This window comes from Martes martes (assembly GCF_963455335.1).
Source record: "Martes martes genome assembly, chromosome: 2".
NCBI lineage: Eukaryota > Metazoa > Chordata > Mammalia > Carnivora > Mustelidae > Martes > Martes martes.
In genome coordinates, this window is record NC_137889.1 from 33,987,902 (window position 1) to 34,276,259 (window position 288,358).

The 288,358-nt window shown below is 41.6% G+C and overlaps 7 protein-coding genes and 1 long non-coding RNA gene across 16 annotated transcripts; 4 read left to right on the top strand and 4 right to left on the bottom strand.

Moving 5' to 3' along the window:
* Window positions 1-6,718: 6,718 nt before the first annotated feature.
* Window positions 6,719-18,045, bottom strand: LSM1 (LSM1 homolog, mRNA degradation associated). Its single transcript, XM_080797074.1, has 4 exons — window positions 17,793-18,045; window positions 12,639-12,707; window positions 11,190-11,305; window positions 6,719-7,243 (listed from the first exon to the last, which is right to left on the bottom strand). The coding sequence occupies exons 1-4, from the start codon at window positions 17,836-17,838 to the stop codon at window positions 7,073-7,075; spliced, it is 402 nt and encodes a 133-aa protein (XP_080653200.1). The 5' UTR covers window positions 17,839-18,045; the 3' UTR covers window positions 6,719-7,072.
* A 78-nt stretch (window positions 18,046-18,123) lies between these two features.
* Window positions 18,124-44,928, top strand: BAG4 (BAG cochaperone 4). Its single transcript, XM_080797186.1, has 5 exons — window positions 18,124-18,670; window positions 35,974-36,081; window positions 41,195-41,449; window positions 42,007-42,261; window positions 42,998-44,928. The coding sequence occupies exons 1-5, from the start codon at window positions 18,401-18,403 to the stop codon at window positions 43,481-43,483; spliced, it is 1,374 nt and encodes a 457-aa protein (XP_080653312.1). The 5' UTR covers window positions 18,124-18,400; the 3' UTR covers window positions 43,484-44,928.
* Window positions 44,929-57,336: 12,408 nt separating this feature from the next.
* Window positions 57,337-80,601, top strand: DDHD2 (DDHD domain containing 2; the record flags this gene model as incomplete). 3 transcript variants are annotated; one of them, XM_080831282.1, is made up of 18 exons in its annotated part: window positions 57,337-57,491; window positions 58,940-59,167; window positions 59,898-60,088; window positions 60,682-60,771; window positions 61,317-61,437; window positions 63,051-63,140; window positions 64,291-64,426; window positions 67,004-67,212; window positions 67,486-67,553; window positions 68,598-68,720; window positions 69,919-70,014; window positions 71,044-71,172; window positions 71,284-71,439; window positions 71,713-71,815; window positions 71,954-72,124; window positions 72,793-72,955; window positions 77,844-77,951; window positions 78,404-80,601. In XM_080831282.1, 16 exons carry the CDS (start codon window positions 58,948-58,950, stop codon window positions 77,923-77,925), a joined length of 2,148 nt encoding a protein of 715 aa, XP_080687408.1. In that variant the 3' UTR covers window positions 77,926-77,951; window positions 78,404-80,601. The 3 variants fall into 3 exon arrangements, with proteins under 3 accessions (XP_080687408.1, XP_080687406.1, XP_080687407.1); XM_080831280.1 differs by lacking the exon at window positions 57,337-57,491 and having other exon boundaries at window positions 58,852-59,167; XM_080831281.1 differs by lacking the exon at window positions 57,337-57,491 and having other exon boundaries at window positions 58,852-59,167; window positions 78,365-78,498.
* A 330-nt stretch (window positions 80,602-80,931) lies between these two features.
* Window positions 80,932-87,604, bottom strand: PLPP5 (phospholipid phosphatase 5). Of its 4 annotated transcripts, none has more exons than XM_080831301.1 (7): window positions 87,496-87,604; window positions 86,825-86,893; window positions 86,196-86,286; window positions 85,339-85,402; window positions 84,719-84,843; window positions 83,691-83,861; window positions 80,932-82,027 (listed from the first exon to the last, which is right to left on the bottom strand). In XM_080831301.1, the coding sequence occupies exons 1-7, from the start codon at window positions 87,577-87,579 to the stop codon at window positions 81,867-81,869; spliced, it is 765 nt and encodes a 254-aa protein (XP_080687427.1). In that variant the 5' UTR covers window positions 87,580-87,604; the 3' UTR covers window positions 80,932-81,866. The 4 variants fall into 4 exon arrangements, with proteins under 4 accessions (XP_080687427.1, XP_080687428.1, XP_080687429.1 ...); XM_080831302.1 differs by having other exon boundaries at window positions 86,785-86,893; window positions 87,496-87,514; XM_080831303.1 differs by lacking the exon at window positions 87,496-87,604 and adding an exon at window positions 87,141-87,488 and having other exon boundaries at window positions 86,785-86,893.
* Window positions 87,605-89,296: 1,692 nt separating this feature from the next.
* Window positions 89,297-93,537, top strand: LOC308359995. Its single transcript, XR_013968488.1, has 4 exons — window positions 89,297-89,900; window positions 90,829-91,004; window positions 91,912-92,004; window positions 92,855-93,537. It is a non-coding gene; the product is annotated as an uncharacterized lncRNA (long non-coding RNA).
* Window positions 91,545-210,676, bottom strand: NSD3 (nuclear receptor binding SET domain protein 3). Of its 2 annotated transcripts, XM_080831345.1 has the most exons (25): window positions 210,171-210,667; window positions 194,058-194,185; window positions 162,594-163,312; window positions 154,768-154,839; window positions 153,987-154,149; window positions 145,394-145,548; window positions 143,155-143,670; window positions 140,166-140,292; window positions 136,609-136,709; window positions 134,444-134,489; window positions 131,405-131,535; window positions 130,899-131,027; window positions 129,864-129,990; window positions 120,794-120,991; window positions 120,166-120,339; window positions 115,777-115,923; window positions 112,240-112,396; window positions 106,820-107,022; window positions 106,003-106,115; window positions 105,159-105,428; window positions 97,657-97,773; window positions 96,050-96,191; window positions 94,914-95,020; window positions 94,237-94,441; window positions 91,545-93,809 (listed from the first exon to the last, which is right to left on the bottom strand). In XM_080831345.1, the coding sequence occupies exons 3-25, from the start codon at window positions 163,266-163,268 to the stop codon at window positions 93,568-93,570; spliced, it is 4,317 nt and encodes a 1,438-aa protein (XP_080687471.1). In that variant the 5' UTR covers window positions 163,269-163,312; window positions 194,058-194,185; window positions 210,171-210,667; the 3' UTR covers window positions 91,545-93,567. The 2 variants fall into 2 exon arrangements, with proteins under 2 accessions (XP_080687471.1, XP_080687472.1); XM_080831346.1 differs by lacking the exons at window positions 91,545-93,809; window positions 94,237-94,441; window positions 94,914-95,020; ... (11 more) ...; window positions 131,405-131,535; window positions 194,058-194,185 and adding an exon at window positions 131,608-133,552 and having other exon boundaries at window positions 210,171-210,676.
* Window positions 210,677-215,983: 5,307 nt separating this feature from the next.
* LETM2 (leucine zipper and EF-hand containing transmembrane protein 2) lies at window positions 215,984-234,785 on the top strand. Its single transcript, XM_080830500.1, has 11 exons — window positions 215,984-216,011; window positions 216,810-216,890; window positions 218,188-218,638; window positions 219,277-219,420; window positions 223,817-223,954; window positions 224,640-224,840; window positions 225,916-226,035; window positions 229,998-230,111; window positions 232,047-232,139; window positions 232,633-232,734; window positions 233,481-234,785. The coding sequence occupies exons 2-11, from the start codon at window positions 216,844-216,846 to the stop codon at window positions 233,541-233,543; spliced, it is 1,473 nt and encodes a 490-aa protein (XP_080686626.1). The 5' UTR covers window positions 215,984-216,011; window positions 216,810-216,843; the 3' UTR covers window positions 233,544-234,785.
* A 2,822-nt stretch (window positions 234,786-237,607) lies between these two features.
* FGFR1 (fibroblast growth factor receptor 1) lies at window positions 237,608-284,698 on the bottom strand. 3 transcript variants are annotated; one of them, XM_080796228.1, is made up of 18 exons: window positions 284,569-284,698; window positions 276,528-276,706; window positions 253,001-253,267; window positions 251,529-251,612; window positions 251,079-251,251; window positions 248,791-248,914; window positions 247,639-247,829; window positions 245,572-245,716; window positions 243,458-243,654; window positions 242,261-242,406; window positions 241,940-242,061; window positions 241,372-241,482; window positions 240,667-240,857; window positions 239,794-239,916; window positions 239,464-239,534; window positions 239,000-239,137; window positions 238,765-238,870; window positions 237,608-238,656 (listed from the first exon to the last, which is right to left on the bottom strand). In XM_080796228.1, exons 2-18 carry the CDS (start codon window positions 276,616-276,618, stop codon window positions 238,480-238,482), a joined length of 2,457 nt encoding a protein of 818 aa, XP_080652354.1. In that variant the 5' UTR covers window positions 276,619-276,706; window positions 284,569-284,698; the 3' UTR covers window positions 237,608-238,479. The 3 variants fall into 3 exon arrangements, with proteins under 3 accessions (XP_080652354.1, XP_080652353.1, XP_080652355.1); XM_080796227.1 differs by having other exon boundaries at window positions 251,523-251,612; XM_080796229.1 differs by lacking the exon at window positions 253,001-253,267.
* Between the last annotated feature and the right edge of the window lie 3,660 nt (window positions 284,699-288,358).

Below are 288,358 nucleotides of genomic sequence, written 5' to 3' on the forward strand. Positions count from 1 at the left end.
GATTACCTCGCTTTAGAGTACATTTTATGTTGTCAGTATCTTAATTCCATAACCTGAGTTATGGTCACCATTATCTCACAAGGCATCCTTATTTGTACAGTTCCTCGAGGGTATGGAGTCACTCCCAAGAGTCTGGCGCACACTGGGGATTCAGCAGATGATAGTAGCTGACACTGAGCATGCCGCCTGGGCCAGGCACTATCTGTTGTAAGCTCTTCACACGTATTAACTCACTTTATCCTTACAACCATCACCCAAGGAGCTGGGACTATTCTTAGGCCAATTTTACAGATGAGGAAATTGAGGCATTGAGGTAAGCAGCTTGACCAACCTCAGACAGCTATGAAGAAGCCAGGCAATCGGGTCTGTGCTCTTGGTTACACAGCTAAATCTTTAAAAATCTCATGTTTCTGGGGGCACCTGGGTGGCTCATTTGGTCGAGCGTCTGACTCTTGGTTTTGGCTCAGGTCATCATCTCAGGTCACAATCTCAAGGTTGTGAGATCGAGCCCCAATCGGGCTCCATGCTCAGTGGGGAGTCTGCTTGAGAGTCTCTCTCCCTCTGCCCCTTCTGCTCATGTGCCCTCTCTCTCTCAAATGGATGAGCAAATCTTTTTGAAGAAGCATTTATTATTATTATTTATTTGTTTTGCTTTCACACATACCTTTTTTTTTTTTTTTTTTAATTCAATGAGCCAGGGCGCCTGGGTGGCTCAGTGGGTTAAGCCTCTGCCTTCAGCTTGGGTTGTGGACTCAGGGTCCTGGGATCCAGCCCTGCATCGGGCTCTCTGCTCAGTGGAGAGCCTGCTTCCTCCTCTCTCTCTCTGTCTGCCTCTCTGCCTACTTGTGATCTCTCTGTCAAATAAGTAAAATCTTTAGAAAAAAAATTTAAAAATTTTAAAAAATTGGGGCACCTGGGTGGCTCAGTGGGTTAAGCCTCTGCCTTCGGCTCAGGTCATGATCCCAGGGTCCTGGGATCGAGCCCCGCATCTGGCTCTCTGCTCAGCGGGAAGCCTGCTTCCCTTCCTGCCTCTCTGCCTACTTGTGATCTCTGTCTGTCAAATAAATAAATAAAATCTTAAAAAAAAATACAGACTGCTATACAATTTCTTTAAAAAATTTTTAAAAAATAAAAATTCAATTAGCCAAATTATAGTACATCATTAGTTTCGATGTAATGTTCAATAATTCATTAATTGTGTATAACTGGATAAATAAATCTTAAAAAAAAAAAAACCAACCCTCATGTTTCTGGAAACCAGGACCAAGAGTTGCCTCTCATAGCCTGTCAATCCTGACATATAGTTAGTCATCAACAAACTTAGGGCGATGAATGACTTTCTCAGATTATATTTTGTTTCTTGTTTTCTTGTTCCCCGTTCACTCTCCATCTCCGCAGATGAGCTGGGCTTTAGGTCTCCTTGCCCCGAGATTTGGGCAGGGTACACAAAGTTTCCTGCCTTTTGGAATAGCCTAAACCAGAAGAACAAATGGAACCTGGGTGGGCTGATCTTCACCTTCCAGAATTTTTTTTGACCTATACAATATTTTAAGAAAATTTTGTATTAGTTGCCAACATACACTATAGCAACAGGAAACAGGTCAGTGGTTGCCAAGGGCCAGGAAGGAGGGAGAAGTTAAATTCAAAGAGGCAGGGGTGGTGGGCACATAACTATAGGCAGTTGTGAACTCATAGAGCTGTGCATTGAAAGAGGAGGTTTTACTGTGTATAAATTGTACGTCAATAAAATCTGGTCTTACAGATAAATTCCCAGGCCATCTGGATACCTGACCTTGAGATACACTGAGTCCTTGCTCTTCCTTTTTGTCCTTGCTATGGGCTAGCTGGCTGCCCAGAGCAGCAGCATCTGAGGCCATTCTCAGCCAAGTGGTAGCAACCACTGAGTGGCTAGAGTTAGGAAAAACACCTTTAAAAAAAAAAAGATTTTAGGGGTGCCTGGGTGGCTCAGTGGGTTAAGCCTCTGCCTTTGGCATAGGTCATGATCTCAGGGTCTTGGGATCGAGCCCCGCATCAGGCTCTCTGCTCAGCAGGAAGCCTGCTTCCTCCCTCTCTGCCTGCCTCCCTGCCTGCTTCTGATCTCTGTCAAAATAATAAATAAAATCTTAAAAAAAAAGATTTTATTTGTTGATTTGAGAGACAGATTAAGAGAGAGAGCAAGCACGAGAAGGGGGAGGGTCAGAGGGAAAAGCAGACTCCCTGCTGAGCAGAGACCCCCCCCCCCAACCCAATGTGGGACTCGATCCTGGGACCATTACGTGAGCCAAAGGCAGACACTTAATGCGGACTGAGCCACTCATGAGCCCCGAAAAACATCTCCTTTTTAAAAAAGGAGAATGGGTACAGTATAGGCTGAGTAGGGGAAAAGAGGCAGAGCAGTGAAATGAGATAGGAGGAAAGAAAAGAACTTGATTTCATCCTCTGCTTCGAGGGAGCCCAGGCAGAACCCCAGGCAGAGACCGGTAGGGGAGTCCTGCCGAGGTGCACCCAGCCAGATGAACAACAGATACACTCCATTTCCTGGAGCCGGTTTTCTAATTCTTTCAGGCTAGAAGATGTTGGGAAGGGGATAGTAAAAGTTACTTTCAATCTTGGTTCACTTAACTGGATACACGAGCACTTAGTTCTTAGAAGCCAGCTCTTGCTCTCCTTATGGGGTGGTGGTGGTGCTGGAGGGCGATCTGTAAGATGGGGGGCACTGCAGTTGGGAGAAAACAGGCTAAAGGCTATGTTCTTTCCTTCCAGCACCCCTGACAAGTCCTCCCCCACCCTCAACCCCATGTTTCCCTGGGATACTCTTCCAGACGTTTTTATACCAAGTATCTTCACTCTTCACACCTGGGCATCTGTCTGCAGCAAAGGACATCTCCACATTCAACCCAATGATCTCTACTAATTAATCCTGTTGGTTGCTCGGTGGGTCCATGTTATCTTCATGTTCAGTCTCACCAGCAAAAACTTGACCTCTCTTGGATTTAAGGTACAGTCGGTCCTTGAACAGCATGTGTTTGAACTGCGCAAGTACACTTGCAGGTGCTTATTTTGATAAATACAGTATTGTACTATAAATGTATTTTCTCTTATGACTTTTTTAAAGATGATTTCAGAGAAGGGCAGAAAGGAGGGGCAGAAGGAGAGGGAGAGAGAATCCTTAAGCTGATTCCTTGCTGAGCACAGAGAGCCCCACGGCGCAGGGTTCAATCCCAGTGCAGGGCTGGATCGCAGGACCCTGAGATCATGACCAGAGCAGAAACCAAGAGCCGGCTGCCTAACTGACTGAGCCACACAGGCGCCCCCATGTTAATCAGTTGTTTATGTTATTGGCAAGACTTTCAGTCAACAGTAGGCTCTTAGTTAAGATTTTGGGGAGTCAGGAGTTACATAGGAATTTCTGACTGTGTAGGGGGGCTGGCATCCTTAACCCCTGCGTTGTTCAAGGGTCACCTTTAGGAACCAATTGCCTTGTTAGAGCGTGTGTGCACATGATTTTTTTTTTTTTTTAAGATTTATTTATTTATTTGACAGACAGAGATCACATAGGCAGAGAGGCAGGCAGAGAGAGAGAGGAGGAAGCACGCTCCCTGCTGAGCAGAGAGCCCGATGCGGGGCTCAGATCCCAGGACTCTGGGATCATGACCCGAGCCAAAGTCAGAGGCTTTAACCCACTGAGCCACCCAGGCGCCCCTGTACGTGAGCTTTTATCACGGATGACATTCCTGCTCAGCTCACGTTACCTCCAAGGCAACAGCTCAGACTTCTCTCTGTTGCTCCTCTTCCCTTGATTACGAGCAGGCTTGGCCTTCGCTTAAAGCTGGAGGACTGTTTAGGTATGGGGGCTCCGGCCTGCAGCATCCGTGGCCAGGATGTCCTCTGTGTACCTCACTGGGAATCCTGGCTCCTAATGGGAAAGGAAGTTGGATGGAGCTGCTCTCATAGCAGGCCTTTTGAAAGGTGAAAGATGCTCCACAGATAGGGAGATATTCCTAACTTGTTTTGGGGGAGAATGGAGGTGTGGAACTGTTCGTTAACTGCCTCTCCTCTAGTTTCTTCTCCCCGCTGCAATTCCTGGGATTGGCTCTTGAGCTGGGCAGTGTCGTCATGAAGCTCATGCGTGGCTGAGACTAGAGGTGGCCCGGTGCATCTACTATCTGTACTGTCTCTGCCTGAGCCTGCCAGCCCCTCCGCACGTGAGCAAAACGAGACCACGTTCCAGCCATCTTCACCTCTGTGTAATACGTCTGGGATTCACGTGGACATGGCTTCCCTGAAAAGCCCTGCACAATGGACATTGTGAGACTATCTGGCCCTACTGAGTATCCAGGGCCTGTTAGAAGCTTATCACAGCTGGGGAAGGCTGTGATTTATTTAAAAAAACTTTATTTATTTGAGAGTGAGTGAGAGAGGAGTGGGGGAAGGGAGAAGCAGACTCCCCACTGAGCAGGGAGCCTGATGTGGAATCACGACCTGAGCCAAAGGCAGATGCTCAACTGAGCCCCCCAGGTGCTGCAAAGCTGTGGTTTAAATTAGCTAAGAGCATGTAATATAAGGTCAAGAGCCAAGGAAAAGGAAAAAGAACAGCTAGAAGAGAAAAAGATATCCTTTTGTACTCAATTTTCTTAGAATAAAGATGGACAAGAAAGGGGCTTTGGTAGATCATCCTTATTTGTCTCTCTAGAAAGCAGTCTTATGGGAACCACTATTGGAAAAAACTATTGAAGATAATAGAAAAGTGTGAACCGAGGAGTCTAAAATCTAATAATGGAAGAGAGTGCCAGCAATGGCCCAGGAGAAAAAGCACCAGATATCAGTATCGGTAAAAAGGTGGGCCGGGCAGAGCTGAGGGCAAGCCATTGTGCCAAGCAGCCTGGAGATGGAGGAAGGAAGCAAGCAGTCCAGTTTCACCTTTTGGATCTAATTCTTAGCTGCTGCCTGGGTGACAAAGGTGAGAAAGCAAGGATCAAAACTTACTAAGGCTGGGATTTTTTTTTTTTAAGATCATATATGTCTTTTTTTTTTACTGTGTTATGTTAGTCACCATACATCATTAGTTTTTGATGTAGTGTTCCATGATGCATTGTTTGCGTGTAACACCCCATGCTCCACGCAATCCGTGCCCTCCTTAATACCCATCACTAGGCTCACCCACCCCCCCACCCCTCTCCCCTCTAAAACCCTGTTTGTTTCCTGGAGTTCATAGTCTCTCATGGTTTGTCTCCCACTCCGATTTTCTCTGCTTCATTTTTCCCTTCCTTCTCCTAATGTCCTCCACGCTATTCCTTATGTTCCACAAACAAGTGAAACCATGTAATAACTGACCTTCTCTGTTTGACTTATTTCACTCAGCATAATCTCCTCCAGTCCCATCTATGTTGATGGAAAAGTTGGGTATTCATCCTTTCCGATGGCTGGGTACTATTCCATTGCATATAGGGACCACATCTTCTTTATCTATTCGTCTGTTGAAGGGCATCTCAGCTCTTTACACACTTTGGTTATTGTGGCCATTGGTACTATGAACACTGGGTTACAGATGGCCCTTCTTTTCACTACATCTGTACCTTTGGGGTAAATACCCAGTAGTGCAATTGCTGGGTCATAGGGTAGCTCTATTTTTAATTTTTTTAGGAAACTCCACACTGTTTTCCAAAGTGGCTGCACCAACTTGCATTCCCACCAACAGTGTAAGAGGGTTCCCTTTCTCCACAACTTCTCCAACATTCATTGTTTCTTGCCTTGTCGATTTTGGCCATCCCAATGATGTAAGGTTTCTCAATGTGATTTTGATTTGAATCTCCCTGATGGCTAATGATGATGAACATCTTTCCATGTTTCTGTTAGCCATTTGTATGTCTTTTTTGGAGAAGTGTCTGCTCATGTCTTCTGTCCATTTTTTGACTTATGTTTTTTGGGTGTTGAGTTTGAGTTCTTTATAGATCTTGGATATCAGCCCTTTGTCCATAGTGTCGTTTGTGAATACTTCTCCCATTCTGTGGGTTGCCTCTTTGTTTTGTTGACTGTTTCCTTTGCTGTGCAGCTCTTTATCTTGATGAAGTCCCAAAAGTTCATTTTTGCTTTTGTTTCCCTTGTAAGGCTGGGAAATTCTATTGTGAAAATTAGGTCCCTTTTCCTCACAAATCATAACTCTTGCTAATGCATTTGGAATTGTTTGAAGGAGGTTGGAAAAAACAAGATCCTATAGTGAACCAAATTCCTTGGAGGTGTCAGATGTTCTGAAAGAGTGGTGCTCAAGAAAACGAATGTAATTCTGATGACCTGCAGTATCTTCTTGTGATTAAAGTGACACATGCTTTTCAAAGGTGGGTGATAGGTCTTGTCCATCTGTGTGTTAACTTAAGTGCTGGATCTCATGCGGAGTTTGGAGTACCTGCTGGCGAAGCAGGACCAGCCAATATAGCTGTGATGTGGTTTCTCAAAATGGAGGGTTCTGGTACCACTGGTAACTGCAAAACTTGACTGAAAGCTCCTTCTTCAAGCCTGAAAATGTGTTTTTCTTACCAGACCAAAACATGAAAAGGGGAGAGGGGGAGGGCCTGCAAGATATTTAGGATGAAAATATTCCTTCATAAGTAACTAGCAACTTGGAATTGTCACAGAAGGGAGAAATCCCAGTGTGTGGACAGCTTATACCTTTGGGAGCAGAAACTTAATTTTGTCTATTCACTGGAGGCAACTCAAACTTAGGAAATAACACAAGTTTTGAGACTTTTATTTTATTTACAAGTAAATGAAGAATGTCTTCTGTGAATGCTAATTTGGGGACATGAAGAGCAATATAAAGAAGTAGTTGCCTGCTCCACAGTGGTGTGTGAAAGGAGTCCTTGCCACTGATTTTTTTTTTAAACAATGATTTTTGTCATTAAAAAGGAAAAAAAAAAAAGTCACGTGTTTTCTTCATGTTGCACATGTGAAAGAATTCAAAATAAAAAGGACTTTTCAAAACTCTAGTCTCTAGTCAAATGTGAGGTGACCAGATGTCACTTTCATTGGGTGACAGCCCCTGCTCCCCAAGAGCAATAGCCTCTGAGCAAGTGACTTAATACTCATCAAGAGTATCTGCCCGAGGAATGGAGAGACCCCGATCCTTCAGAGCTTGAACTTTCAGCTTCTCGGCTTCCAGCTTGGTCTGCTGTTCTACCCTTTGTTCCTCTAGGATTTCTTCAATAGACACTTGCTGGAGGGGTGTGTCACTCTCCTTTTCCAAGTCCTACAAAAGAAGCAGGGTTGAAAACCCTCAACTGACGACCAAGAATAGAAAACATTACAGACCTTTATGCAAATGGATTCCTGGGTCGAGCTTGGGTTATTTTTCATAATTGTGACAGGGCTAAAATAGCCTTCTCCTGGGGACAGAGCAGCTGCCAGGAGTGGCTGGCAACACCACCCAGAACATATACTTATGTGAATGTGGTAACAGGGAGCAGTATCAGTGTGTCTCATAAACTTTAAGTTACCTGAAGTCCTACATTACTCAAGGATTGTTTTTCTTAAACAATAATTTTATTTTTATATATATATATATGCATATATATATATATATATATACATATGAACAGCTCTTTCCCCAACCCCAAAGGATCCAAGAGAGAAGTTACTGAGACCAAGATGGCTTTATATAAGTTTTATATTTTTATGTTATCAAAATCAGCTTAATTTCTGGCAGTTGTGGCTGACTAAGGAGGTAGAGAACACTGATTCAAAGCATCCCCCACCCAAAGACAAAAAACTGCCCTTCTGTTCCATTAACTAGGAGTCTTTAAATTATAATGCAAGATTCTTTGCTCCTCTAATGGTAACAAATTTACTAGAGAAAACCTCAGTAGACCAATTAGGTTACTAAACCAGTTTGGCTCCAATATATGTCTCTACTGTTTTAATTTAAAATATTTTGGTTTAAAAAAAATTTTTTTCTCTTACTTTAAAAATACATGCTCACTGTATGAAATTTAGAAAATGGACAAACAGAAAAAAATTTGTTTTAATTACCCATAATCCAGTATGGAACAATATTTTGGTGAATAGCCTTCTAATTTTTCCATGTATATATTGACTTAAAAAAATCCTACAATGCAAATATTAACTGTAATTTTTTCACTTACTCTGGCATGATATGCTTTTTTTAATGTAGGCTCCACACCCATTGTAGAGCCCAATGTGGGGTTCAAACTCACAACGCTGAAATCAACACCTGAGCTGAGATCAAGAGTTGGATGCTCAACCGACTAAGCCACCCAGGTGCCCCTATTCTTAATATTTTTAGATCTGAACACCTTACAAATATCTGGTAACTAATCTTATAATGCAAACTTTGCTATAAAAGTATCTCACTATCCAGATTCAACTTATTCTCCTTAAAATGAACATACAGGTACTATTCTTGTTTCTGTAAAATGGAAAGATTATATATACAGGATATTCTTATTTATCTTCCTCTATGATTTTCAATTATAAAATTCTGAGAAGGCATCAACATATACACAAACCTTCCAGATGATGCAGCCTACCACTGGGTACTAACATGCCATGTGCTGCCAAGGCCTCAGAACCACAGGCAGGGACATCAGGGGGAAGATTTTCACCAGAGAGGTTGGAATGAAAGCCGCACAAATTACATAAGCAATTCCTGCCTTGGCTGAAATGTTAGCTGCACTAGGCGAAATCTATCTAATCAAAAATAATCCACCCTCACAATCCATGGGTAGCAGCTGAAGAGAAGATAATGTTCTTAGCGTGGTGTACTGCCTCTTGGAGTTTTCAATATGTTACTCATCAAGCTAGTCATGTGGTTCTGATGATGCCAATTCCCAAAAATCAGTCTTATTACTTAAGGCTGTGTGCATCACCATCCTTGAGGCAGAATCCAGGGACTTCCTAAACAACAGATGTCTACAGCCCTTAATTGGTTTCTGGGTATGAGTTTCTCTAGGGCTGATACTTAATTTCATCACACTGACCATTATTCATACAGCTATATAAGCACTCCCGAACCACAAGGCTTTAGTGGTACCACTGTAAAAATTCTGCAGTATCCAAACCATTAACAGACACGAGTATTTTCTCCACAAACTTTTTCTTTCTCAAGACCAAGTGCAAGTTCCCTCCTTTTCCTCATCTACATGTGTACCATGTAGATGAGGGCCCATGTGTGCCGATGCAATGGCACACACAGTGTCCACGACTATAAAAGTGAAGCAGAGTATGTGTAAATATTTTAATTTAAATCTTTTCTCCTGAGAGCAAAGTCATGTTTCCTCTTTAAAAATTAAATTGAGAAAAGCATAAACAAAGGAAAAAATAATCACTCCTATTCCTACTATCCAGAGATGGGTCAGCCCCTCCATATACTGGCAGGGCACTTTACAGTCATTTGCTCACGCCGCTCCCCACACCTCATGGTACCACAGTGCTGTGTTTCAGCCTCTGTGTATTACAATGAGATAACTTCTACCGCTGAAACATGCAAAAAACGATCTACTGAACCAAAAATATCCATCGCAAAAACACTTTAAAAATTAGAAAAAAATATCTCCTCCATTTCATAGCAGCACGTAGCAATGCTGTTACTGACAGTATTGATTTGTCATTGCTAGTGTTTCAGCTAGAGGTCTCCAGGCCAACCGGACCCTAGTAGATTATCTCCTTACTTTCTCAAACGACTTAATGTTAAAAGTCACTACAGACCAAACCACTCCACTCCGAAGACTTCTGTAAACCTGATTTAACATGCAGTTAGATATTGAGAAACTATACTGGAAGCTTTACAAACAAGACAGAAAAGGATAAAAGCAAACACCAAAATTTTTTAGTTTGATACTCCAGGCAAACCCAATAATCAGAAGTAAAGCCAAAGGTTTTAATAAGGTATTTTTCTTTTTAAGTAAAATTTTATGTAAAACATGAAATCAAGTTTTATCTTCTTTTAAAAATGTCTGATAGGGGCACCTGGGTGGCTCAGTCGGTAAACGTCTGCCTTTGGCTCGGGTCATGATCCCAGGGTCCTGGGATTGAACCCCACATGGAGCCCTGCATCCGGGTTCCAGCTTAGAGGGGGGCCTGCTTCTTCCTTGGCCCCCTGCTGGTGCGTTCTCTCTCTCTCAGGTGAATAAATAAAATTTTTAAAAAAGTCTGATAATCATTATATTGTACACCTGAAACTAACATAACACTGTATGCTGGGGCGCCTGGCTGATTCAGTTGGAGGAGCATGTGATTCTTGATCTCGGGGTTGAGTCTGAGCCCCATGTTGGGTGTAAAAATTACTTAAAAATAAAATCTTAAACAACAACAAAAAAACTATTGTATATTAACTAACTGGAACTAAAATAAAAACATAAAAAGCGCCCCCCCCCAAAAAGTCAGAGCACTTCTATTAGCTATATAGTTTTCTAACAGTTTGTGTGTGTGTGTGTGTGCGTGTATGCCTAAATAAATGTATGTGTGTATATACATGGTTATGTATGTATGTACATACACACACACACACCCCCCTAAACACTTTAGAAGACTTAACTTTTCACCTGCCAACTGGTCTCCCTGGCATACTGAGGTATCCTCTTTGGTTGTGAGCTAAGGATCCAAGTGAGGCTGAGCTCCGTTCTCAGGAGTTAACAGAAAGGCTTCTCCTACAGCCCCCTTCTTTCCTTCCCCTTTCCCCTTTAAAAAACAGGACATCACGATGTATATCCAATGTGTCTTTCCTCCAAGCATTGCTCATTAGCTCTATGTCATGAAAACCTACTTATAACCAATTGTTTAAATGACTGCAAAATATTCCAGTGTGTATAAATCATACTTTATTGAATTATTCATCTCTTGTTTGGTATTAAGTTTTTCAACTTTCTACTATTAAAGATAGAAGAAATAATATACTGATGAACATGTTTGAACAGTATGCTACTTCTATCAGGTAAAATCAATGATACTTTGCTGCTAATGGGATCAAAATGTTTAAAATGCCAAGAGGCACTGAAACAAAGTTAATTATTCTCTGTAGTTTTCCTTTTACACCTGTAGCTTTCCTAAACTGATGTGGTGGTTTCTGTGAGAAGTTGGGTGCCATGTGGAAAATATATTTTTTCCTTCTTGAAAAGACAAAAAGAAACCTGACTAGTATGATTATCAAGACCCACAGCAGCTTAATGGTTTTCACTTACTATTTCTCCTAGTAGGACAACATTTTCTCCTCTGACCACAAAAATCCCTCGAGGAATATCACCGTATTTTTTGCCCACATGAATACGCTCCACAGTCTGATGTAGCACTAAATTAGCTATAAGTGCACAGGGAAGAAACAAAGATATTTAGTTCAAATTATTGGGTAAAGGTCCATAAGTCAAATAATTAATTATTTTGAGTAGAAAAGATTTCGCTGAACATGATTTCCAAACTTTCTAATTCTGGGAAAAGCTAAAATTTTAAAGTCTTCCCCTGTTTTATTAAGACACACCACTCGTGAGACTTCTAAACAACTGTAAAAAGAGAATATTGGGGATTATGTTGCACTAATGCATGAATGATGGTGGGAATCAGTTACAAAAATTAAATTCCTTTACATCAGTGAGATTGTGAATATTGACATGACTAGAAGAAAATATAAAAGGGCAGGGCACTTGGAAGACTCTAGAACCTAAATAACTGCAGAGATGGAAACTTTTTTTTTTTTAAACAAAAAGCAGTTTTTCTATATTGCGTGGGTATGTGTATATGATGATTTACCAAAGATTTAACTTTGTTTCAGTACTTAGGATTCATATAATCCAGTGCAGGTATCCAGTGATTACAATACACAACAACCTCTTTTTTTACTTTGTCAGATAACAATACCTGGTAATATGACAATAAAGTCGGGATTTGCTACTTTTCCCCCAAAGGACAAACTTGACTTAAGATTCAGAACCCCAGTCTTTTAAGAATAATTATTTTTCTTTTATAAATTGGTACTATTTGTCTTGTTTGAAGAAAACCAAGTATCTATGCTATCTTCTGTAATTCCTCTAGGTATTTCAATTATGTTGAAATCCACTAGCAGATGTCCAACAAATGTTGATATGAACTGAGAAGTTCCTTGAAACAGAAGCAAATATAGATCTCTATACAGAAAAATGCAAGATGCAAAACAAAGACTGAGATTCTCTGAGTCTGATGTATCCCTAAAGTATAAAATCTTGAGCTTAAAGTTGGGACCCCAAAAATGCTTCAGGAAATGCCTTCTACCCAACTTTCATTGGACAGGGAGGGATTACCTTCAGTGCAGGAACTGCTTTGAAGAGTAGTCGCACCCAAGCCAATGTATAAATGAGCAGCTTTTTCAGTGGACTGAGTTTATGTCTATCATTTGGCTCCCTCTACTGGGGAAAATAAAAAAAAGTCCAAAACACTAATCATATGTTCTAGTGAAAACCAGTTTTAGAAATACAAGCTTGTAAATATTAGCTTTTGAATCACCTAATCATAAAACAGAAAACAATGATGTAATGACTCCAAACAGTATTCCATTATGCCAGACACTTGAAAAATTTGCAGATAAATAAATTTCAACATGACATAACACAAACATACAACAGCAGCTCTTCACTACAGAGAAGTCTGTAACTAGTACATACCAAATTGATCAATGCTTCTTAAAAAACCTATGAGCGTCCTTCCATCTCGAAGCAGGACCAAATGCTTTTCTGGGGAGAGGAAAAAAAATATTTAAAAAGTGAGAACTGTTAGCTTCAGTGAGTTTACAGGATTAACAATAAAACAAAGTTAATAGCAGGTTAAGCTCTACCACTTCTTCCAAAGTATTTAAGGCACAGTTTACTGGGAAATTAGAGGGAGGACCAAGGCATCCTGTGGTTTAGATGATAAGATTCCTGTGGTGTCAGAGTGGGCAAAGGACTGGGTGAGCAGCCTGGAAGCCTGACTCCCAGCTCTAGATGTTGATGTTGGCAGTTAAACCCTCCCAGTGTCATGTCAGTTTCTATATATACAAATTGAGAAATTTTGTCTAGATGACCTACATGATCTTAATATTAGAATTATTTTCCTCTCAACGTATAGAAGAGCTTCTATTTTACACTTTGGGAGCAGGGAAGGTTTTAAATAAAAACAATGCCTCCAACAGGTAAATGAGGATGCTGATAGTAGGCTAGAGCAAAAATTCAATTCATATTTACTGAGAGCAATGTGCTGGTCTGGGGCTTAGATATACAGTAGAGAAGAAGGCTCAGAAAGTCATCAACCATAACAACTTACATTTCTGGTGGAGAAAGGCAAACAAGTAAACACATACACACAAACACACACACACAACAATGACCTACTGTGATTAGTACAATGGAATAATAAACAAGATAGTAGGATAACATGATGAAGAGAGAGGGAAGATAGCTACAGAAGAGAGGGTGGCTAGGGGAAAACTCTCCGAAGAGGTGTCTTTGAGCTGACACTGAAGAATGACAATAAGCCAATTGCTAGAATAGCTAGCAAAATTCATTCATTAATTTCTTTAATGCTATGCATAAAGTACTTTCTAGAAACATAACAGAGAAATAAGACAGTGATTCTTCCCTGAAGGAATTTATAATCTTCTTTGCACTGTAATTAAATACCACAAGAAAGCAAATCTTAATTATATGTAAGGGAAATTATCTAGCTGGTGGAGGTACCTGAGCTGAGCCTTAAAAGATAATTTTTGATCTCTGGGATGAATGATGGGGAAAGGGAAAGGGGAATCTGTAATTTAGGAAGCAGAGGGAAAAAAGGCAGGTATGTATCCATGTGTTTGGCTAAAAGGTGGGGGTGTAAAGGGAAGTCACAGGATATGAAGTCCCCAAAGTACCAGAAGCAGGTTCAATTTGTATTATACTTCACAAGAAAACACTGAAGACTGAATTGGCAGAAAAGGGAGAGCAGAATGTGAGACATGAAGAGGAAACCTACACTAAGGCCAATGAGAAAGGAGAGTTGAGAGAACTAAGACTGTGTAGTTCTACTGTTTTTTAAAAAATATATTTATCTTAGAGAGAGAGAAAGAGAGAGGACATGCACACTCACAGGGGGAGGGGCAGAGGGAGAGGGAGAGAGAGAATCCTCAAGCAGACCACACCGAATGCAGACAATGGGATTTCATCCTAGGACCCTGAGATCATGACCTGAGCTGAAACCAAGAGTTGGACTTTAAACGACTAAGTCACCCAGATGACCTAAGACTGTGTAGTTCTAAGTGACGGGAATCTGCAAAGGTGGCGTGTGACTATGTGTGGGGGGGTGCCAAAGAAATGAGCAAAGGACATGCAGGAATTTTTTTAAAGATTTATTTATTTATTGGAGAGAGAGCAAGACCTTGTGCCAGTGTGCAAATGTGGGGGCGTGTACTGTAGAGGGAGAGAGAAATTCTAAGCAGACTCTGCGTTGAACCCAATGTGGCTCTATCTCGTGACCCTGAGATCATGATCTGAGCTGAAACCAAGAGTCAGATGCTTAACTGACTGCACGACCTAGCCGCCCCCACATGTAGGAATTCTGAGTCATCATGTCAGGGTGGATGATGTACCAGAAGTTGGCAATAAAAGAAGCTTAAGGTGGAAGATTATTAGCTATTTGTGATTCTGAAGTGCTGATCAGGTCACTGCCAACAAGCAGTTGGAAATGTAAGACTGGAATGTCAAAGAGGTCAGAATGAGAGCAATTTTGGATAAGACCACAAAGAGGTGATATAATTATTAAAGTCCATGAAGCTCTCCTAGAGATTTAAAGAAGGAAGCATGGAGGACCTGGGTGGCTCAGTTGGTTGAGTGGCTGGCTCTTGATTTTACCTCACATCATGATCTCGGAGTACTGGGATTGAGCTTCGTGCTCAGACGGGAGTCTGCTTGGAATTCTCTCCCTCCCTCTGCCCCCACCTCCCTGCACCCACCCCAGACATGCTCTCTTAAATAAATATATCTTAAAAAAAGAGGCAGACCAAAGTTAGGACCCAAGGGGCCACCTATTTTAGGGAACAGTGAGTTGGACAGGTGAGAAAATCAGCAAGTCCAGTGCTGCAGAAATCAAGAAAGCAGAATTACGAATCCAGTGTTAATAGTATTGCAATATTGCAAAGGACAGGGAAGAACCCAGAAGAATGCATCAAACTGCTGCGTTTTAAGAATGCAGCTTCAGCAGTGTGATGACAACAAAACTCAGACTGCGGGAGTAACAGAGGAGGTCTACTGTAGATGGTTAGGAAGTACAGTCAAAATGGAGAGGATTCAAAAGGTTTGGTGGTAAAGACATGAAAACGGGATAGGAGTTTGATGAGGAGACATAACTGAAAAAAGTACGAGATGGGTGGACAAGAATGAAGGGAAGGATCCAGGGAGAGAGAGACGATATGAGAGAAAAAGGGCATTAATGGAAGAAATAGTGGGAAGAAAGAGTAATAAAGGACATAGACTGAAAGGGAGGAATACTTCCTACTCAGATGAGAGGATGGGTGAATATGCAGAAAGATTGAGAAGAGGAAATAGTTTGTGTGGCTGGGGGGACAGCGAAGGGTGCATAAGAAATGGTTTCAAACTTTTCAGTAAAGGAGGCTTGGAGTCTACAAAGAAGTGGTGAGAGGGTTTGACAATAAAAATTATTTTTAGTAGTGTGGCAGAATGTATTAGGGGCCTCACATAGTTCAGATACATAAAATGAGAGGTGGGGGCAAAACGGCATCCACAGATGACTAAAAGTGAAGATTTCATAACATATTATTACAGATGGGGCGCCTGGGTGGCTCAGTGGGTTAAAGCCTCTGCCTTCGGCTCAGGTCATGATCTCAGGGTTCTGGGATCGAGCCCTGCATTGGGCTCTCTGCTCAGCAGGGAGCCTGCCTCTCTGCCTACTTGTGATCTCTGTCCGTCAAATAAATAAATAAATAAAATCTTAAAAAAAAAAAACACCATATTACAGATGGGCTTATGCAATTGTTATTCATATACAAATATAGTCCAATTCACACTACATTTTCTTTCAATAGCAAAATCATTAATTTGGATTTAAAGAATGATTTCAGACAATGAGAAAAAGAGAATATGATCACAGACTCACTTTTTATTATTACTATTATTTTTAAAGATTTTATGTATTTGACACAGAGACAGACCGTACAAGCAGGGGGAGCAGCAGGGAGAGGGGAAAGCAGACTTCCTACATAGCAGGGTGCCAGATATGGGACTTGATCCCAAGACCCTGAGATCATAACCGGAGCCAAAGGCAGCTGCATAACCAACTGGGCCACCCAGGTGCCCACTTTTTATTATTATTATTTTTTAATTTTTTATTTATTTTCAGCGTAACAGTATTCATTGTTTTTTCACCACACCCAGTGCTCCATGCAATCTGTGCCCTCCCTGATACCCACCACCTGGTTCCCCACTTTTTATTATTTTTTTAGAGGATTTTATTTTATTTTATTTTATTTTTAAAGATTTATTTATTTGACAGACAGAGATCACAAGTAGTCAGAGAGGCAGGCAGAGAGAGAGGAGGAAGTAGGCTCCCTGCTGAGCAGAGAGCCCGATGCGGGGCTCGATCCCAGGACCCCGAGACCATGACCTGAGCCAAAAGCAGAGGCTTTAACCCGCTGAGCCACTCAGGTGCCCCAAATTTTATTTATTTGACAGAGAGAAATCAGAGCTAGGCAGAGAGGCAGACAGAGAGAGGGGGAAGCAGGCTCCTGCTGAGCAGAGAGCCCGATGCGGGGCTTGATCCCAGGACCCTGAGATCATGACCTGAGCCGAAGGCAGAGGCTTAAACCACTGAGCCACCCAGGCGCCCCTAGAGGATTTTATTTTTAAGTAATCCCTACACCCAAGGGCTGAACTCACAATCCAGAGATCAAGAGTCCTGCATGCTGTACTGTGTGATCCAGCCAGGCACTCCTCCGGACTCACTTTTTAAATTTGTATACATAGTAACTGTGATTGTTGTAACTTGTTTGGAACTGTGTAAACCATTCTGCAGCAATTAGAAGTTAATGAGACAGACCACAGGACTAAAACGATTAGAAAATGTTGCTTGAGGAATAATTTACAGATGAGAGTCTAGAAAAAGGAAAGACAGGAGTCTTTTGTATAGGACTGAACGCTTCTTCAGGACAATGACCAGGAAAAAGGGAGGTCTTCTTAGTACAAGTAAAAGAAAACTGTCGAACAAAAAAATAGGTTTGAAGTGATTCAGCCTTTCCAGAAAAGTCAGTATCTTTGTCTGGCAGTGATCTCTATCATCATAACCTAAAAGTGCTAAAGACTGCATTGCAAATGGCTACATGGCATAAAACATGTTTACTGCCAATTAAGTCCAACAGCTGTTATCTGAAAATTTTCGTTCCTTAATGAACCACTTCTTTAAGTACTCTCATTCATCCACGAGTAACAACCAGGTACGTCGATATATTGCAGGCGAGAGATAGTGGACGTGAGGAGCGGCAACTCTCAAGTTTGAGTGTTAGCAGCCGCGTCCCTCCAAAGCAGGAATGAATTCTACAGCTTGTGGTTTATCGGCCCGGGGACTGGTGGAGGCTGCGAGACACAGGGTAGAGGTAGTCGGCTAGAAGGTAGGCAAACGGAGTGTCTTGTGGCTCTTCACTCACGTGGAGGATGTCAAAGCCGAACACCCTGAAGTGTGCTAAAAACAGCCCCCCGCCCGCCCCAGACTCATTCTACAAGCTTCCCATGAACAGGTACCCGCCCAGGAGGAAGGATCTCACCCCACACTTCAGCCAGAGGAGATGAGCTACTCACTGTCGATGTCCTCTATGAGGCTGGCGGTGCCAGGCATATAGTTCATTTTGAGCTGAGATAAGGCTGCAGTGTACAGCGGCGGTGGGCCAGCGCGTCCAACGCCTCCTTTCTCAGACCACAGTCGCCGCCTGGGCGGGACCGGGACAAGAACCCGGACCGGGAGCAGAACCCGGACCGGGAGCAGCACGTCTGCCCCGGCTTTCAGCAGCCGGGGCCTGCCGGAAGCGCCTCCATATTATTCCCACCCACTTCCGGTATCACGTGCCCATCCTCAGGAAGAGGCGGGGCCGTCGTGCGGTCCCGGGACACCCATTCCCCATCCCTGATAAAAGGGGAAGAGGAATCTAGATTGACTAGATGGTAAGGAAAATGCATTCTCTCTTTTAAGAAACACGGTGCTGCCGCGTGTCTTCTTGCTTCCCAGACCTCGGAGTCACAGAACTCCGTCCTTCAACTCTCAGACGCGGCAGCCGAAGGGGCGGAACCGGGTTTGGGATTGGCTGTTGTCGGCCGACCCCTTTCCCTGCTGTCCAGTTCCTTTCCTCGGCTGGCGGCTGCGCTGTGGGCTGGCCGTGGGGGGCGGGAAGCGCTACGGGGCAGTAGAGCCCATGTCGGCCTTGAGGCGCTCGGGCTACGGCCCCAGTGACGGTCCTTCGTATGGCCGCTTCTACGGGCCGGGAGGTGGAGATGTGCCCATGCACCCACCTCCGCCCTTGTATCCTCCTCGCCCTGAACCTCCCCAGCCTCCCATTTCCTGGCGGGTGCGCGGGGGCGGCCCTGCTGAGACCACCTGGCCGGGAGAAGGCGCAGGAGGGGATGGCTACTATGCCTCTGCGGGCGCCTGGTCAGAAACGGGTCGAGCTGGAGGAAACCACCAGGTAAGCTTTGCGCCATCTATCCCGGGGGGGTCCGATAAGGGGAGTCTTTGGAGGGTTAGGGCCATTGGGATTGATAAACCTCCAGAGTTGTAATGGATCGGATTTCATATTTGTTTTCCTTATGCGGGGTAGGAGAGACGGACTGGATTTGTGGCTGGAGGGGATATGCTTGTGTTCTCTTCGCGTCTCCTTTCTGCTTCGACCCTAATAAATGGGTCTATTACCATTAAAAAGGGAAGAAAGATCCTGCGCTGACTTGCTAAGCTAAGTAGCAAGCTGCGGAATCTCTCGCCTTGGATTGAGGTTGGGCTGGAGTGACCCGGCCAAGCTTTTTGAGCTCGAACAATTTATCCTGCGTGGCTCATATGGCCGGCTCTCCCCGAGAAGGGAGGTGGCTGCAGCCCCCGCTGTCACTCAGCAACCCCTCCCTACGGGAAGGAACCGAGAAGGAAGAGGAGGGATCGGGCATTTAGCCCTTTGCCCTTAATGCTCTGCCCAGGATTGAATCACCAATGCTCACCTTTACTTGGATTGTTAAATTACGTTGCGGCTGCAACGTAACTGTCATTACAGCCTCCCTATTTTATGATTTAATAGTTGGCTCTGAGAGGTTAACTCACTTGGTCAGCAGAGGTATCTCTGGCTTTTTGAAGGTCCACCTTTATTGCCACTTCGTTTTTTAGGAAAGACGTACATTAGTGTCTGTTTTTGCTAACTGAAAGAAATCTGAAGAGGAGTTTTTCTTTTAGTAAAAAGGTGAAAAGCGAAAATAGCTTCAGCGTTTGCTTTGCAGGAAGCAGTTGTAGAGGCGGTGCGCAACTGGGCAGTGAGAGTGGCGCCGCCACGCTCCTTCCCTGGGTACTACACTCAGCATCTCAGCATCGCAGTGCTTTGAACTGTGTCTGTGAGCCTCGGCGCTTTATCTCTATTTATTTTGTGCATCCGTTGGCAAGATATGTCCTAAGGTAGCAGAAAAGTCCAAGGAAGATTATTTTGGAGGCCTGGGAATGCTAAAACATTTTTCATGAAAATTAATGGTAATTGCTTTTTTCCTTTTATGCCATTTTGGCTTACAAAAGATTTCATAGGGGAATGTTTTGCTTTCAGATAGCAGGGGAAACCTGTACACTTGGACGTATAACATTTTATTCCTTGTCTTCCTGCCAGAACTGTACTTCTCTTTTGTTAGTTTAATATTCTGAGTAGTGAATTATTATACAGTCGAGGTGGGGGGGCACACCTCTCTTTCCATTCAGCAATTTTAATATCCTCATGGGTTGAAAATGTAGTAGGAAGATACCCATATACATTGCTGGTGGGGATGTAAAATGGTTCAGTGCTTTGCCAGTTCCTTAGAACGTTACACACACACAAACACACACAAATATAACCCTTCTTCATAATTAATCTCTAACTACATGCTCTGTGTTGAGTTACTATATTACTCAGCAGGTTTGCTTTTAGATATGTACCCAAGAGAACCAAAACATGTCTACATAAAAACTTGCATGTTTTTATGAACAACAAGCATGTTCATGGCAACATTGTTCAGAGTAGCCAAAAAGTGGAAATAACCCAAATGGCCATCAATTGATGAATAGATAAAATATGGTACATTGATGCAATGAAATTATTTAGCTGTAGGAAGGAAATGAAGTATTGAAACATTCTACAAAATGGATGAACCTTGAAAACATCATGCTACATGAACAAAGATAGAAAGATCCCATACTGTATGAGTCCATTTATGTGAAATGTCCAGAATAGTGGTTGCCAGGGGCTGGGGTACTGGGGACTTTGAGATGATGGCAAAGTATATGGGGTTTGTTTTGGGGGTGATGAGAATATTCTGGAATTAGATAGTGATGATGGTTGCACAACTTTGAATATACTAAAATCCATTGAATTGTACACTTTAAAGGGGTGGTTTTGGGGCACCTAACCAGTCAGTTAGGTGTCTTACTCTTGATTTCAGCTCAGGTTCTGATCTCAGGATCCTGAGATAGAGCCCCACATCAGACTCTGCTCTCAGTGTGGAGTCTGCATGTCCCTCTCCCTCTGCTCCTCCCCCTGCTTGCACTCTCGTCTCTCTCTTTCAAATGAATAAATAAAAATAAAATCTAAAAAAAAAGGGGGTGGGTTTTATGCTATGATAGTCATATCTTTTAAACAATTATATGAGAAACAGCATGTATTGAGAGATTAATTGTGAAGAAGGGTTATATTTGTGTGTGTAAATCTGGAATAACGAGGCTGTGGAACTTTTTATTCCATGGTAGATGAGAGTAACAATAATGCTTGGCCTATAAGTAGGCAAACTATACCAAAGAGCAATGGGAGGGAAAGAGGAAAGGAATGATAAACTGATGACTTCTACTTGGACTTGCAGTGTTCTTAAAACAAGAGTGTGTTTTCTGGGCAAGATTAGAGAAGTTAAGATTTTAGACTCGTGTAGGGTGTTGTAAGATATGGTTAGAGTATAGGTGTGCACATTGCGTGGGTGAGTGGTGGTGCTGGAGTAGGAGTGATTGGAGATAAAGCTGGAATGTGTTACCAGCATTTGTAAACCATTTCAAGATTTTATCTTTCAGGTTAGTGTTTCTGAAACTTGAAAAGTATAGGATGGCAATTTCTTATGCAGCAATAGAAATTTAATACAAAAGGTACGCATGTCGCAAATGTGTTTTCCAAATTCATTGTCTTCTAGCTTCACACGGTTTTGCCGTACAATATTTGACATTTTTATATAATCAAATGTGTCAAACTAAAAAAAGAAAAAAAAAAGCATAGGAGATTTTTAGAACCTTACTACTCAAAAAGTGTGGTCCTTGGACCAGAAACTTCAGTGTGCCCTGGAAGTTGTTTGAAATGCAGAATCTCTGCAGAATGCTTCAGTTTAGTAAGATCCCAGGTGATTCATAAGCATGTTCATGTTTGAGAAGCACTGCTCTATAGAATTGAATAGACTATGTTGAAATTGCTCTGAACCACTATGAAGACTTAACTCTATGTTAACATATTTAAACATGGCAGGGGAAGAAAATGGAAATCTAACTCTCCCTGTTTTCTTTCTTTTCTTACCCTGTTAGCTGTACTTAACAGCACCGGAGTTTGGTCCCTGAATTAGCAGCATCTGTATCACTTAGGAGCTTGTTGGAAATCATGTATATTAGGCCCTGCCCCTGCCCTCCAAAATCAGAATGTATATTTTAACAAGATTTAACAGTGTGTATTTAACAAGATCCCTGAGTGATCTACATGTTACCACAAAGGTGCAAATAATAGCCGGCAGGAATCATTGGGGGCCATCTTGGATGATTATAGTGGGAAGGACTGGGGAAAAAGAGAGCTCAGTTATGCTCTCAGAATAGTTCAGAAGAGAGGTAAAGGCAAGCATTTGAACAATGTCTGAATATATACAGGTTTTTTTCAACATTTTACTATAAAAAATTTTCAAGCATATAGAACAGTTGAAAGAACTACACAGTGAACACCTGTATAGCTACCACCTAAAATGTGTAATTAGCATTTATTATATTTGCTTCATCACATCTGTCTTACTTTTTTTTTAATCTATCTTTTTTAAGTTAATTTTTTTTTTTACTTTAATCTGTATACCCAACGTGGGGCTGAAACTCACAGCTCCAAGATCAAGAAGTGACATGCTCTTCCAACTGAACCAGCCATAAGCCCCTATCTATCTTACTTTCTGAATGCATTTCAAAACAAGCTGCTTAGGGGCGCCTGGGTGGCTCAGTGGGTTAAAGCCTCTGCCTTCGGCTCGGGTCATGATCCCAGGGTACTGGGATCAAGCCCCTCATCGGGCTCTCTGCTGAGCAGAGAACCTGCTTTCCCCTCTCTCTCTGCCTGCCTCTCTGCCTACTTGTGATCTCTGTCTGTCAAATAAATAAATAAAATCTTTAAAAAAAATAGTATTGGTTTTCAAAACAAGCTGCTTAGATTTGAAAGACATTTTTAAAGGTATATATCAGTTGGAAGTGAGGGAAGCCAGAGAAACATAAGGTGATTCTGAGGTTTTCGTATTTCCTAGGAATAAATGTTTCATAATAATAAAAAGGAAGAGGAACAGGTTTTTATGGGAAGATATAGTTTAGTTTTGTACCAGAAGAACTAGTGATTGGTTAATAGAGCAACTTAAAAAGATAGAAATACTTGGTAAGGGTTTATATACTGCCTTTATTTCATTTCTGTTAGAAGCCAGTTACTCACCGTGGTCACTATGTGCCAAGCTCTGGATGGAATGTATGTGATTGATTAGAGAGAAGTTTGTGATTTTTCTTTTTGTTTTTGTTTTTTGATATCAAATTTTAGTCAGTGGTATCTGGGAGTTGTCGTCTATAGAAACAAAACAAGAGATGTGGGGTCAGGTGAGTGATGGGGGATGGAGATAGTGATTTGAGAGTCATCAAATATAAGTGTATGTGAATTACCAAACTGGGTAATGTTCCCACAGGAGATCTTTGAGAGTCTATCAGAGGTGACAAAGAAAGAGGATTCAGAAGGAGACAATAAGAGAGAATACTTGGAAAGATAGTAGGGAAATCAGGAAAGTCATGCAATACAAGCCAACCAAGGACACAGTTATTTTGAATGTAAGTGATACGAGAACTGAAAAGATGCTGTTGGATTTGGCAGTTGAAAGGGTCTTGTTGATTTTAGTTTTGAGAGTTTAAAATAGTGGGAGGTTTGGGTGCCAAGACAACCAGTATAAACCATACTTCCAGAAGTTAGTAAATGAGAAATTGGTTACTTGACTGTGAACCAGGATTGGGGGAAGAATTTTTAGGATTAGATGATTTAAATATGTTTGTAAGCAGAAGAGAGTAAGAAGAAAGATGAGAACAAAATGATGGAATGTCGCTTGTGGAGAGAGGGACGAAGTGAGGAAGAGCTGGCAAACCTTTTTCCAAGTTAGAGCAGGGGGAATCATTTTGGAGGTGGAGGGGAGGGACATTGAAGGAGTTTATAACTCTTGGTGTCCTTGGCAAAGTAGGAGGCTAGGTCATCTGAGAGGAGAGGAAGTGGAATAGCGTAAACTGGGAACTTGATGTGATAAATGTTTGAAACTGGTGCTGGGGGAAGTGGGAAATTGTAGAGAAGCACGGGAAAGACCCAAATGAGACTGAAAATAAAAACTTGGGCTGGGGGCACTTGGGTGACTGAGTGGGTTAAGCCTCTGCCTTCAGCTCAGGTCATTATCTCAGGGTCCTGGGATCGATCCCTCGGGTTCTCTGCTCAGCGGGGAACCTGCCTCCCGCTTTCTCTCTCTGCCTGCCTCTCTGCCTACTTGTGATTTCTCTCTCTGTCAAATAAATAAGATCTTTAAAAAAAACAAAACAAAAAACTTGGGCTGATGGTCAACCTAGGACATAAAGTGCTTTTGTAGTGATTTGGGCATGTATAGCTAACAATAGTTTTTAATGTATTTTTCCAATCATTTTTGTCTAATTCTTACGAACGAGGTAAACAAATTTGTAAATGGAATTTAGTAGCAGCACTAGTCAGATTCCTCTGCTGTTAGATTTATTTGGGTTAGGGTTATTCTTTGGAGGTATGTTCGTGAGTTACTTTGTAAATTTAATCATGTATGTACTTCTACAAAACTAGTTCTGAGGTATATATGAGAGAAATTGACTCCAGCCTTCATTTGAGATTTAGGTATTTCTTCTCAAAAAGGAAGTAAATGAATTCGTTATCTTCTTGCATATTTTGATCAAATTTCCAGTGCATCAAGAACTTAAATTCACATTAATTACTGCTTCTTGTGAAAACCTTTTCTCATCTTTGTCTGCTTTACATCACCTTTTAGCACCTTTGTCTAGTTTCAGACAACAAATGAAAAGTTTAGAAGGAGTTCAGCTCGTGATAACATTGGCAACTTGGTTTATAAAACAGAGTCAACTTCAGTTAGCTTCCTGTGAAACCAAATGCTGTTTCGTAGAATTGTGTCATTCACGTTAGGAGAGCCTTGAGCTGCAGACTTTCGTTGTTACTGGTGATATTTTTAGATTTGTTCCATTTTGTCCAAAGGAGAGGAAAAAAAGAAGCGAAGACAATCTTTTTTTTTTTTTTAAAGATTTTATTTATTTATTTGAGAGAGAGAGTGAGAGTGTGAGAGGGGAGAAGGTCGGATGGAGAAGCAGACTCCCCACGGAGCTGGGAGCCCGATGCGGGACTCGATCCTGGGACTCCAGGATCATGACCTGAGCCAAAGGCAGCCACTTAACCAACCAAGCCACCCAGGTGCCCCGACAATCTTTTTATTAAGACTTAATAAAATTAATAATTACTGCCATTTCATTGAAGACATTCTCCCACCCAAGTACTAAGCAGTCCCAGCCCTGCTTACCTTCTGAGATCAGACGAGATCTGGCATGTTCGGGGTGGTATGGCTGTAGACAACAATCTGTTTTTCATTTTTAAAAATAATGATATATTTACATTCTGTAAATTGTATCTTTTTTTTTTAAAGATTTTATTTATTTATTTGACAGAGAGAGAGAGAGATGACAAGTAGGAAGAGAGGCGGGCAGAGAGAGAGGAGGAAGCAGGCTCCCCGCTGAGCAGAGAGCCTGATGCGGGGCTTGATCCCAGGACCCTGGGACCACGACCTGAGCTGAAGGCAGAGGCTTTAACCCGCTGAGCCACCCAGGCGCCCCGTGTAAATTGTATCTTTTTAAAGGTATAGTTCTCTGAGTTTTGACAAATGCACATAGTCATTAACCACTACTATAATCAAGGTATAGATAATGACCCATCTTTTAAAAAAAAGATTCCTAGGATAAAATGGAAGATATCATTTTCATTCATTTCTAAACCCTGTTAAAATTATAGAAAAGTAACTGTCATTTGTTGTTTAAAGTATCATCTCATTTGCATAATGTGTATATATGTATGTATACACATATAAACTGTATTCTGTATTTTGGTTTTGTTTTGTTTTGTTTTTTGTTTTTTTTTAAAGATTTTATTTATTTATTTGACAGATATCCCAAGTAGGCAGAGAGGAAGGCAGAGAGAGAGGAGGAAGCAGGCTCCCCGCTGAGCAGAGAGCCTGATGCGGGGCTCGATCCCAGGACCCTGAGATCATGACCTGAGCCGAAGGCAGAGGCTTTAACCCACTGAGCCACCCAGGCGCCCCTGTATTCTGTATTTTGAATGAGTTTCAATCAGTAACAGTTATTTTTCTTGCTTAAATGATTTCATATAATGTGAATGGGCGTTCCTTCTTCTTGGCTTCTGAGTCCTTTTGACATAACCCATTGATTTTTGAAAGCTTCCTTGATTTCTGGTATAAGATGTGCCAGGCTTATTTTGTATATATTCTATCCCAGACATATAATCACCCATTCCTTTAAGAAAACCTTTTTTTTTTAAATGGAAGATTATATTTAGAAGCATATGTCAGGATCCAGACAGGAAAACAGAGCCTATTCTAGTTCTTTTAAAAGAGAGATTTGGGGGTACCTGGGAGGCTCAGTCAGTTAAGCATCTGACTCTTGATTTCAGCTCAGGTCATGATCTCAGGGTCCTGGGATTGAACTGCACATCAAGCTCTGTGCTCAACGGGGAGCCTGCTTCTCCCCCACTCCCCGCCAAAATAAATAAATAAATCCTTTAAAAAATAAATAAAAGAGAGAATTTGTTTTAGGAAATTAGTGAAATGAACACTGAAGATCTCAAAAGGCAAAAAGAGAAAGTGGAAGTAACACAGAAGATGATAACTAGGAAACATCTATAGTTCCTAGGGCTGGAAATTAAAGAGAAGAGGTTGGGCTTTAAAACCTGCAAACTTGGGAGAATGGCTTGGTGGAGCTTGAACCGAGGAGAAAGTGCTTCCTAGCTGGCACTGGTCTCTCTGAGGGAATTCCAGAAAACCAGAAGTATCTGGTGATTGCCACTAACTGCCACCCCCAGGTTAAAGGGTGTTGTTAGGCTGACAATGACAGAAACAGCAAATAAGCGAACTGGAAGGAGTCTGGAAGTCCCCTCTCTTCTCCTCTATCCTAGTGCCTCCTATTGGCAGAACTGAAGAGTAAGCAAGCCTCAAAGGAGAAATGTTTGGACTGCCAATCCTGCATGCCAGAGCCAGTTATGAAACGCTGTGTTTAGAGTTGAGAGACAATAGCTTCATAAGTCATAGAGAAGTTAAATTTGAGTGCTAGATATACTGATTGCACTTGTGTTACCACTGCTTCTAGACCTCTCAATGGACAGTTAATGAAATAGGTTTTTTTAATTAAAAACATTTTCTTAAGCTTTCATTTTTAAGTAATTTCTACACTCAGTTTGGGGCTTGAGCTTACAACCCCAAGATCAAGAGTTGCATGCTCTGCTGACTGAGCCAGCCAGGTGCCCTGAAATAGGTTTTTGTTTGTTTGTTTGTTTGTTTTTCAGATAGAAAAATAAATGAGTTCATATTTATATTAATTCAAATTTAACATTACAGATTATTTTTACTTCTTTGATTGTATTCATTACTTTTCTCTTGTATGGAATATCTTGGTTCCTAACAGTGTTAGGATGATTACAAATACTTACACAATCCTACAATAATATATATAACAAGGCCAAAATAATGCCAGGTTCTAGTTCTGGCATGACAGCATGAGGAGCTCTGTGGACCCAGTCCCCAGTGAAACTGGTGAAATTATTTTTAAAAAACAACCAGTTAAAGTCTCTGTAATTGGTTTTAGGGTATATAGCAAATTAATAAACATTTATTCTATAAAGTTACTCAAACTCAGTGAGAACAGTGAAAGTCTGTGCCAAGACCTGCTCCATTTCTCCCCTCTCTCAGAGCAGTGAGACAAACTCCATTCCAGACTGGTGCACCCAAGAAAACAGGGCTCCCTCTTCTCCCAGCTCCCAGTCAGAGGGTTATCATCCTGGGAGGGGCAGCACATCAACATTTCTCATCTTGCCCCCAGCTATTGTTGTTGAGATCAAATTCCGGGCAAGAGTGGTTAAGTAATGCTGGTTCCCTCCTCTCCCCAGTACCTACTTGGGAATGGAGGCTTTACTTTGGGCAGGGCACTGTGGAGAATACTAGAGTTCTGATCACCCTTACTCTGGCTTATAAGGCAAGCTGAGAAGCCCTGAGGCTACTGCCCTTTCCTCCACAGGTGCTCAGCTCTTAGAGCAGGCTGTATCTTAGAGAAGCATACTATTGTCCCCAACCCAGCTGCAGAGGGTGGCTCAGACATTTTATCTGGAGGCAGAAGCAGGTGGTAAAACATGTAGCTCCTGATCTTTTCCCAAAGGAGCTGACTTTATTTGCAACAGAGTGTGGTGTGGAGAAGTTGAAGCCTAAGGATGTTCTCAAACTGTGGTGATTGTTGTGAAGGGCAACTGGGAGGAGATTAGTAGATTCATTAGACATCTGGTCTAAACTATAGACCACCTAGTTTGCTAGAGAGAACCAGGGAAAGAGATAGCTGGGAGAAACCCTTTGGGGCTAGAACAATTCTTAAACACTGCCTTTGAGACCTGTCTCTTCCCAAATTTTGGTTGGATCAGTTTGTGGAACAATTTTTATCCCAGGGTGTGGAGCTTTATCAGCTAGGTGTGGTGAAGGAAAGAAATACACACACATGTATACACTCATTAAAGAAATTAAAATGTTACAGTAGAAAATGTCCACTTAAGGCAAAAGAAAGTGGTAAAAGAAGAAAAGAGGAACAAAAACAGTAAGAGGTAAAGAAAATAAAAAAGATCCAACTATATGCTGTTGTGGGATAATAGAACAAATATACGTATTGGTCTCTGTCCTGGGCTCCTGGCACAGAGCTCCTGAAACCCTTGTAAATTCTAAATGAAAAGAGCACTAGGAGTATTTTTTGTTCTAATATTTGGTCTGTGACCCCAGTTCCTGACACGGGGCTCCTAAACCCATTGGAATTTCCTGGGTGATACAACTATTTTTTGTTCTAATGAGGTATCTCTGGGTGTTCTCTTGGATGGCTCCTGGATGGGGCTGGTCACCAGAAAGGCCAGCCCATGATTAGATGTTTGGAGTTTTCAGTCTTGGTCCTCATTTTCCAGAGAAGGATTTTCCATAAAAATCCAAACACAGAGGGGTTCAGAGAGCTTCCAGTTTGGTGAACATATCCACGTTCTGGAAGGGTGGTGCACCTTGACTCAATGGGGACAGAAGCTTCTGCACTTGGGGTTCTCCCAGACCTTGCCTGCCCTATGTATCTCTTTCATCTGGCTGTTCATCTGTATCTTTTATCATATCCTTTTAATAAACTGGTAATTGTAAATATTTCCCTGAGCTGCGTTAGATGTACTAGCAAATAATCAAGGGGAAAGAGGTCATGGGACCCTCCGCTTTGTAGCCTAGTGAGACGTAAATTGTGGGTAACCTGGAGACCACGGGAACTGTTGCTTGCAGTTGGCGTCTGAAGTGGTGGGAGGCACTCTCATGAGACTGAGCCACTAACCTGTGGGATCTGATGCTATTTACAGGTACATAGTTTAATTGTAGGACAGCCAGCTGGTGTTGCAGAATTGCTTGGCGTGGGGAAAAAAATCTCACATCTGGTATCAGAAGTGTTGTGAATGCGGTAATAGCAGGGGAGTAAAGGAAAAACATAGGAGCAGTAGGTTTTTCTTTCTCAGCTGTCTGTGGGAGATACACTTCAGATTTAAAGATACAAATGGCTTAAAAGTAAAAAGAGGGAAGAGAAATATGCAAACAGTAACTAGAAAAAAACTGTAGTGGCTATACAGTATCCAACAAGTAAACTTTAAAACAAAAGGTGTTAACTTGGGATAAAGTGGGACATGATAAAAAGGGTAATCTATTAGGAAGATATAGTAACTATAAAAATGTCTACCTAATAACAAAATACCAAAATAAATTAAGGAAAAACTTACAGAAATAAAAGGAGAAAATAGACAATTCAGTAATAATAAAGACTTCAATACTTCATTTTCAATAGTGGGTAGAACAACTAGGTATAAGATCAACAAGGAAAGAGAATATATGAATAACCCTGTGTTAGACCTAACAGACATCTACGGAACACTCCACCCAACAATAGACTCTACGTTCTTCTCAAGTACACATGGAACAGTCTCAAGATAAACCATATGCTAGATATAAAACAAATATTAATATACAAAGACAGAAATAATACAAAGTATGTTCTCCAACCATAGTGTAAAGACATTGGATTTTAATAGCAGGAAAGACCTTGGGAAACTCACGTCTATGTGGAATTAAATAAAACACTCTTTAATATTTTATAAAGATTTTATTTTTAAGTAATCTCTATATGCAACTTGGGGCTCAGACTTACAACCCCAAGATCAAGAGTTGCACGCTCTGCCAGCTGAGCCAGTCAGGTGTCCCTTTAATAAAACACTCCTAAATAACCAGCAGGTTAAAGAAGAAATCAAGGGGTGCCTGGGTGGCTCAGTGGGTTAAAGCCTCTGCTTTTGGCTCCGGTTATGATCCCAGCATCCTGGGATCAAGTCCCGCATCAGGCTCTCTGCTCAGCAGGGAGCCTGCTTCCTCCTCTTTGCCTGTCTCTCTGCCTCCTTGTGATCTCTGCCTGTCAAATAAATAAATAAAATCTTTTTTTAAAAAAGAAGAAATCAAAAGGGAAACTAAAAAATACTTTGAGATAAAGGAAAATGAAGATACAGTATGCCAAAACTCTTAAGATATAGCTAGTACTGCTTGGAAGGAAACTTATGCTATAAATGCCTGTATTAAGAAAGAATAATGATTTCACGGCCCCTGAGTAGCTCAATTGGTTGAGTGCCTGTTAGTTTTGACTCATGATCTCAGGATGGTGAGATTGAGCCCCACTCATGTGGGCTCAGTGTGGAGTCTGCTAGTCCTTCTCCCTCTGCTCCCCCCACCCCAATAAAGAAATAAAATCTTAAAAAAAAAAAAAAGAAAGAATAATGATTTCAGATCCATAGCCTAAGCTTCCATCTTGACACCGAAAAAAGAAGAGCAAAGGAAACCTCAAGCAAGCAGAAGGGAGGAAATAGTAAAAATAAGAGTGGTGGAGCACCTGGCTGGCATCTCGAAGGGTAGAAATTAATGTAGGAGAGAACAGAAAAACAGTAGAGGAAATCAATGCAAGGAAAGGCTGGTTCTTTGAAAAGATCAACACAATTGAAGACTCTTTAGCTATATGGACCCTGAAGAAAAGAGGGAGCGATTACTAGAATCAGAAATGAAAGAGGGAACATTACTATGGATCTTACAGAAATAAAGATCATAATGGAATACTGTGGATAATTATATGCTAATAAATCAAATAACTTAGGAGAAGTTGGACAGATTTCTAGAAAGATACAAAATACCAAAACTAACTCAAGAAAGAAATAAGAGATCTGAATAGACCTATAACAAATAAAGAAATTGAATTGGTAATAAACAAAACAACAAAAACTACCCATAAAGAAAGTCTGAGCCCAGGTGGGCTACCAAACATTTAAAGAACTGATACACCAATTCTTCGCAAATCATCCTCCTCCTCCTCCTCCTTCTTCTTCTTCTTCTTCTTCTTCTTCTTCTTCTTCTTCTTCTTCTTCTTCTTCTTTTTTAAAGGCTTTATTTATTCATTTGACAGAGCACAAAGAAGGGGAGCAGCGGAGGGAGAAGGGGAGGCAGGCGCTCTGCTCAGAGCCCAATGCAGGGCTTGATCCCAGGACTCTGGGATCATTACCTGAGCTGAAGTCAGATACCCAACTGTCTGAGCTACCCAGGCATCCCTTTTTTTTTTTTTTTTTTTTAAGATTTTTATTTATTTATTTGTCAGAGGCCAGAAGCAGAGAGAGCTGCAGGCAGAACAGGCAGAGCAGGCAGAGGGAGAAGCAGGCTCCCTGCTGATCAAGGAGCCCAATGTGGGACTCAATCCCAGGACCTTAGGATCATGACCTGGGCTGAAGGCAGATGCTTAACCAACTGAGCCAGCCACCCAGGCGTTCCCCACCCCCACCTTTTTTTTTTTTTTAATAAGATTTTATTTTTATTTGTTTGAGAGAGAGAGAGAGATAGAAAGTGAGAGACCATGAGCAGGGAGGAGAGGGAGAAGCAGACTCCCTGCTGAGCAGGAAACTGATGCCAGACTTGATCCCAGAACTCTGGGATCATGACCTGAGCTATAGGCAGATGCATAACTGACTGAGCCACCCAGGTGCCCCTAGGGTAGCCCCCCCCTTTTTTTTTAAGATTTTATTTATTTATTTGAGAGAGAGCACAGAGGGAGTGTGAGAGGGAGAAGCAGATTCCATGCTGAGCGGAGAGACTGATGTGGGGCTTGATCTCAGGGCTTTGACACCAATACCTGGGCTGAAGGCAGACACTTAACCTACTGAGCCATCCAGGTGCCCCACAACTACTTCCAAGAAATAGAGAACAGTTCTAAACGCATTCTGTGAAGCCATTTATTACCCTGATACCAAAACCAGACAAAGACCTCACAAAAAAAGAAAATGGGCCAATATCTCTCATGAATATGGATGCAGATGTCCTCAAAACAAAAACAAAAATAAAAACAAAAAAAAAAGTAAACTAAATCCAGCAACATATAAAAAGAATTGTATACCACGACCAAGTGGGATTGATCCCAAGAATGCAAAGTCGGTTTAACATCTAAAAATCAATGTAATATACCATATCAGTCAAAAAATAAAACCTCTACGATTATTTCAGTAGATGTAGAAAAAGCATTTGACAAAATCCAACACTCTTTCTTGATAAAATCACTCTAGGAATGCAAGGAAATTTCTCCAATCTGATAAAGGGCATCTATGAAACACGCACAGCCAGCCACATATTTATGTGATGTAACACCGGATGCTTTTCCCTAAGATCAGGAAAAAGACCAGGATATCTTCCCTTGCCACTACTAGTCAACATTGTCTGCAAGTTCTTGCTAGGGCAATTGGGCAAGAAAAAGACATATGTAACCTATGTCTATATGGAATAGAATTGAGAGTTCAGAAATAAATTCATGTGTCTGTGGTCAAGTGATTTTTGGCAAAGATGCCAAGACCATATAATAAAGGGACAGAATAGTCTACAGTACAAAATACAATACCATGACAACAAGATAGCCTTATACAATCGATAAAGTTGGGCTCTCACACCATATGTAAGAGCTCAAAACGGCTCATAGACATAAATTGAACAGCTAAAACTATGAAACTCTTAGAAGAAATAAGGAGTATATTTTCATTACTTTGGATTTGGAGGTGGTTATGTTACCTTTTTAGGGATTTAAAAATATGTCATTATTTTCTCTAATTATGCGAAATATTTACAAGGCATATTTAAGGGAAGTCTACCTTGAATCCCTGTCCCACAGTGTTGTTTTTAACTTTTTTTTTTAAGATTTTATTTATTTATTTGAGAGAGCACAAGCAGGGGAAGCTGCAGGCAAAGGGAGAGGTAGAAGCAGGCTTCCTGCTGAGCAAGGAGCATGATGTGGGGCTCCATCCCAGGACCATAGGATCATGACATGAGCCAAAGGCAGACGCTTAACCAACTGAGCCACCCAGGCACCCCATTTTTTAACTTAAAAAAAAAACTTTTTATATTATAAACTTTTAATTATATGTAAAAGTAGAGAGTCTAGTATAATAAAACTCCCAGATAGTTATCGCTCATCTTCAGCAATTACAGATAGGTTATTGTTAATCTTATTGATTTATATGGTAGTATTTAAATATTTATTTAGGAGAGTCTTAAGGGCAGGTTTGTGTTGTAATGGGGATTATCTACTTGTCTAGGAGAAGTAGAGAAAAGACTGCAAGTACAGGAATGAAATTCTTTAGAAGGTAAGAGGTCATGTTGTCCACAGCTATTTGGAGGGATTGGTCATTATTTAATAGGGCCAAAGGCACTTCATGCTTTCTGGGGAGACAATGGCAGATAGGGTGCATTTTATTTAGTAAGTTGGAAGATGGAGTTTCTGTCTGATTGCTTCCCCCCCCCCCAAGTGAAATATGTGATAAAGTTGTCAGTTGAAAAATGAGGGGTAGACTAAAAGAATATTGGAGATTTGGGGGTAGGGGGAAGAGTGAAATGGTTGTTCTGGAGAGTGAGATGAACATCCATCCTAAGGAAGTGTTATAGTTGCTAGGCAGTTCTGTGTCCACTTGAGATTTGTGGTCTCTAATTGAGAAAGAAACCAGAGGGCTCTAGTGTTTCTCTCCACCAGTATTTAGAGGAAGTGCAGATGTGAAGTCAGTGGGCAGTTGGGTTTAAATTGGGTTGGGTTTTTGCAGGGTGAGTGAATCGGAGGGAAGCAGTGGCAAGGGATTATGTGTTGGGAAGCTGAGTTAAGGAAGGAAGTGAGGACATGGGTGGGGTGAGGGATAGTAGGGTGAAGAAGTAGTGAAAATGTGGAGTACCAAGGAGAGTCAGTCAGTAGCAGAGAACAGAAACCAGGATAGTAGGAGAGAGCAAAAACTAGGGTAGTTCTAGGAGATTTAGGTTTGTTCACCACTGCTGGGGTGAGTCAGCTCTTGTCTTTTCATTTCTACTACTCAAGATTCAGATTCTTGGTAGAGAGAAATCAGTTAGTCAAATGTTTACCCTTTAACCAGGGAAAGGAAGGAAGGTCATTAACTGGGGGCATCTACCTGCTTGAGAAATTTAGTAAAGATCTGAAGTTCGCCTGTAATTTTTAAAAATCTTACTATTCTTTAGTTTCTATATTATGTAAAGGAGATGTTACTTGCCCAGCTTGTATAATATTATATGGAATAATTACGTGCTTGGAAAACAAAGCAGTATGAAACTGATAAGTAGTCCAATTAAGCTAAGATGGTGATAATTAAACTCTCAGTGATTACAACTGCCAATGAATTTCTTTATGAAACAGTTTGAAGGTTTTGTTTAAGCTTAAAACTAAAACTAAAAGTTCAAAGCAAAATAACTTATAGGATAACAGATATATACATTAAACTAGACTCTAAAATATTTTGAGTAGGGGCACCTGGGTGGCTCAGTCATTACGCATCTGCCTTCTGCTCAGGTCATGATTCCAGGGTCCTGGGATCAAGTCCCGCATCCAGCTCCCTGCTCAGCAGGAAGCCTGCTTCTCCCTCTTCCACTCTCCCTGCTTGTATTCCCTCTCTCACTGTCTCTCTCTCTGTCAAATAAATTAAAAATCTTAAAAAAAAAAAAAGTTTTGACTTGATCTAGTCTCTTGGAGTTTATTGGCTTACTGCAAATCATTGCATTAACTCTTGAGTCGGAGTGCAAAGCTGTAGAGATTAGCGTTATAGCTAGATTTTCTTCTTGGAGTGGTAATTGTTCTTTATCAATTCCTGATACTTGGGTTAGTTATAGGCTGCCAGCAGAAACATAGCCATAAACAGAAAGTAAAGGAATATGAAAAAACCTGTGTGACATGGGGCGCCTGAATGGCTTAGTCGGTTGAGCAGCTGACGCCTTCGGCTCAGGTCATGATCCCAGGGTCCTGAGATCGAGCCCAGTGTTGGGCTCCCTGCTCAGTGAGGAGCCTGCTTCTCCCTCTCCCTCTGTCTCCTGGCTCATGCTCTCACTCTCTATCTCAAGTAAATAAATAAAATCTTTTTTAAAAAAGCCCCAAAACTAGTGTGACAGGCAAAAGCGTATTGAAGATTTATGTGTTTGAAGTAAAGTTTAGTAGTAATATTTTCAAGCTCCAAAGTTGTTGAGATGGGCAAATATTGCTCTTAACAGTGGCAAAGAATTATAATCTTGTTGCACGAATTAAATTGGTAGTGATGGGGTTGGTGATTGGAGAGAGATAAAGAAATTCAGGTATCTGGTTTTCCTAATTATGTTGGCATAGTAGAATTTTATATATCATTTGGTATCATAATGCATAAGAACAGGCTTTTTTTAAAAAGATTTTATTTATTTATTTGACAGAGAGTGAGAGAGATCACAAGTAGGCAGAGAGGCAGGCGGTGGGGGTGGGGAAGCAGGCTTCCCACCAAGCAGAGAGCCCGATGCGGGGCGCAATCCCAGGACCCTGAGATCATGACCTGAGCCAAAGGCAGAGGCTTAACCCACTGAGCCACCCAGGCGCCCCAGAACAGGCTTTTAATACATAGTCAGTATGCTTTGTTCTAGGGCATGTGATTTACCATGTAGTATTTCTGTGTCAATTTGTTAATGAGAATTTAATAATGAGTGATTTTTACAGTAGGGTTCTATTGCTTTTTGTCTCTTGCTTTTTTAAAAATAATTATAATTGCCTCTATCAACTTTTCATTATGATATAAGAAATTATTAAAAGTGATTTTTTTCCCCTTAGGACCAGCCACCGTATTCTAGCTACAATTCTAACTATTGGAATTCTCCTGCACGACCTAGGGCTCCATACCCAAGTACATATCCTGTAAGACCGGAAATGCAAGGCCAGGTATGATCTAAAATTGACAGACTTCCTGAATTTTTTTTTTTTTAAGATTTAATTTATTTGTTTTAGAGAGAGAGAGCGAGCACAAGCAGGGGGAGGAGTAGAAGGGAAGGGAGAGGGAGGGAGAAGGAATCTCAAGTAGACTCAGGGTTGAGCTCAGAGCCTGACCTGGGGCTCGATCTCAGGACCCTGAGATCATGACCTGAGCTGAAACCAAGAGTTGGGCATTCAACCTACTGAGCCACCCAGGTGCCCCTGAATTTTTTCTTAATGTATTAAGAATGTATGATTTATTTTCAATAATCTGTGAAAGATTATTTCAATAATCTGTGAGAATCTCTGAGGAGATTTCATAGTAGCAGTATGTGGAGTTTTGTTATTTAATAGACTCTCTTTTAATGTTTTTGGCTCAGAAGTAAGGAAATATATAGGCAAATATATCTATAGCAAAGGTAGCTTGAGGAATAATAGATTATTTCTTAGGACCTGGAAACAATAAGCATACAATGTACTTATATTTTTAAGTTTGACTTTTTTTTTTTGAAATATAATTGACATGTAACATTATATTAGTTTCAGGTATATAATGTAATGATTTGCTATTTGTATATATTGCGAGATCATAATTAAGTCTATTTAATATCTGTCACCACATATAATTACGATTTTTTTCTTCTGATGAGAACTTTTACGATTTATCTTGTTAGGAACTTTCAAATATGCAATACAGTAATAACTATAGTCACTATGCTGTATATTACACCCTCATGACTTATTTATTTTATAGCTAGAAGTTTGTACCTTTTGACCTCCTTCACCCATTTGTACCCCTAGCCCTGCCTCTAGCAACCATTAGGCTATTCTCTGAATGTAGGATTTTTTTTTTTTAAAGATTCCACATGTAAGTGAGATTGTATGGTATTTGTCTTTCTCTGTCTGACTTATTTCCATCCATGTTGTTGCAAATTGCAAGAATTCTTTTTTTTATGGCTGAATAATGGTAAATTGTTTATGTATATACAACATTTTATTTATTCATCTATCGATAAGCACTTAGGTTGCTTCCATGTCTTGGCTATTGTAAATAATGCTGCAGTGAACATGGGGATGCAGATATACCTTTTCGAGTTAGCGTTTTTGTTTTCTTTGGACATATTTTAAGTAGTCGTATTGCTGGATCATTCTGTTTTTAATTTTTTGAGGAACCTCCAAACTGTTTTCTTTGCATAGTAGCTGTACCAATTTACATTACCACCAACAGTGCAGAAGGGATTTTCTTCATATCCTCACCAACACTTGTTATTTCTTGTCTTTTTGATACAAGCCATCTTTACAAGTATGCAGTGATATCTTGATGTGGTTTGACTTACATTTCCCTGATGATGATTGTTGTTGAGCACCTTTCATGTACCTGTTGGCCATCTATATGTCTTTGGAAAAGTGTCTATTCAGGTTGTCTGCCTGTGTTCTAATAAGATTGTTTCTTTTTTTTTTTTTTTTTTGCTATTTAGTTTTTTGAGTTCTTTATATATTTTAGATACTAGCTTGTTATCAAATAATATGATTTGAAAATATTTTCTTCCATTTAGTAGGTTGCCTTTTCTTTCTTTTTTTTTTTTTAAAAAGATTTTATTTATTTATTTGTCAGAGAGAGTGAGCACAGGCAGACAGAGAGGCAGGCAGAGGCAGAGGGAGAAGCAGGCTCCCTGCTGAGCACAGAGCCCGATGTGGGACTCAATCCCAGGACCCTGGGATCATGACCTGAGCCGAAGGCAGCTGCTTAACCAACTGAGCCACCCAGGCGTCCTAGTAGGTTGCCTTTTCATTCTGTTGGTGGTTTCCTTTGCTGTGCAGAAGTTTTTAGTTAGATGTAGTTTTCCTTGTTATTTTTATTTTTGTTTCTTCACTTTTGGTGTCAAATAAATTGTACTCTTACGACAAATACTTAATTTTAAATACTACAAGTATACTGAAACAGTACAGAAAATTTGTCTTTTTATCCACTACCTAGCTTTGTCAGTTTTTCAGTTTGCTACATTTGTTTCAGATTTTTTTTTTTTAAGATTTTATTTATTTGACAAAGAAAGACACAGTGAGAGAGGGAACACAAGCAGAGGGAGTGGGAGAGGGAGAAACAGGCTTCCCCCTGAGCTGGGAGCCTGACGAGGAGCTCAGTCCCAGGACCCTGGGATCATGACCTGAGCTAAAGGCAGGTGCTTAAGTGACTGAGCCACCAAAGGACCCCTGGTTTCAGATTTTTAAAAATAAGCAAAAAAATAGCAGTTGAAGCCACATATAACACTTCTTTTATATTAATTTTCTCCTCTGTGTTTTTATGCTGGTACTCCTTGTATATGTGCATTTACATAATATTATTTACCATTTCTTTAAACTTGGTATGAGTGGTTTCATACTAGCATTCTTCTGCAGCTTGCTTTTTTACTCAACATTGTTTTTCACTTTTTTGTTGTACACATTTGAGGCAAGAACTTCCCTGGGGTATGGAATTTTGGGGTTTTTGTACGTATGCTTATTAAATATAGCCAAATTATTTTTCCAAAATACCATTGTGGAAGTGAGGAATGTTTACAAAGTGACCCATAATCTGGCAACCTTAGTAAGGCAATAATTGACAGATTTGCATATTTCCTTCCATTTTTTCCTGTCTAGATACTGTATTTCTATATGCAAATAATTTTTATTTTTTTATTGTTTTTTAAAGTATTTTATTTTTAAGTGATCTCTCTACCCAATTTGGGGCGCCAACTCACAACCCCAAGATCAAGAGTTGCACACTCTTCTGACTGAGCCAGCCAGGCGCCCCTGAAAATAATTTTTAAGAACATGATTGTAGTATATTCAAATTTTTAAAAAAGTAAACTTTTGGGGCACCTGGGTGGCTCAGTGGGTTAAAACCTCTGCCTTCGGCTCGGGTCATGGTCTCAGGGTCCTGGGATCGAGCCCCACATCAGGCTCTCCACTCAGTGGGGAGCCTGCTTTCTCCCTCTTTCTCTGCCTGCCTCTCTGCCTGCTTGTGATCTCTGTCAAATAAATAAATAAAATCTTAAAAAAAAAAACCCAGTGTGGGGCTTGAACTCAAAACCCTACGATTAACAGTCGCATGCTCCACTGATTGAGCCAGCCAGGTGCCCCTGTAGTATATACACTTTTAAAACAGCTACATTTAAAGCAGCTTTCAAAGATCTTGAATTTTATATACAGGTCAGAATTCTCTGTAAACTGATGTTCTCTGCAGAATTAAATTTTCAGATCACCATAAAGTATACTAATGTAATTCTCCTGATAGTTTTCAGGTAGTCAAATACTATATTCAAATTCTGTTCTAATTTTCTGGTGGTATGGAGCCTGAAATAATGAAAATAAGTTTCTTGATGGGGCTGAATAATTAATTCATTAAAAAAATCATGTTCCCTTTTTTCGCATTAATTTGGTGATACATTCCTTTAAGACTGATTTTGAACTAGAGGAGTTTATTAAAGTTAGAGCAAGCTTTACTTATGTGCTTAAAGGAAACATAAAAACAGTTGATTTTTCATAATGACTCTGGGTACTTGAACTTTAGGATAAGGTTGATAGGAGATTGTGGAATACAAAATAAAGAAAAAAACCATGTTACTGTGTAACACAGACTTCCATTTTACTTGTGTCATCTGCATTCCTATGACTGAAATTGAGAAGCAGGCATTGTTATTAATGTGATATGCTTGTGGTTTGGCCATATTTCATAAAATTCATCCTTTAAATGTACAGTTCAGTTGTTTTTAGTCTGTTCACAAGGTTGTGCAGCTGTCATCACTGTCTATTCCAGAACATTTTCATCACCCCAGTTAGAAACTATATACCTATCACACCATTTTTCTCTGCCCCTAGCCCCTGGCAACCTCTTTAATATACTTGTTATCTCTACGGATTTGCCTATTCTGGACATGCCATATAGAATCATGTAATATTTGAAATCTGTGACTGGCTTCTTTTTTGAAGCGTAATGTTCATCCATATTGTGGCAGTGTATTGATACTTCATTTCTTTCTGTGGCCAGATATTATCCATTCTGTGGATCTACCACATTTATTTTATCCATTCATCAGTTGATCGAAATTTGAGGGCTTTTTTTCCCCACTTTTTGGCTGTTATGAATAATGCTGTTATAAACATTTGTGTGCTCATTTTTATGAAGACATAAGTTTTTTCAGATCTCTTCGTTATATATGTAGGAGTAGAGATGCTGGGTCATATGGTAGCTCTGCTGTGTTTAACAATTTGAGGAACTGGCAAAGTTCTAACAGAGAACTGAAGTTTTTTTTAAAGATTTTTATTTATTTGAAAGAGAGCAAGGGAGAGACAGACCACAAGCATGGGGAGGAACAGAGGGTGAGAGAGAAGCAGTCTCCCCGCCAAGCAGGGAGCCTATGTGGGGCTTGATCCCAGGACCCTGGGATCATGACCCGAGCTGAAGGCAGAGGCTTAACCAACTGAGCCACCCAGGCACCCTGAAAACTGAAGATAGCATTCTGAATTGAGAAACCATGACACAAAAAGCCACTGGTCAGAACCTTTGACACTTTTTTCATTTAATTTGAAGGGGGACTGAGTTGTAAAGTACAGCCTCTTAAGAACTGTGGTCAGGAATTTCGGTGAGACAAAAATTGGAATAGTTCTCTAAATAGAGATATGGCCTGAGGAGGCAACCTGTGGATGATCATTTAGCAATTTCAAAAATGAGTATTAGAGAAATTCAAGTTGATATCAACTGCTTATAATTTTGAACTCTTGGAGTACTTACTTGGTGAGACTTTCCATGTTTCTCATGAGAAGCATAATAGCAGGGAGAGTGGCAGGCAGAGGGAGAGGGAGAAGCAGATTCCCTGCTGAGCAAGGAGCCCGATGGGGGCTCCATCTCAGGACCCTGGGATCATGACCTGAGCCAAAGGCAGATGCTCAACTGGCTGAGCCACCCAGATGTCCCAGGAGTTCACATTTTCATTAGTTACTGATCTTTTTCCTTCCCAAGGTTTTCAAAATTGCATATTAAGTCAGGGCATTTCAGTTCTTCTATTCAGTCATCTTTTTTCCTTTCAATTTTGCTTTTTCACAGAGTTTGAATTCTTATACAAATGGAGTATATGGCTCACCATACCCCCCTGGTCCTGCACCAAATACTGCCTCATACTCTGGGGCTTATTACACACCGGGATATACTCAGACCAGTTACTCCCCGGAGGTTCCAAGCACTTACCGTTCACCTGGCAACAGCCCGGCACCAGTCTCTCGTTGGCTGTATCCTCAGCAGGACTGCCAGACTGAAGCAGCCCCTCTCAGGGGGCAGGTTCCAGGATATCCTGCTTCACAGGTGAGCAGTTTTCTGTTGGGTTTTTGTTTTTAATATTCTGTGAGTGAGGGGCGCCTCAGTCGGTTAAGTGGTGGCTCAGTCGGTTAAGTGTCCAACTCTTGGTCATAAGTTTGAGCCCTGCATTGGGCTCCACACTTGGTGTGGAGCCCACTTTGAAAAAAAAATTCTGTGAGTGATACCCATATTTATTTCTCTGTCCACTTTAAGGGGAGTTCTAATATATCTTTATTTGTGCTTCCTTATAGCATATGGGTCCACTTAGTTATAATGTCATAGGACAGACTTTATGCTGTGCTTTAGCCTTTGAATTTTAAGCTTTCTCCTTCTGAGTTTGATGGTCACTAAATCTGCCCCATGTATCTTTGGAACCAAGTTTTTTTGGAGGGGTTGGAGAAGTGACTACAACTGATTAGAGATGCTACAATTTAGCTTAGTAGCAGCTAAAGTATACTTGGTTAAGCACAGAGGAAGCATCGAAGTCTGTTTATACTAGAATATTTTCATTACTTTAAGTTTTTTTTGGCAGTGACCAGCATATTTCCTTCCTCTCAATCTAGAATCCTGGAATGACCCTGCCTCATTATCCTTATGGGGATGGTAATCGTAGTGTTCCACAGCCAGGACCAACTGTACGACCACAGGAGGACTCATGGGCTTCTCCTGGTGCTTATGGAATGGGAACCCGTTACCCCTGGCCTTCAGCTGCTCCCTCAGCACCACCTGGGAATCTCTATATGAGTGAGAGTCCTTCACCATGGCCTGGCAGCAGCTCTCCGCAGTCACCTCCTTCACCATCACCCCATCAGCCCAAGGTAGGAGACCTTCTAAACATTCTTTTGACGTTTGGGTAATTGAGAGAACACAACATGGAAATTTTCCACACTGGTGTGTGTTAAATGGGGACTAATTGCAAAAAGTTGGTGATTAATACCTATAGCTTTATGTAGCCCAGTTTCTTCTTTCCTTTTAATAAACTTTATTTTTTAGAGCAGTTTTAGGTTCACCTCTTTTTTGTAAAAGCCAGAAAAATGCTCATTTATTGTTTGTTGTTGTACTGTTAGCTGAATATTAAACAAAATAAAAAATGTATTTTATTACCTCAATCTGTAGACAGAAGACGATAACCAATGTGAAATTGTATAAAGCATAGACTTGAACATCATTTGCCTATGGCTAGGTTCCATTTTTAAAATCTGTCTTAAGGTTTTAACTCTTTAGGGGAAAAACGATCTAACAACTCCTTATTAAGTCACTGTGGATTGTGAGGTGGGAAGGATAGATTATGAGGTCTTCATAATGATGGGTGCTTCAGGGTAGATTCCGGCCATTGCACTCAGGAATTCTCTGCCTTTTACTGGACAGAGCACTCCTTTTATCTTTATAGGGTTGTTTTTTTCTCAAATGATTTAAGAGGGAGGTCCAGTTTTATTAGTGGGGAATCTTTTCATGTACCTTCATGGTCAGGTGAAAGATGTGGGCTAACAAATCTGATGTTGATGGATTCCCATTAAAACAGCTCTTTTCCCCTCTTTGCTCTCCCACTCCAAGGATTCCTCATACCCCTATAGCCAATCAGATCAAGGCATGAACCGGCACAACTTTCCTTGCAATGTCCATCAGTATGAGTCCTCGGGAACAATGAACAATGATAATTCAGATCTTTTGGATTCCCAAGTCCAGTATAGTGCTGAGCCTCAGCGGTATGGTAATGCCATCAGTGAACACCCCAGCAATCAAGATGAAAGTGATAATCTTCCTGAAGAGCGTTTATCTTCAGATGAAGGTACTCCGCCAAGTATTAAAAAAATTATACATGTGCTGGAGAAGGTCCAGTATCTTGAGCAAGAAGTAGAAGAGTTCGTAGGGAAAAAGACAGACAAAGCATACTGGCTTCTGGAAGAAATGCTAACCAAGGAACTTTTGGAACTGGATTCAGTTGAAACTGGTGGCCAGGACTCTGTCCGGCAGGCCAGGAAAGAGGCTGTTTGTAAAATCCAGGCCATACTGGAAAAACTGGAAAAAAAAGGATTATGAAGGATTTAGAACAAAGGGGAAGCCTGTTACTACTAACTTGACCAAAGAACTCTTGATTTTGGTTAAAACCCTCTTTTTGAAATGCTTGTTGGTGACAAGAAGCAATACATTCCAACTTTCCTTTGATTAAAACTTGAAAAACTGGTAAAGGACTTGAAAGAACATTTTAGTTATGAGTTGTTTTCAGTTTTCAGACCAATGAATGTAATAGGAAACTGTGGAGTTACCGTTATTGCCAAGTAGACTCACTCCTTAAGAAATTTGTGGATATCTACAAGCTGCTTCTTATCAGCAGGAGGGAAACACGCTTTATGTAACAGGCTTATCAAAAATCTACCAGATGAGACTGGATATAATCTGAGGCCAACAGGCTCTGTTTTTTTTTAACCACCTGGATTACTTGTCACATTTTTGTACATTGTGACTGCTTTCAGCATACACTTCATGTGTAAATTACAGCTTGGGACTTTAGCCTTCTTGGACTTCTGTTTTGTTTTGTTATTTGCAGTTCACAAATATAGTATTATTCTCTACTTCTTGGTACGTTTTGTAGTAATATGTTTAATTATTCAAGAGACTATATTGACAGCCAGATAGTATGGCAGTTCTGAATGAATTTTTATCTTTTCACCACTTGAACATATTGCTGTGTGTAGTGAGTTCTTGAGGTAAATTGTCTCCTTTTTTGTTTAGATCGTTAGGGTGGAGTTTTACCACTTCTACTTTTCATGTTAATAGTGGAAGGCAAATTGGGAGATGGCAAGGGCAAAGGAATGAAATGTTTATGGCCATTTTCTTTTTTGCTTTTTTATTGTTTTTGGATAAAGATCCACCTTTATTTGGAAATTTCCTTCCCCCACCCCTTAATTATCTTTTCACTGCTGCTGCTTCCATGTAGAGCATTACGATAGATACAGATGAAAAATTAAAGCCACAGAGAGAAGAAATAACTGCAAAAGTAATAAATGTGACCATTTAGAAATGTGCTTCTCTATCTAAAATAATTAGCTTCACCATCAAGACCCCTACAAGCAGACTTCAGCTCAGTTTATATTCAGAAACCATGAGGGTAATAAAGGATTCATGCTCAGGGAATGAAAATCAGCCATAGAGTGGGACATTTTCTTCTTTTAAAGGTAGATTTGATGTTTACCTTTATTTCCCTAGGATAAATTGTTTTATAAAAAAGATATTTATTACCATTAATAATGGTCATTTCAGAGCCAGATTTAAGAAATGGATATTGAAAGGGTCTTAGCTGGGCTTGCTTGGGTAGCTCTTTGCTGTGGTGTGGAAGAGATTAGGTAAATGACTTACTTTTTCTATCTAAGTGAGTTCTAGTATACAGTATCTGTTATTGGGAAAACAGCTGTTTCTTAATAAGATGTCCAAGTGATAACTGTTTTTTCTAGACTATCAGGCCTATTAGTGATAATAAATCTATCAGCCATCTCCTCCTCCTCTTTTTTTTTTTTTTTTTTTTTTGGTTCAGTAGGCTCCATGTCCAGCATGGAAGCCCAATGTGGAGCTTGAGCTTCCAACCCTGAGATCAAGACCTGAGCTGAAATCCAAGAGTCGGCCCCCCAACCAGCCAAGCCACCCAAGGCGCCCCCATCCCCTCTCCTTTTAAACAAAACCAGACAAATATATGATGAGAAGAAATGGAGTAAAAATATTGGCTGGGTCTTACGGGTGGGATGAGTGACTTTATGAGATAATATGGTGACAGTTTTATTCTAGGATTTTTATTTTTGGCCTAATACAGGAATGTTAAAAAAAGGCTTTCCATGAAAATTAGAAAATTGTACTTGAAACTAAAAATTTAGAAGGGGGAGAACCTTAAAGCCAGCTTAAAGGAAACCCGTGAGACAGTGACTCAGTGACTAATTCAGGAGAGAACACTGTTATTTAACTGAGGGTCCAAGCTACCAATTTCCACAGTCTTGATTTTTCTCACACACACATGCAAACACACACACACGCAAACACACACACTGCAAATAAATGTGTGTGTATGTTTGCTAGCAGCTTTTTTTCTTGAATTTTGAGATAATTTTAGACCTCCCGAAGAGTTATAAAATCAGTAGTTTCTGTATACTCTTCACTGAACTTCCCCTTATGTTAACATCTTCTATAACCATAGGACAATTGTCAAATTAAGAAATTAGCCTTGATACAATACCATTAACTAGAGAGTTCAAAAAGTAGAGATTTTCTTGTTTTTTTCACTGATGTCCTTTTACTGTTCCAAGATCCCACGCAGAATTCTACCTTGCATTTAGTTGTCATGTCTCCGTAGTGTCCTCCCAGTCTGTGACAATGTATCATGACACCTGATGTCATAATGTGTTTCTGGTGTTGTAAACCTTAATCGCTATCTAAGGTGGAGTCTTCTAAGATTCTCTACTGTAAAATTCCTACATTTTTCTTCTTAATGACTAAATATTCGCTGGAGATACTTTGAGACTATGCAAATGTTTCTGCTTAAACTATTGCCCACTTATGTTCATGTCCACTGCCAGATCTTGCTTGTGTCAGTTACTGCTGTGGTGTTTTAATGGTGATGTTCTGTTTCTCTCATTTCTTCTATAGTTGGAATTCTTCTGTAAGGAAGAGTTATCACATTTGGATTTATATTTTTAATAAGATATTCAGGTTAAGTACAAACTTAGAACTTAAAGATGTAAACCATGTTAAAATGATTCCATATACCAATATCAAAGAAAAGAAAGCTTTGGTAACCTGTTTCAGAAAATATAATGAGCTCAAGAAGGAAAATAGTATTTATCATTTGGGAGCTTGGTTCAATATTTGACCTAGTGTTGACTCCATACTGAATTCAAAATTTTCTTGGAGTTTCACATCTGGACTTTCTAAAAGTATCTAAATTTATATTACTTTGAGGATAGTTTTTGTCAAAGTCTTGAATAAAGTTACCCAGACCCAGCATGTTAAATACAGCTATGTCTTCTTTATAATAAACCATTATTGTTTCACATATAAATGCCAGTATAAATGTTTAGACAGATACGCCCTAATGAAGTATATGGATGGTGGGTTATGCTTGTCTCTACATTGTTGGTATGGAATTCTTCTAAATGCTTTCAAAAATAGGGTTTTGAAAACAATTCTTTAGTGGTTAATGTAATACCGTTAAAGGTAGACAGATTTAAAATAAAGTTGAAGACTGTAGATTAAATTGTCATTTACAAAAAAGATTTTGGGGAGATGGATAGTTGATGACTGGAATTTTTCTTTTTCATCCTTTTTTTTTTCTACTTAAGTTATAAGCTTAAAGACTCAAATAATTCTATGGAAGTTATAAGGGTAAAGAGTCAATTCTGTGACAAGGGCCATGCTCCTGCTCCCGGTCCCTTGTTTTCTTCTAAAAAAGCAAGCGCTTTCAGTGGAGTTTTTAACAAATTCTCTCCATATTTTTGTGTTGTCCTATTGTTTTTTTAGTTGATATATCACTTATTTCTGCTCTGATCTTTATAATTTCCTTCCTTGTGCTGCTTTTAGGTTTTGTTTGTTGTTTTTTTCCCTAGCTTCTTTAGGTGTTATCTCCATATTTAAAATTTTTATTTTTGTTTTAACCTTTTTTTTTTTTTTTTTTTTAAGTAATCTCTACACCCAGTGTGTGGCTTGAACTTACAGCCCCAAGATCGAGAGTTACACACTCCACCAACTGAGCCAGCCAGGCACCTTTCCATATTTTTTAATGACACAATTGTATTGCTGCTTTTATTTATCCGTTTTTAGGTCATTTCTACTAATTTTCTATTACAGAAGCTGAAGGTTTAGGTTTATCTCTCTGCTCTTACCGTACAAACATCTCAGTCCTCATCCTCCAAAACTCAAAATCCCCACCCCCCAAATGTAGTTATATGATGATTTTGTTTTATGTTTGTTTTATATGATGATGTTTTATGACCACGTAAATGCTAACCAGAGCTGTCATGTTGTAAACTGTGATTACTCTTCCTTTCCTGAACAACTCCTTTTTTTCCCTGCAGTTAATCATTTGTCTTATTTATTGAGTTTACTCACGAGTACTTATAGCTAATTTGACCTCAAACCCTCCAACATTTGTGTAAATCATACAAGATGTTCAGACAGACATTTTACCAATTTCACACTCCTGGAGAAGTCTACCCTGGAGCGTTCTGACCGGACAACTGGTATGTTCTGATTGCTTATTATCATTCTGGAATCTTCTACTTATCTTGGGGATTCTTTTTGCTTCTCCTTTTGGTTTCCTGTTTTCTGTACTTTATATCCTTCTCTTAATTTATTCCCTCAGTTTGGTGGAATATGTTCTCCAGTAGCTTCCTGCAAAAGGGTGCAGGAGAAATAGTTTTTTTTATATCTTACATATTTGAAAATGTGTTTTCATGATCCCTTGTATAAAACCCTTCTCTGTGGAAGCTTGTATGATATTTTTGTCCCCAGGGTTCTGAAATTTCCTAACAGTGTAGCTTTGGTGTGGGTCTGGTTTTGTGCATTTTACTGGGGACATTTCATTCTGGAAACTCGTACCCCAAGTCCTATGACATTGTCTTGATTTTGTTAATTTTCTGCCTCCATCACCCTCATCTGTTAACTCTTTTTAGAATTTCTGCTGTTTCTGTTATAGACTTCTTAGACTGGTTTCTTTTTTTTTTTTTTTTTTTTAAGGGAGAGAGGGAGAGAGCAGGGGGTGGGACAGAGGGAGCGAGAGAAGCTTAAGCAGGCTCCATGCTCAGTGCAGAACTGGGCACAGGGCTCAATCTCAACATCCTGAGATCATGACCTGAGCCGAAATCAAGAGTCAGATGCTTAATCCAGTAAGCCACCCAGGCAGCCCTAGACTGGTTCTTTGATTCACTTTTCTTTTTTACTTTTTGCCTTTCTGCTGTACTTTGTGGGAGGTTTATTCACCTTTATCTTCTAAATCTTCATTAAATTTTACATTTCTATTATATATTTTTAAATTTTAAGAATTTTTTTGTTCTCTGTTTTCCTTTTGTGGTTGTAGCATCTCCCATCTCTGAGGACTATGAATGATAATTTCTCGGTGTTTCCTTTTTATGGAATAATGGATTCCCCCTGTAATTGCTTTTCCCTTTCTTTTTTGATCTCCATCTTTATCAGGTTAGAGATATTTTCTCAGATGTCTGTTAGTTCTTGATTGTGTTTTCCAGTATTTTACTAGAGACCCAAAATTGTTTCTAGAAAATGCTTCCTCACTATTTCGTTTTTATTTTTTCATAATCTTTGTCAGAAGGGAATAGCTCTTTTAAATCTGAAATTAGGAAGGGAGGATTATCTGAATAATTTTCATTCCTGTGTGTAAACAGGAGGTTTTATACTCCGTGTAGCTTTTCTCACCAGGAATAGGGGGCACATTTGTTGTCATGAAATGTGAGGCAGAGGAGGTCCAGCTCTGAGAGGGAGGGTTTAGGGGTTTCTGGGATCAGCGCACATTTTCTGTCCGCCAACTCTTAAATATCCTTTTATTTTGCAATATATACTTTGCCTTCATTGGCTAATGTTAAGAGTAGTATTGGCTGATAGATTATAGGACTCCTAGTTACATTTGGATTTCAGATAAATAACAAATCATTTTTTAAATGATTATGTTCCAAATATTGTATGGGACATACCAATGCTAAAAATAACTGTTTTCCTGAAATTCAGATTTACTGGAGGTACTGTATTTTTTGAAGTTCTGAGATACTGGTAGATTGCCGTGTAGTTTTAAGAAAATGCACAGCTTTCACGTACTCTTCACCTGGTTTCCGGCAATGGTAATATTTTGCAAAACTTAACTGCAGTGTCACAGCCAGCATATTGATACTGTTAACAGTCAAGAAACAGAACAGTTCCACCACCACATTTATTCTTACTATTGACCTTCCACAGGCACACCTACTTCTCCTTTCCTGCCACATTAACCCTGTGGCAATCACTGATCTGTTTTCCATTTCCAAATTTTGCCATTTTGAGAATGTTATATAAGTAGAATTGTGCAGTATTGTAACCATTAGAGATTGGCCTTTTTTCCCTCAGGATACTTCTCGAGATTCATTCAAGTGGTTTCATTCAGTAGTTCTTTTTTATTGCTAAGTAGTAGTCTGTGATATGGATGTATCACAGTTTAACCTCACCTACTGAAGACATCTGAGTTGTTTCCTGTTTGGGTCTATTATGAATAAAGCTGCTGTGTACATTCATGTACAGGTTTTTGTGTGGATGTGGTTTTCATTTCTTTGGGGAAACATGCTCAGGAATGCAGCTCTGGGCCATAGTGTAGTTGCATGTTTAATTTTGTAGGAAATTACCAAACTTTTCTAGAGTGGCTGTACCATTTTACATTCGCACCAGCATGGATGAATTTCTCTGCATCCTTGCCAGTATTTGATGGTGTCACTATTTTTTATTTTAGGCATTCTGATAGATGTGTAGTGATACCTCATTGTGGTTTAATTTGCATTTCCTTAATAGTTAATTATGTTGAACATCTTTGCATGTGCTTATTTGCCACCTGTGTATTCTCTCCCATGAAATGTCTGTGTGTCTCTTTGCTCATTTTAGGGGGATTTATTTTAATAAGCTTCTTATTTTAGAATAGATTTACGGAAAACTTAGGATGCTAGCGTTCTTTGATACTCCACATTCTGTTAACACTTTAATAGTGTACATTTGACACAATTAATGGACCGATAAACATAGATTCTCATTAACTAAAATGCATACTTTTTTCAGATTTCCTTAGTTTTTACCTAACATCCTTTTCCTTTTCCAGGATCCCATTCAGAATACCACATTACATTTAGTCATCATATCTTCTTAGGAGCCTCTTGGCTGTGAGTTTCTCAGACTTTCCTTGTTTTCGATGACCATGACCATCTTGAGGAGCACTGTCAGATATTTTGTAGACTGCCCCTCAACTGGGATTTGTCTCATGTTTTTCTCATACACATTGGGGCTGTGGGTCTTTGGGAGGAAGACCGCAGAGGTTAAGTGTCCATCTCATCATATATCAAATAACTTATACTGTTGATGTTAACCTTAATCACCTGGCTGAGGTAGGGTTTGTTAGGTTTCTCCACCATAAAATTAACATTCTTTTCCCCTTTTTCATACTGTCTCTTTTGGAAGGAAGTCATTATACACAGCACCATGCTTAAGGACTAGGGAGTTACCCTCCACCTCTTCTCAATTTATCTACATAAATTATTTGGAAATTCCTTGCAAGGGGTATTTTGTCTGTTCTCCCATTTGTTTGTTTAATCAATTTATATCAGTATGGATTTATAGATATTTATTTTATACTTTGTGTTATGATCTAATACTGCCTTAATTATTTCGTTGCCTGAATTATTTGTCTTGCTTTGGCCATTTGGGAGCTCTCTCAGTTGTGTCCTTTTGACATACCTCCATCATTGTGTGTGACTTTTTTTTTTTTTTTTTAACCCCCTTCCCTTTCTGGCACTAGAAGAATCTCCAGGCTCATCTTGTATATTTCCTGTTCTAGTCTTAGAATTTCTCCAAGAAACCCTGGTTCCTGTTACTGAAAAATGGTATTAAAACCAAACTTGGGCTCCATCATCTTCACTGCTGAGTTTTCAGAATTCTTTTTTTTGCTAGAGACAAGTCCCTTGTCGGATGTGTGGTTTGCAAATATCTTATCCTGGTCTGCAACTTGGCTGTTCATCCTCTTAACGAGAGTCTTTCCCAGAGCAAAACTTTAATTTTGAAGCAATCCTGTTTATCATTTTTTTCCTTTTAAGGAGTAAACTTTTGGTGTCAAGTCTCTAAGAACTTCTGGTTTATTTAACCGTAGTTCCTGAAGATGTTCTGTTTTTTTCTAAAAGTGGTAAATTTTACATTTGCATTTGCTACATTTACATTGGCTCTAAAGGGAAGGAAAAAGTCTTCCTCAACTCTCAAGGTCTTCCAGCTGGACTAAGAATTAAATTTACATGGGACAGATTAATAGGAGAAAAACACCAAAGTATTATTACGTGTGCATGGAGGCCCCATGATGAAATTGAGACCTCAAGAAGTGACCAAGGCAGGCAGTATTTATACTTTTTAGACAGACACAAATTTGTGAAGAACTGACAGGACAAAGAAAACTTAGCTTTAGGAGGTTCAGTTAGTGAGGAATTCTGAACAGAATTTGGGCTGTGGTAGTCAATTAGTAAAAAGTAACATGGGTTGTTTACATAGCTTTCTTGGCTATAAATTTCCCATCTTCGGGTGATAAGGATGTCTCTTGTACCTCCTGGTGCAGGGAGGGTCCCTTTCACATGGAAGACTTATTTCCTGCTTTCAGGGGGCAGAGGAAGGTCTGAATGTCCTTGCACAGCCTGTCTCTTAAGTAACTTTTATTTTAAAGATTTTATTTGAGAGCACAAGCAGGCAGAGGGGCAGAGAGAGAGGCAGAAAGGGAGTCCGATGCAGGGCTTGATCCCATGGGATGAAGACCTGAGCGGAAGGCAGACACTTAAACAACTGAGCCACCCAGGCGCCCCTTAAGTAACTTTTATTTTTAAATAATCAGTATGCCAACATGGCCTATGGTAGGGCTGCCTGCTTTTGGCCTCTGCAGCTCAGTCTGACAATCCTAGCCAACAGGAAGCTTTTTGGCTTGATGGAAACCTCCAAGAGCTAGAGGAGAGCCAGCCTGGCATACAGCTTAAAGTGAAGGTCTCAGGTTATCAGCCTCCAAAACAGCCCTCCTTGCAAGAAGACAGAAAAATCATAAGGGATGCATAAATCACTTTCCTCAAAGTAAAAACATTCTAAGATTATTAAAACTGAGGGCAGGAACTATTCAGTTGTGGCTATAAAGTAATACAATGCATTTTCATGAATGATATGTGGACTTAACAAAAATCACCAACTTTGGGTTGGAGGAGAACATCACACTATTAATCACTAAGGGTTCTTCTACTTCTAACATTCTTATTTTATAAACAAAGTGGTATAGCCAAAATTATAGCTCGGGTCTTCTGTTTCTTGATTTAAACACCTTGCCTCATAGCAGCAGCCTGTATATTCTAGATTAAAATGTAGATTCATGACCCCTCTGATTGATCTTCTAGTCAATCAGAATCTCTGGCTGTTGGATCTAAAAGTCTACATTTTAAAGAATCTACTTAGCGGGGCACCTGGGTGGCTCAGTTGGTTAAGCATCTGCCTTCGGCTTGGGTCATGGTCCTGGGATGGAGTGCCTCATTGGGCTCCTTGCTCTGCTGGGGAGCCTGCTTCTCCCTCTGCCTGCTGCTCCCCCTGCTTGCACGCTCGCTCTCTGATAAATAAATAAATAAAATAAAAATAAAGAATCTACTTAGCATATTCTTCCATTCATTGAAGTTTGAGAATCACTGTCACAGCCTGAAGTCCTGTTGTTCTTTTGTAGTCAGAGTATCCAAGACAACTGTGGCGTGTTCTCGAACTCAGGATGCCTAGCTGTCCACCAGGGATTGAGGACTTCTGCCTCCAAAAACTACCTTACCCTTATACCTAATGCCTTGATAGGCACTCAACACATACAGTTTGAATCCTGAAATATGGTTTATTTTGGAAAGAAATGGGAATTCAAAATCGAGGCCTCACAATTTCTCCTACTTTGGATATGAAATCCAGTTTTATGACCTCATCAGACTCCTGCTTTTGTTCTTTAGACAACTTACTGGCAATTAGCATTATCTTTTGTATTAGAGCATGGAGTCAGCAAACTGCCTAGCATGAGAGACCAAATGTAACCCATTGCCTGGTTCTGTAAACAAAGACACAGCCACACTCATCGCTTTACCTATTGTCTCTGGCTGCTTTGTGCTACAGTGGGAGACCTGTTCAGTTGTGACAGAAACCTTATGCCCCACAGAGTCGAAACAGTTATCCGGCCCTTTACAGAAAAAAGTTCGCTGCCCCCTCCACTAGAGGGAAAAAGGAAAAAAGGAATTTGTTTCAGATTTTGCCTTTTTAAGTTTTTTTTTTCTCCCCTGGTGAAAGATCTGATGTACAACTGCCAACAACAGCCAGTGAAAATTAACTGGGATTTTTTTTGAGCACTTTACCATAAAATATTCTCTTTTTCTGAACCTACCTACCTACCTACTGAGCCTTCTTGGGAACCTACAGTTTATACTGCTTAAGGGAGTGTTTCTCAAAGATCTCAAGTAGATCCCATACTCTCTGCCTCTAAATCATCTGGAGTGCTTATTTAAAATGCAGATTCCTGAATCCCACCAAAGACTTAGTATGTGAGAATTTCTGGGGGGTATACCTGGACATTTGATAACTCCTTTTGTAGCTATCGATGTATCTGGCTCCTGTCTCTGTTATGACACTCAAGATATATTTGTTTACCTGCTTGTCTCAGGACTGTGAACTCCTTCAGGGTAGGTATTGTGTTATTCATTACTTTTATATTCAGGGCTGTAGGCTGGGCACATTTAATTGCTATAGTTCTCAAAAGGTAGTCCACGCATGCTGGGACTCCTTTCAGGGATCATGAGATCAAAACTATTAAATTAAGACATGATTTGCTTTTTTTGCTGTGTTTCTGACATTTGCACTGTTGATGCAAAAGCAATGGTGGGTAAAACTGCTGGCAGCTTAGCAAGAATTAAGGCAGTGGAAATAAATTGTACTGTCAGTCATTGTATTGTGCACTGCCATGCGTTCATAATAAAAATAGTGCCCATTTCACTTAAGAATACTGTTCATGAAGTAAAAATTACTAATTTTATTAAATATTAACCCTTGGGGCACCTGGTGGCTCAGTTGGTTAAGCGTCTGCTTTTGGCTCTGGTCATGATCCCAGGGTCCTGGGATCAAGCCCCACATCAGGCTCCCTGCGGGAAGTTTGTTTCTCCCTCTCCCTTCCCCGGTTCATGCTCTCTCGCTTGTTCTCTCTCTCTAATAAATAAATAAAATCTTTAAAAATAAATTAACCCTCGCATTCACACCTTTTTCATATTCTGTGTGACAAAATAGTATGCATAAAACAGTTCTGCATACTGAAGTATGCTGGTGTGTTGAGGAAAAAGCACTTAACAGGTGATTTGAATTGGTAACTGAACTAGCTACTCTGTTTTTCATGGATCTTCATTCTTAAAAGTGCAAAAGAGGAGGGGCACCTGGGTGGCTCAGTGGGTTGAGCCTCTGCCTTCGGCTCGGGTCATGATCTCAGAGTCCTGGGATCGAGCCCCGCATCGGGCTCTCTGCTCGGCGGGGAGCCTGCTTCCTCCTCTCTACCTGCCTCTCTGCCTACTTGTGATCTCTCTCTCTAATAAAAAAAAAAAAAATCTTTAAAAAAAGAATAAAAATAAATAAACTTTATAAAAAAAAAGTGCAAAAGAGGAGGCGTCTGCATGGCTTAGTTGGTTAAGCATCTGCCTTCAGCTCAGGTTGTGATCCTGGGATCCTGGGATCAAGCCCGCATCAGGCTTCCTGCTCAGTGAGGAACCTGTTTCTCCCTCTCCCTCTGCTTGCTCTTCTACTACTTGTGCTCTTTCTCTGTCAAATAAATAAATAAAATCTTTAAAAAAAAAAAAAAAGGTACAACGGAGAATTAGGGCTAGTCAGATTTAGCTATTTGACAGAGCATCTCTTGAAAATAAAGTGAGCTTGTTACTTCAAGGAAAACAACTGATAGTATTTGTTGCCAGTGATAAAATACGACCTTTCAAGACAAAGCAGACTTTAGAGAACTTTCATTTGCTTAGAGCTTGACAGCTTCCCAATACTTAAAGGCTCTTCTAATGAGACTGGTGATAATTAAAAAAAAAAAAAATATATATATATATATAATATAATGAAATGAGTTAACATTTGGGAGACGAAATAGAATAGTGAACTGATATTTTCCAAATAACCAATGCTTGATGTCTGAAATGTATAGGTAAAAGATCCATTCAAAGTGCAAGAAAGACCAATGGACTTTAATGTTTCAGAGTACAAAATATTCACTGATAGGTTTTCAGATTCCATATTGCAACTAACCTTTAAGAAGCCATCATTTGTTGAACTTTAGTGTAGCATTAAAAAGAACAGCCATAATTGTCTGAAGAGGCTATTAAAATACTTCTTCCTTCTCCAACTACATAGTTGAAGGAGGCTGGGTTTTCTTCATATACTTCAACCAAAACTAAAGTTGTAATTTGAATGCAGAAGAAAATATGAGAACCTAATAATTTTCTATTAAACCAGACATTAAAGAAATTTATAAAAATGTAAAGCAATGTCCTTCTTTCCCCTGATTTTTTTTTTCATTTTGGAAAGTTACTTTTCCATTAAAAAATTCATTTACAAGAAATGGGTTTTTAATGTTATTTTAAATGAATTAGTAAACATTTAAATTTGTTTTAATTTCTAGTAAACAGTGATAGATACAACCTAAATAACAATACACTTTAGGGTCCTCAACAAAGGAAAAACCACTGATATCAAGGGTACAGAGATTTGGAGACAGAGGACCTAAATTCAAGGTCTGATTTTGTCACTTAAACGAGTTTAGGTAATTACTTAGGTCCAGCCTCTGAAGACAGACACTATGTTTGCTATTTTGGCTCCATCACGTACGGATAGTATGACTTTGGATAAGTCATTTTACCTCTGTAAATAGGGAGAACTATAGTCTGTACTTAAAGTTGCGGTGAGGACTAAATGGGATTATACTTGTAAAATGCTTACAAGCCTACCTAGAAATAGTAAGAGCTCAGTAAATGCTAGCTCTTACTATTAGCCTATGATATTAGCTAGTCATCTGACAAGATCCTAGAGAATGGGACAACTCTGGCATTCCTTTCCCTCTCCCTGGAGAGAAGTTTTTTAGGTGTTTTGAGAACGTTTAAATAAACTTGTGGATATCTGTGTGTGGCTGTTAACCTGTAAGAGAATTCATGTGTTATAAAAATTCGTTTTTCTTGGTTTCCGAAGAATTAACAAAACTGAAAAACATCCCTGAATCCTTGCCCTATAAACTAGTTAGAAAATAGACAAGCGTCTTATTGAATACTCGAAGGAACTGAGGTCTTCCAGAAAATTAAATACGCAGGACAGCAGGGCAGGGCCATTAACTTCACGACTGTGGGAAATTCATTTAACCTTTTCAGCTCAATTATGTCATCGTGTTTGGACAAAAATATCTCGTTCCCAGCCTCTCTTGCAGCTTTTAAATCTGGTGAAGCTCACCTCTACATTTTTTTAGACGTATGTTTTGGCAGCCTCGAAATCCTAAGAAACGTAAGCGGGAGGGGGCAAAGCCCCACAGATAAAGTTGTGTGTTTTTTTTTTTTCTTCAAATGCCAACGGTATCCATTCTCTACACCCAGAAATGGAAGCTGCTGCTTGCGCCCTATTGTCCAATTGCTCGCCAGGGGCGTGGCATCTGCATCTCTTTCGGGTTCTCGGCATCTTTCCTGGCCCTTTAGTACAGTTAGCCAGAGTAGTACCAGGGTCAGCGCGTCTCTTCCCATCTAGTCTTCTAGTCTACCAAGTGAAGGTGCTGGGCTGGTTAATTCTGAAGAAGCTTTCTTTCACTGAAACTCAAAATGCTCCCATACACCTAATAACGTCTTATCCCCCATCCCCACCTTTCAAAGACCTCCGACCTCAGACCGAGATTCCGCGCGCCGTCCGGGCACGCCCCACGCAGCGCCCGCACGCCCAGCGCTTCGGCTCCCTGCCCGCAGGAAGGAGCCACATCTCGCGCGATTCCTTCTACCTCTCGCGACACTTCCGGCCAGTCTCCTGCGGCCCTCCTTGCCCCACCCATCGTTTCCATGCCGAGGTCCTCACCACCTCACCTTTGCTCTCGGTAGCCGGACCCGCTGCTCGCCCGCTGGGAGCGCAGTGGAGCCCAGTGTTGGGCACGAGCCTGGCGGGGCCGCAGGCTCCGCCCTGCTGCGCTCCGCTCCGCCTGGGCTCGGGGGAAAGGCCGCCGCGGGGACATGTCGTGCCCCCCTCAGCGAGGGCAGGAGTGTGTGAAAGGCAGCGGGGCTGTCAGGTGAGCCTGCGACGGCGTGTTGGGGTGGGCGGCTGGGCGGAGGGAGGCCACTGGGCTGCGGGTTGGAGGCATTGCGGGATGGGGATGCCGGTGGTGGAGGAGGACGCGATGCCTGAGGCAGAGAAGGGAGGTGCTGTGAAGACCACCACGGTGGTGGGGAGCGGGGAAGTGACCTCGGTCCGGCTGAAGGGGCCAGGCTTGCCTTAGTACGGACTGCGCTTGTTCGGTTGGTGGCTCCGCTCCTCTCTGCAGGGCTGGAAGCGGGAGGAGGCAAGTCCCCGAGCTCTGAGGTCCCAGATCTGGGCTGCAGGAGGCCCAGGGTTGTGGGGGAGAGGGACGCCCCAAGGTGGCGGGGGTAAATTGGCGTCAGGAAGAAAGATAAAGCGGCCGAAAGCCTGGAGAGCGTTCGCCCAGAGGAGGCCAGGTGTTTGCCATCCTGCTGCTCTCGGTGCTGAGATACCAATAATGCTCACTCCCCTCAAATTGAGTACACTTGGGTGTGTGAAGTGTTCCTTGCCTGGTGGTCTGAGTGTTGAAGGGGTAGGACCACATAGGTCAGAGTCGTGTTTGAGAGAAGGAGGCATTTGAGGTCACTTGTTACTTTTCTCCTGAGACTTGGACGGTGGGAGTGGGTGCGCGCGTGCGCACAGTGGCTCAAACTAGGGTTCGTGTTTTCAGAATTTGTGCCCTAGTCACTAATTAAGTACACTTCAAGGATCAATAGACTGTGACAGGGTCTTAAGTGAATAGTTTTACTTTCAATATTTTAAGATTCCGATAAGCATGTAAGTGTGTAATGATAGGGGCCTGGAGCCTAAAATCTAGGTGTTATTAAGACAGTTGGAGTAAATTTTTTGCCTTTAGCAATAGATTTAAATTGAAATTGGGGTAAGATGTTTTGTTGCAATCAAGTTTTTGACCAGGTGTTTCTTCTGATTCTGGGTTTGTCTTTTTTTTTTTTTAAGTCATTTTAGTTTTATTATTTTAAATATTGTATGTATTTGAAAGACAGAGAGTGAGAGCAGGAGCCGGGGTAGGAGCAGAGGGAGAAGGGAACTCCCCGCTTAGCAGGGAGCCCAATGTCATGCAGGGCTCGAGAACCAAGGGCCTTGAGATCATGACCTGAGCCAAACGCAGGTGCTTCACCGGCAGAACCATCCAGGGGCCCCTCTGGTTTGTCTATATTAAAGCCACGCAGTTTTCTGAGAGAATTGGGAAATCAGTGTAAGGTGTTTGGTCTGACTATAAAAAGCATTTTGTTTAAACCTCCCCCTCAAATTCAGCTGTTAATTATCATGTTATTTCTATATTCAGTTGTGTGGCTCCTTGAGATTTTCTTTTCCAGAAATGACACCTTAAAATGACCAGTTGTGTGTGTGAGAGAAATTTCACTTTTAATAGAAGAAAAATCATTTTTCCCAATAGTTTTCCTGTATCTTGTCTTTTAGAGAGCGAAATGTCATCAGTGGAATCACACCAGGAACAATTGTCCCAGTCAGATCCATCCCCATCACCAAACTCATGTAGTTCCTTTGAGCTACTAGACATGGACACTGGCAGTTTGTATGAGCCAGTTTCTCCTCATTGGTTTTATTGTAAAATAATAGATTCTAAGGAGACATGGATTCCTTTCAACTCTGAGGATTCACAGCAGCTGGAAGAGGCATATGGATCTGGTAAGATGGAAATGACTTCTAATAGATTAAGACTATTTCTCTCAGTCTAATATAATAGTTCTTATATTGAGTGCTATTAAAAATATTAGATTTTTTTCTAGTTTTCTCTGTAGCATTTTTTTGGGCGGTTCTCTCTTCTGTAGCATATTTATATAGAAATAGAAGTTTTGCATTACTAACCAGTCACATTATAATATTTAAGAATTTGGTTTATACTTGAAACAGTACTTAATATAATTTCTGCATAGTTATCTAATAATATTTCTTATCTTCTAGCATGTTTCAGTTTTTGTTTTGAGGAATGGGGGTATGTCACATTGCAAAAGAATGAATTCTAACTTGTTACTTGTTTTTTCTTCTTTTATGAAACAAGAATGATGCTGGTAACTTTTATCATCATGATGGTCATGGTTGTTAATTTACTTTTTGGCCCCTTAAGCAAAAAATTCAGGAAGCCTTATATACTTGTTTAATGGGACACTACTGTCTCAGAAAAAGAACAAAATAGTATTTGGGTATTATTTTTTTCATGTATCATTAAAACCAAGAATGGTTTTGATGGTTTGTGAATTAGTTAAAAAATATCAATTCCATTTTGTTTAATGTTTAGGCAAGTAGAATATGTTCATTCTTAGGTCTCATTACATTATTTAGAGTATAACTCAGAATTGTATTTTCGGAGGTTTATTTTGATATATGTACTTCTTTCCCCCTTTGCAATCCTTGTTAGGAAAAGATTGTAATGGGAGAGTTGTCCCCACTGATGGGGGCAGATATGATGTGCATTTGGGGGAGAGGATGCGGTATGCTGTATACTGGGATGAGCTAGCATCAGAAGTGAGACGATGTACCTGGTTTTACAAAGGAGACAAAGACAATAAGTATGTTCCCTACTCAGAGAGCTTCAGCCAAGTATTAGAGGTATTTCTTTGACCCCTTTTCACTGATTTTCATTTTTTTCTTCTTCTATTTAATAATCTTTTCTTGTCACTTGTTTTTGTGAAATTTCTAGGAAGAGTTTGGTTGCATCTGGATCACATTTATAGCATTTCTTTTGCGAGTTAGTTTTAAGATAAAGTAGTTTTATTTTCAGATTTTAAAATACTATGTAGAGTGTTAACACCTTTAAGTTAAAATTTTTTCCCTAATGGTGATTATTGTTAATAATATTTAAATTATGACCACAGGATTGGTCTTTTAGCCTTTTATTTTTCTGGCTCTGGAAACAGTCTGAAATTTGCTTTCTTTAAATTGGAGTAGACATTAATATTATTGAAAGAAGTATATCAGAATATGAATAGTGGTTTTATCTAGTCTAGATGATAAAAATAAGAGGGAATTTTGTTGTTCTATACTATTATCTGTTGTAATTTTAAAAGAATTTTCAAATATTTGATACATTGGAGTTGGATATTCTTACCTAATTGTTTATCTAGCAGTATTCTTGTAAAAAAAAGTTCAGTTTTAATAGAAAAGCTATTAGAGAAATCTAATGAAATGTGTTTTCTGTTAAGGAAACATACATGCTTGCTGTAACTCTGGATGAGTGGAAAAAGAAACTGGAGTCTCCTAACAGAGAAATTATTATATTACACAATCCAAAGGTAAAGCAAATTAAGCCTTTCTTTCATGTGGGATTAAAGGTTAATTGCATTACTAAGGAGAACTTAATTGGTTTCTTTTTCATAGGGATTCTATTTAGGATACCCTTTGAAAATTTTTACATTGCATTCACAATTAACGAAACTTGTAGCCAGTGCAACCATTTTTTACCTTCTTCACCTTATACAAAACAATTTTCTTAGGGAAAATTACAACACTATAAATTAAGAATATCACTGACACATTATGTGGGCATATTTTACATGTGCAGGGTATTATTGAAAGATCTGTTAGCCTGATTTTTTTTTTCTTTTTTGGCTTTATTGAGGTATAATTGACAAAATCATAAGGTATTTAATATGTACAACATTGGCCTACTGTATTTTCAGGGTTCTCATTTCAGGCCATCAGAGTTGGGTATCAACACTCTAGTTGAGATTTAACTATGTATGCTGTTTTGAAAAACCTGTTCCTATCCCTGAGAATGTGTAAATAGAGATGTCTATAATGCTGAATATATTTATTGCTTTGATCTTTTCTGTTTAAGCTTATGGTCCATTACCAGCCAGTTGCAGGGTCCGATGAATGGGGTTCAACACCCACTGAACAGGGTCGACCAAGGACAGTGAAGAGAGGGGTTGAGAACATTTCTGTTGACATTCATTGTGGTAATGTTAATTGTTTATTTTTTCTTCTGATGTACTTGTTTATGACTTAAATGTGAACTTTTTCTATGGTTTTGGATTTCCTCAAGGCTTAAAAATGATTTAGTCATATGGGCTTATTATGAGTTAAGATTAGCATTACTTCATCTACTAAGAATCTTTCTTAAATTTTATTTATTTATTTTAGAGAGAGAGCACATACAAGTAGGTGGGGCAGAGGGAGAAAGAGAGAGAATCTCAAGGAGATTCTGCGTTGAGTGTGGAGCTGGAGGTGGGGCTCCATCTCATGACCCTGAGATCACAACCTGAGCCGAAATTTGGTCACTGAGAATCTTAATAGATGTAAAAATCTATTTTAAAGTTGCTAAGTATATATATTGTGGGATGGGTAAAATTTGGCAGTACTAATCAAGAAGTCACTTGGTACAAATAAACTAATTTAGTCCTAATTTTAAGAAGTGTGATTCTGCCTATTTGATTAACATTAATCAATTATTAATTCTGGTAAAATTAATTAATCGAAAATTAATTCTGGTAACTCCTGTTCTTGAAGATTGTGAACTAAGGAAAATTTTTTCAGTGAACTTTAGTGGTTATCCATTGCTATCTAGCTGGGACCATTTATGGTTGGTTTTATAATATATTTAACTGGATTACAAAATTCCTTTTTATCTCTGAGATGGCTTGTCTTAGTCTTACTATAATTTAAAAAGATGAGTTTAGGGGCACCTGGCTGGCTCAGTCAGGGGACTGTATGAATCTTGATCTCAGGGTTGTAAGTTCAAGCCCCATATTGGGTATAGAGATTACTTAAATAAAAACTTTAAAAAAAATAAAACAACGAGTTTAAAATTTTAGGGTTTATATATACACCAGACATTATTGGTATAATTGATAAAAATGGGCTATTAGATGAAACTATCCTACCAGTGTTATGTTGCCTGAATTTGATTACTGTGGTTATTTAAGAAAATATTCTTAGGAAATACGTATTAAAGTATTTAAAGGGTTAAGTATTTAAAGAGGTATGATGTATGCAGTCTGATAATAGATGCAACCTGCTTCCAGATGGTTCAGAAAAATGAATGTGTGTGTAAACACACATAGAAAATAATAAGGGAAATGTAAATGTTGAAGTGTCGAATCTATAAAAAGTGTATGAGAGTGTCGATACAATTCTTTCATATTTTCTGTAAGGTTGCAAGTTATTTCAAAATGAAAAGTTTAAAGTCTGAAAAATTTTTTTACAGATTTATGTCAAGATAAATTAGAAACATGGTAAAATCATTATTTTACTAAGTAAAATATAGGACTGTTTGTATCCTTTAAATGATCTGCTTGGGTTGCCTGAGTGGTTCAGTCGGTTAAGGGACTGACTAGATTTTGGCTCAGGTAATGATCTCAGGGTTGCAGGATTGAGCCTCTGCTGAGCTTGTCTGTCTCCCTCTGTTCCTCTCCCCACTTCTCAAATAAATAAATAAATAAATTCTTTTAAAAAAATGATTTTGTATTTTAATTTGCCCATTTTTATAACTTATTCTTTGTGAATGTTTAACTATAAACAGAGTTTAAGACTATTTATATGAAATGTTTTTTCTTTTTAATATCATTTACAGGAGAACCTTTACAAATAGATCACTTGGTTTTTGTAGTCCATGGGATTGGACCAGCTTGTGATCTCCGCTTTCGAAGCATTGTTCAGTGTGGTAGGTTTGCAAAGCATGTAAGATTAAATCATTTAAGGGGGAATATTAGTCAGTGCTCCTGTGAGCTGAGATAAAGTGTTGTTTTTAGTCTTTTATCTGCATAATAAGATTTGGAGAGCTAAAGACAGGTGGCAAGGTAGTAAAGCTTCTTAACTTAGACCTAAAGTACTAGTGAATTCCTTAGGCTAATAGTTTATACTCTTAACTAATAATTCTTGAATGAACAAGCCCTTAATCCTTACAAAATTGTTTTATGAATGTGATGGTCCTCTTTCTAACCACTCCAAATTTAAAGGGAACCAAAAAGATGATACAGTTTTTTAAAAATTTTTTTTTAAAATTTATTTATTTGACAGAGAGAGAGTGAGCAGGAGAGGGAAAACATGTGAGGATGGAAGAGGGAGAAGCAGGCTTCCCGCTGAGTAGGGAGCCCTGATGTGGGGCTCGATCCCAGGACCCTGGGATCTTGACCTGAGCCAAAGGCAGACACTTAATAACTGAGCTGCCTAGGTACCTCGATGATATAGTTTAAATGAATAACAGAAACTTAAGTCATTTTTGTAATTCATAGTATGATAAAGCTCTTGATATTCTACTTGGAATATTTAGGTCATTAGTATAAGTTGATGTTAAAAGGTAGTGACTTCTAAAACTTAATAGTACATATTCAGAGACTCCCAACTTGGGAATCTTCTACTGGTTAATGCTTCTAAGCAGAAACCTTCTGGAAGGTTAAGACTGTTGTAGTATGAATTTCAAATAGCAGTTTTTTTGTTTTTTTTTTTTAAATCTAAAATACTGGTTAGAGGTTGTTTATAAGAACCAGAAAGTTAGTCAGGAATCTAACTGTAAGGCCAATTGACACAGTCATGTGATTTGTTTGTTTTTTAAAAAATTGAAATAGTTCCCATGACACAGAAGTTTTGAAGTTAACTTTTCTTTAGATAAAGTGTTTTGTATATAAAATAATGTTCTGTGTTAAAGGAATAGCTTTTGTGCACTGATATTTCCTGAGTACCACTTTGCTGTTTTTCGCTCAAGTAAATATGTGTTCTAAGCAAACGGAGAGAGTATAATTATGTGATCTATTGCATCCTTATTCTATGAATTCATTGCTTCCCTGGTATGCATAAGTTAATGTCTTTTCCAGTTAACGATTTTCGCAGTGTTTCCTTGAACCTGCTGCAGACACATTTTAAGAAAGCCCAAGAAAATCAGCAGATTGGAAGGGTAGAATTTCTTCCAGTCAACTGGCATAGTCCTTTGCATTCTACTGGTGTGGATGTGTGAGTAATACCTTATGTCTTTGAGTTGTTAACTAAGACTGTAATGCATTTTCTGATCATTGATATGGTTGGGATATTTCTGCTATAGCTAATTATATAAAAATTTGTTCAATGAGAAGTTTTTCGTACTTCTATGTCTTTTCTTAGAGATACATTATTAAATGCTGACCTGGTTAGGAGTAAAGAACTGTGTGTATTTTACAGTATGTCTTACTAGCTCATTAGTATTTTCTATTATAGCTATTATCATTTCTTTAGCATTAAAACCAAACATTGCTTTATTCCTATAGTGTATAAGCATTTCCATCTTTAGATGTCAAAGCCAGCCTACCTCAAGATGTACAAAGTATTTTGTTGTTCCTTTTGTGATCATATTTCGATAATATTTGTCCATGTTGGGGGAAAAAAAGGAAATTCCCGAACATTAAATTATTAGCATTTATAACTTGAGTTATAATTCATACAACTTTTAAGTGATGGTTTTCTTAAGTCACAAACCCAGTTTTTTTTTGTAGATTTTGTGGTAATGTCAGAGAAGTTTGCCTTATATTAAGGATATTTTGGAGAGCTGTAGGCTCTCCAGAAAGAAGTGTGTTCATAATATAGTTCTAGGATAGAATGGCAGATGCTTTTCTGGAAGATAAAGGAAATAGTCAGTATTATTTCCATGTTGGTCTTGGAAATGGCTTTTCTGATTCTGTGTCTCTCAGTTCTTAATACCGTATGATTTGAGCATATTCCATATGCCAGATGTTGTAGTATGGTGTTGCTTTTACTAGGTATAGAGTTCACATTCTTCAGGTTTGAGCTGATGCTAAGAGGTTCCTAAGGGCAAATTGCTCCCTAAACTACAGAAGCTGTTGAATCTTTGAGGACTCTTTCTGGGTATTTTGAGAAAGCTTTAACTGGAAGTTGATTTGGATAAGTCAGCATGGTTTTTCTCTTTGAGATATTCTGTTTGCCTTTGGCATCTGGTAGTCTCACTTTCTTTCAGCTTTCAGAAATTCTGCATTAAGAAAGGGAGCTGATCCATTTATCATTTGACTTGTGATAAAAAAACCTTAATGCTGAGAATTCTAGAAAAATCATCTTGTATTTTCTGTCTTTAAAAATTCTTTATTACAGAGAATTTTGTATACAAAAATAGCTTATATAATGAATCTTCATATGCAGGTTATGATTACCCAGGGCAAACAAGCCTCAACACATGGCCAGTTCTGCTCTATCCATTATTTTTCAACCTCTGTCTACTGCCCATTCCTCCACCATATTATTTTTGAACCAAATCTTATTATATCATTTCATCTGTAAATGTTTGTATATCAAAAAGGACTTTTATTTATTTTTTAGTTTTTTATTAACGTATAATGTATTATTTTTATTTAGGGGTACAGGTCTGTGAATCATCAGTCTTACACAACTCACAGCACTCACCATAGCACATACCCTCTGCAGTGACCATCACCCAGCCACTCTATCCCTCCTACCTCCTTCCCCCCCAGCAACCCTCAATTTGTTTCCTGAGATTAAGAGTCTCTTATGGTTTGTCTCCCTGCCCAGTCCCATCTTGTTTCATTTTTCCCTCCCTTCCCCCCATGACCCCGCCCTGCCTCTCAAATTAATTATATCAGAGAGATCATATGATAATTGTTTTCCTCTGATTGACTTATTTCACTTAGCATAATACCCTCTAGTTCCATCCACATCATTGCAAATGGCAAGATTTGGGGGGTTTTTGATGGCTGCATAGTATTCCATTGTATATCTATACCACATCTTTATCCATTCATCTCTTGATGGTGGAAAGGACTTTTAAAAATATATTAACCATAACACCATTATCACACCTAAAAAATTATTTTTTTAAAAGATTTATTTATTTATTTGAGAGAGAGAGCATGCATGAGCAGGGGGAGGGACAGAAGGTGGGGGAGACAAGCAGACTGCCTGCTGAGCACCCAGGTGCCCCTAAAAAAGTTCTTAATATCAGCAAATATACAGTGTTCAAGTTTCCAATTGTCTAGTAAATGTAATTTTATACACACACACACTATTTATTTTGGTTAAAGATTTTATTTATTTATTTGACACAGAGAGAGATCAAACACAAGCAGGGAGACAGGGAGGTAGAGGAAGCAGCAGACTCCCTACTAAGCAAGGAGCCCGACTTGGGACTTGATCCTAGGGCCCTGGGATCATGACCTGAGCCGAAGGCAGAAGTTGAACCGACTGAGCCACCTGGGAGCCCCTTCTTGATTTGTCTTTTAAGTCTCTTTTAATCTCTTGATTACCTTTCCATCTCTTATCTCCTTGTAATTTATGTATTAAAGAATTTGTCTTGTAGAGATTCTTGTAGAGATTCTTACTGACTTTTGCTGATCACATCGTTTTGACTTAATTAAACATGTCTCTGAGTCCTTTGTGTTTCCTATTAATAGATACTATCTCTTGTATCTTTAAATATCTAAGTCTAAGCTTGAAGGCTAAGCTGGATAATAACTTAGAGGAGGTTATAGAATGTATTAGGTTTTCTGCTTAAAATATACATGTGTATGTATATGTATTTTTTTTTCCCAGAGATCTGCAGCGAATAACTCTGCCCAGCATTAACCGCCTAAGGCACTTCACCAATGACACAATTCTGGATGTCTTCTTCTATAATAGCCCCACCTACTGTCAGACTATCGTGGACACAGTTGCTTCTGAAATGAACCGAATATATACACTTTTTCTTCAGAGGAACCCTGATTTCAAAGGGGGTGTATCCATTGCTGGTCATAGTTTAGGTAACAAACGAATTCTCTTTGATCAGAGAGGACTGTCACATATTAAGGACACCTGTTTTTGAAGTACAATGTCTTACCTGTATCACATTTAGAGGTCTGGAACTGGTCTGTGATGAAGAATTTGGAAGGGGCTGGAGGGGGGTGGTGGTGGATTGGAAAGAAAAACTTTCTGCTTCATAGATTTTGCTACATGAGAAATTGGCTTAATACTTCTTGTATAAAAGCTGTGTAGTGCCAATACTTAGAAATTGTCCCTTCTTTCTTCTGTTTTAGGTTCACTTATACTGTTTGATATACTAACAAATCAGAAAGATTCTTTGAGGGATATGGACAATGAAAAGGTAATTTAGATATACAGATATACTTCTCTTGTACTATTTCTTAGGACAGATTTTTAGATTTTAGACTTACTTTTTTGTATTTTTGCTTAGTTTAGTCCCATACCGTAACACATTAATTTTACATTTATTTTAATTTTAATATACTTATCTCTTGGTATCTTCTTTGATGACAGAAGCAAGATAGTCATAAGCTTCCACAAATATTTGCCACATTCTAAAATAACTATAGGTATCTTATTTTCCATTATAAATATGTACTTCTCTTCTGTTATTAGAATTATAGAATCATTGAGCTGAAATGGAGTTTACATATGAGGAAATGAAGAATGAATTGGACACAAAGTGATATAATTTGTAGAAATTCCCTTTGAAAGCGGTGGGGGGACTTGGTGTTTAAACATCTTTTGTGGGCGCCTGGGTGGCTCAGTTGGTTAAATGTCTGCCTTTGGCTCAGGTCATGATCCCAGGGTCTTGGGATCAAGCCCTGAGTCTGGTTCTCTGCTCAGCGGGGAGTCTGCTTCTGTCTCCCTCCTCCACTCCCCCTGCTTGTGCTCTTTTGCTCTCTCACATAAATAAATAAATAAAATCTTTAAAACAAAACATCTGTAAAACAAAGTCCTGTGACACATTATAGTTTTGAATTAGTATTTAGCATGTACTATCTTGTATGTTTTCTCTTTTTATTTAAGTGTCTTATTTCTATTGTTGGACTGTGAGTTCTTCAGGACAGGGGCTTTATTTTAGATTGTTTTATGTCTTAAATACTCTTTTGGTAATAAGAACTCAGTGTTTTGTTAATGAAGATGAAGAACACTTTGATAATCATTCACGCATTCATTTATTTAAAAACATTGTTTCAACTAAAGTTGTAAACTTAGAGATGAACTACTTAATTTATATTTTGTACAAATTACAATTTATCTAAAGTTATGCATATCTTTATATAGAACTCTTATATAGTACATTATTTTTATTGCTAGTAGTACTAATAAAGGACCGTCTAAATGAATTTAGAGAATATGAGCTTTACAATTTAATTTTTAGGATGCACCAAATACTGTCATGGACGAAGGAGACACACTGACGCTAGAGGAAGATTTGAAGAAACTTCAACTCTCTGAATTCTTTAATCTCTTTGAGAAGGAGAAAGTAGATAAGGAAGCGCTGGTAAAATAATCTTTTAAAACTTCATGCTATACCATTTTTAATATTTCTAGGTTTATCTTCATCTTATTGCTGACTAAGAGCCTTCCCTTCAGAAGCAATTTAGTCATAAAAACTCTGTTATCATTAGTAATGTCCTTTAGCATTATTTATGTGTTTTTTATCTTATAAAGTGATCTTTGCTTTGTTGGAGACCGAAGTTCAGAGGAGCCATATTGACAAACATACAGTGATAGAGCAAAGACTAAAAAACAACATAGCTCAGAAAACAGAGTAAGAATAAATGACCACTTATCATTCCAGCTTATTTTCTCTTATACTTCAAGAGCCCTACTGTTGATATTTGCTTATTTGTTTTTGGTTTTCTGCCCTTTTTTTAATTTTTTTTGCTTTTTTTTCAGGCTTGCGATACATTCATTCATTTAATAGGTATTTAGTGAATGCTTAATATGAGCAGGCATTCTCTACCATGTACTAGACTAGAGCTAGAGTGGTCAGTAAGGTATTATGTAAACCATAAACATGTTATATAAACATAAACATTGTGTTTATGGCTTAGTGGGGAAGACACATATCAAATAAACATAATTAATTACAACTGTGGTAAGTTCTAAGTTGGAAAAGTACACAGTAGTATTGAGAATGTATAATAAGACTAGTAGTCTAGGAGGGTGAAGGAAGACTTAACCTAATCAGATGAGTAGCACCTAAACTGAGATCTTGATTGTTAGTTTGTTTCATGCTCAGTGTTTGCTGTATGTTCTTAACTGCTTATGTCCATGAGTAGGGATAGAATCTTTCTCAGGACTGTGACATCTAAGCATGGAAATCAAGGAATGTTCTTTTGTCATGTAGGTGGATACCCACTTCTGTAGGGTTTCTTAAATATGTGTGTGTGTGTGTGTACATATATATATATATATATATATATATATATATATATATAAAATAATACAATGTCATCTGTATTACTGTAGTATTGATACTACAGTACTGATACCTTTTATTCTTCTTTAGGCTTTTATGAATAAAGTACTTTTTTCCCCTCAAAATTATTAATGATGTTGTACCAATAGGGACCCCTATTAATATAAATATAACAAAGAATAGTAGTGCTTAGGTCTCATTCCTCTCAGAGAACAGGACATTTAATTCTTTTTATTTTGCCTAGAAATAAGGATATTTGATTTTCTGTGCCTAGGCTTTATGTACTGACAAAGATCTTCAAGAAATGGGAATTCCCTTAGGACCAAGAAAGAAGATATTAAACTACTTTAGGACCAGGAAAAATTTAATGGTATGTGTTTAATATAGCTTGTAGGGTTAAATGGTTTTTGACATCCTTATATCCTTGTGCTTTGTGATGTGGCTAGGCAGCTAAGCAACTTTGTTAACTGATCTTTGGCTCTCTTTAGAAATTAAACACATTTTCTTAATTGATATCCTTAGAAAATGTTACTAGCTTCAGAAGTCTTATCTCCCCTGGAGTCTTTCCACCATTCCATTTTTTTCCTTTTTTAAAAAATTTCATAATCACTTTATTGAAATATAATTCATATCACATACCATAACAGTGACCCTTTTAAAATATACAATTCAGTCATTTTTAGTGTATTTGCAGAGGTGTGTCACGATTACCACTATCTAATTTGAGAACTTTTACATCACCCTAAAAAGAAACCCCATGCTCATTAGCAGTCACTCCCTATTCCCCACTCCTGTGAACCACTGGTCTACTCTCTGTCACTGTGGATTTTGTTGTTCTGGACATTTCATCTAAATGGAATTATACAGTGTGTGGCTTTTTATGACTGGCTTCTTTTGCTTTAGAATAATGAATTTGAGGTTTATCCATGTTGTAATAGTACTTTTACATTTAGTTTTTTCGCCCACTAAATTCCTTTCCATATCTTAGCAGTTATTTTTCAACTTTGTAGCAGATTGCTTAGTTCTTATTTAAGGCCCAGTTCTTGGCCCAGTATCTGTATCATTTTGTATACCCATAGAGACATTCTACTTAAAAGGGAATTGTGCTTCATTGAAACCCTTAGCGGCCCTCAGTATTCCTCTTCATCATGCTCTGCTGTTGTTTCTCTCATAAAGTTTCAGCTGCCGCCCACATAGCTGTGTACAGCTTTCATTGATTTAGAGCATGTAGGGATGTCAGTTCATCACTTAGGACAACTTTTGTTTTTATCAGCTTTATTTTGTTTTCTGAGACTCTTCCTAGAATTATTCAAAACTTTCCTAAGTATCCTTTCAAACTGTGTATTTCTTCGGATATTTTTACAACATAACAGCTCCACATAATTATTTTATTCTTTAGGGTATTAATAGACCAACCCTGCAGCCAGCTTCAGGGGTGACCATATCCAACATCCTCAAAGAACCAGGCTTCTGCAGTAAAACCAATGCTACTGGAAATGGTGACTATCTGGATGTTGGCATTGGGCAGGTAACAATACTAACTAATTATCTTTAGTCATTTCATTGCATGCCATTGGTATGGTAGGAACAGAGGTCACTTTTGTTATCAATGAGAGATACTTTTTTATCTTTTTTCCAGGTGTCTGTAAAATACCCCCGGCTCATCTACAAACCAGAGATATTCTTTGCCTTTGGATCTCCCATTGGAATGTTCCTTACTGTCCGAGGACTAAAAAGAATCGATCCCAACTATAAATTTCCAACATGCAAAGGTTTTTTCAATATCTATCACCCTGTAAGCATTGGACAGCTCTTGTCTTTTCACCTGAGTATTAGAGCTTATTGATAAAGAACATACACTTTGCCGTTGTGTTGATTTGCTTTTTTCTATACTATTTTATGGTAATGAGACAATTTACAATAGTATGAATCTGAAAGTGATGGGGCAAAACAACTGAGGTTTTTGTTTGTTTTTTTATGAGCTTATAATTATTCTTGCCTGATACACAGTTCCTAAGGCGGTCTTTCTTCAGCAGAGGTATCTGTAGCTATTATTTTTCCTATGTAGTTTGATCCTGTGGCCTATAGGATTGAACCGATGGTGGTTCCAGGAGTGGAATTTGAGCCAATGCTAATCCCACATCATAAGGGCAGGAAGCGAATGCACTTAGGTAAGTCTGAGTACAGAACTTTTAATTCTAGATGTCTGGTTAGTGCAGACTGACTGGACCTCATTCACTTTGTTTAACTGTGTTGGACCCTAAACTCTTTGTAAACCATGTAATGTTCTTTATTCAAATATGTTTCAGAATTGAGAGAGGGCTTGACCAGAATGAGTATGGACCTTAAGAACAACTTGCTAGGTTCACTGCGGATGGCCTGGAAGTCTTTCACCAGAGCTCCATACCCTGCCTTACAAGCTTCAGAAACTACAGAAGAAACTGAAGCAGAATCTGAATCAAGTTCAGAGAAGCTGAGTGGTCAGTGATACTGTACACTTTGATTCCCTTCATTAGGTCCGATAAGAGTCCATAGTGTGTATTTCTTACTCATGGTATAGAACCAATACTATGAGCCCTAGTAAGCCTTCCCCTCTGCTAGTCTTTTCTATTATCTAATAGCCACAAATTATGGAAAAACATTATTTGTGAGGACAAATGTCAAGAGAAGCTGAATATCTGGTACAGAGGCTTTAAAAGACATCCCTTACTTGGGAACTCTGGAAGTGAGGTTAGGAGCCTCCTCTGTGAAGCACCTTGCTTTTATAGGGCAATGTCATGTATTCATTGGTCAGTTTTATTTTCCTGGCTGGGCACTAGCTAGTATGCTCTCCTCTTAATTTCACAGTTAATGTTGCATCTTTTTGCTTTAATTTTCAAATACTAAAGATTTCTATCACTACTTCTATTTAGTTTATAAACCAGAGGCAAATGAACTAGCTGACAGAGGTACGGGAAAGAAATGGGATTGAACAAATCAGTATGACTTGAGGAGAAGCTTTAAGGGGCTTGAGAGGAGGAAGGTGCAGAAAGCTTTCTGAGCAGAGAATACCTCATCCTACTGTAAACTTGGTAGTCTGAAGGGAAGTAAGGACAATCTTGGATGGCTGGAAGCTTTTAGATTGTTATTATGGGTCTTCTATGTCCAGATGTTAACACAGAAGAGACCCCTGTGACAGTTAAAGAAGAAGTCCCACCCATCAATGTGGGAATGCTGAATGGAGGCCAGCGCATTGACTATGTGCTACAAGAGAAGCCCATTGAAAGTTTTAATGAATATTTATTTGCTTTACAAAGCCATCTATGCTATTGGTAAGTGATGTTTGTTTTTGTTTCTGGGTATTGTTTCTTTTCTTTCTTTTTTTTGGGGGGGGGGTCTGATTGTTTCAAAGCTATTTGATAGATGTAGGAAAGGGAGGGTAGGCTAGTGTACATTTGGGATTAGAGTGATTTCTCATTTAGACAGTTATAAAATAACACAATTATATCATTTAAATAAATCTGATTTAAACACATTGGTTTTTTACTTTGCAGTTGGGTAGTGTGGGCTGATGATGCCAGCAACCATGAGTTCAGCTAGCTTAGTTTTAAAAGTGGTGTCCTTTGGTCGTTGGTGGGGGATAGGAGGAGTACATATTATTGAACTGGAACAAATACATTACTGTTGCTAAAAGTATTGTAAACTCATTTGAAAGTATTTACAGTAGCTAGATCAGAATTTATTATTTTTGTTTTAATGTTTACACTTTTAATATTTAAATGTTTTTTCCAGATTTATTGAGATATAATTTACACATTGTATAAGATGTTCAACATGATTTGATACATGTATATATTGTGAAATGATTAACACCTCCATCACTTCACATAATTACTCTGTGTACACATACACTGTGTGTGATGAGAACATTTAAGAATTACTCTTAGCAACTTCCAAGTATATGATACTGTACTATTAACTCTAGTACCATGTTGTACATTAAATCCCCACAACTTATTCAACAGAATTAATCATTATTAAATATAATTATCTGATGGGTTGTAGAATGGATTACTAATGCTTATTGAAATTCATACATTATAACAGAAAAGAACTTAATCACCAAATAAATTGAAACTAAAGAAAAATATAGCTAGGAAAATAAGATGAATGGGTAATAAGTCTTCAAAAATCTTTTAAGATTTTATTTATTTATTTGTTAGAGAACAAGGAGGGGGAGCAGGAGGCAGAGGGAGAAGACGACTCGTTGCTGAGCAAGGAGCCCGATGTGGGACTTGATCCCAGGACCCTGGGATCATGATCTGAGCCGAAGGCAGATGCTTAACTGACTGAGCCCCTTAAATTATGATTCTTTATTATTTTTTAAAAGTTTTTATTATATTTTACTTTTTAAAGGTTTTTTTAATTCATTCATTTGAGAAAGAGACCATGAGAGTGTGAGCAGGGGAGAGGGGAGGACAGAGAGAGAGAGAGGGAGAGGGAGAAGCAGACTCCTTGCTGAGCAGGAAGCCCTACATAGGGCTGGATCCCAGGACAATTACAGGACTGGGGCTCAATCCTAGGACCCTGAGCTCATGACCTGAGCCAAAGGCAGATGCCGAACCAACTGAACCACCCAGGTGCCCTGTTTTTTTAAGTTTTTATTTAAATTCCAGTTAGTTAATATACAGTGTAATATTAGTTTCATATGTGCAATATAGTGCTTCAGTACTTCCACACACCTGGTGCTCATTACAGGTGCACTCCTTAATCCCCATCACCTATTTAACTCTTCCCCTCATGTACCATCCCTCTGGTAACCATCAGTTTGTTCTCTATAGTTAAGAATCTGTTTCTTGGTTTGTCTCTTTTTTTTTTCTTTGCTTATTTGTTTGATTTCTTAAATTCCACATATGAGTGAAATCATACAGTATTTATCTTTCTCTGACTTATTTCACTTATTTCTCTGACTTATTTCACTCTAGCTCCATCCTTGTCATTGCAAATGGCAAGACTTCATTCTTATTTGTGGCTGACTGGTATTACACTGTGTATATATACCACCTCTTCTCTGTCTTCTCTGTCTTCATCTATTGATGGACACTTGGGCTGTTTCCATAATATGGCTGTTGTTGATAATGCTGCTATAAACATTGGGGCCCACGGTGGCACAGTTAGTTGAGTGCCCAGTTCTTGGTTTTGGCTCCGGTTGTGATCTTGGGGTGGTGGGATTAAGCCCCATGTTGGGTTCTGTGCACAGTGCGAAGTCTTATTGAGACTCACCCTCCCTCTCCCTTAGCCCCTCCTCGCTATACTTCCTTGCTCTCTCAAATAAATTTTTTTTAAGATTTTATTTATTTATTTGACAGAGAGATCACAAGTAGGCAGAGAGGCAGGCAGAGAGAGAGAGAGAGAGAGAAGGAAACAGGCTCCCTGCCGAGCAGAAAGCCCAATGTGGGCTCGATCCCAGCACTCTGCGATCATGACCTGAGCCGAAGGCAAAGGCTTAAACCCACTGAGCCACCCAGGCGACCCTCAAATAAATCAATCTTAAAAAATATTGGGGGGCACCTTGGTGGCTTTGTTGGTTAAGCCTCTGCCTCTGGCTCAGGTCATGATCTCTGGGTCCTGGGATTGAGCCCAGCGTTGGGCTCCTTGCTCAGCAGGGAGTCTGCTTCCCCCTTTCCCTCTGCCTGCCGCTCCCCCTGGTTTTGGTCTCTGTCAAATAAGTAAATAAAATCTAAAAAAAAAAAAAAAAATCGGGATACATGTATCCCTTTGAACTAGTGGGTTTCTGAGATTTTGGTTGCGATTGCAAATAATTTGTCTATAGATGAATTTGGGGAGAATTGACATCTGAATAATGCTGAGTCTTCTGATCCACAAACACAGTATCTCTCTGTATTTTGGTCTTTAATTTCCCTTAGCAATGTTTTGTAGTTTTCAGTATATGTATTTTGCATGCTATAGGTTTTTTTTGAATTCTGCTTATTTATTCATGAGAGATCACATGAGCATGTGAGCAGGGGGAAGGAGAAGGAGGAGAGGGGAAGCAGGCTCCCCGCCAAGCAGGGAGCCCAGTGTGGGGCTCAATCTGAGGACCCTGGATCATGACCTAAACTGAAGGCAGATGGCCAACCTACTAAGCCATCTAGGCACCCCATGCTCTAGTTTTTAATAAAGCTGCATGCCTTGTATGCTCCTTTCTCTCTTCAGATCAGATCAGTCTTTTGCCTTTTACTTAAAAAAAAATTGCATTCCTCCAGTTATGAATAAGATTGAGCATCTTGACATATATTTCAGGACCATTTTTGTTTCCTTTTCTGGGATTTTTCTATATTCTTTATTCTCTTTTATATTGAAATGTTTTTTTATTGTTGATCAGTCTGTGATGAGTTGCAAATGCCTTTTCCCCAGTTTGTCTTTGACATTGAAAAGATTGATTTTTATGTGGTCATATTTGTTGATTTTTCCTTTCTGGCTTCTAGAATGTGTCATACTTAGATCTTCCTTATCCTCTGAAGAATGCCTTACCACAGTTTATTCTGATATTTTATGGTTTCATTTTTACATGTGAATGTTTGATTCACTTTGGATTTATTCCAGTAACAGGTATAGATTGGTTCAGGTCATTTTCCAGATGCCTCTCCATTTGTCACAACACTGTTAGTAGATTTGAGAGTCTAACTTTATTAAATTCCTATATAGATTTAGGACTATTTTTAAACTTCTTTTCTCTTGATCCATTTATTTATGCACCAGGATCACACCATTTTAATACCTAGTTTAGCTAATGCCCCTTGACTGGCATAGGAATTTCTTAACCTGAAGTCTGTGTATGGGGTTTCTGGGGGATAGAAAAAGCATATGAATCCAATGAAACTTTATTTATATTTTGTGTGTGTATATATATATATATCCAAAAATATATATATATATGCATATATATATATGTATATATGTATATATATATAAAAAAATCTTCTCTGGGGAGAAATCTACTTCTCAAGTAGATACATGATTCAAAAAATGTTAAACCACAGATCTAGAGAAATGTTTGCTATATATCCTTATAAACCACAGATCTAGAGAAATGTTTGCTATATATCCTTAAGGCAGTCCTTCATGATGTTAATCAAATTTCTTTATGAACTAGATGTAAGTAATTGCTTGGACACACACAGAGTGATATCTGGAAGATGCATGAGGAATTGGTAACTTGATTGTCAGAAGATGGGAACTAGTGGTTAACAAACAGGGGGAAGTGAAACTTCATTGTAACACTCTTTTAGATCTTGAATTATGAACTATACAATTGTACTTTTTTTTTAAAGATTTTATTTATTTATGTGACAGAGATCACAAGTAGGCAGAGAGGCAGGCAGAGACGGGGGTGAAGCAGGCTCCCCGTTGAGCAGAGAACCTGATGCAGGGCTCGATCCCAGGACCCTGAGATCATGACCTGAGCTGAAGGCAGAGGCTTAACCCACCGAGCCACCCAGGCGCCTCTATAGTATATTTTAAAAAGGTAAATAACATTTAAAAAAATTGAGGTGACCAACTGGATGGCTCTTCCATATTATTCCAAGAAGAAGCTCTGTGGAAAGGGAACAGTTCTTGGTTGGTTATTTACTACTAGCTTTTTTGTATTACCAGACATAATGCTAGACTTTTTTTAAAAAATTGTGGTCGACATACAATTTTATATTAGTTTCAGGTGAATTACTGCACAGTGAATTGGACAGTTCAGTGCTCACCATAAGTGTAGCCACCATACATTATTACAGTATTATCGACTATATTCCCTGTGGTATACTTTTCATCTCCATGACTTATTCATTTTATAACTTGAAATTCATACCTCTTAATCCCCTTCATCTATTTCACCCATCCTCCCACCCCTCTCCCTTCTGGCAACCACATTGTTCTTTGTATATATATAAGTCTGGTTTTTGTTCATTTGTTTTGTTTTTTAGGTTCCACATATAAGTGAAATCATATGGCTTTTGTCTCTTACTTAGCATCCTCTAGGTCGATCCATATTATGGCAAATGGCAAGATTTCATTATTCTTTATGGCTAAGTAATACTCCACTATAAAATGAACTTTTGAGAAGAATGAACTTGTAAGGTGGTTGTGTAGATTACATGAGATAATATATGTAAAGCATCTAGTATAAACGTTAGTTTCTTCTTACAACTTAAGTTTTTCTCTTTACAGGGAGTCTGAAGATACGGTATTGCTGGTCCTCAAAGAAATCTACCAAACCCAGGGCATCTTCCTTGATCAGCCTTTACAGTAAAAAGGAACCATATATGGCTGCTTAATGTAAGTTTTTAAATGTCATGTATGCAGCATAGTTCCTACATATTGACATGTTATGAGGAACAGTGTAATCTTGAGCTCTTTATAAACGTACTTTTCTGTTGCCTGTCACCAAGATCTAGGTTATTGTTCATGTGTAGAGGGACTCTGGTTCAAATTGCTGAGAAGTAAGTGCAATACCCCATTTAGACAAAGAGTGTGTGTGTGTTTGCTGGTGACTTAGTCCAGTAACACCTGTCACTTTTTTAGGATCTAAACTCAGAATCTAAATAGTTCTGATCATTTAAGTTACCATGGCAACAGTTACAATTTTAATGACGAAGAGCCCTTCCTGAGTTTAAGTTCCTCTGCTTCTTAGATGTGTAACTGGAAAGTTCATGCATTAGACTCCTGAATTCTGCCTGGTCGCCTTCCAGTTGTGACTGCATCGTGACCTCTGTTCCACTCTTCCCTAGACGGACACTGAAGGATCCTCCCCCAGAAAATCCGCCTGCTTGTTGCTGCAGTTTCCCTCTCCTCAGCGGTGTCATTTCCTGCATGTTGCCTGTCACTTACCACTGGGGTCTTTGGAAGATAATCTTGTTATCTTGGAAGTGAGAGAAAAAGGGAAGACCCTGTTACTTTTTACCACTGGCTTCATAGAAGCACTTGCCACTCTTCATAGTGGGGTTTGTTTGCATCTTTAATTCTGGATGATAGGTGCCATCCTCTATTGCTTATTATTTGAGATAGTATAAAGTCTGTTTTGAGTTTGATTTATTTTGGCTTGGTAGAAATTTTTCTAGGAAATTATTGCTTATCTTTAGAAAACGTTCCAGTTTGTAAGCAGGCTCTGGAGATTCAGAAGGCATTTTGGGGTGCGCTCATCTCTCATTGCTGTTCTCTGCATTTGGAGGCTAAGTGGGTGTGAAGTTGGGCAGCTTCCTTCGAGCAGCTTTTGTTTCCTGCAAGTCCTGTGAGAAGGACTGAAGTGTAGCTCACACACAGTATTGTTTACTCTCTGCAGCGGGCAGGTGACTGCAAGGATTCACTGATGCTATTCATTGTTTTCCCAGCTGTTTGAGCTGCTCTCAGAGTCTTCAGTGGATAGTTTAGTTCACATTAGGTGCATCTTTATAAAGCAAAGATGTTATATATTCTAGACCTGTCCTTTTATGTCATGCTTCAAATGGGGAGACTCTAGATGAAATCTTAGTTATTTGATAGTAACTTCTGTTCTTAAGTTGAGGGCAAAGTTGTAAGGGCTGACAAAACCTGAAATCCCATAGCCTTGACAGCTGACTAAAATCAGTAGTACATTTAAGGTGAAATAGAATTTGTGCAAGTCAACCACGATACTCACTTGAGTGAAGGCAGTATTGTGTGTCCTCTTTGAAAACATTTTGTAAACACCATTGCCTGCTTAGGTACCCATAATCCAGAGAGCTTATTTAACAGCCTCACGGCACAGGTGGTGTTGCCTGGGCAGGTAGCTTCAGCTGGGAGAAGTATTTCTTATTCTGAAAGAAAAACCTGTGCCAAGGAACAGCCAGTGCAGAGTCCGTGCCAGAACATGCAAAGTGAGTTGTACATACCTTGAAGACGACGGGTGCATACAGACTGATATTTCCCAGGGCATCTGCGCACCACTGTGCGGTATTTTCTTTCTCATCGGTCAGAGTTTGTCATTGACTTTGCAGTTCTCCTTGTGATAGTCCTTTACCCTCTTCTCCAACTTCTATAGGCCTCTCTGTTTATAAAGTGGAATAGGCAGGCAAGCTGTATTTTGTTTTTTATAAAAAAGGGTTTTTTTGTAAATGTATCATGGTTATCCAGTGCATTGGCATTTAACATTTACTTAAGCCATCCGTGTGACAGCAGTGATCTCTATCCCTTTCCAGAGAAAAGGAAAGGGAAGGTTAATCACTGTCACCTTAGAGATGGCAGAGGTAAGACTGGGGTACAGGATCCATTCCTGGCCTTTACTTGTCCATGGGCTTATAGACTAATGCTGAGCCACTAAGAAGTGTCAGATATATGGAATACTTTTATTTTCTTTACTATATAAGCTGAGTTTGAAGTAAGGGTTACTGAGAATTAAGTAGCATTCAATTATATTTTAAAGGGGAAGCTTTTGTCAAGTTGTCTTCAAATTTAAATTTATTCTTCATATTAGCAGAATAGCTTAAGAGTAAACCAAAGGACAAGCAAGAAAGAATGAGTCCCTATAACCAAAGATGAACAGCATAACCCTGGATAGCTAGATAAACCACTGTTGGTACTAAGAAAAGTTTTCTGATGGTGAGGGGCAGGCGACTGTAAAGGAGCTTCCTATCTTGTCTCTCCACCTACGGTATCATCGTGGTTGTGTAGTACACAGGTTAATAAGCTTGATTTAAATTCTTTATTTAGCTGTGTTATTTGCACTACTTTAGTTGTATCATGTGCAATCTCTTGACCAAGCCTACTTTTAAACTCTGTAGAGTATCATTTTATACATAGTCCCTGCTACAGAATTTGTATTGCTTATCTCAGCAAGAGATTGTGTGCATGGAAAGATTAATAGCACTGATTAGCTTTCTAATATTTTGCACTTTTTGAAATGTTTGTTTTTTACATGATTCTATTTAAAAGTTTATGAAATACTGAAATAAAACCATATTGACCAGTTGCCTACTTTTACCTGGTTCGATCCATTATACAGAAAATAAATAACAATTTTCTTCCCCTTTATGTTATTAAAGCTAATTAAAAAAGGAAGTTTGGGGTAGAGAACTAATATTTAAGTTCTTTTCCCTTGACTGGTTTTCATGATCATAGGCAGATGTAGTTCAGAATTTAAAGCTTAGCAATTACAAAGTTAGTACTGGACTATTCAATATTTACAGATATCAGCCTCTACTATGGCTTAGTTGTATCACTTACATCAGATGGGGAATCCAGTGTTTTACTTCGGAAATTTTCTAGCGCTTGAATGATATTTTACATACCAAAAACATCCACATTCACCATTTTCTTTGTCACATTTATTGAAGGAAAAAGATACATTGAAAATATAGAAAGAAACACATCAGACAAGGTCATATTTAAAGTATAATCACAAAGAGAAGGGCAGTTGTTGGTCCAATAGCATCAGTTCTGGTGATATCTTGTAACTGTTCCTTATATCCCATTATGAAGAAGGGACAGAAAAAGTTCATTTGTTCTCCAGTCAAGAACATTCTTTCCTGCCTTAGCCAGTTGCAGAATTGATGCATTTGGGCAGATCTTCAGTCATACATGGATGGAAAGCAGCTCATGAACACAGTTCAGGAGTGTGGTTTGACTACTAGCAACTAATGATTTCCACCTCATTTGTCTTTACCATTTTAAAAAATTATTCAGTGATTCAGTAAATAATTTATGCCCACAGGCATAGCCCCAGTATGTGGCTAGACTTAGATAAGACACATGTATAAGGCGGTAAAGAAGCCAGAACTGGACATTTTCCTATTTAAAGCTTGATGGAATTGTCACTAGAGAAAGTAAACAGAACCAAAATAATTTAGTTGGTCGTGCCCTGGGTTTTAAGAGTTTGAGCTATGGAAAATGGAAATTTAACTCTGGGTTCTAGGGTATGTAAATAAAGGCTTCTTTGTGAAAGATCCTTCAAGAATGGCATTTAAGTTAAATGTGAAACACTGTAGATCCTGGGATACCAATCTGGTGGACTACGGGAAGATCTTTTTATCAGAATGTGTGGCACAGGGTCGTGAAAATGAACCTTGAACCTTGACTCATGACAAATCCATGTGAGCAAAACTGCATAAACATATGGAGACAGAATGAAGTGTTTGTGTCCTCACCTGTATCTCTTAAGAGTTAACAGGTCAGACATTCTTGTCTTGGGCAGTTTAGAGGGGCTGACGCACCTAATCTCCATTGAGGTAGTTCTAATTTCTAAATACTAAAATGATAAGGGTCACCAGGCTTCTGTGCCGTTGGCAGTCCAAGTCTGTCCTGAAATGGTTTATGACATTCTGCGTCCGTCAGAGGAGGATAATACTGCCTGTAGCAGACATAGGCAAATGTCAGGCCAATCATAGATCCAACTAGTACATCTAAAAGAGAGGAGATAAGGTACTTTCTTAATCATACTGGACTCTTAAATCATGTGAAAACACCACACAGTGCTGGGACACCAATATTGAGGGTCTGATTCCAAATCACTGCAATAAAGCGAATAGCTCAGTAAAGCAAGTAAGATGAATTTTTGGTTTCCCAGTGCATATAAAAGTTATGTTAACACTATCCTGTAGTCTACTAAAGCGTACAATAGCACTAGATCTAAAAAAAAAAAGTATATACCTTAATTTAAAAATATTTAATTGCTAAAAAATGCTAACCATCATCTGAGCTTTTCAGCAAGTCATAATCACTGATCACAGATCACCATAACAAATATAATAAAAATATTTAAAACACTACAAGAGTTAGCAAAATATGATGGAGACATGAGGTCAGCAAATGCTGTTGGAAAAATGGCACTGACAGACCTGCCTAGTATAGGGTGCCAGAACCTTCCATTAGTAAAACACAGTTCTCTGTGAAGTGCGGTACAGTGGGGGACACTGATATAGAGAACTTGGCCCTCCAGGTTAACTCTACTTGTTTGGGTGCAAAAAAACCTCAATTTCAGGTTTATGGTTTCTTTAGGCTTTCTCAATTTTATCATAGAGTTAACAGGATTATCTTCAGGTTCTTTCCTAAACACCAAGTCAAAACACATACTTGCGGGTGCCAGGGTGGCTCAGGTCACGATCCTAGGATCCGCCTCCCCCCAGCCCCCAAATTGGGCTCCTTGCTCAGCAGGGAACCTGCTTCTCCCTCTGCCCTTTGTGCCTCCCTCCACTGTCTCTTAAATAAATAAAATTTTAAAAATCCACATCTTTAATAAGTCAAACCTTTTTCCAAGGATGGACTAAATTTTTTTAATTCAACTAGCCAACATATAGTACATCATTAGTTTCTGAGGTAGAATTCAGTGACTCATCAGTTGCATATAATTCCCGGTGCTCATCACATCATGTGCCCTCCTTAATGCCCGTCACCCAGTTACCCCATCCCCCCCGACCTCCCACTAGATTGAATTTTTTAAACATTCAAAACAACAAAAGTTTCACTTACTGCTATTAACCCCTTTTTCACCATTTAAACAGTTCTAGAGGAAGCAATAAACTGTACAGGAGTTGTCCTTCTTTAAAGAAAATCAGCTTATTCTTTAAAATAGGGCTCCCAAGGACTTCAGGGCAATATTATCAGCTTTTGTTTTTAATTATGGGTTTTATGTGAAGATACTCTGTAATTTGGATGTTTTACTATATCATTCAACAAATTTCTCTGGTTTAACTACAATTTATATTTTCTTGAATTTTAGTTTCTGAACAAAAATCTCATGATGATGAACTTGATTTTTTTTTTTTTTACAAACTTGATTTTTATTTTAAGACAGTAAATAAATTGACCTTTGAGGTTTGTTGTAAAAAATTTCTTAGAGGAAAAAAATTCTTAGTTTATTCTGAACCTATGATGCTTCAAAATAACGGAAAAATTGGGACATTTCTCCTTGGTAATCTCTTTAAAAGGAAACTTGGTTCAGAAACCCAGACTATCCCATACCCAATTGTTGATTCATTTAACAGAGTCAGCGTCTCCGTGCCGAATGCTAGGGCTACGGCGGCAGGTGAAACATGCAGACTTACATGGCAGGAACACCCTGCTTACCTTGCCAATGATGCTTATAGTCACATGTGCGGGACAGCGCAATCACAGATGCAAGGAGGAGAGGTGACAGAAAGGCACAGAACCTCCAAGACTTCCCACGGCCTTGTGGTGTGAAGCAATGTAACTTCCCTGCCAGGTAGAAGGAAGCGAAGGCCAGACCAGCAAATGCAACTAGAAGAGGGAAGACCTGTAAGCAGATGTCTTTTAAAGGAAGCTCCCTTGCTCATTTGCAGACAGGTGGCTGGGGGCATAAACGTGCTTTATCCTTTTTTGGTACACTTGTGGTATGGATCATCGATGAGGAGGAAACAGAAGGAAAAATGAAGAACTTTATTGTGTGTCCCAAAGTTAATAATATTTACCCTTGGGAATAGTGTTTGGAATACTAGCAGTAGGACTTTGGGTAGGATTACTTCTTGATGCCTTAGTTTCCTGATGTATAAATAGGAATCATAAAAATAATAGTATCCATCTCTTGGGGCTATTATGATACCAAAAGAGATAAGAATAAAAAATGCTGGGGCACCTGGGTGGCTCAGTGGGTTAAAACCGCCTTCGGCTCAGGTCATGATCCCAGGGTCCTGGGATCAAGCCCCACATCGGGCTCTCTGCCCAGCAGGGAGCCTGCTTCCTTTCCTCTCTCTCTGCCTGCCTCTCTGCCTACTTGTGATCTCTGTCAAATAAATAAATTTCTTTAAAAAAAAAAATAAAAAATGCTTTCCAAAGCACCTTCAATAAAGGTTAGTTAATATTTTTCTAACTAGTACCAGATTGTGGGATCTAGATAAATACAAGACTCATAAAATGTTCAAATCTCATGAAGGTAAACTACTTTCTCTATCCATGAACATTTATCCTAATATTTGAGGCTCAGGCTTATGGAATCTTGGGGTTATTAAAGGAGGGGATTCTCTGGTTTTTAGATACGAGAACAAGAGTAGTGAGGTGGCCCCATCCTCATAAGCTTCCTAAGCTAAACTCAGTGACCCCAAGAAAGCACAGATGCTGAGTCCACGTGGTATTCATACAGGAAGAATGTCCACTAGGGAAGCTCTTGCGGCCCTCATTCACCACGTCCTTCTCCCCTGTGCACGTCAAGTCGGAATGGGCTTGCCCATCGGGGAAGCAGCGGTAGAAGAAGTCTGGCCGTGGCCTGAAAAAATAAACATGGTCTCAACACAGAACCCTTAACAACTTCAGAAATTATTTTTTGGTTGTATCAGATCCTGTTCACAGTTGGTCAAATAGTGTCCCAGGTAAAATGATGAAACTGGATTAAGATAGTCACCATTAAAAGAAAAGCTTTATTTCCAGGGTCTACATTTAAGGGGGGGGCAGTCCAGCACACAATTATTTTTTAGGGCAAAGAGCAAGTCACACTGTAGCTTCAGGGTATTCTAGTGGACACCGACCCCGCTGTGCTGGTCGGTGGGAAACACTGTTCAGGGCAGGAAAGAGCCCAGGTGACTTGAGCCCAAGTCACCCACAGGACAGCTATAGGGGAGGGAGGCCATGTTCGGTGAAAAGAACAAGGTCAGACAGGTTGGGGAAAGGGGGAGGAAGAAGATGGGTGGTGCCACGCCATTAACTATCTCCTGCAGACGGGAAGCCCGAGGCAGGCACTGGGGTGCAGACTCTGGTCACTCACCTGCCCACGATCAGTTTTATTGTGTTAGTAAAGACACCGTTCAGAGCCAGGGCAAGGCTGGCAGCTGGAAAGTAAAGAAACTTACTGTTAGTGGGTTTTGCCTAAGAGGACTTGCATGGTCATGGTCTCATCAAGAGAACAGCTGTGGTCTTTTTTTTTCTTTAAAGATTTTATTTATTGGGCGCCTGGGTGGCTCAATCATTAAGTGGCTACCTTCGGCTCAGGTCATGATCCCAGGGTCCTGGGATTGAGCCCCACACTGGGCTCCCTGCTCAGCAGGGAGCCTGCTTCCCTGCTTCTCTCCCACTCCCACTGCTCGTGTTCCTGCTCTTGTTGTCTGTCAGATAAATAAATAAAATATTTTTTAAAAATAAAAAGATTTTATTTATTTGACAGAGAGAGACACAGTGAGAGAGGGAACAGAGGCAGGGGAGTAGGAGAGGGAGATGGATCCCAGGACACTGGGATCATGACCTGAGCCAAAGGCAGCTGCTTAACGACTGAGCCACGCAGGCGCCCCAGCCATGGTCTTTCTGAGATAGGAACGGTCAGGCTCCAGCCAGAGCTGAGCAGAAAAATCATTCTAGGCCTGAAGGTGGTGGAGTACAGAGAGCGCTTCCAGACTAGGCCGAATACGTTTCTGGGGTACCAGTCATTCAGCACATTGTTCACCTCGGAGGTCAACTATGTTCTCAGAGTGCCAGCTTTCTCACGGGTGACAACGCGGGTACAGGGGAGACAGGATGACTAGGAACATAGAACTCCGTGGCCTCCACAGGCAGAGGTCACACCTCCAGTGGCTGAGATGCCAGCACTGTGCAGATAGATCAACCCAGCCAGGGAGGGCTCGTTCTTACCCAGGCAGGCTTGTTTGCTGTCGGTCGCACCAGCCTTCTTGAGACATCGGGCCAAGAGGATCAGAGACAGTGGGGAGAGAAATGCAATGACCTGAAACAGAAGATGGTAGAGGTTAAAAAAAAAAAAAAAACCTCAAACCAAACCCCCAGTAAAACCACACAGCTAGTGGTTCAAGCAGTGCGGACAGGGAAGAGAGATGGAGGGGACAGCGGAAGGCACAGGTCAGACCTAGCGGGTCCCTGTCAGTGTACGCTGTGGCAACATCTGCGGGTTGATGGGGCAGGCACCTGCTCCACCAGGAACGCCACGCCATCAGCCATTACTCTAAGTGACCGGTTACCTCAGTCCATCCTAAGGAGCAGAGCTCACAGAACGTGTCTTTTGGGCCAAAACTGGCATCTTGCGCTCTCAATTTGGATCGTTATCATAAGGAAACAAGAAGTTGAGCCCCTCATCAAAGGGAGCAAGATGCTCCCCACGAAAGACGGTCTCCAGATCACCCTGGAGCTGGACGGACCGCCGCCTACTCCCTAGCATCGAGCTCGTCCTAAATATTAAGGGTCGGAAGGAAGCTAGTTCTCCACGCACAAACATGGGCTTGGTGGGGAAATACTCGGCTTCCACATACGGATTCCGGTAAAGCCACATCTCCTCGGGTTGGATCAGCCTCTGGAAGGGAGGGAGGAGCTCCGTTACCCTAGAGGGGAAACAAAAATGTGCAGAACGCGTTGGTTTGCTTCCGGCCGGGGCTGCTCGTCGGGACTTCCCACCGCTACCCTCCCCCTCACCTGCACCGGGAGCCCCGGGCCGAGGCAGGGGCCACCCGGCCGCCGGCCGCCCCGGGCCGAGGCAGGGGCCACCCGGCCGCCTGCCGCCGGCGGGGGGAATGGGGGGGCGGTGGCCCAGGGGCGCGGGCCGTGGGGTCCCAGCGGCAGCACGCTTACAGGAAGGCCGTGAACAGGGCGAGCCGCACGCCCAGCTCGGCACCGAGGGCCGCCACCTTCCCCATCCTGCCGTCAGCCGACAGACGCCGCGCTGACGTGGCAGCTCTTGCGGCGGCGGCAGCGGCGGGAGGCGAGGCCGCCCCGGGGAGGGCCGTCCCGGGGGTGGGGGGTCGGGCCTCGGCGGCTCGGGGGCGCGGGCTGGCGGACGCTGGGCGAACTGCACCCGAGGAAGGCGTCGCAGCCACTTCACTGCTCAAGCGGGTCGGCCATCCCTCGGCGCCGCTCTGAGAGCCCCGGCTGGCGGCAGGAAGGAGGCGCCCGCAGTGCCATTCCTGCCATTCCAGGGGACACCGACCACGAGCGGGCGCCCGGCGTCTAGCCGAGCGACGACAGGCCTCCGCGGAGTCTGCTTAGTCGCCGGGATGAAAGTGACGCACATCTCCCCTTCCCGCCGTTCGCTCCATAGTCTCCCACCACACTAAGCAAGAAGCAACATTCTCCAAGGACCTTCCCTCTGTGAAAACACCACCAAACCCCACGTTATCGGCTCCAAGCTTATTTGCGACAGCATTTTGAAGGTCCTCGGGTCATCGGCCTGGCACTGGGTGCCTGCCCTCCCCATTATGACCTCTCGCCCAGCAGTTGTGGCAAGAAACTACAGGCAATGAACAAGTCCACAGTTTGATTTGGAACATACAGGACAATTTATTGAAGTCAATCTCAAGCAAAATCTGAAGTCAGTGGAATGTCATTAAGAACCTTTCCAAATTAATCCTCACGGAAGCAAAAAACACATCTGAATTCCAAAGTATTTGTAAAATAAAAAAGGCAACATCTCAGTAAATATAATGTACAAAAATTTATGTTCCTACCGGCACACACAGTAGTAAGAAGCTTAAAATTCCAGGCAATCCTAAATATACTATAACTAGTCAACAATAAGCTATCTATATACAGGTTAACCAAGCTTTACACGTTTCACACTATGCAGTAAAACATAGGCCATTCAACAAAACCCCCAAAATATCATATATCTTGAAGTCTATGTGGCAACATCAAGTCATTATACAATAATGCCCTAGTGGAACGCCCCCCAGGGAAAATGAACACTAATCCCTTAGTGTCAAGAGCTTCTAGCCAAGTCACAGAAACTCAAAAGAGATTGACTTTAGTGAATATTGATGCTTTGTTATTAAAGACTCAAGTCTCAAGTGATTTAGGCAAAATAACATTTCACAGGATCTACAAATTTATTACAGATAAACAAAGTACAGAAATAACCAATCTACAAAGGTCATTATCATAAAGATCACAAGAAAAAGAAAACAGAATCTGTAGGTATCTGTGTTTGCTGTGCAATATCACAAGTGGTTACAAATGAATTTCTCCTATCAATTCCAATTATGCACACACCCTTGTATAGAAAAAGGATCTTATTAGCCAGTTGTAATCATCATTTAGTATCAATCATCATTTAGCATCTTGGTCATCGGAGGCAATGTGATTTTCTTTTTTAACAGAGGGTATGTGACAGCACAAATGAGATAAAGAGCAATATTAATGACAACAGAGTAAAAAAGTAAATTGTATCCAGTCCACTCCTAACCCGACAAGAATACCTCATACATACCTCGTCTCGGTGATCTGATGGACACTGCGCCCCGCGTGCACACGTTGGAGGTCTGTGGCAGGTGGGGGGGGGGGGGACCGGCACCTGAGGGGGCTTGCCTGCCAACTCGCAGATCCGGAGGGTCACATAAGAAAACTAAGGACTGAATAAATGACTTTGGCAACTGTTTACCTTTTTCGCTTTTTCTTACATGTAACTGACTTTCACAGGCTACAGAAGGGCAGGCTGCTCTCCTCCTCCCCACACACACACATCTGTGCCACAAGCACCTGAACTTGTCACTTAAGCAATGGACTGACGGAGAAAAGAACGGAAATGGTTTCTGAAACACACACAGACTACACCCTGTGTTTCAGGAGTGTAACGTAAGTGCAAATTTTTGTTTTTTTCCCCTACAGAGGCATATATATTAAAAGGAAAGAAGAGGTGCATGGGGATGGGGTTGACAAAAATACAAGAGAAAGAACACACATGGGAAATACTCATAAAAATGCTGGTATTTCACGCAACAGTCTCTTCCTCGAATGTGTACATGAAATCTGAGCTATCCGCTGTGGACACTCCATCCCATTCGCAGAACTTTGCCTTTAATCCAAGTTGAAGAGGACAAGAGACTAGGCTATTTGTTTTCAAAACAGTATACAAAACAATGCTTTCTACTTCATAAATTTAAAAATAACTGTAAAATAAGGGGAATCTGAAGAGTTTCAAGTACTTAAAAAACCTGAATTCAATGAGGCAGAGGTCTCAATGTTAAAGTGACTACTTCGTACCTGTGGTAAACATTGTCATTCCCCCTCCCTCACCCTGTTCTAACCCCCTTTTCTTCCTGTACCCCGCCCCGGGGAAAAGTTGGTAGATTTCAGTATGTACACATTTCCAACTTTTCAATATTCGTTAATACATGGCAAAGCCGTCTAATCAGATCTCTCCCTAGCTTAGCTGAAAATGGAGGCGAGTTCTCCTCTCGATTTACAGACAACCAGGGACCAACTGCAAGTGGCCCTAGGCCAACGGAAATCATTCCAAATGATCACTTTGTGTGTGCAGCAACCTGGCCAACTCCGGCAGTCGAATCCGCTCCGCCCGGCAATAGAGCCACTTGCCAGTAGCATCGCACCTCCTCCCAGGTGAGCTTCCCAAGCCCGAAGGGCTCTACCACAACCTGTGTCCTTATCCTCTTGGGACATGGCATGTGGCAGCTCCCTGATTTCAAGGTGAATGCTAAAGGAAGCTCTGTACTTAACAATGAAATGAAGGACCAGCCATGAACCTGGGGTGTCCAGTGATGACATTCTGTAGGGCTGCTCTCTGCCGTCCAGTCTGGCTCTGACCCTGATTAGAACACAGACTGCGCAGTGAGGCCAAAAGGAAACTACTTCATGAGCCAAGAGAGAAACTTGTCCAACAGCCTGCCTGCTCTGAGAGTCCTTTACATGGTTATCTCAGAATTTCAAAACATTATTTACAAGCATGTTTCCAAGTATTATGTGGAAATAGCAGAAGGGAGCTCAGAGCCACCCCCCCATTATTATTATTATTATTATTATTTTAGTTTTTACAAACAAACATTTGTTTGTTTGAACACACAGAGAGCTCCAAGTTTCAGTGATTCTAAAAGTCGGCCTATCTATAGCTCAGGCCAGATCATTTCTGAGAATTAAGGTAGAGTAGGAACTTAAGATAAAAATGAAAATAAAACCCACCTCCCTCATGACTCTAACCCTGATTAGCTATTAAAGAAAAGAATCACTTCCTCCAGCCTTGCTGGCCTTCCAGGAATGAGGGGCAGGTGATCGCAACCCTCCTGACCCCCCCACTGGCCACGGGCCAGCCCCTGTCTGCACCGTGCATGCCGGAAGGGCCCATTTCCTCTACAGTTGTAACCCATCAGATTTCTGAAGCTTTATGCTGATCATCAAAAACTTTACATTCACTTTTTCCAAAGAAAACATGACGCTAAAAAACAAACAAAAACCACCATTATCCCATGATGCTTTAAAAGTTATCTCATTTTTGGACGAGAATAAAACCCAACCATTTCTGCTCTGACCACAGATTTGACAGTTAACAAATACCAACTACAGGCCACGAGAGAGCAACGCGTCCTTTGGCCCACTGGGTTGGTGAGGCGCAGGCAAGCACGGCGTGTGCGCGCGCTGCGCACGGGAAACACAGCTTTCTCCCCCTGCTTTCCACTTCCACAGCCTGCAACGTGAAGAGACGTAAGACAGGTGGGTCGTGATGCCACGGAGGTGTGAGGAGAGCTCTGGGCCACTGGCGGGACGAAAGCCTCTTTCTGGACCACTAAAGAGCACTCCTGGATGAAGCCTCCAGAGCTGTAGTTAGCTATTTTGTTTTTTACCCTAATTTCTGAAATGGCAGAATGATCCGGTTAGGTACCCTCCCACCCCCTCAAAAAAAGATTTAAAAATCTCAGCAGAGCCATTATGACAAAATGTGACATGATGAGGAAGCTGCATATGAAAATACTGAAACCTAAGGTATTTGTAAGTATACGGATGGACCCTGGCTTACCATATAAAAGTCATCAGATATTAAATAGCACTAAGTCCAAAACAAAGCAAGAGAAGAGTTCATGTGGGATACGGTTTCAACAAGAGTTATATTTTGAATGTTAAAAGAAATCCTTCATATTAGTAAGTTTAAAAAAAGCAAACATTTATCTCATATATATATATATACACACACATATATATATATAAAATAAAGTTTTAGTATGATAAAACCTAGATTTTCTTAAATTATTTTTTAAAAGGATATCAAACTATATAGTTGCTCAAGAGCAAAGTTTAGTGTTTTGGTGCACTGTGCTGCACGTTACTGGTAGCGATTCGATCTGGTAACATGCACAGCATTTTCCATTTTGCTCTTTCTCCTGGGACCATATCTAATCAAGAGAATTCCTGGAGGCTCTCTAAGTTACCTCAGAATTAATTGCTGGAATCAGGCAAATGGCAGTTTAGGAGCTTAAGTAAAGGAATTGTAGTGTGATATTTTTTTTTGTTTGTTTTATGTTGTTTTTTTTTACAAGAGAAAATCCAGTTCAATTGCACATTTACATTAAAAAAAAGAGAGAGAGAGAGGCACAAAACAGCTTTTTTTTTTTCTTTTTTCCAGAGAAGAACTCTAAATTGATAAGAAAAAAGGAACACACATAACTGAAGGAACGTGGCCGAGCATCTCCCCTCCCTCCCTTCCTAAGGTTCCCAGGTACTTCTTGAGGGAAAATAAATGCCACCAGGTACCAGCAATCGTAAGCAGTCAAAATTCACAGAGAAAGTTAACGTTCATTCAAGCTAGCCCTAGAATTCTACTTAGTACAGTGTGACAACGTCTGACATTACTAATTAGTTCATACAAGGACTACTGGAATATACATATTCCAAAGCATTAAATGCAAGTGAACTTTGTGGTTAGACATCTTGGTACAATGGCATCTAGGAGATCCAAGCGTCACAGCCAACCATTTTTGCTAACACTGCTTTCTTGGGAGCTTCCCTAAGTGCTTCCTAAGACGAAGTGTGTTTGTGTGGCTCTTATACACCCTGTAGAAGCGCTTCCCCTTCCTCAGCGGGGCAATTTTAATTAGTAGATAATACTAAATAGAAACTGTTTACATATAACCGGAAGATGTCCCTACCCCTTCCACCCCCCAAATGAGGAACTAAACCAGAAAGACCTACTCAGATACAACTGTGACTCGCTTGTGTTGTTTTCACCAGGAAAGACGGCCAGCAGGTGGCCAGCAGACAGGGAATGTTTGATTTGGGGAGGGAAGCGGACAGGAAAGGAAACGCGCCTAATACCCTCCAGGTCAGACTAGCAGCTCCGTGACACGGCACAGAATGACCCAACTCTGGGTCTGGGCCTTCCGTCTCCCTCCAGCTGCCTCTGTCCACATGTCGGAGCAACAGGCACGACCACGCCAATGCTGCATTTGCTTCCACATAAACACACTTCATCAAAATGTCCACTGTCAGTGGAAAACATTTCAAACTCAGTGAGGGCACCTGTTTTTGTTTTTCTCCGGAACTAAAAACCACATTATCTACCTTTCTAGGTAAAGGTATCCCAACACGAAGCTGGCCTAGGTGCAGACCACTGAGGGTAAAATCTACTGAGGCGTTTTGTTTTCAAGAGGCAAGATTCAGGACTCGCACAGCGCCCTTCTCTGAGCCAAGAAAAGACATCTGGGAGGAAAGAGAAGTGAGCCTACCTACTGCTCAGCGGAGAGGTATATAAAGGTCATCAGAGCCTTTTCTAGAGGGCCTGCTCCAAATGCTACTTCAAACACACACGCACACGCACACTGAATAGACTACCTGAACTACACTTCTCCAGAGTTTTAAAAAATGAAAATAAATAAAGGAATGAGGGTTACTTTTTTGCTTTTTACACCCAAGGAACACATCCTAGACTTAAAATTTATCTCATTAACAAAATTTCTTTTTCTCTTCGTTGTTTTCAAAGTGAAGACATCTCTTTTTCCCCCCGCTGCAAAGGCATGGAAGCATAATAAAAGGCAAGAGAAGACCAAGGGAATTTGGCCGGCCACGAAAGAATCCCCAACCCACAAAACAGAAAAACAGCCCCAGGCCACCCGCTTCTGCCCGAGCGCTCCAGGCCCCAGCGCGCATAGCCACAAGGCGGCGCCCGGGGCAGGGGCTGTGCGCGCGCGGCAGCGGCTTTCTCCTGCCAACGTGCCACCGAGTCACTTGTTTCTTTTCCTTTTTTTTTCATCTCAATAAAAAGAAAAAAAAAATCACCACCCATTTATTCTTTCAGTTCTTCTCCATGATCTTGTGACTCCAATTTGCATTTGATCTTGCTCCAGTATTCTGCGGACACAGGAGACTCGGGGTCGTGCTCGGAGCAGCAGAGCCGGCCTTCCAGAGCAGAGGGGACGAGAGCGCCCTCTTCATGATCTTTACAAAATGAGTGTGGGCAGAACTCGCAGAAGGAGACGGCAGCACGGCTGCACTCCTCGCACTGATGCCACGGGCATTCCCACTTTCCTACAGAGGGGTGCGGACAGGGAAAAGAGCCCCATTAGTGCCCCTCTTGATTACCCATGAAAAACCCAAGTTTGTACCATCTGCTGAGACTGGAGACTGAATTCAATCAGAACACAACTCCAAATTCTGGCCAAACTTATGTGAGTGTACTACTGAGAATGGATGTGCACTGCGTCCCAAACTCACTGCCAGAGAGAGGAGCCAACTGCTCGCCCACGGTAACAAGGCCCGAGAAACCAATCCTCCTGGCCCACACCTATCCCACATTTGCAGACAGACTTTTCACTAGCATACTTTGTTTGCTAGTGTTGGTTGTTCTGTTCGTTATCCATCCCGTGGCTCCACTAAGAAGAGTGAAGTACATTCTAGGTGACACATCACTGGCCAAGACGCAAGTCAGGGAAAGGGTCCCGAAAGGCTCGCTTACCATATGGTGGCTGAGTCAGGTTAAGGCATAAGAGGTGGTATGCTTTGGGACAGTCTTTTTTGTCACACATGACCAGCTCTCCACCATCTCCACATTGAAAACAGTAGTCTTCATGCATCTGCTTTGGTTCTGCTTTGATTTTTCGCCTCTTCTGTTTTAACTTAGCATTTTTGGCTTTTTCTTCGGCTGTTGACGCACATGTCGACTGGCAGGGAGAAGGAGAACACGGCGTGTGAGGCTCTACATGGAAAGGGAGCTCCCATAGCCTCACACTCATCTGAGTTCTCTTAAGCTCTATTGTTCAGTTACCTAAAAACCAGCAGGAGGACTTCTCCCATAACAGTACTGTAATAAAAATAAGGCCTCATTTTCACTGATTTTTGAATACGGCGCTTTGTTTTTTTAAATTGCAAGGATTCACATACCGCAGAACTCACCACTTCAAAGTGGCTCATCCCGTGGTTTTGGGTATAGTGTGAATTTTTAAGAAGTTTTTGAAAAGGATGTTGGTAACTTCAGATTCAATGAGAAATACAAACATCTCTTCAGAACCTGATGGATTTAAGATTTGCTTCACTGGAAAGTCAGAGAGTCTACACTCTAGTTAACACGATGGCTGCGAACTGAACTGGGGACCCATTCGCCGGCCTGGGGCACTCGCTCCCTGCACCACTGACCTTGGGCCGCACTCCCAGGAAGCCGCTGCAGTTTTCTGCCCCACAGTGGCATTCTGTTCTGCCGTTGCCCAGACAATCCAGGTTATAATTAAATGTTAACTCCATCCCTAAAGTAAGACAAATAATTACTCATACTCGAGTCACAGGGAAGAGACATGCTGTCACACACGCACTCTCATAATGAAAAGAGAGACATAATTCTGACCTGAAGGCTTTTCCCTCACCCGTGCTCCACACTGAAGAGCGACGGGGGAGAAACAACAGAGGAAAACATGCCCATCCACCAAATATTGCAGAAAAAACAGTCTATAAGAGCTGTCATATCCTTCTCATTGAAGTGGTCAGAAACTATGTAACAGAGACCAAGAATTGGAAATCTGTGCTCGGGAGAAAAGGGCTTTGGTTTAGCTCGCTTTTCTAAAGCTAATTTACATGGCTTTCTGAATGAACAGTAGGGCCGTGAGTAGCAGCGACCACACGGTCTCTGGTGATTAATGCTTTAGAGTGTGCTCAGGGAAGAGCTCACAGTGTGGATTTACTAGTCACACCAAAGACCCGGGGACTCGAACCAGGACGTCCAAGCTTGCTGCTGGCTGGTCCTGAACAGAGTCCCCAGGATCCGCTACAGCTCTTCCCTTCTCACCCATTTCTCTAAACACTGGCAGAGAAGCAGCTAAGTGAGGCTGGTAAGATGCTGGGCAGCTGAGGGAACAGGGAAGCAGTAACTGCCTTCGGAAGCTTTTCGCGTCTAATGTGAAACAGACTGATCTTTCAACCAAAAAGCAAACAAACAGCCCCCCTCACACACACAAACCAAGCAAGCAGCTGATGTTAACCCAGTATGTTAATACTTCAAATAAGAGAACAAAAGCTTAAACATCTGGTTGTATTGTGCAGACAGCAATAATTGAGAGAAGTCATTCAGGAGGGTCGTGGACACACAGGATTCTGTAACATCCTCTTGGACAGAAAGGCTCTTGCTTAACTCCCTTTTGCAGGACACGGATTTTCACTTCTTCGTGGCAGATAACAATTCCAAATGTAACCCCGTCATACTTGAATAAATACTTGAGCATCAAACCTGGAAGGATATTCTGCCCAGAGAGGGGCACATGGGGAGCAAATAGCTTTTTTACCTGCAGGAATATCACAAAGGGCGAAAAGCCCCACTCGAACATCTCCATTCACTGTCCACTTCTGTGTTTCACAGTTTGGATTACAACTGTGGTTCATAAAGCGAGAGTAATTTCCTTTGGGGCCAGCATCAATTATACGGTCCTTCAGAAAGAAAAGAGATGGAGGTAGCTTTGACATAAAATCAAGTACAAGCCTATCTCAGAAACATGCAACACCAGCCCAAGTCTATGGCAGCTGCCAACTCCCCCAACACATGCTCTCAGGGCCAGTGACCAAGTTGTCTACTTTATTTGATGAGCTTCAAGCCAAGGCAATGAAGATAAAGTGGAACTCAGTTTCTATTTTTTTTAAACTTTGTTTCTAGACACAGATCATAGAAAAATGCTACTTAGAAAATGAACTGGCCGCGGGGGGAGCGCAGAGTTCAGCCAGCAGCCTGGGGTGGGAACCACGCTGCTGGCTGTCAGCCCTCCTTTCCTGCAAAACCAGTGTGGGGGTAAATGCACAGGACAGCGCGCCATAAAGAGGGACAGAGGAAGTATGGGAGACTTTCCTCTGAATGAAGATCCGGACGTTTGATCAACGGAAGGGCTATCACGTGAGACATATTCTCCAGCGGTTACCTGCTCCTCTTATTTTCACTTACACTGACGTTCAGAACACAGTAAAAAGCTCAACATTCTGGCCCTGAATTCAAACTCTGATCATCTGGATGAGCTCTGGAGGACGGAGCCTCCCAAGTGTCATCAAGATGGCTGGAGGGCCTCTGACAGTGAGCAGCGGACTTAAAGAGCCACTCAGCCATCAGAAATAAATGGCATTTTATATTTATGAAATTTATGTTCCTGAAAGTGGTAAAACTGTCAAACAATGACATATCAGTTAAGACAGAGTTCTTGTAAGTGATTTCCAGTTCTTACTTTTAATGATATTCTAACTCAGTTTCAGGGAGAGCCTGGAACATACAAAACATGGGTACTGGTCTTGGCCCTTCACTCTACTGTGACAAGATATCCAACAGATCGCTTGTCAGGGCTGGACCTCAGTTTCCCATCCTCCGCAAATCAGAGGGCTGCTGAAGAAATGACACAAGATAACAGATGTCCCGAATGTGCAGCAAATGGGACTTATGAGCACATGGATTAATCTAGCAGCTTTACTGTCATTTCATTTATGATGGCACCCATTTGTCCTAACTCAGACACAAAGTTTCAGTACACAGAACAATTCAGAGTTAGAATTTTTGCTAAATCAGAACTTGAATGGGGCTTTAAAACTAAGCATGAGAAAGCCGACTGTCTCTGTCAGTGACAGAGAAACTGAGGGCCAGGTCCTTCAGTGACTAAGAAGAGCTGAGACAAAAAGCCCATATGTCTGCACTGGTCTTGGTCATCTGTCCACTCACATGCCAAGTGCAAGGCTTCAACAATCAGCCTTTGTGTAACCTGCTATAATTAGCACAATATGGTGGTTAGCGTACTGGCTACTGCAAAGCACCCTCATTCTCCAGAAAAAACAATCAAATTAGAGGAAACGGAGTTCAACCTAAGCCCATGAAACAAAGACCAAAAATCCTTTTTTTCTTACAAAAAAAAAGCAATTTTACCTTGGTAACAGTTAACATATAAAAATTAGTTACACTGTTCTCGTGGGCTCTCTTGATTCTCAATCTGCATTCTTCTTCATCAATTAATTCGCCAACATATTCATTTACAAATTCACCCTGCAGAGAAGCATGCACTCTGTAAATGTGAGACCAATGTGCTCCCTTTGAGAGCATTCCTTAACACCCATGTGTAATCCAAGAGCATTAACCAAAAAGAATCCTGGAAATCGAATGCTAGAAACAAATAGTAGTTTTCATTCCCTGGCAGGCAGGTGGCACTATTTTTCTTGTAGCAGTGTCTCAAAAGGTGATAACCCATCTTTTCTTGCGACAGTATGATTTATGACAACATGTCCAAGTGACATAACGGTGGGAGCCGGAGATAAGGCTAACTCAAGCCTTTGAGGGTGTATTAAGCCGACTTTTACTAAGTGTACAGCATTAGGGTTAATGCCTGTTAAATGAATTCTTTTTTTAAAAAACTTTTTATTTTGGAGTAAATCTAGATATTCACAGGCAGTTGCAAAAATAGCACAGAGAGGATCCGTGTACCCCTCACTTAGTATTTCCTGAAGACAACACCTTACGGAGCTATAGGACTGTATTAAAACTAAAGAGCTGACATTGGTACAATTATAAATCTTATTCAGACTGCACTAATTTTACATGCACTGTGTGTGCATGTGTATGTATGGTGTAGAATCGTGTCACCACCACAATTAGATACAGAACTGTTCCATCTCCACGAAGACCCCTTGTACAGTCCATAATGACACCATCCTCCTTCCCTCCTCCACCCCATCCCATCCCTAATCAGTTCTCCATCGCCGTCATTTGGAGGATGTTCTGTAAATGAAATCACACAGTATGTAATTTTTTGAGGTTGGCAAAAGCCCCCTCACTCTTAATTCTCTTGGGACCTGACCCATTTGTTGTGTGTGTCCACAGTCCAGTCTGTTTTCTCCTGCTGAGCACTCTTTCGCACTGTGGATGCACTCTTTCGCACTTACTGGTTCACTCTCCTGAGACATGTCTGAATTATTTTCATATTTGGGCTATTACAAACAAAGTTGTTGTGAACATTCTGGTAAAAAGTTTTTGTGTAGACACAGGTTTTCACTTCTCTGGGATAAATGGCCAGGAGTACAACTGGTTGGGTCAAATGGTGAGTTTATGTTTAGTTTTATAAGAAACTATTTTCTGGAGTGTTTGCACCATTTCGCATCCCCATCGTCCCTTCCCACTGCAGGAGAGACCCAGGTTCTCCAATTCCTTGCCAGCACTGCCAACTAGCTTTCATTTTGCTGTTCTCACAGGTGTGCAGTGATTAGATTCTTTTGTTATATTTTAAAGATTTTACTTACTTGAGAGGAAGAACGAGAAAGAGCACAAGCAGGGGGAGGAGCAGAGGGAGAGGGAGAAGCTCTCAGCAGGGAGCCCAACACAGGGCTCAATCCGAGGATCCTGGGATCAGGACCCAAGCAGAAACCAGGAGTCAGACACTTAACTGATTGTGCTATCCAGGCGCCCCATGACTAGCTTCTTTTAACATAAGGTAAATACTATAATTCAACATCTTGTGTTTATAAATTCATAGTCATTAACCCTTCCACCTCAAAAGCATGGCTGATTTGATCCAGGACAAGAGCATTACCTACAGAACTTTTTGTCATATAGAAACAATGTATTTGCTTATTGTTTCACCAGACTTCTTGTTCTTCCCACCCTGACTTCCTCCCTATACAAATTTTCACTAGTTCTTAGAATTCATGGTTTAATCACTTAGGTTCATGGTTCTTAGAATCACAGAATTGACAGTAAATTTCAGTAATCTATTTCTTTTTTTTTTTAAGATTATTTATTTATTTATTTCATAGAGAGAGAGAGATCACAAGTAGGCAGAGAGACAGGCAGAGAGAGGAGGAAGCAGGCTCCCCGCCGAGCAGACAGCCTGATGCAGGTCTCGATCCCAGGACCCTGGGATCATGACCTGAGCCAAAGGCAGAGGCTTTAACCTACTGAGCCACCCAGGCGCCCCTAAATTTCAGTAATCTAAAGAGAAGTACCATATTCTCTGATTTTGGCAAATCATTAACATAAGCCAACATTCTTACAAATATTTAATCTTTCTCTACTGATAAAAACAAAAGATTGTCACTTCTGTAATAAGAGAAAAAGTTAATGGGTCAAACTGGAAGGAACCAACCTAATGTCCTGTGCATGTCCCTTCCCTTGGCGGTCTGCTGTTAGTGGGGTCAGTGAGGCTCTGAGTCAGCCTCAAGGAGCAACATACTTGCTTGCACTGGGGAATGGTGGCCCCAAAAGTTGACCTCTGGGCTATGACAAAGAATTAGGTTAGAAAAAGAAATGTACAAATACAAAAGAAAAAAGAAAAAGAAATATATTTAACTGATAACTGCAACTACGTTTTCCTTCCAGTCCTTTCTCACAAAGGACGGAGGAGGGTCTGCACATTTGAGCCCTATGCTCTGTCACCTTAACAGGCTTTCCCTCCATCTAGCCCGGGCTGTGACCCAGCTGATGAACAATTCGCACCATCATGTGGGACCACCGCCCTCACAGGTGATTTCCTCACCACCCTGTGTTACTATACTTATTTAATGGCAGGGTTTGTTTGTTTGTTTTAAAATAACTGACTGGATAAAAAGTCAGTCTAGTCTTTATTTACTTAAGACAAGGGAGGACTCCTCTTTATATTGGAATTAGCCCAGTGCCCGTACCATACATGCAAGACTGGGTTAATGGCAGGGTTTTTTTAACTGAAACCCACAGAGCAGAACTGCAATCAAATTGGCTATACATTATCTTTTCCACATATTAAGATTCAAGGTAAGGTTTCATTTAAAGAAATGGTTCTGTGGCTGAGAAAGCTTGAGTATCATGTATTATGGTTTATATTTACTGTTTTATGAAAATAAGTGAATACAGGAAAGTTAAAAGTGCTGATATCAATTTGATAACACTGTAAATAAATATTCCTAGCTATTTTGTAAAAGAAGTATTTCAGATGTCCTAAAGGGACAAACCTTAGCCTCAAAGAGTTGCTTAGCGGGGCGCCTGGGTGGCTCCGTCGGTTAAGCATCTGCCTTTGGCTCAGGTCATGATCTCAGGTCCTCGGATCAAGTCCCCGTAGGGAGTCCGCTTCTCCCTATCCCTTTGCCCCTCCACCCTTTGTGCACGCTCATGCTCTCTCTCTCTCTCTCAAATAAATAAATAAAATCTGAAAGAAAAAAACAAAAAACTAAAGAGTTGCTTACTGGACTTAAAACCCTTAACTGTGGGGCACCTGGCTGGCTCAGTTGGCAGAACATGGAACTTTTGATCTTGAGGTTGTGAGTTCAAGCCCACATTGAGGGGAGAGATTACTTAAAAAATAAATAAATAAAATCTTATAAAAAGACAAACAAATCCGGGGCACCTGGATGGCTCAGGGGATTAAAGCCTCTGCCTTCAGTTCAGGTCATGATCCCAGGGTCCTGGGCTGGAGCCCCACATCAGGCTCTCTGCTCAGCAGGGAGCCTGCTTCCTCCTCTCTCTCTCTGCCTGTCTCTCTGCCTACTTGTGATCTCTGTCTGTCAAATAAATAAATAAAATCTTTAAAAAAAAAAAAAAGACAAACAAATCCAAAAGACACCCATTAACTGTGAATTGAACTGTGAACAAAAATAACCAAATAAAGAACTTTAAAAATGCTAAAAATCTGTCCTTAAAGACTATGGCAAAAAGATAGTTGCTACTCAGTCTTCATGATTTTGCTTTTCAGGAATATATACTTCCAGCTATTTTGTAGAAGACCAACTGTCTTACATTAGTAATTCCTCAAGAGCTAACTGGCAGAATAATACTAGCTGTATTTTTCTTTTCTCTTGATTATATCAATTTAATAAATTAGAATACATTTTAAAATAAATGTAATTACTCTTAAAAGATGTTAACACGATATTAAGCTGGATAAATTTCAGGATAACCCCCTAAAACTCCCCAAGTCACAGGCAAAAATTCGTATATGTGATATGCATGGCATTAAAGTGACATCAAAAATTTTGCATTCTCGGGGCACCTGGCTGGCTCAGTTGTTAGAGTGTGCTCCTCTTGATCTTACGGTTATGAATTCGAGCCCCATGTTGAGTGCAGACATTATTAAAAAAAATAATAGACTTAAAGAATTTTTTTTGCATTCTATAATGACTTTTGTTTCGTTAAGTAGGTTCCATGCTATGTCTAGGGCTTGAACTCATGATCCTGGGATCAAGACCTGAGCTGAGCCAAGAGTTGTACACAACCAACTGAGCCACCCAGGCGCCCTACCTACAACAACATTTTAAATACTAATGGCCTTTGGCGAAGGGACCCAATCCATATATCTAACGCATCGGCAAATCCTGTTGGCTCTGCCTTCAAAATGTCAGCAATCCACCCACTTCTCTTCTGCTACAACCCTAGCAGTCCACACCACCATCACCTCTCTTGGATGATAATGATCTCCTTTTTGCTACTCCTTCCCCATGACCATAAATTCCCCAGACTACACCCAGTTATTCTTCTGAACCCCAAGGGTGGCACACAGGTACTTAAGATGGCCCCCAACATGCCTGTCTCCTGGGGCTCACACCATGGTGTGATCCTCTGTCCTTAAGTGAACGGGACCTGTGACATGCTTCTAACCAATAGGCCATGGTGAAGGTGACAGGATGTATGGGATTAAGTGAGTTTGTTACATCAAGACATTAGCATCCATTTGGAGTGGAGTGTCTCCCACTCGCTGGCTGTGAGGAATCAAAAATCCATGTTGGGGAATCCTATCTGGCAAGGAATCATGGCAGCCTCTAGAAGCTAACAGCAGCAAAACAATGAAAACAACAACAAACTGAGACCAAGAAAACACCCAAAGCTCTCAGACCCACAGGAGCAAAGAGCAGAATTCTGCCAATAGCCATGCAAGCAGGAAGGTGGACCTTTCTCCAGTTGAGGCAGAAGAATGAGAATCTAGTCCTGGACAACATCCTGACTGAAACCCTGTGAGACCCTAAGGAGAGGATCTAGCCAAGCACTGCCTGACTCCTGAGCCCTAGAAACCGCGAGAAAATAAAATGTGTTACATTGTAAGTTCCCAAGTTTGCAGTATTATTGTTATGCAGCAATAGAGAATGAACACATCAGGTCAGATCCAGTCACTTCCCACTAAAATCTTCCAGAAGCCTCCCTCCTGTGGCCTCTAAGGCCACACAGGATCTAGCCCCAGGCCACCCTCTCTCGCATCTCCTACCTACCAACTACCCCTTTCCTCCTCCTTCGCCAGGTGCACTGGCTCTCCTGCTGTTTCTAGAGCATGCTAAGGCCTCTGTCCTTGCTTTTTCTTCAGTCTGGAATGCTCTTCTCCCTTATGTGCCTGCACGGCTTTCTCCCTCATGTTCACGTCAAATGGCACCTCAGCCCTTCTTACCCAAGCAGTCTGAAATAACAATCCCCGTCACCAGCCCTCCCCTTTGACTGCACTATTTTTCTTTGCAGCATTTTAGCGGTACTCAACATCATAGATCTGTTTATTACCTGTCTCCAGCAGACCCACAAAGGTGTCTTATGCACTACTGTTTTTCCAAATGCCCAGAGGAATCGCTGGCACACTGAAGCAGCTTCACAAACGCGTGCTTACTGCGTGAGTCTCACCTCAAGCAATTTAACCTAGAGAAACGGGTGCCTGAAGGGGCGTCTGTGTGGCTCAGTCAGTTAAGCATCTACCTTTGGCTTAAGTCATAATCTCAGGGTCCTGGGATCGGGCTCCCTGCTCATCGGGGAGTCTGCTTCTCCCTCTCCCTCTGTTTTCCCCTTCTCCCCTGCCCCTCCCCCTGATTGTGCTTGCTCTTTCTAATAAATAAATAAAATCTTTTAAAAAAAAACCTGGGTGCATAGAGATAGATGATCAAGAAGGTTCATTAGGGGCACCTGGGTGGCTCAGTGGGTTAAAGCCTCTGCCTTCGGCTCAGGTCATGATCTCAGGGTCCTGGGATCAAGCGCCACATCAGGCTCTCTGCTCAGCGGGGAGCCTGCTTCCCCTCTGTCTCTGCCTGCTGCTCTGCCTACTTGTGATCTCTCTCTCTGTGTCAAATAAATAAATAAAATCTTTAAAAAAAAAAAAAAGAATGTTCATTACAGAATGACATGTATATATATATAAATTAATTAGAAAACAGGTGAAATAAGTTATGGTACATTTTACTATAGAATACAATGGGACTGTTAGAAAGAATGAGGAGAAATCTGTATGTACTGTCATTAAGGTATATTTATGATATATGAATGGAATAAAATAATATGTATCATATTTATGTTTTTAAAAACTCTGTAAGTATAGAATATCAGAATATGTATTTGTATATACATTTACATTTATAACTGTGTAGAAAAGGTTATAAAAGGCTACATGATAGCCTCTTAACAATGGTCATGTCTGGTGAGGAGATGGAAGGGATGAGGGAATTTCACTCTATTATTTTTGTATTGTTTCTCTTTCCTACATTATATGGTACTTAATTACAGAGGTGCTTTTTTTTTTTTTAACAGGTACAAAAATGTCAAGAGTAGCTTTAAATGCCCACCAGACCTGCCTTCTTTCAGTGGAAGCCTCTCTGCATTCTCTCTCTGCGGGCACTAGACAAGTAGGGGGAGGGGGAGTGTGGGGGAGGTAAGAAGGTGGAGGTGGGGTGGGGGCCTGGTTTTAAAATGCACACTGTTCAGGCCTGTCCCAGATATTTCAGTAAGACATTATTCTTGGTAAAAATCCCAGGAGATTCCCAGGATTTCTGAAGTTTGACAGTCACTGTTCAAACAGTAGGATTTGCTGCAGATTTTCATTTTTCGTTGTTATTTGCATTTAAAATGTTTCTACAAAGACACTGCTCTGAAAAACTGCCTCCAAGTATAAGAATAAAGATAATTTGTAAGAGTCAAAGATCTCAACTTTTGCCAGTTGCTTTTGCATACATAATCTAATCTGAGACTGGTAGCAACCCTTTCAAATATGCAGGCAGGGATTACCATGTCCATTGGAGAGGGGAGGAAACTGAGGCTCAGGGAGTTGTGACTTGGCCCTGCCTGGCCTCAGGGCCAAGGAATGGTGACAAAGGCACGAAGTCCTGGGTTTGCTAGCTTTCAAACCAGTACGTTCTGACCTTTGCGCTTTTTTGACTCTGTGAAGCCTTTTATAGCTCTTTTGCTTAACAAGTAAACAATTTTTCACAGTGAAAATGACCACTGTCCCTTCTCCTTTTTATGCTTAATTACAGGACACCCAAAGTTTATGTGTATTTTATTACTGCCTCTTCCTACTGCTTCTGCTTTGCTCGAGAAGTGCCCAACTCTCACCTTGGGAAGTTTCAAAATTTTGCTCTAAATTCCTATGTATTCCATCCCCAAGAGAAGATGAAGCATCTTCTGAGAGGCGCAGGCCCTTGTCTGTCCCCCCAGCCCCTGTCCCACGCTACCTTCTTAATGCTCCTCTTGGTCCTGAGGCCCCAGCCCCTTCGCTCTGTTTTGATGACCTCGGCATCAGGGTAGAGCCTCTTGGTGAAGCACTGGTTCTGGCAGCGCTCACCGGCCGGGCACACCTGTGGGTGGCACTCGTACTGCAGCATGCGGTTCAGGCACTCCGACTCCAGGCCGCACGGGTTCTCATCGGCTGGCTTGCAGTTGCAGCGGGGAATCTCGGACAGGTCTGCAACGTGGATCTGTACCTTTCCTATCACTTTGTTAGCCTAGAAGACAAAGCCACAAAGAAGACCAAGAATTTCAGCGGGAATATCAGACACATCCAGGCAATCTCTGGCTCGGCAACTGCCTCACAGCGTGACTCTGAGAAAGGCTCTATTTTGACCTCAATTTCCCCTGAAGAAGCTAAGAACAAAATGGCCTCTCCCGAGTGGAGAGAAATATCAAAGTCTGACGTAAACTCTCCCGTATTTATCCTGTGTATTTCTTCTACCAGTTGACGGAAATTTCCTAACTGAAGACAACTGTGGGCTTTTCTGGAGGAGCTAAACACCGACATTCTCATTTGGTTGCAGGACAACCTGGTCGGGCAAGGACAGGATTCCACACGGAACTCGTTGTTCCCAGCCATGAGAGGGCTTATCAACGGCCTCCTTACACCCCAGCAGCCCCAGCTCCCATTTTATGCTTCCAACAAAAACTCCCGGTCTGTTCAACTGAAGACTGGGGTGGTAAGTGGCAAAAGTTTTCATAAGTCAGAAAGTTCCTTCTAATGACTAAGACAGTAATGCGTTTCCTGTTGCCTGTCAAATACTAATGTTTTCATGGGCAGAGACTCACTTTGATGTGTTTGTAAGGAGGAGGTTTTCTTGAGTTTTTTTCAGTCTCTAGTGCTTCTCTGCTTTCTCTTTGTGCTTTCAATTCCTGGAAACGTTTTGCAGCTTCTTCCAGTGCTGCCAATAAAGACCAAACAAAGTATATAAACACCAAAAAGAAAACCCAAACAACTTCTAGGAGAGCAGCTTTATGTTGCCTTCTCAATGCCCTGGATCTGGCCTGAGGCTTTCCTTTTAAAATTATTCGGGAAATGACCATTTTCCACCAAGACACTGAAATAGGATATAACTCATTAAGGGCTAAAGCTGGGCTCTGTGCAAGCTGCTACCTCAAGGAAGAAGTCCTACTTCAATAATCAGACCCTTCCAAGTAAAGCAAAAAGAAAAAAAAAATAAAAACCCAACCAACCGAAAAACTCCAGCTTTTTACATTGTACCAGATTTAAATTCATTTTACTCTGACCCAGAAAGCCAAACTTCCTGGAAACTTGTTGCAAAAACAGTTGTAAGGCTCTTCGTGAGAAGCTTTTACTGCTCTTCTGTGGCAAGGGAGCTTCACTTGATTAAGAAGATTATTTCCAAAATAATCTCTGTTTGTAGAAAGATCGCGGAAGAAACTCCTTTCACACAGATGGCAGAGTCTACTATAATGAAATGTATTTCTCTAACTGACTGGATAAGATGTGGCTCTAACGTGACTGGATACGTAGGAGCACTGGATCCTAACACCTGGTGAAAGTTCTCTACGCAAGTCAGGACATGGCAAGAAATCAACCGTGGAGTCTTAGTTTTGAGCCCCTATAAAACATCATTCAACTTACCTTTCTTGAAGGTCTTGTTAATACTAGTCTGTCCCTCAGCAAAGCTTTTATCTCCTTCAACATAAGGGAACACTCTGCCCTGGTGTACCCAATAGTAGTCATGAGAACCAAAGAAGAACACAGGGAAGTCCCCCAAGTCATGCTTAAGGCCCTGGATGTTCAGTGGCACAGACCTGGGATTGCAGATCTCTGCTGGCCACCATCTGAAAACAAAAGCAATTTCAGATCAAGAGAATGAACAAACCATACCATTCTTTTACATGGCTGGCCCAGGGCAAGGGGGAGGTTTTGTACTTGCAATTTTCATTCAGTTTCTAAGGACAAAAAATTCCTTGTTTATCTTTAACCCTACCAAGCCACACATCATTTAAAAACATATTGAGGGGCTTCTGGGTGGTTCAGTTGGTTAAGCGTCTGCCTTCGGCTCAGGAATTGAGCCCCATATCAGGCTCCCTGCTAAGTGGGGAGTCTGCTTCTCTCTCTCCTTCCCTCCGTCTGCCCCTCCCCACTGCTTGTTCTCTTTCTCAAATAAATAAACAAAATCCTAAAAAAAAACCCATACGTATTAGTGAATTAGTGAACACAGACTAAATAAACTATACCCTAAACACCCAATCTAGTTTTTTCTTTAAAAATTAATACTTGATATGGGGTGCCTGGGTGGCTCAAATGGTTAAGCGTCTGCCTTCGGTTCAGGTTGTGATCCCAGGGTCCTGGGATTGAGCCCCGTGTCAGGTTCCCTGCTCAGTGGGGAGCCTGCTTCTTCCTCTTCTTCTGCTCCCCTGCTCCTGCTCTCTCTCGATCTCAAGTACATAAATAAAATCTTTAAAAAAATGAAAAAATAAATGCTTGATATAAAGAAATATGTATCATGAACATACAAGTTATAAAGCATAAAAACAGAATAGCAATGAACTCACTACCCAATTTAAGAATCAGAATTTACCAATACTATTCCAAACCCAACTTCGATCCTAAAAACGTCATGTGTTCCTCCAAATTTGGCATTCTTAATACCAAGATTATCTTTCAAGGTATAAATGTTTATTTCTAGTAGTCAAGGGAATCATCTGAGAATAAACAGATGCTATAGTAAAGAATGACCACTTCCATTCAAACAAGCATTTTCTTCTCTCTAATCAACCAGGGTAAATAATTTTTGGTCATATGTATGAGGTTTATGTAAGTATGTATTTCAGAATCGAATTCATCTCACATCATAATGTGAGATTTGGGGCAGGATGAAAACATAACAGTTTCATGCAATGACTGACTAGCACAGCAATCACTAAGTGAAATCTTTGTGAGGTACAGTTGACAATTTCCAACAACTGGGCGAGTCAGGCACTGAAGGGTTAAGTTTTGGTAGTATGTAAAATAATCAGTATGAGCAGTAAATACACAAAAACTTAAATCTTTTCCATCTTCTACTTTACAGATGTCTGATAAAACCATTCACTTAATGAGTAATTATATTATTTAGAAGATAAACAAAACATGATTACACTCCCAGATTTATAGTGCAGAACTTGAACATGTTTCATCTAAAAAGTACCCTATAGTCACCTAAGAATGAATTTTTAAAAAGATTTTATTTATTTATTTGACAGAGAGAGAGAGAGTGCGTGCACAGGCAGAGCAGTAGGCAGAGGGAGAGGGAGAAGCAGGCTCCCTGCTGAGCAAGGAGACCAGGAGGGCTTGATCCCAGAACTCAGGGATCATGACCTGAGCTGACAGTAGACACTTAACTGACTGAGCACCCAGGAGGCCCTAAGAATTAATTTAAAATGTAGGCAAGAGAGGCTTAGTTGGGTGGCTCCATCAGTTAAGCAACTGACTCTTGATTTCAGCTCAGGTCATGATCACAGGCTCACAAGATCAAGCCCCAAGTCAGGCTCTGAGCTCTGCCCCTGCTGCCCCCACCTCCAGGTCACATGCTCACTTTTTCTCTCTTGAAAAAAAAAAAGTGAGAGAGGAAAAAAAGTAGGCAAGAGTCTGCACAAATTATTAAAATACTATTTTGTGTAATCAGTATTTCAGGAAATGGTTATTTCTTTCTTTCTTAAGATTTTATTGATTTGAGAGAGAGGGAATGGGGGGAGCAGCAGAGGGAGAGGGAAAAGCAGACTCCCCACTAAAAGGTATTAAGTGTGTGCACAATAACTACATTCACTTGGACAATTAGGAAGGGGCACACTTTCTGCCAGGGGTTGTTCTGGGTCCTCCTCACTTCCCCCAGGAGGCTTTGCATTGGGATAACCAGTTATTGAAAAGAAACAGCTTCATGTGACCCAGCTGGGCCTGACTGGAAAAAAAATACATTAAGAATTAGTTCATGGATGAGAGTCTTTGCAAAACATGTGAAAATAACCTGACCTGCATATAAAATCTCATTGAGCTATGAACCCCAATGAGAGCACTGCTTTGGGCTTTTTAAAAATGTAATGTGATAAAAATGTAAGTAAGAAAATTAAATTGCAGATACTTTCATATTCATAACTTTTTATAAAGGAAGTATGTAATGTACACCATGGTGACCACAGTTCATAATACTGGATTGTATACATGAAAGTTGCTAAGTGAGTAGACCTTAAAAGTTCTTCTCATATCTCTTCAGAGACTGTTGCCATGGAGGCATCATTTCAAAAGCATCTTGAAGCTATTAGAGCCACCTGGTTTTTTTTGTTTGCTTTCTGTTTTACTTTTACTTTTTTGAGGCAAAATTCACCATTTTAAGCATTTTAAGTTGTATATACTATAGTTGTTAGTACATTTGCAATGCTGTGCAACCCATGAGCATTCACTCCCTACTCCCACCTACCTCTGCCCTTGGCAACCACTAATCTGCTTTCTGTCCCTAATGATTTGCCTAATTTGGTCATTTCATATAAATGGAATTATTCAATAACAACAACAAAAAGTTCTTATTACAAGAAAAAAAAATTCTGTAACAATGTGTGCTGCTTAACTAGAATTGTTGCGGTGATGATTTCATAACATATGCAAATACTGAATCAACCTGAAACTAATATAATGTTATGTCAGTTATATCTCAAAAAAAAAAAAACAAAAAACCCCAAAACCCAAAAAAGGAATTTAAAAAAGTAGACATTCTGAAATTTATGTGAAGATCTGAAGGCTTCTTACACTGTTTTAGATATTTCTTATACAGGAATGTTTTAACAATTGTCAAACTCACACCCCTTCCCACCCTGGAAAGATATATTTTTAATTATAAAAAGCAGTGTGTGATTAAAAATTAAAACAATGCAGTAATGTATAATAGAAAATTTGAAAATGCCTCCCCTTTAATCTTATGCCTCATACTTTAACATTAGATGTATTTCTTTCTGGGTCTGAAAAAAAAACATATCTACACCTACTGTTTTTAAAAAACATATAAACACATGGAAAGATAATGTATACGCTGTTTAACATGCTCTCTAAATTCAACTATATATCGTGGATATCATCTCATGTTACTACAGAGACCAGCATTATCCTCTTATGGTTATGGATATGTTGTAATTTATTTGACAAATCCTTCACTGACTGGGCATTTGGGTTATTTCAAATTTTTTCAATTAAAAATAATACTGCAGGGCGCCTGGGTGGCTCAGTGGGTTAAAGCCTCTGCCTTTGGCTCAGGTCATGATCTCAGGTCCTGGGATCGAGTCCCACATGAGGCTCTCTGCTCAGCAGGGAGCCTGTTTCCTTCTCTCTTTCTCTCTGCCTACCTCTCCGCCTCCTTGTGATCTCTCTCTCTGTCAAATAAATAAATAAAATCTTTTAAAAATAAATACTGCAATGAACACTCCTATAAATACACTTTTGCCTCCTTGTCCAATTTTTTTCCCTTAAATTCCTTGAAGGGGAAGTGCTAAGTCAAAGCACAGACACAGTTACAGTTTTAATGTGATGCCAGACTGCCCTATTGGGGGGGGCCACTTCTTTCCCTATGCCCTCCCTAGCCAAAAAATTATTACTCTTAAATCTTTGCCAATCTGTTAATTGAAGAAAAAAAAAACCTCTTTGTTTTTAATGCACACTTATTTCTAGTAAGGCTCAATATTTTTTTTAAAAGATTTTATTTATTTGAGGTGGGGGGTGAGGAGAGGGAGGGGCAGAAGGAGAAGCAGCAGCAATCTCCCCACTGAGCAGGGAGACCAATGTGGGGCTCCATGCAGGACTCCTGTGGGACTTGAGACGAAGGCAGCCGCTTAACTGACTGAACCACCCATGTGCCCTGAGGGTCAGCAATTTTTACACGTTTATTTTCTCTTTTCTATTCTTTGGCAAACTGGCTCTTTCCCTTCTTTGTCTCTGTTCTCGTTAAGGTATTTGTTTTTTCTTATTAAAGTATAAGTTCAAATTTGGCTTAACCTTGGCTTAACATTTGCCTTTCAAAACTTCCTATCTTTTGCCAGAAGTATAAAATTGTTTATGTATTTAACTGCCAATTTTTTTTTTGGGGGGGGGACTTTGAGGTTTTCTGTCATATGTTAAAAAAAAATAGTGTGTATGGGGGATTGCTTCTCAACCTCAAGGCCCTTTATCTCAGCTAAAAACAAAATTTTTAAAGTTAAATAGGTAAGCAAGCAGCGTATTTAAAACAGAGAAAATGACATAGCTATTGCTAAAATAGTACAGTATGTTTGTTATATATATAATATATTATATATATAGAAATATATAAAATCTATTTCTACAGAAATATATTTTACTTAGTATTCTAATTGGATAGCAGATTCTCATTGTCCTCTCTTGAATAGTATCATTAGTACAATGATAAATGTGCCTCAAAATGTAAAATGTGGAGTTTTTTAAAAAATAAATCGCTATTCCTGCTCAGTGGAGGCTTGCTAAGGAGAGCTTTCTTAAAAGGAGAGCGTTTTTTGAAAATAATGACAATCACACATTCTTAGTCTTAAGAACTAAAAGCTCTTAATGAAATAATTTCTCTCTTTAAATTCTAAAAAGCTCTCTCTTTGCACGCAGTTTAAAGCTTCTAGCAGGAAATAAAATGGGAAAAGAGAGCTATTTTGGCCAGGATATAAAGTCTTCATTTTATGAGAAATCAATATGAATGTATTAGGACACAAAGAAAACATCTTCCCTACTACCTACATAAGACATTTTATTCCAAAATTTAGTAGTACATAGTTCATTAGTATAAAATAACTTTCAGAACATAAAAACAAGCCAACCAAGAAAAAAAAAAAATAAAAATCCAACAACAACTAACCTCCCAGTCCTCTAAAAACTAACTCAAAACAGGTTTCTCTTCTGTTTCTTTTTTTTTTTTAAGGAAGTAGCTCTGTGCTATTCTACCTATCTCCTTGCCAGTTTGTATACAGATTATGAACACCTGTGTCTGAACAATGATTGAATACTTCCTCTTTGTCCTTGGAAAAACTTGCCTGTAATTTCCCAATTTGACCCAAACAATCTGCTTGTAATGGAGCTTCTTGCCAGCTTTACAGTCATTACAGTTCCAGCAGCCTTCTGGCATTTCTATGCTCAGGCATTCCGGGTGGAAGGAAGCTGGACACGATTCACAGCAGAGCAATCTTCCACCTTGAAACAAATAAACAGTCTTAATAACTGAGAAAAGAGGAAAGAGAAAAAGAAAGAGAAAAGAGAAAGTTATCTTTTAAGTGCATTAACTTTGATTCAAATTGGGGGAAAATAAAGGGACTGAGTTAGGTCTATAGTGATGGATTAAAATAGAAAGCAAATGAACAGATTTAGCTATTTCCAGTCCTTTTCAGGGCTGCACGTCCAGAGACTCAAAGCTTTTGAGGAGGATGAAAAACATTACTGAGGTCTTTACCCCTCAGAAAGGTGGGCAGTTGAGGTATCAGTTTAGCAGGCAGCTAAAACTCTTAACAGATGACATAACAGATGCATACAAATTTTAGACTGAGTAGATTTGAGAGCAGATTTTCAAAGAAATATGTAGCAACTTACTTTCTTTTCTCCTTGGGAGCTAAGAAAACAAGCAGTGGTCATCTTTATATTTTAATCCAGTACCACAGTTAACTGAATCCCTTTATAATAAAATTAGCAAGAATGAAGATAGCCAATAGGTTGACTGGTACTTTTTTCTTTCCCCATAAAAGAATGCAAAAAAGCAAAGGATTGTACTTTTTCAAATTGGTGATTACATTATCATCTCCCTTTCCCGTAAAAATAAAGTCAAACAGGCTATACAGCAGTGGTTTGCAAGTTTTCATCACCAAGGATCCCTTTCCCTTCCTCAGGGACTCATTTTTTTTTTAATATTTTATCAAAAAAACAACAGCAGCAAAAAGTAAAAAAAAAAACACAAAGCCCAAAAACCAAAAAGCCAGCCCAAACAACAACAAAAAAAACAGAATCAAAACCCCTGTTAAAGGTAAAAATTTCTCCTGTTTTTATTAACCAAAGAAATATATAACTGCCAATCAGAGGTTCTGATCCCAATAATAAAATTAGTCTTATCACATTGAGTTGTTCAAATCATAGCCAAATATAAAGAAACGTATGCAGCCTTATTTTGCACAAATGTGTGATTCTGTTAGATTTTCTGAAATATTAAACATAGTTCAAAAATTGTTTACATAAGTTTTTCTGACTTCATATTGAGAACCACTGCTTTATAGCATAAAACTAAGTAAATGTCACTGTAGAAGGAAGTACCACACTCAAGGAGATCCCTCTCTTAGCAAAATCCTTTCCTTTGAAATACACAAAATGATCTCTGGATTAAGACCAAAACAAGTGCAGCAAACAAAAGAATATTTTTAAGTGCAAAGAAATAAAAGAGATTTGGGGGGAGGTTAGCTATTTCTAATAGGTATTTCAACAAGTGACAGAGAAGGATGTTAACCACTAAAGATAAAATATAACATAGACATTTACAAAAAAAAAAAAGTTAATTCTATTGGAAAATCAGGTCTGTAACCCATGAATATACTGAGATTTAAAATCTCAGAAGCAAAAGGTTAAGAGCCCTCTACACAACTTTATGAAATCACAGCTCCAACCTTTTGAGGGTTTGCTATCAATTTTCCAGAAAATCTTTTCTTCCTGTAGACTTTCAAACGTCTAACTAATTAACAAAAAACAAAAAGAAAATCTATATACAATCAGGGATGAAATAAATTACTATATTTCCTCTGCTTAAAAGCTTTTGCTTTAATCATTGAGATTTTTTTCCCTTCGCAGTTTCAATATGGATTCATTGTTCCAATTCTCCAAGCTACAGATTAGCTGCCTGAGTGCTCTTAGCCTAGGTAGGGAATTCTGTTAAGTTTCAAGTAAAAGGAGATAATTGACTTCTCCATCAGAAAGGAATGACCAGTAGGGAAAGCAGTCTTAGCAAACCGCTTTAGAGTACATGTGATTATTAGAGCTGATGTGGAAAAGTCAGCCTGGCCATTTTTTAACATAATGGAATAGTCCTTAATTAAAATTAAAAAAGTCTTATTTCAGAGGAAATACAGACCCAGAATCGTCAATGAAAATCACCACGATTTTTTGACAAAAAATACACAAGAAAAATAGAAAAATGAAAATATGAACAATCCACCTTGGTGCTATGCAAGAAAACTGCTTTAGGATGCAAGACGTAAGACATGGTTCAAGCTAAGCAAAGAGAGGGCTCAAAATAATTTCAATTCATGTCAAGGTCAATACTGAGTACTGAAAACAAAGTAAGAAACAATTGAATTAATCTAATTTTATAAAGGCGCCAGTAGGAAACAAGGCATTTCCCAAAATGAATGCCTCGGGTAGTCTAATTTTATTGCATTATGGAGTTAGTCAGACCGCTCTGTCCATCTTTGTTTTAGTAGGTGGTATCACCAGTCAGGTGACATCCTCTGACTTCAACGGAAAAGAAACAAACAAGCAAGCAAGCAAGCCAGCCAATACTCTCTCCGAGCTACTTCTCCACAGGTTCTAGTCACCCTGTTTAGTTAGTTGTATTTTCTTTTAGTCATGGGTTGCCACTTCAGATGTCTGACAAAGAAAAAAGACACATCAAGCAGGCAACACAATGAATGAAAAAAAACTTATTTCAAATATACCCAGTCTATTAGGTATGGATTAATTTTTCTTTAAAGATTCTGAACCTGGACCCCAGATCATAAAGGGAATGTATACAGGAAAAGGCCTTCACCTTCCAGATTATTCATTTTACCCTCTGGGATAATAACTCCCTAAGTAATACAGTACTGTTAAATTACTTCTTCCCTGTGTTACAAGTAGGCTATGTAAAGCTAAATACAAGGAATGGGTTTCTTCTACAGGTTAAATTAACTGCGAGAATAGAAATATACATTTAGCTCTTGGTTCTCTGTAGATGAATTATCCATAAGCAATTCTTCAGTTGAGCTGGGTCGCCTTTCAATATCTATTTGGGTCAATCTCCCCAGTCTCCTAAGAGAAGGGCAACTAGTTTTCATAACATCTTAATAAAAACATTTAAGAAACAAAAGGACAGCATAGACCCTAAAATCAAAATTTTAAGTGTCAATTTCTTGGTCTCCCTCTTTTAATAACCTACTCTTGTTTTTTAGCTGAAAGTTCAGAACAATTTACATCACATCTATTCTTTTCTAACCTGAATGGTAGTTCTACATCAGGAAAAAGAGAAAGAGCCTTTGGAATATCTTTCTATATATAAAGCAAAATCCTAGCCCTTCAATTTTAATAACCCACAGATATATGGAATGTGTGAGAATTTATTCAAGGAGAAGAGTAAGTAGGTAAGAATTTGTAATAATGGAATTATTTTAAGCCCTTTTTAATAATGTTGCAGCCATATGAAGACACAATCACAACCACCAAGGTAGAATTTACCAAAAGCAACAGATGGTGCTTGACAGGCATACATTTCCCCCCTTCATTTAAAGAGAAAAAAAAAAAAAGGAAATGCAAAAATAAAAGAGATAAACTATTTTGATTATTACCTTTCTCACATTTCTTTTTGGAAGCTGACGAAGAAGGAATCATAGGTAATTTCATCAACTCTGCACGATTTGATTCATTCAGTAGGTAGTGGGACTTATAGGCATATGAACTGAACATGGGGTCTGAATGGTCCTGAACTATCAGCCCTATACGAAACAAACAGAAAGAGATGAGCTGCAATGAAACTACCCATGATTCCATGAGGGAAAAAAAATAAACCAACACCTATTATGTAGCTGTGCTAAAAGTTGGGGGTGGGGGGAAGAGAATATGAAGAAAAAGAAAGATCTGATAGAAGAGTGTTGCCAGAATTGTTTAAGGGAGTTTGAGCTACTCAGTGCCTTATTCCTTAAAAACCTACACACCCAAAAGAAAACTGCAAGTTAATTTGGAGATATAAACTGCATTTGACATCATACTTAAAACCCCCTATGGAAGACAAAGCTATATTCCTTAATATTTACAAGTACTATGATGACAATCCAAAGAAATAAAATGACATATCACCTAATAGCAAATAAGAGTTATTTATATAACATGGTAGAGACACCACCTTCAACGTATCAAGTAATACCGAAAGGCAGAATTGAGTCTCTCCTGTTCTCTAGTCATATCTTGAGATAATCTCAAATAAATTCTAGCTTTCTCTGCCAGAGAATGAAGCTGTTCTCTATCAGCATGATACATGATTCTAAAGGAGCCATAATTTGTTGAACTTCACTAAGGTAACGCAAACCATTTACACTTTTTCCCTGCCATGATATAAAGTGATAACCAACCCAAGGGTTTCTTAAGACAGTTCTTCTGACCTACCAATCCAGCTATCCTATTTGGAGGGAAATAGAAGATCTGCTCTAACCCACTTGTGACACCCACTTTTCCTCTCCCTCCCATCCACTTACCCTTTGCTGAGTTCATTACAGGCCACTCCTAAACCTAGGGAAGTAAGACCAGGGAGCATTTCTCTGTTTCGTGATTAGACAGTTTACAGTGATCTGGACTTCACAATACAGATCATGACAGCAGTTTTATAGAGATCATTTTGAGAAGAGGTAAGAGTTTTGTTTTTAAAGGGGTTACCATTTACTTTTTGCCATCGGTGCTACCCTACACTGAGAAAGATTTAAGAAACATCTCTGACCTGGAGGACAGAATGGAACTTAAAATTGCTAACTGGTAATAGCATAAAAGTCTTCTAAAAAAGGTTATATAATGTCAAAAGAATTTTATGTATTTAATAGAGAGAAGCACTGTAGTGTAAAAAACAGTGGGACTGAAATGAGAAAGATCAGGTGCAAATGTTAGTCCCTCTATTTAAACTTCTGCGACCTTCAGGTAAATGATGTAATCTGTGCTTCAGTGTTTTCATCCATATAAAATGGGAAAATAACTCCTTAAGGCAACTGTAACAGTTCAGTCGGATTGCATATCCAGTAGAGTTTGATTTACAGATACCAAAAAATTGTTAGTATTTATTAAAATGAAAAGAAAGCCCTAATCTACCTTCTCCATTATAAATTACCATTACGAAGAAAGGGAGAGAATGTTAAGTAACTTGATTTTATAACATCCACCACCACCACCATCCCCCACCTGCCCAGATTGGAAGGAATCCCTAAAGGATGTACGTACACTACACTGAAATATGACTGAACATTCTTCTATGGCACCATGAGGGTCAGGGGAGGAGCAATGTTCCTCTGAACTTTGAAACATTTCTAAAAACATTTCTAGATATTTATTCAGTCCTTAAGAATTAGCTAAATGAGGGGCGCCTGGGTGGCTCAGTGAGTTAAAGCTTCTGCCTTCGGCTCAGGTCATGATCTCAGGGTCCTGGGATGGAGCCCTGCATCGGGCTCTCTGCTCAGCAGGGAGCCTGCTTCCTCCTCCTCTCTCTCTGCCTGCATCTCTGCCTACTTGCGATCTCTCTCTGTTAAATAAATAAATAAAATCTTAAAAAAAAATTAGCTAAATGATTTTAAACAACCAATAACCATGAACTAAGAGAAAAATCCTTTGTGAGGAGGGCAAAACTCCACATAAGGCAAGAAACAAAAGCAAAATGAAGTTTTTTAATACCAAAACATACACAATTAAAGCTTCCTTTTTTATGTGTGGATTTAGTACAATCAGGTCTCTCTCTCTTTTTTTTTAAGGAGACCTCTGTAAAAACTGACGAAAGAACACATATTATTTACTTGTAAAAACTGGTGACTTAGCCTTCTCAAATCCCAACATCTGATCTATTTAGAATAAATTTCTATAAACTGCTGGAAAGGAAAATGAAAGTTTCTCTTTACTGTACAAAGTTTCATAGTTAAAATATTTGAGAATTAAATAATCTTGATTACACAGGCATTTAAATACAGTATATCTTTCAGATATCTGTCAAATTGATAAGATACAAATACAGATCCTGTAAAACATGAGTTTTCCCCTCATTTGCATTACTTCAAGCTTTTAATCATGGCATTTAAGTTAAACTTATAATGGTTAGTCTCTATAAAACTAGGCTCCTTGACAAAGGGCCATTTTTCTGCCTGTCTTAAATTGAAAATACCGGTTTTAAATGTTTCTCAATTGTTGAATGAAAAGAAAGAAGTGGTTAATGTACTGATGGTACTTGATTCAGAATGTACTCCAAGTAAACCAACATGATAATTATAAAGTTGACACTTAAAATGTTGGCTCAGGGGTGCCTAAGTAGCCCAGTCAGTTAAGTAGCTGCCCTGGGATCAAGCCCCACATCTGGCTCCCTGCTTGGAGAGCCTGCTTCTCCCTCTGCCTCCCCACCCCTCTGCTCATGCGCATTCTCCCTCACTCTCTCTCTTGCTGTTGCTCTATCTCAAATATATAAATTTAATAAAATAAAATGCTGGCTCAGTTACACACTCTCTAGCATGAGCCCTAGTAAAAAGCAAGTAATATTAAGTGCCCAGCAACACAGAATAAAACGTTTACAAGGCGATAACAGACTTCATGTTATCACTGACACTCATCTGTGTAAAGTCTCTAAAGCTAGCCATTCAGTTGATAACTCACTACTTCCAAATTACCAATACTTTCTTGGGCATGGGGAGACCGTAAAGACATCAGGGGTGACTTTTTATTTCTTTGGATGATTTTGAATCCTTTCCACCACCTATTGTAATGTGGCACAAAACATTTCAGACCTACTCCTCCAGGTAACAGTCAGGTTTCACAGCAGAATACAGCTATTCTTGCTCTGCTAAAGAAAGACACAATGTTCCCTCTTTAATGGGAAACAGCCCCAGGTGCTCACCACAAACTCTGGCAAACTGAAGGCTGTACATACAATGGACTCAGCTGGCTGCCAGAAGGGCTGCCACTTACTTAATCTTTTACTACCAACCTCCTCTGGCTTTTTTTTAAACAAAAGACACAAAACCAAAACAACTCAAGATCTGTCACACTACCTAAATTCTATTTTAAAATGCTTTATAGTACTTTCACCAAATTAAAAGAACTATCTCCTAAAGCAAAAAACAAACAAAACCAAATAAAACCAAAACCAAACCAAACACCTCATCTTCAGTTTAGTCTAAATATAATTTAATAAGCTTGATATACCTTGGAGTCCTTTCAATTATTTCACCACTAGGGTAAGTTCAGAAAACTTGGCACTTGTATTTAAAAAAACAGACAACCAAAAACAAAAACAAACCAAACTGCATTAGGGGATATTCATTAATTTCTAAAATGTTTAATAAATACTAGAAGTTGTTTTATTATAATACAGCTGAGATACTCTGTAAAACTGAATATTCTGTAATATATTCAACTAAAGAAATTCTATTTTATATTTATCACAAACTCAAGTTCACTCACCCCCTCAGGGACACAATATTGCTCTTACTTGATCAATCTCTTGGCATACTTAAATATCAACAGGTGGCAAGTAAGAAAGCTTGTATTGCTGGCTCTTAGCTACCACCACCACATATGTTGTCTTGGCTGTATCCCATCAGGCCTTCCTCAATGCCAGACCAAAATATGATAAAATACAACATAAACAATTAAAAAATAAATGTGCTCCTCTTGCCTTCCAAGTGAAATCTCAATCAGGCAAAAACTCTGGATTAAAGAATATGACATGGGAAGAATCTACTTTGAATAAAATTGTTTGCAGAAGGGAATAGATTAATCTTTTGATGCTCCATACAGAAACATTAAAAACTTATCTGTAATTCTAAATTATTAAAAAAATGCAGACATTAGAGAAGAATTAATGTTCTAACAAATTGAACGTTTAATGTTACAAAAGGGACTACTGAAAAGTGTTACTCTCTCGGGGATATTACTGAAACTCTAGTTTGATGGAGAAATATGCCAATGAACTCAAAGAAAGAGAAAGGACTGACACTCACCTCTCGCACAAACGAAACAAAAGCCTACATTTATGGCAGAGGAAGAACTGCTGCTCCGTTTGGAATGATTACTACAGATGAGCATGTAGGAGGATACAAATATGCTGCCGGCAGCAATGCAAGCATCTCCAGAGTGATAGGCTACTGGACATCTCAAACATCGCATCATGCGACCTGTTTAAAGACAAACCAGAAAAAACAAAATCTACATAATTAGGAATCAGCTGGCTATAAATGAGCTTTTTGTATCTGGGCTCTTTTGGGTTTCATGTGATGCTTGTTATGGTAAGATAATATTTTTCTCCATACATGTGGCTCTGTTATTCCTATGCAGGACCCTAAACACAGGACCCATTGAGAGATCACTCAAAGAAAAACTTGTTTGCTCCAGTGCTGGAGAGATGGTGGTCTCAATATCACCTGTGAAAGAAATGTTCAAGGGTAACTTTGAATGTATGGAATTTTCTTCTCATGATCTGAATTAGAACCTAATCTCTACTTACCATGCTATTGTGGCTGAGCAGTTATATCTACAGATGCAGAGATGGATAATTACCTAATACTCTTAAAAATGATGTGCTGCACTTAAAAAGAAAAAAACCTTAGTCCCCCTTTTTAACTGTTTTACCTTTACTTGCTTTGTAGATATCTTTCTCCATGGAACAGGCAGAGCAACAGTGCTGAGGACAGCGGAATCCTTTTGATTCAAAGATGGCAGTGGGGAATTTGCGGACACAGGCTTCATGATAAAATTTCCCACAAGCACCAACAGAGCAACGCTTCACATCTGTACCAGACACTTTACATGAAAAACAAGGGTGCTGTCCTGAAAAATTGATTGAGAAAACACAGATTAAATAAAGCATATTCTTTTTAAATAGAAGCAGCAAATGACATCAAAGAGCTACTCCCCAAAGAGACGGTACTATTATGTATAAGAATTTCACATACAAAAAAAGGTATTGAAAAATAAGTCGTTAAATTAAAAGGTTATTTAATTCATTTTTAATTTTAATTTTAGTTAATTTACAGTGCAATACTGGTTTCTGGAGAATTCAGTGATTCATCACTTACATGCAACACCCAGTGCTCATTACAAAAAGTGCCCTCTTTGGGGCGCCTGGGTGGCTCAGAGGGTTAAAGCCTCTGCCTTCAGCTCGGGTCATGATCCCAGGGTCCTGGGATCGAGCCCTGCATCGGGCTGTCTGCTTGGCGGGGAGCCTGCTTCCTCCTCTCTCTGCCTGTCTCTCTGCCTACTTGTGATCTCTCTCTGTCAAATAAATAAATATTTTTTTTTAAAAAGTGCCTTTTTTTTTTTTTAAAGTGCCCTCTTTTAATACCCATCACCCATCTAGCCTATTCCCCACCACCTCTCTCCATCACCCAGCAGTTTATTCTCTATAGTTAAGAGTCATTTATGGCTTGTTTCCCTCTCTCTTTTTAGTTTTCCCCCTTCCCACATGTTCATCTGTTTTCTTTCTTAAATTCCTCATGAGTGACAGTATATGGTATTCGTCTTTCTCTGACTTATTTCACGTACCATAATACACTCTACCTCCATCCACACCATTGCAAATGGACAGATTTCATTCTTTTTGATGGCTGAATAATATTCTATTACACACACACACACACACCCCCTACATCTTCTTTATCCACTCATCAGTTGATGGGACATTTGGGCTCTCTCCATAGTTGGGCTCTTGTTGAAAATGCTGCTTTACACATTGGGTGCACGTATCCCTTCAAATCCGTATTTTGTGTCCTTTGGGTAAATACCTAGTAGTACAATTGCTGGATCATAGGGTAGTTCTAGGTTGTGAGGAACCTCCAAACTGTTCTCCAGAGTGGCTGCACCAGTTTGCATCCTAACAAGAGGGTTACCCTTTCTCTGCATCCTTGCCAACATCTGTTGTGTCTTGTGTTATTAATTTCAGCCAGGTGGTATCTCATAGTGGTTTTGATTTGTATTTCCCTGATGATGAGTGATGTTGAACATCTTTTCATGTGTCTGTTAGCCATCTGGATGCATTCTTTGGAAAAGTGTCTATTCATGTCTTCTGCCCATTTATTAAATGGATTATTTGTTTTGGGTGTGAGTTTGATAAGTTCTTTATAGATTTTGGATACTAACCTTCTATCAGCTATATCATTTGAAAATATCTTCCCCTATTTAATAGGCTGCTTTTTAGTTTTGTTGATTGTTTCCTTCGCTGTACAAAAGATCTTTATCTTGACAAAGTCCCAATAGCTCATTTTTGCTTTTGTTTCCCTTGCCTATAGCAACATGTTCAATAAGAAGTCACGAAGGCTGTGTTCAAAGAGGTTCCTACCTGTGTTTTCCTTTAGGACTTTTATGGTTTCCTGTCTCACACTTAAGTTTTTCATCCATTTTGAATTTATTTTTGTGTATGATGTATGAAAGTGGTCCAGTTTCATTCTTTTGCATGTGGCTGTCCAGTCTGCCCAACACCATTTGTTGAAGAGACTGTCTTTTTTCTATTGGATACTCTTAACTGCTTTGTTGAAGATTACTTGACCATACAGTTTGTGGGTCCATGTCTGGGTTCTCTGTTCTGTTCCACTGATCTATGTGTCTGTTTTTGTGCCAGTACCATACTGTCCTGATGACCACAGCTTTGTAATATAGCTTGAAGTCCAGAATTGTGAGGCTTTCAGGATTGCTTTGGCTATTTGGGTCTTTTGTGGTTCCATACAAATTTTAGGACTGCTTGTTCTAGCACTGTGAAAAATGCTGGTGGTATTTTGACAGGGATTGCATTAAATGTGTAGATTGTTTTCAGTGGTACAGAAATTTTAACAATGTTTTTTCTTCCAATCCATGAGCATGGAATGCTTCAAGGGTTATTTAATAAATTTGGCTAGAATAATTGATCTGCTAGAATAATTGATCATCAATTTGGAGATAAGGCACTAAAAAAAAAAATTTAGATCTTCACTTCTCACTTGATAATAAAATTAATACATAGAAAACCCAGAACAGAATTTTTCAACATATGGGAGGTGAGAGTGGGAAGGTCTTCCCAACCAAGAATAAGTAAAAGAAATTACCAAAGACAAGACAGATTCCATTAGTCACTTACAATTTCCATATGTAAAACAGACATAAAATGAAAACTCATAATCCTAATGTAAAACAGAAAATCACAAATACGCATCTTATTCAAACTGTGGTAAATCAAGAACAAAGAGAACAAAGAAAAATAAAATTTATTTATTAAAACAAATATTAATAATACCCAGAGAAAAGACAATGAATGACCTTCTAAGAAGCAACAGTAAGACTGAGAGCTGATAGCAAGGGAAAAATGGAAGTCAGAAAACAATGGGACATTATCTCTAAAGGGCTGAAAGAAAACTGTTACTAAGCCAGCATTTTATATCCAGTAAAAGCACTCTCCAAGAATGAAGTGAAATTAATATACATTGGGAAGGATTAAAAAACCCAACAGTTGTTTTTTTTTGAAAAAGATTAATAAAACTGATATCTCTGGCAAGAGTGACTAATAAAGGGAGAAAAGGCACCAATATTAACAATATGAGAAATGGTACATCACTACAAATCTTACAACTATTAAAAAAACAAAAGGATATCACTACATTTTTGTCAATAAATTTGAAAATTTACATGAACGGATAGATTCTTAAAAATGCATAATTACCAACACCCATGAATAGTTCTATAAATTATTTAAAAATTGAACCTATAATTAAAAGCCTTCCTACAAATAAAACTTTAAGCTCAGAAGGTTCTACAATCTGCCAAACATTTAAAGCTAGAAATAATGTCAACTAGAATAGAACAGGTAAAAAAGAAGGAACAGGGCAGATGTGGAAAAATACATCACATACAGAGAAAATATATGCAACAAATAAGCAAAGGTAACTGAACAAGATTTATAGAGAACTATGAATCAATATAGAAACAGAACAGCCTAATAAAAAAGTGGGCAGGAATGCCTCGCTGGCTCAGACTGTATAGCATATGACTCTTGATCTTGGGTGGTGAGTTTAAGCCCCACATTGAGCCAGAGGGCCTACTTAAAAATGACTGACTGACTGAATGAATGAATAAATGAATAAATAAATAAACAAACAAACAAACAAATAAAGTGGGCAGAATATGAAGAAGCAGTTTACAGAAAGCAGAAAGACAAACAGCCAATAACATGTGAAAAAAAAACCCTCAACTTCACTAGTAATCAGATAAATGCTAATTAAACCCAAGTAACATTTTAAAAATTCATCAAACAAGAAAAAAGTGTTTGATGATACAAACTGTGGATGGAGTACAGGAAACAGGTGCTCTGATATATTGTTAGTAGGAGTTCAGGTTGGAAGGAACTACCTTAGAAGGCTACAGAGCAGTATCCATCAATTGTACATTCACTTTCTGTGACCTAGAAGTTCTGCTTTTGCTATCTATGTCAGGGAAGACTTGTACATGTAAAAGCATGTTGACTGAAGCACTGTTTGTAAGTGCAAAGAACTGAAAGCAACTCGAATGTTCTTCAACAGGAGAATAGTAATATATGCACAGAACTGTAATATATGCATACTATGGAACACTATGTAGTAAATTAAATAGAATGTATTTGTATTGACATAAAAAGAGCTCCAAGATAGTGAAAAAAGCAAGCTGCAGAACAATTAATACATTTCTGTTACCATACACACAAAAATGTTACATATGTGTGTGTAGGTGTGTGTGGGTGTGCACACACCTGTTTGAACTATAATTATAACATTTTCATAAGATGGTATTTATATACTATCTAATTAGAAATAAATTTAAAATACTAACAAATGCAAGGAACATCTTTACTACCACAATACACAAATAGACAAACCATGAACCGATCATTCACTAGACACTCAATAAAGATACAGAAAAAAATGTTTAGTTGTAAACAAAGAACTGCAAATTATAACATTTTTGTTACTTCTTTTGTTATTCTTTGAAGGTAATTGTCCTTTATGTGGGTAATTTTCTGCCTCTTTTATTAGGATAGGAATTTTCACTGTGTACCCCTTTTACGTACAGAATTTTAAATGATTATTTACTGGCTATTTGGATATCATCTTTTGGAAAGTGTTCAAGTCTTTTGCCCATTTTTCTTATAATGCTATAAAAAATCTGAAAAAAAAAAAAGGAATAGTTTTTTTCTGTTAATGAAATAGTTTTTTGTTTTGATTTTTTACAGAAAGATTTTATTTTGGAAGTACCTGACCTTTACAAATTGAATTATAAAAGAATTATAAAAAGGAATTATAAAAATTCTTTAAAGGGGCGCCTGGGTGGCTCAGGCAGTTAAGCCTTTGGCTCAGGTAATGATCCTGGAGTCTCTGGATAGAGCTCCATATCGGGAGTCTGCTTCTCCCTCTGCTCCTCACCCTGCTCTTGTGCTCTAACAAATAAATAAATAAAATCTTTGGAAAAAAAAAATTCTTTAAAGTTAGTACTTACAATTTTGATGTTTAAATATGTATCTTTTAAACTGGCTTTGTTGTAAATAAAGTATGGTAAGGTTTTATTGGTTGTTGTCTTGTTACAAATCTATAATTTCAAATTATATATTAACATGTATGTATATATGAAAGTGATAGTATTATTTTAAAAATAACTGAGAAATTTAAAAAATTAAAAAATTTTAAAGATTAAACTTTGCCAAAATGATTAAATTGCCCTATTAAAAAAAAGGCTTTTATTTGCATAATGATCAAAATAGGTCTAAAATAAACAAAAACTGTTATAACCAGTGACACTGTTATACTAATAGCTGAACTATCAAACCCCTTTAAGACTTAAGTTTAGAGCCCTAGGATATGAGTGCTTCTAATATTCTCCCTTCACAGTAGGACAGGGTCTTCATTTATAATAATTAATAAGTAAACTTGATTATTATACATTTTATTCACAAGGTCAAATGAAAGTGCTTTCTTTTGTCTTAAACAATAATAAGTAATAGTATAAGGGGCACCTGGGTGGTTCAGTGGGGTAAAGCCTCTGCCTTGGGCTCGGGTCACAATCTCAGGGGCCTGGGATGGAATCCCGCATCAGGCTCTCTGCTCAGCAGGGAGCCTGCTTCCCCACCCCACCCCACCCCCGCCCCCGCTCTCTCTCTGCCTGCCTCTCTGCCTACTTGTGACCTCTGTCTGTCAAATAAATAAATTAATTAATTAATTAAAAAAAAAAAAGTGATAGTCTAAGAACTTACTAGGTATGTATCCTATAATACTTTCTATATGCAAAGTATCTGTCTTTTGATAAACGGAAGAAAACTTTCTAAATGATCTTAAACAATGGTTTGAAACTTTTACTCCTAATCTGTTAGAAAGATAACAAATTAGTATCAAAGTAATTTTCATGTAATAATAAATAAATCAAAAGCAATTTTTAAAGATTTTATTTATTTATTTATTTATTTATTTATTTATTTCAGAGAGAAAGAGTGTGTGTGTGTGTCTGTCTGTCTGTCTGTGTCTGTGTGTGAGAGAGAGAGAGAGAGCGCACGTGCAAGGGGAAGGGCAGGAAGGAAGGAAAGTAAAAGAATCTCAAGTAGACTATGAGCTGAGTGTGAAGCCCTACATGGGGCTCAATCCCACCACATTGAGATCATGACCTGAGCCAAAACCAAGAGTGGGATGCTCAACTGACTGAGCCACCCAAGCATCCCCAAAAGCAATTTTTTAAAAATTAAAAAATAACTGTCTTTCAAATTGTTGTTTAAAATGTACAATGTAAAATTTAACATTTTAACCATGAATTAAATACTCATTATTTTGCAACCATCACCACTATCTATCTCCAGGATTTTTTCATCATCCCATCCTGAATTTCTATACCCATTTAAACAATAACTCCCCATTTCTTTCTGGTCAAAACTAATTTTAAAACAAACAAACAAACTCCAAACAAACAAAACAAAACAATAACAAAAACACCGCCTTGGTAAAAACTGCTCTACTTTCTGTCTCTATAAATTTTACTACTCTAGGTAACTCATATAAGTGCAATCAAATAATATTTGTCCTTTGTGACTACCTTATTTTATCCACAGTCATCTCCTCGAGGCTCATCCATGTTATAGCCTGTATTAGAATTTCATTTTAAAAAACATCCTACGGCATGTACACACCACATTTTATCTATCCATTCATTCATCAATGGACACTTGGATCATTTCCACCGTTTGGCTATTATGAATAATGCTGCAGTGAATATGGGTGTACAGATATCTGTCTGAGTCTCTACTTTCTGTTCTTTTGGGTATACACCCAGAAGTGGAATTGTTGAATCATACAGTAAATCTATGTTTTAATTTTTTGAGGAACTGCCAAACTATTTTCCACAGAGATTGTACCATGTTACTTTCCTGCTGACAGCATACAAAAATTCCAATTTCTCCGTATCCTGACCAACACTTCTTCTTCTTTTTTTTTTTTTAAATAATAGCCATTGCAGTGGCATCTTAGGTGATTTTAATTTGCATCTCCCTGGTTACTAATGGTGTTGAACATTTTTTCATGTGTTTATTGACCAATTTGTAGATCTTCCTTGAAGAAATGTCTATCCAAGTCCTTTGCCCAATTGGGTTGTTTGGTTTTTTGTTGCTGAATTGTAGTTCCTTACACATTCTGGACATTAATCCCTTTTCAGACATGGGATTTGCCAATACTTTCTCCCATTTTGTGGGTTGCTTTTTCAGTTTGTTCATGGTGTTCAAAGTTTTAAATTTTGATAAAGCCCAATTTGTTTTTTTCTTTTGTTGCCCATGCCTCTGGTGTTGTATCTAGAAAATCAATGTCAAAACCAATGTTATGAAGTTTTTCCCTATGTTTTCTTCTAAGATTTTTATAATTTTAGCTCATATGTTTTGGTCTTTGATCCATTTGAATTAGTTTTTATACACTGTTGTTAGGTAAAGTTTCAACTTCATTCTTTTGCATGTAGATAATCCAGTTTTCCCAGCACCATTTGTTGAAAAGACTGTCTCCCATTGAATGGTCTTTGCACCCCTGTCAAAAAATCATTTGACCAAATGTGTGAATGTTTATTTCTGGGCTCCTTATTCTATTCCACTGGTTTATAATTCCATCTTCATGACAATACCACATTGTTTTAATTACTGTAGCTTTGTAGTAAATTTTTATTTTTCAAATTAAAAAAAAATTATTATTGTCATTATTTTTGCTTTGTAGCAAATTTTTAAATCAGGAAGTAAGTCTTCCAACTTTGCTCTATGTATTGTTTTTAAAGAAAATTTCTCTTTTAAATTTTCTAATAGATGTGTGCCAAAGTAGATTATATCTAGACTTTATTGGCACAATTCTGCTCTGCTGAGTTCTAGAGTTAGAAGAAAAGCCCTCAGAGTATTCTAATACCACAAAACATGGTCTTTCCTATCAGTAGTTTGTTTATTTATTTTTTTATTTTTTTAAAAGATTTTATTTATTTATTTGAGACGGAGATCACAAGCAGACAGAGAAGCAGGCAGAGAGAGAGGAGGAAGCAGGCTCCCTGCTAAGCAGAGAGCCCTACTCGGGGCTCGATCCCAGGACCCCGGGATCATGACCTGAGCTGAAGGCAGAGCTGAAGGCAGAGGCTTTAACCCACTGAGCCACACAGGCGCCCCTCCTATCAGTAGGGTATAAGAGAGATTGCAACTTAAGTGCTTAAAGGGGCCAGGCAGATTACCTAAGTGACTGGAGTGATAGGATTTTAGAAAAAGGAATGATAGAGAATGTGGGGAACCAGGAATATGTGCCTGATTCATGTTCACACACTGAAAACACATTTTGAAGGCCAAATAAAAGAATGTGCAGCTAATTTGACCCTGAGGCTGCCAGTTGGCAAACTGTTCAAAAATTTTACTGCAGAGTCTAAATGTAATAAATAATATTTTATATAGGGGAAAATACAAGTTATATGTTCAAAACAGCTTTTATAGCTTAACTTGTCCATGTGTATGTATGTATGTATCTGTGTTAGGATATATGACATATGAAATATAACCTTCACCCTACTTAGTCAAGTCAGTAGAAGGCAATAATAAAGTGTAAAGAATCTGGGGTTAAGCTACTTCCCAGGCTTAAATCTCAGCTTCATTATATGTTGCCTTTTGACTTTGGGTGAAGTGTTAAACTTTCTCCACAAATTGTTTTGATCAGCAGTAGTCTATATGAGGTGGGGGATAAGAAAAAATGGTGAATCCAAAACCCCCAGTGTCCAAAGAACAACTTCCAATAGTTCCACCTTTCCAATAAAAATATAGGCACCCTGGTTATAGATTGTGATTGATGCTTATTCCAGTCTTTAATGTTAAAGTCAAGGGACTTTAACCCAAACTACTTAACACAAAACTCACAAAACCATCTAAAAAATAATTCAATCTACATATTTTGCATAGTTGTTTTGATACAAATCCACCTCAATGATTTGATAGATTTCACGATAAAAGCACTGGTAAAAGGGAATTTGACAGTAATATTGCTAACCACTCTTTGGATTTTAGGAATCCCAATCTCTGAATGGTCTTAATTTGTTGAAATGTCTATGGGAGTGGGGGATGAGAGCTACATAACAGTGGTAAGAGAACTAGATGTCATGGGGGATGCTGGCATGGCACATTCCTTCCTACCTGTCTTTTCGTACTGATCAAACTAAGTAAACTTACCGGTTTTACATTCCACACAGATGAACTTTCCATCAGGGAGTGATGCCAATCCCAGGCACTCCAGGTGAAAGTGTTTGCAGCACTCTCCCTCACAGGGGATCAGAGAGTCACCAGAGCTTTCACAGATCTGCAATATGGCAAAAAGCAGTAGTTCTCAAACTTTATCAGGCATCACAATCACTTGTAGGGTCTGTTAAGACTCAGACTACTGGGTCCCTCTCCCAGTTTCTGATTCAGCAGATCTACGGTGGGGCCCAAGAATTTGCATTTCTATCAAGTATCCTGACAATGCTGATGCTGCTGGTCCTTGGTCCTCACTTTAAGAACCGCTGAAGGTAATTTTTTATTTTTTTAAAGTTTTAATTTTATTTCCACTTAGTTAACACAATGTTATATTGGTTTCAGGTGTATAATACAGTGATTCAACAATTCCATACATCATCCAGTGTTCATCATGACAAAAATAATAAAAATATAGGATGACTCCTATATTTAATACATCAAAAAAAAAAAAAAAAGAACCACTGAATTAGATAACTATTTCCAGATCCAATATGGTATAAAATTTAAAAGGCATACTTGATCTTTCATGATTCCTTCTTTGGAATCTGCACTACTTGAACCTTTCTTCACAGGGCAAAGCAGTGTTTTTCAAATAGGGTAAATATACGTCACAAGAGGTAATACCAACTTAAATTTAAGAAAATGTTTTTTAAAATAAATCACCTGCCATTTACTTTTTTGGTAAGTAAGCTCTAGGCCCAACATGGGGCTTGAACTCACAAACCCAAGGATCAAGAGTTGCATGTTCTACCGACTGAGCCAGCCAGATATCCCCCATTTACCTCTCTCTAATAACTGAGTATCACATTGAAGACTGGCACTTGCATGGGCAGAAAAGAGCCAGAAATGGCTTTTACCTATAGCTTTAAAGTAATATAATTTAGAAAGATACTACTTTCTCCAGCTGAAGGATAAGTATATTATTGGCGGACTGTTACAGCAATTATTTCAAGCTATCCGTCGCTGGCCTACCTGACACACAGTGTCCTTCTTACTGACTCCAACGCCTCTTCTGGACAAACTTGAATCCACGGACTGCACATCAGAAACATCTGCATCTGCAGTAGCGGAAGGGCTATCTACTTGCTTTCCAAAGCCTACCTACATGGAAAACATAATACTTTGTAAGAAAAATGAAACAAAAATTTACTTCAAGTGAGGTACTATGAAAATCCTACCAAGATTTGCTCAAATAAACCTTGACACCTCTTTTTTTCCCCTTTCTTTCTAAAACCCCTGGATACCATTTGCCTGATGTTTTGAGAGAAACAGTAGCTGAAATTTAAAAACACAGAAACTATGTTTTTACATAGAGATCAGCAAAATTAAGACATTCGTAAATTACAAGATAACCAAAATGATTCGTTCCCTGAGTATTTAAAAAATTTGGCAGTCTCCCCAAATAAGTCAGGCAAAGCATTTTGTACATCTTGCAAAGCAAAAGAGAGCAAGGTGCCCCGAGCCTTGAACATACTTACCTGCAGGTCACTCAGTCCTCTGGAATCGGAGTCAGAGGTGTCTCTGTACGCTGAGCTAGTCATTTCTACATCAGTTGAGGCGCGACTCCTTTTCTTTAGAGGTTTACAGGAATCTGAAATCTCGCTGGCACCTTAATACAACATACCGAAATTAATCCTAAAATAGTGCTTAAGGTTTGTTGTTTTCATTTTTGTTTGTGGGAGATTATTTCTTTCCCCAAACTCATCTGTAGTGTGGAAAAAGCACAGCTCTCTTTGTAACGCTGAAGTCACGAGTCAAAACTTCAAAAGCTTCTGACCTTCCTGATAGTGAGTGATTTAATTTACAACCGCTCTATTAAAACATTTAATTCAGTGCTCCTGCTCTAAAGCTATTTTCAGTCAACAGAGCCTAAGTTCCAAGCTAAAAACCAATTCTATCAAAACTACAGGACAGCCGATTGATTGGGAGCAATCCAAGGAACCATTCAATTTGGAGGGGGAAGACATAAAACCCAACACACTGTGTAGCTTACAAATATGGTCGCAGAGACATCTCCATCTTGTTTTTATTAGGGATGTGACAAATCTTTGATTTGTATTCGATTCGTACACGGATAGTGCCATTTTCCCCCGAATTTTGCAATTCAGTTGATTATTGCCCCCCGAATAAATTTTGGATGTTCATAATTGTTCATCTGAGACTTCCTTGGTGAAGTGGCATTTATTGTGACCATTAACAAGTGCTGCAGCACATCTACATATGTCATGCCATCTAGGAGGCACATTGCTGAGGGTTGTAATGGACAATCAATGTTCAAGTGCAGCCAAATCACGAAGAGCTGGATGAGAGGCCTCTATGTGGAATTTGTGCGGGAAGGAATAAATATGAAAAAAAAAAAAAAAAAAGGCAGAGAATAGTGTGGAATTTTTTTTAAAACTGTGTGTAATACAAATCCAGCCAAAACAATAGTGCAAAAAGTTACAAAGCAACAATCTCTTGGGCTAATGCAGTATAGGCTATACAGAAACAGCCACGATGAAATGTGCAGATCAGGCACGGTGAATACCAGGGAACCAAGGAGACGGTTAATATTTCAACCCACAGTTTGTGTTTTGGATTTTTTTTCCCCCAAAATTTCCATACAACAAACAGACATCTAGATCAGCCCAGCAAGCTATGGTGGAAGTGTGCAGTCCAGAAGAGACCATGGAGAAACAAGTCTCCTGAGGCCATGAAGATCCGCAACAGGCTGAGTGAGAGTAGCACTTGGAATATAGCCATGTTCTGTGGTGGAGGATGTGGACCTCTTTAGACTGCTCAGATTACTGGAACCTTGTAATCACATCCCATTCTACAAGTTTTTTCACTGAATGTTTCCTTACATCTATAAATGAGGGTGCCTGCCCATGTTAACGCTGATTAAAAAACACAAGTACACAAATCTATCTCCTTCATTGCTGGTGTGTGGACCCAGAACACCACCACAAAGTATTTCCTTGGCCTAAAAGATCACTGGATTAACAAGGAGTTTTAACAGAGGAACAGGAGTGCTGTACTGAGAGGCTTTCGAAGGGAAAACACAGGTACCGCCATTTCCGATGAGTTTCTGAAAATGCTAGAAAAATGACAGACTGCCAAAGACAGCTGCCACGCTGTTCTCCATGATAACGGCACTAATATTAAAAAAAATAAGAGCTTTTAATGATTGTAATGTATACAGTTTGGGCTGTTTGGCAAAACCCTGCAGATGTGCATTAATGATGCTTTATTTAAAAACAAAAAACAAAAAAACAAAAACAGTCCATGTTGAAATTGATCAGTGTAAGTTAAACGGTGGTTTTTAGGCTGGACCCATGATTTAAGCTGTACCCATCCAGCTCAGACCAAAAAAAAAAAAAATCATCTGAATGTTAAAGCAATTGTTCAGAGTCTTGAAGAAGAAACCAGGCAGGAAAATGCCAATAATGATGATTGGCGAAATCAAAATTGAAAACAAAGAAACTGTTTATCGAGCCGCCGACAAAGAAATCTTGCATGGAGACTCCAAGTCTGGAGTTTCTGGGATGAAATTGTACAGGAATCTCAGTCCACAGTTTCCTCAATCGCTGCGGAGACGGAGCTGTCACTGAATCTGACAGAGCCCTGCACTCCCCGGTCCGCCGACCCTGTGGAATGGTGGAAACACAACGCAATCAGGCCTCCTAATCTCGCAGCGATCGCGATGTCTTTTCTTGGAGCTCCGCCAAGCAGTGTTCCCTCCGAGAGGCTGTTCAGTTCTGCTGAGGATCTCCACGGAGACCATCGCTGCAGACTTCTCCCCGAGAATGCAGAGAGGCTGGTGTTTTTTTTTTTTTTTTAAATAATGCAATTTGCCCAGAGTAAACTACAGGTATCAAATACAGTTTGAATGATCTCACCAAAAACGCACGAATCATGCTATGGAGTTTGTACTGTAGTCAAATTGCACACAGAAAATATGGATATAAGTTTAAGGTTTCTTAAACTTTGTGCATATCTCAAATAAGATTTGCATAAGGTCATCTAATAATGGCCATAAATATGCTACAAATCATTTTAATTAAAAAAAAAGATTTTACAGCACTGTCAAAATAAACGTGGCAAGATTTTTTTCAATCGGGTTGTCTTGTCTGATTTGTCATAGTCCATGTTTGACAAACATTAATAGCTACTATTCGGTATTCAGTCGAATACCAAAAAAAATGGATTCGTCACATCCCTAGTTTATAAACCAGTGAAACCCCAGAATCTTATGGAGAAAAGTTAGAAACAGTATCAAGTCTACATGGTGTTCTCCAATTTACCAAAACAAGTAAGACTTTACACATGGAGGTACAGAATAAGATCAACTCTAAAACACACACACACACACACACATACATACACACCAGGAAATACTTCAATTTCACACAAATTTTTGACTGAAGAGCAACAACAGTGATTTACAGAGACAAACAAAAATACATGAAGTACAAATAAGTAATTCTTAAAAATTGGTTTTAATCAAGGAAATGCAAGGCAACATTATAATAACTCACCTTTCTGTAATCCAGTCTTCACTGTAGCCTGAGGAACTGTTTCAACCTGTTTGGATAGAAAAATATACCATTAACAAGGAATTTTTTTTTCACTTTTAATTAACAGAGGGAAAAAAAACAACACTTCCATCAATCTAAGTAATGATGAATGATTAATGTATCTGAAATCTGAACTCCGTCCCATCTTGTGGGTAAAGTTGCTCTGTCTCAAGGTCAGGGAAGGTTTAAATCCTAGCTGCCTATGCTGAATTCCAAGTGACAACACACAGCCACATGCTCTCTAGCAAAGACTTTTCCCACCATTCCCTTGGTATATGAAGAGAACAGGAATCCTTTCCTCAGTGTCTGGGAGGCAGGAGAGGGGTTGTTTCTGCAACCAGCCCCGATGTTGCTATAAACCCCTCCCGCCCCAAAGACGTTAGGATAAATTTTTACTTACTATGATACTCAGGTTAATGTAACTCACGCCACTTTAAGACCCTTCCGCGCCTGCACTCACAGCTAAGTTGCTGGGAATCAGGACCCTCTCTGTAGAGAGTGCTACAGGGCTCCATACAGCTGGAAACTCAATACTTTTGCTGCTAGTACAAACTTAAGAAAATAAGTTTGTGATATTGCAAAAGCACTTTCTTGAGTGTCTTATGAACAGTGTCTTGATCCTACATTAGGAGAGCGAGATCAGAAGTTATTCTGCCAATGTATATGTAAAACACGTGGTAATTTGAGGCTTGAACCATTGGAATTAAAGAAAGGATGCTGTTTGGAGGAGTTCCTGTTTTAGCTATGAATTGAATTTTAGGTTTCTTTAAGTTGTGGTGAGATATGCATGTTGAAACACATTTTGTAAATATTTAAGGATTGTTCTAAGCTTTTTAAAAAATTTTTTATTTTTTTTTTACAACAGGTAAAAAAACATACAACAGAAGCGCTTTTATAAGATACAATTAGTAATACAAATATAAAATCTTCTAAACAGTCACTGTTATTGTTCTACTACTAACTATAACATAGTGGCATTAACAATTTGTCCCACTTTTTATATTCATTCTGCTAATTAATTTTAAACTGACTGGTCACAGACTGAATTTGGGAACCAGCTGGAAAAATCACAACCTCATTTTGGTAATGAATGCTATATATTTGCAAGAGCTTAGAAAGATTTTTTGGAATATAATTTCCTAAGTATGAAAGTTAATTATGGTAGATGAATGACAAATTAGTATATTATTTAAATTTTAGTTAAATGATTCTGGGAAAATTGTTTTACATGCTTGGAGATACCACAGAGCACCCAAAAAATCACCTTTTAAGTTTGGAAGTTTAAATTGTGAAGGAAATAATTTGAATAGAAAAGTCCACACTTCCATATTAAGTGGTTTTAAAAATATAAAGCTTACTGGAACTAATACTATTCAGAATTCTTTTTGTTTAATAGCAGCTGTCTGGGCTATAAAAAATGGATATTCTTCCACATTAAAAAGTCAGGAAAAACTCTTATTGTGAGTTTAATTTCAAGGAATAATGGTTTCTAAAAATTTCTTTGAGAAGGTAATTTAATATATTACTACATTGATTACACTGGTTTAATACCCTTGAGTCAAATGTCCCTCCTTTTTTTGGTTTTTACTTATTAAATGGTGTTTCTGATAACCCAATCACAGGTGAGTGCCATTCCACTGGGAAAATAACATTCCAAAAAATCTGTGATACCAACAGAAAAACCAGATCATCTATGATTATCTGTGTCTTAAATATAACTCTCATAGTTAAATTAATTTGATTTGTTTAAAAAATAAAAACAATACATACCAGCAGCTTAAACAAAAAATCAAAATTTAAAAGGACAGGGGGGACTAAAAATCATGAAAACATGAAATCATTTTGTTCATAACAGAAATTTCAAAATAAATGTGAGGAATTCTTTAAGAATCTTAAACCACTGGCTTCCCATCTCCTGAAACCTGACTATTTTCTGTGAAAATGCTTGAAGCAGAATCACAGGGATGGCTGTATTAGAACTGGGCACTGGAACTCACTAGGACAGAAGCATAAGATAGTCCAGAAAAAGGAAACCCAGTTTGGGGAAAGTTTCTCTTTTAAGATATCATATAAGCCACAACATTTACAAATACAATGTTTTAACTCTCTACATGTAGGAAGCCAACCTGCTCCTTTTTGATCTTCTTCTTTGGCACAACCTCGGTAGATTTCTCTGATTCAGAACGAGTTCTAATTGATCTTCTCTGTTGCTTCTTCTCTACTGAGCCTAAGAGGTGATTTAAAGGAACAAACAAAAACTCATTTAAGGATGACTTGACATTCATTTAGTTAAGATTTGATGCAATTCCCTGCTTTTCTTATCCATTACTTTGTTTTATAACTGTTTTGTTTTACTTTTGGTCTTTCAACTGTAAATCACTAAAAATTTAATCTGTACTACATATTTTTCATATTAACAAGTGAATTAAATTAATTCTGTATGTGAAAGGTTTAACAGTGTTTGATGTACCTATATGAATTTTCGCTACTGCCTATTATTAACAACAACAGGGGAAAAGGGCACAAAGATGTGGCCAAAACCAAATCATTAATTTGGATGCCAAGGAACTTGTTAAGCTTTAGAAATAATGAGTCATGAAAAACTTTTCGAAACAAGTTAGCAAGGTTTTTCATGTTAAATAGTAAAACAGAAACTAATAGTATTTTTTAAACAGTAAAATTTTTTGGAAGTAAACAGAAAAAAGGAAAATAACCTCACATGGACTCCACTCTGGACAGGATAAAACTTAGAATGAAGACCACAACTGGAAAGAACGCTAAGTCAGGAATGATTCATTCTGGAATCCTGAGAAGGAATGATGCCTGCGGTGCAGCTGTTCTCCATCTTTTCAGTGCTCGGACCACCTGCATGGTCCTTCCTACATAATAACCACCCTTCCACACCTTCCAGGGGAGAAAGCTCTTATCAAAGCAGGCAGAAGCTACTTCAATAAAACCTTCCCCATTACCTTTATATTTTGTGGTTTCATTGTTCTTGTCTATGTGTAAATGGTTTCCTTCACCTTAGTTCAAAGCCAAAACAAAAAAGGATCCAACTATGTCTGTTTTGGGGAAGAAGGAGGTAGTCTGATACTAATGTATTGTTCCTGAGCTGTGTTAATTTCTAGCAGAAAAGTCACAAATGAAGGTGTTGGCTCCTTCCTTCATCCTCACTCTGCTGCTTACACTGATGGAAACATTCACTAAGACAACAGATATCCTATCCTCACAGACACCTGAGTATCCCAGAAATCCAGACTTTAGTATAATCATCAATATTCAAGTACCTAGCAGGAAAGAGGAAAATGAAAATAGAACTGCTTAAAACAAAATAGCTTTACTTGTTTTGAGGATGACAACATAACTGTTCCATTAAGTACAGATGGTTATTTGATCTACTATCTTATAGAAAATAAAGCAACATGACTTCTTTTAATTGTTCTGAAAGCTACCGAAAGAACACATAAAATCTACCATATTAAAACCACTAAAAAGTACTGCATTTGTGTCCTGAGAGAGAGGAGGTGACCATCTCTGGATAATAGTTTAGAAATCTATTATAAAGGCAAATACAGTTCTTCAAATCACAGAAATTAGCAGTGCCACACACTCTATGCGCCCCCTAAATTTACTAGAGAAGGCTCAAGAATTCTGCCTAGTAGTTAACACCAACTGAGATGATGATACAACTGGTTTCTGAAGGGAGATCAAGTCTTTTCTCTCACTTTTCAACTACTGAAATTATTTCCACAAGAAGCAAAATGGTCATTTAAAAAGGCAAAATATGCTCATCAACCACAGCTGGTAACCAAATTTAAACCAATGTCAAAGCTTTAGAGCACTCATTAATTTACAACCTAAATATAGCACCTGCCTAAAGAAGGAACTGCGCTTATTCCAGATATAAAGAATTAGAACCTTCCACTTTACCTTTCACTTAAAAAAAATAAATTTATAGCAAAACTTTAATCTTACAGCGAAAAGACTACATGAAAAGAAAATGTTCTGGGGCACCTGGGTGGCTCAGTGGGTTAAAGCCTCTGCCTTCGGCTCGGGTCATGATCTCAGGGTCCTGGGATCGAGCCCCACATCGGGCTCTCTGCTCGGCAGGGAGCCTGCTTCTCTCTCTGTCTCTGTCTGCCTCTCTGCCTGCTTGTGATCTCTCTCTCTCTGTCAAATAAATAAAATCTTAAAAAAAAAAAGTGTAATATTTAAGATCTAATATGAAAAGTTTACTTTCTCCCTAAATAGGAGAATGTAGATATTTAAATAGAGATCCCCCTAGGCTAAGTATAACACTTAAACCAGACAAATTATAGCAGTTTAGTGTAAAGAAAGATAACAAAATTGATGTACCTGACTATGGAGAGCTGAGGCCAAAAAATTCTTTAAATCTTCAAAGAAGGAATAGATGTTTTCAATTACGGTTAATTAATGCAAAATCTTTTAAGTCCACTTACTCATTTCTTTAACATCATAATTTCATTTTTTTATACAGTATTGTCAAATGATACAAGTTGCAAATCTGGTTCTGGACTTTGCTACTCTCTCCTTACTTTAACGCAGCTTCCCTTCCCAATACAAATTTGGATAAAGGCATAATGTTTTTTGCATGCCCCATCCAATATATGCCCTATCTCCCCTGCCACCACCTCTCCCTATCTTGTAGCACCCCCTTACCTTTTTTTTTTAAAAGAAAAGCTAGCCCAAATTCTTTCCTGAACAATGACTGCTTTTATTTTAGCTCTTAAAATAATAAGAATCTTACTCAAAGTTTCCCTTACGAAACTATTTGCCCCTTTGTGCCACTCAGTCATGATTCTGCCTGAGTTACTACTGATTCAAGGCTACTACCTCAATTCTCAAGATTTTATTCCTTCTAGAAAATTACTTGGCCCCTTGGATTTGATTCCAAAAATTTTTTAAAAGAACAAGGTGAAACAAAGTCCCTTCTCCTAAACTAAGATTCCAAATGACCAAACCAGTTGACAATCTAACTCTTTTCTTGATGGCTGTAGGAAGCAGTAATACTGTTATATAAACCAAACCAACCAGAAACTCAGTTAAAAATAAGATACGTAGTATGTCAGTCCCTAAAAAAAATTACTTTGACCATTCCAAAGGTACAACCTTACTAAATACAGGCATTTCTCTTTTAAACAAGAATAATACGGTTTGATTTTCTATTCATGGTATCTGTTAATCAGAGAACAGAATTATAATAGGAGAGTTAGGCCTTAGTCCCCTACTTACTAACATCTACTACACCTAAAAATAATAAAAACAGCATGGGCATCTGTCAATTAGTTTCTAATAAGAGATTAAGAATGAAATGGTAAGAAGGTGTTAATAGTGCTAGAAAAGTAAAGCTGTCATTTTCATGCAAAGAGAGATAATGAGATGGTGCATTTACTCAGATGTGTACAGATTTCATAACTATACTCTTTTAATTACAGAATCTTCTTATTAACTTAAACTCCTGTAGGAAAAATAACTTAGTATGAATAAAGCTCCCTAGCCCCTATTCTTCCCTATTGAAATAATTGCTTTCATAACTTAATTTTTTAAAATATAATTTGATTTTGATAACTAAAAGTTTCTTAGGAACACAGCTACCATGTTATAACAAAACAGAACGATGACCTCTTAAAATGGATCTATATACTCTTCATTCCTTACCCACCTGTAGGACCAGATGTTGCTTCAGGAGATGATATATTCTGAGTCGCCTTTTCATTTCTCTGGTTTGGTGTAGAAATTATAAGTCTTTCCTGTCCCCTGACACTTATTTCCGTTTTGTTACCAATTCCCTTTAAAATAAGGCAAATTAAAAATAGGTGATCACCAGGCAAATGGCATTAATTGGCTTACAAAGACAGCTTAAGATGGCCATGTTTTGCTTGAATTTTACACACTCTTTGATTGTAGTTAATTTATCACCTTTGCCATTACCAGAGCAATTTTATTAAATTATCGGGATGTATTCTAAAATGTATAATGAGATTATGTGAGGAAAAAAAAAATGATTCCACATGAGGCATATCACTAAAAACTGAACCTGTATCACCTAGTTTTCTGTCAAAACCAAAATGTTTTCTTGTCTGAATAGTCTCTCCCTTTACCTCATCACAGGAAAAGAACTTGAGTCATTTTCATTTGGTTAAGTACCTTACTACACAAATCAAAATGTTAACATGTCTTTTATTTTTTTTAAATTTTTTAAAATAATTTTTTATAAACATATAATGTATTATTAGCCCCAGGGGTACAGGTCTGTGAATCGCCAGGTTTACACACTTCACAGCACTCACCACAGCACATACCCTCCCCAATGTCCATAACCCCACCACCCTCTCCCTACACCCCCGCCCCCCCGAAACCCTGTTTGTTTTGTGAGATTAAGAGTCTCTCATGGGGGCGCCTCGGTGGCTCAGTGGGTTAAGCCGCTGCCTTCGGCTCAGGTCATGATCTCAGGGTCCTGGGATCGAGTCCCACATCCGGCTCTCTGCTCAGCACGGAGCCTGCTTCCTCCTCTCCCTCTCTGCCTGCCTCTCTGCCTACCTGTGGTCTCTCGCTGTCAAATAAATAAATAAAATCTTTAAAAAAAAAAAAAGAGTTTCTCATGGTTTGTCTCCCTCCGATCCCATCCTATTTCATTTATTCTTTTCCTACTCCCTAAACTCCCCACGTTGCATCTCCACTTCCTCATATCAGGGAGATCATATGATAGTTGTCTTTCTCCAATTGAAAATGTCAACATGTTTCAAAAGACAAGAATATAAGGGCGCCTGGGTGGCTCAGTCGGTTAAAGCAGCTGCCTTTGGCTCAAGTCATGATCCTGGGGTCCTACGACTGAGTCCCGCATCAGACTCCCTGCTCAGCGGAGAGCCTGCTTCTCTACCTACTTGTGCTCTAGCTGCTACCCTGCCTACTTGTGCTCTCTCTATAGCTCTCTGTCAAATAAAGAGATAAAATTAAAAAAAAAAAAAAAAGACAAGAATATCCTTAGATACAGAAATCTAACATTCATGATGACCAAAATGTGTACCAATAATCAATTTGGAGCAGAGAGAAGGCAGCTATAATTACAGCTCTGTCTCATTTTAGGTATTTTAACACAATGAAATAAAGGAGTGGTTTGCAAATATATGCATTTTTAAGGTCTTCATTTTAAAAAGATCAGGTTGGGGATGTATGGGTGGCTCAGGCAGTTAAGCCTCCAACTCTTGATTTTGGCTCAGGTCATGATCTCAGGGTCGTAAGACTGAGTCCCCCACCGACCCCCCCACACTAGGTGGAGAGTCTGCTTGAGATTCTCTCTCTCCCTCTGCCCCTGCCTGCGGACCCCTCATGTGTGGGGGAGTGCTCTCTCTCTAATAAATAACTCTTTTTTAGAAATTTAAATAAATGAATAAATAAAAAAATAAATAAAAAGACAACTTTATCCCCAATTTCATTTAAATAGCACTCTTTGGAGCACGGTGACAAAGTTTGATTTGTATATCCAAATGCAGATAAAAACTAGCTCCAAGAATGAAGCCAGTTTGCATTAAAAATAAGTAGCAAGGTATTCCTTTGCTATTCAAAGCTGTCAGCAGAATCAAGTGGAGACTGTAACTTAAGTCTTTCCAAGTAGTTTAGTCTTACTGAAATCAGTTGAACCTACAGTCAGAAACAAATTAACAGAGAATCCTTATACTTCTCTCTAGTAAAATATTATCACTTGAAAAAAAAAATATATTATCACTTGAGCACCGGGTGTCATATGTCAGTGTTCAATCACTAAATTCTACACCTGAAACTAATATTACACTGTATGTTAAATACCTGGAATTTAGATAAAAACTTGGAAAAATATAGCACTGATGAGGCATACTTATATTTAATTATTTTCAGGTGCACATGACAATGTTAGGAAATAAGCAGAGGAAAAAAGGACACACCCATGAGGTGCCACTAAATTGAATCCATAAGCCTACAACTGTGGTAAGGGTTTGGAGGACAGTGAAGAGGTATACGGAATAAACATTACAAATGTTATCACACAATTTTAAAGTCCAAAAGCTAAAATATAAGTGCCCTAAATGGAGGTTCAGGGCTGGCTGATGGAGGTATTCAATTTGAAGAGGTATTTTTACCCATTACCTACGCTATCACCACAGTTCATTGTTACAGAACAAACACAGTTCTGGAATTTCTCTAAAACGCATTAGCTCTCCCAAGCCAACATGAGCCTAACAAAATTGCTGGTGCAACCAAATAGATTAGCAGGTATAACTATTAAAGTGGTTAGTTCAGATAACTGAGAAAAATAATGTAATAAGCAGCACACTTTGCGGCTAAGAAAAACTAACTATACAAACTAGAAACAGGCAAAGTACCGAGTTTTTTTCCACAACGTTAGGGAGCTACGCTCAATTTTGGCTGCACAGCTCAAGATTAATCTAGTACAGATGGGATATTACAAAAGAGGGGGAAAAACGAAGGAAAACACAATCTTTCTGCCTTTTTTGCCCCCTTAGACACAGTAAACTAACCGTACATTTCAAATGCAGAGGTAAAAGGGTATTTAAATTATGACCTTGTGTTGTTTATGAGGTTTCTTTTAAATACCAAGGTTGAAGACTTATTAAATAATATTCCCCCAAAACACCCATGAAGAAAGGAGGTACCTTTGTCGAATAAACAAACTGATCGATAAATTTCCCATCTCCTGTAGCATTCTGAAGAGCAAACACTTGTTCAATCTTCACAACTGGAGACATGTTACACTTCTGCAAATCCAGGCTCCCTTTGTGCATTGTAATGGAAGCTGGTAAAGATTTCCTTGCGGCGGCCGTTTTCCAGGCTATTTTAACAGGAGGTGGTTCTTCCTCTTCCACGCTAGTGTGCCGCCTCTGGCTCTGTCTCCGAATTTCAGTACTTGAGAGTGAGGAGGCCACTTCACCCGCATTGGTCTGTTCCGGCTGAGTATTCAGCACTGACCTTGGTCTTCGGGTTTTCTTAACTTCAGCTTTGGAGGCAACATTCTTCTTTGCTTGGGACAAAGCCTCCTCAGGCTGTTTATCAATATAGATAAAAGTATACTGTTCTATTCTTTCCTCTCGAGTCATTTTTAGTGCCTTCTCTGCATGGGCAATACCAATGTCCCACTGAGCACGTTCTCTCTGAGGTCGGGGTTTCCGAATCTAAACAAAGACCCAGGCAGATAAAAGACAGATATTATTAGATACATTTCAATCTAATTGGTACATTTATACCAGTATGTATTTCCCACGTGATCCTGACATCTTTCCAGGTAACATAAATCAATATATTCGGGTTCTTCAGTCAAATACATGAAATGTTCTAACTCCCTAACTTTGATAAGTCAGTATTACTATCAGATGACACGCAGGTCTACTCTCTTTCATATTTCCTTTTTTGTTGACCACTCTTCTGGACAAGTTCCTCAAAGAGGGAGCCGTCCCTTCTCACATTACATTCATAAAAAGCTAGCAATGAGGGAAAGGGAAGAGAGATTGCAGAACGATTACTTTCAGTGGTCAATGAAACACTAACATTAAAAATGACATCCTAAGGCTCCGGGGTGCTACAGAGATCACAACAAAGTAAATGGCACAGCCAGTATTTGAAGCTATGCTGGTAGTTTGTACCATAATGCCAACAGGGGCAGAACGCAGAGAAAGAAGAGAGCCCAGAGGAACAAATGAAAGTTGATAAGACATTGGAAAGAAAGAATGTATGAGAGAAAAAAATAAACCCGAACCAGTTTCCATAGGTCTCCTTCCCTGTTGCTCAGAAGACTTTGAGTTGCCAAGACAGATAAGAAAACTTTGAATGAAAGTATGCGAGATGACCAAAGCCATCAGGAATTATCTAGGGCGTTAGACTGAGGTAGCCCAAAATTAGCTAATGAAACTATGAGAAGGGATGTTATATGTGAAATGCTGATTTATAAATCTGTAAAATATTGTCTGATAAAATTAATCAAAATCCTGTGTGATCAAATTTAGCTTTTAAAGAGTAAAAATATGACAAATTTCTGAATCACAAGAGACCCACCCTAAAATGAGTTAAGTTTAAAAATGTCAACCAGATAGATAATCAGGAGTTGCTGTTATAATTCTAAAATATCCACCACCACAAACATATTTCTTGGTTCTATCACTAAGTGTGTCCTTGGTTAAACAAGTTACTTAAGCTGTCTGTGCCTAATTTCTTCATCTGCAGAAATAGGAATAATGGTATCTATCCCACTTAAGTTTAAAGATTAAATGAATTAATATACACAAAATGCTTAAAACAGTGCCTGTCTAATAGTAGATGCTCACTAAATGTTTTAGAAACTTCACTTTCACAAAACAAATTTTACTAGATAAGAATAAAGGGAATCATATAAAGATAATGAAATAGGAGAAAGAATAGAACTCCCTAGCAAAATCCGCGTTTCACTAGCAGCTACTAGTCTTATGTACACTAATTCAATTCAAAAATAGAATCCAATAATGTATTAAGCAGAGTTCAAGTTTTTAATAGTATTTTAAGTTGTTTATATGAAATACAAAACCTACTGGCATACATTATTAAAACTGAACTTAGGGGGGCGTCTGGGTGGCTCAGTGGGTTAAAGCCTCTGCCTTCAGCTCAGGTCATGATCCCCAGGGTCCTGGGATCGAGCCCTGCATCGGGCTCTCTGCTCAGGAGAGAGCCTGCTTTCCCCTCTCTCTGTCTGCCTCTCTACCTACTTGTGATCTCTCTGTGTCAAATAAATAAATAAAATCTTTTAAATAAATAAATAAATAAACAAATACAGCTGAACTTAGGTTAAAATAACACCATTCTAACAACTCTCTAAATTCAAGACTTCTACTAAATTAAGTCCTCTAAAAACCATATGTTGTCAGATACCTTTTGTTTCTCAGAGTGATTGCTGGCTTGTTTGGTTGCTTCAGCCAATAATTCTTCATACTGTTTATGACCTTTGTACTCTCGTACTCGCTTTTCATGAACCCATGCCCTCTCCGGCTGGTTGCTAAAAAACTGGACGTGATATTCCCGGGCACCTGCAAGCAAAAATTCTTATTAACCATTTCAGAACATAAGCATCCACATATACTCTGCCAAAAAGATGAACCTATGCCAGCTTCCCCGGCATCACTCCTATTAAAACTCGTATGCTTTGGATTGTCCAAAGATATAATCCAACACCTGCCAATTACACTACTAGTAGTTACTGTAAAAAAAAATCACTCCCAAATGATTAAAATTTGTCCAGCAAGTTTTAAGAGAAAGAAAATCAGAAATTCTGCTAATTATCAGATTTGTTACCTTGGTATACACAACTTATTTTTCCTTGTCTCAAACCTTTTTACAAACAAATCTGGGAATAAATAATTTTTTCTTCAAAAAGTGTGTAACAGGGGTGCCTGGGTGGCTTAATCAGTTAACTGTCTACCTTTGGCCTCAGGTCATGATCCCAGAGTCCTGGGATCAAGCCCCATGTTGCACTCCTTGTTCAGCAGGGAGTCTGCTTCTCTCTCTCTGCCCGCCCACCCCTCACCCCTGCTCCCTAGCTCGTGGGTGCTCGTGTCTGCACTCTCTCTCTCTCTCTCAAATACAATCTTTAAAAACTATTTATAACATATTTTCTTGGACTTTAAAAGTGCTAGCCAAATTGCTTTTCTGGCTATATAAAAGTGGGCTATACAGATTCAAGGGTGGAGAAGAGGCCACTGACTCTTTCAGGGATCCTGTGAGGTCAAAACTGTCTTCATAATAATACCAAGATGCTACTGTCTTTTCAGTGTGGTGGCATTTGCACTTAATACTGCAAGAACAATGGTGAGTAAGACTGCTGGGATGTTAGCACAAATAAAGACAGTGAGCGACACCAAACTATACTAGTATCACATTCTAGTTACACAGAGGAGTAAGCATTTAGAAACTATGATAATTTGACATTATCATGACATTTAGGCACATGATCAGGGATCTTATACAACCATACACTGGCAGTTAAAACAAAAAGCCACTTTTATTTAATGTCTTTGATGAGGTGGTAAAATGATTAATTTCACTAAATTTCAACCACTGGACACTATCTTTTTAATATTCTGCATGATGAAATGGGAGGTATGCATAAAGCACTTTTGTTTACTGAAGGATGACAGTTATCTTGAGGAAAAGTACTTGTATGACTGATTGAGCTGCAAGATCACTGATCACTTTTTCATCATTTTTACTGGAAAGAACGACTGACAGAAAAACTATGGTTACTTGAACTTGAGCATTTGGCAGGTATTTCCTTTAAAACGAACAAAGCAAGTTTGCTAGTTCAATGAAATCACTGACAGTATTTGTTGCCAATGACAAAATTTGATCTTTCAAGCAAAAATTAGAATTTTGGAAAACCTGAGTCTTCCAACTTCCCAATAATCAAAGAATTTTCTGATGAAATAACTGGTCTTATAAACTAATGTGATTTAAAAAATATCTATAGAAGGGGCGCCTGGGTGGCTCAGTCGTCAAGCATCTGCCTTTGGTTCAGGTCATGATCCTAGGGTTCTGGGATCGAGCCCGGCATCAGGCTCACTGCTTGGCAGGAAGCCTGCTTCTCTCTCTCCCACTCCCCCTGCTTATATTCCCTCTCTCACTGTGTCTCTGTCTGTCAAATAAATAAGTAAAACCTAAAAAAAATATATATATATGTATATATATACACATATTAAAAAATATATATATGGGGGGCGGGGCACCCCTGGGTGGCCAGTTGATTAAGTGCCCAACTCTTGATTTCAGCTAAGGTCATGTCATGATCTCAGGATGGTAAGATCAGACAGAGCCTTGCTTAAGATTATCTCTTCCTCTGCTCCTCCCCCTGGCTCCTATGCACACTCTCAATCTAAAGAAAAAAGATCTATAGAAGAATGTTCAACATTTGGAAGATACGTCTGACTTATTAAAGCCAATATTTTTTATTTTTAAAAAATTTTTTAAAGATTTTATTTATTTATTTATTAGAGAGAGGGAAAGAGAAAAGGGAGTGGGACTGCATTGGGGGGAGGGAGTACAGGGGGAGGGGAGACAAGCATACTTTGTGCTTAGTGCGGAGGCCCATGGGAAGGCAGGGGTCAATCCCAGGACCCTAAGATTATGACCTGAGTGAAAGTCAGACAATTAACCAACTGAGCCACCCAGGTACCCCAAACCACTATTTTTTAAATGGCCAATATGTAATGTTATAAAATCATGAAAGGTAAAAGATTCGTTCAAAGTGCAAGACAGAACCAATGGAGTCCAATGTAACAAAGTACAAAAAGTTTATGGATATGATTTCAGATTCCGTATTCTAACTAACCCACCACTTGTTGAGTTTTGGTGTAGTATCAAAGAAATATATATACATTACCTAAAAAGTCTATTAAAATACAGTATCCTTTTTCTTTTTTTTTTTATTTTTTTTTTTAATTTTTTTGTTTTAATAAACATATAATGTATTTTTATCCCCAGGGGTACAGGTCTGTGAATCGCCAGGTTTATATATTTCACAGCACTCATCATAGCCCATACCCTCCCCAATGTCCATTTCCCCACCACCCTCTCCCGTCCCCCTTCCCCCCCGCAACCCTCAGTCTGTTTCTTGAGATTGAGTCTTTTATGGTTTATAATAATTATTTTTAAATGAATTAGTAAATTTTTAATTTACTAATTTATTTTTAAATTTTCTTAGTTTTAATTTCCAAATTAAAGTAAATAGTAATAGATACAACCCATGTAAACAAAAGGTTTTTAGAGTCATCAAACTGTAAGAGTGTAAGGGGTTATGGGACCAAAAAATCTGAGAACTGCTGTTCTAGAACAGTGCTACTCTCCAAGTGTGGTTCCCAGAACAAGCCAGTCTGTGACAAAATAAGCACAGAAGAGTAAGCATTTAGAAACTATGATAATTTGACATTGTCATGACATTTAGGCACATGACCAGGCATCTTATACTATATATTTTTTGCAGGGGGGAGCTTTTCCTTTTTGTAATATTTATTTTTAATGTATTTTACATAAGTATTGGTCCATGGTGGAATGGAAATTTTTAAGAAACGAACAAAAATTGTTTTTTTCCATACAAAGTTTGAAAAACACAACTCTACAGAAAATGTCTCAGGTTAATAGAGTACTGTATAACTGGTCTTAGTGAATCCAATTCAGGTAGGCAGAGAAAAACAATAAGCAGATCTTGACTAGAAAAATACAGGTATAAGCTTAAGTTGAACTCAGTTATCTGAAATTGACTGTATCTTGCATTTGAAAAAATTTTAATTTTCTTAGACATTAATGGGAGATTACCTAAGGAAGTATTTTGAAACCAGATTAAAATTTCTTATGTTAAATAGCCTATAAGAGAGAAATACACTCACAATTCAATTTCCATATAATCTGAGAAGGAAGAGCTAAGCACAAATTTGACTATAATTAATCAAGGAAGGTTTATCAAAAGTCCAAGGGTTTATGGGGCGCCTGGGTGGCTCAGTTGGTTGGGCGTCTGCCTTCGGCTCAGGTCGTGATCCCGGCGTCCTGGGATCGAGTCCCGCATCGGGCTCCTTGCTCGGCAGGGAGCCTGCTTCTCCCTCTGCCTGCCACTCTGTCTGCCTGTGCTCGCTTGCTCTCTCTCTCTCTCTCTCTGACAAATAAATAAATAAAATCTTAAAAAAAAAAAAAAAAAGTCCAAGGGTTTTTAGAGACAAGAAAAAGAAGGGGCGCCTGGGTGGCTCAGTCTTGAAGTGTCTGCCTTCGGCTCAGGTCATGATCCCAGGGTCCAGGGATCGATCCCCACATTGGGCTCCCTGCTCGGTGGGAAGCCTGCTTCTCCCTCTCCCACTTCCCCTGCTTGTGTTTCCTCTCTCGCTGTGTCTCTTTCTGTCAAATAAATAAATAAAACCTTTTTCTCTCTCTATATATAGCATACATATGCTATATATATATAACCTAAACTAATAGGTGAGTTTGGAAGATAGGGTAGTGGGTACAGGTAACAAGGTTAAAAGAACATAGGGCATAATCTGTTTTCAAAAGTCAGTTAGTTATTCAGAATCAGAGTTTAAATTATAGTTAAAAACAAAACACAGATGATGCAATCTCATTTTAATCTTTATTTTCAACTTCTTCCTCTATTACATCATTAGTACAGATGAAACAAATCAAACAATCTGCCTCTTTGTTATCATCACTTTATTTCCTGCTGGCCAAAGAACTATGAATGAAATAAAAACCTAAAGACCTGAAAAAATGAGAAGTAAGCAAATCTGTCTTTGAATAATAGGCTGAATTCCAAAAGAAAAATGTAGAGGAAATATTTTCTTTAAAAATTTATTTATTTAGTGCTCGCTTCGGCAGCACATATAAAAATTTATTTATTTATTTTAGAAAGAGAGCAGGAGAGAGAGCCCGTACATGTGCGTACCTAAGTGGGGGGAGGGAAAGAGGTAAAAAATCTCAAGCAGATGCCTAGCTGAGTGTGGAGCCCTCCAGGGGGCTCAATCCCATGACCCTGAGGATTACGACCTGAGCTGAAATCTCCAGTCAGATGCTCAAATGACTGAGCCACCCAGGTGCCCCAGAAATGTTTTTATTTAAGAAAAATAATATGAAGGTAAAACCATCTAGTTTCAAACTTTAAAAAAAAAAAAGTTAGGATTAGAAGTTATAATAGGGGGCACCTGAATGGCTCAGTGGATTAAGCCTCTGCCTTCGGCTTGGGTCGTCATCCCAGGGTCCTGGGATCAAGTCCCGCGCCGGGCTCTCTGCTCGGTAGAGAGCCTGCTTCCCCCCTCTCTCTCTGAGTGCCTCTCTGCCTACTTGTGATTGCTCTCTGTCAAATAAATAAATAGAATCTTTAAAAAAAAAAAAAAAAAGAAGTTACAATAGGTAAAGAAGATGTGGCATACACATGCACACACACTTATACATACACACACAGTGGAATAATAGTCATCAAAAAATGAAATCTTGCCATTTGTAATGATGTGGATGGAACTAGAGAGTATTAAGCAAAGCAAAGTAAGTGAATCAGAGAAAGACAATTGTATGATCTAACACATATGTGGAATCTAAGAAACAAAACAGAGGAGCATAAGGGAAGGGAGGGAAAAATAAAACAAGATGAAATCAGAGAGGGAGCCAAACTGTAAGAAAACCATAAGAAACAGACTGAGGGCTGCTAGAGGGGACGGAGGAGGGAGATGGGGTAACTGGGTGATGGACATTAAGGAGGGCAAGGGGTATAATGAGCACTGGGTGTTATATGCAACTGATGAATCACTGAACTCAACCTCTGTTATATGCAACTGACGAATCACTGAACTCAACCTCTGAAACTAATAATACACTATGTTAATTAATTGAGCTTAAATAAAATAAATAAAAAATAAAAATTTCATTAGGTATAATGATATTTTAAACTTTCAGTAAAAATCTTTACTATCCTATCTATTAATTACAATATACATAAAGAAAAATAATTACTCTCAAATACTTCTTTTTTAGAGGAAGAGAGAGCAAGTGTGAGCACGGAGCAGAGAGAGAATCTTAACCAGACTGCATCCCCAGCACAGAGCCTGACACAGGGCTCAATCTCACAACCCTGAGATCATGACTTGATTAGATTAGATTAATTCCTAAATTTAAATACTTCCTTTGAAATACAGATGCAGCACAAATTGTGCTCTCACTTGTACCACCCAAAAAAGCTGTAATTGGGTTTTCATATAGTAATTAAATGTGAAATTATATAATCTCAAAATCACGCTTTTCTAAGGAGAGAGAATTGAAGAGCCACAACTCTCACATGATAGAATACCTCAGATTGCTGTAGAGACCCAGATAGGTACACAGATTATTTTATTTAAGAAGGCTTTGCCCTAACAGACACATGAAAAGATGCTCATCATCACTGATCACCAGGAAAATGCAAATCGAAACTACAATGATACCATCTCACACCTATCAGAATGTCTAAAATTAACAATATAGGAAACAATAGGTGTTGACAAGGATGTGGGATTACACTGCTGGTGGGCATGCAAACGGGTGCAGCCACTATGGAAAACAGTATGGAGTATCCTCAAAAAGTTAAAAACAGAACTACCTTACGATCCAGCAATTGCACTACTGGATATTTACCCAAAGAATACAAAAATGCTAATGCAAAAGGATACATGTACCCTTATGTTTATAGCAGCATTGTTTACAACAGCCAAGATATGGAAGCAGCCCAAGTGTCCTATCAAACTAGTAAATAAAGAAGATGTGACACACACACACACACACACACACACACACACACAGGGAATATTACTCAGCCATAAAAAGAATGAAATCTTGCCATTTGCAACAACACGGACGGAGCTAGAGAGTATAATGCTAAGTCAGTTAGATATCATATGATTTCACTCATATATGGAATTTAACAAACAAAACAAGCAAAGGGAAGAAATAAGAGAGAGAGACAAACTCTTAATTATAGAAAACAGACTGATGGTTACCAAAGGGGAGGTAGGTGGGGGGATGGGTTAAATAGGTGATGCGGATTAAGGAGTGCACTTGTGATGAGCACAGGGTGATGTATGGAAGTGCTGAATTACTATATTATACAGCTGAAACTGATAGAACACTGTATGTTACCTGGAATTAAAATTAAATAAGGCTTGGTCCTTTGGAAAATCCCTATCCCTTTCTTCTCCCACTCATAGAAACATAGATTAAACCTGCAAGATACTTCAGAGATTACTGAATCCAACAACCTTAATAATAAGTAATAAATGACACAACTAGGACTGCCTTCCCCAACCTTGGTAAATTATAACTAGGTGAATTCATTGTTTTCTTTTTAATATATAGTATGTTTAAGAGTGGGGGTTATAGAATAAGGTCTCTCTGAAACTATTCACTTATTCAAAACATAAAGATAATTATATACTACCTACTTTGTAGTGTTGCTGCTATGTGGACTGCATAAAATATATAAGAGAATTGCTTAACACAGTGCCTTGCACGAAAGTCGACATTCAACAATGCTGGGTTTTTGTTGTTGTTGTTTTCACTTCTGCCCCACTGATGTTTCCAGTTACCCAATCTTGAATCAGCAGGTTATAATGACAGGTAACTGCTTTCTATACCAGGGCATATTACTGGCTATGAAGCACAGAAGTTACAGATATGGCTGATTCTGTCACAAATCTGACTTGCAAGACTTAAGTAGACATTTTTTCTCTTCATAACAGTGAACAGGGAGTAAGACAGAAAGTTTAAAGTAAAAGAAAAAAGAAATAGGCACAAAGTTGTCACAAACAAGAAGAAATTCAACACGTAACAAGTGAGTTCACAAAGCAAATATCCAGAAATAAATTCCAAGCTCAAACCTTCCCCTGACTAACTAAGCAAGTCCTTTCCAAATGCTAGAATATCAGAAATCTAATACACGTTTTAGACAAACCCATGGAAAAAAATAGACAACAGTTAGAAAACATCCTTCCTCAACATTTATTAATATTCCTAAGGTAGGATTCTATAGATTCAAGCTGTATGTCTACGTCGTATTAAATGTATAAAGATGTCTCAGCAAATTTGCAGATTCAAAAATGGAGTGGAGGGAAAAAGCATCTTGAAAATCTTATCAGGATGAAAAGCACTTGTGTGGGTAAAAAATTACTACTCAAAGGAGTCAATGATGAAATAAGATGTACAACAAAAGCATGGCCCAAAAGCCTACTAAGCTCTATAAGACATCTTATTATTTACCCAACTGCTTTCTCTCTTTTGGAATTCACATGAGATGTCAGTCAGATAAAGGTTTTTAAAGAAGTATAGAAGAAATTATAAAACAAATGTAGGGTGTTATTTTTTTTAAGATTTTATTTATTTATTTGACAGACTGAGATCACAAGTAGGCAGAGAGGCAGGCAGAGAGAGAGAGGAGGAAGAAGGCTCCCTGCTGAGCAGAGAGCCTGATGTGGGGCTCGATCCCAGGATCTTGAGATCATGACCTGAGCCAAAGGCAGAGGCTTTAACTCACTGAGCCACCCAGGCACCCCACAAATGTAGGGTGTTATAAAGGAAAACAAGGACCATATCAGTTGTAGAGATTTTCTGCCCATTAAGATGACCATGACTAGATCACTGGTTATTTAAAAACTGATATTCTGGTGTCAGATTATATGTGTATTCTTTTTTTTAAAGATTTATTTATTTACCTTAGAGAGTGGGAGAGAGTGAGCATGAGTAGGGGGAAGGGCAAAGGGAGCAAACCCTCAAGCAGACTCCCCACTAAACACGCACCTAAGGCAGCCTCAATCCCATGACCCATGAGACCCTGAGCTGAAATGAAGAGTTACACACATAACCAGCTGAGCTACCAGGGTGTCCCTCATGTGCATATCCTTACAGTCATATACAACATTTAAGATTCAATTTTTTCCCCTAACCTTTAATATCTATTTGTGCCTTTACTTACCTCTTGTGTTAATTTTGGTATGAACCTCGAGCTGGGGATCACTTGAAACCATGCAAGGCCACCAAGGATAGGTTCCCACCTTAGACCAAACAAGATCGCCAACCTGGAACTTAACACCAGCCGACGCTTCTGTTGTTGGAACAGAAGATAATATTGGCTGAACCTATAGGAAAAGGTCATAAAACTTCATGAGCAGAGAATATTTTAAAAAAAGAAAAGAAAGAAACTATGAACAAAGTACATTAAACATGCTCACATGTAAAATTTATCTTCAATTATACTTTCCCTAATACTTAACCATAACTAGCAAAAAGGAAGAGAAGGAAAATAATAAGCCCCACTCCAAATACTGAAAATAGGACTGATATTTCTGATGTCTTATTACTGATAAGGCATCTTGAGAATTCACATAATCCATTAAAAATGGTCATAAAAACATTTTTGTAATTTTGTATGGTGACAGACAGTAACTCCACTTATTTCGGCAATCATTTTGCAATGCATATACATATCAAATCAATATGTTGTACACCCGAAACTAATATAATGATATATGTCGATTATATTTCAATAAGAAAAAGTGGTCATAGTTTTGAAAAGAAAAATAATTCACTGAAAGTATCTACCTCTTAAACCAGCTCCAAGATTTATTTCAGTATAGTTTCTGAAATCCAGAAGTATGGAACTGTAATAATACGTATGGAATGTGTTATAATATAATCCCCCTGCTTTACCTCCTTACCCCATCCCTGGTTAGACAGTATTCAATATGGCAACTCACCGGGGCTTCCTCTTTTAGTACTGGCTCTTCTCTTGGTTTTTCGGACACAGTGTCAACCCTCTCATTTGGTCTCTAGGTGAAAACGTATAGATAAAAAGAACAAAATGGCAGCCAACCAAAGAACAGTAACATACACAAAAAGAATCAAAACTAAATAGGAAAGAGAATAAAGGACATTTATTAATTGAATAACGTAGGTAATAACACAACTGCTGCAGTACATGATGCTATATCTTAAATTCATGTTCCATTCCACACCATAGCTATATCTCTCATTTCTTATTACTTTTAAAACTTATGTGTTGATTGTTGTTGCTGTTGTTTTTTAACCTAACAGGGTGCAGAAAAATGAGCACTCTCAGACTGCTAGTAAGATGTAACTTGGAATTTTCAGGAGAGCAACATGCCATGTATGAAAAGCTTTAAATTTACAGACTCTGATCCAGCAAATCCACTTCTAAATGTATATGTATACTGAAAAGCATTGAGAGGTATAAACACATAAAAAGATACACACACTAGTCCTATTTATAAGAGCAAATACTAAAAAACAATCTAGATGTCCAGTAATTTAAATTAGCCTAATAAGTTATATATAACAAGATAGTGAAATAACATACATTTTAAAATGACTTTGGAGGGATGCCTGGCTTAGCTGGTAGAGCGTGCAGCTCTTGATCTTAGGTTTGTGAGTTCAAGTGCCACATTGGGTGCAGAGATAACTTCAAAATAAGATCTTTTGAAAAAATAAATAAATAAAATGACATAGGAAAATAACAATGTAATGTTATTTGAAAAGAAAAAACTGCAAAGCAGTTATAATATGATTCCAATCTGGAAAAATAATTTTTTAATTTATTTTTTAAATTTTATTTATTTATTTGACAGAGAGGAGAAAGAGGCTCCCCGCTGAGCAGGGAGCCCAATGTGGGGCTCAATCCCAGGACCCTGGGATCATGACCTGAGTTGAAGGCAGATGTTTAACCCACTGAGCCATCCAGGCACCCCAAAATAATTTTTTTTTAATGTGCACAGAAAAAAAAATTAGAATACTACCAGGTGATGGAAAAGTGATTGTTTTGGTGTGCCTTTCTGTATTTGTCAAATTGTCTATGATAAACATTACTTTTCCAATCATAAAACCCACACATATATTACTTAAAAATTAATTTCTACACCCCTTTGGGAAGGGTACTTGGAAGTATCTATCAAAATTCAAAATATATCGGGGCACCTGGGTGGCTCAGTGGGTTAAGCCTCTGCCTTCGGCTCAGGTCATGATCCCGGGGTCCTGGGATCGAGCCCCACTTCGGGCTCTCTGCTCGGCAGGGAGCCTGCTTCTCCCTTCCTATCTGCCTGCCTCTCTGCCTACTTGTGATTTCTCTCTCTGTCAAATAAAAAATTAAATAATTTAAAAAAAAATTCAAAATATATCATTCTTCAATTGGGCAATTATATTTTAAGGAACTACAGAAAACAAAAGGAGAACATCTAAGCAGAAGATGGTTAAGTATAGCATTATTTCATACCAATAATCTACATGTCTATCAACATCTTCCAACTTTTTATTTTAAAATAGCCATACATGCCTTAAGAGGTATTTGATACATTTTATACCAGAATGATAAAAGTAGTTATCTTTGGGGAACGAGGTTAGGGAAATGGTGAAGGAAGATCTATGTTTTTGTGTTACATGTATTTCCTGTAAAAAGCAGATTACTTTTGTAATTTAAAAAAGATTTTTTTAAGACTTCTCACTTGTCAAAGAACAGAACTTAATTTAGATGGCATAAAGAGAGATATACCCATCAAATTAAGTCTTAATTCCAATTTTAAAATATGGGTTATTCTAGGAGCTACTTAAAATTTTCATTAATTGAAGACACTGTTATAAAAACAATAAAAACCAAGTTTTATTAAATAAAAATTGTAGAAAGGTTTTAACTATTAGGAAATGAGAAGCCAGACTAACATCCTAAACACCAATTATCAATCACTTATTCAGCAGTGCCTATGACTTTCCAGGCACTGTTCTAGTAGGTGGGTATGCAATGATGAAACAAATAGATTTGATCACTCACCTCAGAAAGCTTACAGTTGGGTAGGACAGACAGACAGTAAACAATTAAAAACATACACTTATACAATGTAAATACACAAAGAGAAATAATGTGGGAGTGTGTATCTTTATTATTTTTTCCTTTTTTTTGAGATTTCACTTGTTTATTTGACAGAGAGAGACACAGTGAGAAAGGGAACACAAGCAGGGGGAGTGGGACAGGGAGAAGCAGGCTTCCCACCAAGCAGGGAGTCCAATGTGGGGCTCAATCCCAGGACCCTGGGATCCTGACCCAAGCCAAAAGTAGATGCTTAACCACTAACCACCCAGGCGCCCCAGAGTGTGTATCTTTAAATATGAAGGTCAGGAGAGGCCTCTCTGACAAAGTCCACTGTAATCTGAGAATCAGAGGAAGAGTAGTTAATCTACTAAAAAGTGGGCAGAAGAACATTCCAGAAAGAAGGCATGGCATGTGTGAAGTTTCTGGGGCTTAAAAAGTAGAAATTTCAGGAAGGCCTTTACAACTGACTTAATTACCCAAAGAGAGAGGTTATAAGATGAGAGAGGGGAGGCAAGCTATATTACAAGTAAGTATAGTCAAGCGTTTTATATTAAGGGCAATAAAAAGCCACCAAAGAGGATTAGGTAGAGAAGTAACATACACCAATTTATGTTTTTTAAAAATCATGTTAGCTATTACATGGAGAGTATTTGGGGAAAAAAAGTAGTGAAAAGTTGCTGATGGGCACAAAATTCACTGTCAGATGTGTCTGTGGTGGTATCATGACTATGTAATCTAATAGGACACACTCGTTGAGCAAGGAAAGAAAAATCTATGTTCAAATGAAAACTGTTTTCCAAAATGCTGGTATAAGAATAAAGCAGTCTGGAAATACCGTCCCCATTTGCATAGGCCCTTTGGGTAGCTTCACTTCAATCTACAGAAGTAGTTTAAGCCTTCACCTCCACTTCTCATTCTCAAGCTACCACAAGAAGGCAAGGCCACTTGAGGAAGTACATATGCCGCTAAGAAAGCGAGTCATCCTCCTCTGCACATTCAATCTTCATGATGTCTGGGTGTAAGGGATCTCCCTAACTCCCTTTGAGGGCAGATAGATAAGGAGTGACTCATCTTTGCCGAACAACAGAATCCTACTATTATTTTAAGAACTGGTCTAAAGTCCATTAACATTTTTCCCTTTCTGGATTAAAGACAGGATTTCCTTCAAAACTTTTTATTATTCAAATGTCTTATCTTTTTTTTTTTTTTTTGGAGGGGGGTTATAAATTGTTTCCTTTTCCTCCTGGTTTGCATAATACTGCATTCCATTTGCACCCTTCCTTGGAGAAAAACTTAGTGGTTTTCTACCTTCCAAGTGGAATGTTACAGAAGATAGTAAGAAATCTTGAAATAGACCTATGATTTTATTAATATGTTGTTTTTAGAATATAATATTCCTCAAGATTAAAAAAAATGATGTAAATTGGGCATGTGGGTGGCTCAGTGGGTTAGGCCTCTGCCTTTGGCTCAGGTCATGATCTCAGGGTCCTGGGATCCAGCCCTGCATCGGGCTCTCTGCTCAGCGGAGAGCCTGCTTCTCCCTCTCTCTCTGCCTGTCTCTCTGCCTATTTGTGATTTCTCTCTGTCAAATAAATAAATAAAATCTTAAAAAAAAAAAAAGATGTAAAAAAAAACCCCAAAAAACAAATGTCTTATCTTTTTTTTAATGTATTATTATTATTTTAATGGTTTGTCCCAGAATGCTAGCTTTTGCTTCAGGCTAGCTTAAAACACTGTTAAAATTGTTTACAGATTCATCTTAAAAGGAAAACAATGGCAAGGGAGAGAAATAAGCCCAAGATTTATTCTAAGCTTTCAAGACTATATAAATAAAAGAAAGAAAAACAAGTCAAATAAGGATGATGCAGTGATAGAAAGGAAATATACCTTGTAAAATGTGCTAATGCATGAACAAAACAGAAATATCTAGGAGGCATTTAGTCTATAGCCATACCACCCTGAATGTGCCTGATTTCACCTGATCTCAGAAGCTAAACAGGGTTGGGGCTGGGGTGGGAAAAATATCCAGTGGACACTGACTTGAGCTTAAAAGAAAGGAGAAAAGTAAGGAGATAAACCAACAGATAACAAAGTATCATAAACACCAGTTAAGGGGTGAAGTTTTTAAGACAACATGGTCAATGGAAGTCAAATACTGAGGAGTCAAGAAAAATGAGTCAGAAAATGCCAACAGATAAAATACTTCTGGGTATAACATCCATTTTTCTTTAGTTGCTAGAAGGATAGATAAGCTTAAAAGAGATTAAAATCAAATAAGGACAAAAGATACCTTTTCTGGTACTAATAGTGTTGCTTTAGCAAGAGAGCGTCAGAGAAAAAGATGACAACGAGTTAGCTCTCCTCAGTTTTAAATATTTGATTTTATGGGTATATACCTCTTTTTTTACATTTTTAGCTGATTCCATACAGAAACACCTATATTCCAGGAAAGAATAACAAGAAGTTTCTTAAACAGGAAAAAATACTTTAAGACAACAACTAAAATAAAATAACATTATCCAAAATATTCCTTTTAAAAAATTTGCCCTAGTGCTTTTATTAAAACGCAAGAGATCTGGGGCGCCTGGGTGCCTCAGTGGGTTAAGCCTCTGCCTTCGGCTCAGGTCATGATCCCAGGGTCCTGGAATCGAGCCCTGCATCACACTCCCGGCTCAGCAAGGAGCCTGCTTCCTCCTCTCACTCTGCCTGTCTCTCTGCCTGCTTGTGATCTCTCTCTCTCTCTGTCAAATAAATAAAATCTTAAAAAAAAAAAAAAAAAGCAAGAGATTTATTAGGATGAATAACATGCATCAAACCTGGCAGAATTCCAAATCCCTAAGAATTTTCAAAACATTAAGCAAAATCGTACATTTAAAAAAATCTTAAATCAACATTTAAGGTGGAAAAAAAATTCAAAGGCAGTAATTATTCATGCATTTTTCTTCTACTTTCTGAATAACTTTAAGTGCATAACCTTTCTTTTAATTAACATATAATGTATTATTTGTTTCAGGGGTACAGGTCTATGAATCATCAGTCTTACACAATTCACAGCACTCTCCATAGCTTAAGTGCATAATCTTAAACACTAAAACGTTTATCTGTACAAAAAGAACATTTTGCATGTGAAAAGTTTCTAAGAATTTTAAGACCTAATACTCTGAAACAAACATAAGCTCTAACTTAGTGCTGATGGAACAGAAGCCACTATTCGGCTTTTTATAAGTGAAAATGGCAAGCTAAGAGTTAATGAGACTAGTCTTAGTGGATAAGCCCACTGAGGTGCTGGTGGAAGACCAATGTCTGAATAGGGCCTACACTCACATGCCAGAGGCATGACACCTGCCAAGGAGGAAGACATGCAGAAACACTTCCACATGTTTCTAATTTGATAGGAGGAAAAACAGCTAAACGAGCATTACAAAATATACAATTTCAGTAGTGATCTCAGATCTCTTGCTGCCGAGATGTCTGGACACATTTTATTGTTGAGAGATATACTTAGGTTGTTCCAAATAATAGCCACTCTCTAGAAGGCCAAACAGCTCAGAATTGGAAATACTTGTAAGATCAAACACCAAGAAAAAGGAAAGAAAGAAGTAGTGAGAAATCACAAACTATTACCTTAAACGAGATTGTTTGTTCAAAAAAGAACCTATGAGTGGGCTTTGAAGGAACAAAATTATATATAAAAGCAAATCCAGCTTTAAGACAATCGTTTCAAACTTTTTCTCCAAGCACTCAGTTCTCGTTATGCTTCTTTAAGCATCTGGGGAGGGGAGCTGTCCAGTGGCATCAGCAGACTCTCACTTGAGCTCCTCTTTCATTTCTAAGCCCTCTACAATGCTTAACACCAAGTAAGGGCTTGGACCCTTAGTAACTACCAGGAGGCACAAGGGTATCAAAAATTGAACACTTACAAGAAACTGTCTTAAGGGAAACAAAATAAATGTTGTTCAAGTTGAAGAAACCTAATTAAAACAACAACAAAAAACAAGGTTATAAAACCAATTAGTTTGTGAACATCACTGGTCCTCTGTACAGTACCGAAGCATGGTACTAACAACAAGCAAGAGCCTCGGGGGCCCTAGCTTTAAAGTTCCAGTATCAGAATGGAGTACAACTGTTACAGCATTCATTGCTTAAATTTGTAACTATTCCCCATGTGTGACAGATTTTAATTAATCAAAATTCAATTAACAAGAACTCTTTTTTTCTCTTTGGAAAAAAAGGGAGGAGGAAAGGGAGAGAGAAAAAGGGAAAGAAGGATGGGAGAGGGAGAAAGGGGACAAGGTGAAAAAGTGACAGGGGAGGGAGAGAAACAAAGGGGAGAGAGATAAACAAAACAATACAAAAAACCCTGGATTTTTCCCCAAAACTCAACTTTGTTCATACATTGGTACACATATATGTATTTTCTTGTTCCTCTTACTAGAATATAAGCAACCTGAAAGTAGACATCTTTAATTTTCATTTATTGCTATTCTTAGGAAAGAGTCTAGCACAGAATAGGTACTTAATCAATAATTGATAAATGAATAAGTAAAAGAATAAATAAAACTATAGAAAAGTGAGAAAAACATTTTGAAATATGTTTGAAATATTACACTGAGACTTGGGAGAGTCTAGAATCAGTGTAGCCTTTTACTCCAGAAAATGATTACATTTGAGCTGTATGTATGAAGTACCTGAACCCAGCTACCAAGGAAAAGGTGAGTTGGTATGAAGTAAACACTTCTTTAAACAGAAGATAACAAATTAACTTATTCAGGCATACCAGATATAAAAGCAGACTAATGTTGCCAAAATAGATACCTATTTCTTCCCCATCAATGTCTGGGAAATGTCTTCAATTCACAACATGTATTAGAATACTAACTAAAAACTTCACTCAAGCTAGACCTGCTTTGTTACATACCTATTAATAAGGAAATTCATACTAAACTGCAGATATACTAAAAAAATTCGGCAGCATGCATCATACCTATGAAGGATGACTCATAAAAATTCCACCTGAAGTTTAAATATATATGAATACTAACTGGTTTTAATAAAAACAGTCCCTCTATTATTTCAGTTTATTTATTTTTTAAAGATTTTATTTATTTATTTGACAAACAGCGATCACAAGTAGGCAGAGAGGCAGGCAGAGAGAGGAGGGAGCAGGCTCCTGCTGAGCAGAGAGCCTGATGTGGGGCTCGATCCCAGGATCCTGGGATCATGACCTGAGCTGAAGGCAGAGGCTTTAACCCACTGAGCCACCCAGGTGCCCCACTTCAGTTTATTTTGTAGCAAACACACTAGAAATGAGTATTAAGTCATCAACACTGGGAAAAGTTGGCCTAAATTAAAAAAAAAAACACACAATATAATTAACCATCTTCTCCTTGCCTTTCCTCTTCATCTTTAGAAACCAGGAGTTCATTATAAACAAATAAAAATAACTGAAGCTATTAGACAAAGAAACATAAGCAGCCTTAGTATCCCATGTTTTAAAAATATTTCTTCACTCTAATCATGTACATTCATTTAGTCAAAAAATTTTACTCAGCACCATTAGAATATCTCAAGCTCCTTGCTTGGGATTAGGAGAAAGAAGTTATCAGAAATATTTAAATTTGAAGGGATAAAAATGGGAAAATATCTCTTGGACTTCCAGTAAATCTGAAATATTACAAAATTTTTCAAAAATATGTTTCAACTTACATTTTGTTCCTCTGGTTCTAATTTGGGGATTTTGTGTGACTTGCGCTCTTCAGATCTGGATGAGTCATGCTTGTTGCTTTTTTTCCTCTTTTCTTTTCTGCTTTCATGCTTTGATTTTGTGTGCTCACTTGCCTGTACTTCATTTAAAAGGTCTCCACAAAGGGAAGACTCAAACAATTCCCTGCCATTCTGGATAGTTTTGGTTATTTTTAGTTTAATTTCAGGTGAGCCAGTCTTCTTTGGAATCACAGTTTGTGGTACCGAAGGAGGAGGTGGTGGCTGTGGAGGAGAAGGTTTTTCCAGAATTTCATGTGGTCTTGTGTTTGGAATTTCTGAATGGTAATAGTCAGTGGGGCTAAAGTTTCTAACTGCACCAAAGCCATTGGCTGACCCATTGGGATACTGATTATATGACTGGTATTTGGTTTGAGTTTCATACATGCTGATTGATGGGGGGTAGCCATTTGTGAGTGGAGGAAGATCTTCTGTTGTAGGTGGGTACTGAAAGCCTTGCTGCAAGGTAGCTTCATATGGTGTCTGGCCACCATCTTCAACAATGTCACTGTTGTTATCAAAGGCATCCTCCTGACGGATGTTGGCGGAGTCAATGAGTTGAGGTGGTTGCTGAATTGTGTTTCCCATGATCCCTTGCATGAAAGAGAAAGAGAAATCCATTGTTCTGCTCCAGCATCCTTAACTTTCCCTTTCTCTCATCGGGCCTAAAGTTTTAAAAGAGGAGATTAAAAAGTGTTAATATTCTCACAGGCTAGAGGCTTATCAATTAAAAAAGAATTCACTAAAATATCCTGTACCCAGTTTTCATACCCAGATATACACAAACACTGAATATTTTTAAAAACAAGTAGCCAATATAATTCTGATACAAGTCAAATGCTTTTTACCTTAAATACTTATCTATTTGAAACCCTCGATTACTTCCAAAATTTTAGTAACAAAATATTATCCTCTTAGCAAACGTTCAAAATAGTTTTGCATTCCTTTCTGTTTCCAAAGTTAGAAACGACAAGTTGCAGGGTAAAACTGGTATTTGCAAAGTAAGCAGTGTTCTGACACATATAAATTAGGTTCCATACAAGCTTCCTTTAAACCACTCATGTTTTGTCCAGTGGTTCTCTCTGTTGTTACAAAAAATAACAAAATCTTATTGCAAATATTTTAAATACAAACATAAAAAGGCCTATTCCTCCCTCTTGATCATTCCCATTCTTCTGTCATGGATAACCACTGTAAATATTTTGATGAGTATTCCTCCAAATCTTTATATAGTTACACATAAAATTTTAAAAATAAGGTTGATTCTGTGATTTGCTTATTCAACTTAACAATATATCTTAGATATATTTCTACATCAGCATGTATAATTTTCATATATACTTTATTAAATAGTAACACAGTAAACAACTGTCCTATGTATACCATGACGTACTTAACCATTTGTGTACTGACAATCATTTAGCTGCTCACAATTGTTTGAAATTATGAACTGGTCTACAGGAAACTTTCTTGAAACTACATCTTTGGGCAAGTATGTATTCTTATTGGACAAATTTGAAATTTTAATAGATACAGCCTATAGAATAGTTCTGCAATATCAGTATACCACCATACCAGTAGTGAGGGTGCCTGATTCACTATACTCTTGACAGTATTAGTTGTTTTTAACCAGTGGCATAAATATGATCATCTGGGGTAGTGTTACAAAATGTACATGTCAATCAACATCTATCTACTGATGAATCTGATTAGACACATCTGGGGTGAGGCCTAGAGTATGAATATTTTAAGATCACATGCCAGCTGATTCTGATGCACCCTCTTAGTTGGGTCACTGCATTACAATCTTTGCATTGTAGTTATTGCATTATACTCTTATAATTATTGCACCTCCTCTAGAAGGTGCCTAAAGATGTTAACGTTACATAACAATGTTGTAATACAGATAAGCATCTATTAGGAAATGTTTTAAAACCACTCTGTGTTGTCATAAAGTGACAAGTCCACATCTTGAGACAGGATTAATGGACAGTTCAGGTATTATTTTGATTATCTCATGAACATTTTTTCTAGAAAGCCCTAAAGGCCGAGAGGATTCTCTACCGTATTGAGTCTGATGAACTGATTTTAGCTGCCTGGAATACTGTGAAGAAGGACAGTGAGGTTACAGTCCAGTTTGATTCTATGACCAATTAATAATGTCTACTATATCTTGATTGTTGTAGGATTTACCAGAATGATAAAGCGCGTAACCCAAAACAGCAAAGAAAAGCTGACAATACACTTTTCAAGGCAGATCCAATTAAACAGCTGCTGTTTACACTGCTAAAATGGAAAGAATTTTAGAAGCTCTAAAATTGCAAACAAATGAATACAAGAGCATACAGGAAATCAAACTGCCCTTATCGCTCTACAGTGGAATGGGGTGCAGGGGGGTATTAGACAGCACTCTCATTTTTTAGCATCTACTCTGGGCCAAGCACTTTGTACATTTTCTAATTTAATCCTCATAACAAATCTGTAGGATAGGTATGGTGACTCTTGGTTCATAGGGAAAAGAAACTGAGCTTCAGAGAGGTTAGGTGCCTTGCTTTAAACCATAAAGCAAAAAGGACAGAATTACTATTTGTATCTAAGTGTGTCTGACACTATACCCCATGATTTTTAAATCATAACTTCTGAGAGGATCTGATTCTTCTGTTCATGTTCTGTATTCCCAATCACTGCCAAAATGAAAACTAACTATTCTATAGTAACTACCACTAACTCTTAAATGGCTCTTAGTATATACCAGGAACCAATCTCAGTGCTTTACATACAGTACATTCAATCCTCCCAACAACCTTCAGGTAGATATTAACCTTAGTTCCCATTACAGACTGGGAAATAGAGGCACACTGAGGTTAAATGACTTGTTCAAGTGCACAAGGCTAGTCATTAATTGACAGAGCTGGGATTTCATCTAGGCAGTTTGGCTTCAGAATCAGTAATGCTAAGCAGTATTAACATACTGGTAACACTGATAAATGTTAGGAATCGCTTCTTCATGCATAGCTGAAGAACTGAAACATTACCCTAATCTGACCCTTGGCAAAAATGTATAGTTCACAGACAAAGAATGGTATGTTCTAAAATTCTATAAACACATGGGGCAACTGTACAGGTGGAATTCAGAAGTTCTTTGAACTTCCAACTTGAAGGCAAATTAAATACAGACATTTGACAAGACGCAACCTGTGTTTTTGGTTCTCATAACTGTCATATACAAGATCAGCTTCCAGATTAGTCTCCCAAATTACAATCTACAGAGGTTTTCAGGCATATGTATTAAGAGAACTAAGCTTTCTAATGTTTCTGATTTAGTTCCAAACACAAACTTTTAAGAAGTCTGGTATTTTCCCCCTTTTCTTTTCTAGCCATAGAACCAAATATTTCATTTTAGTTTGAACTAAGAAAAGAAATAATATTACCATCTTAAAATTATATAGGAGTTTACCATTATACAGTATTTTCACATGCATTCTTATTTGATCCTCAAAACAATCCTGTAAGGCTGACAGGACAGGTGTTAGCTTCATTTTTTAGATGACTACATTTAATATTTGAGATGCTAAGTTTTCCAAGACCACAAAACTCATTAGTGATTAAACGCGAAAAAGAATCAATCTCTTGCCCTCTTTACCACAATATCTAACTGCCAGAGAATATCCAGCTACCCAAAGACAACCACACTGTAGGAGTCAGATGTTCAAAACTGAATGAACTGTCCTTTCCCTAATCCATTTTTCCTTTCAGACTACCCCAGATTTGTCTTTGCTTCCACTATTTCTCAAGCTTCCCAGGCTAGAAGCCTTAGTCATGTGGGTGGCTGATTCTCTCCTCTCAGTGAAGCCACAAAATGAGGCACTGAACAAATCTTGTAGTTTCTTCCACTGACATCTCTGCGTTGTTCTTTGATCCATGTCAGACCAAGCCCTCAGCACCTTAATCCTGAACTATGACAACTGATTTTCTAGATATTTCTCATCTTTAATTCCTCCCTGCACGACAGTTAGAAGATGTGTCCTTAAACCAAACTTTGATTAAGTCTACTCCCTTTCTAAGAAACTCTAAAGTCCCATATTATACCAAGTCCCTTCCACACCTCTCAAGGTCTTCCATAATCTGACTTTCCTACCAACTCAAACTATATAGGCATGAATAAACTTTTCTGAGCATTCTCAGGCCCAAATAACTATAAAATGTGGCCTTCCTCACATATTACACTTTAATCCTATGAAGCGAAGTATTTTTCCCATTTTATAGATGTGAAGAAAGGGCACTCAAAATGACCAAGTGATTTGCCCTTAATAACATATCCAACAGAAGCTGAAAAAAACGGTGAAACTCAGATCTTCTAATTCAATACCGTACTCTATAGGGCAGCTGCCACCTCATCTACAAATTATTCATACTTTGCACTTCTTTCCAATATGTTCTATAGTCGCCATCCAAATGTATGTCTGACAGCTTCCCTTGTATCTCACAAGTATCTTAAAATACCCAATAACCAACTTAGTTTTTATTCTACTTCCATGTGTCTTCCTAAGAGAAAAAAAGAAACCTCCATATCAGTTGCCCAAGCCAGATACCTGGGACTGCGATACATCCCTTACCCTCACTTCTACTCTTCCCCAATGTATCAGTAAACTCCTGGAATTTTATCTTCAAAGTATACATCTCATAACTGCCTATTTCATTCCATATATTTTCTTCTTCACGCTAGTCCAATCTCCTCACTTAGTCTATTCCATAGCTACTTTTTCAGTCTTCATGCTTCTTCTCCTGCCTATGAGCTATTTTCCCATATAACAGCCAGTCTCCTTTCAAAAATGAACCCAATCATTTGACTACCTCTCAAAATACAGCAAGAAAAAGGAACTACTGCTATACTCAACAACAATGTCATTTTGAGTGAAAGAAGCCAGACACAGTGATTCCATTTATATAGTATGCAATGTGATTTCATTTATATAAGGTTCAAAACAGGATAAAGTTAAGACTAACTCTACGGAGGGCGCCTGGGTGGCTCAGTCAGCTAAGCATCTGACTTAGGCTCAGGTCGTGATTTAGGCGTCCTGGGATCAAGCCATGCATCAGGCTCTCTGCTAAGTGGGGAGTTTGCCTGAGGATTTGCTCTCTCCCTCTGCCCCTCGCCCAACTCGTGCGAGTTCTCTCTTTCTGATCTCTCATAAATAAATAAATAAATAAATAAATAAATAAATAAATAGACTAACTCTGGAGACATCTGTCAAAATAGTACTTGCTTACTGGGAGGTGGAGAGAGTGGGCTATAAACACTGGATAAGACCAAAAGGGAGGTTTCTGAGCTGCTAGTTATATTTAACGTATTGATCTAGATAGTAGCTACATAGTCTTAAGCAAAAACAAAAGAACAAACCTTCAGGGCCTTCCCAATGCACTCAAATAAAATCGAGACTATTTATCATGGCCAGCAAGCCCCTGCATGGTCAGACTGCAGTTCACATTTCCAAAGTCATTTACCAATACTCTCTGCTGTAAGGACTGCACTCCAGCCACATGGGCTTCTGTTCAGTTTCTCAAATATGCCAAGTTCACCTTTGCAATCAGGATCTTCACATATGCTACTCCAGCTACCTGAACACACATAATCCCTCTGAGAGGCCTTCTGAGATCCCCTGCTTATTCTACTGACTAAGCCTATTTTTCTCCTTTAAGCATTTACCATAATCTGTGTTATACGAACCTGTGTTTACCTTCTTATTGTCTGTCTCCCTTACTCAACTGCATAATCTAAAAAGGCAGACATGGGAAGAGACCATGTATGTCTTGTTCATTGTTGCTCAATTAATAAATGAAAGAAACAGTCCCTATCTTCTGAGGGCTTATAATTAGTATATTCCCATTTACCTGCCAGATTTCTAGAGATATCACCCTATAGTATAACTTTACTCACCCACTAATTCCTTGCTTGGTAAAAATATGTTATGCTCATTATAAAAAATAATAAATCAATAAATACATATTTAAAATACTGATACCCATAGTTACATGGTCAACTGATCTACCACAAAGGTGTCAAGGTTATTCAAAGGGAGAGGAGAGTACTTTCAACAAATAGAGCTAGAACAACTGACTGGATACCAGTATGGGAAAATGAGCCTTAACCCTTACTTCACATTATACCTGAAAAGAACTAAAATTAGCTCATAAACCTAATACTAAAGTCAGAATGATAAAACTTCTAGAATAAAAACATGGGACAAAATATACCACTGGGTTAGGCAAAGATTTTCTTAAACAAATACCATGAATGAAAAAAGACTGACAAAGTGGACTTCGAAATTTAAAACTTTTGCTTTTCAAAGGATACGGTTAAAAAAAGAAAAAGGTGATTTAAAAATGGTAGCCATGAGGGATGCCTCGGTGGCTCACTCGGTTGAGTGTCTGCCTTCAGCTCAGGATATGATCCCAGGGTCCTGGGATGGAGTCCCACATCGGGCTCCCTGCTCAGCGGGGAGCCTGCCTCTCCCTCTGCCTGCTCTGCCTGCTGCTCCCCCTGCTTGCGCTCTCTGACAAATAAATAAAATCTTTTAAATAATAAATAAATAAATAAAAATGGTAGCCATGAGAACAGGGGAAGATGGGGGAGTAGGAGGATCATGAGTTCCCCTTCTTCCACAGACATACCAGGATGACAACTACATGTCATGCAACTCACTCTGAAAACAAGCTGACTACCAGAACAGATCATTCACAGCTAAAGACATAAAGAGAAGACCCAATGTGAAGGGTAGGAGGGGCAGACAACTGGTCAGAAACCAAAAAAACCCTTGGTGCAGTGACCTTCAAGTGGCAGGGATATCACAGGCACAGAGGTGCTCCTTCAGGAGGTGACCAAGTCCCTGCACCAGGAAGACAAACCCCCATAATGTCTGGCTAGAAAATCCTTATCTTAACTCTGGGAGATCCAGAGGGCTACAGAAAGTCAAGACTTTGCTCTTAAAGGGACAGCACTACGTCACTTGGTCTGAGACCCAGCAGAAGCAGCAGTTTGAAAAGTGCCTAGGTTATAGTGAAGGAGATTTATTGACATTTAGGATAAATGCCAGAGGGGCAGGGATCTGTAACAGCTTTCTCTGGGAATGGAACTGCTGGTGAGTCATTTTTCTTGCCCTTGTTCAGCCTAGCCGGCTAGACACTTGCAGGAGCCAGGCCTGAAACTCTCCATCTACCCTGCTGACTCCACTTGCCGGTTCTGCAGTTTCCCTTGTGGACCTGCCCCATCCAACCCACCCATCCTAGCAGGGGCCCCTCCAAAGCAGCTCTTACCCCACCACACCCAGCAGACAACCTCCATCAGGAGTAATACTTCCCAAAATGACTACCACCCACCACACCCTACAGACCAGCACCCCTTCAAAGTGACTTCTGCCCCAGGGAAAGGGGTGAGCCAGCTTTGCCCACCAGCACGCCCACTGCAGTTATAGTCAGGTCTCTCAGCCAGCTTTGCAGGGGGCTAGCTCAACCTCTCACATGCCCTGAGCAGCTACAGTCAAACTTCTCAGTCAGCTGTGCTGGGACTGAATACACTGCAGCCAGAAGGCCTGGGGGACAGCCCTGCCCACCAGTGCACCTGCAATAGTTGTGGCTGGTTACTGCTGACAGCTGGGCTAAGGGACAGCCCCACCCACCAGCAGCACACCCACAGCAATCAGGACCCAGTCACAATAGGAGGACAAATGCAGCCCACACAGGGGACAACTCTGGAGCACCAGGTTCTGGTGACAAGGGGGACTGCACTACAGAATGTCTTCCAGGTAAGGCAACTACTTTTAAGACCAGGAGACATAGCTGACCTACCTAATACACAGAAACAAATAGAGCCAGACAAAACAAAAAGACAGGAATATATTCTAAATGGAAGAATAAAACAAAATCTCCAAAAAAGAACTAAACAAAATACAGATAAGCAGTCTATCTGATAAAGAGTTCAAAGTAATGGTCATAAAGATGCGAACCAGACTTGAGAGAAAAGTGGATGAACTCTATGAGAACTTCAACAGAGATAGAAAATATAAAAAAGAGCCAAGAGGATATGAAGACTAACTGAAATGAAAAATTCTAGAGGGAATCAACAACAGATTAGAAGAAGCAGAAGAATGGATCAGAGATCTGGAAGACAGGGTACTGGACAGCACCCAGACTGAACAGCAAAAAGAAAAAAGTATTTTTTTAAAAAGAGGATAGGCAGGGCACCTGGCTAGCTCAGTCAGAAGAGTGTGTGACTCTTTATTTTGGGGTTGTAAGATCAAGCCCCATGTTGGGTGTAGAGATTACTTAAATAAATAAAGTTTTTTTAAAAAAATCAGGACAGTTAAGGGACCAATAGAACAACATCAAGCATACTAACATTTGCATTAGAGGGATCCCTTAAGAACAGAGAGAAGAAGGGGCAGAAAATTTATCTGAGAAATAATAGCTGAAAACTCGCCTAACCTGTAGAATGAAACAGACATCCAGGTCCAGGAAGCAGAGAGAGCTCCAAACAAGCTGGACCCAAAGAGATCCACACCAACACACATTATTATTAAAATACCAAAAGTTAAAAACAGAGAATCTTAAAAGCAGCAAGAGAAGAGCATATAGTTATGGACAAGGAAACACTACAACACTATCAGCTGATTTTTCAGCAGAAACCTTACAGGCCAGAAGAGAGTGGCATGATGTATTTAAAGTGCTAAAAGGAAAAAACCTACATCTAAGAACACTCTCCCTAGAAAGGTTATCATTCAGAATTGAAGAAGAGACAAAGAGTTTCACAGAGAAACAAAAGTTAAAGGAGTTCATCACCACTAAACTGGCCTTACATGAAATGTTAAATGGGGTTAGGAGTGGGGAAGAGATTTTAAAGGGACTTCCTTGAGCAGAAAATAAAGGTATAATGAGAAGAAAATTATGAAAGGAAAAAAAACTTCACTGATAAAAGCAATACATAAGTAAAGGTAGTAAATCAATCATTTATAAAGCTAGTATGCAGATTAAAAGCCAAAAGTAGTTTAAAAAAAAAAAAGCCAAAAGTAGTAAAGTCAACTATATCTACAAAAATTAGTTAAGGGATACACAAAATAAAAAGATGCAAAATATCATGTCATATACATACAACATGGGAAAGAGAGTAAAAATGGAGTACTCTCAGAATATGTTTGAACTTAAGCAACCATAAACATAGGATGTTATTTATGAAACTCATGGTAGCCACATACCAAAAACCTGTGATACACAAAAAATAAAGAAAAAGAAATCCAAGCAAAACACTAAAGAAGGTCATCAAATCACAGGGAAAAAAGCAAGAGGAGAAAGGAAAGGAACAGAGAACTACAAAAACAAGTGGAAAACAATTAACTAAATGGCAATAAGTACATACCTATCAATAATTACTTTAAATGCAAATGGACTAAATGCTCCAAATGACATAGGGTGACTGAATGGATAAAAAACAAGACCTATCTATATGCTGTCTACAAGAGGCTCACTTAAGAACCAAAGACACATACAGAGTGAAAGTGAAGAAGTGGAAAAAGATAGTCCATGCAAATGGAAAAAAAGAAAAAGCTGGAGTAGTAATACTTCTATCAGACAAAAGGGACCTTAAAACAAACACTGTAATAAGAGACAAAGAATGGCGTTACATAATGATAAAGGTGTCAATCCAACAAGAGGATATAACAATTGTAAAAACTCAATGTACTAAACATAAAAGCACCTAAATATATAAAGCAAATATTAACAGACATAAAAGGATAAATTTGACAGTAACACAATAGTAGGGGACTTTAACATCCCCACTTACATCAATGATACATCATCCAGACAGAAAATCAATAAGGAAACAGTGTCTTTGAGTGACACAACAAACCAGATGGACTTAACAGATTTACACTGAACATCACACCCAAAAATGTCAGAATACACATCTTTTCAAGGGTACACAGAACACTCTCCAGGACAGATAACATGTTAGGTCACAAAGCAGTCTCAATAAATTTAAGAAGACCGAAATTATATCAAACATCTTTTCTGACCACAACAGTATAGAACTAGAAATCAATTATAAGAAAACAACTGCAAAAAACACAAACACACAGGGGCTAAACAATATACTACTAAACAACCAAACTAAACTAAACCATACAACTAAACTAAACCAGTTAAGTGTCTGACTTCAGCTCAGGTCACTGAGCAGGTCATGATCCAAGGGTCCTGGGATGAAGTACTGCATCAGGTTCCCTGCTCAGCAGGAGCCTGCTTCTCACTCTCCCTCTGCCTGCCACTCCCTCTGCTTGTGCTCTGTCAAATAAATTAATAAAATCTTTATAAAAAAAAAAAAAGGAACTACACTGGTTCAAAAACAGGGAAATTTAGAGCAAGATAGGCTTACCAGAAGAATCAAAAATCTCAAATAAATAACCTACTTACACCTAACAGAACTAGAAAAAGGGGGGGGGGGAAGCCAAACTCAGTAGAAAAAAAGAAACAATAAAGACCAGAACAGAAATAAATGAAATAAAAAAAAAGAAAAGAAAAGATCAATGAAACTAAAATCTGGTTTTTTGAAAAGATAAACAGATTCATAAGCCTTCAGCCAGAAGAGAGAGAACTCAAATAAATAAAATAAAAAATGAGAGAGAAAAAGATAACCAACACCAAAGAAACACAAAGGATCATAAAAGACTACTAGAAAAATATGGCAACAGGGCGCCTGGGTGGCTCAGTGGGTTATGCCTCTGCTTCGGCTCAGGTCATGATCTCAGGGTCCTGGGATTGAGCCCCGCATGGGGCTCTCTGCTCGGCGGGGAGCCTGCTTCCCCCCCTCTCTCTACCTGCCTCTCTGCCTACTTGTGATCTCTCTCTCTATCAAATAAATAAATAAAATCTTAAAAAAATATATGTCTATCCTTTAAAAAAAGAAAAATATGGCAACAGATCGGGTATTCTAGGAACACACAATCTTCTAAAACTGAATCAGAAAGAAAAGAAAATCTGAACAGACCAATTACAAGTAATGAAATTGAGCTGGTCATCTAAAAACTTCCAACAAAAGTCCATGACCAGATGGCTTCACAGGTGAATTCTACCAAACATTTTAAAAAGAGTTAGTACCTATCCTTCTCAAACTTTCAAAAGAAGAAGAAGAAGAAGAAGAGGAGGAGGAGGAGGAAGGAATTCTTACAAATTCATTCTATGAGGCCAGTATTATCCTGAGATCAAAACTAGACAAAAAAACTATAAAAGAAAAAGAAGAAAATGACAGATCAATATCCCTGATGACCACAAATGTGAAAGCCTCAACAAAACGTTAGCAAATCAAATTCAACAATTCATTAAAAGGATCATTCATGGGACACCTGGGTGGCTCAGTTGGTTAAGCATTTGCCTTCGGCTCGGTTCATGATCCCAGGGTCCTGGGATCAAGTTTCACATTGGGCTCCTTGCTCAACGAGGAGCCTGCTTCTCCCTCAGCCTGCTGCTCCCCCTGCTTGTGCTCTCTGACAAATAAATGAATAAAACCTTAAAAAAAAAAAAAAGGGATCAATCACAATGAAGTGGGATTTGTTCCATGGTTGCAAGGATGGTTCAATATCAGCAAATCAATCAAAAGGATACACCACATTAACAAAATGAAGGATAACAATCATATGAACTTCTCAATAGGTACAGAAAAGAATCTGACATTCATTCATGATAAAAACTCTCAATAAAGTGGGTATCAAGAGCACATACTTCAAAGTAAAGACAATTTTGAGAAAGAACACAATCATCATATCATAATTCTTGGTATCACAATCCCAGATTTCAAACTATACTACAAAGCTATAGTAATCAAAACAGTATGGTACTGGCACAAAAACAGACACATAGGTCAATGGAACAAAATAAAGAACCCAGAAATAAACCCACACGTATATGGTCAATTAATCTATGACAAAGGAGGCAAGAATATACAATAGAGAAAAGGCAGTCTTTCCAGCAAATGATGTTGGGAAAACTGGACAGCTTAACACAAAATAATGAAGCTGGATCACTTTCTTATGCCATACAAAAAAATAAACTCAAAATGACTTAGACTTAAATATAAGACCTAAAGCCATAGAACTCCTAAAAGACAACATAGGCACTAAACTCTTATACATCTGTCTTAGGAATATTTTTCCAGATCTGTCTCCTAGGCAAAGGACCAAAGCAAAAAATAAATAATTGGAATTATATTAAACCAAAAAGCTTTTGCACTGCAAAGGAAACCATCAACACAACAAAAAGGCAACCTACTAAGTGGGAGAAGATATGTGCAAATGATATATCTGATAATGGGTTACTATCCAAAATATATAAAGAACTCACACAATTCAATGCCAAAAAAACCCATATAATCTGATTAAAATGGGTAGGGGGACCTGAATAGACATTTTTCCAAAGCAGACATACAAATGGGCAACAAACACATGAAAAGATGTTCAACATCACTCTAATCATCAGGAAAATGCAAATCAAAACCACAATGAGATATCATCTCACACCAGTCAGAATGGAAAGATAAGAAACAGTAAGTGTAAGGGTGCCTGGGTGCCTCAGTCTGTTAGGCATCTGACTTCGGCTCAGGTCATGACCCCAACGTCCTGCGACTGAGCCCGCATCAGGCTCCCTGCTCCACACAGAATCTGCTTCTCAGGGTGCCTGGGTGGCTCAGTGGGTTACACCTCTGCCTGAGACTTCAGCTCAGGTCATGATCCTAGGGTCCTGGGATCGAGCCCCATACCGGCTCTCTGCTCAGCAGGGAGCCTGCTTTCCCCCTCTCTCTCTGCCTGCTGCTCTGCCTACCTGTGATCTTTCTCTGTCAAATAAATAAATAAAATCTTAAAAAAAAAAAAAAAGAATCTCCCTCTCCCTTTCCCTATCTCTCTGCCTCTCCCCACCCATGCTCTCAGTGCACTCTCAAAAATCTTAAAAAAAAGAAAAAAAAGTTGGGGCGCCTGGGTGGCTCAGTGGGTTAAAGCCTCTGCCTTTGGCTCAGGTCATGATCCCAAGGTTCTGCGATCGAGTCCCACATCGGGCTCTCTGCTCAGCAGGGAGCCTGCTTCTACGTCTCTCTCTGCCTGCCTCTCTGCCTACTTGTGATCTCTGTCAAATAAATAAATAAAATCTTTAAAAAAAAAAAAAGAAAGTATTATCCGTGATGTAGAGAAAAGGAAACTGGTTGGTGAGAATGTAAATTCGTGCATAAATTATATGTATATACAATATATACATAAATTTACATATTATTTACAACAGCCAGGATATGAAAGCAACCTAACTATCCACTGATAACATGAAGAAAGATGTGATATATATACAGAGTAGAATATTAGCCCTAAAAAATAATGAAATCTTGCCATTTGGATAGATCTAGAGAGTATTATGCTAAGGTTGAAATAAGTCAAAGACAAATACTATATGATTCCACTATGTTGTATTTAAAAAAACAAAGAACAAAAAAAAGAAGAGCAAACAAAACCAAACCAAAACCAAACAAACAAACAAACACACAGAAACTGCTCATAAATACACAAACTGCTGGTTACCAGAGAGGAAGAGGGTGGGAATATAGGCAAAATAGGTGAAGAGGATTAAGAGGTACAAAATTCCAGCTGTAAAATAAGTAAGTCATAGGGATAAAAAAGTACAACATAGGAAATATAGTCAATAATATTGTAATAAATTTGTGCGGTGACAAATGGTAATCATACTGTGAAGAGCATTTTGTAATATAAATAACTGTTGAATCACTGTGTTGTACACCTGAAACTAATATTTTATGTCAACTATATTTCAATTAAAAAAAAATTACAGGAGTGCCTGGGTAGCTCAGTTGGTTAAGCATCTGCCTTCAGCTCAGGTCATGATCTCAGGGTCCTGTGATCCAACCCCGCAATGGGCTCTCTGCTCAGCAGGGAGTCTGCTTCTCCCTCTCCCACTGCCTCCTCTCCCCTGCTCATGCTCTGTCTCTCTCTCTCTCTTAAATAAATAAATGAAATCTTAAAAATAGAAAAACCAAAAAATATTACAGAGAGAAAACAAAAAGGTGCACTATAGGCAGGGAGAAAATATTTACAAGGCACATATCTTACAAACAACATCCTTTATTCTGACATTCTGGAAAATGCAAAGACCCACTAAGGGTTCCCCAGGGTAAAAATGGGGAAAGGGTTTCCCAGGCAAAAATGGGGAAAGTGAATGATAGTTTAAATATTTGTTACTCCACAGATTACATACTAATTCCAAATAGAAATAGATACAATAGACCTGGCAGGCATCATTTTAACCAAGTGATTAAACATGGCTTTACCAAAAGCGGGACAACCTGGCATTATGGGCCTCATTAACACATCATCACCTCCTAAGTATTCTTCTCAATGCTTAAATTGAATCTCACAATGAGGAAACAATGAGACAAATACAAAATGTGGAACATTCTCTCAGACAACCGGCCTGGGCTCTTCAAAAAAGCTAATGTTATAAACAAACAAAAAATGGAAAGATTCTTCTAGATTTTTTAAAAAGATTTTATTTATTGGGGGGGCACAGAGGGAGGGTGAGAGGGAAAAGCTGACTCCCCACTGAGCAGAGAGCCTGATGTAGGGCTCAGTCCCAGGACCCTAGGTCATGACCTGAGCCAAAGGCAGACCCTTAACCAACTGAGACACCCAGGTGCCCAGATTCTTCTAGATTTTAAAAGATTTAACCACCAACGTAATGCACGAACTTTGACAAAATCACAAATTTAAATACACACACACACACAGGTTTTTAAAAAACATATTTTTGGAGAAAACTTAGCATTTTAATGGACTGGCCTTTAATAAATGGAGCTATTAATTTTCAAGGGTATGATAAAAGTGTTTGGTTTATATAAAAGAATGTCATGTTCTTAGAAAAGCCATTGCTGAAATATTTAAATTGCCATGGGATCACAACTTTCAAATATCTTGGGATTAAAAAATGACATATAAAAGGAGGCAAAATGTTAACCACTGGCTAATCTAGGTGTTGACTAATATTCTTTTAACTTCCCTAAACCTTAAAAGTGAAAAGCTGGGAAAAAACAAAATAACTTGGCTAAGGTTTGGAAGAAATTTTGAAAAGAAAAAGCTACCGCTACTTAAGGTAGTAAAAGCTTCAATTAAAACTTGGCACTGGGGCACCTGACTGGCTCAGTCGGTAGAGCATGTAACTCTTGATCTCTAGGTTGTGAGTTCAAGCCACGCACTGGACATAGAGTTTACTTAAAAACAAGACAAAACAAAAAAACTAAACTTGACACCAAATTCTGACCAACTATGCCAAACATTCCACATTATTATCTTTTCTAGAAAGTCAAAGTGTGAGAATAGAGCCAAGCTTTTTGATATTATCCAAGTGATACAACAATGCAGTCAGGAAAGCAGTTTTGGTAATTTTTATTTTTTTTTTAAATTTTTTTTATTTATTTATTTTTTTTAGTTTTGGTAATTTTTAAAAGAAAGACATTTTAGGACTATAACTAAATTCCTCTACATAGTGATTTTTGTGTGTACTGGAGTCTGACAGCTAGGGAGTAAACAGCAGACACACAGATCTAAATAGTTAAGACCTTAAAGAATTAGATGGCTCTCCAGTGGGCACTGTGGTTGAAAATATAGGCTCAGGGACGCCTGGGTGGCTCAGTTGGTTAAGCAGCTGCCTTCGGCTCAGGTCATGATCCCAGCGTCCTGGGATCGAGTCCCACATCGGGCTCCTTGCTCGGCAGGGAGCTGGCTTCTCCGTCTGCCAGTGCTCGCTCACGCGCTCGCTTGCTCTCTCTCTCTCTCTCTCACAAATAAATAAAATCTTTAAAAAAAAAAAAGAAAATATAGGCTCAGAATCAAACTCCTGGGTTCAAAACCCAAATTTAAGGCTGTTAGCTTTGTGACTTTGGCAACTTAATCTCCCTAAATCTCAGTTTCCTTATCCAGAAACTGGATATTTATAATGGTCTACTTTGTACAGAATTGTAAGAATTAATAGTTAATCTGTGAGCAGTACTTTGGACACTGCTGGAGTATAGTTAGAACTCAATACTTGTTGGCTATTATTAACGGTCAGTGTGATGCTGGGTACACAGAAGTTGTGAAAAACCTGATCTCCAACCTAAAGGCATTTACAATGTCTTTAGTATACCAGATGAGATTTTATGGGTAAGAGTCATAAAACAATAGTAAATAATGGGAGCAATGCGAATCAGAAGGTGACTAAGAATTAAACTGTGTTACCATCACAATATAACCGACATTTGAGAAGATCATGTTAACTAGGAAACAAGGCATTTAGGCCATGAAAGACAGGGAGGATTTGGAAGTTAGGTGTTTCACACCCTCTAATTTCAAAACCCCTCAGTAGAGGCCATCAAAAATTCTCACACCTTTGTCCCTAATAAATCCCTGATAAAGATGGTATGTTTTAATTTTTTTTGTATTACTAAAATAATAATAATAATGGCTAGCATTTGAGAGCTTAATATATGTCAAACCATTCTAATTGCTTCATGTTTATTTTTTTATTCCTCAAAACGAACCTCTGAGGAAATACGATGCCTAATTTACAAATGAAATACGAAGACCAGCATGATTAAGTAACTTGCTCATAATCAGACATCCATTAAATCCAAGTCTCTCTGTTTCATAGCAAAGACTCTTCTAAAAAATTTTTTAAAAACAGGATTTTATTTATATATTTGACAGAGAGAGAGAGCAAGAGAGAGAACACAAGCAGGGGGAGTGGGAGAGGGAGAAGCAGACTTCCCACGGAGCAGGAAGCCCGATCCCAGGACCCTGGGATCACAACCTGAGCCAAAGGCAGACGCCCAATGACTGGGCCACCCAGGCACCTCCATAGCAATGATTCTTAATATGTAAACTAATTTCTCAAAATCCCTAAGTATATAAAGTAAGTAGCAACAACAACAGAAATGCTTACATCTTACACTTCACATTTCCCCAATTCCACTCCCCAGAGTTAACAGTTTGGTGGGAGACTAAATAATGGTACTAGTCTTCCACCCACTTTAATATGTACTTCCGAGTAAATGAAACCACCACAGGCAAACAATTTATGATAAATTTTTCCTCTGACCCATTTTTTTAAGATGACATAAGTCAGTCAATGAATACCTTTTTCTTAATTTGGTTGAAGCTGTTGACAGACAGTTTTAAAAGGAAAAGTGTTGAAAATTGTCAACTAAAGCTTTAGAGCTCTTATGTATTTATTTGCCAACATATTCAGGACAGAAATAATAGAAAGTTTATAGACTCCTTAAGTCAAATCTTAGATAAAAGGTTGAAAACAGAAGTGTGCCATGTGTTTCAGATGAACAGGATGAAGCTAGGAACATCAATTAAGTATTCATGATGTGTTAAATGTAAAAAGTCAAAGATTAATATGATCTGTCATGATGCGTTTAATGTACAGTTTAAGTTACTTTTTACCATAAAATAACAGATAATGTTAAGAAAATCAGAAGAGATACAGTACCGCACTGTATTTATCAAGAAAAATCTACATGTAAGTGGAGCCTGAAGACACGAGTATTTTTTTTGTTGTTGTTGCTGCTTACCTTATATACTTAAGGATTCTGAGAAATTAGTTTGCTAAAACCCATGCAGTGTAAAGACATATTACTCAAAGATCAACTATATTTTATTATATGTCAAAACTCCTTATGGTGATATCATTATTCAAGCTTTTTGGAAGCAAAAGTGGTTCTAAGGGGCTCATGGGTACCTCAGTTGGTTAAGTGTTTGCCTTCGGCTCAGGTCCTGATCCCGGGGTCCCTGGACTGAACCCCAGCATCAGCTTCCAGCTCAGTGGGGAGCCGGCTCCTCCCACTCCCTCTACCCTGCCCTGTCCTTGTAACTTTTTGTCAAATAAATAAATAAAATCTATATTTAAAAAAAAGTGGTTCTAAGATGTCATCACATTGCCTATATCTGTTTTCAGACTCAACTACCCCTTAAAATACATTCCTGGGTCAGTTAATTTGTAAATCTAAGCATATCATTTACCTGATTAAAATCTTTCAATGATTCCTAGAAAAAGTCCAACCACTGTGGCCAACAGAGCACTCGAAGCCCTCAAAGCAAGGTCTCTACCTAGGTCTCCAACTTCCAGTCACTTTGGTATGCTAATAACGTTAAACTACTGGGAATTAGGGGAGCCTGAATGGCTCAGTAGGTTGGAGGGTCTGCCTTCCGTTCAGGTTGTGGTCCCAAGGTCCTGGGATTGAACCCCGCATCAGGCTCCCTGCTCTGTGGGAGGCATGCTTCTCCTCTCCCACTCCTCCTGCTGTGTTCCCTCTCTCACTGTCTCTCCCTGTCAAATAAGTACAATCTTAAAAAAAAAAAAATTAGGAATTACTGTATACACTATGACTTCATACCACTGTGTCTTTAACAATGTGATCTCTAATACCTAATATGCCCTTTTATACCCTTTTTTGCTTGACTTTTAACCATCTTCTGAGCTCAGAAATTCATTTTCAAGAAGTAGTCACTTAAGCTCTAGGCTAGTCTGAGTAACTCTCCTCTATGTTCCTTAGATACTACTATGCATACCTCTTAGTAATCAGGAAACAATCAGTTTATGTGATTTTCTCAAAGTAGGAAGTAATTTTATTCATCCATATGCTCCTGGAGCCCAAAGTGAAGGCTAAGAGGTGGGGCTTAATGAGTCTTTTAAACTGAAATCTGTAAATTTAAGGGGGTTATTACATATAAATGAAATGTTTTAAACAGTTGTTGAGGATCCTTCCATGCAGAATACAATAGAATATAAATGTAGTTATAGCCTTCTCAGGTAACATCCTTGGCAAAATTTGACTGATAACTGCTTACCTAGCCACTACTGAGATTATCACTTCTGGGCTAACCTTCCCTGCAAGGCTTAAAGCCCCAAGGGACTGGCATGAAATGAAATGAATTTCCAGAGTCTATTAACTGAAAAAAGACCAAAAGATATCAAAAACTTCAAATAAGCATATCTACTTAAAACCCTAGAGTTATCAAAACTGTAGAACTGAAATTCAGAATGTAGAAGCTCTCAAAAAACAATTTTCACAGTTATAGTTAACTGAATTGTCATGAACATCAATCTTAATTTTCCAAACCTATTCCAGTAATTATCAATCATAGAATACAAAGTCTACTTGATATATCAACATTAGAAATTTCATGGCTAAAGAAAAACAGTGGAATATAATAAATGTGGTTTCCAGAACACCGAGGAAGAGAATGGTCTTCCTTTACCCCAGGTAAATAAGGGATCCAGATGTTTTTTTTTTTTTTTATGTGAAGTGCTGCAAAGAACATTTTTCAAGGTTTACGATAAATCCACAGTTTATGGGTGTTTCTATAGTAACAGGTATGGAGTGCACGCAATCTCTACAGTAATGAACCAGCTATGCTGGTTCTTGAAAACCTGGCATTTTTACTGCTTGGTGATTTCTGCAGTAAAACATTATTAAGAAAAAAAATTTTTAAACACATGTTAAAAAATTAGAGGGTAATTTTGTCTTAGAGCAAAAACTTGAAATGCAGTACATAAAGGCAAGCTTAAATAGACACTCTTTGAGGTGTAATAAGAGAAAGCTACCAATTACACTCATATACTGATTTCTTTTTTTTTTTTTTTTTTTTTAAGATTTTATTTATTTATTTGACAGACAGATCACAAGTAGGCCAAGAGGCAGGCAGAGAGAGAAGGGAGGAAGCAGGCTCCCTGCTCAGCAGCAGAGCCCGATGCGGGGCTCGATCCCAGGACGCTGGGATCATGACCTGGGCCGAAGGCAGCGGCTTTAACCCACTGAGCCACCCAGGTGCCCCCATATACTGATTTCTAACTGAATAATCACTCATGTTTGATAGTCAGACCTTGTATCTGAAATCAATGTAATACATATACATATACCCATTTCCGCCCCCAAAAAAACTTTCAAATATGATTCATACTTAATGATAGAAGAGCAAGATTTCCAGATGACAGCATCAAGGGAGATTTTCATTACACTCTTTTTAATCCCAAATTCACACCAAAAGAAAAAAAATGGGAAAGGGTAGTTCATTTTTTAAAAATACGGTCCATTATTTTCTGTAGACAGGTTTGCATGGGTGAAACCTGATACTCTTTTGAAAACTTGAAAAACACGCTTAATCTTTAAGAAAAGAGCCCAAAACCATTAATGCAAGGTTTTAAAAGAGATGCCATTCTTTTTGGTTCTGTGTTCTAGTCATAATTTAATTTAATGATATGATCAGAGTGATCCTTTGACCAGAAGTTAAATCCTGCACTGCCCATTTTGGTTTTCATAATTTAAAAATTATTTGTTAGTAATGTAATAACAAAGGTGTACTGTTAAAAACAACAGAGGTGGGGCTCCTGGGTGGCTCAATGGGTTAAAGCCTCTGCCTTCAGCTCAGGTCATGATCCCAGAGTCCTGGGATCCAGCCCTGCAGCATCAGGCTCTCTGCTCAGCAGGGAGCCTGCTTCCTCCTCTCTCTGCCTAGTTGTGATCTCTGTCTGTCAAATAAATAAATAGAATATTAAAAAAAAAAAACAGAGGTATGTAATTTTGCTTTATTATGTCTATTTTAAAATGATAAGCTATTCAGAGGTACCTGGGTGGCCCAGTTGGTTATAAGACTCTGCCTTCAGCTCTGGTCACGATCTCAGGGTCCTGGGAATGAGCCTGAGTGAGCCCTGCAGAAGCATGAGTCTGCCTCTCCCTCTACTCCCTCCCCCACGCACACCTGCACGTGTTCTCTCACGAGCGCTATATCTCTCTCTCTCTCTCGGGCTCTCTCAGATAAATTAAGGAAAAATAATCCAACCACACCAAAAAAACTATAAGCCATATGACCTTTTTGGAAGTAAGTAGGAGATAAATATTTTTAAGGAGGCCAAACACACGCCTTTAAAAATGAGCACACACAAACTGCTACTATTAAGTACGAACAGGATACAAATTACACTAAAAATCAGTATTTTTCCTTCACAAGCCTTCCTACATTTCAACTTAAAAAAAAAAAAAAATCAGGAGCACCTGGGTGGCTCAGTTAAGTGTCTGCCTTTGGCTCATGGTCCGAGGACTCTGGGATCAAGCCAGGTCTGGCTCCCTGCTCAGTGGGAAGCCTGCTTGTCTCTGTCTCCTCCCCTCTTGTGCTCTCTCTTGCTGTCTCTGTCTCAAATAAACAAAATCCTAAAAAAAGTCAAGGGTGAGGGTGGAAGCTATGGCAAAAAAAAAACAAAAACAAAAACAAAAAATCACCCTTTTGGTTCTAAGAACTTGACCACGCCTCTATAGCACCAAAAAGGAAGTGAACGACAATGTTTACCTTTTATTCACTAAAAGCAGCCAGACTTGATAACATCTAATCTAGCTCTGTTATAGACAAAAAAACAATAACCAAATCTGGTACAGTAACTATAGAAGTCAATGTCAATCTTTCAAACAAAATGGATTCTGCTTGAAAATTTCTAGCAAGGAAATACAAATAAAATTACAAATGGAAGTGGTTGTTCTATTTGTCTTTAGACGATCTTATCCTTTAAGGGTACAAAAACTGTATCAGATTATAAGATTTACTCTTTTATCCACAAACAATATAAAGCACTTTTATTAGTACCTAAGTGTTAAATAGTTGTTGGGCACAGCCAACCACAGCTGTAACCACAGTGGTATAGCAGCACACTATTTTCCATGGGAATTTGGGCATTTTCTCTCAAACAATTTGTTAAATTCCCATGGTAATGCAAATGGTTGGACTTCTGAGACTTTGAGGCCATACATAATGATACTAACTCTCAGATAGTTCACAAATTTTTAGTTTCCCTATGACTTTTTTTTTTTTAAGACTTTTTATTTATTTATTTGAGAGATCACAAGTAGGCAGAGAGGCAGGTAAAGAGAGAGAGAGGAGGAAGCAGGCTCCCCGCTGAGCAGAGAGCCTGATGCAGGGATGGATCCCAGGACTCTGGGATCATGACCTGAGCAGAAGGCAGAGGCTTTAACCCACTGAACCACCCAGGCGCCCCTCCCTATGACATTTTTAATGAAAATTTGAGGATATCAAAATTATGAGGTTTGGAATGACTGCTGGTCAAACTTCTGAAGCATTTAAAGACATTTACTACCATTCTGGTTGAGGCTAACTCTGAAAGTTTAATGCTATGACTCAGGGGAAAACATCTTCTTTTCTGAACTACTGTTCAGTCATTATACTAATAAAGCATCAATTCTCCAAATGACACAAAAGGCTTACAACATTTTAGTATGTTAAATAAATGTTCTATATTAGTAAACCTTATCTGGGTATCTTAACTTAAAAGGTACTTTCCACGGTAGCCTTTTAAAAAGAACTCTCAGCTGCTGACTAATTTCTGGGTTAAAGTGGAAAATCTGCTTGTGTTAAAAAATAAACAATTCAGGAGAGAATGTATTCCCTTTATATGTTCATGGGATTTTACTCACTTATCCACAAAGATATAAAGCAAATTGTGTAATCTGTATACAATTACAGACAATAGCCAAATCAAAGTAGTCTCACTCCATCTAATTGAATAAACTCAAGATGTATCAACAGAACAAAATCCTTATAGAATTTGCTACATGACATTTATTCATTACCAACTAAGCAAAAGCATAAGATAAGCCACATTCTTCAATAATGGAGAAATAAAATATGAATTTAATGCTTAAACAATAAAAACAAAACAAATAAATACTGGTAATATTTCTCTTCTTTCTCTCCACTACGGTACAGTATTTTTGTCCTACTTTCTTAGACAGTATTATTCCCAGAGAATGCCCTGCTAATCTATCAATTTTACTCAATTTAAATAGAATGTTGTCATGAAAGGCTACATATTGCATGATTCCATTTGTATGAAATGTCCAGAACAGGCAAATTCATAGTGACCGATGAGGGACTGGGAGAAGCGAGAAAACAGAAGCTGACTGCTAATGGGTACGGGATCTCTTTCTGAGGTGATGACAATGTTCTGGAATTAGTGATGATGGTTGCACAACCTTGTGGATATACTAAAAACCACAGAAACGTATACTTTAAAACGGAGAATTGTATGGTATGTGAATGGTATCTTGAAAAAAAATGCTGTAAAAGCAATCAAGAAAGCATCTGTGTATGTTTCCGAACAATAAAGTCTACAATATCCATTCAAAGAATGACTGGTTCGTACACACGTTAAATGTGCTTAAAATAAAAAGCTTTACACTTATTAAGCTACAGTAATTAAAAGGTGAAGTACTGGCAAAGGGACAGACAGTGAAACAGTAAGATTCTAGACACAGATCCAAGACTATATGGGAATCTGGCATGTAACAGAAGCAGCACTACAGATTAGTGAGGAAAGGAAAGAAGATTCCAAGAATGGTATGGATAACTGCTTATCCATGTAGGAAAAAAATTAGATCCTCACCATATAGTATACCAACTCCAGGTAGGACAAAGATCAAATATAAAAAGTAAAACTTAAAAACTTTTATGAAAAAACAAAAGTATAGAAGAGGAGATCTTTATGAACTTAAGGTGGAAGGACTTCTTAAATGATAGAGTATAAATGTGATTAATAAAATCAGCAATCTTAATTTAAAAAAAAAATTGTATGCCAAAATTAAAACACAAGTGAAAAAACAAGCCCCCAGATTGGAAGAAGAGCATCTCAGTGCATAAAACGAAGCCGGATTCTACCCTCAAACTTTCTTCCAATTCTAACTCTTGCTATGTCCACTGCCTCTGCTTATCATTTATCGTCTCGATTACAGCATCAACTTCCAAATTGTTCTTCCTGCTTCCCAAGCTGCCCACCTCCAATTCGGCTCTCTATAGCACTGACAATTGCAAAACAAAGGCAAAAAAGCCCTTTAATAACCTCTTATGGCTCTCCAGGCTTTAGGATAAAATCCAAAAAGCAGAAGACCTTCCTTGATTTGCCTACTGTCCAGCCTCATCTCCTGGGGCTACAGCTTTCCCACCTTGCTCTCCACCTTTCTGGCATCTCCTCCTCTCTCATCAACAGCTTTAAGATTCTATTCAGATGTACTGAAATACTCCAAGAAGCTTTTCCAGACCACCTCTCACACATTTTACACACTCTGAAGCCAGGTCAAGTACCCTCTTCTGCTGGCACAGCGTCCTACCTATGCTTTACAGCACTTAATACACTGTAAAGAGCTAGCTTAACCTACAGGAAGTGTGTGTGCATGTGTGTGTGCATGCACAGGCACATCTGTGAAACTCTGGATACCAGCTGCTGTTACTTGTCCTCTGTGGGCTGAAACAATGTTGGGCCAAGGTTCCTGCCAGCTCCCTTTCTTTCCCATTCTGGTGCTACTGCACTGCAGTGGGAAGGAGAACAAAAGTTACAGCCAGGTTGTCCCCACCCCAACCTATACAGGCTTCTCTAACAAAACAACAACAACAACAACAAAACACAATTATTTACTGACCATCTACTATTTACTAGACACTAAGCTAAGCAATAAAGTTATAGGGAAGAAAATTCAGACATGGCTCCTGAAATTGTACAGTTACATTACTACTGGAGAGAGAAAAGCAGTAAAAGGCAATTGCTAGAGCTGAGGCTCAGAAATTGCTCCTGGTTAAGATTCATTTATTCATTTCATATTGAGTATTGTATTATGTTTAGTCTTGAGTACTAGAGATAAAAGATGAGCAAATCAGAGTCCCTGGTGACAGAAAGGGACAAACGCCTGGATGGCAAGAGAAAACATCCAGGGTTAAGAAACTGTGGGATGTGGGGACAGAGAGAAGATACTGAGGACCTCAGACATTTCCAGACTTAGGAAAACAAAACAGTTTTAACCTATGGAAAGGGAGGAAGGTGCCTTTCCAAAAACCTACATTAACCATTACCTAAAAGGGTTTCAGCTAAGAACTTTCTTGGTTTCTTGGGGCACCTGGCTGGCTCAGTTGGTGGAGCATGGGACTCTTGATCTTGGGGTTGTGAATTCAAACCCAACACTGGGCATACAGCTTACTTAAAACAACAACATACAGGGCACCTGGGTGGCTCAGTCGGTTAAGCATCTGCCTTCGGTTTAGGTCATGATTCCAGGGTCCTGGAATGGAGCCCCACAGCGGGAATCCCTGCTCAGCAGGGAATCTGTTTTTCCCTCTTCCTCTGCCCCCTATGCCTGCGTGTGTTCTCCTCTCTCCCTCTCTCAAATAAAAATCTTCAAGAAAAAAAAAAGAAAGAAAGAGAAAAGATCTTCTTTGGCTTTTTAATATTATAATTTCCAAATATATAGATTATTAGAAGGGTCTTTTTTGATCCACTGCAAAACTAAATCATAAGCATTTAATGAAAGCACACTACATAATTCATGTAAATAAAAATGACTCAGACACCAGACAATATGAAAAGACTGGAAGTCTATGTTAAGGATGTGGGACTACTTCATCTCTGAATCCCCAGACCAACTACTGTGCCTGACACATTATCAATAAACAAATCAATTATAAACCAACGGGAGCATCATAGTAAGGGCCCATAGGATTGGCTTAACAATGTAAATATTTCAATACGAATTATAACAATTAACTAGTTTTACTGAAATGCCACTTTATGAGCAGCAGGCATTTAGAACTGACTGTACAGGTTTGCTTCTTCCATTCTTAAGAAAGGTCATGAATAAAGCTAGTAAGTATCTACACTGTGATTATATGTCCAACACAAAACCAAACAAGCAGTAGGCAATTCAGGTCACTAAGAGGAAAACACAACAAAAAAATTTTGCCCCTATTATTTTAAAAATTTTTCTAAAGTTATTATGTAAACTTATTAAGTAATCCTTCCATTAGAAATTGGAAAAGATAGTCTTTTTTTTTTTTAAGATTTTTATCCATTTATTTGAGGGAGAGAAGGGGGAGGAACAGAGGGAGAGGGACAAGCAGACTCCATGCTGAGCATGGAGCCTGATGCAGGGCTCAATCCCAGAACTCCAAGTTCACAACCTGAGCCGAAACCAAGTGCTGCATGTTTGACTGAGCCATCTAGGCTCCCCTAGAGTAGAAGATACTTTATTACATGCTGGAAGCACAGAGTATAAACACATCACACAAAATAGTCATTGACAGACAAGAGATTTTTCTCTCAGGAAACTGAATATTTACATAACCACATTTAATACAAAGCTCACTACCATGAATCAAATAATTCTATGGGCATATATAAAATATTAACATATTAGGGTCCACATTTATTAAAACAATAGATATAGAATAAAATGAATCTTTTCTTTTGTTTTAGTGTATAAAAATTGCAGTCACGGGACACCTGGGTGGCTCATTCCATTGAGAGCCCGACTGACTGCTGGTTTTGGCTCAGGTCATGATCTCAGAGTCGTAAAGTCAAGCTCTGTGTGGGGCTCCACGCTCACTCTGTAGTCGGCTTGAGATTTTCTGTCTCTCTCTCTTTCTCCCTCTGCCCCTCCCCTGGCTTGCTCTCTCTCTAAAATAAATAAATAAATCTTAAAAACAAAAACCCCTGCAATCACTATTAATGATATCAAGAGAAACTGTCACAATATTATCACCATTGAGCACAACACATGGTAAGAATCTGGACCTCTAGTAAAATGACTTTCCTTTTTTCAAATTATTTATAGACAAACACAAAACCTGTACTAAACACAGAATCAATTTATATGAGAATGACAAGCTATATTTGAGGTGTCTTTGAGTAACTTTAGCATCCAGAGAACTGCCAAATGTGTTCAGGTATCTGAAATTCATGTTTATCTTTAATTTTCGAGGCAAAGGGTAGCAGTACCATCTTTAATCATGGAAAAACCAACCATTAAAAGCCAATCTAAGTTGACCCCTGAACAACACGGAGGTTAGGGGCTAACGCCGAGTGCAGTCAAAAACCTGCAGGTAACTTCTGACTCCCCCAAAATTTAATTACTAATAGCCTACTGTTGACCTTACTGATAACATAAAGTCATTACTGTATACATATAAATACATACTGTATTCTTACAATAAAGTAAGCTAGAGAAAAGAAAATATTAAGAAAACCACAAAGAAGAGAAAAATACATTTACAGTACTATATTTATAAAAAATAATCTGTATGTAAGTGAACCTGCACAGTTCAAATCATAGCGGTCAATGGTCAACCGTACTTCAATTCTAGAAAACGTACAAGGAACTTATGATGTTTTGTTCATTGCTGTGTCCTATCCCCTGGTACAGTAAGGGAATGAGGAAGGCTGCTAAATGAAAGGTTGCTAAATGAATACAGAGATGGCAGGAAACAACAAAGGAAATCACAACTGCTGTTTTACTAAATACTCATTTCTAACCAAGTAATGAAGGCAGAAGAAAATACATTCGGCTGTCAAATAGAGCTAAAAGCATAGCCCAAAATCATAGCACTAGTGTTTGCTGTAACAGGACTTCAACTTCATAATCACGCAGATAATGTCAGTATGTAACCTTGTTTGGAAACCTCATCAAACTGCTGTGTTATGCTAACCTCTAAAATTACTAACATTTCTCAAAAGTCAAAAATGACTTACCAAATCAAATTTGGTCTTTTGTATCTAGACTTTACGTAACTCACTGATCAAGAAGTGATCCAAAATTTAAATACATGACTGAGAATTAGACTAAGAAGGCAATACATTTACCAACAAGTTCACACTCTGAAAGGGGGTTTTTCCATCCTGAGCACTACTAACATTTTGGGCCAGATAATTTATTGTGGAGGGGCTGTCATGTGAATCGTAAGATGTATAGTACAACCTGACCTCAACCCACTATATGACAGTAGTACCACCTGCCAGTATTAACAACCAAAAATGTCTCCAGACATTGTCAAATGTTCCCTTGGGGGGCAAAATCCCACCAGGGTTGAGAACCACTTTCCTAAAATGATGTTAATTAAAATGTAAGTGCTTACTATCTCTGAATGGAATTATGGATGAGTTTTTTTCTTTTCTTGCTTTACCTTTTGCTTCTCTCTAGATTCTATAATGAGCATATAAAAATTTTAATACATTTTTCAAAAGAAAAAATACCATCTACTAATTATAAACCAAGAAAATATTCGTATTTATTCAGCTTGTACCCAATTTTTAAAGACTAAAGGGCACAGATGTTTTTCCAAATATGAAATATTTGGAGTATCTGGATATAAGTATCAAAATGTTAAACAAAAAACTGCAATTCAATAGACCCAGATTTTTATCTATATAAGAATCTCTTGAGGGATGCCTGGGTGGCTCAGTTGGTTAAGCAGCTGCCTTCGGCTCAGGTCATGATCCCAGCGTCCTGGGATCGAGTCCCACATCGGGCTCCTTGCTCCGCAGGGAGCCTGCTTCCCCCTCTGCATCCGTCTGCCAGTGCTCACTCTCTCTCTCTCTCTCTCTCTGACAAATAAATAAATAAAATCTTTAAAAAAGAAAGAAAGAATGAATGAATGAATCTCTTGAGGGGTGCCTGGGTGGCTCAGTGGGTTAAGCCTCTGCCTTCAGCTTGGGTCATGATCTCAGGGTCCTGGGATCAAGCCCTACATTGGGCTCTCTGCTTAGCAGGGAGCCTGCTTCTCCCTCTCTCTCTGCCTGCCTCTCTGCCTACTTGTGATCTCTGTGTGTGTGTGTGTCAAATAAATACACAAAATCTTAAAAAAAAAAAAAGGAAGAATCTCTTAAAACTTCAAATGAAGAATACTTTAAAGATGCTTTAAGTAGAACAGTGTCATTTACTGAGCACTTATGTCTTGTTCCAAGTGCTTGATAAGAATTACAACATTAAGCCCTCAGAAAAACTCTGTAAAGTGAATATTAGCATCTCCATTTTACAGAAGAGGAAATTGAAAAACAGGTTAGGTGGCTTGTCCAAGGTCACACAGGTAATAAGTGATAAAGCCAGGAGTCAAACTGAGACAGTCTTACTTCATGACCTGCACTGTTTTATCACATGCTGTACTGTCACTGACCATTAAGCCACTTTTCTGTCATGTCTGTATTAGTTTAGAAAGGCAATGCTTATTGCTTCAGAAAACATCCCTTATTACTGTAATTAACAAAGACAATATCTTCAACTTGAATAGAGGCTGTGATAGAATAATGCCCCCCTACCACATGCCCACACTCTAACCCCTGGAACCTGTCAATATGTTACCTTATGTGGTAAAGGGGACTTTGCAGATGTAATTAAGGATCTTACAATGGAGAGAATATCCTGGATAATCTAGGTGGGACCAATGTAATCACAAAGATCCTCATAAGTGAAAAAGGGAGAGAGAAGATTCAGAGATCTGAAGACACTAAACTTCTGGCTTTGAAAACAGAGGAGGGGGACCATAACCCAAGGAACGCAGGCAGCCTCTAGAAGCTGGAAAAGGCATGAAAACAGATTCTTCCCTAGAGCCTCCAGAAGGAATGCAACCCTACCCATATCTTGATTTTAGCCCCATGAGACTTCTGACTTCCAGAACTCCGAGACAGTAAATCCGTTGTTTTAAATTTTGTTGTGTTTAAGCCACTAGGTTTGACATCATTTGTTACAGAGGCAACATATTAGAGTCTTCACTGAAAGCATTTCCAAACACTCACTTTGTTGTCCTTACTTCCACTAACATCCCTATAAAGCATATAAAAGGGAGAAGGGAAATTACCATAGATCCATTAGCCTAAGATTTGGGGAACCTGAAACAAATATCAGTTTAAAAAGTATTACCTACCACAACATAAATACTCCTATCTATGGATATAAATATACTAATGTCACCTACAATTTGCCCCTGCACAGCCAGAAAAAGCCATTAGTTCCTACCTTTTACATATGCAGAAGAAAAGAAAATTATTTCTTCCCATTCTGAAGGCACAGTCACTGCTGCTTTCTATGCTCTTGAGTTAACTTTCATTCTAGTCATAGATGTGATGCAAATAATGAAAGGGCAGTAAAGCCATTTCCATACATAACACAATGTTATGAGTCCTTTTATTACTAAAATATATTTTGTAAAAGATTTTATTTATATCAGAGAGCTCTTGAGTGAGTGCATACAAGTGGGGGAGAGAGGGGGGCAGAGGGAGAGGGAGAAGCAGACTCCCCACTGAGTAGGGAGCCCACTCACATGGGGTTCTATCCCAGGACCCTGAGATTATGACCTGAAGCAAAGGCAGACACTTAACTGAGCCACTCAGATACCCCTAAAATACTGTGTTTAAGATTTGCAATTTCTGATAAATAAAATCACTGGACCATACTGGGTATTGTGAACAATTTTCACAAAACATGGGGGGGAGCGGCGTGGAAAAAATTTGCAGTAGTAAAGACAGCACTATGGCAAGAGCTATTAAAAAAAAATCTTTCAATTTAAACACAGGATAGCCAATTAAAAAAGAAAAGCCTCACATAGCTGTTCAAAAAAACTATATTACACCAGTATTTTTCTAATGAATAACCTCTAGGTGGAAATGTATCTTGTAAAGGCAAGTAACAATAAGTTCCCTAAATAAAAAGGCTTTCATTTACATCTTAAAATGCTGTTTAACTATTTAAGAAAATGTACAGATATAAGTAAAAATAAAATCCTTCCCACACTTACCATGTTGGCATTTAAAAATCAGAAATTAAATCACCTTACTGTAAAAGAATATTTGATTTCCAACTACTTTTTTTTTTTAAGATTTTATTTATTTAAGAGAGAGAGTAAGCAAGAGAGAGAACACAAGCAGGGGGAATGGCAGAGGCAGAGGGAGAAGCACACCCCCCAGTGAACAGGGAGCCTAATGAGGGGCTCCATCTCAGGACCCCAGGATCATGACCCAAGTTGAAAGCAGACACTTAACCAACTGAGCCACCCAGGTGCTCCAACTACTTGCAGATAAATCGTAATCAGCCAAATACTGTTTACATCAGTTAAAGTGCCTATGTCTGCTACACAGCAATGTTTGTTCATAGACCCTAAGTCAAAACAACACATAGGAAAATCAGAAGTAGGCAGTTCTGCTGGAATGGTTCTCCTACCATTCCAACCAATGGTATACAAATGACTTTCAGTAAACCCCTTAATCTCTAAAAGGTTAGGAAATGAGTCTCAATACTCAAAAACTGACTATGGAAATTTTTCTCTTTTCCCCTCTACTTTGTCAACTCTGATGCTTTATGTGGATGGGATTTATTTAGTACATATATGTATGTCTGGACTAAAGTTTGTTTTTAAAATAAGAGTCCCCAGAGAAACATTTCCATACAAAATCATTCTAAACTAATCACTTTAATTATCCACACCAACATCGCTAAGATAATCAAAAGCTGAGGCTCACCTTGCTGATTTCCACATTTCAAGTAGCATGTTATTCCAGATATGTATCTCATTCCTCACAGAATCCTTTTTGTTTGTGACATGGTTCATTACTGAACACCAATTATATGCCAGACCCTGTTCCAGGTCCTGGGAAATCAAAGGAAATAAGATTCTGGTCTCATGGAGCTTAAATAAGCAAGAAAATTTCAAATAGTGATAAACTATATATATAGTAATAAAGCAGGGTAATAGGATGCAATGACTGGGGGGCTAGATGGTATAAATAGGATTCACAGATTCAAATCCGGGAATTAGTCATATATAAAGATTTGAAGAGGGTAAGTGAAGAGGTGATCATTAGGTATATCTTTCATTTCCTTTCAATTTCTGTTTGTTTCAGAGGCTTCTGAGCTATGGCTATAGCAAAAAGATTTAAATAATAGTTTAGTCAAGTATTCCATGTAACATGAAAAGTTTAAGCTTTAAATATTATTAAACTGTAATATTCCAAAATACTACTGAAATGAAATTATTCTGTTCTGAATTTTTCAAAATAGCTTTCAAATAGCTATTACTAAGTTGTTTTCTCTGACTGGATTTCTTCACTAAGACAGTATTTTGGAAAAATGAGATTTTAAAACCCAACCCCACAAAAACACAGAAATACAGTAATCATAAGAGCAAAGGATGTGAAAAATCTACTTAATTCTTTCCTTTATTAAGAGTGTCTAGGAATGGGGCACCTAGGTGGCTCAGTTGGTTAAGTGTCTGACTTCATTCAGCTCAGGTCATGTTCTCAGGGTCCTGGGATCAAGCCCTACATCGGGCTCCCCTCAGCAGGGAGTTTGTTTGTCCCTCTCCCTCTGCACACCGTCCCCACCCCCCAGCTCATGCCCATGCGGTGCCATGCTCGCTCAAAAAAAAAAAAAAAAAAGAAAGAAAGAAAGAAAAGAAAAGAAAATCTCGGGATGGTTGGGTGGCTCACTCAGTCAAGCATCAACTCTTGATTTCAGCTCAGGTCATAATCTCAGGGTCATGAGATCTGGCTCCGTGTTGGGCTCTGTGCTCAGCTGGGAGTCTACTTGAGATTCTTTCCTCCACCCTCACTCTCTCTCTTTCTCTAAAACAAAAAAATAAATCTTAAAAATATATATAACTAAATCTGTGCAGGCCAAATGTGACTACTTAATTTTAAATAGTAAAAATTAAATAAAATTAAAAATTTTGTGCCCAGGTACAATACCCACATTCCAAGTATTCAATATCTGTATGTGCTAGTGGCTGCGATATTAAACACATAGATATAGCATTTTTATCACTGCAAAAAATTCTATTGGGCAGTGCTGATGTAAATTATTTTTCAAATATGAACCAAACAGTACCACTCCAAAAGAGCTTATAAAAAATAAGGTCCACCATAAACTTTTTAAAGGAATGGGTGAAGCCAGAAAGTAGTCATAGGAGGTTTAGTAATCAGATCTATATATCAGAATGAGACTCAGATAAATCTGGGGATGAGCAAAAATGTATTCTTCCATTGGTCTTTCAGTAATGAGACTTGAATTTTAGTTCTGATTCTACCTTTAACTTAGCTGCTGAACTCTGAAAGGATATACAACATCTTTAGACTTCTGTGTATAGTTCATTAATAGAGGTTAAATCAGATGATTTGGATAACTGAAATGATCCCTAACAATGGGAAACTGGGCTGTGATTCCTCCTACTTATCAATAAATAGATGTATGGTTTGGATTTTCATTCTGACAAGAATACATATGGTTTAAAAAAATTAACTTTAAGGTCTTATATACCATATTAACATTACATAAAGATGTTATTTGTTTTGTTTTATTTTTGTAAGTAGGCTCCACATCTAGCACAGAACCCAACAGACGGCTTGAACTCACAACCCTGAGATTAAGACCTGAGCTGAGACCAAGAGTCAGATGGTTAACTGACTGACCCACCCAGCATTCCCCCATCTTCTTTTTTAAAGTAGATTTTATTTTTAAATAATCTCTACACCCAACGTGGGGCTCAAACTCACAATCCTGAGATCAAGAGTCACAGGCTCTTCCAATTGAGCCAGCGGGCACCCCTAGATGTTATTTGAAAGAGCAAACAATTATATGAAGTTCACAACCAATATCTATTTACATAAACAAATAAAATTGTAGAGGGTAAGATCAGCACCACTATATTTCTTTCTACAAAATTCTCTAAGTAATCAAGGTGTGTTAGACAAGTGGCACGTTTTAAGTTTTATTTTTAATTTTTCTGAGTCTATACTACTAATAAAAGAGCAATACTATTTTTAAAAGCATAACTGTACTACCTCACAATCTGTTTAACTCTAGTGTTGCCCCAAATATTTTTGAAATTTTCACATAAAAATTTTCCATGAAAGGGATGCCTGGGTGGCTCAGTTGGTTAAGCCGCTGCCTTTGGCTCAGGTCTGATCCCAGGGTCCTGGGATGGAGTCCCACATTGGGCTCCTTGTTCAGCGGGGAGCCTGCTTCTCTCTCTGCCTCTGCCTGCCACTTTGCCTGCCTGTGCTCTCTCTCTCCCTGACAAATAATAAATAAAATCTTTAAAAAAAAAATTTTTTTCCGAAAACTGTGTGGATGACAGTTAAGGATATTAAAATATCCTGTATTAGGAAGTGACCTGCATGAAATGAACACAATGAATGAAATATAAACAAACAAATCACACAACCCTATATTATATTTCAGTGAACTAGACAGTGTATCACTAAATACAACGACACAAATTTCATTTGACTATGATTTCTTTATTATAGAATGTTTTAGGTTGCTTTGTAGTTCTTATTTTTTCCTGACTAAACCACAGTACTACTGAACTACCTTGTATCAATACAAAACTTATTAGTAATATACCCTGTTTCCCTTATCTATTTGGTTTAACCTCAACTGTCTTCACTTTGTTCTTGACCACACCCGGCAAAAACAGACACAGTAATTACCACTTGAAGAAAATTTAAATTATTTTTCAATCCCTTACATCAAGGGTACTGGCTCACACTGAAAATTACTACAAACTAATTAACTCCTATCAGTCATCTTGTTTCATTCACCATGAAATCTAGTAAACTAACAAGCTGATCCATGTATCTTCCTACCTCTTTGACCAACAAACTTCTAAGTGATGGTACTGTAGTTTTTTGAGATTAGTTCTTAAAATTGTGCAAATGTTCAAACTTGACTTTCTTTTACCTTGTACTCTCCATTTCCCACAGCGGCAAAAAGAGAATGTATCGCAGAAATGATACATCATTTTTGAAATACTAAGTAATTTATTGTAATATCTAAAATCATAATAAATAAAATCATAATTTATCCTTCCTCTAAAGACCAGTTTTTGGTTTTTGGTTCATCAGGTTTATCACTTTAATACCTGAGGATCAACTGTATTCAACATTTCATCTTGAAAATAAGCAATAAAAGAACATAAGTTACTTCATAGCATACACTCAAATTTTACACTATTACCTATTTGCTTAATCAGAACACTAAGCGTTGGTGAAGCTATAGTCATTATGCTGTTGTAATAACAACAGTGGAAGTAAATTTGGACTGGAAAGTTAACTTCGTGTTTGTACTTGCACCAGCATGAATTCTTACAACTGGGAAACACTCATATAACCCATGGAAAGATTCTGTTCAAATATTAGTCACCATTCAACTTTTAACTTCTGTGAAAGAAAACATAGACCAACTGAGTTCATTTCTTCATCCATTAAACATGGGACTAACAGCTAGTTCATTTTGTAAATATCTTTCTTATATTAAAAAAAATAATAGTTATCACCTATATGCTGGTACAGTTCCAGGTACATTCTAACAATTCTGCTTTGCATCCCTGTAATTCCAAAAAGCAGTCATTTTCATCTACCAAGATGATAACACTGAGCCTTTGTTGTTAGGATGGGAATTGGTCTCCTTGATTCTTGCCCTACACTCCACTGCCCACTGAGTTGGGGGGAAAAAAAAAGATGTTTTGTTAAATGACTTAAAGCAAACAGAATGACAGAACAACTTTCAGGATGAAGGTCAGTGCAAAGCAAACCTCTCAATAAGAAAAAAATAGTTCCTATAAGATAACAAGTTTGTTACCGTTAAATATATAGGTATAGAACACTTTCTATAGACATTTTCTAAGATAAAATGCTTCTAAATAAAATATGAATGAAAAGAAACATTTTAAAGCACAACCTCTTTCAATAAAGCCATCTTGACTGGACAGGAGAATGATTTTGTAATTTTAAAAATCTGCCACATACTTAGTTTCTTTTTTTTTTTAATATTTTATTTATTTGACAGACAGAGATCACAAGTAGGCAGAGAGGCAGGCAAAGAGAGAGGGAGAAGCAGGCTCCCCGCTGAGCAGAGAGTCCAATGCGGGGCTCGATCCCAGGACCCTGAGATCATGACCTGAGCCGAAAGCAGAGGCTTTACCCATTGAGCCACCAAGCACCCCCGCCGCGTGTCAGGTTTTCTTTTTTTTTTTTTTAAATAGATTTTATTTATTTATTTATTTGATAGACGGAGATCACAAGTAAGCAGAGAGGCAGGCAGAGAGAGAGGGGGAAGCAGGCTCCCTGCTGAGCAGGGAGCCCCATGCAGGGCTCGATCCCAGGATCCTGAGATCATGACCTGAGCCGAAGGCAGAGGCTTAACCCACTGAGCCACCCAGGCGCCCCAATGTCAGGTTTTCTTAACACAGGAAATATGAGCATCTTCTTTTCATCAGTGACTTTCTAAACTCACTCATAAATGGATGTGGAGTATATTTCAGTCAATTGTATCTCAATAAAGCTGGAAATAAAATTTAAAAAATAAATGCTAGTGATTACAAAGAAAAATTGTATCACACAAGCAACTGTGTTATCATATATTTGTACTATACTTTAAAAATCAAATATTTAACAAAGTTTTCTGACATTGCTGGGTGTTTAAGTTGACTCAAAATTTTCTGGAAATGTTCTAAAATTAATTGTGGTAAGGGGCATCTGGGTAGCTCAGTCCACTGTGTCTGACTCTACGTTTTGGCTAAGGTCATGATAATCACAGTCATGAGATCAAGCCCTGTGTGGGGCTCTGCGCTCAGCGGGGAGTCTGCTTGGAGATTCTCTCCCTCTGCTCCTCCCCCAACTCTCTCTCTCTCAAATAAATCTTTAAAAAATAATAAAATTAATTTTAACTGTGGTGATGGTTGTGCAATTCTACCAATATACTAAAAAACAGTGCACTGTATACTTTAAATGGGTGAATTACATGGTATGTGAATTATTTCTAAACAAAACTTATTTTAGTACTATGTTGAATAGCAGCGGTGATAGTGAGCAGCCCTGCTGTGTTCCTGACCTTAGGGGAAAAGCTCTCAGTTTTTCCCTACTAAGAATCATATTTGCTGTGGGATTTTCATAGATGGCTTTTATGATACTGAAGTATATATCCTCTATCCCTACACTGCGAAAAGTTTTGATCAAGAAATGATGTTGTACTTGTCAAATGCTTTTTTAGTATCTATTGAGAGTACCATATGGTTCTTGTTCTTTCTTTTATTAATGTATTGTATCACACTGATTGATTTGTGGACGTTGAACCAACCTTGCAGCCCAGGAATAAATGCCACTTGGTCTTAGCCTCAGCAATCAGACAACAAAAAGAAATAAAAGCATCCGAATCAGCACAGAAGTCAAACTCTCACTCTTTGCAGATGATAGGATACTTTTGTGGAAAACCCAAAAGGCTCCACTCCAAAACTGCTAGAACTTGTATAGGAATTCAGTAAAGTATCAGGATATAAAATCAATGCACAGAAATCAGTTGCATTTCTATACACCAAGAGCAAGACAGAAGAAAGAGAAATTAAGGAGTCAATCCCATTTACAATTGCACCCAAAACCATACAATACCTAGGAATAAACCTAACCAAAGAGGCAAAGAATCTGTACTCAGAAAACTATATGAAAGAAATGAAAGAAATTGAGGAAGACACAAAGAAATGGAAAAATGTTCCATGCTCATGGTCTGGAAGAATAATATGAAAATGTCTATGCTACCTAAAGCAATCTACACTTTTAACACAATCCCTATCAAAATACCATCAATGTTTTTCAAAGAAATGGAACAAATAATCCTAAAATTTATATGGAACCAGAAAAGACCCCAAATAGCCAGAGGAATATTGAAAAAGAAAACCAAAGTTGGCGGCATCACAATTCCAGACTTCAAGCTCTTCAAGATACATAGGTCAATGGCACAGAATAGGGAACTCAGAAATGGACCCTCAACTCTATGGTCAACTAATCTTTGACAAAGCAGGAAAGAATGTCCAATGGAAAAAAGACAGTCTCTTCAACAAATGGTGTTGGGAAAATTGGACAGCCACGTGCAGAAGAATGGAACTGGACTATCTCCTTGCACCACACACAAAAATAGACTCAAAATAGATGAAAGACCTCAATGTAAGACAGGAATCCATCAAAATCCTTGAGGAAAACACAGGCAGCAACCTCTTCCACCTCAGCCACAGCAACTTCTTCCTAGAAACATCGCCAAAGGCAAGAGAAGCAAGGGCAAAAATGAACTATTGGGACTTCATCAAGATCAAAAGCTTTTGCACAGTAGAGGAAATAGTCAACAAAACCAAAAGACAACCAACAGAATGGGAGAAGATATTTGCAAATGACATAGCAGATAAAGGGCTAGTATCCAGAATCTATAAAGAACTTATCAAACTCAACACCCAAAGAACAAATAATCCAATCAAGAAATGGGCAGAAGACATGAACAGACACTTCTGCAAAGACATCCAAATGGCCAACAGACACAGAAAAAGTGCTCAACATCACTCAGCATCAGGGAAATACTAATCAAAACCACAGTGAGATACCACCTCACAACAGTAAGAATGCCTAAAATTAACAAGTCAGGAAATGACAAATGTTGGTGAGGATGCAGAGAAAGGGGAACCCTCCTACACTGTTGGTGGGAATGCAAGCTGTGCAGCCACTCTGTAAAACAGTATGGAGGTTCCTCAAAAAGTTGAAAATAGACCTACCCTATGACCCAGCAATCACACTACTGGGTATTTATCCTAAAGATACAAATGTAGTAATCCAAAGGGGAACATGCACCCAAATGTTTATAGCAGCAATGTCCACGATAGCCAAACTATGGAAAGACCCTAGATGTCCATCGACAGGTGAATGGATAAAGAAGATGTGATATAGATATACAGTGGAATACAATGCAGCCATAAAAAAAAAAAATCTTGCCATTTGCAATGTCCTGGATGGAACTAGAGTTTGTTATGCTAAGCAAAATAAGTCAATCAGAGAAAGACAATGATCATATGTGGGGGATCATGGTGGGGTAGGGAGGGAAAAAATGAAATAAGATTGGACTAGGGAGGGAGACAAACCATAAGAGACTCTTAATCCTAGGAAACAAACTGAAGGTTGCTGGGGGGTGCAGGGGTAGGGATAGGGTGGCTGGGTTATGGACATTGGGGAGGGTATGTGCCATGTAAGTGCTATGAATTGTGTAAGACTGATGAATCACAGAACCGTACCCCTGAAACAAATACATTATATATTAATAAAAATAAATATATATAAATTAAATAAATAAGTAAATAAATATGTTAAAAATGTTAAAAAAAAAAAAGTATTTAAAGAAAAAACCCTGGGTGGCTCAGTCAGTTAAGAGTCAAAGACTCTTGGTTTCGGTTCAGATCATAATCTCAGGGTTGTCAAAGCAAGCTCACATGGGCTCTGTGCTCACAGTCTGCTTGAAACTCTCTCCCTCTGCCCCTCCCCCCGTTCTCACCCACTGGTGTGTGTGCACAAGCATGCGTGCTTTCTCTCTCAAAATAAATCTTTTAAAAAAAAACCTCTGAAATGTTGATATCTGTTATGTAATTCTACTTCTAGGAATTTACTGTAAAGAAATAATCATAGTCATACAGTTTTTTTTAAATTTTTTTAATGTATAAGATGTTCATCAAATCATAATATCCAAAAATTGTGAAGTGCCTAAAATACCATCAACAGAAAAATGGTAAACAGATATGGCACACCCATACAACAAAATTATATGTGAATTTTAAAAAATCACATTCTTAGTGAGGGTGCCTGGGTGGCTCATTCATTAAGCGTCTACTTTCAGCCAGGTCATGATGCCAGGGTCCTGGGATCACGCCCCACACCTGGCTCCCTGCTCAGCAGGAAGCATGCTTCTCCCTCTCCCACTCCCCCTGCTATGTTCCCTCTCTCACTGTGTCTCTATCAAATAAATAAATAAAATATTTTTTAAAAATCACGTTCTCAAAAAAATTACTTTCACAAGAAAGCATGTTACAAAATAATATTAATGTATAATTCCAGTTTGTTAAAAAATACATAGATGTGTAAGAAAAAAACACTGGAAAGATATAGAAATCTTAATACCTACTTCCAGTTGGCAGGCTTTCAAGTGATCTTAATCTTTTCTATAGCTTACTGGTTTTCAATTTCTCTATAATAAACAATCCTTTCATAACTTAAGCACAATAAATGTTATTTTTAAACTAGTAGCCACTTTGAAAAGTACAAATTTTCCATTAAAAAGTAAAAACTAAAAGGGCCATCAGCATTTCTTAGGAGTATTATGTGTGTGTGCATGCATGTATATGTGTGCAATGCTTTAATTAATACATTAACCTCAATACCTTAAAACTGTATCTACTTCTATCCCCAAAAAACAAATTCTAATGATCCATGTTTAATTTTACAGATGATAACACAGAAACCATGAGTGGGCCAAAAGCCTATCAATTCTACTTCATACACAAAGCCAAATTACCTAAGTTAGGTTTAAAAAGTATTTTAAATCATGTTTGCTTCCACATCTAGGGAAATGCAACATGTATGTTCATTTCAAAATCTAAAATAAATATTTTTCATCTTTGCTAGGGGGAAAATGAGCTAGAATAAAAAAGAACAACATTCTACTGCATTATAGAAAGGAATTCAAGGGTATGGTAAAGCACAGCGAGAAGTTTCTCATTGGGGCGCCTGGGTGGCTCAGTGGGTTAAAGCCTCTGCCTTTGGCTCAGGTCATGATCCCAGGGTCCTGGGATCGAGCCCCAAATCTGGGCTCTCTGCTCAGCAGGGAGCCTGCTTCTCTGCCTAGTTGTGATCTCTGTCTCTCAAATAAATAAATAAAATCTTTTTTTTTTAAAAAAAGGAGTTTCTCATCACAATCAATATGAAATACTATGTTCTAATGTATTTGGATCCTGCAGAAATCATAAAAGAAACAAACAGCTTAAAGTGACAAGATTACAATAACCAAATAAAGGCTTTAATTTATGTATGTAAATAAGTTGTAAAAATGTCTTTTTCAAAACCACACTGCAGAATGTTATGCAAATAGACTGTATTTGTCAGGGAGAAAGGAAAAAAATTCAAGTTTTTCTGCTATCAAAATCCTCAAAAACGAACATTTAACCCTACTGAACATATAAGAAAACAGTCTAGTAAGACGGAAGCAAAATAAAGTTAAGTTTCTCCAGTTTTAAAAAAAATTTGATTCACCCAGACAAAATACAGAAAAGGTAAGAATCAAGAGGCATCAAGGATGAAGTGTCAAAATAGATTGTCACTACTGATTACTTCTCAGGTTAATACTTCTTGAATGGTTACATTCAAGAAGTACATGTGAAAGCAAGAGAGTCAAAGTAGTTTTTATAAAATAACTTAAGTTTGAATATTAACATATAGGCAAACTGGATATTTTCTAGGCAAAAGTCATTGGTAGAATGGGCGCATCAATCTAAAACTAGTCATTAAATTCTACCAAAAACTGCAACAGAGATGAACTCTGAAAAAACAACACTTTGTATAAAATGGGATGATTCTTATTTAGTGTTACTTAGTGTTATTTTTTGTTTCACATTCATTAATATAGCACTAAGATTTCAAATCACTAAATGACTACACTGCTAGGAAACAGTTTTTTAAATTATCTAGATAACACTTTTGATAATAACAAAAACTGATGATTCAGTTTTTACATTTCCTGACCCCTCATGGATTAATTTTTCAGGTTACTTTCAGCATATTGTTACCATGAAACCCTGATTACCACCAACGCAATACCAGCTAAAGCAATGAGGTGGTTTCTGTAGCTTTCCTTAAAGGGTTTATTACCTAGGCGGTGACTATATGATGTTTACTTTCTAATTATTTGCTTATACTGTACACTTACGTTTTATGCTTTTTTTCTTTATATGGAATGTTTCACAATTTAAAAGTTTCAAAATGTTTCTTTTTTAAGGTGTTTTGTGTGTGTTTTTAAATGTACAGTTTTTCTTAAGACTCTACAGTTAAGAGGTACTGGTATACAAGACTCAACAGACACAATACTATCTTGACCACAGCTAAAATGCCATTAAGTAACCTCCATATAAGACTTCTTAACCTCAAATTAATTTGATAAACTAAGTTTTGTTTTACTTACAAAATCAGAGGGATACATACATTTCTTAAATTTAAAATATCTACTTCTATATTTTAAGATGTTCACACATTATACCAAAATTTAAAAAGTATGTTCTATGGTAGAAAAATACTTTATTGTTATTTAATGTTTATTAAAAGAAGGATAATGCAGGCTATGAAAAAAAAAGTCAAAAACATACATATTTCTAAAAAAAGTTTTTAAATAAGCTCCACCCTTAATGTGGGGTTTGAACTCAAAACCCCAAGATTAAGAGTCATGTGCTCTACTGACCACCTGCCAGGCACCCCTGAAAAAGTTTTTTTTAAGTACTCAGACCAATCTATTTGGCCTGAGGATTTCCTGAAATCTCAATTTCTCCATCTTTAAATTTGGGTTAAATAATTCTTGTGCTTTCCAACTTCACATTTTAAAACAAAGTCAAGTTACTGTGTAAGAATGAAATCAAACATCTCAGAAAATGTAGTAAGTGCAAGGTATTATTAGATAAATATATCTATTTATTTATATTTATATATCATATATATAGAATTCATTTTCTTACATAAAATTTTTTCATTGTCCTATTCACTTTCTCAATATAGCTCTAAATCTATATGGAAAAAAGGGAACCTGGTAAGAAATAAGAGTTATCATTGTAGATCAGTCAATGATGACACAGATCCACATCTTAAAAAATTTAACAGGGGCGCCTGGGTGGCTCAGGGGGTTAAGCCTCTGCCTTCGGCTCAGGTCATGATCTCAGGGTCCTGGGATAGAGCCCCACATCGGGCTCTCTCCTCAGCAGGGAGCCTGCTTCCCCCTCTCTCTCTGCCTGCCTCTCTGCCTACTTGTGATTTCTCTCTGTCAAATAAATTTAAAAAAATTAAAAAAAAAAATTAACAGCCAAGAATCATTTTTCAAAGAGCTTTTCAAATTCAAATCTCATCGATGGGCTGATGTACTTTAGAAATAACAACACATATCCATCTAGTAAAAACTGAACATTCTCTATATTCACAAAATTTTAAATATGTCTTTTACTTTTTATGCCACACTGTGCAGGTACAACATAATACAGAAGTGTTTGAAAGTACTTATTAAGTACTCAGTAAAGTCAACAATAAAAACCAAAATGAAAACCCTCTAAGCTTTTTCAAAATGTGTTAGGTAGTTGTAGTATAGGTAGTTGTAGTATAATCAATTTCCTAAATTTACCTTTATTAACATTTATAAAAACATTAGCCTGCAGAAATAAGGTCACCATTCATTTAAAAACTCAAAAGCTGGGCATGTTGTTTATTAACAAAGGAATAAATCATTTCAGTTGCTCTTTCAAAAAATAATAGACTCTATTTTTTTTTAAGTAAAACTAAAAACACCACTGCACCAGGAAACAGATTTTATAGATACCAAATTCTAAATCTTCTTAAGGCTTTTATGACTTTAATTTTTTAAGTGTCTAAAACAGACTTTGTTTCAAAAGAACCCAATGAATAAGTATCCATGGTAACTTGTTTTCTTCCTGATAGACAAAAATAATTAAAAATAATCAGTGGTGCCTGCTAAGATCTTTTAAAACTTGTTTTCAATTAGCTATTTTTTTAGCTCATTTTAAAAAACTTAACAGTGCCTCAATTTTCTTTCCGAGTTTCTTTCCACGACCATGATGGACCTCTTATTTTTTTCATTTCATTGTTATCTTATTTCATTGATAATTTTATTAAAACAGAAAAAAATTTTGCCAAAACCGCTTCATTATCCAAAGCACAAACTTTAAGATACTTGTACAAGGTTCATTTACGTATGCAAAAATATTCTGTGCATATGCTATATGTACAATATGGTGAACAAGTATGAAAAAGGCCAAACAAGATCCTTTGCCTCACTGAAACTTAATCCCCTTGCACTCATTATGCTAAACGTGCCTAACCTTGAATATTCCCCCTCACCTTGAGCTTCTACAGAAAGCGCAAATACCTTCATAATAATGAAGTAATGTAGTGTGGTATAAAGACCCAGGTAACAGGTCTGTTACCAAAGCCTTGAACTTAACTTTCTTAGGCCTCTGTTTTCTCTCTTATAAAATAAAGCAGTTGGACGGCATCTCCTCCATTTAAATGGGCTGTTAGGGACTTAATTCAAGACCTGTTATATTAATCAAAACAGCAAAAAATCTGTTAACATCCTGATGTTAATCAATATTCCAAACAAAGGAATACTATATGACCCTTTAAAAAAAAAGTTGTAGATCAATATGTGCTCATTTAAAAGGCTGTCCCAGGTAGCCTATTAAAACACAAAAGCAATATGCAGACTGTATGATCCAATTTGTATGCATTTGAAGACAGATCTGCATATATATGTACAGATATTTTCTAGGAAGACTCAGAAGAAACTTCAAAATGGTTATCAGGGGGAAACAGGGTGTTAACTATTTTCCCCTCTACCTCTTAGCCTTTTATAATATTTGAAAAAAATTTAAGTAATGAACATATATTATCTTCACACATTTTTTTAAAGAAATGAAAAGTTCTGCTGATCCAGGTTCTATAAATAGAAAGACCTGGGTTCAAATACTGACTTGGGTAGTTACCATCTGTGTGGTGTTGAGTTACTCAACCTCAATTTCTCCGCCTGTAAAGGGAGTTAATAGTAGTAACCTTATACAACTACAGTGGAAGGATAAAAGGAAATCATACACGTGAAACACTCAGCATAGCACACTATAAGAAGATGACTATTAGCAGCTTTGCTATGATTATTATAAATACTATAAACTCCAGAAACAGAATCAGACTTGACATTCCACTCGATGATGACCAATCTCAAAGGCAACCAATTTCCTTTACCCAAAATTCAATCAATCTGATTACAATAAGAAAGAGCATATTTATTAAAGTTTTTTTAAAAAAAGCTATCGCAGGTAGCAGGTGTGCTGATGAACACAGTAATCAGAGCAAAGTCTGGGTTTTAATTAATTATCATCTAACTAGAATAGCCTTCTTCATTATATGGATACCCATTCAAGGAGCCAGAATACTTATAGCGGGGCAGGAGACCCTGATCTTGGCCGCTGAATACACAGGAATACACTTTTTTCTTAAGTAATTGAAGCTTCCAACATGAGTTTTTTCTTATTTTAATATACCATAATTTCTTATTTTCCTAAAAATTTATGGCACTGATAGTTCATGCACACAATTTACCAATTAATTATAAATAACATGTCAACTGAGTGGAAGACATAAACATGAAAAATCTCTATAAATTCCAAAAAGCATATTGAAAGGCATTTTTGAGTGAAACTTCTCCTCACAGAATTTTTAAAGATTCAGACTGAGTATCATCAAACCAGAATACTCCAAGTTGTAAACCTGGCCTTCAAACTAGCAAATACCCTCACAAAGTGCTACTCTAACAATATTCAATTTCATTTTTCTAACACACCAAGAACACTTCCTAAACTTCTATATAACAACTGAAAGGATGTTGCAGTAAGACAGGTTAAATCAATCTGTAGTACAACTGGTTTGAGTCCATCATAGCACAATTTTAACAGGCCTTTCTGGTATTAGACAACAGTTTCAAAATCAATATGATGGGTTAAAGTTTGGATCACCCCAATTACAAGTATAAAACAAAAACAAAAGGTCACACACACACACACACACACACTTAATCTCTTTCAATATGAAAAGAAAATAGGCTACACTTAATTTATCTACTGTTAAGTTTGTCAGGATTTAAACCTTTAGAGAAGTAGCCATTTCAAATTACCTAAGAGTTACATTTTGATACATTAAAGAGTTACTGTAGCTTTCCTCAGAGAAACCTGAAGTTCCCACCAAAAACAAGCAAACAAAACAAAGAAAACAAAAAACCAAAAACTGGCACCTCACTGAAGCTCTAAGAACTGCATGCCTACTTCATAGATCATTACACTGTGCTGAACTGGCATTTGGAGACTGTACTGAGCTAGACACATGAAAGCAAAAGAAGGGATGGAAGAAAGAGAGTGCATAAAAAAAGAAAACACTTCTTAACACACCCATCACCTATAAGCGTGAACTACCAAAAACAGTATTTTAAAATACATATATTTCTAATTTTCCAACATTCAAAATACAGCAAGCACATAATCTATCACGAGCAGATCTTTCTACCCCTTCTCACCCCCACACGATGCTTTGCCAAGAGCACAAGCCCAAGAAAAATAACCAATGCAATTTCCTTGTTTATGTAAAGAATTTCAGAAAACATGTTGACTGCTTCTGAAGCTTCTAAAACAAATGAATTTTCAATAGTTAAGACTTTTCATTATCACATTTGAAATATGATAGTAATGATTCCTTCAGCTAGTAAAAATAGTTTCCACTTTATAAAAAGGGTTAATATTACACTGCAGCTCATTAGCATGCCTTGTTTGCAACCAGAAGGAAGAGGGAAAGGGGGTGGGGGGGAGCAGCAAAACACACAAGATGGAAAACATCACTACCTCCTTTGGTGGTTATGAATAATATTAAATTACCACAAGATGTATGGGAAGGGTTTATGAATAGAAAGAAAGGGGGTTAGCAATATGAACTGGCCCCTTCCAGATTCACACTGATGTCGGAAAGAAGGAATTTATTTACACTGCAGTGCCTGGCAGCAAACATGGCTGCCCCTACCCCCTTTAAATCTGAACAGTCTTCACTCCCTTAGCAAAACCATCAAATTATGGCCATGTCTCTACTGTCTTGCTACCATAACACTAACACATCTCCTCCTCCCTCAAAGCAGTAAAACCCACACCTCCCCATTTCACAACAATCACAACACCATAACCACTAGCTTCTATATTCACTAGCCTTGAAAGAAAAGGCCCAGAATACACAGAAATACAGGAACAAAAGGCTTTCTCTTCCTTTAACAACCCCTTCCCCTTCTTTTCCACCCACTCTGTGATGCTTGGTTGATAGTTCTCATCCTTCTCAACATTCAGCTAATTTCCTTCCCTATACCAATCCTAGGTCTTCCAGTTTCCTGAGTCCATTTCCTATCTTCCTATGCATCCTGTCTCAACAATTTCTTATCTCTTTTCCAAATCCACCTTTTCCTCCACTTCCATTCCCTCGTTTCTCTCTTGATGCCCCATTTCTCCATCAAATTCCACCCCCTTCCCCCAGACTCTTCTAGTTTTCACATTGCACCCCCAAACCTATTTCTCAGTCCACCCAGGTCTCTAATCTTCTCCAAACCTAACTCTTCTTCTTTTTCCCTGCCCCTCCCCCGTTCCATCTCTATCCCCGCCCCCATCCCACCTCTACTCCCAATTCCCAGCTCAGCGCCACTCCATCTCTTATCCCAATCCTTCCTTCACTGCCCCACCTCCCTATCTCCTCCACAACCCCTACCTGGCCCTCTGCTTTACCTCGTAGGCTCCCCGTGAACCCTTTCCGGCCACCCGCTTGTCCTCCCATCCCTGTTGGGGTCTCTCTACCCGGGTCCCATCCCTAGGTCGCCCCCTCCTCGTCGTTCCCTCCTCAGCCCTTCCTTCCCACACACACACACACACACACACACACACACACACACACACTCTCTCTCTCTCTCTCTCTCTCTCTCTCTCACTTTACCTTCAGTTTGTTCCATTCTAACCCCCCGGCCGTGTCAGTACGATCACAGGAGAGACACGGAGGCCCGGAGTGGGGCTGGGGTGCGGGCAGCCGCCGGGGCCGCGGGGGGAGGACACGGAACCGAGCTAGGCCGCATGAAATCCCCGAGCTAGATTTCCCTCGCGCCGGACGCCTCTGCCATGGCTGCCGGCACGGAGAAGGGCCGCGGCCGGGCCGGGCCGGGCGTGAAGCTGAGAGGAGGAAGGCGGCGGGAGGTGGGGTGGGCAGGGGCGGTGGAAGGATGGGGGGTCGCCGCGCAGCTTCTGTTGCTAGAGAGAAGGCTGTGGCTGGCGGTCGGGCCGGGGCAGCAAGGTCCTCGGGGCTCGACTTGGCCTTCGAACGCCTCTCCGCAGCGACCAACAGACAGTCCCCTTCGGCCTCCGCCTCCGTCCTGGCCGCCGCTACCGCCGCTGCCGCCGCCGCCGCCCGCTCCTGCCGCCGCCGCCGCCGCCGCGCACAAAGCCCCCCCACCCGGCTCTCGGAGCGCCGCCGCCACCGCCGTCGCCGCCGCCGCCAAATCCTCAGCCCCTCATTGGCCGCTAGCCGCGGCGCCTGCTGGGAAATGCAGTCCTGGGTTTGTGGCGCGGGCGGGGTTGGGGGAGCGAAAGGAGGAAGAGGGTAGTCAGCCGGGCGGAGAGGAGGGGCCCGAGAGAGTCTAGACAAGAAGTGAGACCGCAGGCAATAAAGGCACAGGCAGGAAGAAATGATACGAAGGAAAGTAAACACACACACACACACACACACACACACACACACAGAACCAGAAGACAAGTTAAAGGTTGGGTCTGTGAGGTAAAACTGCGTCCGTGAGTGTTCTTTGAGACTTACTCAGTTAACAACACATATTAAACACCATATGGTCCTCCTCAGAGTGACCCTGCTGCACACTCCCTAGACGTTAGAAATAACCTACAAACGAAGGCCGGGCTAAGATGACCGGGAAAGAGAAGAACAATTTGTGTGTCTCCTCGGCTGCCTTCTGTCCGACAGCTGTCAGAGTCAGAGCTTCCTATTTCACATGCGTCTGCGTCTGAAACCGTGGCAGCAATTTCAGACCTGAGCCGTGGGAGACAGCGTCTCTCTCAGCCTCGGATGTGAGTCCCGGATGCCCCCCCCACCCCCGTCCCGCCCCACAATCGCAAGCCGTGGCGGCATCTCAGTCGCTGTGAGGAAGCGCTGACCTCCCTGGCGGGCACCGGGCCCCACACGCCTTCTTCCTGCTCGCGCTGCGGGCCCGGAGGCTTGTGGGTAAGGAGGAGGACGTCAGCGCCGACTGCAGCCCGGACCCCTAGGGACCGAGAGGGCTCCGTGCCCGTCACGTGCCTGGGCCGTCTGCTGCTTACTGCCAGGCCCTCCCTTCGAGGGATGGGAGGGTATTTGCCCTCGAGAGAGCTCACGCAAGAATGAGCGGAGGAAACAAGAGTCAAAATTCTCTGTAACCCTCTGAGATCTCCCCATCCTAGAAAATTTATGTTAAACAATAGAATGTGTGTGACACAGTAAAGTAGCCTTGCCGGAGTGTGCAAAATTTTGTGATATTTCCTGGGGCCCGTGGTGATGACTTAGAACGTTACGGCACAGAGGGTCGCCTGGGTGGCTTAGTGGGTTAAGCCTCTGCCTTCGGCTCAGGTCATGATCTCAGGGGGTGCTGGGATGGAGTCCCCGGGGTCCGCCTCTCTGCTCAGCAGGGAGTCTGCTTCCCCCTCTCCCTGCCTCTCCATCTACTTGTGATCTCTGTCAAAGGAATAAAAACTTAAAAAAAAAACTTAAAAAAAGAAAAGCACAGAGACTTGAACGTATGAAGGAAATACAGGCAACAGCAATCAGATGAGGAAACCTATCTGAGAATAATAAAGCTATGTCACTACTAGATGTTATACTCTGCACTGACATTATAGTTCTGGATCCGTTTGGCACGGCCACAAGAAATTTCTGATATCTTTGTCTTTAAATATCATTTAAACAAGAAATTAAAATATTCCTACAGATCAATTATTTTAATGACTACTAATTATGTTTCAGGTTTTTAAAAACATAAACCTTTTAATTATACTGTAGATGATATTGAGAATTAAGCATTCCCGTTACTGTTAATCATTAAATATTTCCTTTTTTTCCCTAAAGATTTATTTATTTATTTGACACAGAGAGAGAGGGTGCAGAAGCAAGAGGAGAGGCAGAGGGAGCAAGAGAAGCAGGCTTCTTGCTGATCCTGGGATCATGACCTGAGGATCATGGGATCCTGGGATCATGGGATCATGACCTGAGCTGAAGGCAGATGCTTAACCAACTAAGCCACCCAGGTGCCCATTCATTAACTATTTCTAAACGTATGCTTATGTAGTACCTGTTTCGTGCAGTACCAAGAGTTAAAGGAATCAGTAAAAAGCACATTTTTGTGTGTTTTAAATGTCTTTTTAGAAAGACCTCTTTTAAAATTGTATTCATTTATTTGATAAGACACAGCAAGAGAGGGAACACAAGCAGGGGGAGTGGGAGAGGAAGCAGGCTTCCCATCCAGCAGGAAGCCTGATGAGGGTCTCCATCCCAGGACCCCAGGATCATGACCTAAGTGGAAAGCAAATGCTTAAGGACTGAGCCATGCAGGTGCCCCTGGAACACATACCTCTTAAAGGGGGTCCCCTGAGCTTATTCAGTTTGATTGTGTCTCCTGGAAAGACAGGTTAAATTGATTTCTTTTTTTTTTTATGATCTTTCCACCTTCATCCTTCCTCTCCATCTTCCTGCATATTCCTTGTTTTATTGATAAATTGTTGCCTTGACCAGATATCTGGACTTTTGCTTGAGGAGAATTTGGTAAGTTGTCCCCAGGGATTTTATTTTAATCTGTTTCTATGCTGACAAGAGTTTAAAATTAAAGTTCTGGGAGGTAGATATATAATCTCTTTCTGTGAAACATAAGAAAATACGCTGTTAATAACATTTGATCTTGAGCTATATTTAGGGAAATGACCATTAAAATTAATAATGTACATTTTTAGCATCTAACATCTTCTGAGGTTCAGATTACACTTTGTCTTCTTCATACAAAATGAGCAAACAATTCATTAAGACAGCAATCTAACACAATTCCCAGGGCCAGAGTTAAAGAGAAAGGAATTTTTTGTTTCTCTTCCAAAGATTATATCCAAAAACTCCTTACATGATAAATCACTTAATCTTGAAAGTCAAAAAAGTGCCAGACCTGATAGCAGAAAGCAAACATTGCTTTGAACGAATGGATTTCAACAGGTTCTTAACCCTTCCCTTTTTAGAATAGGATTGCTGACACGTGACCGTAGTAGAAAATCTAGCTCATCTTTCCAATACTGAGCTTGGAATCATTCATCTGGTTTATGAATACTTAATGATTTTACTGTGCCTGTTTGTAAGTGAATACAATGCATGAATAAGAATATTTCCTGGTATAAAATGTCTCCCAGGGAACTGAAAGGCATATTTTTGCATCTTTATGATCTTTTCCAGAAAAGTACATGTTCATGTTTGTACGGTGATTAATTTGTGGAATTAATGTGAAAATTATAACTATCTAGACTCTTAAAGCTCAAAATTTGCCATCGGAAATTTTCAGGAAAGGAAAGGGAGAGAGACCAAGGCTTTGCAGATTTTGTTAATTCTAGTAAACATAGAACGTGAGGTGAAACCTTTACGTGGAAACTCGGGCATCCAACATGCACAAAGGGCCCTCTAGTGGCCAAACTGAAAAGTTCTGCCTATTTAACGTGGTTGATCCATTTGGTTATTAGCCGAAAAATGCTTTGTAGATTAAAAGCTGTCTACATAAACAACAACAACACAAAACCTGAAATTGAATACCCGCCATCTTTCATTCTTATAAATGTGCAGCCCAGATGAGTGAGTTCTGTGGTCAGCTCACATGTTACGTACTCTCCCTGTGAAAACGATTCCTTGTCTGGTAGTCCAAGTGGATCCACTAAACATTTTGTTTTCCTTCTAGAGCCAGATGAAACGGATGGGTAGAGATAACAGGAGAGCGAGAACATTTCTATATCTATCACTTCTCCAAGACGGCTCAGTTACCCAACCTAGGAACTGAAGTGCCCCCAGCCCGCAGTACCTACGTCACTGCACAGTTACTAGAATATATATCTTAAATGTTATTTGAGATGTCTCCACAAACTACTGATCACAAACCATACCTGTTAAGCGAGCATTTATAAAGCAAATTACTTTAGTGGAATTCAGATTTCCATAAGAGGATTTCACAGCATTCCACTCTCAGGCCCCGGAGAAGGGAAAGCAATGTTTTCCTAACCATTCCCGCCCTTTCTGCCACTCCCTCTCCGCAGAGCTCTCCGCGCCATCCCAACCCCGGCAGTTGTTGATTTGTAGGGGTTGGGGGTGGGGAGAGTACATCAAAGTGATGTAATTCGTGACTTTAAGATGGTTACCATGGCGACTATCAGGGATATTACGCTATCGGTAGGGTGAGAGGTTCTTTAATCTAGCCTTCAATGAGCATCTTCGGGGACGTTAGCCCACATCCCAGAGAGTGGAGACAGGCGGAAAAGCGTCAGTCTTGCCTCCTGCCGCAGGACAGACTCCGCTTAAACTAAACCCAACAGAGAGGTCATTTTGCCGGTGGGAACTGGACCTTGGCTACCTCCAAGGCTGCCGCACCGAAGGACGCCCTCCCGCCCCATAATCTGAGAGCTCATTGGTGGGTGGTGTCGTCACTCAGAGTGACGTAACGGGATAGGAAAGAGGTGGAGCCATAGAGACTTGGCCTGGGGCCCTTCTAGCTGGGGAGCTGGGCGAGGGGGGTTTGGGAAGGGACTGGAGGACTGAGGCAGCCGTTCCGGGGAGCCGGCCCGAGGCGGTAGGGGTGGGCTGGCCAAGTCCTTAGGCTGTTACTTGGTGGACCTCGCCTGCCTTTTTTCCTCCGGAGCCCGCTCCCTCCGCATCCTGCTCTTCCCATCAGGGCCCAGGTTTCCCGGCACCTTCCAGTTCCCCACCGCACTCGCCTCAAGCCCATGACCTCGTGCCCTTGCCCCCCCCCCCCAGCTTTGAGCTCAACCTCCATTTCCCCTCCTTCCGTGCTTCGCTTCCTCCTTTCTCTTCCGTACCCGGCGCCCAGCTTCTCCTTGTCCTCCTTCCATAAACCTGGATCGCCAACAAGGTTGTCCTCCCCGTGCCTGCACCATCCCCGCACCCAAACACAAAGAACCGTCCCCCTACCCCCACCCCCACCTCCACCCCGCTGCCGCAAACACAGTCCACCAACACACTACGTGCACAAAAGCCGACGGCGCGTTTTGCCCCTGTGTCGTCAAGGGCCAGAAGCAAGGTAACCCGGGGAGCCTGGGGCCCCCGCGTGTGGGCGTGGGCGGCGCGAAGGCGCAGGCGGGGCTCCCGGCCGTCCCCGCCTAGGAAGTGGTTACCCACAGCTCCGGGCTGGAGTGCCCAGGGGCCAGAAAGCAGGTTAACCGCCTGATCGGGTGTGGCATGCCTCCAGCCGGAGACCACCCTCCCTTAGCCTGGGTTTAGATGTTCCGAAGTATTCTTTGAACTCCGCTCAAAATGTCAGCTCTGTGGTTGAGGTTTCCGTCCCGGAGAGCACCCTGGTCTGCGCCTTTTCCAGCTGCAGGAAAGCAAAGTTGACGCTAAGAGATACTACCAAAAAACACCTTGCTGCCCTTGGCTGAAAAGGACTACAGGATGGAGAAAGGTTTTGATAAAGCTTGTTTAAAGATAGCTCAGTTTGGACTCTTTGGAGAATCATCAGTACAGGAAACCGATTTACCTCCACTTGAATTATTAGTAGGTACCATGTATTATCTTCACTGCTACATAAATGTGGTTAGTGAATACTTTTTTTTGTTTAGTAGGCTCTGTGCCCAACATGGGACTTGAACTCATGACCCTGAGATCAAGACTTGCACGCTCTACCACCTTAGCCAGCCAGGCACCCCTGCTTTTAATCTTTAAAGTTTGGGGCAACTTGGCCAAGTATGGGAAAAAGCTAACTGAAACAAATCCAGGATATTTTATCCTACCTGTATTTTTAGGCTACAAATAAGTGTGTATTGCTTAACTTCTTAAATACCTGGCAACCAGGGCACCTGGGTGGCTCAGTCGGTTAAGCCTCTGCCTTTGACTAGGGTCATGGTCTCAGGGTCCTGGGATAGAACCCCACATCGGGCTCTTTGCTCAGCGGGGAGCCTACTTCCCCCTCTCTCTCTGCCTGCCTCTCTGCCTATTTGTGATCTCTGTCAAATAAATAAATAAAATCTTTAAAAAAAAATACCTGGCAACCATTCAAGTAGGTTACTAGGTGTTATTGACAAGAAATTAAAAAGTCTTTAAAGACTATATCACCATCGTGAGCACCATGATGTTAGAGATCATTTCTATTTGTTGGGAACTCAAAAGTACAATTCTCAAATCCAAGCTGAGAAAACATGCATGATTGTTAGAAATGATCTTGAGAGAGATCTTACACCTTGAACGGAATACAGAAATTTTCTACCTCTGCAGTAGTAAACACTGAAATCCTGGTATCTTTATAATTGATGTGTTCTTAAAATACTGAATTGTTTACTTAATCCTTCTGTCTAGGTTCCTATGTTGACTAGTTGAGACAAATATAAGTATGGCCTTCTACAGTTATAAAACAGTCTTAGCTATTGCCCGGACAAGGTAAGCCACGGAATCCCCACTTACCCTGCAATATTTATATGAACTTTTTTCTAGACCAGAAAGATATATGTAAAAAGATAGGCTTGTTCCACAACAAATGAAAGCTTTGTTGGCTTTAACTCTACTGCTTTTTAGGAAGCTGACATTTTATTGTATTTAAACTTACCCCAGCTTTTCTACATGCCTTAGAACTCAGGCTGAGTAATCTTTAGATGTATGGCACAAGGAAGAGAGAAGATGTAATGGTTTTAGAGTGACACCTCTGTAACTGATGAATGTTGCATGGGCCCTTAGATAGAAAAATGAGCAAAATGGCTGTCAAACAAGCCAGGCCTGGGCATATACCTGCACTCGTAGGCCTATTATCACTTATTTATTCTAAAGAATATTCACTGAGAACTTACTATGTGCCAGATACATTGTACATTTTCCCTTTTGGCCCTTCAAAAAGTGTTTCATCTTGGCATGCTTCAAAAACAGTCTGAAAGAATGGAAAAGCCATCTCTTTGCCAGAAGAAATGTCTTTGCCAGGAACTTTCTTTGCCTAGATGGGTCTTATTTTTATTTTCAAACAATCTGATGTGCTAATTTAACTGAAGATTGTGAGTTGTTGCAAAACTAGAATATAGAGATCCCCAGCTGGGGTGCCCAATTTTAGTTCTTATTCCTAACATTCCTAAGGAATTGTAGGTGAAGGGCATTTGGGACATAAATGCCTCTCATTTGAGGGAGTCCACGGGCACCACACAGACAAACTAGTATTATGTGTTTGGTTAATTTCCACAGAGGCTGTGAAGTGTTTTGTTCAAGCAATATTCCTACTGTCAACAGAGTAACCAAAGATGCAAGTGTTCCACCTGTTTTATGATAGTAGATAAAGACGACACTTCAAACACAACCCCTGGTGGAAAAATGTTTGCTGTTAGATTTTTAAATTAATAGTTGCAGAGTTTTGTGCTCATGTCAGCACTGCATATACTAAAATTGGAACAGTTCAGAGATTAGCATGGCCCCCGGCACAGGAATAATTCCAGAGTTTCTAACTTGTAAACATAGCAATTATTTTTAGGAATTAACTTATTAATATTTCTCATAGAGTCTATCACTCAAACATAAAGTGACACTGTTCTTCAACTGGGGTAAAAAGTTATATTTCCTTCACTTGTGAATATCATCTGCTTTTAAAATATGGCTTAAAAGCTGCTGCTTTATTTTAACCATATAAATATTGATTTCTTTAGTTTTTAAGTTGGTAACAGTATGTGCTCAACTCAGAGGATGTCGCTCTTTATTCCAGATTCCCTAGCTATTTTGTCCATCCTACCAGCTCTTATTCCCCATCATTTGCATTTCTTCACTTGCCAGATTCCCATTTAAATAGAACATACATCAAGAACTGTGTAAGCAAGAAGTACTCCTATCCTAATCAGTCAGGCAATAAAGTACTTCACCTACGAGCTAGAATAATACAGAAGCTACACACATCAACTTGCTGGTTACAAGAGGTTCCTGGTAAAGCTCAACTGCAGCAAACCCCAAAAAAGCCTCAGACGACAAGCCCTCAGCCCGCAGAAGGAACTGGCACGAAGATTAAGGAAGAAAAGCGGTCTTATAGACAAAGAATTATGGATGAACTTAAATATTATTACAATGGATTCTACTTGCTATGGATTGACACCAAAGTTGCTGCCAGAATGGTTTGGAGGTTGTTGCACGGACAGGTGCTGACCAGACGAGAGAGACGAAGGGTAGGCACAAATCATATTTGAGACAGAAAATGTAAAGTTAAATTGAACTATTCGGGAACCAAGTTTTAAACTCACTTGAGAATTCATCCTAAAAATCCCAAAGTAGGAATAGTAACTGATAGTGAGAACCACAGTTTCTTCCGGAGTTTCTTACTTGTCTGAAACGGACTTACTGTACAACCTTAGGCAAGATTCTTGAGATTTGTGCATATTTGCCTACAAAGTGGTTATAATTGCATCTTCTGATCTCCCCAAGGGGTTGAGAAGCTTCAGGTTTGATCTGTGCACCTGAAATAGAAAGTAGTGTTAATGTATTAAGTATATGCATTTGAAAAATCAGTTTTTGACAGATACTGTGCTATTAAAGTACAGACCGCTAACATAGATGAAAGCTAACAATAGATGATGCCAGCAATATGTTTTGAGTGTCATAGATTTCCTTGAAGGTATCTCATAGATGTTACTTCAGAGCGATGGTAAGAAGGAAAACCCTACCTTTCCATTTTAAACACAGCTGCAGAAAATCTGTCTAGGGCTTTTTAACACTTCAAGGACCAAGGCAGGCTTTTTTGGTTTTGTATATTTGTTTGGAGCATGGCCTAAAATAATGAATATTGCGTATGCATTTAATTCTTTAGCTCTTGAGGACTTGTGCTGATTTCTTCCGCCTGGTTCCATTTATGGTTTTCATAATTGTACCCTTCATGGAATTCTTATTACCAGCATTTCTGAAATTCTTCCCAGAGATGTTGCCATCAACTTTTGAAAGTGAATCCAAAAAGGTATGTAGGATTTTTTAACTTAAAAAAAAAATGGACTCTATTCTTTAGTTTTAAGTTTATAGAAAAATTGAGTAGAAAGTACAGAGGGTCTTGGATACTCCCCCCATTTCCCCTGTTTTTAATGTCTTGCATTTGTGTGATCTGTTTGTTACAATTGAAGAACCAATATCTAGATAGTATTAATTAAATCTCCTACTTTACGTTAGGCTTCACTCTTTGTGTTGTACTGTTCTATGGGTTTTGAAAAATGCATGATGTCATGGTATCTACCATCACCCACTGCCCTAAAAATGCCCTGTGCATCATCTGTTGTTCCTCCTACCTCCCCCAACCAATGGCAAGCACTGTCTCCATAGATTTGCCTTTTCCAGAATGTCATAGAATTGCAATCATACAGTGTGTAGTCCTGTCATGGATCATTTCTTTCTATCACTGCATAATATTTCACTGTATGGATGTGCTAGGGGGTGTTTCTCTGTTCACCTGTTGAAGGGTATTGTGCTTGATTCCACTTTTTGGCAATTATGAATAAAGCTGCTATACACCCCTGTGTGCAGGGGTTTGTTTTTTTATGATCATAAGCTTTCAACTCATTTGGATTCCTAAATACACAGGAAAGCAATTACTGGATTGTATGGTAAGACTATGTTTAGTTTCATAAAAAAATAACTGTCTTCTGAAGTCCCTGTATCATTTTTCATTCCCACCAGCAATGAGAGTTCCCGTAGCTCTGTATCTTCATCAGCCTTCAGTGTTGTCAGTGCTTTGAATATCAGCCATTCTAATAGGTGTGAAGTGATCTCTCATTGTTATTTTAGTTTGCAATTCTCTGATGACATAGGATACTGGGCATCTTTTCATATGCTTGTTTGCCACCTGTATGTCTTCTCTGGGGATGTGTCTGTCTTTTGCCCACTTTTTCATGGAGGTATTCAATTTCTAATGAATTGTTGTCTTTTAGGAGTTCTTAATACATTTGGATACAAGTCCTTTGACAGATATGTGTCTTGCAGATATTTTCTCCCAGCTTGTGGCTTGTCCATTCTCTTAACTGTCTTTCACAGAGCTAATGTTTTTGATTTTGTAATTAAATATAAGTTATCAGTATTTTTTTTTCCAGATCATGCTTTTGGTGTTGTATCTAAAAACTCATTGCCAAATTCAAGGTCACTTAGGTTTTCTCCTACATTTTCTTTTTCTTTTTTTAATTTTCAGTAGGCTCCACACCCAATGTGTGGCTTGAACTCATGACCCTGAGATCGAGAGTCCCATGCTGTACTGACTGAGCCAGCCAGACATCCCTCCTACATTTTCTTCTAAAAGTTTTATAGTTCTGAGTTTTACATTTAACTCTCTGATCCATTTTGAGTTAATTTTGGTAAGAGGTGGAACATCAGGATTAAGATTCATTTTTTTTCTTATTTATGTGTGGATACCAAGTTTTTCTAGCATCATTTGTTGAAAAAAATGATCTCCTTTCCATTGAATTTAACTTGCTTTTCACCATTAAAAAAATAAAAGGAACAAAAATCAGCTATTATTGCAATGACTAGTTGAACAGTGGGCGTGATTTAGCCAGACAGACCCTTTCTTCCTTGAGAGTAGTCCTGGAGAAGATGAGTCCCCATTGGATGGTCACTGTGATGGTGACAGACTGGGAAAACTAGGGGGCCCCTTTGTTCTTTCCCTTCTGTGCCACTCTACTGGACCAAGGTCTGAAGGCACAACCACATGATGAGAGGATGAACAGGACAACTTTTTTTTTTTTTTTTTTAAGATTTATTTATTTATTTATTTGACAGAGATTACAAGTAGGCAGAGAGGCAGGCAGAGAGAGAGAGGAGGAAGCAGGCTCCCTGCTGAGCAGAGAGCCTGATGCAGGGCTCGATCCCAGGACCCTGGGATCATGACCTGAGCCGAAGGCAGAGGCTTTAACCCACTGAGCCACCCAGGCGCCCCTGAACAGGACAACTTTTAAATCGGATCAGGAAATGTTTTCTAGAAGAGGTAACTATGCAACCGACACTAGAAGGATGGTAGAATTTTGCCGCAACATTTTGAAAGGCTTTCTGGATAGAAAGAGTAGCACTTAAAATGGCTTACTTGTGTGAAAGAGTTGGACATAATCTGAGACACTGAGTGCTTCTTTGTGGGTGGAGCAGGGTAGAGACAGAAGTGATGTGTTGGGGTCAGGTTGGAAAGCGTCGACCACTCTAAGACATTTAGACTTTGCCTTTGACCGTTAGCCTTTGCCTTTGAATAATGGAAGGTAAATTTAAGCAGAGGGTGGGTAACACAGTTAGATCTGTATTTTAGAAAAAATGATTTTACTGGGTAAAAGGATCGAAGAGGGCAGGGCCAAAGGAGGGATTTCCTCGATTTCCGGCTGGCATGCTATTACAGTAGCGCAGGAGAGGATTAAATTATGAAAGTGGCATTAAGAATAAAAACTTGACGATACATTAGAGGTACATGTAAGGGATAGAATCAAATTGGCATATTTGACTGGCAATGGTTTAGTTTACTTAACATTTAAGATAATCAGGACCTAGAATTAATACTGTGGGAGTCCAGGGAATGTGTTCATGAATTCAGGAAGGTGGAGGAGAAAGGAAGTGATTTATCTAAAGATTCCTCATTCCTCAATGCTGCTTATTCCCCAGATACACATACATACACACCATGGCTATAGTTTTAGAAGATACATTCTCTCTCTTTCTTTCAATGGACTAAAGCAAATGAGAAAATGAGAGAGAGAGGTGGTGTGGTGGAGGGGAGGAAGTTGTGGGGGTGGGAAGAAGCAAGACTTTCTATTTATGTCAGATCAGAGAACCCATGCATTCTCTTTCGTAGTACTTATTTGTTATACTTTAATCTGTGGAATTACTGGATGATCATTAGTCACTAATATTTGTCTTTCCCATTAAACTAAAAGTCCCATGAGGTCAGGAGTTCTTATCTGTTTTCACTCAATTTATCCCCAGTACCTAGTGCAAAGTAGATGCTCAATAAATAAATGAATAGATGGATGGATATGGATATAGGAAATGGATAACTAAATGGGTTCTAATGATAGTATTGCCATTGGCATTGTGTGATTTTTTTTTTTTTTTAGTTGAGTCTTTTTTTTTTTTTTTTTTTAACAGACAGAGATCACAAGTAGGCAGAGAGACAGGCAGAGAGAAAGAGGAGGAAGCAGGCTCCCTGCTGAGCAGAGAGCCCAATTCAGGGCTCGATCCCAGGACCCTGGGATCATAACCTGAGCTGGAGGCAGAGGCTTTAACCCACTGAGCCACCCAGGCGCCCCTTGGTTGAGTCTTTTAAGATTTTTCTAAAAATTCATGATTGCTATGATTGGCTAATCATTAGAATCTCTTGGGCAACTTTAAAAAAAAAGCAAACATAGAAAATCTTATTCCTCTCCATCCCCGAGTCCTGACCACGGTTATTATTTTTTTTTAAAGCTTTGTTTATCTATTTTAGAGAGAGAACGAGCAAGCACATGAGTGGGAGTGGCAGTGGGAAAGGGAAGAGAGAATCCCAAGCAGACCCTGCGCTGAGCATGGAGCCTGACGCAGGGCTCAGTCTCAGGACCATGGGATCACGACCCAAGTCAAGACCAAGAGTTGGATGCTTAACTGACTGTGCAACCCAGATGCCTTTGACTATGGCTATTTTGACAATGCTACCACACTGCATTTCTGATAATGAATGAGGTTTTAGAAGTACTCATTAACATCGTGTCTTAAGAGTATACATTTAGGGGCACCTGGCTGACTCAATCAGTAGAGCATACAGCTCCTGATCTCAGGGCTGTGAGTTCAACCCCCACCTGTGGAGTAGAGATTGCTTTAAAAATAACAATAATAAAAGGAATGTACATTTAATTTTCTTTTGTGTAGTGCTTTATTCATATCTATTATAACACTTAAGTCAGTGTATTATAATTAATTGTATCTGTTTGGTACTGAAGTTATATGCTACTCTAGCATAGAGTTAATTTCCTAGTTTTCTTTGTGGCCCACACAAAATCTGGGACCACTCGGATCAGGGGCTGGCTCAGCTAGCAGCCGAGATGGTTTATACCAGGCTAAGAGAGAATATCTCATTCTAAATAATGACAAAGCCTTCCATTGAGGGGATATTTTGGATCTATCAAATATTTATGGTTATCGTATTAGTAAGAGATAAAGGGTAAGATTAAGGTGGCAAGTTGCAGATAGAGACTACTTTTTATTTGGTTCTCACAAAACCCATTTAACTAGGTTTGAAAATAGTATTAACTTGCAAAAGAGGGATGAACGATAACAAGGGTGACAATTCTTCTCCTCTCATCTTTATCTAAGAAGTTGTAATCCTGAAGGATCGATTAACTTTCTCCTCTTCCATTATTAAGGAGGAAAAACAGAAAAAGAAAATGGCTGCGAAGTTGGAACTAGCAAAATTTCTTCAAGAAACGATTACAGAAATGGCAAGGAGGAACAGGGCCAAGCTGGGAGACGCCTCCATACAATTCTCCTCCTATGTCAAACAGGTGTCAGTCTCTTGTGGTTACACTTCTAGGTACACACCTAGGTTGTGGAAGCAACTTCTAGGCTGGCAGTTATATGAAAGTTTCGTGTCATTGTGGATCGTCCAAATTGTTCACAGTCTCTGACGGCAAATATCCAAGTTATACACATACAATATTGCAAACATTTATAGTAGTGTGTACAAAAACCTACTTAAAGCAGTCATGTACTGAAGATGTCAGTAACTTCTTGGAAAGAACCATAGATTTAGAGTCAAACTTCTGAACTACTTCTGATTTTTCAGTTGACTTAGGCTGACTTGGAGACTTCCTTATGCCTCTTGGTCCCACAGGGCCCATAAGACGTAAGACAGAGTCTATGAATGTGCTTTGGTGGTATTTCAAATAGTCTACAGAGAAGGTTAAATTAAGAAATACATTTTGTAATTGATAATTTTTTTGTAATTGATAATTTTTTAAAAAAGATTTATTTACTTATTTTAGAGAGGGAGAGTGTACGTGAGTTGGGGGAGGGGCAGAGGGAGAGAAATGATCTCAAGCAGACTCCCGTCTGAACTCAGAGCCCAACCTGGTGCTCCATTCCACGTGCCATGAGATCATGACCTGAGCCTAATAATGCTCAACCGACTGAGCCACCCAGGAGCCCCACAAAATACATTTTAATGAACCTCTTTGTCCCACTGCCTAGGTCCAGACAGGCCACAAGCCCAGCACGAAGGAGATAGTTCGCTTTTCCAAACTATTTGAAGATCAGCTAACCCTGGAGAACCTAGATCGACCTCAGTTGGTTGCCCTCTGCAAGCTTCTAGAGTTGCAGGCCTTTGGAACCAACAATTTGCTCCGCTTTCAACTTCTGATGAAACTAAAGTCTATAAAAGCAGATGATGAAGTAAGAGCTGAACTGTAGCCGTCAGGGAATTAGCCCGGCTTGGGAGATCCTTTAGGGTGACTTCGTGATAAAGAGCAGTATCTTCTCTTAGATCTGCCGCTGGACGGGTTCTGGCAAACACCGAGCAGTTTAAACAATCATTACCATGACAATCTGAACCCAGATTACTCATTTTAGGAGTTGTTTGTCATACTCTGACGCACTTTTCTGGAGAAAGCCCTCATAAGCAGTTAGTGATTTAGTAATCTACATCAGTTAGGACCCGTGAGAAGGAACAGCAGCCCAGGAGGTTCCTGAGTCTTCCATTGCAAAGGACAGGGCTCTGCCCTCACACCTCAGCTCCCCTTCCTCAGAGCTGGTGCCAACGTAAATGTTCTGCTGGGTGAGTTAGCAGGATAAGGAGTGGCAAGGCGTAATGCAGGGAGGGAGAGCCCAGCTTAGACATCTGACGGGGGAAAGGCATCGTTAACTACTAATTAGACTCCTTTAAAAATGGAAAGAATGTTTCTTGAATCAGAATCAGCTGCTTTCAAGCATTCTGCCTGAGGGAGCAAGATTCCCAGAACTGAGAAAGCATGATCCCGGTGGCCTCATTTAGATTTCAGCTGTTGCTTTCAGAATTTTGGAATAAACAATACTGGTCCCAGAAGTATCCTGGTTTTGGGTCACACCAAGCAGAAACCGTATTATGTATCGAGCGAGTTTTGTGGACCGGAGTTAGGGCCGTTCCCGGATGGAGGTGGGAGGATGGTAAGGGGAAGAGCAACACTGGGACATCTAGCAAATGGTACACTGAGAGCTTTTCAAGTGGAATATTTTCTAATGAATCCTAAAGCTGCCATGAAGGGGAAACGCGCATCGAGAGGGGAGAGGGTTACTTTGGTGACAAAGTGTTGGAGAGGAGTTATGGGACTATTTCTGATAGTGTTAATACCAGTTGGCAGAATTCCCTTCATTTTCAGCTGCTGCACCTTTAGCCAGCGAGAGGACAGGTGTTGCCCCTGATTTGTTGGAATTTGGGATTTGGTAAAACTGGAACCAAAAGGGCCAATACCATTCCTTATGTTACTTTCAGGTAATTTCCAAAGAAGGGGTGAACGCTTTGAGCGTGTCAGAACTGCAAGCAGCCTGCAGGGCCCGGGGGATGAGGTCCCTGGGTCTCACTGAGGAACAACTGAGACAGCAGCTCACAGAGGCAAGTCGCAGCTCTCCGGGGCCCTTTTCACTAGAACTCTGTCTCCTGCGCTTTGTAGACCTCACTCTGATTTCTGTTTTTCAGGCGAGCCATCCCACCTAATTTGCCTTCTTTAATTGAGCAGTGGGATGCTGAAGAAGCTAGATTTATTTTTGATGGAGACAGGGTACTCTATTAGTTTTCTTTCCTTTTTTAAGTTTCACTTAATTGACATACACTGCAATATTGGTTTCTGGAGTAGAATTCAGTGATTCACCATTCACATACAATACCCAGTGCTTGGCACAAGTGCCCTCCTCATACCCATCACCCATCTAGCTCATCCCCTGTCCCCCCTCCCTCCATCAACCCTTGGTTTATTCTCTATCCTTAAAAGTCTCTTCTTATTTGTTTCCTTCTCTCCTTCCCCCCTCCCCAATACGTTCATCTGTTTTCTTTGTTTAATTGCACATATGAGTGAGATCATAAGGTATTTGTCTTTCTCTGACTTATTTCACTTAGCTTAATACACTCTAGCTCCATCCATGTCATTGCAAATGGCAAGATTGCATTCCTTTTGATAGCTGAGTAGTGTTCTATTCCTTCTTTATCTAATCGGTCGATGGACACTGGGCTCTTCCCATAACTTGGCTATTGTTGATAATGCCACTATAAACATCAGGGTGACATACGCCTTTGGATCTGTAGCTGCATAAACAACTATCACAAACTTAGTGGCTGAAAACAGCACCCCATTTATTAGCTTACAAGTTCTTTTTTTTTTTTTTTAAGATTTTATTTATTTATTTGACACAGAGAGACACAGCAAGAGAGGGAGCGCAAGCAGGGAGGGTGGGAGAGGGAGAAGCAGGCTTCCTGCTGAGCAGGGAGCCTGGTGCAGGGCTTGATCCCAGGACCCCAGGATCACGACCTGAGCTGAGGGCAGCCTATTAACAACTGAGTCACCCAGGCACCCCAGCTTACAAGTTCTGTCAGAAGTGCAGGCTGTGTTTTTTCTGGAGGCTCTGGGGGAAGACTCCACTTCCAGGCTCATTCAGTGTGTTGGCTGAATTTAGTCTTTTGCAGCTGGAGGACTGAGGTCCCATTTCCTCACTGGCTGTCAGCCCCAGGCTCCTCAGCCCTGCAGGCCCCCTGCATTCCTTACCTCTGGGTCCCGTCGCTCTGCAAAGCCAGGAAAGGAGAGCTTCTCACACTCTAGCCTCCCATAGGCCTCACATCTCAGACTTCCCCTTTTTGAACTCTAGCTCCAGATTTAAAGGCCTCACGTGATTAGGTGAGACCTCCTCAAATAACTTCCTGCTTTCAGTTCTGCTGACTTGGGGTCCTAATTATTTCTGCAAAATCCCTCACAGCAGCGCCTAGATTCATGTTTGAATAACTGGGAGAAGGTGTGGGTACACTAGGGACTAGGAATCTTGGGGCCACCTTAGAATTGTACATACTCAGGGTATTTTAAGGGCCTGGGCAAAATTCTTGAATCCAAGGCCTGTTGTGTGTGAATCCATCTGGAGATCTAAGCCTTGCCTGAGGGCTTTACCTGGGACTACTTTCCAGTTAGTACCCCAAGCCAATATAAAGTGTTAGCTTTGGCAACAGATGTTTAATATTTTCCCACTGACAACATATTTCAACTAAGAGCATCAGTGTTTTTTTTTTTTTTCATGATCTATTTATTTTAGAGTGAGAACACCTGCACACATGAGTTGGGGGAGGGACAGAGGGAGAGAATCTTAAGCATGCTTGAATCCCCGCTGACCACGGAGCTAGATGTGGGGCTAAGGTGGGGCTTGATCCCATGACCCATGAGATCATGACCTGAGCCAAAACCAAGAGTCGGATTCTTGACCGACTGAGCACAGGCATCCCAGAGCATCAATGTTTTCAATCAAAGCAGTAACTCCTATTAATATTCTCATTCTTGGGGCCCCTGGGTGGCTCGGTTAGTTAAGCATCTGCCTTTGGCTCAGGTCATGATCCCAGGGTCCTGGAATGGAGCCCCATATCGGGGGAGAGCCTGCTTCTCCCTCTCTAGCTCCTCCCTTGCTTGTGTTCCCTCTCTCACTATCTCTCTCTGTCATAAATAAATAAAATCTTTTTTAAGAAAATAAAAATAAATTTAAAAAATGAAATTCTCGTTCTTGTAACTGTAAGAAATGCTATAAAGCATACACAAATTATTTTGGAATAGGAGCCACTGTTGTGACTTTGAAACCATGTCAGGTAGCTATTTCCTTTTACATGTTGGACCTGCTCTGGCTGGAAGATGAACATATTGTAGGTAAAGTTTCTTAAAATCACTTATTTCGGGGCACCTGGGTGGCTCAGTGGGTTAAAGCCTCTGCCTTCGGCTCAGGTCATGATCCCAGGGTCCTAGGATTGAGCCCCGCATCGGACTCTCTGCTCAGCAGGGAGCCTGCTTCCTCCTCTCTCTCTGTCTGCCTCTCTGCCTACTTGTGATCTGTCAAATAAATAAATAAAATCTTTTTTAAAAAAATCACATTTCTTTTTTTATAATTTTTAAAAATTTTTATTTATTTATTTGACAGAGAGAGGGATCACAAGTAGTCAGAGAGGCAGGCAGACAGGGGGAAGCAGGCTCCCCTCTGAGCAGAAAGCCCGATGCAGGGCTCGGTCCCAGGACCCCGAGGCTGTGACCTGAGCCAAAGGCAGAGGCTCAACCCACTGAGCCACCCAGGTGCCCTAAAATCACTTATTTCTTGAACATAGAGTATTAAATGGATTCATACTGTCAAATAGCTTTCTTGAAAGAGTGTACATTTTTCCCACAAAGGAGTGAGATACCGATCCAACAACGTGTGATATTCAGCACTACGTATTATTCAGAAATTCCTGTGTTAGGATACAGGCAGGCATTTCATAGAAGGGAATCTCTAAGATGATAATCATATGAAACATCTTAACTTCATGAGAAGATAAAACAGATATCACATTCACCTGTTAAGTTGGCGTAGATCAGTTTGATAACACACCGTGTTGTAGAGGGTTAGGGAGAGGGGCACTCATGCATTGCCACTGAAAACCTCCACGGAATCTTTCAAAATTTAAAAATGCATTCACTTTGACCTAAAAATTTACTTGTGCAGTATGACATATCTATAAAACTATCCACTGCAGCACCATTTATAATAGCAAAAGACTGGAAATAGGCTAGAGTTCATAAATAGGAGAATAATCAAATTATGGCCTTTCCATGCAACAATGGGAAACTTTACAGATGGTTAAAAAGGAGGCAGCTCCACAGCCACGGATATGAATCAATCTCCAAGATATTTCAGTGAAAAAAAGCAAAGGACAGAACAGTGTGTATATATCGCCCTTTTTGTGGAGATGAAAAACGTACAAATGTGTGTTTGTTTATCCACAGGATACTTTGGAAGAGTACGTAAGGACCTGGTGACAGTGGTTGCTTCTAGGGAGGGAAACAGGGTGGTTAAAGGATAGGAGTTGAAGGCAGGTTTATTGTTATTGATCATATTTTATTTACTTTCTGAGTTTTGTCTCGTACATGTATTATCTACCTATGTGTATACGTATATATCTATGTATCTATTTTTTTTTAAAGGTTGGCCGTTTGGTACTTGAAAATTACATCTCATTCTCATTTTAATTTCTTTGGTTATGAGTGAGGCTTATTTATTCTTTCCCCTTACCTGCTCTGTATCTAAGAGAAGATCCTCCGCTCCTTCGATCCGCAGTGGATTTGAGAGGTGACTGGAACGCTCCCTCTCCAAGAGAGGCTCCCACTGTCGCGAGGGGGGTTACAGACTCCAGCTCCTGGTGCCAAAGCCAGGAGGCTAGTGTTCTCATCCTTGTCCTGCCACTGCTCCCCAGCATGTGCCTGGGGAAGCTGATGAAACTAGGGAAGCAGTTGGTGATGGTGAGTCACGTCCAGTTTGAACATGCTGGAATTCTGTCCTGTGTTATTCTCCTCCCATCTCCAGTGGCAGGACCTCCACCTGAAGGAGAACGTCCCTCCTTCTCTGTTGCTTCTGTCACGAACCTTCTACCTGATCGATGTGAAGCCAAAGCCAATCGAGATACCACTAAGTGGGGAGGTAAGTACCTGGGGTCTGGATTTCCATAACTGGGGCCCCTCCACAAATGTCTTATTTCCTCCTGCAGTTAGGGTGGACATTTCTTTTTGAGTATCTTTTGGCACTTGGTCAGTGGACTTTAAAATCTTTTTTAAAATTCCATAAAAAAATTAAAATTGCTAAAGCTAACTCTAGCTATAGGGCTCTTACTGTCTTTGTCCCAGCTCAATTTAGGGATCCAGTTTATTCCTTCTCCTGAACTATCTAGTCTTTGTTAGCAGCCTCTTGCTCTTCTGAGACTGAATGGTTCCTCGTCTTTCATGTCCATTTCATTTGTCGAGATTCCTGTTAATTTTGAAGTGGCGAAAGGCCAGTCTAGAGTGTAAACTTTTTGTCTTCCTTCTACTCATTTTCTTAATCATTTTTTTGTTGCCTTTAATTCAGTAGCTCCCCGCCACCCCCCTCTCCACCCCCAGCATTTTACTGTAAAACCCAGGATTGGCCCAATCACTAGAGCATCTTGCTCTGGTCAGAAGGGGCCTCTCACTTCTCTGCTTTGTGGCTTCATGTCTAAGTTAGAATCTGCACAAGTGAGAAAGGGAGACCGTTGTGGAAGATGCTGCATGTGTGGTGTAGTAGATGAATCCAAGTTCTCTGGAGTGGGGACCCATCAGTTTTAATTTAGTTATGCTAGTGACTCCTTGGACAAGCCAAGGGAAATGATATGAAGTCCAGCATGAAAAATATACTTCGGGGAACACCCTCTTGCTTTGCCTTTCCATATTTCCAGAGACTAATCAGATTTGGGCTTTGTCCAGGAAGGATTCTAGGGAGAGTGGGAGCAATTCTGGAACCCATACCATCTTTTAAAAGGCAGCCTACCTGGTTTTTACTCTATATTTGGTCTTTAAGACCGACCAAATTTGTCATTCTTAGACTGCTCTCAGGTGCAAGGAAATCTTGGGATAGTACAATATCTCGGAGTTTAATCTATGTTCTCAGAATTATTCTAGTGGGGCATAAACACTTTAGCCAGATGTCACTTTCTGGAATGTTTGAGAAAGACCTAGAAATTAAGGACAAAATGACAAGCTCCTAGGCATTTTATTCGCTGCTTTTTTCTTTTTTTAATCCATGTTTTTAAACTTCTGTTTTCCATATATACAGAATGAGAATAAGTAGCATGCTAGGTTCTATACAGAATTTAGGGACATCAAGTTAAATATACTATAATTTAGGATATATGTAGCTCTTTTCCCTCCCAAGTACACAAAACAATTACTTATTTCCAAAGAGCAGTGATATTTACTTTTCAAATCTAATTGTAATTCTTGAAGATAGGTTAGCTGGCTGTTCTCAAAGTACCATGTCTTCCATTTTCCTCATGTTGCAGGAGCTTCTGTTAAGCAGCACCTACCATTTTAATAAATCGGACAAACCTACCATTATTAGACACCAAAAATGATAGAGATTTTGACTAAGTTGTATCAATACTATTAGAAGCTGATGAGTAACTGAGAAAAGGCAACTTTTTTTGCCAGACTGAAAACCGGACCAGAATTGGCAAATCAGTAGCTTAATGACCGCAGACTTTTTTTTTTAATTTATTTTTTAAGTAATCTCTACACCCAACATGGGGCTCAGACTCACAACCCTGAGACCAAGAGTTGCATGCGCCACTGACAGAGCCAGCCAAGCACCCCGACCGAGGAGTTTTAATTCTAGAATCTCATTCGAGGGCCACTCCATGTAGGCCACTCAGAACTCCAAGATCAGTGCTACTAAGTTGCTGCTTCAGGGGACTGCTTCCTACATTCTCCTAAAGGGCAGAGTTGGAAGAAGTTAGGGATTCAATGAGTGGAAAGCAAGTTGCGCTAGAAAGTATTAACTACTGTACAAGTTGAGTTGCAGGAATAGCAGAAAGCTGATGTTCGTATAAAATACTTCTCTTCCTAGTCTTCCAAAACAGATGTTCCCGTGGAATCACCTACTTCTCCTGAATCTAAGGAGACGCTGGTGGATTTAGCACCTCCACTGAAGGGAACTAAGGTTAGACTATTACTTTTCATTTGATTAATTAGGTTTCAACATGAAAATAAGTTAATTTATCCTTTTTTATTTTTATTTTTTAAAAGATTTTATTTATTTGACAGATCGGGGGGAGGGGAGCAGGCTCCTTGCTGAGCAGAGAGCCCGATGTGGGGCTCGATCGCAGGACCCTGGGATCATGACCTGAGCTGAAGGCAGAGGCTTTAACCCACTGAGCCACCCAGGCACCCCAATTTATCCATTTTTAACTCTTAATGAAACTGAATTTCCATACCATGGTGTTCTTTAATCAGGACTATTTATTGTACTATTAGATCTGTTTCTAAGGTCAACATTTGGCTCTATGTAATTAGGTTCCAGATTTAGCCTCTTGAATCCTGTCCTGGAAGAGGTGGTGGTTACACGTTCCTGGGGGGTCACAGCAGTGTGACTATAGATCTAAGACCCATTCTGTTTTAAATCAGTAACCCAACTCTCAGTTCTGCTGTTGAAGGATGAAGAATTTATACAGCTGCCGCCGGTTCCGTCATCCCCCATAACACCATCGACACCTATCCTGTTACCCAAGGGACCCATCACTTCTGCTAAAGAAGCTGTGAGTATCTGAAAAAAGAACACCTTTGATCTAGTTATTTTTAAGGGCAGTGAGGATCTAGAATTGTTACTATTGCAAAACACCACATGCTTCTTCCTGTCATCCAAACAGGAAGTTGTAGGCTGAACTATCATCGTGTTGTAACCACTACGTTTTTAAAATTCAATTATCCAAAAGCCCCCCCTAAAAAATCCCCCCAAAACCCCAGCTTATCAACCAATGCATCCATGGATGAGGCCTCAACACGTGAAGTCTAGAAGCTAATTACAATATAGGCAGGCCCTTATTTTCTTTTGTGCCAGATGGAAATAGTTCCCATATGTTGTATATTTCGCACAGGCTTCAAATGTCAGGAAATACTAGCAGGAAAGCAATTTAAATCTTAGGAGAAATGTATGTAAATAAGAAATTACTTATTTATCCACTTTTCCCCTTTGGGTGAAAGAATCTGGGACAAGGGCAAAAGCCTAACACAAGGAAGTGGCAGGGGCGTCCTGGGAGAGTTTGACCGGCTCTACTGGCCCCCAAGGGCCAAAGAAGAGAGCCAGCCAACACATAGAAACCCAGGGCTGGACACCCAGGGTCCTTGCTTGCAAGTCTTTTTAAATTTTATTAAGGTAAGTTGCAAACTTGGAGTTGACTTTGTGCTCTGTCATTATTTGATTAAGAAAACAGAAAAGGGACTCTTGAGGAACTTCCACATCTCGCTGTGAGCAGTGCCTAAAGTCCTTATGTTTTGTACCTAGACACTCCAGGCAGAATCACAAAAGACAACGCAGAACAGCAAGGCGAGTTCTAAAGGTGCATAAGGACCATGGGAGATGAAGCTCAGTCGTCAGCTTCCTGCCCGCAGCGGTGGCATCCACGCAGGACCACCCAGCTCAGACAGATGCTCTGTGTCTGGTTTAAGCAGAGCTCAGCCGTGTTGTCCTTGGGGCAGTCCTTTGAGGCCTTGTAACCTTTCCAGATGATGTCAGCAGTGAGACCAAGTTCAGACCATTTAGAAATATAATCACAAAGCCACCTTCCTCTGTACCATGACGTCATCCCACTAAACTGTGTGAAGCCCCCTCCCCGTGTCATTTTTGAACAGCTTCATATTCGTGTGCATGTCCTTTAAGGGAGGATATTTTTTTGCATAATGGAATCAGCTTGGCACCTTAGATTCGAGTAAGAACTCGGAAACTCCAAAACCACCGGGAGACCACCTAACTTTTTCAGGGATCCATCAGTAAGAATAGTGCCCTGGAAACAAAGCACCTTAATGGGATGGAATGGGCATATTCCCCAGTAAGGCCTTTCCGGATATGAAGAAGAAAAAGCTTTCTGGAGAAGAAAACAGGAGTTCCACAGACTGGTGACCCACAAGGCCTGGCTGCTGCTTGGCTGCTTGGAGGCTCCCCCTCCGGGGCCCGCGGAGCCTGCAGGAATCTGGGAGGCTGCCACTATTCCAGCACACGTGGCTTTCATTAGCCACCATTTTGCGAGGAAACGTAATTACGGGTTTAAGACGTAACCATTTGTCTGCGCTGGGTGTATGCTTTTCTGGTGTGTGTGTCTTTCACAAACAAGACCATTTGTTAGTCATCGGGGTGGTTAAGAGTCTGACACAATCCCTGTGCTACCCAGTAACGAGTATTATGTTGAGATACTTATGTTCGGGGTTTTCGGGATGGTCAGTCCTGATAAAACTTAATACCTTGCCGTGCAGCTGACCAACAGCTTTCTTCCCTTGGGGAGTGCTTAGAAAGAAGAGGTGTTTCAGTTTGTGGGTGATGAGATTGAAAGCGGTTAGATGGGAGTCATTGAAACCAAGTGCAACTCCAGTCTTCTTCTCTGGGATCGCCTAAGTGAGGACTGTCATCAGCGCTTCCCAGCAAGATCTGTACTTTACGATGCTTTCTAAGCCTCCTCTCCACCAGAGGAAAAGCCCCACCCTGGCCTGCTAACGCACCAGTTCCTTGAGAATGATGAATCCCTACTACGCAGCATTCGGTGTGGCTCTCCCCATTGGCCTAGCAAGGTGATTCACAATAAATTCTCCCATTTTTAAAACCATGGGTGTTTATTTTAATTAGCTCACATTTCAAGTGTTGAATGTGGGCAAGGGATTAGTTACTTAACTTGTTCAATCCTGTTTTAGCTGAATGATTTATAAGGACTGCTGGGCTGTTCTGCAGTTCTTTCTGGCTTTCCCTACAAGGCAGAGTGGGAATGGTTATGGCGAGGGGCCCCTGGTCAGTTCTGGCTCCAACTGGCTGGCCCTCACCATTTTTTCTACATATAGGCATCTGAGACACTGGACATACCCCTCTTCCCATTCTCTGGATCGTAGGTCAGAGAAGTCAGGATGTTTCTTCAGTCTCATCACCTAGAGCCCCTGGCTGTTGGGCTCTATGGGATTGTCACATCTAGCCCCTGCTGAAACCGAGCTAGTGGTGTTCTGGTAAATGGTTACCAATCAACTCTGGTTGGGGCACAACCCTGGCTTGTAGCATTTGCCTTCAGGCTGCCAACAAGAGGTCACTGAGGGAGTCAGGAAGAGGGGTGCGCCATCAGTGCCAGCACAGTCATTAAATGGGTCACTTCTCTGTTCCAACACAAACATCTGGGAGGCAGTGTCCTGTATGTGGCCCTGAAGGCTTTTAGGTGCCAACCTGGAGGGACCTTGCCCCAAACAAACCCTCAACACCTGGGTTCTTGCTGACCTTCCGTCCCCTTGGCTCTCCTCAGCTGAGAGAGTGGGGTGGGAGGCTATGCCAGCGTGCTACAAAGCTTTCTCCTTCCCTGCAGATGCCTAGGCTTTGCTGTGCCATCTGCGAATCAACCCACTCGGTGGGACTGCAGGCAGTTTTTAAGGCCAGACCTCAGTGGTGCTGTCCAATTTGGCCGGCATCCCATTCAGAGAGCCATTTTGCCCCAACACGGAGGTGTTGGTGGCACCTGACATTTACGGACCCACACCTGTGCCACATGTAATTCTGTCCTTCAGTTTTTACAGCACCAGTCACATTGGTGACATCAAATAAATACACTGTCATGCTGTCAAACCTAGGCTGAAGATTTCCCAGTCACTACCAGTTAGCTCCCCGGAGGTCAGGTCAGACCTAGGGAACTTGGAAGCTGAGTGGCGCAGCCCCTTACGTTGACTGAGATCTTGGCCTGCTGGCTCCTCCCAGTAGAGACTGCCCGGCATGGCGGCTTCACCGTCACGGAAACAGATTTCTTGCTTCATCTGAAGGTCAATCTTCTTCACTTGAGGATCAATATAGTACATTAGTGGTGCCTAGGGACTGACCCTCTCCGGTCTACGGCAATTAGAAAAGGTGGAAAGGCAGTATTGATTAATGGCATGACGATCCCAGGCCCTAATCTTTGAACCCTGTGGAAACCAGACAGATTCAGTGCCTCTGATGGCACGACGTCTTCATTAGATAGACTGGACTCCTTTCCTCAGGAGACCCCATCTGGTTATCTAAGTAAAATGGCCATTTCATTTTCTCTCAGGTCGATTTTACTATCTTTTATTTTAGACAGTCAGCTCCGTCTCTGGGGGAATTTGTGGGTGAATGGAGTGGTAACAGCAAGGACACTACGGTCTTAGTAACAGCGCCTTATGCTCTCCAGCACCTTTCCCTAAGGCGTGGAAATCATCCACTCACACAACACTGCTTCAAGGGAGGGCTGAGGAGAGACGATCGTCAGTATTTTAGAAGGAAAGACACCACTCTAAGATCTCCAAGCAAATGATTTTAAGAGCAGAAATTCATTTCCTGGCTCTGTTCACCAAATTACGCCTTCTTTAAACACAAACACAAACTGTAATATGTTGACAGACGTGTATTTACAGAGAGACACGAGGGTAAGAGAGAACTTTACAACAGTGGCCAACTCCGCAGCTGCCCCCAAAAGAGCTAGCTCAGAAAGCAAACTTAAAGCAGCAATCCCGTTTGCCCTGTAGAAATGAAAGCGAATTGAACTTTCTTCTGTATTTCGTGGTAATTGCGCAGAGAGTAAGCCTTGGGGGTGGGGGTGGGGGCAGAGTACCTGCAGGTTCAGGGCAGAGGGTGTGAGGAGCAGAGACCCACATGCTGAGTGCAGCGATCACCAGCAGGTGGCAGAGAAAGAAAATTTCCAAGCCGCCAAACACCAAACATTCAGAGAATTTTTCCCCTTTCCTGGGGGATGGGGTGGAGTTTATACAGGAAGAACTATAGGAAGCCAAAATCTGCGATAGTTTCAACACATGAAGTCTGGTCACAGACACAGGAAGAATGGGGGGGGGGGGCGGTGAGAGAAGCATGACCAGAAGAAGCTGGCAGACATGAAGCAAGGGGTCCGAATGTCAAACTGACCTTAGGTGACAAGTTTTCGCTCACACAGAAGTACAGACAAAACCACACCCACATAAAGGGGGAGACACATATCTGGGTTTGAGTTTCTGCAGGCCCCAGGTCCTGTAATCCGTAGCTTTCCTTTTAAATCCCTCTAGCTCCACCCCTTGGCTATTTCCAGGTAGGCCCCCAGCTCCCCTTCTGATGCTCCAACCCCACCCAACCCCACCAGTTTCCTCTGAGGAAACAATCTGTGGTTGAGGGCGGCGGTAGGGCCTTGGCTCAGGGCCCAGCGCCTCGGGTGCACAGAGGTTCCTGCCCACTACACAGACGTCGTCGTCTCTTCCTGCCTTTCCAAAAAGCATCGGAGAGGTAGGAGGTTTGTCCTGGAGGTCTTGGTGCAGGACCTAAGGGGAAGTGGTTAGGAGGCACTGCAGGGAGCTTGGGCGCCCTTGGCACAGACACAGCCCCAGGGCCCGTGAGGCTCGCTCCTTTTCAGCTGACATTCTCTCCCTTGTCACACAGCCCATATAAAAATGAAGCAGCAGCAATTTTTATTGAGGGACCTAAACTGAAAATAGGTTTAGAACATAATTTAAAAAAATAAAACAGCAAAAGTAGCAAAAAATATATGACCTTTTTAAAAACATTTTCCTTTTTTTTTCTTTTTCGTTTTTTAATATATAGCAACTGATGCCTCCCAGCCACCAGGAGCATCTTACCCGATGGGTAAATCTCTGGTAACGACCCTTTTAAAAAGACATGTAAATATATACTCAGATTTATACACTTTGTGTTTTCTTCATAGCTATGTACAAAGCCCCCAGCGTGGGGCTGGGCCCCAGGGCCACGACACTGCTCCCAGCCTTCGCCTCCCCATCCTCTGGTACCAGGTATTTGGTCAGCAAAGCAAACTAGTATTAGAATTAATAAGCCCCTGGCACCATCTCTCTGGAGCAGAGGCCCGGTGCGCTTGACCTCCCCTCGCTACCGCTGTAGCCCTGAGGACAAGGCCCCCGCCACCAGAACTCAGGCTTACGGGTCACAGGAAGCAGACAAAACCAACACAGGAAAGCTCGGGCCGCTCTCGCTGGCATGCCTGCTCACCTCCCACTCCCCAGCCTCCAGGCACTGCGCCAGGGTGGCGGGGAGGGGTCTTGGTCCAACATGTGGGAGGGCACGAACTGGCCGGGAACAAGGCCCTGCCGCTCTGCTCCTCTCTCTCACAAGCAGGTTGTGAGGAGGAGGAGGAAGAGAGGCGAACTCCAGGGGGTGAAGGCCTCAGGTAGGCAGCCGGCTCCTGCCAGCAGGAAAGGGGCAAAGGGGAAGGCAGTGAGTCCCACAGGGAGGGGTCAGGGGGTGAGGGTTACAGCGGCCGATGGAGTCTGGGCAGGGGGGATGGGGGTGCTAGTCAGCGTCGTTTGAGTCCACCATTGGCAAGCTGGGCTGGGTGTCGGGGCAGACAGGGTTCCTCCGGCAACGGCTCATGAGAGAAGACAGAATCCTCCCCCGAGGAGCAGGTAGAGCTTCGGGTGTCGGGAAAGCTCGGAGAGTACTGGTCCAGGGGCACAGACAGGTCCAGGTACTCCTGCGCAAGGAGAGACAGAAGATCTGGCACTTTCCTCCCCACGGCAGTGCGCACTCACAGAGGCGTGCCTAGGGGACGGTGGCCAAAGCTAGGATAGGACAGCCTCACCTGGTTGGAGGTCAAGGCCACAATGCGGTCCAGGTCTTCCACCAGCTGCTTGAAGGTAGGTCTCTGAGAGGGTACCGCATGCCAGCAATCCCGCATCATCATGTACCTGGGAGAGGACTGTCGAGTCAGGGCAGAGAGGACCCAGGCAGGGCCGCTTTCTCTAGCGAGGCCCCTTTCTCCCTCTGTTCTTCCCCCAGGGCCTGGCCCAGGACCTCAGGCATCTTCCCACGCTTACAGCTCATTGGTGCAGTTACTGGGCTTGTCCATCCGATGACCCTCCTTCAGCAGCTTGAAAAGCTCCTCCACAGGCACGCCAGGATATGGGGAGCCTCCCAGAGTGAAGATCTCCCACAGGAGCACCCCAAAAGACCAGCTGTGGAGGAGCACAGAGCCAGCAGGTCTCAGGGGCACAGGGCGAGGCCAGCCCAGAATCCTTTCCGTTTCCCCGGTGGCTCGTCACCCTGACCCCACCCTCCCCGAGCACAGACGCTTACGGGGAACACGAGGGCCAGCGCTGGAGCTCACACTGGCCTTCCAACCTCTACCAAGTGAACAAAGTAGGTAGACATGTCCAGTGTTTTGTTTTGTTCTCTCCGAGAGGGAAGCAGACCCCTGTCAATCCAGAGGGGCACCCAGGACTTTACTATGCTGGAATGTTCTATCCCATGTATCCCTGGCAACTGCCACTTTGAAACTCACACGTCACTCTGGTGGGTATAGATCCTGTCAAACAAGGCCTCGGGGGCCATCCACTTCACAGGCAGCCGGCCCTGTAAGTGACATAGGGAGACTGCGGGTAGCCCAAGCCCCGGTGATGCAGGGACAAGAAGGGGGCGGCAGGGGGGCACGGTTGGGGGGCACACACACGGGACCAGATGTGGGAAGGAGGACATGTGCTTGGCTCGTCCCACCACACCGCCTCTCAAGCAAGGCCACCTGTGCTGGGCCCCAGCCCAGAGATGGAAGTAGAAGAAAGCCCAATGGAGTCCTGGGCAGAGGACCCATGGCTGTTCTGTCCTCAGCACTTACATTGGTTGTCTTTTTATAGTAGTCGATGTGGTGGATGTCCCGTGCGAGGCCGAAGTCTGCGATCTTCATCACGTTGTCCTCGGTCACCAGCACATTCCTGGCGGCCAGGTCTCGGTGTATGCACTGTGGGGAGCAGAGGCCGGGGTGTGGGTGAGGGGCTGCCAGCCGCCAGCCTGCCCGGGGGCCTCGGCTCCAGCACCCACGCTGCCCTGTGCTGCACGGGGCCTCCTCCTCCTGCCACACCACTACCCCTGGACCTTTCTAGGCCATGGCTGGGAGGTCCCTCGCTTCCACTTCAAAGGCAGCCATCGAGCACCTCCAGCTCCAGGACCCTGAATCACTGTAGCAAGCCCTCTGCATGGGGCTTCCCTGCCACTCCTCCCAACTCATAGCTCTGGATTCGCACCCAGGAAGGCTGAACCTGGATGCTTCGGGCCAGCCGGCATAGGAGTGTGCTCTCGAGCCCTGGCCCCCAGCTGCAGCACATCTGCACTGCGCTAGGGCTCAGACAAAGCCTCCGTTTACTGAGTACCCACACTGTACTTCACACCATCACACAAGACTCCATCCTGCCCCACAACCATCCCACAACACAGGGCTTATCATTCTTTGTGTTTGGAGATCTAGAAGTAGCTGCCTGGGGCTATACCGAGTGGCAATGCACAGATCTGAACCGTATCCAGTCCGACCCGAACACCACGGGCTACACTGGCTCTCCAGACTCCCAACGTCCCTGAGAGCCTAAGAGAGCACTGGCAGGCATGACTCCAGACGCCTCCAACCCCACCAGAGGACACAAAGTCATAAACTGGAGTACCTGGAAGGCTCTGTTCCCACCCCTGCCTCACCCAAGGGAACCCTCAGATGCCATACCTTCTTGGAGGCGAGATACTCCATGCCTCGGGCCACCTGATAGGCGCAGGATACCAGGTCCTTGGAGGAGAGCTGCTCCTCTGGGTTGTGGCTGGGGTTGTAACAGTACTCCAGCCCGGGGGGCCTCCGGGCCTGCAGGTACTCTCGTAGGTTGCCTTTGGAGGCATACTCCACGATGACGTACAAAGGACCTGGGAGTGCGGGGGCGGACTTGCCATCAGGGAGGGCAGGCAGGTGCTCAGGTTCATGCCCAGGAAGCCCCACCCTCAATTGCATACCACGTTTGTTCCCTAGGCCTACCTGCACCTTTAGGGAGCCTGGGAAATTCATTCCACTACCCCAAGAAAGCTATGGAAATGATTCTTCCCAGCGTACTCCAGGAAGCTCCTGAGCAAAGCTGGGAGGGGGGCTAATTTAAGCCATAGTGACTCAGCTGGTTCTACCCACACACTATGTGTATGAGTCTAGATACCTAACTTCTCAGACGAATGCCAGAGGGCATCAGCCCAGACCCTGAGAGGTACCTCCAGCTACCGCTGAACTGGTCTCCCCTCTTAACCCCCTTCCCTAAGCTTCGCTGAAATGCCTGGTCACTGATTATGATCTCCTCCCTGAAACACACTGTTATTCGAGGGGGAGGCCCAGGTTCTCAGCAGAGCCCCTGCGCTGGCCGGGGCGGGAGAGCTGGCCTAGCCTGGCACCTACCGTCTTGCGTGCAGGCCCCCAGCAGGTTGATGATGTTCTTGTGCTTCCCGATCATCTTCATCATCTCCATTTCTGAGATTAGGTCTGATAGGTCTTTCTCTGTTGCATCCGCTTTACACACAAACCAGGAGGGCACGAGACTCAGTTACTTGGAAGGGAGGACAAGAGGAGAAAAGCGAAGGGAGGGGACACGGGGTGGATGCCCGAGGAGGCCCTGGTCTCAGGGACTTGCTTCTTTTTCCTCCCCATTTCACATCGCAATCGATTTTCCCTTCCCCCTTACGAGAGCTGTTGGCAACATGTGCTAGGGTGTGGGGCGGAGAACGGGTAAGAAAAACCAGCTAGCTACGGTACCTAGAATAAACCCGACTGCAGCCCAGACTGATGTCAAGAACAAAGTGAGAATGTGGCCATGTCAGGGTTCAGAATGATGAATCCAGGCAATGCTATGCGGGCCGTGTGGCAGGTGTGGACCGTGACAGGGCACTGCACAGAACGGTGGCCCAAGGCCCACAGTTTGCTTGGAGAAGGAAGGGCTTGTTTTTCCAAGGACAGAGACATCACTTACCCTTCAACATCTTCACAGCCACTTTGGTCACACGGTTCGGTTTGTCCTTGTCCAGCCCAATGGCCTCCGCCAACACCACCTGCCCAAAGCAGCCCTCTCCCAGGGGTTTGCCTAAAACCAGCCTTTTGAGAAAACAAAGGGTGGTGTGAGATGGGGCTGGTAAAATTTCAGCCTTGGAGGAACATCCCATCTCCACATCTCCAAATTCCACCCAACTGAGAGCAGAAAGTGTCAACTACTCTTTCTGGATGCATCTGGTACACGTTCACTCTGAGCCGGGGGGGGGGGGGCTCCCTCTGAAGCTGAGAGTTAAAGTATTACCTATCTCGAGGCAGCTCCCAGCGAGGGTCTTCGGGAAGCTCGTATTCAGAGACCCCGGCCAGCATGGGGGTTCCACTAGAGGAGAGCCGTGAGGGCCGAACCAGCAGAACCCCAGAGTTCATGGATGCACTGGAATCCGCCGACACCTACAGGGAAGCGTGGGGTCACCCTTCTAGCGAGGATGGGGTCGGGGAGGGGAGTGGGGGTACTGAGCCGCAGGAAATTCCCACAACTCCCCGTCAGGGCTTTCCACCAGTGGCGGGGATATGTGTCTGTTATTTGACATTCTTTCCCCAACACAGAGTGCCAGAAAGACCACAAGAGGTCTGAAGATCTAAGTTCAAAAACAGCCTTATTTTTGCCGCCAGCTACCCTTTTCACTCACCTCTAACAAGCAGACCAAATCTATCTCTTCCAGACTATCATTGCAATCACAACTCTACTCTTGACCCCATTCTTTGTGAAAACTCTGCCTCAGATTATGCATCCCTTCGCCCTTTTTGAAAATTTTATTTATTTCTTTCGGAGAGAGACAGCAAAAGAGAGCAGGAGCAGCAGGGAGGGGCAGAGGCAGAGAGAGAAGCAGGCTCCCCACTGAGCAGGGAGCCCAATATGGAGCTTGATCCCAGGACCCTGGGATCAGGACCTGAGCACAAGGCAGACACCTAACCTACTGAGCCACCCAGTCATCCAGGATTATTAACTCCCAAAGCACCCTCCAGACTCAGCCCAGCTCTGAAGGAATGTTCCCTCCTTTGACACGCCTTCACCCTCTCTGTTCCATTTCCTTGGACAAGAGGAGGGTGGCATCCTGGCACCTGCCTCAGGTCCTCTCCTCTCTATCTCTGTACCTCTAACTGGCCCTCAGGGACCCTTTAAAAGTGCAACCAGAGTTGCACATTCAGCCCAGGTAGGACCTTCTCCCGATCCATGTGCCGGGTGAGCAGGGGGCTTGCAGCTGGGGTATGGTGGGCACCGAATTCATGGGCTAGAAATGCTTGGAACCCAACCCTGGAGCACTTAGGACAACACTGCCCCTGGCCCAGAAACTAGGAAGCAAAGCTAAAAGTGGCAGGTTGGGGACAGAAGAGAGAGCAGGGCATCCGAAGGTCCTAGAGGAGCCCCCACCCCCGGGGGGGGCGCGAAAGGATAGAAGGCGATGCGGAGTGTGCAAATCCCCTATCTACTTTCTGTTACCTGTCTGCGCAGAGGGATGCTCTTGGCCAGCTTGTGCACGGCCATCTGGCTGTGGAAGTCGCTCTTCTTGGTGCCACTCTTCATCTTGTAGATGATGACAGAGCCCACCATGCACGAGATGAGGAAGGCCCCCGTGCAGTAGATGATGATCTCCAGGTACAGGGGCGAGGTCATCACCGCGGGCCTCTCTTCCAGGGCTGAGTCAGTGTGAACAGGGTATTAGCAGGCTCTGGAGACCCAGATCACCAGGGTCCCAGCTTCATAAGAAAGGCCACCCCCACCTCCTTTCGTCTGAGAATTTTCAGGGCAGAAAAGAACCTAGCCAGGTCCCAGGCGGGACTGAGGTCTGGCACTGAGCTGATTAGTCAGCTTGTGATCTCTGAGTCTTCCTGATCCCGACTCGAATCCCCCAAGGGGGATGGACTAGAACTTTCTTGCCACTTAAGGCCCATCCTCGTTCATTCAGGAGCCTGCCTTGCTCAGCTGGAATGCTGGGATTGCCGGGGACCAGGGACCCCACAAGGACTTTCTCAGTCTCTTCATGGAAACCCCGTCCTTCTCCGCAGGGCCCCAGCACTACGGGTAACCCCTGTCACACGGGACAGAGGAACCACTTAGGAGTCTGTTGTCCCTGACAGCCCAGGGGCATCTTCTCCATTTCCATGTGCCACAGCACCTGACATACAGCAACACACTGTGAGTTCAAGGAGGGAGAAGAGGGAGGGACCCAGTCTGTGAGTCTGTGTCCTGGGTCCTCATATTCTGCCTATGCCGCCTGGGTCAGGTCAGACACATAAATATTTGTACCTAGCTAAACCACAGGCAAAACTAACTTCATTTCCCACCATGTCCACTTTGCTGCACTTAAGGATTCTACTCAGGCCCCAACTCCTAAAACCGAAGGAGGAAATTGGGGAGGAGGCACTGTTTTCTTCTCTTCTCCCACCTTCCATTTAGAATTCAGCCTGCTCCCACAAAAGCCCATCCAGCCGAAACTCCTGTTCTCTTATGCACGAGAGACAAGGAGGCTTCCCGGACATCCCTTCCCCACCAGCTTGAATGCCCCTCTTCCTTGCATGGTTTTCTTCTAAAGAAACCAGCCAGCCACAGAGGCAGGCACTCCAGGGACCTCCCCAGAGAGGCACCAGTGTGACCCCAGATGGAGCCTGAAGGAACCCCCGGGAGCCCAACAAGGAGGCAGCAGAGCTGATAACAGGAGGAAGTGTTTCTGTTTTTCGCTCTCCCCAGTATGGACAAACGAAGACAACCAAGTGGGAGCACACACGGGACAAAGACAGCGACGGGATAAAAACAGAACACTTCTCTGCCTCAAGCAGGGGTCAGACCCTGCTGGCCAGGCAAGGCAGAGGAAGAGACAGGGAGGGAGAGGAGGGCAGTGTCAGCACTGTGCCCAGACCCACGTGCAGGACCCTCAAGAGGCAGCGATGACCAGCCCCACCACCTGAGCAGGCTGTAGGCTCCTTCCTTCCCAGCCCAGCACACACACCTCCCTTCCGGGAGCCCAAGAGGATACATGGGCAACACGGAGTCCCCTACGGCCTCCAGAGTCAGGCCTCACTTAAAGCTCCACTTCCCGCATCTGGGTGGATGGAGCCTCTCCTCCTGAGATCAGAGGGCGGCTGGGGGGCTGGCTCTCTTCCTGATAAGCAACAAGCCTCTCTTTGCAGAATGCCTACATCTGGTTAGAGGCGGCAGCCCAGGCCTCTCTTGAGACCTCTGGAGCCAGCAAAAAAGGATCAGACTAGTCGGGGAAGGCTGCTGGGCCCAAGGAGGGAAGGAGCCTGCCCTGCACGAGAGCCCAGCTGCAGGTTAGCTCCAGATTCCATGCATGCATTGCATTGGCCAAGGGGGAGAGCCAGATGCGGGTATGCAGGTAGGAGGCCTCCGTGTTCCTGCAAAACGAGGACAGCTCCTGGGAGAGCCGAGGGGATTCGACCCTCAAGCTTTCAGACAAATCGTCAGGGCCACCTGCTGGCCCCAGGAGCCCACTCCTCTACCTCTCCCGGCTCTGTGTCTCCCCCAGCCCCACAATGCATGCTCCCCCCGTGCCCGTGGTGAGGGCAGGACATCGAGAGGAGAAGTACAGTGTATACCTTCCAGAACGGTCAACCATGCAGAGTGATGGGACAGTCCGATAGAGTTACCCGCCAAGCACGTATACTCCCCCGCGTCCTCAAAGGAGACATTCCTTAAGTGGAGCACTTCCATCTCTTTGTCGGTGGTATTAACTCCGGCAGTCTAGAAGAGACAACGGAAGCAAAATGGACAAGCACAGGACATGAGACCTCTCAGAGACACACAGAGAAAGGGAGGGAGGAAGAGAAGGGGGGGAAAAAAACCGGAGGAAGAAATGCTCCCCAGCGTCTCCTTTGCAACAAGGAACAAACAAAAACCACCAGGCAGCCAGACCTGTTAGAGGAAGACAGTGAGACCCTGAGGGAGGGGCTCCGCAGACTTGAGACGCCGCTGGCTGGTTACGACCCTTCACCAGATGCTGGCAGCCCCTGGCCCGTCCAAGCATGCGGGCGGGCGGCGGGCAGCATGGAGAAATGGGGCCCGGCGGCGGGGGCTGTTTGGTTTCAGGTAGAGAAAGTCAGAAGGCACACACAGGAGGGATGGATGGGTGCTGCAGTCACACGTGCATGCACACACACACACACGCACACGCACGGTTTGCAAGGGGACGCCCGGCCCCTTCGCTTCACCACTCAAACCTCCGTCTGTGCTGTTGTTCAGCACGCGGCCAGACCGAACCCACAAATGCACACACAGCCAAGGAGCACACACAAGGCACAGAGGGAACAGACACCAACACAAGACCAAACCAAATCAGCCTCCCAGGCCGGGTATTTTTCCATGGCTCTGGGCTCTAGAAGTACAGCAGGGTGACAGGGAAAGTCGGGTGCTGGCTTCCCCATCTGCCCCAGCAGCGTGGGGTCTGAACCACACTCCCAGCACAGGGCCCCATCCAGCTCCCCATTACCTTTTGCCACAGGTCTGGTGACAGTGAGCCACGCAGACTGGCTAGCTTCACCAATATAATTGGAAACCTTACACACATACTCCCCGCTCTGGGCCTCTGTCACATTGAACAGGGTCAGCACCTCCGCATCCGAGCTATTAATCCCCGAATGCTAGAACAAACCAACGACAAGCCAGTCAGTGGGGCACACACTGAGACGTGGCCAGACTTCGCTCCCATGTAAGGTTAAGGCAGGCCCAGGGAGCTGAGGCAAGGGAGACAGTAGTGAGATTTACCATCTTTCCCTTCTCAGTAGGACAAAACTGGACTTCGAAGGCCCAAAGCATCTGACTGAAAAAATAAACTTAAAAAGAAAACGGCTGCCCCCAGTCACACGTTGTGTCTGTGTCAGGCCCCCTCGTCCGGGTCTAGGGCAGGGACTCTGAAGGGAGCCAAAAGCTAAGGGCCAAGGCCATGGCCTCGTTCTCTGACACAGCGGTTTCAGCACCAGTAGTGAAGAGAAGGGATGGCCGTAAAACTCTGGGAGGGCCAAGCCAGGGGAGGAGGAGGTCTAACTCCACCTCCTGGCACCAGAGTTAGCCAGCCCCCCGTTACGTCTTGTTGCGAGATCCACTGGGGGAATTAGGCAATTACCTTCCCTGGATTAGTGGAGCATTCGGGGACAATGACAGTCTGGGAGTGAGAGGAAAAGGAAGAGAAGGCCATTACTCCTGATGCTGTTTACAATCTACCTGCAGCCCTTGCTTTTCCAACACTACTTAAGAGTCGTGCCCTTATCGTTCACTCACTCGCCAGAAAGGACGTGACCTGGGAGATAGGGTGGAAGCTGGGAAACGCTTGCTGGAAAGGCTTTGGTCCTGGGCAATGGAAAATCAGGAGTCCAAATGCCTTTCCTGAAAACAGCTGAGCCAAAAGCCTGAGCAAAGTCACTCTCGTGGCTCTCCAGAAACCAGCAGTGGCCTCCCCACCCCTCAGTTCCCACTGCACGGCCACTCTGTGACCTGTCACTAGCTCTGGGCAACGTGGCTAGGTCCCTATTTAAAACGGAGCATGTGCCTGAAGGGTTAAGTGATGCCTCCCAGTCACTGGTACTAAGACTGACCATAGCCACTGGGGACCAGGGAGATACAGGTCTCCTTCCCAGCACCCAGCCCACAGGGACCAGGGCCAAGATTACCTTCAAGATCTGGACATAAGGCAGGTTGTCTGGACCAATCTTACTCCCATTCACCTCGATGTGCTTTAGCCACTGGATATGGGGCTGTGGGTCACTGTACACCTTACACATGAACTCCACATTGCTGCCCAGGGCCACGGTCTTGTTGGCAGGCAACCCTGCCTGCAGGATGGGCCGGTGAGGGGACCGCTCTGTGGAAGGAAGAGACAGGAGAGACTCATGAGGCCCCGCCATGGCCCGCTTCTGGCTGGGATGGTGACAGAGGGCGTCCCCAAGACCACCAAAGAGAAGTGAGCTCCCCTTGGCTTTTCCAGTGAGCAGAGCATTTCCAGTCTCTGCCAAGCCTTAGCCCCATGACTCTGAGCCGGGAGAGGGAAGATCTAAGTGACGAGGATCTTCCTCCGCACAGCCATGCATCCATTTTCACGGGCACCAGAAGTCTCTCCCGCCTTCGATGGAGAGACCCTATCACTTTGATCACACCCCCAGTCCTCCCTAACAAAAATTACACAGAGGAGTTTAGACTTGCTCCTGCAAGTGTGGCCCAAAAACAGCAGCACCAGCAGCACTCAGAGCTCCCCAGCAGTGCCGAATCTCTGGTCTTTTCCGGCTGCACCAGAAGCTTCTCTTTATGCCATATCCTCAAAGCCAAGACAGAATGCTGGGGGGGCAGCTCTTTACCGTAAGATCTCTAGAGAATGAGGGGCTGCCGCAGCAGTACCAAGAGCCGTGCTGGGCCTCCTCAAGTTTCCTGCGATGCCCCACAGTTGGCACGGGGCTGGGGTCTGGCACTACTGAGCCTCCGTCTGCTCTTCTCTGGAGCAGGAAGCATGGTGCCAACCTCGCCCGTGGGAACTGCCGGTGCCCAAGCCCCGACCCCCAGCAGACTGTCCACGAGGCAGCAGCCACCGGAATGCCGTGTGACCCCCCACTCTGGTCACCCCTCATGGGACACCAGCCACAACACCTTTCACCTTTCAGGAGCCAGAGCGGCGTCCAAGCCTCTCAACTAAATGCACAAACCGGGCACGAAACCGGCTTCAGGTGACAGCTAACAGATGTCTGTGCCAGCCTGGACACTCTGGCCATTCTCTCAAAGCCCTGCTCTCTTTCCTCGCAGCTCCTCTCACCCTGTCGCCGCGACCTTCTTACCCACTACGTCGAGCTGGTAGGTGTGGTTAATGCTGCCATATTCATTCTCCACGATGCACGTGTAGTTGCCCTTATCCGAAGGCACCACGGAGTCCATTATGATGCTCCAGGTGGCGTAACGGACCTGAGGGGAGACATGCCAGAGCGCTCCACTGCGGGTCTGGAGGAGAATGGAGGCAGAAGCTCCCGGTGGCACTTACCCTCCAGTCCCAGCCTGGGGCCCCCTGCGGCATGTGGGCCAGGACAGGGCAGAGACCGCCCCCCCACCCCGCCCCCGGTCCAGGTGTACTGAAAGAACCCATCAGGCGCATAGGTAGGCAGGTACAAGGAACTCTGGACATCCTCCTGCAACAGCCAGGGCCACCTGCTGTCTGACCTACGTGCCTCCCGCCTTTTCCCAAATGCACCAGGCTCTTCCCACTCTGCCCCTCCCGGAGTTCAGCCCAGTATGCCTCTGACCTCTTCTTCCAAGAACCCTCTCCTCCTGCCCAACCTTGGGTCAGAATGGTTCTCACTATCCCTCTGGGCCCCTGATCACAGCCCACTTTTTGTGACAAGTGTTCAAGGATGCATGCCCTCCTGTTAGACTGGAAATTCTCTGTGGTCAGGAACACTGCCCTCTATCACATGGCAGTGCCTTGCACACGGCAAGTGTTGCATAAATTACTTTAAAATGTTTCCCTATTTTTCCTGATCTCTGCTTTCCTTTTCTTTTTAAAGATTTTTTTTTTAAAGCAATCCCAGGGCACCTGTGTGGCTCAGTGGGTTAAAGCCTCTGCCTTCGGCTCAGGGGATGATGCCAGGGGGCATCAGGCTCTCTGCTCAGCAGGGAGCCTGCTTCCCTTCCTCTCTGCCTACTTGTGATCTCTGTCAAATAAATAAATAAAATCTTAAAAAAAAAAAATAAAGCAATCTCCACACTCAGTGTGGGGCTCAAACTTACAACCCTGGGATCAGGAATTGCATGCTCACCAACTGAGACAGCCACGCACCCCAATCTCCGCTTTCCTTGTACAAGATTAATGGCAAAAAAGCAGCGAGGTGAGATGGGACAGAAGGATGATCAGAGTCTAAAGAAGGGATTAAGGAGGAAGAAGTTCTTCCTAGAGACGTAGATGGGCAAAGGATGCAAACAGACAATTCACACAGCAGGAAACAAAAATCGCTTATTAATATATGAAAATCTAAAGTCTGCTAAGAAGCAGAACAATACATAAGAGAAGAGTGAGGTACTTTTCTCATCAAAGTTGTTGGCTCAGGTATGGGAAACTTGCCATTCTCATACTCTGCTACGGGGAGATGAACTAATTTTTTCTTTTGGGAAAGTAATTGTTACCATACCATATTTTACATAGTAAAATAAAATTAAAAAATAAAATCACACTCCTGCTCATTACATCATCCTCCATTAAAGCAAATATCACAATAAATAAAATATAAAATAAAATATAATATAATATAAAATATAATATAAAATAAAATATAAAATATGTACTTGGAACTCTACTGCCCAGTACACTTTCTGGAAAGATATGTGTTCAGGAAATGTTCATGTAAAAAGAAATAAACGAATGAGTAAAATTACCTAATTACCGGAGGAGAAAAAGGTGATGCAAAATATGCATCAAGGGCTTAAAAAAATTCTTATACGTGGTCTAGTAACTTCACTCCTGGCAATCTTTAAAAGCACAGACAAAGATTTATGTACAAAGATATTCACCATAATATAATTTATAGTGAAAAATCAGAAAGTGACAAATACCACAAAACAGGTTGTTATATTATGAGACATTTTAATAATGAAATACTATGCAGCCATGAAAAATTATCTCTCAAACACATGGCGAAAGACTCATGTTGTAATATTAAGAAGTGACAAGAAATTATATATACAGTATGATTATATAAAAACCATATACATAGAAAAAAAGACTGAAAAGGTTTTTGTTTTTGTTTTGTGAGAGCGAGCACACAAGGTGGGGGCAGGGCAGAGGGAGAGAGAATCCCAAGCAGGCTCCACGCCCACTGTGGAGCCCGATGAGGGGCTTGATCTCACAACTCTGAGATCATGAGCTGAGCAGAGTTGGACGGTTAACACTGAGCCACCCAGGTGCTCCAAGACTGAAAACATTTTAAAGCTTCATTTGCAGTTTCTTGTACCTGAAATTTTTCTAAAGTGCACTGCTTTTATAGTTAGAAATCATTAAACAATTAATGACACATAATAAGGATCTTCCAAGTAGCTTCTCCTGTTCCTCTTACGCCAACTTTCATATACGCACACGTACCTTGTAGCCTCCAATCCTGTGGTCAGGTTTGAATTCTTTGCCATTTTTCAACCAGCGCAGTGTGGGGTTGGGAGTCCCACTGGAAGGGCATTTGAACTTCACGGTCTTGGCAGCTGGCACCGCGTGCAATTTCTTTTCCATCTTTTCTGGGGATGTCCAGTATGGAGCCACGGCTGCCCAGGGAAAGCCAAGAGAGGCAGGCAGGGGGCCAGTCAGGTTCAGGAGCAGGAGCCTAGGCCAGGACCCAGAGGTGTCCTGCCTACCTGCCCAACACTTGTGAACAGTGCCTGCTCTAATCAGGGCACCCCAGGGACCCCAGGGCTAAGCATCATGACCCCATGTGTCCTCTCCTCCCATTCTCCCAACAATCATCCAAGCCTCCCCCTTCCCTCTCAAACCCAACACCCGGCCCAAAGGGCAGTAAGGTAGGAAACAGTGTCTCACGCATACGGTTTGGTTTGGTGTTATCTGTCTCTTTCTCCTCTGAAGAGGAGTCATCATCATCATCGTCATCCTCCGAGGAGGGGAGAGCATCTATGGGAAGCAGAAGGGGGCACTGAGGTCCCTTTGAAGGAAAAGGGCTCACTAGGTTTCCATCCGTATCAACAGCCGGCCATGGACATGAAGGCCAGTCCAGTTACAGACGATTGCAGGTGCCCGTCCCCACACTGGACCCCAGTCCCATCCTGCCCTCAGTGACAGTCTCTCTGCAGGATGGAAACGTCATTGAACTGCATTCTCTTTGCCTGTCCCCCACCTTTTCCATCCCAGTGCAGTACTCCTCTGTCCAGAAGCCTCGAGACTGGCCAGTTCCATCAGGGGCAGCCGGTCCTCTCGAATTCCATTCTACCCTGCATTCAGAGGTTCTCGAAACTCAGCACCACCTGCATGTGCTGGGTCTCAGGACTAGCAGCCAGGGAAACTATGTGTCTCCTTCTTGAGAAACCCAGACAGGTCTAGGCACACTATGACCAGAAGCCATTTCTACAGCCATGGCCCAAACAATTTCTAGTTGGGATTTTTCCACCACACGTGTGCTAACGTTTGGGGCTGCCCTTCATAACCAGAGCAGAGAGGGAGCCCACCACAGTCCGCAGCTGCCAACACTTCTCCGCAAGGATCCACTCCTTTTAAGAGGCTTGACACACATGTGGTCACCAAGTAGCGTTCATGCCAGATCTTTTTCCAGTCCCTCCTAATGCTTTTGGGGGTCTGGAGGGAAATAAAGGAGGCAAGTCCTTCAACTGGGGGGCAGGTTCTAAATGATGCCTGGAGGAGAGGTGATGCCCAGCCCTCACCCTGGATTTGCACACATGGTGTAAAGAAAATTTCAGCTCTTCTTTGTTTAACCCTAGAGTTGTATAAAAGTCATGTTCTAGAAGTGGCAGATTCCCAAAGTCACAGAGCTCTGGGGTTCCCTGGCTGCCCTTAATACAGCTCCAGAAGCTGGAGGACAGATGTTTTCCATGAAGCCTGGGAGTATGGCGGTGCACCTGGATCCCTTCCCATCACAGTAGGGACCCACCTCACCACACAGTCCAGGGCTCTAACCCCTGAGCCAAGTACCAAGTCCAAATGGCAAGGGAATGACAGAATGGAAGCTGGCCGAGTCCCAGGTAGCACCTGGAGATCTGGGCAAGCGATGGTGGAAAAAATCAGTGTCTTACTGACCCAAGCGTATCAGCAGTCACTTCTAAGGCAGATCCTGGAAGGCCAGATCGCTGACCTGAGGCCTACACCAACCGGTCACCCCTGAGAGCTAAGCCACGCGGCGGGCGGGGAGCAGTGTTAGTGGGCAGCAGTTTCCGAAGCAGAGTGGGGGCAGATCTTGAAGGGGCGGAGGTTCGCCTCCCCCTGAAACCAGCAGAGAGGATGGGAGGGATGCATCTGGGGAGAGGGAGAGGGCAGGCTTTGCTACCAACCTGAGACATTGACGGAGAAGTAGGTGGTGTCACTGCCCGAGGGGCTGCTGGTCACACAAGCGTAGAGGCCGGAGTCGGCAGGCACGGAGTCCCGCACCTCCACCTCCTCCCCTGTGATGCGGGTACGGTTGCTTTCCACCAGCTGCACCCCGTCCCGCAGCCAGTTGATGCTCTGGACATCGTCCCGCAGCCGACAGCGAAGCTGCAGCGGGTCACCAGGGTGGACCAGGAAGGACTCCACTTCCACGGGGGCTCCCCAGGGCTGGGCTGCAGCCACCCATGGGGGCCGGGAAGAGGAATCGAGGATGGGGCAGGAAGAGGGGGAGAGGGAAGAGGGCGAGAGACAAAGGGAGTTAGGCTAGGCGAGCCGCACTGAGCTGCGACATCCCGGGGGGCTACAGAGCTAGGAGGAGGGAACGCGGGTAGGGGTCAGTGGGGGACAGCTGGCCCCTGGAACCCTACCTCTTCTTCTCTACCTGACTCCCCCATAAAGGGCAAAAGAAGAAAGAGGCAAAGCCAGGAAGCAGCCACAGCAGCATTAAGCAGTTGACGTTCATTCCCCTCCATTCAAGGGGGGTGGGGAGGGGAGGAAGGCCAGTCCCCCCCCCACCTCCCCACACCAGGGCTTCTTTGTGTCCAGAATGCCCCTCCCTGCACACTCGGTTCTTTGCCAAGAGTGGTCACTTCCCAGGAGAACACCCCATTCCTTTGGGCTAGGCCAGCCTCAGCGCTTTCCCTAGTAACAGCTGAGCAAACCCGGTCCCTCAAAAATCCAGCAGCCCCCACCTAAAGGAGAGAGAGAAGGTAATTTGTCAACAGGGGCTCTCAGGTCCAGTGATCCGGCAGGGAAGGGTCTCGGCCCTCAGTGAGTCCGATGTGTAAGATGCGTATGTGGAAGAGCCGGCCCAAGGAGAGGTCAGCTCAGGGGAACCTCTGGCTAACAGGTGTCAGGCCAGAGGATTCAGAGCTTTTGAGTCTATTAGGAGCGGACGCCTGCAGCTGCCACCAAGCCCACACTTGCTCTGGCTACAGCAGCCCTTGCACACAAAGCTCCTTTCTCCTCGTCCCACTGCCGGGCTCCCCCCCTCAAGCCCCCGCCTTCCCCGCCCCCAACACACTGTCACACACGTTCGCTCCCCCTCACCTCTCCTGCCCTGGATCCCGGGTGCTCCACGGCTCACAGATCTGATGCGACCCGGTCACCCATCCATCCCTCTCACGACCAGCAACTGGGCACTGACAAAGAAGGCCTGAGGCCAGGCACACCCTGGAGGCCACTGTCCCAGACTGTTACCTGGTCCTGAGCACCCCCCCTTTACTAGGCAGGGGGAAATGCGGCTTCTATTTCCATTCAGGATGCTCAGGGGCGCTCCCTCCCTGCATCTCTGCCCACCGAAGCCCTCCGCCCACAAAAAAAGTGCACCTGGGGGCGCCTGGGTGGCTCAGTGGGTTAAAGCCTCTGCCTTCAGCTCAGGTCATGATCCCAGGGGCCTGGGATTGAGCCCCACATCAGGTTCTCTGCTCAGCAGGGAGCCTGCTTCCTCCTCTCTCTCTCTCTGCCTACTTGTGATCTCCCTCTGTCAGATAAATAAATAAAATCTTAAAAAAAAAAAAAAAGTGCACTTGTTTTGGCTCCTATCCACCACCTGACTTATGTCTCCTGGGAGCCTTCTTTCATTCTCAGCCCCCCACGCCCCAGTTAACCATCAGCGGGCTCAGCCAGGACTTCCTGCAGGTCCCTAAAGTAGGAGCCCCTGAAACACACACTTTCTCCCATCCCCGCACCCCAGGGCCCTTAAAGGCCCACGTCCTGCTGTCTCTCAGCTGCCCTCCAGGTTTCTGCCTGGCTGGGGATTCTGCCTCAAAGCCTCTTCTAGCTCCCAGTCTGGGTCAGGTGCCCTCCCACTGCACTGCACACTGAAGGAAAGTCCCCAGGATGGGGATGACACCCAGTACAGTGCCTGGCACTCAAAGAGTTGCCTAATAAATGCATAAAAGGACACAGGCACTGCCTCCTCCTCTTCCTTTCTAAATCTTCTTTTCTCCTTCTCCAATCCTCACTGTAACCAACTCTGGAGTTTACCCAGGTTTTTGCCAGAAACCTTACAAATGAAGGAAATGAGCCCCTTGGGCGTCAGCCAGCACCAGGGACTAACAGCTGCTTTCCTCAGAGGGGCCAAGGCAGTAGGCCCTGACCCTCTTCAACCCAAGGGCTGTCTTAAATACTGGGTATATGTGAGTCATCAAAAGTGGGGGCGCTGCTTCAAAAGGGTTTGGAAGCCACCAGGCTAACAGTCATTTATATTTTTGTGAATCAGGTCAAGAGGAACACCACAAAGGTGAGCAGAACACGTAACTGATTAAAAATAAGCTTCTGTGGGTCTTAAAAAAAAGTTATTCTTTCCATTTTTAATGGTTTGTGGTTTTGCCAAAAGAAGGGAGAAGAAAAGCAGTTGAGACTTGACCCTTAAGAAAAACAGGAGACACTCCTATTGATCAAATCTCCACTCCCTCCAATGACCTCACTGATTAAATATTTTGCAGCTCCTAATCTGTACAAGCCATTGGTCAAATAGTCAACTCAAACAGTCAACTCGGTAAACTCAAATTCTTAGCCTCTGGCATCACAGCCTCTTTTGGCAGGCCCAGGGGACAAAGAGGTGGTAAGGACAACGTGGGCACTTCCCCGGGAGAAAGCAGCCAAGGGACACTGGCCTGGCTGAGACCAGCTCTGGCTGATTCTAGTTTGGATCCCCAATTTCCTGGTCATCTCAACACAACTTACGGGGATGTATGAAAAGTCTCAAGGACCAGCTTTCTTTTCCCTGCCACTGGAGTTCCAACTCCCTCGGAGGCTCTAAGCCTTGGTGTGCTTTGCCCCTTTATTCTCCTGATCAAGATCCTGCACCATAAAATCAAAACCCCTGCTTGGCATTCAAGGCTCTCCTCCCCCACAGAGCCTTCTTCTCCCTACCTTCCACTTCAAGGCTGGCTGTTCTCCAGGCCAACTGTACTCTCTCCTCACAACAAAATTGACTTTGGCTCAAGACCTTCAGCTCTGTGATGCTCTAGTCCTTCCCCTACTTCACCCCGCCCGACACTGCTCAAAGTGCACCATCAAAGCCGGCAGGAAGCCTGCTGTTGGCCCCAAGTGTTGCTACCCTAACTGTAACACAGTTTCTGCACAAACCACACAAATTCACACTCGATTACATGCCATCTTGTATCATTTCTTTTAAAAACATCTTTGTTGAGATATATTCACATACTACAAAAGTCACCCATTTAGAGCACACAAGTTCAATTTTTTTAAAAGTATATTCACAGAGTTATGCAACCATCACCACAATCTAACTGTAGAACATTTTCTAATCACCCCCAAAAGAAACCCCCCACCCACAGCCAGCCACTGCTGCTTTGTTCCTTAGACATCTGCCTGGCCTGGATATTTCGCATCAATGGAATCACACACTGATGATCTTTTGCAAGTGTCTTCTTTCATTTAGCATAACGCTTGCAAGGTTCTTCCATGCTGTGGCACGTCTCACTACTTCACTCCTTTTCATGGCCAACTAATATTCCACTGTAGGGATGGTCTACATTTTATGAACCCGTTTATCAGTTGATGGACATCTGGGTCTACTGTTTCCTAAACAGTCCCAAGTGCCCGTGTCTTCCTCTCCTAAGAAACAGCAACCAACTCAGAGCAGAACTGCCTGTTGTCATTTTCCCACAGTGCCTAACAATGCCAAAGACAGAAAACACCCAATGAGGTCTTCAACTGAATTTAGCACTTGGGAAAAGCTAATTTTAAGAGGAACCAAAAATCAGCCCACAGCTCCTGGGTTATGGAGATATTTTTCATGGCTAAGAGTGCTCTTGATTGTGTGTCAACATCTCTATTTACAAAGCAGGTATAATGCCACTTTCTTCTAGGAGGCGATGGAAAGGTAACCACGCAATTGCTGGTTTCCTGGGCCCTGCCTGTCTGCATCGCTGCCCTGAATAACAGTCCTGACCTGGGGGAGTCCTACTTATGGTGGCTGATGCAAGGATGTCCTTGCTCACTGGAAGCCTCTAACAATTCAGTCCCTACCCTCCTCCATTCTCCTTTTGGTCTTTCTGGTGTCCCCCATTTATGTCCCCACTGGGAAAGGCCCTTGTATCTGTGGCCCCAGTTCCTCTGAGCTGGCCTTTCTCTGGTCAAGACCAATGGGCCAGGGTCACACTTGCTAGGTGTCTGGTAGCAAGAGAGGAGTGGACGCCTTTATTGAGCTGGTCATGGAAGATGAAGGAAAGAAACCCAGTTTATCGCTTGGCCCCTTGAAGCCATGGTTCTTCCAATCTTGGAGAACCTGGTTAGCTGGAATGGGGTTACTGTAAGGAAAGCGGCAAACCAGAACACTAACTTGCTTTTAGCATCTTGTTTCCCAAGAGATGAGGTGGAAAACGAGAGGCTGGAGGACATCTGGTATCTGGATTCTGTGATGACCTTGCCTGAGGCCGGAGGGGTCGGGCCAGAAGTCAGATCACAACATTCACTCTTCCAGGTTTAAGGTGCATGTGTTTGAAGTGCATTGTGGAAAAAGATGCTCTGCATTCTGACGCTCAAGGCACAGGGTCCCTGTTCTCATCACTGGGCGCGGGAAAGTTAGGGTTAGGGTTAGGGTTGGACCTGAATATCTCTAGAGGTTAAGACTGCCAACGCCTTGGTCAATTCTCCAGAAACTGGGAGTGAACAAAAACTCCCGCTTGGCTGCATGAATGAGACCACTGTGGAAGGCTGTGTAGGCGGGATCCAGGGCCCCCTTTAACGAGAGTAAAAGGGATTCATAAGACCAATCACCAGTCCCATCTTGTTTCTCTAACAGAGCCTTTCTATCCCCCAAGGAAAACCAAGAGCAGATCAGGGACCCACACTTTAGTAATCCTCAGGGAACCAGCTAGAAAAAGAGGAGGGGGGAGGGGCGGTGTTTCCCACAAGCTCTCAAGTCCAGGAACAAGATGAATGTTGTTAATGGAGCCTTACTGAGTCCCTCTTCCCTTCCTAATATTCCTCCAAAATACCAGGGCTTTGTAGTCCCCAATAAGCCAACAGAAGGTAGCATTTTCTGATGGCACAACCGGCCAGAAATGTGCCACCGTTCCCTAGCAGGCAGTTCTGCCCTGGGTACATCCCATCAGAGCCAAGTGCTGGATTCGAAATCATGAAGTCTTCTGCCAGCTGTGGGCACTGTGCCAGGTAGGGGAATGGGGCCTGTGATGAGGCCCAAACCCATACATGAACCTTGTCATTTTTTTTTTAAGATTTTATTTATTTATTTGACAGAGATCACAATTAGGCAGAGAGATAGCGAGAAGCAGGCTCCCTGCTGAGCAGAGAGCCTGATGTGGGACTTGATCCCAGGACCCTGAGATCATGACCTGAGCCTAAGGCAGAGGCTTAACCCACTGAGCCACCCAGGCGCCCATGAACATTATCATTCTTAGGAGACAGTTCCTATGACAGTGACAGGCTTGGGACCAAGAATAGTGCCCTGTTTTGGTATGGCACTTGATACTTCAAAAGGCAGGTTTAGGGCTCCCCAGTGGCTCAGCTGGTTAAGCATCTGCCTTCGGCTCAGATCATGATCTCCAGGTCCTGGGACGGAGCCCCCACATCCCCCCATCAGGCTCCCGGCTCAGCAGGGAATCTGCTTCTCTCTCTCTGCCCCTCCCCACTGCTCGTTCTAATTAATAAATAAATCTTAAAAAAAAAAAAGAGGCATGTTTATTCATGTTCATTCCCATTTAAGTATGAAAAACAGAGATTCAGGGATTTCTTTCAAAATCACACAACACTGGGGTCAGCACTGGCTCAGCACTGGCTGAGCAGCACTAGCTCTCGATGCTGGGTCTGCCCGGCCTGGGCCCCTCCAGTGTCTCAATTTTCACCCAGCACCAGGTAGAATGACAGGTGACCCACTTGAGGTACTTCATGTGGCTTTCACAAGTAGACAGCACCGTCCTCCCCTCCCCGTGTCCCTGGCTCCATTCTGGGTCAGTTGCCAGACACCTTCTCTGGCTCCTGAGACCCTCACCTCTGAATAGTTTACAGCCAAGCTGATGACCTCTGATGACCCCTGCCTGACTTGCTGAGAAAATTAAGAACATCAGGCAAAGGGGGCTCCCCAACCCTCTCCTTGGGCCAGCTCTCCTGCTCACACATCTGAACGGTGCAGCACTCAAACCCTGACTTGTCTGCACGGGCACCCGCATTCCATGCCCTCACACCTCCTAGGCCCTCGGTGCATTTCTTCCTCCTCCAGAATCTGGAGCCACCCCACCCCCCACCCAAGCTCAGCTGTCCAATCTCTCAGCCAAGCCAATGCCCACCCTGCCCCTCTTATTTTGCTTCCTCCTAAAGTGCCTTTTCCCTCTGCTCTCTCCTGTCACTCCTCCAGTCGTGAAAATTCACTCCCCGAACTGCAGTCTTCAACCCTATTCTTAACGTGCCCTCCCAAGACATACAGATTGTCCAGGCTTTATCTTGCACTTATTCACGCTGCTTGGCCGTGGGCTGGTCCATAAATGCGCATCTTCTCTAGCCTCTGTGCTGTCACCCACATCCTGCACTCCAGAGGATAACCCGCCCCAACAAAGCCCGGGCTTGTTGTCTCGGGGTCACATTTTCTGTCATCCCTATGAAACCCTTTTGATTTTGGATTTCTGGGTCAAGAAAATTAGGGGAGAATGGCCATTCTCTTCAGGAACGTGGGGGGAACTGGTGGTCCAGCAATGTTTACAGTCTTGGCACAAACTCCCCAGAGATAAATGAGGGGGCAATTGTGGGTGGGGGAGGAACTCGGGGTGGCTTTGAAGGCAACTTAAAAGGAACACAGAACAGCGCGGCAGGGCTCCGGGAACCCTCTGCAGAGGTTTTTTATTACGTTATTTTGGCTTTGAAATGGAACTGAAAACTTACTTTCGTCTGGCAAGGCCGGGCCAGAGCACGGATCTCACCGAAATCCCGGGAATAACTGTCCTCCCACAAGAATTGGGGCAGAGAGGAAGCCCTAAAAACAGGGGATTCCCTGAACTCACCATGTCCCCAACATCTGGGGAAAGCTGCAGAAATGGGGGAGCAGAGGCATGTGTGATAGAGGAGACAGAACATACAGTATCAATTAGCAGGGTCCCACACCCTCCTGGGGCAGCACTCACCAGTCCCCCAACCCAGGGGATTTGGAGTGTAAGTTTTTTTTTTTTCCTTAAATAGGAAAAGGGAAAGAAGTAAGAGGGAACATTTTGCATGCAAATGGGCCACTGCCAGAAGAACCCATTAAAATGTAAAAACTCCACATTCAGCCTGACAAAACGGTGCAAACTGCTGTGTTTGCCAGAGGGGCAGCAATACAGCTCCCGACAAAGGGGCCGAGGAACAATGGCGGGCTGAATGGCCTCTGTCAGCAGGTCCCCTCGCGCGTTGCCATGGGGACCCCACCGGGGCTTACTAAAGGTATTTCCTGAGGAGAAAGGCAGTGCACACAAGCCCAGGCAGCCCGGCTAATCCTGACAGGAAGCCATCGCCATTCAGCAGCCCAGGGGCTTGGGGCCGGAGTTTTGTTTTGTTTTTATTAAAAAAAGATTTCGGTCTTTTGTGTGTCCCACCTCATCACTGTAATTTAGTGCAGAGCCGCCTGCGCTGGCCAAAGCCTCAGCCAGGGCCCTGCGCCCGCCCAAAACAGACCCCCCAAAACAGCTCCCCAGTAGCTGGGCCAGAGGAGGCCCAGGCGTACAGAACCCCACTTGGGAGAACCAGGTCGAAAGTGCCCTGGGCTCAGAGAGGTCTATGCAAACTTTCAGCCAGATGTTATGAGCGGCATCAGGATGGAGCCCAGGGCTGGACCCCGTGTGCAGGCTTCTATCCCATACCTCCTCCTACCTGTGGTTTCCTTCCTCCTGGGGATGGTGCCCCTCTCAGCACCAGCATCCCCCACGTCCCCCCTACCTCCCACCACAGGCAGGGTGCTCTCCCGTTGGGGAGAAGGACTGTAATTAAGTGATTAACAAAGGAATGTGCCCAAAGAGTTGTTTTAAAAGAAATTTCCCTTCTTCCTCTCTCCCAGCTAAAGCTCTCACCCCAAGTGTTTACTGACACGCTCCGGATGGAGCCAGGGAGAAGTCTCTTCCTATATCCATTTCCCAAAGCGATTCTCGGTACGCTTTGCTTCCCTCCCGCCTACCTTACCAGAAAGAAAAGAGCGGCTCAGGAAAGAGGAAAGTTCACCGAAGTCGTGCTAGGAAGCCTAGAACCCACTCACCCCCACCCCCCAGCAAAGGGAGACACCCTGCAGCGGTGGGGAAGGGCAGTCTATGCTCCCAGTTCCTAGAAATTTGTGTCACCATTTCACATTTGGCACCAGAGGAATCCGGCCTTGGCAGATTCAGGGAAGAAAGCCAACAACACAGCTGGCGGTGGAGACAGAAACTCCTGTGTGACAACTGCCCCCCTAGGACACAGTTTAGGGTAAATTAACATTTCCTGAGCAAACTTGTAAGTGGAAGGAGTCATCCCCCATGAAGACAGTCAGATGAAGGGGGCTCTGTTCATTCGCTGTGATTTGAAGCCAGGCCCGTGCGTTTGCAAAGCTCGAGATCTCGCAACTACACCTCCCCACAAAGGAGGTTCTGAACCTTGCATTTTGATAGAATCACAGAGGACAACGGATCATTTCTGAGATATTAAAACTGTGCCTACTAACTCCCCTGGACACCCGGGATGCTTCTAAAGTCATGTAAGATGGGTCTTATTTTAGGAAAAGGTGCTAAAGAGCCTCTGTGTAATGATGGAAAACTGCCCCCAAAGAACCCCAAACCCAGGAAGGACCACTTTTGTGGACTGTAAGCCCAGGCGATCTGGACACAGAGGAGGAAGTCTACTCCTGCCTTTATTAAAAATCACATCCTGGGGGCGCCTGGGTGGCTCAGTGGGTTAAGCCTCTACCTTCGGCTTAGGTCATGATATCAAGGTCCTGGGATTGAGCCCCGAATCAGGCTCTCTGCTCGGTGGGGAGCCTGCTTCCCCCTCTCTGCCTGCCTCTATGCCTACTTGTGATCTCTCTCTGTGTCAAGTAAATAAATAAAATCCATTAAAAAAAAAATCACATCCTGAACTCAAAGCAAAAGTACAACCAGCACCAACTGTTACAACACAGAACACCTTCCACTGAACTTGCTGGTGTGTGTGTGTGATTGTGCCTATGCATGCGCGCGCTGGTATGTGTGTGTGATTGTGCCTATGCCTGCGCGCACCGAGTCCCCCTGCTGGAAGGGGAGCTCAGACCCTCCCACCACTGGCCCGAAGCCCAGGCCTCCCAGCCATGTGTCTGCAGCTGCGACCTGTCATGCACTTCCTGGTCTGGGCTCTGTAATGGAAAGATCATTAAGGGTGGGGGAGGAGGAGAGTGAGATGAATCAACAGGGAAGAGGTAACCCTGCAGCTCCCACTCTGCTAGGCTCTGACCTTAAAGTCAGGTCAGATTCCTTAAAGAATGTACTGCCCTCCCCCCCCCATCCCGCCCCCTACTAGGGCCCCTGGGAGGGCTTCCCCTCCCCCATGCTCAGCAGAGCTTCTTTGGGGAAGGAAGCACCAGCAGCTGGGCAGGAAAAAGTTGCAGCTCCCTAAACTTGCTGATGAATTAGTGGAAGACTCAGCTGTTCCAGAATTTGCGTTTTCACTGCACCCCCAACCTCAATGGATGATTGAAAGCACACTTCACCAAGGCTCTCAGCACCCCAGAGTACCTGCGATCTTCCCTCCCAGTCCAATCTGATCATGCCATGGGAGATCCGAGTCATACAGTATCCCGGGGTCACCACCCACTGCAGGGGGCAAAGAATGGACTCTTCATAAGGTTACTTTTTCTCGATGTTAAAGAAACGCCTTTTGGGGCGCCTGGGTGGCTCAGTCGGTTAAGCACCTGCGTTGGGCTCAGGTAACGATCCCAGGGTCCTGGAATCATGCCCCCGCAACCCACTCCCTGCTCAGCGGGGAGCCTGCTTCTCCCTCTCCCTCTGCCCATCCCCCACCCTGCTCATGCTCGCTCTCTCTCAAATAAAATCTTTTTAAAAAAATGCCTCTTATCTTACAATATGAGAATAAAGATGATGAACATCCTTTTAAAATGAAATGGTGCAGAAAGGTGTTGCCAGGAGCTGGGGGAGGGGAGAATGGGGAGTTCATGTCTAATGGGAACAAGAGTTTCAACTGGAGAAGGTGCGAGAAAGTTCTGGAGACATATGGTGGTGAAAGTGGCACGACAACATGAATGTACTTAATGCCATAGAACTGTACACTCAAAATTGGTGAAAATGATCCATTTTATCTTATGTATATTTTTACCACAAGAAAAAAACAAGGGTAATACCAGTAAACAGTGCTGGATTTTTAAAAAATGTTCTTACATGGCAAAACAGGTTGTTAACCTTATGTAGGTTCCCAAAACCTGGGTCGGTGGGGGCAGGGGGGGGGATTGTACTGGCCCATGAAATCTAAAAATCTGGGGCCACTGGTCTGTTTCAGATCTGCAGGACAGTGAGGGCCCAGAGGGACACATGGACGGACCATATATTCATTTTCCTCTCTCTCTCCTTCACACACACCCTGAAAGGCGAGCATTTAGTGCTCTTTAAGAAACTGAAAGAACATGGTTCAGGGATTTTTCTACCTGAGATACTTTCGGGTAGATAGCCAGTCAAAGAAACAGGACCAAAGGCTTGGGGGATGGTAGGGACCAATATCCACACTGAGGACTCCTTTGCTCAGACAATCTGGGGGATCCTGAACTATCAGAACCCTTCGAGGGAGAGAGAACTACTCTGGGCAATGTCAACATCCCGGATCTGAAATCCTTGTAAAAACCACAGTCCCCAACTCTTCTTGAACCACAGGTGTAACGGCTGAGTACAGCGGAAAGATATGTGAAAATCACTCAGACGACTGGCCCTACCCCTTATGGCGTGACTCCGATGGTGGAGTCATCTCTAACCCCCTCCCCGCCCCGGCCTTGGACCTCCATTTCTTCACCTGTGAAATGGGAAGGCGGACTGACCTGAGATGCTCTGAGCCCCCCCTGGCTTTTTTTTTTTTTAAATATTTTATTTATTTATTTCACAGACAGAGATCACAAGTAGGCAGAGAGGCAGGCAGAGAGAGGAGGAAACAGGCTCCCTGCTGAGCAGAGAGCCCGATGCGGGGCTCGATCCCAGGACCCTGAGATCATGACCTGGGCCGAAGGCAGAGGCTTTAACCCACTGAGCCACCCAGGCGCCCCAAGCCCCCCCTGGCTTTAACCAACATTTTACTTTTCAGCTGGGCCTTAGGAGGTGGGCAACACTCACTGCCGCCCCCTGGTGCCTCCCTGAGCACACAGCTCCCTCTGGTGTGAGGGAAAGCAAGAGACCTCAAGATAATTTGCCTTAAGAAGAGGGACTTCTGTTTTGGTCCCAGAGCTCCAGCCACTGGCACCTTCTCCTCATGCCTTCTCTGGGACTCGTGTTGTTACCAGAAGAAGCCTTAGAATGGAAGACAGAGAATTGCCAAGAGGCTGTGACTGGCAAAGAAAAAAACTGGAAGCCCAGGTATTCTAGAAGAATTTATTTCACTGCCTTTTTTGATTCATGACGTATTATCCCAGGAAAACTAGCTAGGCAAATAATTTTTTAAAAATGGAGCCAGAGAGTAATGGAGAAGGGCTAACATCCTAAAAGAAATGCCACTTCCAGATGTACTGGTCAGGCATTTATACAGTCCTGATTGCTCAAATGACATCGATAAAGGTTTGGAATACCACAGGAAGAACTTCATTCAGTAGTTAGTTAAGGAACCTGACTCTTTTAAGGTTCAAGAGCTAATTCCTAAAACCAAAGGAAAATAAACCTTAATTCCCGAGGTTATATTCTAAAGTTTGACAATAAAGGAGCAGAGATTTCTGAATGCAAAAGGACCCTTCTAAGGGGCTATAGAGCAGATAAGCATTCCAAAGGCGGTGATAATTGACTTAAAGCCCCATGCATCAGAGGAGAGAAGAAAACCTCCTTCTCTGGGAGGAAAGCTTTCAGACCAACCTACTACCCTCTCTTATCCCCACAGCGCCCCCACCACCACCACACAAATTGACTCAGGGCTCTTTCCCCTCTCCCACCTGCCTCCTTGCCAATCTTAATCTTTCTCTGTCCAGCCTCCCTGATAGCCCACCTTCTAGTCCAGGGGTTAGGGCTGTAGGCACTGTACCAGCCAAGACTCAAGTCTCAACCCCACCACTTCCTGACGGTTTAATCTGCAAGTTTTTGTTTGTTTGACCTCTGAGTCAGATGCCTAAACAGTGAAATAGAAACAACACCCACCTTACAGACTTTTCCTTTTTTTTTTTTTAAAGATTTTATTTATTTATTTGACAAGCAGAGATCACAAGTAGGCAGAGAGGCAGACTCCCTGCTGAGCTGAGAACCCAATGCGGGACTCGATCCCAGGACCCTGAGACCATGACCTGAGCCGAAGCCAGAGGCTTAACACTCTGAGCCACCCAAGCGCCCCCACCTTACAGACTTTTTTGAGAGATTAACTGACCCCAGTGGTTCTCAAAGTGTGTGGTTCCCGGACCTGCAGGGAACATGTTAGAGCTACCCAGCTTCACAACCAGGAGCTCTGGGTTTAAACATGCCAGCCAGGCGATGCCAAGCCTCACACACCCAAGAACCACTCCAAAGGCTGAAATAAAGTGCTCCCTATGTGGCAGCAGTAGCTCTTTCTCACGGTATTTTCCTATCTTTCTGCTGACAAGGTTTTTATTCCCAGCGTCTCCTTTTGCAAACTAGAAATATTAGGGATCTTTCCACGCTGGGTGGCTCAGTCGTTAAGCATCTGCCTTCAGCTCAGGTCATGATCCCAGCGTCCTGGGATCGAGCCCCACATGGGGCTCCCTGTTTGGTGGGGTGCCTGCTTCTCCCTCTCCTATTTCTTCTGCTTGTGTTCCCTCTCTCGCTGTGTCTATCAAATAAATGCTTTTTTTTAAAAAAGAGAAATTTTAGGTATCTTTAAAAAAAAATGGATGGTTCCCTGTGTTCATGCATGGATTCATTGTTCATGCATGGATTCATTGCTCATTTACCTAAAGTGTAAATGAGATGTTCTAAGATGCTGACGTGAACAAAAGGCAAAACTAAGCCTCTGCCTTCGTGATGTACATACACACCCACAAATGATGGTCAATCTGTCCCTTCGCTTTAGGGAAAGGCCCGGTCCTCTGGTTTCAAATGTCCTCATAACCTGGGTTTTATGTCTTTACTTGACACAGTCTTTTTTTTTTTAATATTTTATTTATTCATTTGATAGAGATCACAAGTAGGCAGAGAGAGAGGAGGAAGTAGGCTCCCTGCGGACCAGAGAGCCCAATGTGGGGCTTGATCTCAGGACCCTGGGATCATGACCTGAGCCGAAGGCAGAGGCTTCAACCCACTGAGCCACCCAGGGGCCCCTTGACACAGTCTTTTTTTTTTTTTAATAAACATATAATGTATTTTTATCCCCAGGGGTACAGGTCTGTGAATCGCCAAGTTTACACATTTCACAGCACTCATCATAGCACATACCCTCCCCAATGTCCATTTCCCCACCACCCTCTCCCGTCCCCCCTCCCCCCAGCAACCCTCAGTCTGTTTTTTGAGATTGAGTCTTTTATGGTTTGTCTTTGACACAGTCTTTTAATGACATTTCTTAAATGGGTCATTTACTGTGTCTGCATATGTCTGGTAAGAATAATACTGGTCAGGGCTGGGCCTCACCCACGGTGAGGCTAGGGGCAGGGAAGGCAATCAGCCTCCCATGTAACAGGCCCTTCCAAGACTTCCAGTGTCTTTTTCCCCAAAAGGTTACACAGAGAGTTACCAACAGAGCTGGAAGAAAATATTTACCAAACAACTTTTAATAAATCTATGCCCTTTTCCTGGGGGCATACTTCAGAGAGCAGACCACAAATTAGTATTTTTAAAATTTTAAAAATTATTTTGTGACGAGTTCATCTACATTACAATATATATTTTTGTTTAAAACATTAATGTGTTGGGGCGCCTGGGTGGCTCAGTGGGTTAAGCCTCTGCCTTGGGCTCAGGTCATGATCTCAGGGTCCTGGGATGGAGCCCCACAGCTGGCTCCTGCTCAACGGGGAGCCTGCTTCTCCCAACACCCCTGCCCCCCCACTCCCGCCTCTCTGCCTACTTGTGATTCTGTCAACTAAATAAATAAAATTTTTTAAAAAAACATTAATGTGTTGAAGGTAAACACTAAGATAACCAAAATTTTCAAGATTCTCCCTCCTCTCTGTATTTCCTCATATATACACTGGTAGCCTCAAAACAATGTCAGTGCTCCGGCCTGACATGTTTATTTCCACCCATCAGACATTGTTGGACCACAAGCACTTGGGAAGCAATCTAGGTGGTTTATGTGTCTGCACAACCCCACTACATTCCAGAGTAAGTATGACCTACAAAGAAAATTCCCATGTGGCATCTGACACTTTGGGATCCTCTGATCCTAGACCTCCTCCAAGCAGGAGGGCTGGGCTGCAGTGGAAAATGCAGCTTCAATGGGGTTTTTGTTCTACTGATTATTCTAGGCTAGGGAACCCCTTCCATTAGGGCAGCTCACAGACCTATGACCCACGCATAACCTCTGAGGAGAAAGCAGAATGTCACATAAGAAATGGCATAAGGCAAGCATGTCCAGCTGCCCTTATCCCAATCACACATATGTTCATACCACCCCAGAAAGGGAGGTGGAGGGGCGCTTGGGTGGCTCAGTTGGTTGAGCATCTGCTTTCGGCTCAGGTCATGATCCCGGGGTCCTGGGATAGAGTCAGGCTCCCTGCTCAGCAGGGAGTCTGCTTCTCTCTCTGCCCCTACCCCCTGCTCATGCTCCTTTTCTCTCTCACTCAAATAAAAAAAAATCTTAAAAAAAAAAGAATGGGAGGAAGGATGGAAGGGAGCAAGGGAGGGTGGGAGGTAGAGCCTGATTCCTGTGAGATAAAGACGGGCTGACCAAGCAAATTCAAATGTTTAAATTCAAATGTTGGTCAGCCTGAATTTTGGGAGGGAAACCCCATTTGACACAGGGACACAGTTTACTATGCTGGAAAAAAATACTGAAGTCAGATCGACTTGAGTCTGAATCCCAGTTCCATCTCTCACCAACTATGACCTCAGACAACTTACTTATTAACTCCCTGGATCCCAGTTTCCTCATCTGATTATGGGAATAAAACCTATAGTCATGATATTGGAGTAAAGATGTAAAAATGTAAAGCATGCAGAGTGTGAAGGTACAATAAATAATATTTATTATTATTTTTAAAAGATCTTTACTGGCATAACCCTTCTGCGGCAATTTGGCAGTATGTGTTCAAAAATTTTAGAAATTTAAGTATCTTTGGCTACATGAACAAACTTTATTTGTCAAGTACGCTCATTTAAGTGGAAACTACTGAAAATAACCTAAATGTTAAACAGTGGCAGACTGGGTAAATAAATAAATTTTGCACACCCATACAATGGAATACTATATAGTTATTAAGCACAGTGAAAAAACTTTCTTTGCATGGCAATAAATACTACATGCTTGGGGCACCTGGCTGGCTCAGCTGGTAGAACATGAAACTCTTGATCTCGGGGTCATGAGTTCAAGCCCTACATTGGGCACAGAGCTTACTTAAAAATAAATAAGTAAAAAACCCTACTATATGCTTAAGTTAAAAACCATACATACCATATAAATCCCATTTCTGAAAAGTCATGTTTATATAAATGCAAGAAAAAATAGTCTAAAGAAATAGTTTTACAGTTAGCAGTAATTATATTTATTTATGGATTTGTTTATTTTTTTATTTTTTTTTGAAGATTTTATTTATTTATTTCACAGACAGAGATCACAAGTAGGCAGAGAGGCAGGCAGAGAGAGAGGGAGAAGCAGGCTCCCTGCCAAGCAGAGAGCCCGATGTGGGGCTCGATCCCAGGACCCTGGGATCATGACCTGAGCCGAAGGCAGAGGCTTTAACCCACTGAGCCACCCAGGCACCCCTGGATTTGTTTATTTATCAGAGACAGAGCACAGAGGTGTATGTTTGCAAACAGGGGGAGGGGCAAAGGGAGAGGGAGAGAATCCCAAGCAGACTCTGTGCTGAGCACGGAGCCCCACACGAAGGGGTCAATCTCACAAAGAGATCATGACCTAAGCTGACATCAAGAGTCAGATGCTTACCTGACTGAGCCACCCATGTGCCCCAAGAGTGATTATTTTTAGGTCATGTGAGTGCTAAGTTTGTTTTTTTTCTTTTCACATGTCTGCATTTTCTAAATTTCCTACGATGAACCTCGATGACATATAAAATATCAATTTTTTTTGAAGATTTTATTTGAGAGAAAGAGCACGTACACAAGGGGGGGGCGGGCGGAGCAGAAGGAAGAGGGAGAAGCAGGGAGCCAGGTCTCTGTCTCAGTCGGGCCTGGGATCATGACCTGAGCTGAAGGCAGATGCTTAGCCAACTGAGCCACCCAGGCACCCTAAATATCCATGTTTTAAAAGAGCAATGAAGAGGCACCTGGGTGGCTCAGTGGGTTAAAGCCTCTGCCTTCGGCTCAGGTCATGATCCCAGGGTCCTGGGATCGAGCCCCACATCAGGCTCTCTGCTCAGCAGGGAGCCTGCTTCCTCCTCTCTCTCTCTCTCTCTCTCTGCCTGTCTCTCCGCCTACTTGTGATCTCTGCCAATAAACCAATAAAATCTTAAAAAAAAATCATAAAAGAGCAATAAAAATATTCTTTCTGAATGCCCAGAACTTTCCTCTATGGGAGGAAAAAACGAAGTGTTAAAAATTCCATATAATGTAAAGTCAAGTACTAGGTTAAAGTTACAGAGAAAGGGGGGAAAAAAAGAGTAATTAATCTGGAACCACGAGAAGGCTTCATGGGGGAGGTGGCCCTCAAGCTTTGCCTTAGGCTAAATCTAAACTAAACCCTCAGCTAAGAGTAGGAATTAAAAAGTAGAAGAAAAAGATAGTGACGAACAGTTCCTGCGCAGGAACCCAGATAAACAAGGGTTATGTATGAATGAAAACATTGTATAAAACAAGGAAAAAAGAAGAGTCTTGTTTGGCCAGATGGATGGATGGACAGAAGAGAGAAAGGAGGGGGAGAAGGAAGGAAGGAAGGAAAGGAGGGGAATGGGGAGGAGGAGGAGGAGAGAGTTAAATCTGTGAAGTCTGTGAACGAATCCTGAAGGGACCATTAGCCAGAGGCTAGTTTTCAATCTTACAGAAAATTTGGGAAGGCCTAAGCTCTAAACTCAACTTTCTTCATTGATTAGATAGCTGGAAGTTCAGTGTTGGTGGATTTTAACCTCTCCCCCTGCCCAAGCTGGCAGCCACCGAGGCCCACCTTCACAGCACTCCTTGATCCTCTCACCCATTTGAGTCTCCACGTGCGTACACATCCAAGGCCAGGAAATTAGAGCCACAGTCACTCAAATGGCGCTGCCAGCTGCCCCAACATTCACTTCCTTTTACACAACCCATCCCAGGAGGCTCGAGCCGCAACATAGTACACATAGTACGTGGGATAAGCAAGGAGCAGTGAGTTTCAAGCTCTGCCAAGCCAGTCCTTCTCAGGGGTTGGAACTAACTGGACAGATGTCTCATCCCAACAGTGCACACTATGCAAGGAACACGCATCTGGTGGGCACCTCGTTTGATGAGGGGAAAGGTGAAGAGTCCAAGCAGAACGAGTATTAGGAAGGGGAGCTCTGAGGATAGGCGCTACCATGAAGAGGCAACAAGCCTACCATGGGGGCCTTCCAGCAATGGTCTCCCCTACTTGGCTGCTGCCAGCTGGAAATCAGAGCAAATCTCCAAGTTCAGGGGCAGCCCAGACTCCAGAAGGCTTCTCCTGAGAGGAAACAGTTTGGGATTTACTCCAGGCCCTTAAGAGCCCAGGTAGAGCACTTAGCTTACAGCTAAACCACTTGGGGCCTGAGGCAGGGGGGCAGGGTGGACAGAGGGAGGAGAATATCTGCACTAAGTTGTAAATGAGCCATCTTTCCAGAATGAACAGCGAGGCTTGGGCAGCTGAACTCGGGAGACCGGGAGCACCAGAGCAGCTGGACTTTCCCTGGTCAGCAGGGACACAGCGGTCTCACTTCCAGGCTTTGGGGAAGGAAGCAAGAGGCAAAGGTGGTGTCCACAGGGCGAGCTCGGAGCCCCCAGCAGTCCCGGAGGAACAAGGCACTGTGAAAACAGGGCGCAGCTGCTGGTCAGGCTCTCTGACCCTGGACCTCGCCCTCCCGGATAATGACTCCCCAGAACTCACTTCTCCCGAGGCCATCCATCACCGCCCCAGACACAAGCCATCACTCACTGCTTCTGCCTGCCTGGGAGCCAGCACCCTGGCCGAGCCCTGCTGACCCACCCACAGGATGGGGCCGCAGATTCCAGAGGAATCCCTGGTACTCTCTCTGTGTTTCCTGCCCACGCTGGCCTCCAGGTAGTCCCAGAAACCAGGTGACAAAATCCGGGCCTGGTTCTTTGTCTGGGCTCCCTCCCCTCCCCCACCCACAGCAGGGCTCTGGACAGCCATTTGTTCTTCCCTGAGAAATTCCTCCTCCCTGACTTCGGGGAGCTGGCTGGCAAAGCCAGAGTGGAAAATCAGTGAAGCTAATAGTGTAGCAATGCAGAAGCCAGAGCCAAGAACACAGCCCTAGAGTGGCTTCACTGCACTTGCCCAGCGTGGTCAAGCGGGACACGTGAGCGCTCCTCCTTCGCGTTCTCCCATAAGCCCAGGAGCACTGAGTCCGCCCGACCCCGCCCAGCTCAGCTCTGGGAACACTGGCAAGCGCACCCTTCCAAACACACTCTAGCCTCCAGTCTTGGGGAAGAGAATGTGGGGCAGAGCAGATCCTCTGGGGAGACCTGGTGGGTAAGGTACCTTCCTCTGACCTACAACCCTCCACCCTTGTCCCCAAGTAGGTCGCTGGACATCACTCCACTCGCCTCCTGGTGGAGGGCACAGAAACTCCTCTTGAACATCCAGTGTACATTCGACGTAAACAGGTTCTTTTCACAAGAAGAAATTATGTTGGGGGCAGATGGGGTGGAGGAACGCCCCTAGATGTGGGTCCCCGGGCAGCCACCAGCCACACCGATCGAAGCAGCCTGTCTGAGGCCAGTGCTGGGATACCCTTCACTGCCTACTTGTAGCCCCTGCACCCAGGCTGAAATGCATACCCCTTGGGGCCCAAGACCGCTGTGGGACCCGTTGCGGGGTGGCCTGGGGCAGCCGGGGCCCTACCACCTGAAGCCAGGGCCGCATCTCTGGCAGCGCTTAGAACTTCTCCCCCACGGGCACAGGTCTCCGTGGAACACAGACAAAGCCTTGCTTTGTGGCTCCCGGCATCAGCATCGAGGGGGCTTGCAGCCAGAAATGGAAACGTGCGGCTTTTCCATTAAGTCTAACCTCTCCCCCTTCGCCCAGCCACCAGATTCCTTCAAATCTGGGTAGGTGGGAGGAGCTGTAAAACCCCAGCCCATTAAATCGCTTATTAGTTGCAGGTTTCCGAGTATGTAGGCAAGTATTTTGAGACTGCAAGTCTCGTACTGTCCCCCTTGACCAAGGGGGTCTGGGGTGTTTAACCCATGTTCTAGGACTCCCACCCCCAACTGCAAGAGGCAGCCTAACAGCCAGTTTTGGACTCACCCACTCGCTTTTCCCAGTCCTATTCTAAAGGAGAGAAAGATACACAGACACAACCCTCCTCAAGTGGAAAAGGTCTTTTAAGTTGGTGCTTATCTTCTGCCCCTCCGCCCACGACCCAAGTTCCGTCCATCCATACAACTCCCTCCCCTTCCCCTCGAGATTTGATCTGAAACAAGCTTTGCCTCTTTAAGATCCCAAACTAGAGAAAGGAAAGGAGAGGGCGGGACAAGAGGGAGGCTGGTTTTCCTGGAACCCTTATTAAATCAACTTTCCAAGGACAGCCAGAAACTCCAGGCCCTCCCCACTCCCTCAGGAGCATTTGCAGACTGGGGGAGGGGCTCCCAACACACACACACACACACACACACACACACACACCTCTCTCTCTCTCTCTCTCTCTCTCTCTCTCACAGCAAGGCCTTTCTAAAGGGGGAAAAGCTCTCTGTGGGAGCCGAGTTTTGGGTTTAAACTTTTGGACAAACCCCTTAGACACAGATTACAGTCTTTTCTAAGGACAGCAGCAGCATTATTATTTAATAATCAGCAGGGCCAAGACTATATGGTGATAGTTTACATCTGTGAGGTACCTTATGGTTTATAAAGCACGGAGGCAGATTTTCCCTTCTGACTTCCCAGCAGTTCTCTGAAGACTGTGGGGCATGGGTTTTGCCATCACAAAGCTCCGGAGGGATAAACTCCATGAAGCGCCGCCCGGCACCAAGATGGGGACTGTGCAGATTTCCACATCTGCGTCCTAAGGCATCCCATGCCACCCAGGGACAGCAAGGCCCTCACCATGTGGTGTCTTCTGTGTGGTCCCAGGACAAAGGACCCACAACCACCATTTACTGCTCACGGCCCACGGGCCGGCCACTGTTCTAAGAGCCTTGCATACACTCTTACTTGACAGTCACAAGGATCCTGGGGGCAGAGCTCATTATCGTCATTTTGTATATGTTCCACACAGAGGAACCTTCCCAAGTCAACAGTGAGAAATGGTGCCAAAATCAAAACCAAGGCAATCAAGCAAACCTTAGGCCCACACCAGACGTACACACAGATGTTCACAGGAGTTTTATTAATAACCAAAACCGTTAACCCAAATGGCCATCCACAGGGGAATGGCTACACATTCGCCACGTAATGCCATTGTATGAAATTCTAGAAGAGGCAAACCTGGTCTATAGTGACCAAAAGTAGACCGCGTTCGACGCAGTCAAGTGCTGGGGGTGGGGCTTGGGGGGGGGTGACAAAAATGTTCACTCTCTTGACTGGGGTAGTACTGACAGGACATCAGAACACACTGAATCGTACCCTTAAAAATCGGTGTTTTTTTCCAGAATGTAAATTACACCTCAGTTAAGTTGATTTAAAAAACAACAACAACAAAACAGTGGTCTAACTTTAGTCTTCACTGCGGCAGAGCCTCCTAACAGCCCCCTCCACCTCCCCTGCCCCCTCCCTGCCCTTCCTGGCCTGTGCCTCCTCCACCTCAAGACCTTCAGCCCCCTGGTTCCACCCTCCATCACTGCCTGGCCTTCCTTTCTAAGTCTGGATCCATGACTAGCGGCTTCTGAGACCCTCACTCACCCCACCCTGAAATTCCTAAACACCCCAGCCATCCCCTTCCTGAGTACAGGTGCCCAGGCCTGAGACCCGCACCATTCACCTTCTCCACCCTCCAGGTCTCAGGTGCAAAAGGGCCTTTTAGAGAAAGTGTTTAAAAAAAAAAAAGGTACTTGAAGGGCCCATTGGAAATTCATATTCTCAAACCTCATCCAAGCCCTCCTGGCTTCCTGGACTCCCTTGTTACCATCTATCTACACTGTGGCTGATCCAAATCTCTATTCCTCACATACCTCCTGCCCTTTGACTCTCATGTTATTCTGTCTCTGTCTCTAGTCTCCCGGAGTTGACGGCCAACCTACGGAAACGCACAGATTCTATTTCTATAGTGTCTGCTAGTTTTTCCTTCCTTCACAAACTCATGCCGCACACCCTGGATCCCCCCAGTAGTTGGATATTCAAAACAAACGTCTATCCAGCAGCTGTGGGAGCAGCCGTCCTCACTACCTGAACTTCACCTGTAGCTGCTTCATCTGAATGACCTCATTTCATGCTTTATTATTGTACCCATATTAAAGCTGAGCAAATGAAGGCTCAGTGTGCTTGAGTCATGCGTCAAAGCAAGTAATGCAAATATGAAATGGCTGAGCAGGATGCAAACACAGATGCCTTTCTCCCATTCACCCAAGTTCAACTGCCAGGTTAATTTTCTGGAAGTTTGATCACATCACTACCCGCGCAGAATCTTCTGAGATTCCAGTACAGTTTCTTCAGCAGGGTGTCAAGGCCCTCCATATGCTAAAAGCCCAGCTTCTCTAGGTGTTACTGCCCACCACCACCTGCTCACCAGGCAAGTCGGTTCTGTACACACCTGATACATGCAGCCTAAGTACCCTTACTCATGTCAGTCCACCTGGAATGCCCTTCATTCCCGCCTTCCAAACAAACCCCCACCTACTCCTCTTGACCCATGTCAGCGGCCCTGCTCTCCTCTTCCTCTATGTTCCCCACTGTGTTATGACTCCACTGTGTGGCTTAAACAGGGTCTACCTTGCACTTAGTTCCCTCTGCACCTGTCTCCCTGACAATAGACTCCCCATGGGCAGAGATGATCTCTCCCACTTTGGGTCTCTGGCATATTCTAGCTCAGGTCTAACGTTCAGTTCTGTTACTGAATGCACCAGTAATCTGCTTGCTCCAGTCAAGTGCACCTTCCAGAAAGTCCCATGTGCCCTCCCTACCACTCTGTGAGCGGACAAATATGCTCACTCATGATTTATCACTTCAACGGGTCCTGACAGCTGAGACCGATGGCCTTTTCAGCTCAGCGACTACATCACGTGCACACCTGTCTCTCACCCACTGCTTGCCAACCTTCTAGACTGATGGGATCAGCCGCTGAGTCACAAGCTACAGGACCCTTTGGCAGCAGTCAGTTCTCACAGAGCGTTCGCACAGACCCCCGAAAGTGCGTTGCACCTGTAATTTCCATGAAGTATTTTCACAACTCCAGTAAATCCCACAGGCAGGTCCTTCCCATTACTAATCATCTCTGAATTTCCAACAAGCCATGGCTGTCCAGCAGCGCCCATGAACCATAAGCTCCCTGGCTCTCCGTCTCTTCGACATCCCTCCAGTGGTGCATCTCCAAAGCAAACCGCCCCACAGGCCTCCAAACAGACGTGGTCGGATATGGTCAAGGAAGGAAAAATGGCAGGCCCTCGGCCATGACTGCCCGCCCTCACAGAAGATGGGTCTTTGGAACAATTTTCTAGAAGCCAGAGGTGTTTACCAAGCTCCCACATCCTTCAACATCCTCTGATTCAGGTTCTAAACAAACTCATAGGTCCCCTGTGCCCCATTTTGTAGATCATCTAGTTGAGAGGGCCAGCTCTTGGATCCCCTTCAGTTCTTTTTCAGGAAGAGAAAAGCATAAACCCCTCCTAAGCATGTCACCTCAGGCAAATAGCTGTCACTAGCCTTTGTGACCCCAACCCCTGCTGGAGCTGGGTATGTTTTGAGGCAGGCCCAAACCAGCCCAGGAACTGTGGAAGCCTCTCCTACAACAAGGAGCCCTTTGCTCCACCTGGGCCGGAATCTTCCCCGTCAACACATCACCTCTGTCCTAGCCGGCTGTGTTTCTGAGGCCCTGAGTCCAAAGCAACCACTCCGCCCATGCCTTACCTTGTTCAGGCAAGGTCGGGGCCGGCCTGGCAGTGCAGAGTGTGGCTGTGACCAGCACAGCCCAGAAGAGGAGGCACTTCCAGCTCCACATCCCAGTGCTGCTGTTAGAGGTTGGTGACCAGGCTCCACACCTCCATGGAGACACCGTCTTGAGCTTGATCCTCCTTTTCAAGCTGACTCTGGCGAAAAGAAACCACGAACAGGTTAGGAAGGTCCGCATGGGAGGTGGGAAGGCAAAGAGAAAAAGAAGTGAAGGCATGTCACATAGTCACCCTGTCCAGAAGGGTGCTCAAAGCAGTAACTTACTTCTTTTTTTTTTTTTTTGAAGATTTTAATTAGTTTATTTATTTGACAGACAGAGATCACAAGCAGGCAGAGAGGCAGGCAGAGAGAGGAAAGGAAGCAGGCTCCCTGCTGAGCAGAGAGCCCGATGTGGGGCTCGATCCCAGGACCCTGGGATCATGACCTGAGCTGAAGACAAGAGGCTTTAACCCACTGAGCCACCCAGGCACCCCAGTAACTTACTTCTTAAGGCACCACGAAGACAACTGGGGTCCTGCCCCAATACGGCATTCGGGGTTATAGGCCTTCATTAGACAACACAGTGCTTCAGCTCTAAAACTACTTCCTGAGGGGCACCTGGGTGGCTCAGTGGGTTAAAGCCTCTGCCTTTGGCTCAGGTCATGATCCCAGGGTTCTGGGATCGAGCCCCACATCGGGCTCTCTGCTCAGCGGGGAGCCTGCTTCCTCCTCTCTCTCTGCCTGCCTCTCTGCCTACTTGTGACCATTCTCTCTCTCTGTCAAATAAATTAAAAAAATCTTAAAAAAAAAAAAAAACCTACTTCCTGAGCATGGGCAACATGCAAGCCTTGGTGGGAAAAGTGTCACGAAGTCCTCCAAGGCAAAAGCCCCGCAATTGTGTGTGCGCTGGGCAAGTGAAGAGGTTCATGAAAGTCCCAAAGAGTTCTGCACTCCGTGGGCAAGGGCTCCAGAGCATGGGGGGGCTGCAGGAGGCCTGAGTGGGCTGGTGTCTCTCCCAGAACAGACTGCACTTCCTCTAGAGCAAGTGAGGGGTAAAGAAGGTGAAGAATTCTGGAACAAACCAAGGACTGGGAAACGGGAGCCAAGTACCCTGCTGACTGACCCTCTCCAGACTTATGCAGCCAGGAAGCTGAAATAAGTGGTCTCTTGGGTTCTCTCTTTTGGCCTCTAAAACTACACGCATTATGCGGACCTCTGGCCCTATCAACCTCCCATGCAGAAAGAACACAACTCTCCCCAACTTATAAAGGACCTCAGGGTACATGCATCCATAAAATGCACGCAGCCCTCCTCTCCAACGCTGAAAGGTGACAGCTAATGTCCAGCAGAAATGAATCTAGAAGTAGGGCCAAAAAGGTCATACTGAAAAATCAAAGGTCCTTGCCAGGGCCCGCTCAAAAAACCACCCACTGCAGCCCTTTACCCTTCTCAGGTTTGGCGTGGGAATAACATTTAAAATAACCCCCAAGGGTCTTAAGGAACAACACCGTTGCTGCTATGCACTGACTTTTGGGGCCCTGTTTGGGCTAGGTAGGGTGACATCTCCATCTTCCTTCCAGGTGGTTTTTGTCCTAAATGCTCCAGGGATCCATCCAAGTTATTTAGAGAATCTGCTTCCCCGGAACATGCCCTAATGTGGTGCTTCAGCCCTGCCTCCCCAGAGCCAGACAGGGCCCCTCATGAGTCAGTCCCCAAGAGTGAGTCAGTCCCGGTTGGCAGAAAACCCCCTAGATTCTTGGCTTCATTCATATGCGCTTGCCAGCGGGAGTACACATGTGGCCCCGTGAGCTCTCTCCCAAGGCTCTACTAACATTTTTTAATGATTTCAAGTCACAGGAGAAATAAGCATTTCTCTGTCGATTTTCTAAATTCAGGGAAGGGACTTGAAGAGAGAGAGCATTTACTGAATACCTACTATGTGTCAAGCAGGTACTCACAAAATTTATACCTATAAAATTTCATTTCTTCCTTGCTCTAGCCTTGTGGAGGTAGGAATAATTATTCCCCTTTAGGCAGTGGAGAAACTGAGACTGCCAGAGGTCAAGCACTTTGCTCAAGGCCATGCAGCAGGTAGGCAAAAGCCCCAGGACTCCCATCACATGTTTTCGACGTTGAAGGACAGGGCACAGGGAAGCAAATGGAGGTGATGGAATCCAGCTCTGTCCAGTACAAGCTCATTTCTCCAAAGAACATCCCTGTGCCACAAAGAAACCAAGGAGACACAGGCAGATCCAAGGTCACTCTGCAGATGGGAGCACCCTCACTCCTCTGGTTGAGAGAAGACTCTTGGAAGCCAATCACAGATGTGCCAGCTAGGACACAGGAGCGGGCACGATTCCTGGCCTGGGATAGACGCGATGCTTGATAAAGGACAGCCCTAAACCACATTCAACATCTCACCATGTCCCCCAAATACACCAAACCAAGGATGCACCAGAAAGGTGCACCTAGTTAAGAACCCCAGTCCCACAGGAACCACCAGGGCAATGAACGAGTCTTCCATATCCAGTGGGAAAAGGTGTAGCGTCCCAAGGTGATGAAGCTTGCTTTCACTGTAGCAGCCCAACAGCCTCTATCACCGCTCAGCCACTCTGTCCCCAGAAAAGCCTTCCCACTTCCTTACAGCTGTGGGCTGGCTGCAGAACTCCTCTCTGGGCTCTGCTAGCAGTGTACTTCAAACTAATAGCGCTGCTTCTCTGCAGCTCATCTCCCCCCCCCCCCCCAAAAAGGTGCAGAAATCCCTTTCTCTTCTTCCCTCTGGGCCTCAAGGCCCGCATCTGTAAAACAAAGGATGTCAAGAAAACCCAGCCTCCCAGCACTGGCTCCTGGAATGAGAAGGTCGGTGGGCAGATGCCCCACTCCACAAGCCTAGAGAAAACAGTGACCCAAAACCACCAAACCACATACTATCTGGGACCCTTGGAACTGCCACCCTCTCCTTCACTACACCTTCTTCTCCTCCTACTAATTAATGAATTCTTAAAATCCCAGAGGGACAGTCTCCTTCCTTCACTGCTGGACAGATGTGACCTATAGCCTTGCAGGTGTCCTCGGAAGCTTCCTCTGAGACCCAGCAGCCGGCTTCATGCTCAGCCTCTCCCATACCCAGCAGGTCTCTGGGGACTTGAAGCCCCACTCCACCTGGATACAGAGGTCCTCACGGCTGGGGGTGGGGAGACAGACACACAACCTCTCTGCTCTCCCACTTGTCAGAGGCAGATGGCTGCTGAACCATCACAGGTGGTTATGAGGATCAAATGGGCAGCACCTGGTGAAAGTGCCTGCCCTCTCCTCTCTGAGTGCTAATCCATGTAAGAATTATAAACATTGTGCTTTGAGTCATTCCTTGACAGCACTCTCAGAAAGCTTTGGTAACTGGCGGCAGGAGGACACAAACTTCCTATCTTTACAAAGTTATTTCTCACTACCCATCTTCAAACCCTGTACTCTAGAGGTCCCAGGCAGTAGCCACTAGCCATTCTGAGCCTCTGGAATGTGGCTAATGTAAATCAGGACGGGATAGACATGGGACATAACACTGCAGACTTGGAAAAGTTGGTGTGGAAACAAAGAAGGTGAAGCAGCTCATCAATAATTTTTTCTTTCGGTTACATGTTCAAATGATAGCATTTTAGATATATGGGGCTAAATCAAACAGATCATTAAAATATCAACTGATTAATAAAAGTGAATTCCACCTGCTTTTTACTTAATTTCAAACATGGCTACTATAAAATCTATGATTACATGTGACTTGTGTTCGATTTCTATGGGACAGCATGACTTTAGGCAATCTCCATGTTCTGCCCTCTTCTTTGTCTTTCCTTCATCCTTGGTGGGCCAAACTCTCTTATTCTCCAAATCCCACGCCAAATAAGTAAGTAAATACATTTCATTTAATTTTAAAAAAGCTATCTCTTCTACAAGTCTGAGCCTTCTCGCCGAGGATCTCATTCCTCTGAATTTCCAAAGCACCATGGATCACGAGCTCCTTAAGAAGCAGGGTTGGTGCCTAACTTTCGCTAATACACTTAGCACCCACGCCGTACACAGCAGATGCTGACACATTTGTTAACTGGGTGGATAAGTGAATGAAAGAAAGGCTGATTCAACAGAAACTGATACAGATACTCTTGCAAATGAGACATCTTCTAAACATTTTGATTCTTCAGAACTGAGGACGTCAACACCAACACATTCAATTCTTTGGACAGGAATAAGACTTACTAATTTTTAAATTTTAAGTCTTTGTAAAAAAAAAGGGGGGGGTGTCCAAATGTCCTGGGGTGAGGTGTACCAAAGATGATGAATAGTAAGTGAAACACTAACTGCTCCACCATACTCTGGGAAACACTGCTTTTGAAGACAAAATGGACTGGTGGACCATCACCCTCTTCACAGAGTTGTTCACCCAGGTAACAGCTATTTACTTGGGTGGCGGGGTGGGGAGAACCAAATATATTTTCTTTAATTGCAAGGAGGAGTGGTGGTGAGGAGAGAAATCTCTGCTTCAGACAGACTCAACCTTAGGGGGGGAAAGCAAATATCCTAGCCCAAGTCTGGTACTAAATCCTCTCTGGAAACACCAGAATCTTCTCTAAAGCTCCACATCTGGACTCCCACCAGCCCCTGGTGCATTCAGCCCTTGGACAAAGCTCTTGGGAAAGCAAATGCAAGACAAATTTCCCAAGAGGAAATTAAACTCATCTCAAGGGATGAGGCTTTTTCAGAACAAGACATTTGAATCAATTCTACTTCCTTTGCCTCCAGCAGCAACAGCCTCAAACTTTTCTAGGAAGCTCTACCCTAACAGCCATTTTGATGAAAGAGATTTAAAAATGGAGGCAAAGAGGAGTATGTTCGGAGAAGCTGGCTGCTAACAGGAGCAAATCACCTGTTTTAGGAGCCTTTTTTGTGGGGGGGGAACAACACCCCAAACACAAAGCACAGAACTGAAAGTAAAAAGCCATGGGTTTTCCTTGGGTCTCCATGGCTGAAGGCTGCCTACTCAACGTTCGGCGTGTTCTTCCTGCCATCTGGAGTCCAACAGGGCTAAAGCCAGCTGAGGCGTAGGGAGGCCTGGATGGATTCTAATCTCCAGGACAGGTGAGACAATAACAGCATCTGCCATGCTCCTAACTCCATTTCCTCCTGTGCTTTTGCTTCATTTGCTATTTTATTGGAACTTTCTAACCATCCTTCCTGGCCAGAGGCCAAAGGAAAAGAAGCACCCAAGACTGTTAACTTTGGAACCAAAATTAGTGATGCCCACTCTGGCCTAAATCCCACTCGTGAAAATGCCTACAAAATGGGTATTTGGACCGGTGTAGTAAAAGCAGGCAGTGGAAACACATGTCCAAGATGCTCTCCACCCGGATGGCCCTCATTAAAAAGCTGACACTTGGTGATGACTAAGACTGAATGCAACAGATATTTCAAGGAGCTCGTCACTGGTGCAGTCCATAATCATTGCAGCTGGAGCCAGACCCCAGCAACCTCCCTGTCCCCAAACACCCTGGGCTCCTCCAGGGGTCATCGGGCAGCCCTGGAGCCCCACCCAACCAATTGGGGGGAAATATGTAAACAAGTCAGCAGAGAGGCAGGCCGTCAGGACAGACGGTCGGCAGTGGCTCTCCCTTGGTCACTGAAAGGAAGGGAGATGACCCAGGCTTGGGGGTAATTAGCCAGACCGAGACACGTCCCACGGGGCCCTGCTACTTAGCTTTTAAAGCCTCAGAGAGGAAACCAGGAGCCTGGGCCAACAGGGAAAATGGCCACTTTCTGCTAAACAGTCTCAAGGCTAAGGTTCTACAGTGCAGACGGGATTCCAAAAAAAGCACTGGTCCGGAGGTGCAAAGGGCAGGGCACATCTGCGGAGGAAACAGTCACCTTAATTACCATGTCTAGAGAAAGTGCGATTTCATTTCAGCCTCCAAAACTACCGCCCAAAGGAGGAAACCAGAGAAGTGTTTTCAATTTGAAAGAGACTGGAAAAGAGGGTGAGAGCAACCGACTCTCCCCACCCTCTTGCAACTTTGGACCATAGGGTGCTTGCCTACTTCAAAGAATATTACCGGCAACAAAACAAAACAAAACAAAACACCACACACACACACACCACCAAACCCACAAAACCCTTAACAATCCAACACCCGCTTTCAAACCTATAGCCACTAAGAGGTAAAATGTCCCACTTCAGTTTCCAAGGGCTGCAGCCCACGTAACTCCTTTAAAACGCACAGGGAGAGCCCCTGGCAGCAACAGCATCCGCCCCCCTCACATGCCCCCCGCAGCTGCGCCCGGGGCTCGCTCATGGGAGGGTGGAAAACGGACGCGTGACGCCACCACCGGGCGGCCAGACACCCGACGGCGGACTCCAGGACTGGGTCAGACGCTCCGGCTGCTCCAGCTACCACTGAAAGGACGGAGAAAGCAATGCTTTCGTTCCAGAAACTTCCGTCAGGGCCAGTTCTGGGCCAGACCCAAAGAAGGCCAAAGAGGCCACCTCCAGCAGATGACTCCTTCGCAAGTGCCACCCCCCCCCGAAAAAAACGGTTGGCCCCATCTCCTACGACGCCTTTTTCTGGCACAATCTAGAAAGCACCGCCACCATCAGATCCTAAATAACTTGGGATCCAGGGTAACTTTCTTTTCTCCCCAAATCCCAATGCCTCATCTCCAAGTCTCAGAAAATGTTAGAGAGGGAGGTGGGAAGGACAAGTTGAAGAATCCCAGTTTTAATTTGGGTGAGGGGGAAGGGAGGGAATGGGATGTTAATGTGGCTGCGGTGTGGGGTGAAACGGAACCAGATGCGGCTGCTACATCTGGAAAATGGGGGAAAAAAGTGTTGGAGGAGAAAGACACCGCAGTCATTTTTTTGGTGGGCCAACAGCTTCTGGGCCCAGAAAGCAGAAGCAAGCCTCGCCACCGCCACCCCCTCCACCCACGCCCGAAGGTGTCTGGCTGCCTTCATAGGATATGTGTTAAATGAACTCCATCCACAACGTCAATGAGTTCCTCTACAAACGACGGTTCTTCTCTTCCCAGCCCCAAACATAACGGGAGGCGGGGAGCGGGGTGGGCAGACCGTCTGAGCCAGAGAAGCAACATAGAGCGCTGCCGAGTGAACCGCACCGGGCAAAACCCTCATCCCTTCCCCCACCTCCTAGAACCAGATTGGAACTGAACGTTCCCCTCCCCCCGACCCCATAATGGGACTTAACATCACCCGCTGGGCGCCCTCCCTTCCACAAACTTCCGACCCTTTCGGAGATGGACTAAGTAGAAGATAACCCCCTCTGGAAAAGGGAATTCCTTTCTCGCTCTCCGCTACAGCAGATTCGGCCATTTGGTGACGACACCTCCTTAAAACCTATTCCAGGAGAAGCTAACCTATCCCTCCACTTCCTTCCCTCTTCAAGCCCCTATCCACCCACCCCCAATCTCGCCCCCAGACTTTCCCCGAGGTGGAAAGGCCTTAGAAATACCCCGGGTACTCAAAGCTACCTGCTGAATTGGGGCGAGTCCCCAGTAGTGGACTAAAAAGAGATGGACTGGAATGCAACACACACACATACACACACACCCAGCCCACCTCGCTGCCCACTCCCGCCCAGCCTCCCCAGTCCGAGGAAACTGAGGGCCGCCGCCGCCTTCGCCCCGGCCCTGTCCCTCCCCGGACTCACCGCGGAGCCGCCGCCGCCTCGCCAGCTCCCCGGCGCGAGTTGGCGGAAAAGTTGGGCTGCAGGAGGAGCGGCGGGACGAGCGCGGGGAGGGGGCGCAGAAGGCGACGCGAGCGGGGAACTGGGAGGGGAGACAAAAGGGGGGCGCAAAGCGCTGGGGAAGGAATCGGGAGGCGGAGGGGGGCGGGTAACGAGTGGAGGGAGGCGCCGGACCCGACTGGGCTGCGGCGGGGAAGCACGCAGCCGGGAGGCTCCGGCGCCGGGGGCCGCTCGGGACGCCAAGCCCGCCCCGGATCTGCGGGCGCCGCGGCTCTTACCTCACTCGACGCTGCGGTTCCGCTTCTGGAGAGTCCGCCGTGGCTCGTGCGGGCGGGCGGGCGCCCGCGTCCCCAGCTCCGGCCCGCCGCCCCCGGGCTCCGCTCGGGTCCTGGCGGGGCCGCGAGAGCCCCGCGGCCGGCGCTCGACTCCCGGTGGCGCTCGGTGCTCAGCGCCTCCAGCCCGGGCGGGAACAATGGAGCCGAAGCTGGTGCCCCGGAGGCGGGGCGGGGGGAGGGCTCCCGTCCGCCGCCCGGGGTCTCCAGACCCTGTGGCTCCCCTCTCCGGAACCCGGCGGCGGCGCCTCACGCTTCTCGCAGACCCGGCTCCATCGCCCTGCGGGGGCCCCGGCGCCTCGGCGTGCCCGACTGCAGCACTAGGACGGTGCGCCCTAGTGGGCGCCCCTCGGACCAGCCAAAAGTCCTCGGTCTCCGCGGCTTTTCCAGCGGCGGCGCGCGCTCGCGGCCGGGGAAGGCGAGGTCGCCGCAATGCGCTAAGCGGAGTCTCGGTCCAGTCGGGACGTTGCTGCCCAGCTCCCGGCACAGCTCGGGCTCCTCCGCGCGCTGCGGCTGGACCTGAGTTCGGGCTCCCGCTCGCCGCCGCCCGCTCCCCAGGCCGCCGCACCACTGCCCGCAGGAGCGCTCCGAGCGCTGTGCGCCGGCGAGGCGCGAGGGCTCGCTCTCTCACTCCCACCCGCGCTAGTCCCACCCCCCTCCTCCTCCCCCTGCTGCTGCCTGCTGGGCCTTGTAGTTCCCAGCCGCGGCCCCCGAGAAGGGGGAGCCGGCTGAGCCGCGCGGTCCTCTGGCGCTCCTTTCCTGCAATCTGGTCTCCCTGCGAGCGCGTGTCCCTGCCAGGAAGGCGCCCGAATTTCAGGCCGTAGACACCCGAGCCGTTTGGGGGGTGAGGTGGGGCGACGCTGTGGTCCCGAGGTTGTACGTGCTAGCACTGGCCTTGGGTCGCACTGACTGTGCCTTGGAGAAATGATTCTTCTTGCTCTAAATCTCAGTTTGCTCATCTATGGAAAAGAGGATAATAGTGCTTTTCATATAGAGTTGAGGATGGAGGGAGGGCCTGCCACATAGTTAACACTCAATGAATACAAGCTATTTTTATTCATGAGAAGGTTTACCCCCTCTTCAGACTCTTCCCTTCCACCCCAGGGTTCCCCAGCCACAGAGTTCAGGTTTTGTGGTCTATGGGAAGCGGGGCCCTGTGAATTCTGCAGCACCATTCTGGGCCTCCAGAAGTCTTCAGCCTGCAGTGAATTTTAGGAAGCAAAGAGTGAATGGTGGGGGTTGGGCATGCTGTTGGTTTGGAACTTAATCAGAACCTTAGGAAAAGGTTCTGTGGAACCCGAGGAAAAGTGGCCAAAATGCCCTTTCCTCTGGGTCCTTCCACTATAATCTAGTGGCTCCCTAATGAGTCCTCTGGGAAACTTGTAAAAAAATACAAATTCTTGGACCGGCTCAGACCTAAGGAATCAGGCTGTGCCAGGAAGGAGCCAAGAGTCTGTATTTTCTCTGAGGGTTCCCAGGGTGCCAGGTTGGAGCCATTGGTAGGGTATGAAAGACACCTCCATTCTGGTCTCCTGCTTAAAAACTGTTTGATTTTGGACAAGTCCTACATCTGAAAAAAAATAAGGCTTGTTCACCTATTTCCCCCTCCCCCCCCCATACACACACACCGGTTGACTGAGACTCCCTCAAAAGGTTATGCAGAGAATCAAATAAAATAATGGATATCAGTGCACTGAAGTATTACACAAATAGAAGTCACTATAGAGGGGCCCCTGGGTGGCTTAGTTGGTTAAGCATCTGACTTCTGGCTCAGGGTCATGATTTCAGGGTCCTGTGATCCAGTCCCACAACAGGCTCTGTGGTCAGTGGGGAGTCTGCTTGGGATTCTCTCCCTCTCCCTCTACAAACTCCCACTTGTGCTCTCTGTCTCTCCCAAATAAATAAATAAATAAAATCTTTTAAAAAAAGTCACTATGTAAGTGAACTTAGGGCCTCTACCTCATTGCCACCCCACCAACCCCTCAAACTTATAGAAGCTGGAATACTGAATGAGCTAATCTTCCGCCCCTCAAATTTAAGGCAATGGTCTAAGTTATTTATTTGACCAGCAAGCGAAAGAATAGTGACCATCACAGTGTCGTTCACATAGTAGGAGTTCAATAGCTATTTATTGACTGACCGGAGTGAATATTTAATAAATATTTGTTGAATGGTTGAGTAAATTAAAAACTAAAGAAAGCACGAAGTCACGTATTTGTAGAATCAAGGAACTTCAGCCGGCTTATAGGGTTATTCTCCCTGTAAGCCTATTTCCCTCATTTTTAAGCCTTATAGCTCCTGATCAGGATATGTTTATCCTCCCATATAAGCTGCTCACCCATTGGGCCTTCCTCATTTTTCTTTAAAGTAGGTTCCACGGCCAGTGTAGAGCTCAATAAGGGGGTGTGGCGGGGGGGGGGGGGCTTGACCTCACAACCCTGAGATTAAGACCTGAGCTGAGATCAAGAGTCTGATGCTTAACCCATCAAGCCACCCAGGCACCTAGGCCTTCCTCATTTTAAAGGCTCATTAAAGACTCATAAAGAAGGTGAAACTCATGTGCTTCCTTCCCCCTTATAGAGGCCTTCCCTGCCTCTCCCAGCCCTGACAGTCCCTGAAACTCTCCTGACATTCTGGTCTAACCCATTGATCTGATACTTAACTTTGCTAGTCATCTTTTTTTTTTTTTTTTTTAACTCTCTCTTTCTAACTAGTTTCCACACTGTACCAGGGCAAGGAGCTTATCTCTGTATCTGCCTAGCTGAGGATGCTCTTCAGGAGGTGTTCCATATGTATTTGGATTTGATGAGAGTAGCAAACCCAGGTAGCAGAGGAGGAAATCTGACTGGAGGGAACAGAATTGGGAAGTCAAGCCATGGAGAATCCAGTGTTTTTGTTAATATCCAATGACTAATTTTCCCACTCTATTACTGAAAGGGAATCTATCCCTTTCCTTTCTCTGAGTAAAACATGGGGTTTTCAATCTAGCCCTTTTATTCTTTAGATTTGGAACCATTTTAGAAGTATCTTGAACCCAAAAGAGGAGTCCGAAGGATGTGTCCTTGATGGAAACAGAAAGAGAATGATCTAAATGCCTGTCTGCTGCTGAACAAATTTCTCTATAGATTTAGCAAGAAACCAAAATGAAAGCAAGCAGCCAACTTGATAGCTCTCCTTCCTCCAGTTCTCAAAGACAGCAGAATGGAGAAGGTGAGAAACCCAGAAAACGAATGGGCCATCCAGACCACACTTGATCTTAGCCAAAAGGCCGAGAAGCGATGGGCCATCCAGACCAAAGACATGGCTCCAGAAAAACGGAGAGCTGGTCGCTTTCATCCTTCCAGCCCAACTCCCCTTCCGTGCTGCTCTTACCCCCTCCTCTTTCTGAAAAGCAGACCCTCCACATCAGGACAGGCCCCAGGCCATTGGAGGGAGAGCATCCCCAGGGCAGCCCTGAGCGGCTCCAGGCAACGGGGGTCAGCCAGCCGGCAGCTCTGCCTGCCTCTGTCCTGCTCTGAGGACTCCTGGCACCTTGCCTCCCCACACAGAAATGTAATCTTCCCTCTGAGATAACAAAGAGCTGGGAGGGTCAGGGAGGATTTGTAGGCCCCTTGCCCTGCCAGCTAGATGTCTGAGGGGGAGACAAAGGCCCTCATGCTCGAGGACCTGATAACCAGATGGGGGCCTGTTGCCTCCTGGATCTGTGGGAGGAGGGAAACAGTGCTGAATGAAATGG

Bases quoted from the DNA above. Each gene is read 5' to 3' on its own strand.
- LSM1 (XM_080797074.1), bottom strand. From the start codon at position 17,838: ATGAACTATATGCCTGGCACCGCCAGCCTCATAGAGGACATCGACA. The intron at 12,708-17,792 runs GTGAGTAGCTCA...TCCTCTCCCCAG, and splicing joins CCTCATAGAGGACATCGACA to AAAAGCATTTGGTCCTGCTT. The intron at 7,244-11,189 runs GTAAGTGAAAAC...CTTCTTTTGTAG, and splicing joins TTGTCCTACTAGGAGAAATA to GACTTGGAAAAGGAGAGTGA.
- BAG4 (XM_080797186.1), top strand. From the start codon at position 18,401: ATGTCGGCCTTGAGGCGCTCGGGCTACGGCCCCAGTGACGGTCCTTCG. The intron at 41,450-42,006 runs GTGAGCAGTTTT...CTCTCAATCTAG, and splicing joins CAGGATATCCTGCTTCACAG to AATCCTGGAATGACCCTGCC. The intron at 42,262-42,997 runs GTAGGAGACCTT...TCCCACTCCAAG, and splicing joins CATCACCCCATCAGCCCAAG to GATTCCTCATACCCCTATAG.
- PLPP5 (XM_080831303.1), bottom strand. From the start codon at position 87,205: ATGGGGAAGGTGGCGGCCCTCGGTGCCGAGCTGGGCGTGCGGCTCGCC. The intron at 84,844-85,338 runs GTGAGTGACCAG...TTATTTTTTCAG, and splicing joins ATAAAACTGATCGTGGGCAG to GCCACGGCCAGACTTCTTCT. The intron at 82,028-83,690 runs GTAAGCAGGGTG...CCTCTCTTTTAG, and splicing joins CTATAAGCATCATTGGCAAG to ATGTACTAGTTGGATCTATG.
- NSD3 (XM_080831345.1), bottom strand. From the start codon at position 163,268: ATGGATTTCTCTTTCTCTTTCATGCAAGGGATCATGGGAAACACAATT. The intron at 140,293-143,154 runs GTACCTCCTTTC...CTTATTTTAAAG, and splicing joins AGTTTGTTTATTCGACAAAG to GGAATTGGTAACAAAACGGA. The intron at 120,340-120,793 runs GTAAAACAGTTA...GTCTTTAAACAG, and splicing joins TATCTACAAAGCAAGTAAAG to GTCGCATGATGCGATGTTTG.
- LETM2 (XM_080830500.1), top strand. From the start codon at position 216,844: ATGGCCTTCTACAGTTATAAAACAGTCTTAGCTATTGCCCGGACAAG. The intron at 224,841-225,915 runs GTAAGAGCTGAA...TGTTACTTTCAG, and splicing joins CTATAAAAGCAGATGATGAA to GTAATTTCCAAAGAAGGGGT. The intron at 230,112-232,046 runs GTAAGTACCTGG...TTCTCTTCCTAG, and splicing joins AGATACCACTAAGTGGGGAG to TCTTCCAAAACAGATGTTCC.
- FGFR1 (XM_080796227.1), bottom strand. From the start codon at position 276,618: ATGTGGAGCTGGAAGTGCCTCCTCTTCTGGGCTGTGCTGGTCACAGCC. The intron at 242,407-243,457 runs GTAACAGAAAGT...GCTTCCCTGTAG, and splicing joins GCATCCCTCTGCGCAGACAG to GTGTCGGCGGATTCCAGTGC. The intron at 241,483-241,939 runs GTAAGTGATGTC...TTGTGTGTAAAG, and splicing joins GGCTGTGAAGATGTTGAAGG to CGGATGCAACAGAGAAAGAC.